This window comes from Rhipicephalus microplus, chromosome 5 (genome assembly GCF_043290135.1).
Source record: "Rhipicephalus microplus isolate Deutch F79 chromosome 5, USDA_Rmic, whole genome shotgun sequence".
Taxonomy (NCBI): domain Eukaryota; kingdom Metazoa; phylum Arthropoda; class Arachnida; order Ixodida; family Ixodidae; genus Rhipicephalus; species Rhipicephalus microplus.
In genome coordinates this window covers 169,544,810-169,833,167 of record NC_134704.1, presented here as the reverse complement: position 1 = coordinate 169,833,167, position 288,358 = coordinate 169,544,810, and the positions used below count along the sequence as shown (strand labels likewise).

The 288,358-nt window shown below is 46.0% G+C and overlaps 3 protein-coding genes and 1 long non-coding RNA gene across 7 annotated transcripts; 2 read left to right on the top strand and 2 right to left on the bottom strand.

Annotated features, from left to right (window-relative positions):
* Positions 1-14,493: 14,493 nt before the first annotated feature.
* LOC119174126 (sulfotransferase 1C2A) lies at positions 14,494-88,127 on the top strand. The gene is made up of 3 exons (XM_075896192.1): positions 14,494-14,508; positions 83,351-83,417; positions 86,750-88,127. The coding sequence occupies exon 3, from the start codon at positions 86,787-86,789 to the stop codon at positions 87,768-87,770; it is 984 nt and encodes a 327-aa protein (XP_075752307.1). The 5' UTR covers positions 14,494-14,508; positions 83,351-83,417; positions 86,750-86,786; the 3' UTR covers positions 87,771-88,127.
* Positions 19,148-21,159, bottom strand: LOC142817598 (uncharacterized). The gene is made up of 2 exons (XM_075894655.1): positions 20,756-21,159; positions 19,148-20,021 (listed from the first exon to the last, which is right to left on the bottom strand). The coding sequence occupies exons 1-2, from the start codon at positions 21,157-21,159 to the stop codon at positions 19,148-19,150; spliced, it is 1,278 nt and encodes a 425-aa protein (XP_075750770.1).
* A 23,009-nt stretch (positions 88,128-111,136) lies between the features above and the next one.
* On the bottom strand, positions 111,137-252,693 carry LOC142817436 (uncharacterized). 4 transcript variants are annotated; one of them, XM_075894454.1, is made up of 7 exons: positions 175,097-175,176; positions 174,566-174,941; positions 164,411-164,425; positions 160,212-160,351; positions 151,814-151,864; positions 148,422-148,476; positions 111,137-111,343 (listed from the first exon to the last, which is right to left on the bottom strand). In XM_075894454.1, exons 2-7 carry the CDS (start codon positions 174,635-174,637, stop codon positions 111,242-111,244), a joined length of 435 nt encoding a protein of 144 aa, XP_075750569.1. In that variant the 5' UTR covers positions 174,638-174,941; positions 175,097-175,176; the 3' UTR covers positions 111,137-111,241. The 4 variants fall into 4 exon arrangements, with proteins under 4 accessions (XP_075750569.1, XP_075750572.1, XP_075750571.1 ...); XM_075894457.1 differs by lacking the exon at positions 160,212-160,351; XM_075894456.1 differs by lacking the exons at positions 160,212-160,351; positions 174,566-174,941; positions 175,097-175,176 and adding an exon at positions 252,425-252,693.
* LOC142818020 (uncharacterized) lies at positions 167,910-176,907 on the top strand. The gene is made up of 3 exons (XR_012895481.1): positions 167,910-168,021; positions 174,302-174,509; positions 176,683-176,907. It is a non-coding gene; the product is annotated as an uncharacterized LOC142818020 (long non-coding RNA).
* Positions 252,694-288,358: the final 35,665 nt, after the last annotated feature.

Below are 288,358 nucleotides of genomic sequence, written 5' to 3'. Positions count from 1 at the left end.
CCGTCAGGCGTTTATCTTCCAAGTTTTGTTTTTTTTTAATTTTTATTGTGATTGCGCGTTATTTTACTTATATATTTATTTCTTTATGGCGAATGGGCACCCCCGTTTTATTCCTGAGAAGCCATTTTGCGCACAGTACTGGGACGCCGCCGCTCCAGCGTCCCAGTACCTGGCTAGGAGGCGCTGGTACCAGCGCCATACTGGGCCCATAATTAGGCATGGCACTCTACGCTTGTACCCAGTGGCGCTGGTTTTTGCAATGGGGTACTTAAGTGTTTGAGGATTAAAGAAGCATTAGCATTCCAAAGCTCTATGGATCTACGTACGGACCGTCAATCAGTAACAATAACAACTACTGAATAATTTATTGAACGTTTTCTAAGGAACAAAATAATTGCTAAAAGCTTCGCTTCAAATGTAGGAGTGTAATCCAGGAGTCAAAATGAGAATGACGAAGACAATGTATCTGAAAAGATGCCTACCCCCGCCTTCTTTTCACATATGAATGCATCCGCAGCAATAACATTAACAATGCTAAATTGGAGTAAATATTCTTTGAATAAGCTTTTTAAATAGTGGCTAGGTAGAAGTGTGAAATTAAAAGGGATTATATTATAAAATTCAATTTTATTTTTGGCAGTGAGTCATTATAAACAATGCTACGTGTGTTATTGTTTGAAGGTTCTAGCTGCTCTTTAACAAACAAAATTCTAGGTCTATGTACTCTAGACCCAAACGCGTTAAAGATGTTCAATTATTTGAAGACGCTCTCCAGCGGGCCCAATGTTTGGACCATGAACAGCTCATCAAAAAGTACAAGCAATTAGCGCGACCTCCCCGAAACAACCTCGTTCTAAGGCATTCAGCATCTGTTGCTAACTTGTTCTCATTTACACAGAGTGATCGGCTTACGAACATTTTAACTCAATCCACATGATTTATTTATCGGTGATCGAACCTGTGCGATATTGCAACTTCTTCCACGACTCAATACATTGCTCCGGCTGGTTGTCACTCTTGTAACAAACCGCGATACAAAGTTTGCGCGAACATGACCGTTGCGACTGTTGTTAAAACACAGCTTCTAACTTCTCACTTAAGAATAACGAGGAATTTAACTTCGATAGCAGCAACATTATACAGTTACTTAAATGCTCCATTCACCTCATACAATACATCAGTCAAACTGAAGCATCTTTTCGTATTCGTTTCAACAACCACAAATCACACGTCAACAGTTTGCCACATCTCCCAAGGGTTCGAGCATGTTCATCTACCAGTACATTCGTTTGAGAAGATTATCGTGACGCAAACAGAATAAGGCTTCGATCTGCATCATGATGCGAAGCTCGAGAATCAACTTTTCATTCATAAATTCAATAGCGCGTTTTCCGGAATTAACGAATGCGTAGGCAAAAGGTCATGCCTTTCTACAATGCCTTGACTTCTGCATTATTGCGAACTATTTAAAGAAGCATCTCTAGTGTAATCTCTGCTTGCTAAATAAATATCTTCACTTTGTTATTCTTCATGCCAAATCATTGTCATCATTGATCAATGTTACAAATCTCTCTTTTTTCCAAACGCTTTTTTCCAAACCTTGTTTAGTGTTGTTCGTTGGTAAAGAACACGAAGAAAGACTTCTCAGCGCTCACTGTAACTTTTTGTTCTTGTGCCCACCCGGATGTCGGATACTAAAGCCAGGTCATGCCCAGCCTTTGCTTGTAACCGGAGTCTGGACGTATCTGTGATGACAATGATATTATCGTCCACGTACGCCTGTATGTATACACCGAGTGGCACGGGAAGATTGAGTAAGCTGTAAATTACTATGTTCCACAGTGGCGGACTGATAGGGGATCCCTGCAGGCTGCCAATGGTTGTATGAACTGTCTCTTGTGCGATGTACCTTGAAGAACTTACTGTGCAGTTCAATAAAAAGGATTTGAGTAGGCCGTACAAGTTCTGTGGACACCTGTGCTTGCTTAAAAAGAAATGCGTGCATCCACTCAAGTCGTGGGAACGAGATTTGCTTCACTGGCGGTATTCTTTCTTTTGTAATTATTATTTCAGCCACCTTTTCCCTCTCGTAGTGATTTTGTGTGTGTGTATGTGTGTGTGTGTGTGTGTGTGTGTTGTGTGTGTTGTGTGTGTGCACTCTAAGGCAAAATTACCCGAAAAAAGAGTAACGGAGCCCAATGGGCGCGCGCGATGAACGAATAGACCGTTGAGGAGCAACCACAGAGGGAAGCGTGCAGCGCGAAACCACTTAGTCTCCAAAGGGATGAACCGCCCGGGCATTGCAGGCAGCGCGAAAAGCGTTGCCAAGACGAATAACCATCCTTCTCCACAGAACACATGTTTTTCTCCTCCTCTGCTGGCTCACTCTTTCTCCGTATTTTGCCGGCAATGGTTCGCGTTGTGTCGCGCTCGGAGTGCTCGACCACGGCTGCCTGGATTCGACGATCTAAGAAATATGACGTGGTGCTTGTGTGTACGCTTGTATGAGAGTGGGCAGCTTCTTTTGCGTTTCGCTGCACCCATGAAGTCTGGAGCAAGCCTCGGTAGGTCACCATGCCACGCTGTATATCTCTTGCTTCAAGATAGTCACAACTAACACACGACAGCAACAGTTTGGGAGGCCAATATGGCTGCCGAGAAGTCAACAGGCCTATCAGATATATACTTCAGTCAGACTCAGGGCAGAAAACAGCGCTGGATCCTAAACAAGTAGGTTATCATTCTTTATTCTGCTCTACTTGTGGTGTGTGCGGTACGGATAGCGCTTGCCGGCAACGTGCTCGGTAATGTTGTATATCGCACGCACGAAATGCAATGTGAAGGTCAGCCTCGGAGTCTGCAGTTCGCCTGTGCTTTGCGACCGCCTGGAAGTTGGCCGCCATTGCCGTCGGCCTCCCGTACGCTCGCTCATCGAGTGCTCGCCTGTCTTCGCCGCCGCGATGAGCTCCGGGCTGACGATATTGGGCTGAGACCTCGTCGCTGTGTTGGTAGTCATCTAAAACACGTTGCGGGTTCTCGTAAAGAGCTTTGTTGTAGTATTTGCACCAGCACGGGCTGGCGGAGGTGCGGCCCGTGCTGGTGCACGGGCCGCCAGCCCGTGCACAAGCATGGGCTGGCGGGCTGGTGGTGTATGTGCACCAGCACGGGCTGGCGGAGCTTTCTCTAGCGTCGGAACTCACTGAAAATTGGTCGCCATTACAGTTGGTCGCAAGCGGCTCGGCGCCGTCCGCTGGCCGTGGCGGACTCGCGTTTGCGCGCTGCACTCGCTCGAGTTTGTGGAAAAGGGCCGTATTACCGTCGATTTCTTCGGCGCTAGCTCTAAAGCAGCTCGGCGCTGTTCATGGCGGCGGCCAAGCGTACGCTCGCTCTCCTGTTCGAAGTTCGCTGACGGCAGACACTCCGCGTGCAACGCCGTGATTGGTCTCGCGTTCGCTTGCTCGAGCTGAACGACGTCATGCGCTTAGGAGTCGCCGACTTTTTAGTGGCACGGAGGTTCGCGGAGTTGTGGCTGCGGCCACCGCTCCTAAGCTGTTCCGCTACTTGAATCGAATGAGTCTTTGACAATGTGTGACATAACGGTAAAATTATTAGCACGTCATATCTCACGTATGTTTTCATTTCACCTTGCACGTATTTCGTATATGCATTTGTATTCATCCTCTCTCACGCGTGACTCACTATTTTGCATACTAATTGTGCAGCCGTGGGCACACACCGTGCTGAAGACTGTGTGCGCTGGCGTCTGCGATGCCTGTCATCCATCTCTTTCGTCAGAGCAGCTTCAGAAGGAATGCTTGAGATGTGAAGGTAACGTTATTTGTGTGTCATATTTTAACGCTTGTTTTAATGTTAACGTGCACGTACTTGTCATATGCGTGCATCTTCATCTTCTGTCACGTGTGTCTAACTATTTTTACTATATTACTATAGTTTTACTATATTTTTACTACATTGTACGCGCAGCCGTGGGAACACAACAGGCAGAAGGCTGCGTGCACTGGCGTCTGCAATGCCTGTCATCTATCGCTTCCGTCGGAGGAGCTCCCCAAGGAGTGAACAAGACTCGACAACAAGACTGGACTTGTACACCTCACCATGAATTCACCTAAAAGAATAGAGACACTTCATATGTATGTAGAAAATAAATGATTTCAATGTCTCACTTTTGTCTTTTGTTGTTGCCATGACTGCGAAAGCAGTTACACATAGGTGGCTAACTACTTTTTCGCGTGTTCTTTTCTGCGCAATTTGTTGCTCACTGCGCAGAAAAACAGGCGAAAAGAGTATTAGGCCTGGTGAAAATAAACAAAAACAATGTCTGAACTGGGGACAAAAAGTTCATCTGAATTAAGTATTTGAGTAGATCAACCGTTTGTCCGGCAAGGTGCAACTGAGAGGACTAACGGCCGCCCGGTAAGGTGTAAATGTGGAGAATAACAGTAGCTCTATAAGGTGCAAATGTGAAGACTAAATGTTAGTGCTTTGTGGTGAACTGTGGAACTAACGGTTACTCACTAATATGTAAGTATCAGGACTAAATGTTAGTCCCTTGAGCTCATCTGTCGGGATTAACTGTTAGACCCGTTGCCGTTAGTCCTTAAAGAGAATAATGGTTGTGGCAGCCCCATTAGTCCCCAAAAGGTCGAACCACACACCTTTCCAACCCCCTTTTGCCTTAGAGTGTGTGTGTGTGTGTTTGTGTGAGAGAGAGAGAGAGAGAGATACAACGGATGAACGAGCAAACAGGTTTTATTCCTACGCCAGGTTCGCGCTTTCGCCAGGGAATAGAAGACCTAAAGGAATTGCACTTCGTATACACATGGTACAGCAGAGGCTTCTCAACACGTGTAACTGTATCGTGACGGAGCCCCTCCGCGGTGGTCTAGTGGCTAAGGTACTCGGCTGCTGACCCGCAGGTCGCGGGATCGAATCCCGGCCGCGGCGGCTGCATTTCCGACGGAGGCGGAAATGTTGTAGGCCTGTGTGCTCAGATTTAGGTGCACGTTAAAGAACCCCAGATGGTCGAAATTTCCAGAGCCCTCCACTACGGCGTCTCTCATAATCATATGGTGGCTTTGGGACGTTAAACCTCACATATCAATAAATGTATTGTGACCGAATTGAGGTACCCCTTTCCGTCATGATTGGTGATCGGCTGTGAGAAGCATCGAACAATTGAAGATCGTCGAACAATCCTCCAACATGGTTGTGTATCCAACACAGTGGCCTTCTGCAGCAATACACAGCACAACGAAATAAATTATTCACCAGTGATTCACTCAGGAGACCTGCACAAATGTGCACACTAAGTTTCAATCCATCCCATGAAACACACGGTGCGTGAAGTTCCCTTGAAGTTTGTGTCTTTCTTTATGAACGCCACGAATGATACTGTATCAGAAATCAGAAATGCTTTTATTTTCCAACGAAATTAATGGGGGTCGTTGAGGCGAAAAGCTGGACAGTACAGCTTGAATGTGCCTGAAGGCCCTCACAAGGCAGCAGTAACCCGAAAACCACCATACATAGAGATAATTAGCATATATTCAAATATAATACACCATTTTAATTAAAACTAAAAATTTGCAACATGTTGAATAACACTAGGGATTTCCTACGAACAATGGTACTTAAAACTAACATAGAATTGTAGTACATATGTGAGAAGAAATGTGACGATACATTGTGATACAACAGAAATAATATGATTTAGAACACTAAGAAAAGCACTGCTATATTTATGACCATGATGCACAATATGATGATACTTTGTATAATGAAACACTGAGCACGAAGTAGATAATACAACAGAAAATGCGAACATGTAATAACGATGTCTTCTATATGTTCATTCCGATTTACAAAAGTATTCTCTAATTTCTTTGTGAGTCAAAGTATTTGGATTAAATCTTTCGCCTTCCACCTTACTTTACAACGAAAGTAGGCTATGTCGTAGTGATTGCATCAGATAATTTGTGCGTCTGAATGGTACTAACCACCTGTCTTGGCTATGAGTGCGCGAGTCACTTTTTTGTATTCGAGTCGTGACGTATGTTTTAAGAAGGATTTGATATTGTCGGAGCCGAAACAAAATAAATATAAAAGTCGGTATTCGTAAACATTTGTTGCACGTATTATATTATGTTTTCGAAAAAGTGGCGCGCTGAGATGAAAATAGGGTACATTGGTTATTTGTCGAAGCGTGCGTTTTTTGAGGTTGAAGAAGTGTACGAATAATACGTTTCGTGGTGGTGGCCCATACAAGCACACAATAGTGAAGATGCGATTCAAACAAGGCATAATATATTTGCAACTTTACTTTCTCAGGAAAAAAATGCCGACAGCGAGGCAGCACACCAGCGGCAGATGACAACGATTTTGAGATTAGTTCAACGTCATTGGTCCAATTCATGTGTTCTAAAAACGTAATGCCTAATACTTTGTATTTCCACAAAATTTCAAAGAAAGCACCGTCCAAGACTAATTATTGATTGAAACAAGATTGGCTGCCTGTCGCCTTGAATAATATGGTCTTAGATTTTCAGCTGCTAATTGTTACAGCATTATTACAGTACTATATACAAAAAGTGCGTAAATAGATATAAACATAGAGGCGGAGTGATAAGGCATGCAGACGTCATACTTTGCAAAAAAAAACAATAGCTCTTCGAACTTTAGACCCGGGTATTATAGAAAAAAAATAACACTGTCATCGGTGATGATATGGGTAATAAAAACGCCCGGCCTGAACAGAACGCGCAGTCCAGTCTCAACGAAAGCTAGAAGAGTGGCCTTTCACAGCCTTTTCTTAACACTGCTTCAAGTACACTGCCGGGTACCCACAGCGTCATAAATAAATATAAATTTTGTGCAGCAAATTTTATGCAGAGGCTGCATAAAATGCAGCATGGATGATGAAGAAAAATGCCTGAAGTGCATATGCGTCATAGGCAATAGGTAATCATGAACAAGTTCTTGAATGCGCTGGATCATTGAACAACCCACTCCTAACGCGATTCGCATAATGTGACGCCTGGCTGTTCCTTTGATGTTCTAAAACGCTTTATTACTCATTTTGACGAGATTCCTATCGTGCCACCAAGCCCGCCTAAGGCCAGTTTAGAAACGAGTTCCAAGCATTGGCCTGACTTTATGGTAGAACACTGTGCTGACCCGCAGCGGAAATCAGTTCGAAACCCAGTCTGTCATTTGTGTTTTTTTTTATTTTTCCGAGCGTTTGTCTTTGTTCTAAGATCGTTACGAAACCTTCAACTGAAATGCACCATAAAAGCATAACATTACCATGTATAGCGCAACATAAAAACAGCAGTGAATGTGTGCAGTGAACATGTATAACGATATAATAAAAATTGGGCTAGCATGAATATATCAACAAGAGACAGTTAGGATGTGAAACAAAAAGTATAGGATTGGGTTACCATTAGTATATCAACGTAAAAAAAGCGAAAACGTGACACAAGATGCACTAGAAGTATATAGCCAATATTTGTGCAACAAAAACAGGGGTTAAAAGAAAGTAAAAGCGATAACTTCAGCAAAAACTTCTACAACGAAGGGTATTCGTTTTCGCTGCTAATGAAAGGCGTTGAAAAAAAGTCAAATTGTCTGCAACAGCACAAAATGCCACAATCTTTGAAAAAAAAAACACTGCGTGTGGTACTACAAGGTAGCGTGGAATTTACGTTATTAAGATGTTATTGCTCCGGCACTTTCCATAATTCCAGATGATACTGTCCTGAATTTGTAGACGAGGAATGATTAACGAACATTTCTTTCATCAAGAGTTTTAAAAACAGACTCTAATACTGTAGCCATTAGCTTATCAAGCGAGTGTCCTGGCATGCTGACGTGTTTAGATAGAGGCAGATTCTGGGGCGCTGTAACGTGCGCCTTGTGGTCGTTGAACCTTAATTTAAATGATGTTTTGGTCTGCCCTATGTACTGATAATACAAGTTGAGATTCAAACAGATGCAGTGGGCACGGTGGAGGCACGATGGACGCACATTCATAAAACCCCTTTTTGTTCTTTGTACAGACCATGCTTGCCATCACCTTGATCCCCTCGTCAGGCGACACACGTGTCAACCGTACTGGGCCGGATGCGACGGAACGTGTCTTCTACTGGCACATCGATACACAGAGGGCTAACGCAGCTGACCTGGACATGCGCATCTGTACTGCACCATTCGGAAGACTACTGGCGCCACTCTCGTCGACGTCATCGTGTGCATCTGGTATAAGAACAGTCGCCGTAGCTGACTGGGCCAGTGGGCACGGTGGAGGCACGATAGACGCACATTGATCAAACCCCTTTTTGTTCTTTGTACAGGTGAGAGACAACCGTTCAGTTTCCTGCTACAAAACCAATAACGTGTGTCTTTTGCGTCTACCGTGCCCACGGTCACTGCTTTCAAATATGCTTGCCGTATATCATTGTTTCGTTGACTTGTTGACCTGTTGTGGTGACGTAGAGGAAAACCCGGGTCCTAACACGGAAGACATGCCGAGGTCGTTAATGAAGGATATGAAGGAAATTAAAGCGACCATCAGTACTAGTAGCCTGAAGTTGAATGAAACAACGCAAAAGCTGACATCAATTGAAACGAAACTGGACGGCCTTTCGTCCACTGTGTGCGATTACACATCTAGAGTTGACGACCTGCAGAAGACGGTTGATAAACTAATTTTGAAGGTAGATCATTTAGAGAATAGTAGTAGAAGGAACAACCTTATCATATATGGTATTACGGAGCCTCAGAAAGAACAACTCGAGTCGTTGGAAGAAGTTACTCAAAAAATACTTTGTGATACCTTGAGTGTTTATGACGTTAAAATTGAACGTATTCACCGACTGGGGAAGCCGAATCCGAGCAAGGACGGTCCGGTAATTTTTAAGTTAGTGGACGGGAGAGACAAGCCAAGAATACTGAAAAATTGCAGGAAACTCAAAGGTACCAACTATTGTATTTCCGAGGATTTTTCCCCTCGTATTCGGGCAATCCGGAAAAGCTATGGGAAGTTACGAAGGAAAACAGAGAGAGAGGTGAAAAGGTTGCTCTTTTGTTTGATAAAGTAAAAATCAACACAAAACTGTTCAGATGGGATGAAGAAAGCAACACGATGGTTCCAATACACTCGAAATGACACTATTCTTCCGTGCGTAATGATCGGGCGTCTTAAAAAAACGACACAACGCCACTGCCACCATGCGCCACCCAGAATACGTTTTCCATTATGAATAATAATGCAAGAAGCATTTTGCCTAAATCTGCTGATTTGGAGGGCCTTCTTTTAGCATATAACCCAGACATGACAGTAATAACTGAGATGTGGCTTCACGATAACGTTTCTGATGAGGACTTCGTGCCAAGGTCACATGAGATTATTCGCCATGACCGGGGGGCAAGGGGCGGTGGCGTCGCAATTGTGCTGAAGAAAACCATTGAGTACACGGTGATATCTCACAATACCAACGTAGAAATGTTATGGATTCGTGTTCGCCTGCGCCAATACAGTGTTTTTGTTGGTGCAATTTACAGACCGCTGGAGGCAGATCTTTCAATTCAAAAAAAACTGCATGATTTCATGTATGAGCACTGTAAAAGCAATGCTGATTTCATCTTGTGTGGTGATCTCAACCTACCAAAAATTAACTGGAACCTACTGTGTGTTCCTTCATCATGTCAGCAATCCGAGTCGATGCTTGATATTGCTTTCTCGTTTCGTCTGAAGCAGCTTGTGGATCAGCCTACGCGTGTATCAGCTAGTTCTAGCACAGTTCTTGATCCTTTTTTTTCGTTTCAGAAAATATTAGTGCTGTAGGCTATGACATGTCGTATTTGCCTGGGCTATCCGATCACGACATCGTCCTTTTTTCTGGTCGTATGCGAGTCTCGAGGATAAAGGGCGAAAACGTCATTGAGAAATTCCCTGATTTTAACTGTGCTTAAGATTAGAGTGTACTGGACCTTCTGGAAGAAGATTTTGATATTTTTCAGCATATTTATGCTACTGGAAATTCTACTGTCCAAGATTTGTGGATTCATTTCAAGGCTGTTGTTATAAATGCATTAGCAATTATGGCCCTACTAGACAAAAAAAGCGTAGTCGGCGGAATCTCTGAATCACTCGCGAAATATTACAGTTGAAACGCCGTGTCAAGCGATTACATCACTCGGCTGGGAACAGAGGGGCGGTGTCCCAACAGAGATGAATTGCGCACAAAGACAAAGCTATCCAAGTTCCATTTCTTCAACATCAAAACGCATCATTTCTTGGCAAATGACCCAAGAAAGTTCTGGTTGCACCTGACGAATACGAATGAGGCTTTTAGCAAAATGAAACTTGATGTCACTATTACCGATGACAGTAACTGTATAGCCAATACATTTAATCACTACTTTTCGTCTGTGTTTTCTCGCGCCACCGTTCAGCCCTCGTCATATCCAAAAACTAGTTATGCTATCCCGGATATAGAAATAAACGAAAGCGGCATTTTTCCGGCGCTACTCGAGTTAGACACTAAAAAATCTATCCACCCGGATGGCATACCAAATATGTTCCTGCCCATATACGCCGAATAATGCGCGCAGTATCTGAACATAATTCTTAAAAAAAGTATACGGACAGCGGAAATACTATTAGATTGGAAAACTGGAAAAGTGGTGCCTATTTATAAGACTGGTGACAAACTTCAAGTAATCAACTACAGACCAGTTTCGCTACTGTGCACTTGTAGCAAGGTTTTGGAACATTTGATATTTAAGCATATCTGTTCTTTCTTAGAGGAGAACAATTATTTTTTAAGTAGTCAGCATGGTTTTCGGTGCGGGTTGTTCACTACGACGCAACTTAATCACACTGTAATTGATCTAATGGTAATGCTTGACAAGGGCGGACAGACTGACATGGTTTTTCTTGATTTTGAAAAAGCCTTCGACCGTGTGTCACACCGACATTCAATGTTAAAGATCCGATGCCTTTTTGCCAATCCTCGAATAGTACAGTGGCTCGACTCGTATCTTACACGGCGTAGGCAGTTTGTTCACATAGGCAATTCGGACTCAGAATTTGCATCTGTTCTTTCAGGCGTTCCTCAGGGTTCGTTGCTCGGCCCGTTACTATTTTTAATCTATAGTAATGATATACAGATTATATCACCAGTATGTTGCCATTTATTTGCAGACGACTGCGTTGCATACATGCACATTCAGTCAGTGAAAGATCAACAAATACTAATTAACTTCTTAGCAGCTGTTAGCAACTGGAGCTCAAAATGGCAGATGCGCCTAAACGTTTCCAAGTGTGTTCAGATGAGTGTTACACGCAAGAAGGTGCCGCTGGTTTGCACCTATAGCATCAATAATGTTCCATTAGCTTCAGTAGACCAATTTAAATACTTGGGTTTGCATATCAGTTCTTCGCTAAGCTGGAGTGGTCATGTGCATTTCATTGTTTCCAAGGCTTTGAGAAAACTTTACATGCTAAGAAATCGCATGATGCATTGCACTCCTAAAACTAAGCTTGTGGCCTACACGACATTAGTTAGACCGCTATTAGAATATGCGGACGTAGTTTGGGACCCGCACACCAAATGTGACCTTGATTGCATTGAACGCGTTCAAAAAAAAAGCGCTAAGATTCATCTTCAACTCTTACGACAGGCACGTATCCATTACTAACCTCATACATTTAAGCGAACTTCCAACGCTAGAATCACGCAGGAAACTGCATCAACTGCAAATGCTTTACATATTGTAAACGGTAACATTAGAATGGGCTTCACTGATTACATGCAGAATAACAGCGCAAGGCCAACAAGATGGAAGCACAGTAAGACGATTGTAAGGCCACGAGTTATGACGAAGGTGTATGAATTTTCGTTTTTTCCTCGAACGATAGCAGAACGGAACGAGCTTCCATGTGACATAGTCGGCCTATATTTCGTTCATGCGTTCACAAATGCCGTGCAAGATTATCTGTGATGTTATGCGCAGTTCTTGTCATTCTTTTTCTTTTACAGCTTGAAATGTATGCGGGTAACCAATTATTTCGCGGTATTCTTCTGTTGACGTAAGCTGTCCTTCGGTTCACATGCTTATTTGGTTCGTTGGCCGTTTCACTCATGTTTTGAAATGTTGTGTGCGTCTTTCGGGTGTTCAATCACTCGATCCTGTATGTGTTATTGCTTCTGTGTCATACCTCAGTGTATTATTGCAAATGCTGTTGGGCTTGTTTTTTATGTTCGCGTTTTGAGTTTACATTCGGCCGCATGTGTTTTTATTATTAGACATATGTGCATTTGTTCTATTTTTTCTTTCTTTTTCATTTCGGTTGTCGACTGAAATGATGCAATGTGATGTATACCCACTCCTGCCATGGCTCACAAAAGGCAGCCGGCAGTATCTGATATTTAAATAAATAAATAAAGATAGAGGCATTTTCTGGTGTCGCAGTTAAGGTTGCTTTTAACCCTGAGCGTAAAATTTGCTGCCGATATCTCAAGAAATTCTCTAGTTGTCATGTGGTCGCACACTTTACAACGTGGCTTCCGGCAAGGTCAGCAACAAAATGAACAGAAGACGCCGTTGTTTAGGACGACGTAAGCGTGTTACGACGTCAGCATGCATGCTGCGTGACATGTTCACGTCGTCCAAAACAATGACGCTTTCCGTCCATTCTCCTCTGCCTGAGAACAATGTCCCCTATTCAGTTTGTTTCATTGCTGTTTCTGATGAACATATTGTCACGATGAAACGCATTCATTAACACAATGAAATGATGACGAGAGGTACAGCTGAAAGTCAGTGATAGCAGGCTGAGCTGTTCGTGAGGCAGTCCTACTTTGACCTCGTCCTTTTCATGCGCCCATCGAGGTGGTTTCAATATAAAGATGCAGATCGTGCAAGTTATTGTGAGTTCATGTTCCTAGGAAGCGCAGAGTTAAGGTACACAAGGACACAAGAAAGAAGAAATGAGACAAGCGCTCACCTTCAAATACGTGTCTATTTTCAAACGCTAAGACATACCGGGTGTTGAAAGTTATTTTTATGGCTTTTTATGATTCAACACAGGGGAGAATATCAAAAGAACTTTTTCAGGTATGCTAATTATCCAGGCGATTGCAAAATGAGTAAATTGTTATGAATGTCAGTGGTTCCAATAATCAAGATATAATCAGATTTTTTTTACTGCAGCAAGTGGGCATATTCGTATGATGGAGGCAGTCGCGTTTTTTCACAATTACGCTTAGAAGAATTCTCCTAGGATGTCTTGGCTCCGAGACATCTCAGAGCACAGTTTATAAGTGCTTTACATGATGACGCATGTGAGACAGTCAGCACATGTGCGAATCTCTACTTTGATGGGCTACGGCAGTTGCGTGCGTCACTTAATCTGACGACGGGCTGAAGGCGTCGACGAAGATGATAACAATTGCCTTTTAATATACTGGCTGCCGATAGCAAGCTATTACTATTCATCACATCAGGGTTGAACGTTTCGTCGATCCTCACCACCTTGCATGCATATTTCATCACTCACCCAAATAAACTTACTTCAAGAAAGCCACAAAGTAGAACATCAAGGTCCGGTAAACAGATGAAAGAATGAAAAAAAAAACAGACGAGAATCCTAGGTGTCATGCCAGTCATCGCTCATTTAACACTTCCCGACACACCATCGAGCAGCTCTAGTTCTCAGTCTTGTTAATAATTCTTATCGCAATATAAAATGCAAGTGCTATAAAGTATGGCACGCATCCACAGTTGCCGCACTGGCTAGCCACGTGGCCATCCACATATTTTATCACCAATGATCGTGTTCCCGTACGCAACCGTGTGAAGCATTATATTTCTTTTATCGTTGTTGGGTTCATTGCTAACTAACAACGCAACGATCAATGGATTGCCAGTCTGAACGGCTTGCACTGTGATCATCACGCAACACCATCAACTCACGCCTTGAGCCGTCGAACTCAGCGTTTCACCATAAGCGGCGGCCTTCTGCACCGACGCAAACACAGCGCCAACGTGAGTCCTTTCTCGTGATGCGTGATACCCCGCACCACCACCAATTCAGGAACGTGTTTCTTATCCCCGCTCAGCGAGTATGCGTAATGACGGTAGTCGAGGCCAGACACCAACTTTCAGCGCAAGCAGAGTCGTTCTTGGCGATAAGCCAATAGACGTGCAACACGTTACTAAGTCCGGAGGCGTCGCTACAGTAGTGAAAACCAACAAAAGCTTTATTCCTTATTCTTTGTTCTCTCTGAGTCCGCGTAACTTTTCTCCTCTAGTATAGACAGACAGAGACACGCACACACACAACTTTTTAAATATATATATATATATATATATATATATATATATATATATATATATATATATATATATATATATATATATGTATATATATATATAAAGTTCAGATAGGCATGTTGGAGAGCGGCCGCGTCAGCAGCACGGGTAAGTGAGCTCTGCACATATCTACCTATAACTTTAGCAATTTTCGTTCTAGGAGGGTCAGAGTGGTGTCTATTTGTTCGTGAAGATACAAGGAGTTCAACCGCTACAAATACTGCTATTACAAAAGAAAATTTTATATTTTAGGAGCGGAAACAGTGTGAATCTGTGAAAACAGCAACAGTCGGACCACGTGTTTTTTACGATTGCTTGTGGCTTCGTTAATATTCTACCGGGAAACTTCTTACTTATAAATTTGAAAGTCCTTAAGGTAGACCTGACGCTACTGAAGTTTTATCAGGCTAGGTTCAATAGTTCCAGAGTTATTCAGCAATTAAATTAAGCCTAATCACTGAAAAGGATAAATTGGTAATATCACCTCACAAACGCATTTAAATTTGTCCGCCTAATATAATAATAAATTTCCCCCCATAGGCTACCAGGAGGCCCAATTTCGTACACTGTAGGCCCTTAATTAAGGTGGTAATCAGCAAAAAGCTCATTTCATTAAAACAAATTTTCAAAAGGAGCTACAAACGCCACCAAAAATAGCTAATAAGTTCTTTTAGAACACAACAGTTTGGTTTTTTCCGTGTAAAAATAGTTTTGATAGCTCAAGGTGACCGGAAGATACAGACTTGGAAAGAATATAACGAGAACCGCAAATAAACGTGTGGCGCCCGCGCCTTCTCTCACCCTCGCTCAGAGGAGGAGAGTGGCTCACTGCTCGGGAGAAACGTACGCCCGTCAGATCAAAGTCTTGAACCACGTTTTTTTTCTTACGATCGCTTTTAACTTTGCTTATAACCTACCGGGAAACTTCTAACTCATACAATGCAAAGCCCTAGTTGTAGACCTGTTGCCGCTCAGATTTCATCAGGACAGAAGTAATAGTAATGTGGCAAATGTCGATTAACTCCAAAAAAAAACAGTGTGCATGACGATAACCCGAAAAAAAGAAGCTATCCAGTATGAATACAGCATTAAAGGCACCAGGCTTGAAAAAGTGAATGCGCACAAATATTTAGGCGTCACGATAACGCCAAGACTCAGATGGGATGCGCACATTTCTAACATTACTTCGGTTGTTCTGCGCAAGCTCTTTTATCTTGGCAAATGCCTTCGGTTGGCCCCTCACTCAACCAAGCTTTTAGCCTATACTACTTACGTAAGACCTGTATTAGAATATGCTAATACAGTATGGTTTTCTTATACAGTCACTAACATTCAAAAGCTAGAAAATGTACCGAAGAAGGCAGCAAGATTCATCTGCAACAAATATAAGCGCACTGATTCTCCTACAAATATGTTAGCAAGCTCTGGCCTCCAAACACTTGCGATTCGACCAAAACAAGCGCGCTCTAAATTTATTTTTCAGCTACTTCACCACCATTATAAAATTGGCCCTTCAGTGTACATCCGTCCGTCAGACTCCCGCGTTATTAGGCACAAACATTCACACACACTGAAAGAGTACTCTTACCGCAATGACACGTTCAAGCACTCCTTTTTTCCACTTGCCATAAGAAAATGGAACTGTTTGGATTCCTCCATAACTAGTGCGAAATCGGTATCCGACTTTGCACTAAAATTAGAAAATATGTTCTCTTAATGCGGCAATACTCGCATTACCAGAAGCATTGCGCCACCAGAGAAAGCGTATTAGTGGAGTGTACAAGCGTTAACTGGAGTGTTTGGAAGTTTGCTATTTGTTTGCCAGTGTACCACTGCACTTCATGCGAAATTTCTCTTCTTTTTGGTGCAGGTCTCTTTGTCTTTGCAGATGTAAACATTTCGTATATTTTTCGCTCTTATACTTTGTGATGACTGTCATTTCACTACATTCCTGTTTCTGTTTTCTGCGCTGTTAATGTACCACCGGCATGTACAATCTTTACGCCCACCTGCTATGGTCTCGGAATGAGACTGGCAGTATTGAAAATAAATAAATAGTACCGCAATTATTTCGTGACCAAAATTAAGCCTAATCACTAAAAAGGTTAATTTGGTAACATCACCTCACAAACAAATTTAAATTTTGTCCGCTTAATATATTAATAAACACCCCCCCATAGGCTAATCGGAGGCCCAACTCCGTACTCTCTAGGCCCTTAATTAAGGGGATATTCAGCAGAAATCTCATTTTATTAAAACATTTTTATAGAAATAACCACAAACTTGACTGATACGCCGCTGAAACCTACATTTAGAACATAACAATCCGGGTGGGGCGATGGCGTAGTGGTTAGAGCATCCGCCTCGCATGCAAGAGGTCCGTGGTTCAAATCCCGGTGCCGGGCAGCTCCCAACCGGATTAAAGAAAAAAAATCCGCGTGTTGATGGAACTGCATTAAGAGGCGTGGGGTGCGGCCTCACCGGTAACCACCGCCGGGAACGCACTCCCTCACCAGAGAAGGATTGGGCACCCTGGTGCAGTATCTGGCCACTACCTCCCACATGCATACGTCAAATAACTCACGGCCCTCAGTCCTCAGCAGCTGCGAAGCAACTGACCACGGCGGCGGTCAGATCTGCAACGCAGCAGAGGGTGCTAAGAATCTCTGGATCCGGACAGGCCGCCATTGGAACCTGAACCTGGCAACAATTAACGCTAGAACCTTATCTAGTGAGGGAAGTCTAGTTGTACTAATTGAGGAGCTAGAGGGTGGTAAATGGGATATAATAGGGCTCAGTGGGGTTAGGAGGACAGATGAGGCTTATACTGTGCTACAGGATGGGCACGTCCTTTGCTATCGGGGCTTGGCAGACAAAAGAGAACTGGTAGTGGGGTTCCTAATTCACAGAAACTTAGCTGGCAACATAGAGGAATACTATAGCAATAATGAAAGTGTGGTAGGTATTGTAATTAAACTGAATAAAAGATACAAGATGAAGAAAGTACAGCCTTACGCGCCTACATCCAGCCATGATCATGCTTCAGTTGAAAGCTCCTATGAAGACGTGGAATCGGCAATGAGTAAGGTAAAAGCACTGTATGTATAGTGATGGGCGACTTTAATGCAAAGGTAGGGAAAAAGTAGGCTGGCGACCAGGCGGTAGGAGATTATGGCATCGGTACTAGAAACGCCAGAGGAGAGCTACTATACTCCGTTTCATACATCAGGTGCAACGCTGTGAAGGCTAGGCAAGTAGTCCGTAAAGAAAACACGAGGTGTTGCTCCGCGCGGTTTCGTAGCCGAGTGGTCTGACGCGTCGCTCCGGAGAGTTCACCGTAGTCTTAAAGTGCATGAGTTCAAATCCACGTGGTGCCATTTTTTATAATTTTTGCGAGTTCAATTCGAAATCTTGTTTTTTTCAGTAACTTCAACCTACTTGCACGTGGAAGTGAACTGCACGTATCTATTCATTTGTAGCATACCGTGTTCCCTTGTGAGGGCGGGAACCTGCTGAGCTGGCACCGAGGTTTCACCAGCATGGCAATTTTGTCGTGATTATACCACATTGTCGGTTTACCTCGTTGATGTGAGCGAGTACTGCGTTTAAGATGACGTTAATTCATTGATTAGGTAGCACAGCAGCTCCAATGAGGCTGGGTTAACGACAGGTGCTCACCTTCAATTTTCGTTTTCGTCATTGCCCCGATGATCCACTTTTCTGTGCCACTCTTTAAACACTCAGCATGTTATTGATTATTGCGGGCTGCCGGCAGAGAAACCTTTTCAGTTTTAGCAAAACAGTGCGGAATCGACCTTCCACTGCACTGTGCGGTATCCCGACGCACTTCGTGCGAGTAACGAATGATATGTTATTCAGGGAAAAGGCAAGAAAGCAAATTTGTGTAGCTCGGAATAGTGATTTTGGCACACACACGCAAAAAACATTTCCTAGACTTTGTATTCGCCCGTTTACTGTCTTAATATATGCGACATTTTTGTGAATTGTTATGCGCGATTTATTTCTTCTGTATAATTCCAACCCATCCTCCTTCCCGCAAGTAAGAGTTCCTTTTTTATCGTTCAAAACAGAGTTTCAGCTAGGCTGTTATTCGGCAGAAACACTAAACTTTAATTTATGCGTTAATCGTTTTTTTATAAAAACCTGGATATGGCCTGTTTTTCTCGGTTGAGAAAATCTTTATGGTATAGGGTAATTCAGTGCCCGAAAATTGTACTGGTTCAAAAAGTTGGAGATTTGTTCCATACATACATGCATCCAGGGGCAATACTCACTGCGTGCGATGAACCAATATTCCAAACGGATGAAGACATTTGTGGTTTAAAAAACGCAAACTTTATTTACAGAAGAGCACCTCTGGCCGATGTCGTGGTGGGTTCCGACATCTTCTTTTTTTTTCCTTTTTTATACCAAGTTTTTACAGAAGTCATGTGACCATTCCGAACGTTTGAACTTCACAACAAAACATAAATAAGGTAAGTACTAGGGAGCAGTACAGTGCAGTGTCCTTCATAGCCCGGGTCACTTGGTGAGGTTAAACCCAACACACAAAATCACACAATGAGGAAGCACTCTTTGCTTTGTCATAATAACACAGCCTTCTTGGGGAATGAGCTCAGCATGAAGCAGCACGAGCAGGTTCGCTAGAAAGGTGTCCGCAATCCAGCTCAACCAGTCGACCCTCGTGAACAAAGCCACCATTGACAGGCCGCACATTCCTCGAAAGTCAGCAAAGTTCTTGAATGCCACTCAACTCGTCATCACTGATCTGAGCACCCGACTCATCAGAGGAGGAGTTGCACGAATCACAAATGCAGAAGAGAAGTGGTTCGATTTCACTATCCACAATCATGTCCCGTTCCCATGATTCAGCTTCAACTTGCTCAACATGAGCGCAGCAGTTTTGCCACATTTCCTGTTTTACAGATGCCAGTGCTTTTGGCAGAAGCTTCTCTACTTCAGCCAAAGTGAAACCCGTATTCCTTGCAGCGATGTACTCCTTTACCTGGCTCCAAACAAGCTCGATTGGGTTAAACTCGCAGTGGTATGGTGGTACACGAAGCACTTCATGGCCGTGGGTAGCCGCCAGAGTGTCGATGCGGTACACAATACTGGGTGTGTTGACCTTTTGGGAAAGTTCCAGCAGTTCAGCTCTCACCATGTCCTCTGACCACGGAACACCTTTCTTTGTGAGCCAAAGCTGAATATCAGCTTTGCGCGTCAACTTGGTAGGTGCTTTCTCAAGAGCTACGCTGTGGTATGGCGCATTGTCCATGACAATAACGCTATTAGCTGGAATGATTGGCAAAAGCTTGTCGGTGTACCACTCCTCAAAGTATCTGCCGTCCATCTCAGAGTGGTAGTCAGCGCTGCCCCCATTTTTTGCTCGGAAGTAGTCAGCAGCTCCTTCGATGAAGCCAGTTGCACTGCTGCCAGCATGTACGAGGATCAAACGGGCCCCTTTGCCCGAGGGTGCAGCTAATCCTGTCGTCAGACCTGTGAGGAAGGCATCTTGCGATGACTTCACAGTCGTGTCCTGCCAAACGTACTCCTTCGTGTGCCCTGCGTTGACCCATGTTTCATCCAAGTAGATGATGCACCTGTACAAAGCAAAATGAACGAGCGCACGAGTTAGCGCACACAAGTAAACATACCCACAGCAGCAGCTTGAGTCTTGGCATGACCATAGTCGAAAATACTGCAAAGGACAACTTGAGCAAAAAGTACAAAAAGCATTCATATGCATATTCTATTTTCTTTGTTACCCACTCATATGCTGACTGCTCTTTCGTAAACAGCCGCTTAGCGTCAATCGAGGAAAAAATGGTCGGCGTCAGTGCTTTCTTTAGTCGGGCTTTAATTTGGCACGTAGGTGGCATTTGGCTGTCAGTTCTGATTCATGACAAGTTCACATGTCACACATGCGGTATTCGGTAAGAATTCATTGGCCGTCGCTATCATTTTGCACGAATGGAAACAAAAATAGACACCAAAATTCCCAACAATACTGCCAATAACTCGCATCTTTCATGCGAATGAGCGCTTACCGCACCAAACAGCGGAAATTTAGCGAATAACTCTCACCGATTGAGGCGGATACTTCACCCAACAAAAGAAAAGTCGTGAAATGCGACCTGCAAGCAATTACCTTGCTTAACCGTTTTCCTTTTTCCAGGTTGTAATTCAGATGTAATACTCTCCATTACGATTATAAAGTTGCAATGCTAACATCAAGTGTTATATCAAGGCAATCTACATGTGCTGCGTAAGGAAATATGAAAATAACGGTTCCCACCTGCCCTGTCCTCGGAATTTCTTGATCGCCCGCAACTACCTGCGACCCCAGGCAATGATGTCACTGTGCTCGATTAGCGCAAGATTCCGTTTTCTCTTAGCAAAGGTGAAGCCGATGTCCTTCATTAGCCTCCACAAGGTGGTTTTCGTGAAGTTCGGCAAGTCGTCGTCTTCGTTGACAGCCCTTATCACACTGTCCAGTGTTGGGATCTCCCTCTTGGCGTACATGCTGTGCACTTTCAGACGGATGGCATGGATTGTCAAGCTGTCATGTTTGACGGTTCGCGAGCTCGAAATCTTCACCTCGCGAGCTCGTTTTTTCGGTGACACCAAAGGCCCACGCAGACGCTCCGCCTTCGATTTCGCCACGGTACGGGGAGATATTCCAGTGTCCTCGCTCACAACACTCAGCACTTCCCGCACAGATTTCTCCGGGAAACGCATCCTGGTACGGGCGTACACATTTTCAATTACTTGCTTGGCGTGCTTTGACAGCTTTGATGTGCGAAGCTTCAAAAAAATTCGCGCAGGAGAGGTGGTCGAGGACGCCGAGCTGGACGCCATTTTTTTGAAGCTGCCACAACAAGTAAAAAAAAACGGCGGCGCGGGACGCGCGGAGAGCGCAAACCTGATACGAAAGCGACAAACATAAATTACCAACTCGCATATTTGGATTGTTTATCCAACAACACAGGCGTTTGTTTTTTAACCTGATGACAAATATGTATGCTTAGAAGTTTCCCGAGAAGCATTTAGTGATTCTCGACCACCCCAAGCGACGCACTACTTTTTGGTCGCGGCAGTACACAGCGCAAACAAGAGCGCTAGCTTTGACAGCGTTGCGTATGATGTTTGAAGCGGAGTATAGTAGAATTCGCAGAACGAAGTAATTTGCGGATTTTGAATACCTTCATCCGCAAACGAGAAAACCGCAAGTGGACATGGAGGAGCCGTAATGGCGAAAATAAGAACGAAATAGACTTTATAATGACTGCACATCCAGGAATCGTGCAGGATGTGGAAGTGGTTGGCAAGGTACGATGCAGTGACCATAAAATGGTATGGTCTCGAATTCGCCTAGACTTGAAGAAGGAACGACAGCAACTGATACGCAAGAAGCCAATCAATGAGCTAGCACTGAGAGGGAAAGTACAGGAATTCAGAGTGTCGCTGCAGAACAGGTACTCGGCTCTTAGTGAGGAAACCAACCTTAGCGTAGATACAATGAATGATAATCTGACGAGTATCATTACGGAGTGTGCAGTGGAAGGTGGAGGCAGGGTAGTTAGACAGGATACTGGCAAGCTTTCCCAGGAAACGAAGAACCTAATTAAGAAGCGTCAAATCATGAAAGTGTCAAGTACAACAGACAAAATAGAAATGGCAGAGCTTTCGAAGTTGATTAATAGACGTAAAGTATGCGATGTAAGAAGGTATAACATGGAGAGAATTGAACACGCTCTGAAAAACGGAGGAAGCGTCAAAGCAGTGAATAGGAAACTTGGGACAGGAAAAAGTCGGATGTATGCACTAAGGGACAAAGAAGGCACGATAACTATCAATATGGATAGGATAGTTAAAATAGCGGAGGAGTTTTACAGAGATATGTACATTAACCGAGACAACCACGACCTTAATACTATAAGAACTAGCAGTAACCCAGATGACAACCCACCAGTAATGATAGAAGTCAGAAAAGCTTTGGAGAGAGGCAAAGCTGCTGGTGAGGATCAGGTAACATCATACCTGCTGAAAGATGGAGGACAGATTCTGTTAGAAAGACTAGCCACCCTGTTTACGAGGTGTCTCCTGACGGGAAGTGTACCAGAGTCTTGGAAGAACGCTAACATCATCCTAATACATTAGAAAGGAGATGACAAGGACTTGAAGAATTACAGACCGATCAGCTTGCTCTCTGTAAAGGTAATTGCTAACAGAGTAAAGAAACATTGGAATTCAATCAACCAAGGGAACAAGCAGGATTTCGAACAGGCTACTCCACAATTGACCACATTCATACTATCAATCAGGTAATAGAGAAATGCCCAGAGTATAACCAACCACTATACATAGCCTTCATATATTACGAGAAGGCGTTTGATTCAGTAGAAATATCAGCCGTCATGCAGACACTGCGGCATCAGGGCGTAGATGAAGTATAAATAAACATTCTGGAAGAAATCTACAGGGGATCAACTGCTACCATAGTGCTTCATAAAGAAAGCAACAGAATACCAATCAAGAAAGGTGTAAGGCAGGGGAACACAATCTCCCCAATGCTATTTGCCGCGTGCTTACAGGAGGTTTTCAGAAGCCTAGAATGGGAACAGTTAGGAATAAGAGTTAATAGAGAATACCTTAGTAACTTGCGCTTCGCCGATGACATTGCATTGCTGGGTAACTCAAGGGACGAATAGCAACTCATGATTACGGAGTTACACAAGGAGAGCGGGAAGGTGGTCCTAAAATTAATCTGCAGAAAACGAAAGTAGTGTACAACAACCTTGGACAGAAGCAGCGCTTCGAGATAGGTAATAGTGCACTTGAAGTTGTAAAAGACAATGTCTACTTAGGGCAGGTAATAACCGCAGAGCCTAACCACGAGATTGAAGTAACTAGAAGATTTCGAATGGGGTGGAGCACAATCGGCAAGTACTCTCAAATATGACAGGTAGATTGCCACTATCCTTCAAGAGGAAGTTATATAACAGCTGTATCTTGCCAGTACTTAGCTACGGAGCAGAAACCTGGAGACTTACAAAGAGGGTTCAGCTTAAATTGAGGACGACGCAGCGAGCAATGGAAAGAAAAATGGTAGGTGTAACCTTAAGAGACAAGAAGAGAGCAGAGTGGACTAGGGGAGAAACAGGGGTTAAGGGTATCATAGTTGAAATAAAGAAGAGAAAATTGACATGGCCCGGGCATGTAGTGCGTAGACAGGATAACCGCTGGTCATTAAAGGTAACTAACTGGATTCCCAGAGAAAGGAAGCGGGTTAGGGGGAGACAGAAGGCTAGGTGGGAAGATAAGATTAAGAACTTTGCGGGTATAAATTGGCAGCAGCAAGCACAAGACCGGGTTAACTGGCGGAACATGGGAGAGGCCTTTGTCCTGCAGTGGACGTAGTCAGGCTTATGATGATGATGATGATGATGATGATATTAGGTTGAAAACAGTATATCAAGCATGTAGGAAAAGTCATTCCGGAAAAGACTTAGAGTTCGGGCATGGCACCGGCCGTCCTCGATTGTCGGGATCACTACTATGAAGGCCGGTTCCTAGGCCAAATTGTGTTTTTTCCAGAGCAATTTTTCTACTACGCTTTAGATATTTTTTGAAAGCTTTTTTTTGGCCACGAGGTGCGCTTGACCTCTGATACTTCAATCCTTGCAACTTTACAGACAACATCACGTAGTCTGTATAGATCAGATGTTGAAGATACAAGATAGGCAAATACGTTTCAAGAGGTGGTATTGCACAATGAATTTAGCTTCATTTATGGATACATATTCAGTGAAAGATTCTTAAAGACTGTTTTTGCGCCTTCTATCCTCTTTTCCTGTTAACCCCAGTGGTCCTATCGACCAAAGTGTGTTTGTCTTGAAAAGTTGCAATGCTACCCCCCAAGTGAGGTTCACAGCTGGATTATTTATACCTGGGCAGTGTCTTCACTGGTCGTTCACAGGACTTGCTTGAAATTTATTCACTCAATTTTCGATAAAATCTTTCCGTTTCTTTGCCAATATTTTTATTCAGTGTAGTTCAACCCTGAATCTGTTGAAAAGAATGTTTCCAACCGGCAGATGTTAGAAATATTCTACTGAAGGTTCCCTGGTCTTGCTCTAAGCAAAACACCAAGTAATTTCAGTCTCGACAAAGTCACTTTCTGCAGTGGTGCCACTCCCGACTTCACCCTAACGAGGTGACCATTAGCGGCATTCTCCTGATCAAGGAATTTTAAATACACTCAAAATCTATACGTCTTCTTACTAGCATCACAAATTATGTGAAGTTGCATGGAATGACTTAATTGTTAGCAAAGTTTTCATCCAACGCGCAACATTCGTAGAAGGAACGTGCTGCAGATTTTAGCACCATTTCTTCCAATCGACATCAATGTCCCAAGGAAAATCTTCCTCTTAATCTGTTTTTTTTGCAACAGCTCCTGAAACATTGTTTCGGCCTGAATGCTAAAAGGTGCAACTGTTTTTAGTGGATCAAATATAATTGAAACTGCTTGCCACACATATCTTTTACGAGGTCCTTGCGCTTTCTTCGATAGGCCTAACGCTCATTTTGCCGCTAGTGTCATCTGGTTTGTCAGAGGATTCCACAAGAGCCTAGATACCTTGATAGCTCCTGCACCTACTAATGAGACCTTGCTAATGACGCTTACTAATGAGCCAGTACTAATTAGACCTTTCAGTAGTTCGCAATTCGATGACCTTTTTATCAAATACATTCCCACCTGTCCTATATTGGCGTTTGTGTCTTAGTATATTCTTTATGCTGAATCACCATCTTTAAATTCCATAAGAAAGTCGTCAACGTAAAGTGTTGCTGAAAGCCACCTAGCCGTTTCTTCGCATGAACCATTCGCAGCCTTCAAGTGATGTAATGTGGCGTTGAGCAGAAATGGACCTTATACGGTGCCAAAGGAAGCCCTTCTCATGCCTCATTCATCTACTTCAAGGTCACCCTTACTCTAAGATGGTGTTTTCTTTGTCTATAAAAATCTCAGTGCGTCTTTAATTTTTACGCTAATCTAGAGAAAGATTTTCTCTATGTAGGCTGTCAGAGTAACACAGTTGAAGCCAAAGAGCTACCAAGTCGACTAGCATCTTTGGCCCCATATCGAGGTGCGCACTGAGGGGTGAGGAATCAGGATTGTGTGAAGATGCGTCAAAAACTACTCTTACCCGAGTTGTCATGGGCTCACTTCGCACAACTACGTGATGCGGCATGTAGTAAATCCGAGATGATTGCTCTTCGACTTGATTAGGTACTCTTGGCATGGCCCATATTCTTATAGTTCCTGATGGCGGCATCATATCTCTCGGAAATCTCCGGATTGTTCTTGATTTTCTTCCCCAGATACTTATGTCGCTTCATTGCTTGCATTCGGTTATGATCTACTTGCCCACAAATTTTTTTCCATGGAAGCGCGACTTGATAACGACCACCTTAGAAGGTAACCTGCTGCTCAAATATTTTTTTACCGTATTCTTTTCTTTGGTCAGAGTGTTCTCGGCTGACATAATCTCGATGATCTTCAATTCCCAGAACTTCCGTATAATCAGAACAGCAGAGTAAGCAGGAGTACTTAGTCGCAGGACGCATACGTTGAGAGCTGATTCTAAATAGTTGTCGAAAGAATGTAGTCCTTGCAACATCATTTGAAAGCAGAACTCATCGTCACCAACCTTTTTGTCCATCGTATCGCATCGTCTCTACCGACATGAATTGCCCAAGCTGGTTAGCACCGATTGAAATCGGCTTCCCGGAACTGCAGCCATGCCCAGTATCAACATTCTGCAAGGAGATGGCCTTCGATGTCGATGTCTCTGACAAAGTCATGGTCAACTGGAAATTGCCCTACATCCTAGCAGACGAACGGTACTTCAGTGGTGGTTAACAGGTGCTCCTGGGTGCCATACTGACTGCGAAGTTTTAATTCAAAGACATGATGTTGTCTCGGAAGGGAAGATGTCTGTCCAAGTATATTTAACTGTAGAATAACCAATAAAAGTTCGTTCAATCGAAGTGTCTAAGACACGTCTTCGCAAATAATTGTACGTTGGCTTCCGCTGTCCACCATCGTACGAATATATGCCTTTTGCATTTCCACCATGACCCATGCCCTAACTATTTGCAGTTAAACATCAGAGTTCACGTACGAACGAGAGCTGACACTCAGAGTGTTTGCTGCTACGGAGCTTTCGTATTCTTTGTTCATAAGTTTCCTCTTGGAATCGCACATAGACGAAACGTGTCTACCTCCGCATGTTCCACACTTGAATTTTCGGAAGCAGTACTTGGCTAGATATTCTCTTACGGTGCATTGATAACTTGGCTTCTTGGTAGCAAATTTTTCCCAACTTTTCTTCATAGGTAACACTGCTATCACAAACCCAAGTTGCGTGCTTTTCAGACCCACAAAACAGATAGTGTTTATCCTTGGCTTCTGACAAAGAGTGCAAGACTGCTGCTGGCGGTAGAGGGGCCTCCAAGTTGCTTTTCTCTTCAGGAGGACGATCACTTTTCTTTTCTTGAATATGACGCAATTCACCGTTTTTGCGGCTTTCTATTTTTCCGCAAAGATACGTCAGGTGTTTTTGCAAACCCTTTTTGGCAGTGGCTTTGTATTATGAAGCATGCTGTTTTTGTCAAAAACCTGCATTGTCCGTTGCAGACGGCGGTAACCTTAAGTTGGCTTCTTTCCAGTAATAACCAACGACGATGTTTGCTGGCAATGCATTGAACAAAATAACCGCCAACTTAGCTGAATAACTGGCAGGACTGGCATTTAATTTTTTCTGACATCTGATGTGACCCTGCACATAATGCAACAGCTTCCGAAGGTTGTAAATACCCTCCGATGGATTAGCTGCTCATAGTGCTCGCCTTCGGCGTAGATGATCTTGTACAATACGCTGGTTATCTCCGAAATGACTCTTCAGAATCTCGATAGTATCGTTGTAGCACTCGACCGTCGCTTTCAGACCAGAAATCGTAGTGGCTGCGCCCCTTTCAGAAGAGTCTTTAGGTATTGAAAATTTTTTCCTTTTGTCAGGTTTCTCTTTCCATCGAAAGAGGTCTCAAACTGCTCCCAAAAAGAAGAGCAGTGAAAAGCTGTCCATGAAATGTCTCCAGCTAGAGCGAGGGAAGCTTCATCGCCTTGCGGAATACTCGGGCGTCTGGGATGACCTTGCAGGTAGAAACTGGGTTGACGTAGAACGATGGCGTTGACCGAATTTCCACTCTTAGCCTTCAGCTCTGCCACCATTACTAGCGTAGCACCTTGTTAGGACAACACAGCTTCAAACTCGGTGGCGAACTTCTGGAATAAGGTCTTCCAGCTCGGCATTAGATTTATCTAAATCTGCGTTGTTTTTTTGTAGCCGTTCATTCAAATATAAAATCTTTGCACTGCCAGCAGTTTACATCATGGCTTTCACTTCACTGATGAGACGCTTACTCATCTGCCGTAACACTGCTCAATTCTGTTTCAGTGCTTTGAAGCGATTTATCTTATGCTTCAACAATGTGTAACCGCGCTCATCTCATTCCACTGGTCTGTTGTACTGACACGTCGTAAAGCAGTGGCATATGTCCCTTCAGGATGTCCTGTCTGGCTTTCTTCTAAAACTGCCGCTGTCCTCACGATGTGCTGTCTTCCTTTTGGAAAGTGCACGATGAGCACTAGAAGCATGTATTGTCCCGGTGAGTACTCCTGACGCGTTTCGGCACCACTGTAAAATTTTCACGGCATACGAAAGAACAATCTTATACATACAATATTTGCACATAGCAGTTAATACACAGTCCATGGCAAACGATTCCTTCTTTGTGCTCTTTCCAGAAAGCCCACGCGTGTTTTTCGACAGCTTCATCTTCGTCTTCTCAATAAAATGCAAACATTCATTAGCGTCAAAGCACTCCCTCTCGACATAGTAAGACAACAATGCCCGAAGCAAAGCAACATGACCCCACCCAAAAAAGTAGCAGCACACCACACGAAAAAAATAGAACATCATGGGCCAAAGTTGGGCTTTTGAAGTGTTTGTGACGGTTTTATTTCCCGCCTGGATCGTAAAAATGGTTAAATAGGAGTACTACGACAAAAAAGAAAAAAAGGTTAAAAAACGATCAAGTGAGAAACGAAGTTTCAACGTATAGACGCCCTAATCATTGCGAGCGCGACCCGTTAACCAACCCATCACACCGAAAAATGGTACATTGGCGCATGTCATGAGTAATATTTTTGATGCGTCTGCATTTGCTTGTTTATAAATGTCTCCACGCTTCTCAAAACCCGCCGGACTGTAGCGAACGTTTGAAGTGTTTTTGTGTTGTGCTTCTTAAGATAAGAACGTCTATCCGACACGTTTTTCGCAGTAGAAAAAGATCAGCGCAACCGAATATATGAACGGCATTTGCACTGATTGGCTAAGTGGTTAGTCATCTCTGCTTACCAAACATTGCGTTCTAAAATATACACAAAACAATCATTTTTAACACTTGGAACAAATTTTCGGTCATGATTGTTCATGTTCTACGACTACAGCCACAATACCTCAATTTAGCCATACCGCAGGTTAGGTGTACGGCAGCATCACCCGTGTGCGATGAACGTCGCGAAAAGCGTGAATACTGATAAAGGCAGAATGTCATAGCTATTTCTGTTGAGTTTTGATCATGAGCAGTTGTATGAGATAGTATTCACTTATTTCACTACACAGATGCGAACCTAAAACCATGGATATTACGAGTTCCAAGTGCCCTCTAGTGCGCTGAAATTCACTGGCGCGCGCTCGAGACGCTGTTAATTTTGTTAATTGTCTCTAACGCCTCAACAAACAAATGCAATACGTTTTTCTGCATTGCAGCAATACGAATAGAAAAAAAGCAAGCCTCCCTGCTCATGCACAGGAGCCATCTTCATTACAAACGTAAACAATATGTTTCAGAAATTAAATACAATATCCTTCACTACGCTGTACTCGTCGCATATCATTCGAGGTAACTCCCCGATTCCCGAGGCTTCGCCATTGCATCACGTATGGTTGAGGAACTATCGCTTAGTTACTCTATTATTTTCAACCGTGCTCTTGAGGGCATTGTTTATATTCTTCTTCTCGATCAGCGGCTGGACAGCTTTTAAAGCCTCAAAGGCTGGCATGACTTCTTTTACCTCTAACTCCGCATCCAACTTCGGGATGTCGACGCCTCCTTAATCTTTGAAGGAGCCTCTACCGGGCCAGAACCCACCTTTACGCACTTATTCCCAAGCTGCCTTGGGACTTCATTGTTTCCGAGATTTGCTGTCCGGCTGCGTGTGAAATGTGTGCCAACTTGCTTCGTTGTAACTACTTCGCGTTTACCTAACCCTGAAGAAGCATGACAAAAACTAGGACAAGCCAGGGTGCATATTAGTTACAGGGGAAACACAAACACCGTTTAGCTGCTACCTGAAGAGCAACTTGCGATGCCTCTATCTTTTCATCGTTTTTAGATTAAAAAAAATGTCGTTCCAAACGACTCCACACGATTATTTCTATCAAGCTACAAAAGTAGCGCTAGCATGAACCTATAGAAAATAATCTAGAATTACGATCAGTAGCCTCATAAGATAACCTCGAGCGCAGTTCTCGTTTTTTTTAAGATTAATTGTCGCTGTTTCCTACGACGCAAGTCACTTCAGCTCCACATCTAGTAAACCCTATCACTGATTGTCATCGCTAAGTCAGCATTCCATCTCATGAATCCTCTTCTTGATTGCAGTCACTTGTACGAGGCATAAACTATGAGCGTAATTACATTTTTGTAAATGCTGTCTCAACCAAGAATAACAATTGCTATGTACAACTTCACTTTATGTTGTTCAATTTTTTTCAACTGGCCGCCGTCATTATTATTATTATCAAGTGTATATCTTCATTGGTATGCGAAATTTGGCACTTAAGCAATTTTTTTACAATGTTGTTAGTGTGATTACTAGAAATTTCTTCGTAATGAAAGTTTAAAAAAATATCGCCCTTTTTTTAACTTTTCGCGAGTATTTTGTTCTTTGTTGTGACCTGTTCTTGGGTTGTACAGAATATTTTTCATCGGCTGCGGTTTTTGATATCAACGGATCTGAGGGTATTCCAGATGCATCAAATAGATAAATAAATAAATTAATTACTAAATAAAAATTTAAGTGAATAACTAATTAAGTGAATAAATAAATACATAAATAAACACGCCACACGAGAACTTTGCTGAAATCACAACAAGAACAAATGAAAACCCTCAGTCGACCTCCTAGATTCACATTTTTACCGTGTTTGATGGCTCCCTGGTTTGCCATGACGACCGAGGTAGCCTTCATCAGCCACCGAGGAAAATGTCGCTTTCACTTAATAATATATCAACAAACAACAAGGAAGCACACAATCACTTGCGTGCGTTTCTTCCTAGTGACTCGTTTGAAAACGCCAAGACTGCTCGATGCGTACACCGCGTTTTCTTCCGGGAAAAGTGAGTTGAAAAATTGATCGAGGCAATCAAACAATGGGTGTTTATTAAACAATGGGCGTTCATAGCTAATGTTAGCTATGAACCAACTACCTCTCGTGAATCAGCTTTGGCTCGAAGCAAGTTAGCACGTGTTTTTGATCTGTTCATGTCACGAGAATAAGTGATCCGTGTTTATTGTGAGACCTCATGCGATACTAAGTACGAAAGCATTCAAGAAATCTCCCTTTTGAGCCAAACACAACACGTTAACTTGCATTTGAAAGCGACCTTCCCAGAACATCCCCAACAGCCACTTGAGCGCCTATGACCAGGGCGGCGTGTTCAAAAATGTCAGATTGACCAGCATATATTCAAACTAAAAAAAAGTGCGTTTACTGATAGTGACTATGGTTAACTAGGTAAGTCTATTAGCTGAGTGCGTCCAGCTCACATGTGAAGAAAATGAAGCTGAACATAATGCATATATCGGAAGCTTGCATGAGAGTTCAGTAGCAACTGTTTTGGTGGAAAAGAAAATGACGTATCTCATAGGATCGCGTGTAAGATGAGTTGTGTTCTATTGTGCATGCATAAGGTGAATGCGAGTTACTATAAATAAACACATATGTATGTATACAGGAAGTTTCAGGCTGCTGGCAGATCTAGCCTTGCGAAAATATTGTTGAATATTAGGAGTCTACCTTTGTTTTCGTCTGTGTCGTGTTTCACTCTTATGAGTACCGTGCTCATACTGGCTGAATTCATGGGTGAGAGGTGCCTTTGCCGGAGGAAGCGTGAAAGCAAGAAGGAAAAGGCCCGAAGCCACATTTCCTTCTAGGTGGTTCAGTCATACGGATAAATGCTTCGCGTCTGCATTGGCTTTCCGCCCCTCCTCGACAGCCGACGCCAGGACGGACTGTTGTCTCTACGACTGCAAGTCATGAAGCTGAAGAACAGACGTGGTCGTCTCCTTCATTAGGTAAACCATTCGTGATCAGGATTGCTAGGAAGCATGTAGCAAAGTGGTTTCGTTTCTGCAGTAGTGCACTTTTCTTGACACATACATTTCTTCGAATCCCCGCAGGGGCGCCGGCGCAAGTAGGCGTTTGGTGTGTAGCGACACCACGAACCCGAACTAACGGGGTAGTTTCTACTCTCTCCCACGCCTAGCCGTGCGTGGCTTTGCCGTGTCCGGGGAAAAGGGGATCTTGGGGGTTGAGCCGACGCTGGGTGATTGGACCTTTAAGGCCCCCCGGCAGAGGCAGCACACCCCTTTGGCCCCGGCTTCACGTAGACGGCATCCCTGGGATGACCCAACCAGGGGAAATCGGCAGTCGCAATTTCTTATCTCTCTCTCCCTACATCTTCGTCTTTATCTCTCACTATTTATCTGTCCTGCCTTCTACTCTCTTCTGTCTACTTCCAAACTTCCTGGCGGCTAGGGTTAACCCTGTGCAAGTAGCCTACCTTGGTCTAGACGCATTGGGTTATACTAGGGTTGACGGGCTGGCGTCTGCAGGTTTTAGCATCCGCAAACTTGTAGCGTCCCCTCGTTGGACTTCGTGGTGGGTGGCCGCCAACGCTTCTGAAGAAAATTAAACTGGCATGCATAGAGTATTTCCCTTATTAAGTGATCGTACCGCCTTAAAGCGTGTACGCACCGAAGACTTTGGCTTTTTCAACCGATCAAGTGAGAACTTCCCCCATTTTCATGTTATACATAGTGAGATAAGCAGCAACCAAGTTAGAACTGTATCCCCCTTTGTAGTAGCCAGATGTCTCACAGAAACTCTTGTTGCCGGGTACAAAGTTACCAAAATGGCCAGCGGAGACCTCCTCCTTGAAGTTAGAGAAAAAGAACAGTTTGAAAAGCTAAAGAATCTTTCAAGTTTTGGTGACATTTCTATCACTGTAACGCCACACAGATCTATGAACACAACCCGCGGAGTAGTATTTGATGCTGATTTGCTTGGCTTGACTGCAGAGGAACTTCTGGAGGGGTGGAAGAGTCAGAATTTGACCAATGTACAAAGAATCACCATTAGAAGAGACAACAAGGTAACACCAACGAAACACCTGATACACACGTTCGCTTCCAGTAATCTGCCAGAAAGCGTTCAAACAGGGTACACGAAGACGTCGATCAGACCATGCATACCTAACCCGCGTCGTTGTTTTAAATGCCAGAAGTATGGCCACGGCTCACAAAGCTGTCGTGGTGACCAAACTTGTGCACAATGTGGAGTTTCAGGCCACAATTATGACAATTGCGAAAAACCATCATACTGTGTGAACTGTGGCGGAAATCATGCCGCATACTCACGGTCTTGCTCATTTTAAAAAAAAAGAAAAAAATCATCACATTGAAAATTAAAGAAAATATCCCATTCAAGGAAGCAAGACGAAGAGTGTTGCCATTTTATGGCGCTACATATGCTGATGCGGCGCGTCAGGGGGCAACGCCGCACCAGCCCCCGCCACTCCATCGGCCAGCGCAGAGCGAGCCGTCGGCTGTGGCGCCTGCCCCCAAGGCGGCAGTAGTTCAGTCTACTCCGCCTCCCAGCGAATTGAGGCCGGAGACTCCAGGGTCCTCTGGTCTCAAGGCCTCCCCTCACTAGGCGAGGCCTAAAATCCGAACCACCAGCTCGCATGTGCGAGCACCCAGTGCCTCCGAGGAGGCAATGAGTACAACGGTACCCTTGGTTCCAAAAAAGCGACGCGGCTCCTTGGAGCGCGCCAAGAAAAATAAAAAAACAATAACGGAGCCGGACGACCGTCCTGCCACCTGAATTAACGAGCTCACTCCAACACAGGATACTCTTTGTACTCACAGCAGCATCTCTCTTGTTTAAATATGCAGACAGAAATATTACAGTGGAGCATCTAAGGCCTTTTTCAAAACCTCAATGACTTACAAGAACTCCTCCATGAACACAATCCAAGAGTGCTGTGTGTACAAGGGACACACTTAAAACGAACAAACACAAACTTTTTACGTAACTACGTAATCTTCCGAATGGATAGAGATGATGCCATGCCACCATCCGGTGGTGTAGCGGTTATAGTTTGTCAAGGTATAGCATGCACACAACTACCCCTTCAAACTTCCCTCGAGGCGGTGGCTGTCCGAGCAGTTATTCTAAACAGACTTGTCACTGTCTGCTCTTTGTACATACCTCCGAACCACCGTCTTGAAAAACTTCAGTTCCAGTGTTTAATGGACGAACTACCCGAACCTTATCTGGTCTTTGAGGACCTGAACGCACATAATGGTCTGTGGGGTGACTCTCGCTGTGATGCATGAGGTCATCTCATTGAACGATTCCTCATTTCATCAGGTGCTTGCCTGTTGAACAGGAAAAAGGCAAAATACTATAACTTTGCCAACAAAACTTACTCTTCCACAGACCTCAGTATCGCATCTCCTTCACTTGTACCACTACTTCAGTAGAAAGTCATAAATAATCCATATGGAAGTGACCATTTTCCTTTAATTTTGAGTACACCAATAATATATGAATGTCCTCCACATGTTCCCAAATGGCTAGTAGACAAAGCCGACTGGGAACAATTTCAAAAAATTACTCACTTAAGTTGGACTGACATATTCGGATTACGCATAGATGAAGCTGTGCAGTACTTCACGGTTTTCTTACCGACGCAGCAGCCAAGTCCATTCCACAAACATCTGGACTGCCCGGCAAACGACGCGTCCCGTGGTGGAACACTGATTGTCAGAATGCGCGAAAGGAACAGAACAGGGCATGGCGGCTGCTGCGGAACTCGCCGACAGCGGAAAACCTTTAGAGCTCTAAGAAAATAAAATCTCGAGGCAGGAGAACGCGTCGGTAGGCCAGAAGAGAAAGCTGGCACAAGTTTTTATCAGGAATAAATTGATATACACAAGAGGCTAAAGTCTGGAACATGGTTTGTAGGGTAGTAGGAAGACAAGTACACTCACTCCCACTCGTAAACACACAGGGTGACAGCCTGGAAGATAAGGCGAACTTCTTTGGTGCACACTACGAGCAAGTGTCTAGCTCGTCACACTATACTAAAACTTTCCAAAGATATAAAGCAAAGATAGAAAAGCAGAAACTCGAACACAAATCGAATAGATACGAGGCATATAACCAAGATTTCAGTCTAGCTGAGCTCCAAACATCTCTAAACTCCTGCAGTACTTCTGCCCCAGGTTCTGACCTTGGGGTGTATGAAATGTTAAAAAACCTACCAGCAGAAACACGAAAAACCTTACTTTTTTGTACAATGCAATCTGGTTTTCTGGCACTATCCCTACCTCCTGGAAAGAGGCTATTATTATTCCCATTTCGAAAGAGGGCAAGGACCCTTCTTTAGCTTCAAGTTATAGGGCTATTGCACTTACAAGCTGCTTGTGCAAAGTCTTCGAAAAAATGATAAACTGCCGACTTGTACATATCCTTGAAAGAAACAATTTGCTCGACCCATTTCAGTGCGGGTTTCGAGAAAGTAGATTCACCACAGATCACCTTGTTCGTATCAAGGCACAGATCAGAGACGCCTTTGTCCATAAACAATATTTTCTCTTTGTGTTCCTCGATATCGAAAAGGCTTATGATCCAACATGGCGTTTTGGAATTCTAAGAGACCTGTCCCACCTTGGTGTGCGCGGAAGAATGTTTCACATAATCAAAAGTTTCCTGTCAAACCGGACATTCCGTGCCCGTGTGGGCAGTGTTCTCTCTCAAACATTTGTCCAGGAAACAGGCGTGCCACAAGGTGGTGTACTTAGTTGCACACTATTTATTATCAAAATGAATTCCTTGCAATTGTCCATCCCCCACAATATGTTCTATTGTACATATGTCGACGACATTCAGCTTGGCTTCAAGTCTTGCAACTTGGCAATGTGTGAGCGGCAGGTTCAGCTGGGCTTAAACAAGGTCTCCAAATGGGCAGAAGAAAACGGATTTCGACTTAACCCACAAAAAAGCACGTGTGTCTTGTTCGCTCAAAAGAGAGGCATGCACTCCGAACCTGACATTTGACTGAATGGGTAACGTCTGTCTGTCAAAGCCGAGCATAAATTCTTAGGCTTAATCTTAGACAACAAGTTGACCTTCATACCGCACATCATGTATTTAAAAACAAAATGTTTAAAAGCCATGAATGTTATAAAAGTGTTGTCACGTACAACTTGGGGTAGTGATAGCCAATGCCTCATGAATCTGTATCGAAGCCTCACTCGCACCCGCTTAGATTATGGGGCTGTTGTTTTTTCAGTCTGCAACTCAAAGTGCTTTGAAGATGCTGGACCCCGTGCACCATTTGGGCATCCGCATTTCTACGGGTGCTTTTCGCACCAGCCCTGTAGAAAGCCTTTACGTTGAGTCAAATGAATGGTCGCTTCATCTACAGAGAACTTACATGTCCTTTAAATAGTTTAAGGTGAAAGCAGACAAGAAGCACCCCTCATACTCTACTATTAATGATCTGTCTAGATACATTCTGTTTCAAAACAGGCCTTCGATGAGGCAGCCCTTCTCAGTTCTCCTGAAGGGTCTAGCTGAGGAAACTGGTGTGTCACTTGAACACAGTTTTATGGCTCCTGTAGCATATCCGCCACCGTGGCAATGGCAGACAATAGACTGCGATGTGTCCTCTCTAGAAGTTACAAAACATGCGCCTATTTCCCATATTCGAACACACTTCCTGGAACTTCAACACAAATACACACGTCCTGAGTTCTTTACAGATGCCTCCAAGTCTAACTCCTCTGTGTCCTACGCTGCTGTCAGCCCATCCTTTTCGGATGCTGGCCCTCTACATCCAGGCACAATTATCTGCACAGTGGAAGCTTACGCGATACTTGTGGCAGCTAAACACATCAAACAATTACAAATACAAAAGCAGTAATTTATACAGAATCCCTCAGTGTGGTAACGGCTCTGCACAGTCTTAAAAAAACAAAAAAACCCGGTCCTTGTCTCATTTTACTCCATTTTGTGCACACTCTACACACTCAAAGAAGGAATATAGAGGGAAAAGAAAGGCAAGGAGGTTAACCAGCCTATAGGCAGCCGGTTTGCTACCCTGCGCACGGGAGACGGATGGGGGAGATGAAAGAGAGCGGAGAGGGAAGATAGAAACAGCACATTCGGCAGCACACGCGCGCACACTCAGTCATAGTCCAGTCTTGTCTTTCGCGGTGTGTGACATTGCTGTTACAGTCGCTTGTTCAAGTCGGTGCCGCGTAGGAATTTCAACAGAGCCTTCGTCGCCTTCTGTTTCAAGGTCTTCTTTCGGGCACTTGACAGAATAGTGTCCACAGACATTTGGCTGTTGTCGATGCGCGCAAAAGCAGACGCCAGTGACTGTCTCTGGATTTCATACAATGGACAGTCACACAGGATGTGGTGTAGCGTCTCTTCGCAGTGACAGGCATCGCAGAGAGCGTTGTCGGCCATTCCTATGACAAAGGAGTAAGATTTTGTAAATGCCACTCCTAGCCATAAGCGATGAAGAAGGGTGGCTTCTCTTCGGTCGAGTCCAGTGGGCATGCGGAGAGCCGTCAAAGAGGACAGGTGGTATTGACGATTTGTATCGATGCTTGGTGGGCACCGTAGTGAAAACGTGATTTCACGCGCAAGTCGTCGAAGATTACAGGCAGCATCAATCCTCGAAAGTGGTATGGCTTCTTCTCGTGTTCCTTCAAGGGCTGCCCGCGCGGCAGTATCGGCATGTTCGTTCCCTATGATGCCGCAGTGACTTGGCAGCCATTGAAGCGTCACATGATGCCCTTTCTCGAGTAAGGTGTGGAGAAGGCATCGAATTTCGAAAACAAGCTGTTCGTACGGGCCGCGACGCAGTGCTGAGAGCACAGATTGTAGGGCAGCCCTTGAGTCGCTGAAAATCGACCATTGTTGCGGTGGTTCTCGATTGACCACACAATGTGCAGCGCGCAAAGCAGCTAGTTCCGCTGCTGTAGATGGCGTGGAGTGGTCAGTCCTAAAGCTGATGGTAACACCTCTTGCTGGGATAACTACTGCCCCTGACGAACACTGGTGGTTCGTGGAACCATCGGTGTATACATGTATGCTGTCTGAATATTTCTCGTGCAAAAGGGGAGACAGTTGTTTCAGCACGGGCGACGAAAACTCAGATTTCCTCCGGATCCCTGGTACACTAAGATGCACTGTGGGTCGAATAAGACACCAAGGTGGTATGGATGGTTTAGATGCATGAGTGAAGCCCGAGGTAAGTTTATCGTTGTATTTCACGATAATTTTGGCGAACGATGCTTGGCGCCTCTCTGAAGGCAACAGTGCAAGGTGATGGCCGGGGGCACGTGCGCAGTGTCGGATGTGCGTTCTCAGGACTTCTACAACAATGTGAGTTTATATCGCATAGTCACCAGCAATTGCAATCGTTGCTTCTGTTTACGTACATCTGGGCAGACCGAGGCACACTTTCAGCTCTTGGGCTTGTACTGCCTGTAAAACACGAACATTGGTCTTGCAGGTATTGTTAAGCGCGGGAGAGCTATATCTGAGAAAACCGAGAAACAGGGCCCTTTAGAGCTCCATCATTGCGTCTACTGACATCCCCCACGTCTTTCCTGCCAGGAACTTGAACAGCTGAGAAATAGCGGTCAGGCGCTTCTTCATATAGGTCACATGCGGACTCCAACAGAGGTCCCTATCAATAATGATGCCCAGAAACCAGTGGGTTTTGGCGTAAGAAATCGGTCGCCCGCAGATTGAGATGACATAAGGGGTCTTTGCTTTGCGAGTGAAAGCCACCAGCGCGCATTTTTCTGGTGATATGCTGAGGTCTTGTTTGAACAAGTAGTTGGCAATCATAGTTGCTGCTTTTTGAAGCCGGGAACGTATCTGAGGACGTGTGACTGCCGATGTCCAGACACAGATGTCGTCTGCGTACATTGAGATTTTAATGGTGCTTGGCAAGTATTCAGCAAGGCCAATTAGTGCAAGATTGAATAGCGTCGGGCTAAGAACTCCGCCTTGAAGAACACCCCTGGAAGTATAGCGTCGCGTAGTTGGGCCATTCTCTATTAACACAAAAAATGATCTTGCAGCCAGGTAACTCGAAATCGACCAAAAAACTCGACCATTGAGGCCAACCACCGCAAGAGCACCCAAGATAGCTTCATGTAGTACATTATCATAAGCGCCTTTCACATCTAAAAACAAAGCTGCAGATAGTCGCTTACGGGATCTTTCGTGCTGAACTTACGAAACTGGATCAACGACATTGTCAATAGAAGATCGGTCGCGTCGGAAACCAGCCATTGAATTCAGATAAATCTTGTACTATTCAAGATACCACACAGGCGGCCTAGTATCATCCGTTCTATTATCTTCCTTACGCAGCTGGCCAGTGCTATTGGGTGGTATGAGGTGAGTTCGAGTGGGAATTTGCCCTGCTTCAAGATGGGTAACAGGCGGCTTTCTAGTCATCAGGAACATTGCCATCCTGCCACGAGATGTTGTAGAGGCTCAACAGTTCTCTCATTGCACCTTCCCCAAGTTTGCACAAGGCTCGGTACGGAATACCATCTGGGCCCAAAGAAGTTGAACGCCTGCAGAGAGCTAGTGCCGCCTCAAGCTCCTCCATTGTAAAAAGGAGGTCCATGTGGTAGTCATGGGAACGGGGGACGTCACCTCTCACTGGAGAATCTGGACCAGTGGCTTGGTTGGCGATCTGCGCACAGAAATCTTCTGCGACATCTATGTCTTGCCTCCTTTGAAATAGCGCAAGCGCTTTGAATGGAAAGCGCTGTTCCGTAGGGTGACGCAGACCTTGCACCGTTTCCAAATGTGTGAGAGTGGCTTGCGAGGGTCTAGTGACTGGCAAAACGTTGTCCATCGTTCCGACGCTAATCTATCCATGCGACGCCGAATCTTCTTTTGCATCCTTCTGGGTGCCCTAAGATCGTGAATTCATTTTGTACGCCGATACCGACGCTCCGCCCGGCGTCGCAGTGCTCGGAGTCGCTCCAACTCTATATCAAAGTCGTTTCGTGTGGAAGATATTGTCACCGTGCGAGTGGCGTTTTGCATTGTGCTCTTAATTGTTTCCTCTAACCCAGATCGTAGGCCATCACTGCAAGCATCTTACATGTCAAATTTGGAGTTGGTCCATTGGACTTCTCGAATGGTCGTCCGTGGACCATAACTAGACAGGCCTTTGATGTTAAGGTAAATTGGAATGTGATCACTTCCTCGTGTCTCAACATCTGGAAACCACTTGACGTATCTCGCGAGGGAGTTGGAGACAAAAGCAAGGTCGAACTGCTGCCGTATGTCACCCCTCGAAGAAAAGTGGGGCTGCCGTCGTTCAGGAGAGTAAGGCCATAGTTGTAGGCAATGTTTGCTAACCTGCGTCCTCTTGCATTTGTCCGCGTACTTCCCCATGCGTGACTGTGCGCATTGCAATCACCTATGAGGACCCATGGTGTAGGACACACTCTCGAAATATCCGCTAATCTTCTGGAATAGAGATCACTTGACGGCGATATATAAACGCCTATGAGAGTAAACATGAGGTGGTTCTTTTTCACAGTGATGCAGACATACTGATTGTCATCGTGAGGTGCAATTGGTTGCACAACATACGTCAGTTCACGACAAACAAAGACGATGATTTTGCTGCACGCACCGTTCGTTGAAGACATGACAGCTTCGTACCCCGATAGTCTTATTGGTTTCGACAAATTGGGTTCACAAATGACGATGATTGGAAACACGTTGGTAAACACAAACTGACAAAAATCTGAAAGGCGTGATTTTTGTCCTCTGGCGTTCCATTGGATGACGGATGCAGCCTTGACTTCTTTACGAAAAGTTGAGGTGTGAGTAGCCATCTTCCTAGTTGAGAGATTCAAGCACTGGGCTTAGGGCGTCCAATAGTCCAAGTGCGCTTCGAGCAGATAGTGTCTTCATGTCGACTAATATCGCTCGGATGGCTTCTATAAGAGAACGCAGCACCGAGATCACTTGACGATCAGTTTTAGGCAAATCTTCCATGGTTGGAGACGGCTCTTGTGTGGCCACAACCTGCAGAGGTTCCTTGGCAGAAGAGCGCGTCGGGAGCGTGGGCCATTCCTCCAGAGAAGGAGGCTTCTCTGTTTCTTTTGTAGAAGTGGTGGGCCCTTTCGCGGCGCTACTGGATAGAACCGCTAAAGTGTGGGAAGGAGCGTCTCGGGAATGTGCCTTCTTTGAAGATTTTCGATGATGCCGACGTCGACGCCGACGCCGGACTACTTTGGCTGCCTCCCTGTGTGTTGAGTTGTCTCGGGCCATTTGCCTGAGAATCGCGCGCTCTTTTTGGATTCGAGAACAGTCTTTCGACGAGGCAGCATGAGGACCACTGCAGTTGGCGCACTTCAGAGTAGTCGCCCGACAGGCGTCTCCAGCATGAGGTTCAGCGCAGCGGGGACACAGTCGTAAGTTGGGGCAGACGCCCTTGACATGTCCTAGCCTGAAGCACTGATGACATTGAAGTGGCTTTTGGATGAATAGTCGAACCAGATGTCGAAAATGTCCAATTCTAACGTGGGACGGTATGCAATCTCTATTGAAAAACACTTTTACGCAGCGCGTATTTCCAAGGCGCCGCACTTGCGTAATGACAGTTCCCTCGTTTGCAGGCTTGATGAGGGTAGACAAGTCCGCATTAGGAATGGCAGTGTCGATGTCATAAATTACACCGGCAATTGATTTGTCATTCATAGGGATAAAGGGGCGCATTTTAATGCCACCTAGCTCAGTCATTTGCTGCAGCTGTCCTAGCGCACTCACATCGTGCACGTCTATGGCGAGAATGTTCTTCCTTGGGTGTACTCGTACGTCCTTAATTTGATGTGGCACCGCACATTCGAGAGCAACCGAAAGGGCTTGCTTGTGCAGAAGCCGTAGGTTGCTTTATGGATCTTCGGGCATGAAGATAATGACGTGCGGCCAGCGCGCAGGCCTTGAATGCACAGTCGCTGTGCTTGCAGAAGCTGATGCTGCTGTATTCGTCGTCCTTCTCTTCGCCCTCTTACCCCGGACAGGTATAAAGCGGCCATCGGATGTGTCATCTTCCGACATAGAATAGAGATCGGTGTCCTCAGTGTCACTGGGAGAGCCAGCTCGCTTTCTTGTGATTGACGGGTGTGAGGACCAGTGACCAGGCGGGCCTCTGGCAAGCTCCATGTCCATCACCGCGAGACGGAGAGGCGAGGCACCTCAAAAGACCGATGATTTCACTAAAATAAAACAAAGCGCAGAAACAAGCGTTCTTCTAAAGAGACACTTCTTCTTCCTCCTCCTCTACACACTCAAACAACATGTAGTGTGCTGGGTGCCAGGGCACCGTGAGATCCAAGGCAACGTGAGGGCGGATCAGCTCGCTGCATCCGTCCAAAAAAGCACTGCCCCTACACCCATATTAATCCCGGCCCTTGATCTTAAGCCGTCTTTCAAACGAAACCTCAGGGACTACTGGCAGAGCAAGTGGGATACACACACACAAAACAAACTGCACATTATTAAGCCACACCTTGGTCATTGGCTGCCAGTATCAAAATCGCGTCATACAGAGGTAATACTAACGAGACTCAGGATAGGACACACATACACGACACACACAAATTCTTTGTCCGGTGGCGATCCACCATTGTGTGACAAATGTGGTGAAGCATTAACAGTCCTTCACACGTTAATTCAGTGCAAACACTTAGAAACTCTAAGAAAACAGCATTTTTTATTACCCTACCGACAACATATACCTTTACACCCTGCAATGTTCGTTGGTAGGGAACCGCTTTTTAGTCATAAATCATTGTTAGCGTTTTTAAAAGATATAATTAATTTTCATATCATATACCCGGGCATCCCGTAGCACGACCTCTCCAGGGAGGTTTTTGCCTCGGTGGCTACACAGGAAAGCACTTGCCTCACGGCCCTTGGACGCAAGGGTATGAACGAGTGAGGTACTTGTGCTAATGCCATACATGTCCACCATCGTTTTAAATTTATCACCAACTTTTGTCACCTATTCACATCTCACACACCTTTCACGGCATGGTCATGATTTTATTACTTTTATGTTTTTACCCGCCTTACTGTGAGGAATTTATGACCCTTATACAGCCGCTAATCACAATCATTGTCCACATTCCTTGTCCCATGAACTGGCGCTCTTTGGCCATCAATTGGCCCTTGCGCCAAAAAACACCATATATTATTATCACATTCCTTCGAATATTCTCTGCTCTATTTATAGCAGTAGTTTTGAAAATCAACAGAAATAAATTTATTTGCTCCTTATAAGGGCTTCCCTGATTGATTCATATGATTTATTGTTATATAGATTTGAACAACCCAAAACCACCATATGATTACGAGAGACGCCGTAGTGGAGGGCTCCGGAAGTTTTGACCACCTCGGGAGCTTGTACGTGCACGCTAATCTGAGCACATGGGCCTAAATAATTTTCGCCTCCATCGAATATGCAGGCTGCCACCGCGATTTGATCTCCTGACCTGTGGGTCAGCAGCCGAGTACCTTAGCCACTAGACCACCGTGGCGGGGAAACGGCTTTCCTAGACCTTACACTTGTTTAGGAGAAAATCTTTTGGGATACACTTGTTCAGAAGAAAACAGTTTTAGATTAGCCTCACTATTCTGGAGTTTGTTATTGAGTCATTATTCTTCATCACTGCAGCTATGGGCAGCTTTCCTTGAACATGGCGCTTTTCATTGGTTTATATATTACAGCGTAAACTGTACAAACAATAAAACCAACCGTTTTTAGCTCACAATTCTCATCGAGATTTTGACCTTGAAACAGTGTGCTATCGAACCTGTGGGTGCATAGCACGGCCAAATTACAACCCCAGCCTTCAAACAGGTGCACAAGGACGGAAGTACTGATGAACAGACACGCTGGGAACTGGTGAGAGTTTGCCGCAAAACAGGGTAAAGAAGGTGCACTTAAAAAGAATCAAAGACACCTGTTGTATGATCTCCACTAATCTGTCGTGTAGAGATAATACTTGTCTTGTGTTTCTTTTTGGGGTAGATGTTGCTTAATGTTGCTATCTCACAGTGTGTGAAGTCGTCAATACTTCTCTTTCTGTGTACTTGCTTTGAAGGCCAATTTTCTCGTTTTTCTCATCTTATATTGCTATACGACTGCTAGATTTTTCATCCCTACAGAAACAACGGCAACGAAAAGTAAAAAAACTTTTGTAATTTTACCATTGTTCTCACAGAAGTATAATAATGCATGAACTAAAATAAAGCTTGAAGTATAATGATTAAAATTGCGCATTAGGATAAGATATAATAATAATCACTATTATGATTATCTTCACTACGACTACTAGGGGAAATGCCTTTCTCATGTTCCATCACTCCATTCACCTTTGGGCTTGCTGTAACCACGTTATTCGAAGATAAACATATTTAACGGAGATCTGTCGGGCTGAGCACGAAATCTATAAAGAAACAACTCTCTACTAAGTTTTAGTGTAAAAATTTTACAAATGCAAAAAAGAACTGGCGCTATCTTTCAAGGCTCAGTTAGGTGACTTCTTCAAGGAGGTGACCGCGCAGTTCACAGTTCCAGCTGGCCGCTCTATAAAACAGCGGTTATTAGGGCCCTATACTTATCGAAATATTTGACTAAGAACAATATAAATCACATATTCAGTTACACCCTCTGGCTACCGTTATGTATATGATGCAGCGATCAATCGTGACTCACCTGAAGCTCTCTCACCATGGCCATGCACCCTGTGTTTCTGTTTCGGGCACCTGCATTACTTTTTTTTTTGGAGAATATGCATCCGCATATGCTTTGATTTGGAAATAGTGTGCACATACATAATAAGTGGCATATATTTTGTTATGTCCAATATTATGAAACTCTATTGGACTGTAAAGAGGCATACTGCACCAGTCGCTTGTGAATTCGTAACACACATGTCATTGATTATATGTTATGACTTGTCACATATGCTCGTCATGCGGTAGTGTTATGCCATACTACTTTTACTATAGATGTCATTATTGAAACAGCCAGAAGAGCTAAAAGTCCTAGGCGGCCAGAATGTGAGATGGATAATGATATACGGTCAAAGTCGCCGAGGTTAGACAAGAAATACTTCAAATTTAATAGCAGTATTAGGGCTTGAAGTATACAAAATGACAGGTGCTGAGTGGCTAGCATATCAAATCATTGTTCTTTGAAACAAATATGCTCACGTAACCAAAAGTTTAAAGTGTAGGAGCCCGTGGCTTAAGTCATGAAAAGGTTACTCTGTGCTTCATGGGCGGGTTTTCGTTAAAGGCTTACTGCGAATATTCTTGCACGAGAGCAGCTAGTTTGTGTAAAAATAGCTGTCCTTTAACAACAAGAACGGTTGAACCCTCCATCATAAGAATCGGTGTAACATGAAAGCGAAAGGTCTCCTCGCAGAAGTAGTTTGATTTTTAGTGCACAATCTTATTAAACAGCCTATGCATTGTTTGTTGGTGTTTCACAGATAAAGAACTGTCTACTGTAAAGGCATTCATGTTGACGCTCACTGATACATTTCCTTCTTATGACTCTCGTCAATAATTACCGATTGATCTAATATTTAACGTGGCACTGTGTTCATGCATGCTTGTGGTATCTTAAGCAGTTAGTAACGACAGCAGGACCAAAAAAAAGCAGTGGGGCAGCTAGACGAACTTCATTGATTGTACCGCAAATGCACTTCTACCCTGTGAGGTTGCAAAAATGTCTTCTGGCAGAGGAAGTGGATACTGGTCCACATCAATGGCAGAATTTACCGTGACACAGTAGTCAACAAATAGCCAAAGCTGTTGCCATTTTCTTGGGCACAATCGCCATAAGTGTTGCCCTTGCACTGTGCCGTACCCGGTAAATGACTCCAGTTTTTTTTTTTTCAAGTTTTCCGGTTCCTGCTCGACTTGTTCGCGTAGCGATAACGGCACTGATCACGCCTTACAGAATACAAATGAAGCGTTTTCTTATGACAACAAGGCTCGCCTTGAAGCCTGTTATCGCTCCCTATTTTGGCTCAAACCCTTCGTGGCATTTGTCAGTAAAGGAACCTTGTTTTGCAGTGCCTTCACTTGTATTACTTCATGCCATTAAATTCTGATTTTATTCATCTAGTTACAGCCATGCAACGTAGGCACTCTGGCACATTTTGTCTATTTAGCAATTACTAGCGACAAATGAAAGAGCTGCTCGTAGTATTGCACTTAAACGACAATGCTGCCTTTGGTAACAATTGGTACGTCATTGGATGTAACAAGCTTGACACCTGCTTGTCTCAAATTTTCATCGGGAAAATAATTCGCACACCTATAACACCACTTATGCGAACTAACTACGGGCGTCAGGATCTTGAGTATCAAGTACCCCGGCTATTGAACATTGTTGAACATCATATAGAGTTTCATGCACCCCGCTTTCAAAAATTTATAAAGAACTTTCTGTTACATTCCACGATAACTTATCAATAAAATATGTCTGTCTAATTTTCTACGTGTACCGCATATACAGTTTGTGCTACAATTTGAAAATTCACAATTTATTACGTATAGGTATATATTCTTGGAGTGTCTGTATGATATGTTTGTTTTCATGAAGTTTTCATGCATGATGTCTACCTGTAATGCTTTATTCGCAGTGACAATTATGTACATGCATGTTTTGATTTTTCTGGTTGCTCTATTTTTTTTATACTCGCATAGCATGCAAACATGTACACGCATGCCGAATGCGCAATGGAGTGGGAGCCTCTGTCGGGCAATACGGCCTTTAGCTCTTACTCCTCTTTCTGTATCACAAAGACATAAAATAATCTTCAACTTCAACTTCAAACTTCAACTCTGCGCCGGACATAACAGAAACTGCCGCTTCTGTGTCTAGTTTCATGGGTTCATCTTTCCCGTTTAGTTTTACACCTATTACAATGACATAATTGCTCGAACGTTTATCAGTGTGACAAACCATTAGTAATTCAGTGTCCAACGAGTGTTGCTCTTCTAGGTTACGTACCACCCTGATTTTACACATTTTTGCGACATGGCCATTCTTTTGACATATAAAACATGTTCTCTTTAGAAACGGACAACTTACAGGTGCGTGTTGTCCACCGAATTGCTGAGACAGTTTTACGCCGTCTCAACGAAGTCTTTGTCGTGTTTCCGGAGCCTTAGCCGATGCCAGTGCCACTTTGTGAACGCTGTCACGACGCTGCTGATTGGCTATGTAAATGTATTTCACTGTTGCTGGATGACGGTACGACGATATTTTCCGCGACCATTCCCACGGCGTCTTTCGTGGCAATTTTCATGACTGGTGATGTCGCAGTCGCGTTTCCAGGTGAGCTCGCTGTCGCTCATGGCCAGCAACCGGGAACGCATGGCTTGGGAATGTAGGCCTCCTATTTGTTAGCCCTGGAGCGCTTCTTCCAGAAAGGCGCTGAAGTCACAAAATAATGCTAATTTCTTCATCTGTACGACAAAATTCTGTGACAGTTTCTTGAAGGGCTTGCTTCCATTGGTTGAAATGGTATCTTATACTCACCAGTTACCACCTCGGAGAACAGTGCTTCTTCATCGCCGACACAACTTCCGGGTGCGACGACGTGCTCGGTGTCTCGAGTAATTGCAGCCTTCTCAGCGTCACGTCAGTACGCATCTTCTCCGATGGCACTTTAAAACAGATGAAGTTTCTTGGCCTCGGCGATCTCATTACTTGTGGTGTAGATCTCGAATATTTCGTCGAACACGTCAAAAACTGCTAATGCTGGTAGAGGATTCTGGTAGCTTGCTGAGAGCTATAGGCATCTTCAGTTCTTGTTCCAACCCAAGCTCGGCGCCACATTGTTGCATCCGCAAAGAGAGAGGCCGAGGCTTCACGGAGCACCTCTAATAGGGCACTGCATGATAGCAGTACAATACAACAATTCCCACGGCAACAGAACACGAGCCAGAGTATATACGCCTATAGACCACTCGCGCACATGCGATCGCATAGTGACGCCACTAACAGTCTGTTCTTTAGCGATGCCCTTCACGCACCGTAATTTATTTAACAACGCAACCCATACCGCATAGTAAAAGCTATGTATAAGGCTTTTTTTTAATTCAGCACTGGGAAGGACACGAAAACAACGTTCGCAGATATTCTATATATCCAGGGAAGACAAAGTGAGTAAACATTATGCATGTCAGTGGCCATAATACTCAACATTCATCTATTTCCTAGTGACTGCATCAAACGGGCATATTGAAAAGTTAGAGTTATATTTATAAAAATTCTTCTAAAGCATGTCTCGGCTCCGTGATAACCCACGACAACGTTTATTTGTTATTTACATGATTACACATGCGAGACAGTTAGCACGGGCACGAAGCTCATCCACGATGGGTCGTGTCTGTTGCGTAGGCCGCTTAATTTGACAACTGGTCGAAGGCGTTGGCAAAAATGACAACGGTTACCAGTTTGCCACCGACAGGAGGTTGCAAATTATGAGGGCTCGTCACATCGGGAAGAAATCGGAGAAGAAGATTGCACCGATCTTCATCGCCTTGCATGCATAGTTATGCACTGCACAATAAAAATTTTTCGTGGTATATATCTCGGAGTAAAAATAAGCTAAAAGAATTGTTCTACGTGTAACTCCACCTGAATTCTTCTACGTGTGAATCATGTGAAAAGGCAATTAATAAATCTCAGTCAATTGTGCCACTGACAGCCTAAAATATTGTCTGACTTCGTGCCAATATGATGTAAAAGGTATCTGAGACGGTAGCTTTCAGGATCCTCTAATTTTGCTCTAAATAAAAAAAGCCATAAAACTTAACATTAAACGCCCGGTATATAAGTGAAAGAACGAAAACTAAAAAGAGACAAAAAGACCCTATGTCAGACCAGCAATTACTCTTCTATGCATTTACAAAACACCATCCAAACGGCGAAGGTCTTGATGGGTATGAGGGATAGGCGCTCCAGTAACACATGCAGCAGTAACACAGCACCCTTCGTCATCCATACATCGCCCCACCGGCCCGCATATCTCACCGCATGTGTCATTTGCTTCAAGTTGCCCGGCCGAGGATTAAGACGACCACCTTTTCTATGTCCTTCATTGTTCGGACAGCAAAAGAGTGGAATGACCTTCCCCATGATGTCGTCACCACTGAATGCTCATCATCATTTTTTGATCGATTATGTGTCCACTTTTTGTGATGAAAACTTGTGGCAACAAAAAGTTATATGTTAACCCACCCCTTATGTATTACCCCCTCGAGGGGTCTTTAAGGAAAATAAAGTTAAGTTATGTTAATATCACCATGCATCGCTTCATCAGCTTCAGTTCGCAATTTTATTACCAAGTCTGTGTCGTGGTATAAAATGCAAGTGTTATCAAAGTACAGCACGCACCCACAATTGTTGTAGTGGATAACCAGGATACTATCTATGTATTTTTTACCATATTATTTTGCTTTCTTACGCGGTCATCGCGTAAAAGCATATTTTTCTGTCATCGATGTTCACTATATTTTTACGGTACAGTGCAAAGATCATTATTATACCCCTCTGATCGAGTTGATGTCTGTTTTCCCCAAGAACATCTATTCGTGCCTTGAGCCGTCAAGGTCACCATTTAGCCATTATTTGCAGCCTTCTGCACTGACGCAATTACTACTCCATGATTGATTGCTGTGTGGTGTTTAATGTCTCAAAACCACCATATGATCATGAGAGACGCCGTAGTGGAGGGCTCCGGAAATTTCGACCACCTGGGGTTCCTTAACGTGCACCCAAATCTGAGCACACAGGCCTACGACATATCCGCCTCCATCGGAAATGCAGCCGCCGCAGCCGGGATTTGATCCCATGACCTGCGGGTCAGCTGCCGAATACCTTAGCCACTAAACCACCGTGGTGGGGCCAATTACAACTCGAATTGCCGGCATTGGCAATTCGTGATACACCACGCCACCACCATTTTGTTAAGCTGTTGATTAGCCGGAACTCAGTGATAATGCGTAATGGTGACAGTCTTGACGAGGCACAAACTCTCAGAGCGAGTAGCGTCGTTTTTTGAGATGACCCATTAGAGGGCTTTGAAGACCAATTTCTAAGTTCTAAGGTATTCCTACTGCGGTGCCAACCAAGTTCTTTATATATTTCTCAAGTTTTTCTCGCTAATATACACACATACAAACGCACACGCACGCACAAAGTCGAAATGTGGGACCAGCCTTCGTCGTTCTTTGGTGTCACCCAGATGAAGGCCGGTCAAGTGGTTGAATTGTGTTTTTTAGAACGTTTTTTCTTGCGTGCTTGGGATATTCTTTTGAACGTTTACGTTTCCAAGTATTGCAGAACGTTGAGTCAACGTGGTTTGAATGCAACAAATGTGAGGCAACGTTACACAGTAAAATATAATATTGCACTATAGTATTGCATTATAGTATTACCTTGCCATTTGATTGTTGCAGCAACTTTCAAATAATCAAGTTTACCGAATGTTATGTTTTTAATAAGGGGACAACATTCGAATTATTGCGTTGGCCTATAGGACAACGTGATAATTTGAATGTTGAACCATCACGTTATTACGTGATGGTTTCAGTGTGACCACAACAATCGAATGATTACATTGCATCACTGTTATGTATAGACAAAAAAGAATAGCAGCACCCACGGGCCTCTCTCCGTGCAACATTGAAACAGTGACTTGTTATTTTGTTCTTTTGCCCAAAGCAGCCAATAGTGCGTGTGGCTATTCTGCGTTGCAAGCATTTGTAGAGCTGTCGACCACAGAAGAACGAGCGAGCTTCTGCTTTTTTCATTCAACAATATGCTACAGTTCGCACTAATATAATATTATTTCCATGTTGCATGAACGCAGCCTGGCAGTTATCTTGTTTCTTGTCGGGGCAGAAACCAGAAATCAACTTTCCATGATTTCGTGCACGTGTTTATCATGTCTACGAACACACGTAAGGGGCAATCTTTAAGTGAATCCTGTGTTTTACAAGCACAGCATGCGTACCACTTCGCTTAAGCACGCAGAACGAGAGGGTCGTCTTATGGCTTGGCAATAAATGTAAGGCGCAGCGGCGAGCTAGTGCGGTCGACATGCACATCTGCGTGTGCCTTGAAGTGCCACGCTGGCAATGTACACATGGTGAACTGCAGGCCGACAGTTTGGCGACCGGAAGGAGTAATCCTCCGTGGGTGTTCTCTCCCTCGCTCCATACAACAATGCTACACATTAGTTCCACACGCAGGCACGAGCGACGGCACATGTACCTTCGGCCACACGCTCCAAGTGAACGTTTCTAGAACTAGGTAGGTTGCAAAACTAAGCCATGTTGCGTGGCGCTCCGCTGCCAGAGAAAAATGTGGCGCTGCTGTCGCTACCGGATTCACTCACTGCATGCGCGCTCGTGTTACTCCCGTAACCTCCGTCAGCTGTGCATGTTATAGTGCGTCGCTATCCGAGTAGGCTTCTTACTGCGTCAACAGTTTTGTGCTTCAGCATGCCCTGTTCTGCTTTCTATGTTTTGCATGTTTTCATCATGCCCACACGTTGCGTTTCTGGCTGTACGAGGGGCTACAGGAAATGAGACCTGTACCACGACACTTATTTTGTGCTCTTCGTGTACCTGAGCAGCGAAAGGCGTGGTACTATGCTCCTCCTCGTGCGGATAAGAAACTGCCCAGTACATCACGCGTGTGTCATATAGACTTTTATGAGGAGTACATTCTTAAGACTTTCACTCACGTCATCAAAGGTAAGAAGGTACAAATCGCCAGAGGGAAGTGGACCTCGTCGGAGGATGCGTTCTACGCATATTCCCGAATTCGCCCACTTACCTTTCAAAACCCATGACAAAGAAGCAAAAGCTGCCCGATAGAAATGGGCTAGTTTCTAGAACACCATCGGCGAAAATGAATTAGACTATCTCCAATCACTGAGCTCGAAGACAGCGAAGTAAGTTCTGACATGGCGTCAACGAGTGGCGTGCGTTCGCTTCAAGACAAAGAAAACATTTGTTTGCCTCCTGCATGCTGGTGGAACGTTGTTGAGAATGGCAAGACAAGACGTCTTGTGGTGTTTCTAGTGTTCAAAGAAGAAAAAAGAGCGCTATGCGTAGTCGTCGCAGAGAACAAGATAGTCACCATTAGCAGCCGTCACCATTGCTTAGCCAAGTGGGCCGGCATTGCAGATACCACCACCCAACTGGCCAAACTTCTGGGGGACATAAAAAAGCTGAAAGTGTGTTTATGTTTTAGTGCGTCAGCAGGCAGCATCGTGACTACGAAGTGCTCACCAATAACCCAAAGTGCGGTCCTTGCTCGAAGCTTTGTCTTCAGCTGTGTTTACAAGTTTGACTAGAGGAACTCAAGAAGTTGCAGAGGGAAGTTATGCTCAAGTAACAGGCCACACGCGCAGCTTTTCGACGCTGTAAGTTACCAAAGATAGTGACTGACATGAGAAAAAAAGACAATGCTGACTACAGAACCAAACAAAAGCCACGAGATTGCACCAAATAGTTGTAATGTATTTTAAGGCACGAAAAACAGTCACAAGAGGGGATACAAGACATTGTAACTGTATTTTTTCGCCTAAAAATAAATTGCAAATGTACACCAACTAGCAACTAACGGAAGGACTCGTATAGTATGCTATACATAGTGTTCATGTGACGTCACTTCCGCCGTTGTCGCCATCTTCCACCATGCCCGGGTAACTCGCTGGGTACCTACAACAGTTTGCGTGCTGCAGCGCAGTTTGTAGCGGTCTCGCCATCTGTTTCTGTGCGCGATATTGAGAAGGAAGCCGCGCAGTTTTTCGTTGTCATGCTTTAACGAGCTCATCGGGTCAGGAAGGCCTCGCTTGTTTACTCGATACAATAACAGAGAATGAAAACGTGGGACACGTATACTACACACCGCGCACACCGGCTTCCCGTCACGATCTACGAGGGCCTATTATCTCGCTTTCACTACAAACTGCGTAGTCTAAGAACTAGTGAAGGCTCAAAATCACTCGAACTGCAATTTTAAAAGTGGATAAGTGAAGGGCACAGCTCCCATCGAAAACGAGTCATTGTGCAGAGGCAGTTTACAGGAGATATATTATTAATAACAATTTAATATATTGCTGCGGCCCACACCACGAAAGTAGCAGTTCGGCTCCCCGAGTGTCGGTGTTGATGTTGAGCGTCTTTGATTGGAATTTGTGGAAATAGCCGAAAATATATTATGCAAGGTAGACACTTCGCGTAGTGCGTGCCGCGCTGATGCCGGTCACTTTTTTTTCGTGCATGTTTTGACTCATTTTTTTACCTTGTATATTAGTTTTTGTTGTGCGCTAACGTACAGTAGAGTCCCTGAAATTGATAAGGGCTGTTTCAGGGAATCGATTGACGAATTTTCAAATAGCCTGACCCCCGAACTCGTACCTATCGGCTATACTTTAAATCATGAGTGAATGAATATTGTTTAACATTCATTTTCTTGGTATGTTTGAATGGAATACCCGAATTCCCGCGATCTTCTTCACAATTTTAAGCCCCTCCCTACACGCCGACTGTGCATGCAGCAGTCGCGGACAAGTTTGTATAAACAGTACTTATGTCTGTTCGCGGGTACGTGCTTGGACATAGCACTTACCTGTAATGAAGTTACACCTAAAGACGCAAATATCACTGGTTCTTCAAGTCGTTTTTGTTAGTCTGCGCCAGCCAAACATGCTGGTGCTTTTCAGAAAATAGCAGTGGGCGTTTTCAATTATACGTAATAACTTTCGGCAAAGAGAACACCCCGGCGCTCTATTCGTTCTTCGTGGACTGCTATATCAACTTGCTTCACCGGCAGCTGATAAATGCTCAAACTTGCATCGTTTGGCAAAACTGAACGCACGCATGCACGAGGAAACAACATGGCAGCGGTCGGCCACGGAGTCAACAGGTACCCTGACATGTCGGAGGCGCATTTCAGAAGTGATGAATCGGCGCTGCGTGACGCGCGAGCACACTGTGTATATATATGTAAAGGATCGTTTATCCTGGGCAGTTCAGAAAGCCATAATTATACTGTATTAACCTTACGCCGCTAATTATTACGCAGTATTAAGTTTCTACGGCCACACAACAGAAAATTCAGATAAGATACTGTTGGCAAAGCCATTTCAGAAGGCCGCCACGGCGTCTTGCAACGACGACTACGCGTTTTCGTCTGCTAGCGGAAGCTTGTTGCGCCACCAGCGCCACTAAACTGGAAGCTGTCCTTGCGCCGTGTGACGGGTAGTCCGACGCGGGCAGTTTTGCAACATACCTAGTTCTAGAAACGTTGCTCCGAGTGTCCCGCTTCAATCCGTGAGAACTGTACTTCACTGACATCACTAATTGCCTAAATTTGTATCCGCTAGCTGCGAGGAGGGTCCTGTTCCGAACACCCTGAAAAGCGCACAAAAAGAAGTTCACAGCGACAAAGCCTGTTTTAAATCGCACCGCAAATAGTTATGTTCTTAGCTAGAGCATATGGTCACATTGTGGCCAAGCGTGAACATTCCACCGCAGACTCTGTTTCACAAGGCATGTAGCAGAGTTTGCAGTGCCAAAGTGAACCTGTTTCTGCCAAATTTGCGCTCATCAGAAGAGTTCGCTGTTGAGCGAGTTGTTGCTTCGGCATACAAACCATTGTGAGGGCACAACTACGCACTACACACAGGAAGAGTGGCAGCTTGGGCTAGTTAGTATGACATGACGATAGTTATAGCGCGAGAACAGAACGACAATAAAGAGACAAGAAGGCAAGTGTCCTTCTTGTCCTTCTTGTCTCTTTGTCGTCGTTCTTTTCTTGCGCTAAAGCAATCCACACAGGAAGAGACAAACATCCACGAAAAGTTAAACCAGACCAGAAAGAAATTGGGAGTCACCATTGTAACGCGCAATGGAAGTTTAACTAACGCACTCAATCGCCCCCTGCTTTTTTTGTTTTTCCACCCTCATGATGCGCCTTCACGATGGTTTCAATGTTGCGCTCATCAGATGTCACCAGAGTGAAAGAGCAGCTAGAATTAAAAAATACTAATAAAATTTTTACGTCGAATATCTAAAATTACCTTTATAAAACAAGTAAGAGTCTTCAAGATTGGCATTGACATTGTTTGTCTCGGAGGCTATACATTGTCAACATCGGGTCCCGCATTGTATCTTGGGCTGTTTTGTCACGTAATAGCGTTTCGCGATCAAAATAATAGAGGGTTCCACCGCGGTTTCTTCATCTGTAGTTAACAATGTGAAATTGTAGTTTATATAGATTCTGCGTGGCTACATTTATCGGCTTTGTGTTCTGGGGTGCCCCCTCCTGTCCGTGTACAACTAAGCAAGGCGTTCGGTGGTAACGCCTCGCACCTGACCATTTCCACCTGACCATTTTTAAATACGACGAAAAAGGAAAAAAAGCTTGAAAAAGTGACCAAGTGAGAAACGAAGTTTCAGCGCTTAGACAACCTGCTCATTGTGAGTGCGACCCGTTAACCAAGGTATCACACTGAAAAATGGTACATTGGCACATGTCATGAGTAATAATTTCTGATGCGTCTGCATTTTCTTGTTTATAAGTGCAGATTTGAACATCTCCGCGCTTCTCAAACCAGCCGGACTGTAACTAACGTTTGAAGTGTTTTTGTGTTGTGCTTCTTAAGATAAGAACTTCTATCCGACACGTTTTTTGCAGTAGAAAAAAGGTCAGCGCAACCGAATATATTAACGGAATTTGCAGTGACTGGCTAAGTGGTTAGCCACCTCTGCTTACCAAACATTGAGCTCTGAAGTGTACACAAAGTAACTATTCTTTAACACTTTAGAGAAATTTTCGGTCATTATTGTTCACGTTCTACGACTTCAGCCACAATATTTTTCTGTAGCCGTGCCTCTGGTTAGGCATACGGCAGTATCCCCTGTGCGCGATGGTCGTAGCTAAAAGCATGAATACTGATAAGACAGAACGTCATAGTTGTTTTTCTGGAGTTTTGATCATGAGCAGTTCAATAAGTTAGTATTCGCTTATTTCACTGCACAGACGCGAAGCTAAAGCTACGAATTTTATGAGTTCCAAGCGCCTTCCAGTGCGCTGAAATTCATTTACACGCGCTGAAAACGCTGGTATTTTTGTTAATCGTCTATAACGCCTCAACAAACAAATGCAGTACGTTTTTCTGCATCTATGAATGGCTATTAGGCAGTGCTAATAGCTTCAGGTATTCCGACACATATAAAGGTTATGACCCCTTTTTATTCTTTCAAATTCTCTCAAACCTGAAGAGTATATGGGCATTCCACTCTCTCAAAGAGAGGTAGAGTAGAAAGAAGTTTCACTCTTTGATTTCATACAGAGTGAAAATGTATTTCACGTTATATGGTGTTTTGCGAGAGTCGAAGAACACTCTCTTGCACAACTTGGCCTATAAATGCGAGGCATTTCTCAGCGAACTTCAACGACTTTGAGCGTATCTATCTATCTATCTATCTATCTATCTATCTATCTATCTATCTATCTATCTATCTATCTATCTATCTATCTATCTATCTATCTATCTATCTATCTATCTATCTATCTATCTATCTATCTATCTATCTATCTGTCTGTCTGTTTGTCTGTCTGTCTGTCTATCTATCTATCTATCTATCTATCTATCTATCTATCTATCTATCTATCTATCTATCTATCTATCTATCTATCTATCTATCTATCTATCTGTCTGTCTGTCTGTCTGTCTGTCTGTGTATATCTATGCAGCCGCGTACGACTTTTAGCTCTCCTGGTCATTTCGATAATGGTATCGCTACCAAACTTGGTATGGCATAACATGACTGTATGAATAACATATTTGACTAGTCATAACAAGAAAAACATGATGTGAATGTCATGAATGTCTTGATTTACTTTTCATGGTCCCGGTGTTCCAGCGGTCGTTTCGTTACCATGGCATGTTGTAAACTGGTGTGGCATGATGTGATTGCATGGTGAACACAAACGATAGACCCTCACATGAAAATCATGACATGCGTGTCATGTAACGACAAGGCTACATGCAAAGCTCGTGATGCGCTTGCGTCACATATACCTAGCGTCACATATACCGTCACATATACCGAATCCGGTATTACGGTACGTGAATGGATGCTGAAATATGTGACAGGTGCAAACATGATAATCGTGAGATGCGTGTCATGTAACTAGATGACTATATGCCGCGCCAATGATGCGCTGGTGGCCGTTTCGCTAGCTTCACTTATACCAAATTAAGTATTACGGGAGTTGAATATATGACGAAGGTATAATTCTGGTGCTATTTAGATAAACATGAATGCGTGTCATGTAACAACATGACAACATGCTACGCTCATGATGTGCTCGCGGCCGTTTCGCTAGCTTCTAATGTACCAAACTCGGTATTACATGACGTCAACGGACCACATAGGTAAATGACCAACAAACAAGATAATCATTAGATGCGTGTCATGTACATCTTGACTACGTGCCGGCCCCGCTGCGGTGGTCTAGTGGCTAAGGTACTCGGCTGCTGACCAGCAGATCGCGGGTTCAAACCCCTGCTGCGGCAGCTGCATTTTCGATGGAGGCGGAAATGCTGTAGGCCTGTGTGCTCAGATTTGGTTGCACGTTAAAGAACCCTAGGTAGCCGAAATGTCCGGAGCCCTCTACTATGGCGCCTCTCGTAATCATATGAAGATTTTGGGATGTTAAACCGCAAATATAAATCAAATGACCACGTGCCACACTCATGATGCGCTCGCCGCCGTTTAACTGGCTTCACACGTGCCAAATAGGTATTACGTAATGCCGAGGAATGACCAAGGTATGTGACTGGTGAAACATAATAATCATGAGATGTGTGTCATGTGAAAACATAACTACTTGCCACAGTCAAGGTGCTAACACATTTTGGCGTGACTCGGTGCGCGCGCTCGCCGAAGTTCATTTCGTCGCATCACGCTGGCGTTGCGACGCAAGGCGCCGGTCCTGCCATATACTCGCAGGCACGCACCGCGCTGCGTTGCTTTGACGCATGCACGTTTCAGCGCGTCTGGCGTACCTCCGTCACGAAAAGAGGGAGACGCAGTTTTCTCTGGGTAACGCATCGGCGCGAAATGCAGCATGTCGCGTATGGCACTGGTTGCCGTCGGGCCGAGCCGACGGACGCTGGTAGCGCCGGTAGCGCCTGGCGCCAGACTATAGAGCGCTTGTGTTTTGCTAACGTAGTGTCACTGTGTCTACCGCGCGCGCACGTCAACGCTACTTTGGAGTATGTTGGGCTGTTCATGATGCGCTTGCGGCCGTTTTGCTAGCTCCACATATACCAAATTCGATGTTAAGTTACGTTAATGAATGACGAAAATATATGACTGGTGCAAACATTATATTCCTGACACGCGTGTCATGTAACAACGTGACAACATACCACGCTCATAGCGTGCTCGCCATCGTTTCGCCAGCTCCACCTGTACTAAATTTAGTATCACGTGCAGTGAACAGATGACAAAGGTAGATGACACATCCAAACATGGTAATCATAACGTTTTGCTAATGTGCGGCATCATTCCCTTCTACCTCGTAACGTTGTGCTGATTTCAAAATGACATATCAATCTTTCTCATCCGTGCTTCGCAAATAATCGATTCCCACTGTACGTGGAGTTGCCAAGTTTTTTTACTCCTGCAATTACCTGCACTGTTTTAGAGTGTAGAGCATAAATGATGGAATGCTGGACACCGTCTTGATGCTGCACGAGCACTGCATCAAAACCAATTCAATTTGCGCCAGTATGTAGTTCAGAGGAGAATAACAAGGTAGACATGTTGTGCTACTAACAATAAATTTTCTTGCAGCAAGACGAATAGAAGGAAAGCAAGCCTCCTGGCACATGCGCAGGAGCCATCGTCATTACGAACGTAAACGATGTGTTTTAGAAATTAAATACAATATCCTTTAATACGCTGTACCCGTCGCATATCATCCGAGGTAACTCCCCGATTCCCGAGGCTTCGCCATTGCATCACGTATGGTTGAGGAACTATCGCTTAGTTACTCTAATTATTTTCAACCATGCCCTTGAGGGAATTGTTTATATTATTTTTCTGGATCAGCCGCTGGACAGCTTTTAAAGCCTTAAAGGCCAGCATGATTTCTTTTAACTCTAACTCCACATCTAACTTCGGGATGTCGACGCTTCCTTAATCTTTGAAGGAGCATCTACCGGGCCAGAACCCACCTGTACGCACTTATTCCCAAGCTGCCTTAGGACTTCATTGCTTCCGAGATTTTCTGTCCGGCTGCGTGTGAATTGTGTGCCAACTTGTTTCGTTGTAACTACTTCGCGTTTACCTCACCCCGAAAAAGCATGACAAAAACTAGGACAAGCCAGGGTGCATATTAGTTACAGGGGAAGCACAAACACCGTTTAGCTGCTACCTGAAGAGCAACTTGCGATGCCTCTATCTTTTCATCGTTTTTAGATTAGAAAAAAAAATACGTTCCAAATGACTCCACACGATTATTTTTATCAAGCTACAAAAGTAGCCCTAGCATAAACCTATAAAAAATAATCTAGAATTACGATGCTTTTTAAATGCTAATTTTCTCGTTTTTTATTGTATATTGTCACAATGCAGAAACAGCAGCAGTCGAATCCAGGAAACTCACTTTAATTGTACCAGAACACTGGTAAACTGATCAGAAGAGAACCTTGTCTTCTTCACTCGCTGCTCGTGTTCTTCGTTGTTTTCTTCGTGCTGCATATTCAATGTGGCATTTGCTCCCCTCTAGAGAGCAGCGTCCCGATGCTCTTCTACAAAAGACGGTGTAGTAGATGTATGATGTAAATCAGTCCGAAAAGTAGGGCTCCATTCGCACAACGTGCACGATTTCTGGTTTTTGCTGGCGAGTTGTCGAGGGGTTGTCAGGAACGACCACGTAATTAACGTCGCTCAGGCGTTGTAAAACTGTGTAGGGGCCAGAATACTTCTTCAGCAATTTTTCAGACAGTCCCCGGCGGCGGATAGGACTCCATACCCAGACTTTGTCGCCGGCCCGATAGACGACATGTCGGTGTCGCAGATTATAACGTTGGGCGTCATAATTTTGCTGCTGGGTGATTCGGACGCGCGCAAGCTGCCTCGCTTCTTCTGCATGCTGGATAAAAGATGCAGCGTCGAAATCAATGTCATTGCAGTCGTGCAGTAACATGGCGTCAAGCATCGTCGTCAATTCGCGGCCATGAAGGAGACTGAACGGCGTTCTTCGTGTAGTTTCTTGCTGCGCTGTATTATAGGCGAACGTGATGTACGGTAGAATGTCGTCCCAGTTCTTGTGATCCACGTCAACGTACATACTCAACATGTCGGCAATAGTCTTGTTGAGGCGTTCTGTTAAGCCGTTGGTTTGTGGATGATAGGAAGTGGTTTTCCGATGGGCGGTTCCACTGAGCTCAAGCACTGTCTTCAGGAGCGTGGCCGTGAAAGCGGTACCTCGATCCGTTATTATGATTGTTGGAGCACCGTGCCTCAGGACGATATTTTCTACGAAGAATCGTGCGGTTTCAACGGCGGTGCCACTTGACAAAGCCTTTGTTTCGGCGTAGCGCGTAAGATAATGAGTGGCGACTATTACCCACTTGTTGCCAGCATGGGAAGTCGGATATGGTCCAAGGAGATCCATTCCGACTTGGGCAAAAGGTACCGTGGGCACTTGAATTGGTTGTAATAGCCCAGCTGGTTTTAACGGTGGCGATTTTCGTCGTTGGCAATCGAAGCACGTGCGCACGTAATGCTTCACAATAGCTGGAAGTCTTGGCCAGTAGTATTTCTCTTGGATTCTGGCCAATGTGCGTGTGTATCCGAGATGACCAGACGTTGACTCATCGTGGCAAGCACAAAGTATCTCCTCGCGAAGTGACGTCGGAACGATAAGTAGGTGGGTGCTTCCTCTGGGAGAAAAGTTCTTCTTATAGAGAACAGCACTACGTAAGCAGAATGACGGCAGGCTCCTTGCAAATCTTCTAGGGACGGTTGTTGTCCGGCCATTCAAAAATTCAATAAGAGGAAGCAACTCACTGTCTTCTTTCTGCTTGTACGAAATCGTAGTGGTGTCAACGACTCCTACAAACGCCATGCTGTCATCTTCTGTGTCATCGTCGCGCTTTATCGGTGACCTTGATAAGCAATCGGCGTCGGCGTGCTGCCGTCCGGACTTATACACGACCGTCATATCAAACTCCTGGAGGCGTAAGCTCCACCGTGCGAGCCGACCAGACGGGTCTTTCAAGTTGGTCAGCCAGCAGAGGGAATGATGGTCACTGACTACGTTGAAGGAACGACCATGGAGGTACGGACGAAACTTCATAACCGCCCATACGACAGCAAGACACTCTTTTTCCGTTGTGGAGTAGTTGGACTCGGCGCGGGAAAGCGTCCTACTAGCATATGCGATCACACGCTCGGCTGAGTCTTGCCACTGGACGAGTACAGCGCCTAAACCCACGTTGCTGGCATCTGTATGGACCATGGTAGGAGCATCCTAATCAAAGTGAGCAAGCACAGGCGGAGTCTGCAGGCGTTGTCGGAGATCGTCAAATGCCACCTGTTGATCGTCGCCCCATGTGAACGAAACGTCTTCTCTTGTGAGTCGTGTTAACGGCGAGGCTATGTGGGAGAAATTGGCAATAAACCTTCGGTAGTATGCGCATAGGCCAAGGAAACGCCTGACTGCTTTCTTGTCTTTTGGTACAGGAAATTTTCTGATGGCCGCAATCTTATCGGGATCAGGTCGAACACCTTCATGGCTCACCACATGGCCTAAAAATTGAAGCTCCTTGAAACCGAAATGACACTTCTCGGGTTTCAGTGTCAGGCCGGCAGACCTTATTGCCCTGAATACCGATAGCAGCCTGCTAAGGTGTTCCTCAAATGTTTTTGAAAAAACAATGACGTCGTCCAGATAGACCAGACATGTCTGCCACTTAATGCCTGACAGAACGGTATCCATCAGTCTCTGAAATGTTGCGGGGGCTGAGCACAACCCGAATGGCAAGACTTTAAATTCATAAAGCCCGTCAGGCGTTACAAAAGCCGTTTTTTCTCTATCTCGCTCGTCGACCTCAATTGGCCAATACCCACTTCAATGTGGCAATGTTACTAAGGGACCGTTAGATTTTTCATCCCTACAGAAAGGACGGCAACGAAAAGTGAATAACTTTTGTAATTTTACCATTTTTATTACCGAAGTATACTAATGCATGAACTAAAATAAAGGTTGAAGTATAATGATTAAGATTTCGCAAAGGGATAAGGTATATTAATTATCACCATTAAGATAATCTTGACTACACCTACTAGGGAAATGCCTTTCTCATGTTGCATCACTCCGTTTGCCTATGGGCTTACTGTAACCACGTTATTCGAAGATAAACTTATTTAACGGAGATCTGTCAGGCTGAGCATGAAATATACTAGTGTGTCAATTTTACAAATGCATATACAAACTGGCACTATCTTTCGAGGCTCACTTAGGTCACTTCTTCAAGGAGGTGACCACGCAGTTAACAGTTTCAGCTGCCCGCTCAATAGCGCAGCGGTTATTACGTTCCTATACTTATCGAAATGTTTAAATGAGAACGACATTAATCACATATTCAGTTACACCCTCTCGCTACCGTTATGCATATGATGCAGCGATAAATCGTATCTCACCTGGAGCTCTCTCACCGCCCTGTGTTTCTGTTTCGGGCGCCTGCATTTCTTTTTTTTTGTAGAATATGCCTCCGCATATGCTTTTATTTGGAAATAGTGTACACATAATTATTAATGGCATATATTTTATGTTAAAGAATATAAAACTCGATTGCACTATGAAGAGGCGTACTGCACCAGTCGCTTGTGAATTCATAACATACATGTCATGGATATCATGTTATGACTTTTCACCTATGCTTGTCACACAGTAGTGTTATGCCATACCACTTTTACTATAGATCCTATTACTGAAACCGCCAGAAGAGCTAAAAGTCCTAGGCAGCCAGATATTGAGATGAATAATGATATACGGTCAAATTCGCCGAGGTTAGCCAAGAAACACTTCGAATTTATTAGCAGTATTAGGCTTGAAGTATACAAATGGACAGTTTCTGAGTGGCTAGCATATCAGATCATTGTTCTTTAAACAAATATGCTCACGTCACCAATTGTTCCAAGTGTCGGAGCCCGTAGCTCAAATATTGAAAGAATTACTCTGTGCTTCATGGGCGGGTTTTCTTTAAAGACTTACTACAAATATTCTTGTATGAGAGCATCTAGTTTGTGTAAAAATAGCTGTTCTTTAACAACAAAAATGGTTGAACCCTGTATCATATGAATCGGTATAACAAGAAAGCGAAAGGTCTCCTCGCAGAAGTAGTGTGATGTTTAGTGCACAATCTTACTAAACAGCCTATAGCCTGTTTGTTGGTGTTTAACAGACAAAGAACTCTCTACTGTAATTAACTTCATGTTGACGCTCAGTGATAGATTTTCTTCTTACGACTCTCGTCAACAATTACGATTGATCTACTATTTACCGCAGAACTCTGTTCATGCATGCCTGTGGTATCTGTAGTAGTTAGTAACGAAAGCAGGACCAAAAAAAAGCAGTGGGGCAGCTAGAAGAACGTGATTGGTTGGACCTCAAAAACAGTCCTACCCTGTGAGGTTGCAAAAATATCATCTGGCAAAGGGAGTGAATACTGGTTCACCTCAATAGCAGAATTTACCATGACACGGAAGGCAACACATAGCCGAAGCTCCTTGCCAATTTTCTTGGGCACAATTGCCAGACGTGTCACCCCTGCAATGTGCCGTATCCGGTAAATGACTCCAGCTTTTGTTTTTTTTAGTTTGACAATTCCTGCTCCACTTGTTCGCTTAGCGAGTACGGCACCGATCTTGCCCTACAGAATACAAATGAAGCGTTTTCTTTTGACAACAAAGCTCGCCTTGAAGCCTGTTATCGCTCTCTAACTTGGCTCGAACCCTTCGTGGTATTTGTCAGTAAAGGCTTTTTTTTGTAGTGCTTTCACTTGTATTACTTCACGCCATCGAATTCTGATTTTATTCATCTGGTTACAGCCAAACAACATTGGCACTCCGGCACATTTTGTCTATTTAGCAATTACTAGCGACAAATAAAAGCACGGCTCGTAGTATTGCACTTCAACGTCAATGACGCCTTTGGTATGAACGGGCATGCCCTTGGATGTAACAATCTTGACACCTGCTAGCCTGAAATTTGCATAGGCAATATATTTCGCACACTCAGTGCCGGTAATAACTGAAAGTGCCGCTTCTGTATCTAGTTCCAGGTGTACCTCTTTCCCGTTTAGTCTTACACCTATTACAATGGCATAATTGCTCGAACGTTTATCACTGTGACAAAGCATTAGCAATTTAGTGTCCAACGAGTGTTGCTCTTTTTGGTGATGTACCACCCTGAGTTCACAAATTTTTGCGACATGGTCCTTCGTTTGACATTTATATCATGTTCTGTTGAGAAACGGACAACTTACAGGTGCGTGTTGTCCACCAAACTGCTGAGAAATAGCTTAACTCTGTGTCACCGAAGTCCTTGTGGTGTTGCCGCAGCCATGCCCGGTGCCCATCCCACTTTGGGAATGATGGCACGACGCTGCTGATTGGCTATGTAAATGTATTTCACTGTTGCTGGAGGGTGGTAAGACAGTGTTTTGCGCGACCATTCTACGTCGTCTTTCGTGGCCATCTCCGTGACCGTATAGTGGTGTCGCTGTTGTGGTCCCGGGTGAGCTCGCTGTCCCTCATGGCCAGCAACCGGCAACGTATGGCTTGGGAATGTACGCCTGCTATTACGTGGGCCTGGAGCGTTTGTTCCACAAAGGCGCTGAACTCACAAAGTAATGCCAATTTCTTCAGCTGTACGACAAAATTCTGCGACAGTTTCTTGAAGGGCTTGCTTCCTCTGGTTGAAATCGTATCTTTCACTCACCCATGACCACCTCGGAGAACAGCGCTTCTTCATCACCGACACAACCTCCGGGTAAGACGATGTTCTCGGTGTCTCGAGTAGTTGCAGGCGTCTTAGCGTCACGTCAAAACGCATCTTCTCCTAGGGCAGTTTAAAACAGATGCAGTTTTTTGGCCTCGGCGATCTCGTTACCTGTGGTGTAGATCTTGAATATTTCGACAAACACGTCAAAATCACTGCTGCCGGTAGAGAATTCTCGTAGCTTGCTGAGAGCCATTGGCATCTTCAGTTTTTGTTTCATACCAAGCTCGTCGCTACATTGTTGCATCCGCAAAGAGAGAGGCCGAGGCTTTACGGAAGACCACTATTATGGAAATGCATGCTAGCAGCATAAGACAACGATTCCCGCGGCAACGGAACACGAGCCAGAGTATATACGTCTACAGGCCGCTTGCGCGCGTGCGATAGCATGGTGACGTCACTAACAGTCTGTTCTTTAGCGATGCCCTTCACGCACCGTAATATATATAACAAGGCAACGCATGCCGCATGTTAAGCTATGTATAATCCTTTTTTTTTTAATTCAGCACTGGGAAGGACACAAAAACAACGCTCGCTGATATCCTATATATCAAGGGAAGACAAAGTAAGTAAAAATTATGCATGTCAGTGGCCATAATAATCAACATTCACCTACTTTCTAGCGACTGCATCAAACGTGCATATTGAAAAGTTAGAGTTATATTTTTAAGAATCCTTCGAAAGCATGTCTCGGCTCCGTGATATCCCGCGACAACGTTTATTTGTTATTACCATGATTGCACATGCGGGACAGTTAGCACGGGCACGAAGCTCATCCCCGATGGGCCGTGTCTATTGCACAGGCCCCTTAATTTGACGACTGGTCGAAGGCGTTGGCCAATTGACAACGGTTACCAGTTTGCCACCGGCTCGAGGTAGCAAGGTATGAGAGTTCGTCACATCGGAAAGAAATTGGAGAACAACATTGCACCAATATTCATCGCCTTGCATGCAGAGTTATGCACTGCACAGTAAAACTTTTCCGTGGGATATATCTCGGAGCAGAAATAAGCTAAAAGAATTGTTCTACGTGCAACTCCACTTGAATTCTTCCATGTGTGGATCACTGAAAAGTTAATTAATAAATGTCCGCAAATTGTGCCACTGACAGCCTGAAATATTGTCTCACTTCGTGCCACTATGATGTAGACGGTATCTGAAAAGTTAGCTTTCATGTTCCTCTAATGTTCCTCTAACTAAAAAAAACCATAAAGCTTAACATTGTACATCCGGTATATAAGTGAAAGAATGAAAACTAGAAAGAGACAAGAAACCCTCATGTCAGACCAGCACTTACTCTTCTAATCCTTCATAAACACCACCCAAAAGGCGAAGTTCTTGATGTGTATGCGGGATAGACGCTCTAGTAACACAATCAATGTAACCATGTATTGTTTCACCAGCTTCAGTTCGAAATCTTGTTAGCAAGTCTGTGTCGCGATATAAAATAAAAATGTTCTCAATGTATAGTACGCACCCACACTTGGTGTAGTGGATAGCCAGGTGATTATCTATGTATTTTTTTACAATATTATTGTGTTTTCTTATGCGGTCATCGCATAAAGGCATAGTTTTCTGTCATCGATGTACCCATCATTGTTACCGTACAGCGCGATGATCATTATTATACCCTCTGATCGAGTTGATGTCTGTTTTCCGCAACAGCAGCTTTTCGCACCTTGAGCCGTCAAGGTCACCATTTAGCCAGTATTGGCGGCCTTCCGCGCCGACGCAATTACAACTCCAATGACCAGCACTGGCAATTCGTGATATACAGCGCCACCACCATTTCGTTAAGTTGTTGATTAGCTGGCGCTCAGCGATAATGCGTAATGGCGACAGTCATGACGAGGCACAGACTCTCAGAGCGAGTAGCGTCGTTTTTTGAGATGACCAATCAAAGGGCGCTAAATATTTCAAGCCATTTCCAAGTTCTAAGGAACCGCCACAGCGGTGCCAACCAACTTCCTTGTATGAAGTTTTTCCCGCTATTGTACACAAATACGAACACACACGCACACACATAGTTGAAAAGTGGGACCAGCCTTCGTCGTTCATCAGAGTCACTCCGATGAAGGCCGATCAAGAAGCCAAATCGTGTTTTTTTTTATGAGTTTCCTGCTTGCTAGAGATATTTTTTATAGTTTACGTTCATGTCCTATGTCAGCGTCACCTCTTCATTATTTTTTATTAATATAGATATATAAGAAAAGGTGCGCGCTTCTCAACAACTGTTTATTGGTTGAAGTTTCAAGCGGAAACCGGTCTCCTTCATTAGGTCCTAATGAATATTGGTGTCTCATAGAAACTTCAACCAATAAACCACTTTGAGAAATGATAACGTGCTTGCTTTTTCTGTACGGCGACTGAACGGCAGAGTTATATATATTTATTTATTTATTCATTTATTTATTTATATAGGCAGGCATGGTGGTTGAGTGGCCGTTGCGTTGCATATAGTCAAGCAGATCTTCCGTGAGCGGTCACATCGTGGTTTATTTCGACGGTTCGGCCTACACTCTGGCCTTCAAGCGATCTTCTAGGTATTCAGCTATCCAAGAAACGGCTATTTGAGGAATTATATTTAAGGTTAAATATATTGAAGTGAGTTACCTTATAAAAAGATATGATAATATATAGAAAAGTTAGCTCGATTTTATAGCTTTTGTCAGCAGTGGAAGCAAATTGTGAATGACAATGACTATTTCTGTGACTGTGAAATGTCCATTTCTGAAAACGTGCCCAGCAGTCGTGAGAGATTTTTTGTCGTCAAAGAATGAATTGAATGCTTTTACAAACATGTTCAATTAGTTTACAGCAACAAGGTATTAGTCATATGGGACGATGGCTATCTAGACGGCTACAATCATGTTTTTTTTTTTTTTAGTGGGCACCACACGGGCCGCCCTCCAGTTTTTTTTTCAAGCTCGCGCACGAGAAAACAAAGTTTATAGAGTAGCTTTTCAAGGAGTTCGGCATATCGCAGTAAAATAAAAACGACATTTAGAAAGTCATCCGGCCCAGAGCAAGCTTCAGTTTTCCAGTGGAGTAGCATAAAAAATATTTGGGGTAACTAATAAATTCGAATTAATCGTAATGGCGATGCTGTCAATCAAGCCAGCAGTAATGTCATCAATTCCAACAAAAAAAACGCTGTTGAAGTATGCACTAAATAGTTCAACAACGCATCTTTGTTCATTCAAATAAAATGACTGACACTGATTTATATATTTTACTTAAGTATACCAAAATTTACTCGGACCATTTTTAATAATGTTTACTACCGTCATACTAAATACCGTTATTTTCAGTGAAACAAAGAACTTTCAAGACTTCCGTTAATTTCTACTTTGTCATTATGTGACACACGGTTATTTTAAATGTTTAATTTTCAATAATATGATTTACCAGGTCATATATGATGTGTCCATGAGTACTTTCTTTCGCTTGTTGGGGACAAATTTGCCAAGGCGATTATGGCGCATGCTCTGAAAGCGTTCCCCCTAAATATCTACCTCACCATTATTATATTCTGCGAGTCGTGCCTCCAAGTGAACTATCTAAATTATGGGTTATACGCGCACGAGTAATCTTTGTATACATGTAGACGTGTTTCTTTTGGTACTTTAGGGCAAGAAAGTGAGGTAGAATTGTTGACAAGTTTGTGATCAGACAGCTCATGTTGAATATGTGCAGTGTAATCGGCAATGCGTTGGGGAACGAATATTACATTTAAAAGAAAACTGGTAGTGCCAGTCACCCGAGTCAGCTGCTTTACGACTTGCACGATATGGTGCTCAAGCACTATATTGAAGGCAACTTTCGTGCCAATTTCGGTTTGAAGCCGATCTCGTTCAATACTAGGAAGTATTAAGTAGCCGGCTAAGATTATTAGCTTGATGTTGGCGCATGTGGACCTGTGGTTGGAACAGAAAATCTAAAGCACCATCAGTTGGCCTGTACGAGGCATAAAACTGAACGTCAGGCTACAAAAAGCGAGAGTAATGCACTAGAATTAAAGTTCGGCAATGCTATAAAATAAAATGGCATATATTTTATATGTAATGGGTAATGGAGTTTCGCCCCCATGAGTTACGCCAACCCTACGGGAAACAGTATAGACAGGGGGAAACACATCACCGACATATATCAATTTAAAACCATGTTTCCGATAAACCTGTAGTGTTTTAGTGTGCTGCAAGAGGAATACCTGTAATAAACCAGTTTTATTTACATTGCTATATGCGGTCATACTTCCAGCTTAGAATCGAAAGGCAATGTGTTGTCTTCCCTTATAGCAGACACGACTGGTCGCATAATGTAGAAAAATTGAAGCTCTTCACTTTTGAACAGTTACGTTTGTTACTTACTGCCTATAAATTCAAAAATTTCAACTGTGAAACCGTAACTGAAGCGCCAACGAGCACGACTAGCAGGTGAGCTGCAGATTGCGCAAAGCGGCAACGATTACCTAGTGGTTAGTTATTCTGTTTTTGTGTGTATACTGTTACGAAACGTGCCTCCGACGATGTTACGAAGGGCGCCACGAATCTCACCGCTGCAACCACTGTTTACGAAAGACGGCGACGCCAACATGGTCCCGAAGGCACCACTGCTCCGATCTCCGCCGACGCGGTCACCAGCCGTTTGGTAGCGTAGGTTTCTCAGCCCGCGACTGCTTCTGCGCAGAGCTGATAGACGAGCGCACGAGAAGACGGTGAGTTGAACAAGGTTTATGTACAGCATATATACAGAGGCGTTACAAAATCGGCCCTGGTACCGACAGCTTTGAGACACGAAGAGCCGAGCTCTCCTCTCTAACACATCGATCTACTGCTCACGACACGCCGCAGGGCTTTATTATATGCACCGGGTGGATTCTTTGAGTAACCAAATGTCCAACCAGAAGCGCCGCTGGTCGAGAGGTTAGAATCCTCCAATGGGGTCACCGCTGGGCCGCGTCGTTCTCATAAAATCTGGAGCCGCTGCGCTGCACGTGGCTGCACTACAGAACACCTACCAGTTGGCTGCACCCAAGGACGAGTGACGTAACCACGCATTGCGTCAGACTCGCCAGACAGGAAGGCGCCGATTGCTTCGACGGGCTCGCTGGCTGAGGTGACTCGCTGTGCGTGTGCGGCAGAGAGGCACCGCCGCGTGATGACGCCGTTGAGATGTTCGCGTCAGGCGGCCTCGCGTGCTGGCCTTGACACAGATTGCCTTTTTTTCAGAGGCATGGACGTTTGCTGTGGACTCGCAGGGATAACGATACATATAAGGAAACGCAGCCTGCACGCCTTTCAAACGATGTCACTCGATGATTTATATAACCACTGTAACTCATTCTGGAAACCCCGCGAGAATCTAATACTTGCGCTCTCCCGCGCATCGGTTTCGACGGTAAATTAGGTTGAGATTCATTTTTCTGAACTATTTATACTGCTGTTCTCGAAATTCTGAAGTGGAACTTGGCTCTTAGCAGAGAGGAATTCTTTTTTTTTCTGTATGATTTAAGGCTTGCTGCTTCTAAGGTAGTGCGCAGACTTCCTGTTAAGTAGTGCGCAGTCTTCCTTTTATTATATTACCGTAAATATTTAAATATTTTTGTAAATTACTCAACGCAAAAAGATTGCAAATTGTCATGCTTCTGTGAAGACACGTTTTAGTTTAGTGTTATACAGATTCCCATCCCCGCAGGGGCGCCTGCGCAAGTAGGCGTTTGGTGTGTAGCGACACCACGGACTCGAGCTACGGGGGAGATTTGGCTCCCTCCCACGCCTAGCCATGCGTGGCTTTGCCGTGTCCGGGGAAAAGGGGATCCTGGGGGTTGAGCCGATGCTGGGTGAATGGACCTTCAAGGCCCCCCGGCAGAGGCAACACACCCCTTTGGCCCCGGCTTCACGTAGACGGCACCCCTGGGCTGACCCACCCAGGGGAAATCGGCAGTCGCCTTTTACTATCTCTCTCTCCCTACACCTTCGTCTTTATCTCTTACTGTTTATCTGTCCTGTCTTCTACTCTCTTCCGTTTACTTCCAAACTTCCTGGCGGCTAGGGTTAACCCTGTGCAAATAGCTTACCTTGGTCTAGGCGCATTGGGTTATAGTGGCGTTGTACGGCTGGCGTCTGCAGGTTTCAGCATCCGCAAACTTGTAGCGTCCCCTCGTTGGGCTCCGTGGTGGGTGGCCGCCAACGCTGCTGAACGAAAATAAAACAGGCACGCACAGAGCATTCCCCTTACTGTCCGATCGTACCGGCTTAAAGCGGGTACGCACCGATGATATAAACTTTTTTAACCAGCCCAAAGAAACATATCCTCACTATCATGTTATCCACTGTGAAAAAACTGAGAAGCAAGCCAGAACCGTCTCTCTTTTCCTGGTTTCTAGATGTCTTAACGAAACTCTTGGCACAGGATACAAGGTAACCAAAATGGCTAGTGGAGACCTTCTCCTCGAAATCCGTGACAAAGAACAATTTGAAAAGCTAGACCGTCTTTCAGATTTCGGTGGCATACCAATATCCATAACAGCACATAGATCAATGAACACAACTCGCGGAGTGGTATCTGACATGGACTTACTTGACTTGACTGAGACTGAACTTTTGGAGGGGTAAAAGAGCCAAAATGTCACTAATGTACAGAGAATCATCATCAAAAGAGATAATAAGGAAACACCGACAAAACACTTAATACTCACGTTTGCATCCAGTAAACTACTGGAATCTATTCAAACAAGGTACACAAAGACATCTATCAGGCCGTACATACCAAACCCTCGTCGTTGCTTCCAATGCCAGAGGTATAGCCATGGCTCTAAAACCTGTCGTGGTCGCAAGACTTGTGCACAATGTGGAGTCCTAGGCCACATGTCTGAGAACTGCAAACAACCGCCACACTGTGTAAACTGCGAAGGAAACCATGCCGCATATTCACGCTCCTGCACATACTGGAAAAAAGAAAAAGAAATAATTACGTTGAAGGTGAAGGAGAACATTACATTTAAGGAAGCACGGCGAAGAGTCGCTCCATTCTATGGACCTACATACGCTGATGCGGCGCATCATGGGGCACCGCCGCACCAGCCCTCGCCACTCCTTCGGCCCGCGCATACCGAGCCGGTGGTTGTGGCACCTGCCCCCAAGGCGGCTGTAGCCCAGGCTACACCGCCCACTCCCAAACAGAGACCGGAGACTCCAGAGTCCTCCGGTCTCAAGGCCTCACCTCACCAGACGAGGCCCGAAATTCGAATTAACAGCCCGCACGTGCGGGCATCTGGTGCCTCCAAGGAGGCAATGAATACGTCGGCACCCTTGGTGCCGAAAGAGCGGCGTGGTTCCCTGGAGCGCGTCAAGAAAACAAAAATCAGATAACAGGGCCTGGTGATGGCCCTGTTAAGTGAACTCAAACTCCCTGTCTAAACAGCCACTCGCTTTTCGTACACACAGCACTATTTCACATTCACCATGAACCCTCAAATTATACAATGGAACGTCAGAGGCCTTCTCAGAAACCTTGACGACATCCAAGAACTCTTACATGAACACTCACCAAAAGTGCTGTGTGTACAAGAAACACACCATAATTTAAAACACACAAATTTTCTTCGTAAATACGTTATTTTCCGAAAAGACCGTGTTGATGCCATGACATCATCCGGAGGTGTTGCCATCATAGTGAATCAAGGAATAGCAAGCACACACTTACAACTCCAAACATCCCTTGAGGCAGTGGCTGTTCGAGCGGTTCTTTTTGATAAACTGATCACAATCAGCACTATTTACATTCCTGCTAGCTATCAGCTGCAAAAACGCGATTTACACTCTCTAATTGATGAACATCCGGAGCCTTATGTTCTCCTTGGAGACTCTAATGCACATAGCAGGCTATGGGCTGACTCTCGGTAATACGCGCGAGGTCGACTGATCGAACAGTTCCTTCTCTCGTCGAGCGCGTGTCTCCTAAACCGAAAAGAACCAACCTATTATAATCTCGCCAATAACACCTACTCCTCCATAGACCTAAGCATAGTATCTCCATCCGTTGTGTCTCTACTCCAGTGGAAAGTCGTCAGTAATCTTTATGGAAGCGACCACTTCCCCGTAGTTTTGAGCACAAATACAGTAACTGAGTGTCCACCACGTGTTCCCAAGTGGCTCATAAACAGAGCCGACTGGGAACAGTTTTATACCATTGCTCATCTAGGTTGGAATGACATATGTACTTTGAACATTGATGCTGCTGTCAACTACTTCACAGCGTTTTTGACTGATGCTGCAACAAAATGCATCCCACAAACAAATGGACACCCTGGAAAACGACGTGTGCCATGGTGGAAGTCTGAATGCCGAAACGCGCGCAAACAGCAAAACAGAGCTTAGAGGCTGCTTCCGAACTCACCCACAGCCGAAAATCTTGAAACCTTCAAGAAAATAAAGTCTCAAGGCAGGAGAACGCGTCGGCAGGCCAGAAGAGAAAGCTGGCAGAAGTTTTTATCAGGGGTCAATTCATACACAAACGAGGCTAAAGTCTGGAACATGGTCGGTAGGATAGCAGGAAAACAAGTACACACACTTCCACTCGTAAACATTCAGGGTGGTACCTTGGAAGATCAGGCAAACTTCCTCGGTGCACACTTCGAACAGGTATCCAGCTCATCCCACTATACTGACACTTTCCAAAAATACAGAACAAGAATAGAAAAGCAGAAACTCGAACACAAATCTACTAGATACGAGGCATATAACCAAGCTTTCAGTATAGCTGAGCTCCGAACATCTCTAAACTCCTGCAGTACTTCTGCCCCTGGTTCTGACCGTGTATTGTATGAAATGTTAAAAAACCTACCAAACGAAACCCGAAAAACCTTACTTTGTTTGTACAATGCTATTTGGTCTTTGGCACTATTCCCACCTCCTTGAAAGAGGCTATTGTTTTTCCCATTTTGAAAGAGGGCAAGGACCCTTTCTTAGCTTCGAGTTATAGGCCTATTGCACTTACAAGCTGCTTGTGCAAAGTCTTCAAAAAAATGATGAACTGCCGACTTGTACACTTTCTTGAAACAAACAATTTGCTCGACCCATTTCAGTGCGGGTTTCGAGAAAGTAGATCCATGACAGACCACCTTGTTCATATCGAGGCACAGATCAGAGACGCCTTCGTCCATAAACAATATTTTCTTTCTGTGTTCCTCGATATCGGAAAGGCTTATGATACAACATGGCGTTTTGGAATCCAAAGAGACCTGTCCCACCTTGGCGTGCGCAGAAGAATGTTTCACATAATCAAAAGTTACCTGTCAAACCGGACATTCTTTGTCCGAGTGGGCACGGTTCTTTCCCAAGCATTTGTCCAGGAAACAGGCGTGCCATAAGGTGGTGTACTTAGCTGCACATTTTTTCTCATAAAAATGAATTCCTTGCGCTTGACCATCCCTCGCAATATGTTTTATTGTACATATGTCGATGACGTCCAGCTTGGCTTTAGGTCTTGCAATCTGGCAATGTGTGAGCGGCAGGTTCAGTTAGGTTTAAACAAGGTCTCCAAATGGGCTGACGAAAACGGATTCCGACTGAACCCACAAAAAAGCACGTGTGTCTTGTTCTCCAGAAAGAGAGGCATGCACTCAGAACCCGACATTGAACTGAACGGTCAACGTCTGTCTGTTAATACGGAGCATAAATTCTTAGGATTAATCTTGGACATTAAGTTGACCTTCGTACCGCACATCAAGTATCTAAAAACAAAATGTTTAAAAGCCATGAATGTTTTAAAAGTGTTTTCACGTACTAGGTGGGGTAGTGACAGGCAATGTCTGATGAACCTATATAGAAGCCTCATTCGCACCAGCTTAGATTATGGGACCGTTGTTTATCAGTCTGCGACTCAAAATGCTTTGAAGAAGCTGGACCCCGTGCACCATTTGGGCATCCGCCTTTCTACGGGTGACTTTCGCACCAGCCCCATAGAAAGCCTTTATGTTGAGTCAAAGAGCGGTCGCTTCATCTGCAGAGAACTTACATGTCCTTTGTTTATTTCCTTATTGTAAAAGCAGACAAGAAGCACCCCTCATACTCTGCTATAATGATTTGTCGAGCTTAATTCTGTTTCAAAACAGGCCTTCGATGAGGCAGCCCTTCTCAGTTCGCCTGAAGAGTCTAGCTGAGGAAACTGGAGTCTCACTTGAACACAGTTTAATGGCTCCTGTAGCATACCCACCACCGTGGCAATGGCAGACTATAGACTGCGATGTGTCTTTTCTAGAAGTTACAAAACATGCGCCTATTGCACATATCCGAACACACTTCCTGGAACTTCAACACAAATACACACGTCCTGAGTTCTTTACAGATGCCTCCAAGTCTAACTCCTTTGTGTCCTACGCTGCTGTCGGCCCATCCTTTTCGGATGCTGGCCCTCTACACCCAGACACAAGTATCTTCACAGCGGAAGCTTATGCTATACTTGTGGCGGCCAAACACATCAAGCAATTGCAAATACAAAAAGCAGTAATATATACGGGCTCCCTCAGTGTGGTAACGGCTCTGAACACTCCTAAAAAACACAAAACCCAGTCCTTGTCTCACTTTACTCCATTTTGTGCACACTCTACACACTCAAACAACATGTTGTACTGTGCTGGGTGCCAGGGCACCGTGAGATTCAAGGCAACGTGAGGGCGGATCAGCTCGCTGCATCCGTCCACAAAAGCACTGCCCCTACACCCATATCAATCCTGGCCCTTGATCTTAAGCCGTCTCTCAAACGAAACCTCAGGAACTACTGGCAGAGCAAGTGGGATAGACACACACAAAACAAGCTACACATTATCAAGCCACACCTTGGCCATTGGCCACCAGTATCAAAATCACGTCTAACAGAGGTAACACTAACAAGACTTAGGATAGGACACACATACACGACACACACACATCTTTTGTGCGGTGGCGATCCACCATTGTGTGACAAATGTGGTGAGGCATTGACAGTTCTTCACGTTTCAATCCAATGTAAACAATTAGACACTCTAAAAAGACAACACTTTTCATTACCCTACCGACAACATATACCATTACACCCCGCAATGTTTGTCGGTAGGAAACACTTTTTAGTCATAAATCATTGTTAGCGTTTTTAAAAGATAATAATAATTTTCATATCATATACACGGGCATCCCGTAGCACGACCTCTCCTGAGAGGTTTTCGCTGTGGTGGCTACACAAGAAAGCACTTGCCTCACGGCCCTTGGACGCAAGGGTATGAACGAGTAAGGCACTTGTGCTAATGCCATACATATGCACCATCGTCTTTTATTATCACCAACTTTGTTCATCTATTCGCACCGCACATACCTTTCATGGCATGGTCATGATTTTATTACTTGTATGTTTTTACCCGCCTTACCGCGAGGAATTTTATGGCCCTTATACAGCGGCTAATCACAATCATCGTCCACATTCCTTGTCCCATGAACTGGCGCTCTTTGCCATCAAATGGCCCTTGCGCCAAAAAAACACCATATATCATCATCATAAGATTCCCACGATGAAGAAATCAACCATGTATTTCAGCATGAAAGTGCTTTACAACGGGGTCCGCCAGGACTCCGGAGATGATTTCTGTCACTGATGTCACGCTGCAGCCCCGCCGCGGTGGTCTAGTGGCTAAGGTACTCGGCTGCTGACCCGCAGGTCGCGGGTTCGATTCCCGGCTGCGGCGGCTGCATTTCCCATGGAGGCGGAAATGTTGTAGGCCCGTGTGCTCAGATTAGGGTGCACGTTAAAGAACTCCAGGTGGTCGAAATTTCCGGAGCCCTCCACTACGGCTTCTCTCATAATCATATGGTGGTTTTGGGACGTTAAACGCCACAAATCAATCGATGTCACGCTGCAAAATAACGCAACTAAAGTTCTTCCGCCTTGCTTCCAACATTTACTTCTTGGGTAACGAATAAATCACTTGGTGCTCTACCAACTAAGCTATCAGGACAGTTGTCAAGGCTATGTACGAAGGCGCCTTATATCTTCCTCACACTCTCTCTTGCTCTGTACTCTCGGCTGGGAACGCGGGGCAGTGCTGGCGTCTTCGAGTCTCCAAGAATAGTAGTAGCGCGGCTTGACGCAGTTAAAGCATGGCTTCCGTGAATCGCGCGGCACCCAGTCTTGGGGGTCATGGTTAAAGCTTCTTTATAGCAATCAGAAGTCCTGACTAAGCGGGCTTCGAGACGTCGCTAACGAAGTCATGTTCTTTGCATTCGCTTTCTGTTACCTCGTGACATCTCGTTGCTGAAGTCATGCAGGTTTCACATGCACCAACAATCTTTGGCTGTTGACCACTCAAAGTGTGATGGCACCAGCTTATTTATTGAAAGTGCTGCAATAAGCAATGCAGATAGGCAACCATGTCGACGGGTTAATGTCGTGCCTCGGTGGAGCAAAACTGGGGCCAGTATGACGTCAATAAGAACCTCTGTGTCCTGTGCAATTAAAATGCAGTATGCGGGAGCGCTGGCGAAGGTTTCAGCCGCGAACTCAGCGCTGTTCCTCTCCATAACTCATCTCTGAAGACGCTCATATCAACTAGCAGAGTTTATTGTGTGCTTGTCGACGTCATCTGTATGCGCGATTAACAATCACCTCTATTCAGGTTGTTTATTTATTTCCTCATAGCGCAGGCCGTGGTTTGTGGCACACAGCAGGAGCGGCATAAATATAAAAACAATAACGTGAACAAGCGTATCTAAACTATACTTGTTGATAAATAGGTTTAGTACACAAACAGAAAATTTCGTGTATAAGCAGCACAAAAGTAACGCTATCACTGGTGAGCTTTACGTTGTGCTAAAAGCCAATACAGCAACCAACGCAGCAGAAAAGAAAACACTGGTATCATTGCGTCACCGACCAATAATCTTCCAGGCAGAGTTAGAAGTCATGTCCTTGAATGATGAAGTCCTGGAGCTTATTTCATTAAGATATTGCCATCAGGAAAAAAATTGTTACTGAAAGCAACTGTATGAGCAAATATAGGCTTCAAAGCGTGGGCCGGTGTGTGACATGTTTGACATCAGCTGCGCTTGAAAAACGGTCGCGTTATATTCACTCCTTTCTTCCGAATGCAATGCAGGAAAGATTGATGGCCATCTTTTTACGTCTTTCCGGTGGCATAATCTTTCTATCAGCATCACCTCTGAGATTGCTTCGTGTCTTCTACACTTTTCATGAGTAAATTGAACCGCTTTCGTCTGAATACTCTCGAGTTGTTGTTTGTGTTTTTTGAATTTGGGTCCCAAAGCACACAAGTGCTATGCAGTTTTGGACTTATTGTAGTGAAATGTGCTAAGAGAATATTATTTGAAGGAGTGTAATCATTGTTACGTCTGAGAACACATAGCTGTCAAAACGCCGAGAAATTATTATCTGTTTTATGAGCCGTCTATGTTGAATCGTTGGTTAGTGTGACGCTTAGATACAAATAGTGCGTGACCAGTAGAATCACTGACTGATTAGGACTATGCCCGAATACACTTGATTGCTGTTTTCGCGAGATCTGATGGAGAACCGAATTTGAAGCATTTAATTGCATTTTGGTGTCTCGGCCCCATTCATATACTTTACGTAGTGATTCCTGAACAATTTCATGGTCTGTGGTTGAACTGACATTTTTGAATATGATGCACTCATCTTCAAATAACCTTATGCTGATTTTGGTGGTATTTCTGTATTGGTAATAAAAAAAGGAATAGTAATCGACCGAGTACACTGCCCCGTGGTAGTCCAGACAGAACTGCCAATGTGGATGATAACCAGTCATTTATGTCTAATAATTGTGATCTGATGCGCAGATATGCAGTTATCCGGCTAATAGGTTAATGAGGAAGTCCATTATTTTTAGTTTACAAAAGCAACTTCTCACGTGACTCTTATTTAAAACATTTCAGTTATTAAATTGGTTTAATGATCATGGGTGGTCATCATCGCAATGTTGTCGTGCCACAAAGCGGCAACGTAGCTGTTACCACGATAAACGGTGATATAGCCATAAAACACCGAGAGCAATTGCACAAGCTCTAATTACATCACTACAAAATAAACACTATTTCTATGAAGACACTTTTTACTTTCGTTTTATACCGCTTGCTACAACGGAGGAAGTAGCACTGTTTTGTTTACCAACTCGCTTCTTTCTTTATACTACTCGAACGTCATGGTATCAATAGGTGAAAATTAAATTAGGCGCAGATCACAGTTCATGTTGACATAGATTGGAAACGCGGCTGCTGGGGTATTCGGGGATGATCCTGCCGTAGCAAGACATAAAACGCCACGGAAATAGTGGGCTGTAGAACTGCCCCTTCGATAAGAGGCAGTGCGGGTTTTTGTGAAGTGGAGGCTTGACGTCTGGGCATCCCTATGGTTTCTTTTTCTTCATGGGAGCGACGGAGGTGTTTAGCGTATGTATGGTCACTGAAGAGTGTGTGATCACAACGCGGCTTGTACAGGCTTCAGTATTAAACAATGCGACCACCATGCTATCGGCCTCTGTAAATCAACAGCAACCCTGCCAGAGATCTAATGCTAACATTGACATGACACCGCAAAACTTTAGTAATGTGACCAATAGTGCTAGTTGGAATATCGGAGCGGTCAGCGAACACAAAAACGAAGCAGAAGAATGTACAATACAAAAGCACTGAACCTTGCATCCTGCCGTGCGGAGCACCGCCATGGCAGGCTAAGTGATTAATTAATTAATTTATTTATTTATTATACCTCAAATGCCCCAGTACAGGGTGCTACATAAAGGGTGGGCTGTGGTACAAAATTCTTCCGATGTGGGTTTCGAACAGAACTGGGCTTGTGTGGTGCGCGACGTCGGATGGAAGGTCATTTCAATCCTTTGCTGTTTGAACAAAGAACGAGCGAAGGTGGGCAGTTGTGCGGGTATGCGCAGGATAAACAGTGTTGCGGTGGCTAGTACGAGAAGAGATTTGATGTGTGGGCAAGATACTGGCTACGTCAGACAGTGAATGAAAGAATTTGTGAAAAAGGGTTAGTATAGCGGTCTAGATTCTGAAGTTGAGCTTGGTCGTTCAGATTAGTGACACTTGAGTGATATGAATATTCAGAGTAAATGAACCTTGCTGCCCTATTCTGCATAGATTCCTACATTTTAGATAGATTAGATTGGTGCGGGTCCCAGAAGGCGCAAGCGTATTCTTGTTTCGGGCGTACTAATGTTAGGTAGGCTAAACGCTTTACAGGAGGAGGGACAAGGCGTAAGTTTCGTCTGAGGTAGCCAAGAACTTTGTTTGCTTCGTTACAGATGCATATTATGTGGGGTGTCCAATTAGGATGGGGAGTTATGTTTATACCTAAATAGCTATAGGAGTCCATGGCGGACAATTTAGAGCTGAAAATGAAGTATGCTGGACCCAGAAAATATTTCCTACGTTTAAAACAAACGACAGATGTTTTGTTAATGTATAGATTCATTAGCCAAGTTCTGCACCTCGTTTCAATTGTTAATAGTGTGATTTAGAGAATGCAGGAGTCATGAGGGTCACTATTAGGGCAATATATGACACAGTCATCTGCGAATAAACGGATACTTGGCGATATAATATTAGGGAGGTCGTTTATATAAATTAGGAACAGGAGAGGACCGAGGACTGTATCGTGGGGTACACCTGAGACTACTTGACGACGGGAGGATGATATCTGGTTGGCACAAAGAAACTGTTCACGGTTTGAAAGAAAATTTTGGATCCAGTTTGAAACGACAGGGTGAATGTTTAAGCGCGGAAGTTTTAGAAAGAGGCGTTTATGTGGTACCTTATCAAAGGCTTTTCCGAAATCTAGAAAGAGAGCGTCAACAGGAATATTATGATTAGGACATGTGCTGATATCGTTAATAAAAAGCACGAGTTGGGTGTCACATGAGAGTCCTTTCTCAAAACCGTGCTGATCGGGGTGGAAAAAATTTACAGACGAAAGGAAGTTCACGATTCTAGAGTAGATCATATGTTCCATAAGCTTACAGCATATGCATGTTAGTGAAACTGGATGGTAGCTGGATGGAGGGTTGACGGAGCTTCAAATTAGAATGATCTTGCCGACCTTCCAGTCTCGTGGCACCACTCCAGATGACAGTGATTGCTGAAAAATTTGAGACAGTATAACAGCAGAAAAATGTTTAGTGTTTATCAGAACTTTAGAATTTACGCAGTCAATTCTAGCTGATGACGGCACTTTTAATGACTCGATCACTTTGATGATACCGTGAGGTTCGAAGATGATGGCAGGCACACCAGGGAAATCAAGAGTGGAAGCACAAGAACGTATATCTTCGGGTTCATCGGTAAAGACAAAACAAAATGTAGAATTTACTGTTTCTGCGACATAAAACTCAGGGATTGTAACAATTTGTGGATCGCAGAACGAGATAGGTTTCACATGAGTTGGGTGAATGGCCTTCCTGAACTGTTTGGCGTTAGTGCGTATCATGTCTGGGAGGGTAGACAAGAAGAACATTCGCTTAGCACTTGAAATCATGAATTCGTAAAGCTTTTCAGTATTATTATATTCATCTCATGCTTGCTTAGAATTCGATGCCTTAGCCGAGCGCAAATGTCTCTTCTTTTTGTTGCTAAGGTGTCCTAATGCGTTGTTGTACCACAGAGAAGTAGGGCGTTCTGTGATGTTAATGGTAGGAATATAGGTGTTTAATAATTGTTGCATTTTCTCTTTGAAAAGCTCGCAGTTTTCTTCAACAGACCGTTTCGAAAACTACGAGAAATCAATCGTAAAAACAGAACAGTTCGTTATTCATACTTTCATAATCGGCTTTGCTGTGTAGTGTTAATATTTTCTTAATTTTTGGAGGTTTGACAAGTTCTATTGGAAACTGGCATGAATGACTGAGTTATCGCTTAGGCTGGTAAGATTTGAAATCGACGAAATTTTAATAGGTTCGGACGTTAGGAGTAAATCTAGCAGGCTTGTTGAATTATGGGTTGTTCTTGTAGGTAATGTTATCACTTGGGATAAATTTAACGTAAGGGAAATATCTACAAAGTCACTTTCAATATTACTTTTTGATGTCGTTATTGCTAAGTTGGGCCAAGTTATTGAGGGGAAACTGAAGTCTCCGAGTAGCAGGAGAGAGGAACCGTCCGATGCTGAAGTTGCCAGTTGGAGGGCATCATAAAAGTTTCCAATAAATTAGGGATCGGAGTCAATGGTGCGGTAGCTAACGCCAATTGTAATGGGTGGAGCAGCACCTTTGTAGCGGATGAAAATAATTTGAGGCAAGGAGGAATGTCCACTGCGCAGCATTACAAACTATGCTGAGCAGCGATTAAGGACCCCCCCCCCCCCGTTTGTTTTGGCAATCGCAGCGGAAAACATCAAAATCAGCAAATATAGGAAGCAAGTCTGAGTCGGAGATAGATGAGTTAAGCCATGTTTCGGTTAGTACTACTAATTTACTCTCGGTAGCCTGGATGAGACTGTGCAGGGAATCGTGTTTAGGCAAGGGCTCCTAATGTAAATATAAAACACTGAAAGAAAGCTTTCGATTGAATATGGGCTTTAGTGGGTAGGTAGGGTGCACGTGGGAGTACCGTTTGTGTAGTTGGGTGAAAAACGTAAGCCACCTCGTCAATGGTTATTTGCGGTATGCGATCTTATAAGGTCGAGACTGGGCTTTGCCAAATTCATCAGTCGTTTCTGTATTAGACGTTTGTTTGGGGGGGGAGTAATCTTGTGAAATGCAGTGCGTAGTATTTTTTAGTTTTTGCGTTCAATAGATTGCGGTCATTATCTTTGAAATGGGGGAATTTTACGATTATGGGCCTATCTTCGCTAGGATGGAATGTTCCCATTCGGTATGCACGTTCAATATCGCGTGGGTTAAGCGTCAGGTTGAGGACAGCCTTACAGTGATTCACGATTAAAGCCTCCGATTGGGCCCACGTTTCGCGTCCGGAATCTTTGTGTCCATAAAAGCTAAGGTTATTTGACTAGGCTTTATTGTTTAAATTGTCAATACTGCAAGCTAGTTCAGCGATTTTTTCGGAATTTTGTTCAGCTATGGAACGGACGTCGTCGACGTCTGCTTAAAGGTGGCTACGTTCGCAGAGTCTCCTTCAATTTTAGCAAGCTTTTGGTTCATGTTCTCAAAAGTTTTATCATACTCGGACAGTGCTGATTATATGCTTTTCATTTCTTTTAGGAGGGATATTCGAACTTCATCAAGGGCAGACAAGACGTCACCAGCTGTTGGGGTGGAGGATTAAAGGGTAGTAGGGCCTGGGTTTTCTGTGGAGGATGAACGGGTAGTAGGGCCTGAGTTTTCTTCTATGTCTCCGGAGAGCAGCAACAGGTTTAGTAAGTAGTAGCAGTAATGATAAAGGGCACCTTAGCAATACCGTGAGCTCGGCAACACTATCAACGTGTAATGCCGTGTAGGCTTGGCAAATATGTATTATCGGTTCGTTACCTACATGAAAAACAGGCGTCGCAGAAGAGCATTCGCCATTGGTATGTTGTTGCCGAGCCCACTTGAGGGACTACGAGTGACGCTGGTGCTTTAATAGTAGTGGTGTGGCGCCGGTGTCGGACCAGTGACGTGGGAACCACGAGAGTTCGGAGAGTGCAGAAGGTGGGGTAGAACAGGCGACAGTTTGGCAATGCAGCAGTCTTGAAGGGGGCTGTCAGTGAAGGGCAGTAGTGGCAAGTCAATTGGATGTTGTGGTTGTCGGTGCAGTGAGACCAAGATATCGCCGGTACCGTGAGGTTCTGTGCGGAAGAATGTCGGAGCACCTGCCCAGGCGACAATCTGCATAAAAAACAGGCGTCATAATTGAGCATTCGCCATCGATACGTTGTTGCCGAGCCCACTCTCTCAGTGAAGGCCATCTGTAAGGTGAATGATTACATGAATGCCCTAATTGTCAAGTCGGTGGGTTCAGTTCTTAATTTTCTGGGTGCGTAGTACATCTAACCCTTCATATACTGTCCTTATACTGTTGTACCACGCTCCAGAACTGGCCCCGTCGTGGTGGTCTAGTGGATAAGGTACTCGGCTGCTGACCCGCAGGTTGCGGGATTGAATCCCGGCTGTGGCGGCTGCATTTCCGATGGCGGCGGATATGTTGTAGGCCCGTGTGCTCAGATTTGGGTGTACGTTAAATAAACCCCAGGTGGTTGAAATTTACAGAGCCTTCCACCACGGCATCTTTCATTATTATAGCGTGGTGTTGGGACGTTAAACCCCACAAATCAATCAATCAATCATTACGCTCTAGGACTGTCATACGCAAATAGATAATATGACATGCAGTGTACCTAAATAGATGTACCTAAATAGGCCCTATATAGTTCTTGTTAGATAAGTTAACGTGGAAGTTGTGACAAGTATACTTTTTTAAAAGAACATTTAAATTTACGAGCTGAAGTTTTGGAAAGAAGCACAATTTTTTCTTGTAAACGCAATAATGAAAAATTAACAGACGTTCCTGCCAAGGGAAGTATGTGGTGTATTATCCCGTACGGGCGCTAATTATGATGCCCTGAATACAAATGTGTATAATTTACATGACATGATTACAAGGTACTCAGCAAAACATTCCAAGATAAAAAGTGAAGGAATGAGTTGATCTGTGTGAATTTTACTAATTTTTATTAATTAGCACATATTTACATTATTGTTTTTGCATGTAGGCGACTTTATTATTTGCAGAAAAGTTTGAAATATTAGGTCCAGAATGCATGCACATTATTTGTTTGGTTGTATTCATCGCGAGCGAAAACATACAATTGTGTCGATCTTAGTTTTTGGAACATGGCACATTGATTGTTTCAGCAACATGACAGTGTCTGCAGCAGTGATGCTGTGCAGCAATATGCAGCAGAATGAAGTTCGATGACTGCTAGTTGACCACTCAAAAGCCATGCACTGATGTGCACACTGTGCTTCGAGCAATGTGACGAAACATTTATATTTATGCTGACGTCGAGGAAGAAAGGAGGATGAAAATATGACTGGCCGCTGTCATTGACTAAACCTGTGACCTTCAAATAACGCGCCCGATATCCTACCAACTAAGCAACAGCGGCAGTTGTCCCCATTCATTTTATGAGTGCACTTAACCGTTATGCACCAGCTCGCCCAACAAAAAGTTCTTCCAAACTACCTAAACCGCGAGTGTTAATGCTGCGATTAGCAATGACAGCTAGGGCAGAACAATATTTTCCCACCTTTTGACGGAACACAAATCCCTTATTTTTCAATTCTTTTCTTCATTCAAAGCAAGCGTTTTCTTATGGCAGAAATGAAGATCTCAGGTACTATGCAAGGGATTATCGACCAGCTGTCAGCTCGCGATAACATACTGCGCTTGGTGACAGAGAGATAGATAATGAGTCTTCCCAGTCATCATCATGGCTATTAATGACGTCCGCTAGCAGTCACAGGCATAAGAGCACAAATATGCATCATGAGTTGCAAGTCATACCCTGAGTTACTCAGCTATGCAATGTCATTGGCGAAGAGTAGGCTAACAAGTAGACGACTTGCAATAAATGTTCACCTAATTAGGCAAGAATGGCACAAAGGTAAGTTGCAAAATGAATCTGAAGAAAGCTAGTCATGTACAACAACCTCTGAAGCGAAAAGCATTACGAAAAAGATAGCAGTGCACTTGAAGCTGTAAAACGTTCATCTACTTGGGACAGGTAGTAAATGCGGAGCCAACCACGAGATTGAAGCAACTAGAAAAATAATAATAGAGGGAGCACATTTGGCAAGCATTCTCATACCATAAAAGGTAGACTGCAACTACCTCTTAAAAGGAAGGTATATACCAGCTGCATCTTACGAGTACTTACCTACGGAGCAGAAACCTTGAGGATGACAAGAAAGGTTCGACTTAGCTTGAGGACGACGCAGCGAGCAATGGGAAAAAATGATAGGAGTAACGCTCAGGGCTAAGATGAGAGCAGAGTGGGTCAGGGAACAAGAGGTTGTTAAATACATCACAGTCGAAATTAGGAACAAGTGCCAAGAGGCCATGGGCAGGGCATGTGGCGCAAATGCAAGATAACCACTGGTCCTTAAGGATCAGAGCCTGAATTCGAAAAGAACGCAAGCGGGTGAGGGAGAGACAGAAAGTTGGGAGGAGGGCAATGACACTAGGAAGTTTGGGGGTGTAAAATGGTAGCAGCAAGCATAGGACCAAGTTGAGTGGTGGATCATGGGAAAGGCCATTGTGTTGCAGTGCACGCTGATGATGATGATGATGATATTTATGATGATGATGATGCGCCACATTATATGGAAGGATTGAGGACCACTATTCTAGCAGAGTTGGTAGATTATCAGGCGCGCTGTTCAAAGGTCACATGCTCGGCTTCCTGCCAACGACCAGTCCTTGTTTCGCCCACTCCTTTTTGTTCATATTTACAGCAGATTTGCTTCTAATATCATTCACCATACTTTCCTTGGCAACAGTGTTTTCTTTGTGCCACACTTTTGTATATTCATACCATTATAACGTTGTATACGATGACTTGCAGGAGTAATGCTTGAAATATTTATTTACCCTAATTTTACATTTTGTTTCAATTTCAGCTTCCCATCAATCGAAGTTTGCCTTGAAAGATTAGAAATGTCGAATAACATGACTGTTGTGACGCCACGTCGGAGGCCTTTCTGCCAAGTCATTGATGGTGTCAAGCGTTGCCCGCTGATCTCCAGAGAACGACTTAACGACATTATGAAATTCGTACCTCAAAAAGGTGACGTACTGCAGGTCGCATACCCAAAGACAGGGTCTCATTGGATTCAGTTCACTGTGCAAACCATCATACATGGAGGAGAAGCAGTTGAGAGTTACGATGACTTTACGACAGTGACTTGCTTTCTCGACTACATCGGTTTAAAGGATTGGGAACGTCCTTCTTCAACACCATTGGGCTTGTACATGTCGCATGTGCTCCCCCCGTTAAAGAACTTCAATCCAGAAGCAAAATATATTTACATAACTCGCAATCCATGGGACTGCTGTGTCTCCTTTTACCACATGGTGAAGGAGCTTGACATCTACTCTTTCAAAAATGGATCATTTGATGATTTCTTTGAGTGTTTCATTGAAGGAGATTTCGGCTATGGCGATTACTTCGAGCACTTACTGTACGGATACGAACTGAAAGATAAGCCCAACGTTCTTTTTCTCACCTACGAAGAAATGAAGAGAGATACCCGTCGCACAGTGTTGAGAATTGCACGTTTCCTTGGAAAGCACTACGCCAAAGAGTTGGAAGAGAACACGCAACTACTAGAAGATTTGCTCAGCAAGCTAACTGTGGAACATACAAGGCGGATCTTGGTGCTCAACCTGGCTGGTCACAAGAACCCAAAGATCGATGCAAAGATGAAGGAACGGAATGTGACGGCGTACGAGGGCTTTGAGGGGTGTTCAACTATGCTGCCGTTTGTGAGAAAGGGGGAAATTGGTGGCTGGAAAGACTACTTCAACTCGGATCTTCTACAGCGCATGGAGGAGACAATTGTGAGCAAAACTTCTAGCTCGGACGTGATGAACATCTGGGCGGACATACGCGAAGAAGCACGCCGCCTGTCCAATGAATGACAATGTGCTCACTCCATATACGAGGGTCAAAACAAACTATATAAGATGTGTGCCTCAGTATTGAATAAACATAGGGACGAAGACTGTCTCGCAGCAACTGAATTTTTTTGAACTGTCGCACCCTACTGCAAGCTCAGCGCCATCAAGAAAACAAAATCCAGTATCATGCTGGGTTATGTGTCTGTTATCGCGCTGAAGATCTGAGAAGCTTGAGTGGCCTTTTATTGGGAGTCACTGAGAACACCTACGCTAAACGACTCAACATTATTATAAAGGAGATGCCAACTTCCATAAATAAATATATTACTAAAAAGTGAAATGAAATGCAATAATAAAACATCTCTTGAAAAAAAACAATGCCCTTTCTAAAGACTCTATCTAGCCACCTTTAAATTTCCCATATGAATACTTTGCCCACTACGCCACGCCTAAATAGGCTGAAAGTCTTGTACAATAAGTATTTCAAAGACGAACTTAGCACTCGGGCAAATTTTTACATGTTGCACAGTCAAGATATACGCGATCATCCTATCCAAATAGCAATTGTTTTATCTCTAGACGCAAACGAATGGCTGCCGGCACTGATTGAAATACCGATAATGGAAAAGAGCGCAAAGTTTGAGAATTTACAAATAACTCCAAAAAACATGATGTGGGCACAGTTTTGCAACTTTCATTGGTAATTTCTTTAGTACCTGTTTTTTTTCGCTCTTGGTATTCAACATATACAAATGTTTAATGATGACCATTTAAACTGATACGTGCGTATAGGATTGCATATTGTGTGGTGTTTTCACGCAAGGGCTCGTATGCCAATATAGCGGGCGTATCGGTGTACCGATTTGGAGTTCTATTGACACTTATAATCAAAATTCTGGTAACAACTACCACTACAGTACACTGAAACTTCTGCAAGTAGATTAGGTTCATAAAGTATACAACATTACTGATTGAAATGGTTTTGGGTTTTTACACATGAGTCGAAAAGTACCGGTCACCACAGCCGGCTGCTTTCGGTGACAGTCTGTGCACGCTGCTGAAAGCGCGTTAGATCAATCTTCTTTGGCCAACGCTTCTTGTGTGAACCACACCCACAAAAAGAAATGTTTTATTAAGGTAACGGATGATCACAGTTTACCTTGCAGTCCTCATTAATAATTGTAGTTGTGTCTACCAAAATAAGATGCGCCGTTAACGTGCAGACAATTTCGACTGGCATACGAGGCATCACGCTCACTGGGAGTGCTGCTGTGCAAGACCGATCTCGGGGCAGCTGAGCGGCAATGGCTGAACTTTCTGCCATTGAAAATCAGAGCCTCTTAACATTCAACTAAAGTTTAGCTCAAGTAGGTGGAAGGGTAATGACTACAAGAGATGTGTTTAGGGAGTGGCATATATAAAACACTCGCTGTTTTACAGCAAAAGGAGTTATTAAAACAGGATACACTTTACGGCTTTCTAATATGTGCATGTCTTTGAGTGCCGGTAGCGATTCGTTTGTGTCTAATAACAAGACTATTGCTGTTTGGAAAGATAAAGCTGAATGGTACATTCGTTTTTGAAATACTCTTTGTACTGGACGTACAACGCCATAGTTGTCCGCTGCCGTTGGAGTCCGTACTTTATATCGCAAGCAATAAAAAAGCAAACACCAAGGACACACTAGGATTCTTACACGGCTCTACAGCGTTCCAGCCTAGTGAAGTATCACTGAGGCATGCCGGCCTTTGTAACTCATTTCCAACTTGGCCTTAGGCAGGCTTGATGTCGGGAAAGTGATCGCGCTAACATGAGTAGTAAAGCGTTTTAGAACATCAAAAGAGCGACAAGGCGTCACGCAATGCGAATCACGTAAAAAGACCAATGACCCAACCCTCCACAAAAGCTTGTTCCTGTTCAACTATAAACGGTGTGGCAAACGCACTTGTTTGCTTGTTTCTAGCCTCTAATTTATGGCTCATACCCACTCCGGGAGATTGGTCAAGAGAACATATAGTCTCACATGGACGATAACTGCACTATTGCTTACAACAAAAAAGGAAAAAGTTGTAGAATGAAGATAGTATACATGAAAAAGAAAACAAAGATTCAGTTAGTGAGAAAATAAAGATCAACAATAAAATAGACAATAATAACTATAGCGATTTAGGCAGCCAACCAGGCTGCTGGTTTTGCCAAACCCGATTAATTTGGTATGTCGCGGACTTATCCAAGTTTCAAAAATTAGTTTTTGACCCGCCACTTTTTGAGTATATGTTAACGTGACCTTTATGTTGAAAAACGCTTAGAGTCTTGAATGAAATTACACACCGCATCGAATGCATCTCTGTGGCAATTTCCCAAAACAGAGGCACCAAAATTGTGAACTTTTTCTGTGGTTAAATATAAACCTAGCTTTGCAAATGGAATAACTAGAAGTCTTTTCCTAATTGTGGCATAGCTCCAACATGAGCCAAAATATTGTTCAATAGTATCTGATTCTTCGCAAAACAGACAAAGGAAAAAAAGTGTCAGACCAGCTCTGTGTAAATGAATTTAATGGGGGACACCGCACCAGAATCTGGAGATGATGATTTCATTCTTTTTGACGATCTCCACTGGGCTTTCCATGAAAATATGAGGTGCTGATAATCTGTTCGTTTTGTGAAATTTTCCAAACTATCTGTAAAAATTGTGAATTTCCGGTATCTAACCCCTAATAAGTTTTCTAACTCGGGAAGTACCATAATTACTGCTCCTTCAAGTGAAGCTCACGCCAAGGCATCTGCCAAATAATTTAATTGTAATCCGCAGTGACCTAGAACCCACACTAACTTCAGGAGTTTCAAATGTGGCGGTGCTACTGCGTGGAACGCTGCTAGGGCACGAGATTGTTCTGAGGTTGTCAGAGCTGCACACACCGAAAGTGAGTCTGTTAGGATGATTCCATTGGTTTCGGTCGGAGGAATGTTTGAAGAGCTAAAATAATAGCTACTGGCTCGGCTTTTAAGTATAGGGGTGAAATCTGGAAGCCTCACTGAAAAAGACCAGCCGAGAAAATCAGACTTCAGGCGTAGTTGTTCATAGTCGTCAGCCACTGCATAAAAACATTGCCGAATATTTCTGCCTAATGTGGAGTGGATACCACGCCTCTCCGAAGAATGATGAAAAACACCATAGTGAATGTCAGCCTACTACACAAAAATTATAGGCTTGTAGCAGGTACTTAATGAGTTCTAAGGAATGGCCCTAAAAAGGCCGCTTTTCGAGCTACGACAATAATCCTTTTTAGTAGAAAATTTATAGTAACACGATCAAAATTACAAGAATGGCAGGTAGCCCGTTATTTACCGGGTATGTTTTTCATTCAGTTACGTATTTCAATGCTTGTTTTGTTGTACATTGAGATAGTGAAGATGGCCGTGACTGCATCGCGAGCGTGACGTGTAAATAATTATGGGCATAGAAACCTTCTCAGCATGCTGTATATTAGCGCCTGTCATTTACGATCACCATTCAGTCCCATATTCTGTCTTGTGGCCCAGCTATGACCTTTTTCACTCAATCTTCCCCGTTTTTCACAAGTGCTTCACGACGAGAAACTTTAAGCAAAAGTCGACCAGTGATAAACCTAGAATTAATTACGCAACACTCGTCCATCGCTATCACTAGGACTTCATGAAAATCACCATAAAAATTATGAACCACCTCCACGTAGGCAACTCCAATGAAATGTGAAGCAGCAGTGGTGCCCACGGCATCGACCCTGTCGAAACAGGCATCGATGCGGGTACTGAAAGAACGGTTTGAAGCGAAACACTATGTAGCGTTTACTCGAGTGAGCCTTCGTTTGAAACACAGACACAGAAGGAGGGTTGGGTTTTCTCTGATGTCCATCGCAGAAAGACTGTTCGGTTCATGTGCGCTTGAACATTGCGAGTGGGGTAGAGGGTGAAGCGAGAGAGATGACAGGCGGCGAGCGGCGACAAGCTAGAGAGAGACTGACGTCAACGCGGGCGCACTGCGAGGGAAGGCGTGACCTACTTGGCAACAACCCAACACCTGTGGTCAGGAGAGCGTGGTGTGAATGGAGGGACAGCGTTACACATGCTAGTGAAAGAGCTGCCTCGCATATGAAAATTTGCGAAGCTTGCACTAAACCGTGCGGGTCTCGGTTACAGGAAAGGGTGAAGAAGATAGGAAAAAGACGTGCCTTTGACTACCGGCGTTTCAGCCAAGATTGCGCGCTACCTAAGAAAGTTTCGGAAGGTTTATTGTGATTTTTTTAATTTTTTGCGATGAGGAGAAGAAATGTTGGTAAATCCCACGTTGTTTGGGAATTGAGGTTATACGAAGCACGCGGAGAGAAGGTGACCATGTTGTATTTTTTTTCCGCGACATGTTGTGAAATGATGCGACATTTATGTATAAATATTGCATGCCTAGACATCTGTTGCAGAGTTGCAGATATTTACACTACCAATTTTTCTGCACATGCGCAATGATGTCAAGATAAACGCGGGTATTGGCAAGAGAAGAAGTGATAAGTTGATGTGAAGCGCTGGTTCTCCTGAAAATTGTAGCGCTGGATACTGCCACATAAATCGACTTCAGCGCATGGCGCCAAACTACAATTCACGTTTTCCCGCAGTGGCCTATATGTTATAGGAGTACACATGTAATGGTAAATAAAAATGGAAAGCCAGCATTGCAACCGCATTTGTCGTTTTACGAACACCAGCATTTGAAGAAAAACTAGTTTCGATACCTGTCGTGGCTTTAAGGTAGAATGCTCGATTGCCAAGCAGAATGATTAAGTTAGATTCCTGCTGGGACCCTGAGATTTATTATATGCAATCGTCGAATCAACGCTGCAGATGTAAGGTTTTTCTGAACGCTAAAGAGTTGAAATTTTTCAAGTGTGTTGTTAACGTTTCTGGGTAAATATTAAGCATCAATCACCTGTAGCACATACCTGGTGACGGCTATGCACGGGAACTGTTTAATGACCTACGTGACGGGATCGTAATACTACTAAAGTCTTGACCAGCTCGCCACATACGTCCTACCAGCTTACCCTCCCATACTGATTTTGGTTGACGGCAAGTTAAGGGGGGGTGATCACGAGGGCACCCTGACCTAAGCGGATATATATATATATATATATATATAAATATATATATATATATATATATTTATATATATGTATATATATATATATATATTTATATATATGTATATATATATATATATATATATATATATATATATATATATATATATATATATGTATATATATATATGTATATATTTTTTTTGGCGACTTTCGTAGAAAAATTGCGATACGCTTAGCTGGTTTTACTCTAAAACCTGAAAAGTGCCACTTCATCTTCACGAACTTCAATTCCTCGGTCACGTCGCCGTGAGCAGACAAAGAATCCGACCCCACCCGTATAAAATTGCCACCATGGCGAATTTCTCAACGCCAACAGACAAAAAATTAGTGCAACTTTTTTGGGGACTCTGTGCCTATAACCGCCGGTTTAATAGGAATGTTTTGCGCATCGCATGGCCTTTGACACAGCTTACTCGGGTAGATACTCGCTTCCCATGGGGTGAAGACCAGCAGCAGGCATTTCTCGAGCTTCGTCAGTGCATGCAAACACCGCCCATGCTCGAACACTTCGATGCAGATGCGCCAACAATACTACATACAGAAGCTAGTAATGTGGGTCTTGAAGCAGTGCTCGTTCAGTAGAAGGACAACATAAACAAGGTGATCGCCTACGCCAGCAGGACGCTGCACCGATCAGAAGCTAACTATATTACGATGGAGAAAGAATGTTTTGCAATGGTGTGGGCAGTCATGAAGTTTTGTTCTTATTTGTACGGCTGCCCCTTCACCGTTATCAGCGATCACCACTCGCTCTGTTGGTTAATCAACTTGAAAGATCCATCTGCCCGTCTAGCATGCTGGAGTCTTTGGCTACAATAATGAGACTTCACTGTTACCTACAAGTCGGGAAAACGACGCACCGATGTCAACTGTCTTTCTCGATCTCCTGTTGAGATGGCATCGCTGGATGACGACCACGACACAGCCTTTTGTGAATTGTGGACACTGCCGCTCTTTCTCATCATCAGCGTGACGATCCTGAACTGCTACCACTCATAAATTACCTTCAAGGACGAACGAATAGCGCGCCAAAGTTATATTCAAGAGGGCTGCCATCGTACTGCTTGCGGAATGACGTTCTTCATGAGAACTTTTCAACCGCTGGCAGCAGCTACTCGCTCATCGTTCCTTCTTTGCTTCACCGTGAGGTACTGCAAGCCTGCGACGACGAACCTACCGCTGGTCACTTGGGTTACGCAAGAACATTGGCGAGCATAAGGCAAAACTATTACTGGCCAAGACTTGCCGAAGTTGTCAAAACTTACGTGAAGGCATGTCTAGATTGCCAGTGTCGCAAGCCACCATCCATCAAACCAGCCAGCCTGCTGCAGCCTGTGCTCGTGCCGGTGACACCGTTCGCACAAATTGGCATGAATTTTCTGGACCCCTTCTCAACGTGTGCCCCTAGAAACAGGTGGATAATTGTCGCCACAGATTACCTGACCCGATACGTGGAGATAGGGGCTCTGCCACGCGCAACGGCAGCTGAAGCGGTGCAATTTTCCATCGAAGCCATCGCTTCAAGACACGGTGGTTCTGCAATAGTCATCACCGACAGATGTACTGCGTTCATGTCTGAGCTTTTGACACCGTTTTCCGACTAAGTGGTGCAGCTCACAGGAGGACAACGGCGTATCATCCCTAGACCAACGGGCTCACCGACGTCTCCACAAGATCCTGGCTAACATGTTAAGCATGTACCTAGATGTAGAACACAAGAACTGGGACGATATATTGCCCTACGTCACGTCCAAGTACAACACGGCTCGTCAGGAGACCACTCGGAAGACACCCTTCGGTGTCCTTTACGGACGCGAAGTTACGACAACGTTAGACGTGATGCCCCCTCATGAAAAGGATCGTAATGAGATGGACGCTTAAGAGTTTACTCAGTGAGCAGAGAAAGCCAGACAACTTGCTAGGTTGCGAGTCACCAAACAACAAAGTGATGACGCCAAACATCACGACCTTTGGCACAGAACCCTCATATACAAAGTGGGCGACAAATTGTCGGTCCGGACACCTATACGTCGTAAGACGGTAAGTTGGGCCAGTTGGTTAGGATCCATCGTGAACTTACTTACAGCGCTACACCAGAAAAAATACAGGACAGGGAAGGAGCAAAAGAGAAAGAAAAGACGGCGCTGACTCACAACTGTTGTTTATTGGAAAAAACCTATACGTCAGCGTGGGCTCTTGAAAAGCTGTTGCAAAGGTACTTGAGACCCTATAAGGTTCTGCGACGCATCAGTGATGGCAACTACGAAGTCGTTCCGGACGGCATTCAGTGTGTCCCGCAGACATTCACCAGAGAGTGTTCAAGTGTTTCAGACGAAGCCTTGCTTTCAGTGACTAACTGTGCAGTTTTGGTTTTACCTTGCTTCTCGAACGTTTACCATTGGGGCAATGCATTTTCTAAAGGGGGACAATGATGGTCGTATGACGGTAGATAGATAGATAGACGTCAAAAGTGCGTCAAAATGATAGCAAAGTCAGAGAAGGCCTTCTGGAGGGAGTAAGCGCTCACCCTTTACGGTGAGGCTCAGGAAAAGAAGTGCCTTGCTAGATTGATTAAAAAAGTGGAAAGAAAGAGATAATTGTTTTCTTTCGTGCGTATTGCGCACGAAAGTGCTTGCAGTTCGTAAAGAAATGCTTCGCATTTAGAACGGACAGCAAATTTGGAGAAGATCTTTTTGATGGAGTATTCGCATATCCTTTACGCCGAGGCTAAGGCAAGGATTCTTTTAAGATTGTTTGCTTTCGTGCGTAATATGCAAACACTGTCAGCAAGGACAGCAAACGTATTAAGCAGGGGTACTCTAACTGGGTTCTTTGAAATCTTGGGATTCCATGGCATTTCATTTTATAGTACTGAGAGTGGTAAAAACAGGTTTGGCCAGCTCGTATTTTACCACCGTGTTGTTGGTTTAAGGCTAAAATTTTTCATTGCACTTTGTATTGAACAAAGCCGTCGCGGCCTTCTGCCCCTTGCATCAGTTGGACCTTCCCATTCTACAGAAATAGTAAGGGGTCCCGTAGCACTGTTGAACAGTTGTGGGGATTCTACAAGGCTGAAAAATTTAACCTCTAGTGTAAGCAATCCAAAATAAGTCCAAAATATTGTGTCCGAAAAATAAGTCCAAAATAAGAGTTCAAAATATTGTGCTCTTTTTTTTGCCTGATTGCACCAACAAAAACACCCCTTGTGATTGTGACCCTGTGGGCTAGATTAGAACAAGCAGCGCTATAGCCGAGCTGGCCATAGAGTGAAAAACAGTCATTGTTTTACTTTCTCGTGTTCAGCGCTCTTTGTTCAAGTCCTAATCATCTACAAACCAGTCCAGGCAGGGACACTCTTGAAACTTTAAGGGCTTCGCGCAGAAGGTTTGGAAAATTTACGAACACAAAATGGTGAATCTGGAATACTGGATATCAAACGTATGTAAGAAGTTCACACTATTGTTAAAAAACACATGTATTTCTGCAAGGTGACAAGTTGGTATTGTAGGCGAAATCACCCCTCTTTCATGTCTCACTGACAAGCTAGTGATACTCTCTATGTGTCAGTTGAATAATGCTAGATGGTTTTTTACCATCAACTATTTATAGAGGTTATGCGTATGACCATATGAGGCGTATCCGCACAATGTATGCATAAGACATCTGGTATGGGCGCCGGCTATCTATACGCCATTTACCCATTCCATCACATCACAATTTCATGACGCACGCTGTAGGTATCCCTTTGTGTAATGTCTCTTGTTCGACGCTTGAAGGCACGATATGCATCTGCAATCGCTGTACCAGCTGTTAAGAAAAATTCCTAAAATCCTACTTGGTGTTTAAGTGTGACTGAAAGCGAAGAGTAATCTTCATGAAATTTCATTTACGATAGTGTAATTCCAAATACACTTAAAAATATTCACAAGTTCTTTTTGTGACTCAAGCTGCGTTGTTTCCTTATAACAAATCTCTTGCCGAGTGGAACGAAACCTAAATGCAGTTAATACACTATATACTGTAGAGGTACAGTTGACAGCGAGCTTAACACGAATGCTCCACTACGTATACTTAAACTTCATTGACGTTAGGGTCGCACAGCCTTAGTTTGTATTGCCCAGATGTTCCTCATAGATGCCGCCGAACTAACCATGCATACCGAAGCATTATCTCCGAAGCAGCACCCAGTGCTTCGCGGTTGCTTTCAGTTAAAGTGGTCAGGTTCTGCGTCTGAGCGTTCGCGTTAAACTTGCTAACGACTGTACATACGCACTTTATTGAGGATACAGTGTTTTTACAGATATTTTGATCAAGTTTTGACAATATTGTGAGCATTTGTTACATCGTCCTCATCTTGGCATGATCACAATCACCATCATCCGCTTGTCTCTTTGTCCTCGTTGACACTCTGGGTCATCATCATCGTCATTGTCTGTGTACTGGCTCTGCCCGTTCATTTTGCAAGGTCTTTCCTAAAAAAAACGCTGACGCAGCCAAAACTACCAAGACTTCATACGTGGTGGAGGTGCGGGGTAGACGAATAACGCCGACCTTGATAAGACGCCCCAGTGTACAAATTCCGTTCGCGCACGTCGTTCCGACGCTCATCTTGCTGGCGCTTTCGGCAGAAACGAGATACGTGGCCCCGATAGCCACAGTAGTAGGATATATGGCGAAACGAGCGCCACAGTGGAGAATAAAAGGCATTCGGGGGACCTGGAGATAGCGCGGTCAGGTGGGCCGAAGATTCAGGGGACACGGAATGGTAGTTTACCGGGGGAGCGGCAGCAGCTGACGCGTATGATGGACGCGGTAATGTCGCGTGGGCGTCGCTGGGAGGCACGGCAGCATTTTGAGGGTACGTGGATATAGGGCGAGAAGCAGGTGGCTGCACAGGCGCAGAGCCAGTCAGGCATGTAAGTTCGTCCCTGGTGATGTCGCGTAAGGGCACTCCCGAAGGCTGTGTAGGACGCGGTGTAGGAGATGTAAAGCCCATGGACCACAATTCTTCGCATATAATGTCCCGGATGAGCTCCTGCAGATGGCCATGTGACGTGGAGTGGTGGTCGCCAATGTCCGGTTGTAGGTGAACAGAGTCCAGCGCATCAAGGCGCTGGAATGTCGTCGCGACATCAGCGATGATAGCAGGGTTTTGCGCAGCGAGGGCATTACTGGCAACAGTCCCAATGCCTTTCAATATATAACACACATTGTCTGATTCCGGCATGAATTGATTGACACGCCGGCACAGTGCGAGGACATACTCGATGTATAAAGTGTACGATTCACCGGGATGTTGTCGGCGAGCACAGAATATTCTCTTCGTGACGGCGGATCGAATGTCAGGTGTCCCTAAGACGTGTCGCAGCTGCTGCTGGAAGGTAGCCCAGTCGGGTAAGTCAACGACGTGGTTAAAATACCATGTCTTCGCGACTCCGGTCAGATAAAAAAGCACGTAACGCAGTTTGGCGGCCTCATCCCACCTATTAGCGGCACTTACGCGGTCGTAGTCATCGAGCCAGTCTTCTACGTCTTCTCCTCGAAGACCAGCGAAGAGCGGGGGTTCCCGCTGATGTCTATGTATGTAAGTAGGAGGGGCATCTTGCAGCGGTGCGGGGTTGATGACATCAGCGCCGGCAGGCTCGGTCTAGAACACGCTGCCTGACTGTGGGCGCAAGCGGCGGCCTGAACAAAGCTCCAGGGAATATAGGGGGCTGCGGCAGGTCAGAGGACCAAAAATCCACATCCACCACGTACGAAGTCTTGTTAGTCGGGGCTGCGTCAGCGTTTATTTGAGCAAATACCTCGCAAAACGAACGGGTAGAGCCAGTATACAGACGATGACAATGATGGTGACCCAGAGTGGTAATGAGGACAAAGAGACAAGCGGATGATGGTGATTGTGATCAAGCAGGGATGAGGACGATGTAAGTAACAAATGTCTACAATATTGCTAACAACTGTTTATGAAATGACAAGTTTTCTTCATGAGTCTCGCTATGTGGACGGTTCTTTCGCTCTTATAAGCATCAAGAAGACTAGCGATATCTGAAATCAATCTGAAGCAGTCGAACTGACGTTTTTCATATACTGGACAAAATTGTTAGCATCAGTACAGCACTACATGAAAACTTGCCTTCAGTGTCAAAGACGCAGAACTCCATCCGCAAAACCAGCAGGCGCCCTCCAGCTAAAAGAATCATCTGATTCCCCATTCCAGCAAGTCGGTATGGATCTCACAGGGCCCTTTCCGATATAATTGGCATGCATAAAGTCGATAGTCTAGCTACGGAATATTTCGACATTTACGCTGAGACCGACTCAAGAGTTCAACACTTCTTGAAGTTGCAAAAATGTTTCATCAACAACATAGTCGTCCGGCATGGTGCACCCATCGTTGTAATTACAGATCGTGGAACAGCTTTTACTGGAGACCTAATGAAAAGTTTGATGCGAATGACCCATACAGATCACAGAAAAGGTACCACATATCATCCTCAAACATAAGGCCTAACGAAGCGCCTCAACAGAACTCAGGATGATATGCTCTCAATGTTGAGCATAAACTGAGGGATGAAGTATTGCCCTCCATCATGTTCGCATATATTACAGCAGTTCAAAAAACAACGAGAGTGGAACCATTCGATCTTGTATTCAGCCGAACAGTGACCACTTCACGAGAGGTCATGTTGCTACTAAATGATGAAACCAGCAATTCATCTGACGTAGGCGATTCCTTGAAAGAGCAGAGGAAGCACGACGAATGCCAATATACAGAATACGCCGCCAACAGCGTATCGACTCCTATACCGTTACAACCAGCGCCGTACTGAAGCGCATTATCAGCCCGATGACAATGTGTGAATATGGACCCCAGTGCGTCACCATGGCCTCTCTGAAAAACTTCTTAGCCAATATTTCAGGTCTTACGAAGTACTCCATCGTCTAAGTGACGGGAGTTACCAAGTCAAGTCTACTGTACACGGGAGCACGAGACACCACAATCCAACAGAGATGGTACATGTAGTCTGAATGAAGCTTTACTATGAAGATCATCGGAAGACTAGTGAATGCCTACCAGGAGTCGATTGATTGCCGTACGCACCAGGACGATGCATATGAAGAGAAAGATTACGCCGAGACATCTTGGCCGAATTCAAACAACGCGTCCATCACCACGTGCAAAGGACACGCATGCACGCCGTGTTGTGCTGCGCAGAGTCGATGATGGCACGAGCACTCAGCTTGTCCCAGCGGACATGCACCACGTGCTCGGGACATCTCGCGGAAAGAAAAAGAAGGCGGCTGAAGGACTTCTTTGGTGTTTAGCGGATACGTAGTTCTACGACCAAAGTCACTTCGAGTTGTGGGCACAGGCTTGGCCTTTTATTAAATACATTTTCCTATAATTGTGAGTGCTTCAACGTCACTACAATGGTATATCAGGGCCTGAATTTTCGTCACCAACTGTGCTACGTTAACCAATTCTGTTAATTCACCTACTGGTTGAGCTTAAAGGGACGCTGATACGTGTTTTTTAATGATATTGCTACGATACTGAGAGGACGTGGAAGAAGAGAAGAACGAGGTGGGCACGAGCAGTGATCTACCAGATCCCTGGACTCTCGCATTGATCATCTCTCGTTAATAAAGGCATCTCACCGTAACAAGATCGTTGGAAGGTGCGGCGTACAGCAGAGCGATCCCAGGCGAACGATCATGGTAGTGCTACCTCAAGAACTACGCCGAAGCCGCCCATTGGCTGGTTGACCACCGCTCTCTATGGATCCGGTTCTTGACAGCGACACCACGCACTCTTCTTCAGGTGCTACGTGGCCCCGACACATGGTACCACGAAGTTTCTCTGGGAGGGTCGGAGAAGATGTCGACGAATGACTGAAACACTTCAACCGTGTGAGTAAGTACATTTGTTGGGATGCAGCCTCCCAGTTGTCCAACGTCGGATTGTTTCTTCAAGGGACGGCGTTGGTGTGGTGTTCCTGGGAAGTGTTCGACCTGAGAAGTGTTCGAGACAACCTGGGAAGTGTTCGAGAAAGAATAAGCGAGCTTCTTCGAGGACCCATTGGTGAAGAAGAAGCGCACAGAGCAAACTTTGATGCAGCGTGCTCAAGCCCCTGGTGAAACATGCACAACGTATATTGAAGAGATTCTGAAAATGTGCAAGTCTGTAGATCCACGCATGAAAGAAAATGACAAAGTTGGGCATCTCTTCAAAGAGATTGCTGAGGACGTCTACAGTTTTCTCATTGGCAAGGACACCTTGGCGTCTGTAGCGGACGTAATTCAACACTGCCGCACGTTCGAGACCCTGAAGGCTAGGCGCATCACTCCCAAATTTGGTAGACTTGCCAACGTCACCACCGTTGCAAGTGTCGACGTCCCTCCGACATCATCCTGAGATCTGGCCTCGATGATCAGGCAAATCGTACGCGAGCAACTTGGACGACGTGATGTTGTCAACCCGCCGAGGGCACATGCTAGCAACGCCTTCCCGCCATACGACGCATTGTGTGCTGCCGTTGATGCCACGCTATATGATTTGCCCCAATCAAGAGCACCAGAGCCCCCAACTGACAACCTACATCATCGCCGTGGTTTCCAGAACGCCTCCCGCAATCACCTACAATGGTGTCTTCTAGGGATGATCATGGGTACATGGCGCCTCGTGGAAGGTTTGGCGACGTGCGTGAGGGCCCTGTGTGCTTTAACTGCGGTCTCCGTGGACATGTGGCTCAATTCTGTGGTCAGAGGCGTCACCCCCAGCAGCGCTACTACAAGGGATCATCAGCTTCTCGACAAAACCACTGGCGTGGCGCTATGCGCTCGATGCGGGACGCATACGTTGGGGACGGCTTCCAGCAAACGACCCACAGTGATACACATGTAGGACGCACTTTCCACCGGAATTCACGCAACGACTCGCCTTCCTCCGTTCGAAGCTTGACGCCCCCAACAACACGCCGGTTCCGTTCCCCATCTCCTGGTCGACGCGTCACCTCCCCGCCTCCGGGAAACTAGGTGGTGCGGCCAATGGAGGTGAGGTCGCCGAACATTTGTCACTACATCCGCCTATGCCTCCACCCGTTTTTATGACTCAAAATAGGGTCCCCGTGCTTATTGATGGACTTCCTACGATGGCTTTGATAGGTACTGGAGCAGCTGTTTCAGTGATGAGTCTTAACTTCAAATTGCGGGTAGGACTTCAAGTGATGTTTCGCTGGGACAGGTGTGCATCATTTCGTGCAGTGAGCGGGGAGATGCTGTGCCCAATCGGTGTGTGTGTTCTTAGTGTCACTTTGGGCGACAAGGTTTTCGAGGCTGAATTCGCTGTCCTGACCAGCTCCATCCATGACCTCACCTTGGGGATCGATTTTCTACGCGAGTGCGGTGCTACTGTAGATTGCGTTCTGGTGAGATTATGCTATCGGCATTTACTCACGATCCCAGGCGCTGTCAAGGATCTATCACCGTCATTGAAGAAGTTGTCTTGCCGCCCAACTCGATGAAGAACGTACGCGTGGATGCCTATGCCTCGGACACCGGCACGTTTGATAATCTTGTGGAGCCCGTTCCTCTCAATTGCGCCAAGAAAAATGTGCTTGTTCCACAATGAGTTCTGTCGATCAGTGATAGACGATCAGCCTTATGGGTGTCGAACTATTCAAATGAACCTGTCATGCTACCCTGCAGATTTTGACTCGCCTCCTTCGAACAAAATGTGAACAGTTTTATAGCATCTTTAAGTGACGTGAGCGTAGATCATATTCATGCAACGCACTATACTGAAGCCAACTTTCTGAGTATGTTAAACAAGTCGCTATCATCAGAAAAACGTCAAGCTTTGGTCGATGTCCTTGCGAAGCACGCTACTATATTTGACTTCGCGCAGAATGAAGAGCAAATAAGTGTGCTCGAGTTGCGTACTCGCCACGGGATTAACACAGGATCCGCTCAACATATACGTCAGTAACCATACCGTGTATCATCTGCGGAGCGTAAGGCCATTGCTCAACAGGGAGAAGAAATGTTAAAGAAAAGGGTCATACAAGAGTCGTGTAGCCCTTAGGCTGCCCTTGTGATTCGTGTCCGAAAGAAGGATGGTACATGGCGATTCTGCGTGGACTACAGACGGCTCAACTCTGTTACTTAGAAGGATGGCTACCGGCTTCCCAGGATTGATGATGTCATCAATTGTTTACATTCGGCATCGCACTTCTCCCCGCTGGATTTGAGATCTGGTTATTGGCAAATCCCCATGAACCCGAATGACAAAGAGAAAACGGTCTTCATTACCCCAGATGGTCTATTTGAATTTAATGTAATGCCTTTTGGCCTATGCAATGCTCCAGCCACGTTTTAGCGCTTCATGGACTCTATATTACGTGGACTAGAGTGGTAAGTTTGTCTTTGCTACCTGGATGACAAGATAATTTTTGGCCGTACATTCGATGACCTCAACCATCGTCTAGACATTGTTCTCACCAGCCTTGAGAAAGCTAAGCTCACCTTGAACTCTAAGAAGTGTCACTTCGGCAGCTTCTCGGTCACCTGGTGGACAAGCATGGCGTTCAACCCGACCCCCAGAAAGTCGCTGCAGTCAGCAGCTTTGAACATCCTCAGTCGGTGCGAGAGTTGCGAAGCTTTTTGGGTCTATGCTCCTATTTCCGTCGCTTCGTGCCCAAGTTCGCCGACGTCACTTACCCTTTGACGTCCCTACTCAACAAGAACGCACCTTTTTGCTGGTCAACGGAATGCGAGTCGTCTTTTTCGCTACTCAAGTTTGTTCATACGTCAGGGCCCGTACTTCGCCACTATGACCCGTCTGCTGCCACAGAAGTTCATACCAACGCCAGTGGTGTAGGTATCGGCGCCGTCTTAGTCCAACGCCATAGTGCTGCTGAACACGTCGTTGCCCATGCCAGTCGCTGTTTAAGTAAACAGGAGCGAAACTATACTTTCGCAGAGTAGGAATGTCTTGCGGTTATATTCGCCATGCACAAGTTTCGCCCTTATATCTATGGAAGCCGTTTCTCGATTATCACGGACCACCATTCTTTATGTTGCCCCGCCGTGGTGGTCTAGTGGCTAAGGTACTCGGCTGCTGACCCGCAGGTCGCGGGTTCAAATCCCGGCTGCGGCGGCTGCATTTCCGATGGAGGCGGAAATGTTGTAGGCCCGTGTGCTCATATTTGGGTGCACGTTAAAGAACCCCAGGTGGTCAAAATTTCCGGAGCCCTCCACTACGGCGTCTCTCATAATCATATGGCAGTTTTGGGACGTTAAACCCCACATATCAATCAATCAATCAACCATTCTTTATGTTGGCTCACTGGACTACGGGACCCATCTGGTCGTCTTGCTCGTTGGGCGTTACGATTGCAAGAACACGACTTTGAAGTCTGTTACAAGAGCGGTCGTCGTCATGCTGACGCCGATTGCCTTTCACGGTTTGCCTTTCAGACAACCGAGTGTGACGCTGACAACTTTGATGAATATTTGGCAGTAGTGGATACTCCGTTTCCTGACCTAACAACGTTTCGAGCAGAGCAACGCAGTGACAGCAGTCTGGCTTCTTCATTTTTTTCCGGAACGAAGGGTTAATGTGGTTTTGTCGTAAAGAATGGCGTTCTTTACAAAAAGAACTATTCCGGCGTAGGCTCTTGCCTACTTCTAGTTGTGCCTACCAGTCTGCGACAACACGTACTTCGAGCAATGCATGATGACCCAACATCTGGCCATATGGGATTTTTCAGGACATTTTATCGCACGCAAGAATGCTTCTTGTTGCCGAAGATGCGTAAAAGTGTCACTGCATATGTTGCGAGCTGTGAGCAATGTCAACGCCACAAGCGTCCTACAACTCCGCCAGCTGGACTACTTCATCCCATAGCACCCCCGGGTTCCCCATTTGACGTCGTCAGTGTTGACCTGCTCGGCCCTTTTCTGTGGTCAACTAACGGCAACCGATAGATTATTGTGGCCGTTGACCACCTCACACGCTACGCCGAAACTGCGGCGATTCCTGCGGCAACGGCCACTCAAGTTTCACAGTTCATGCTGTCGCACTTTATATTACGCCATGGGTCCCCCGTATCATCATCAGTGATCGCGGGCGGCAATTTGTCGCCGATGTAGTTGAGGACCTCCTTCGTCTCGCTTCGTGCCATTTCCGTCATACTACTCCGTATCACCCACAGGCTAATGGTTTGACGGAACGAACTAATAGGACTCTCGTCAACTTGATTTCCATGTATGTTGATTCCGGAGACAAAACATGGGACGTGATATTGCCATTTATAACTTTCGCCTACAACACTGCACAGCATGAAACAACGAGATAAAGTCCATTTTATCTCCTCTACGCACGCCAACCCCGCACAACTCTTGACACTATTCTTCCTTTTTCTGAGATTGATAAAAATATTCTCGCCGAAACCATTTGCCGTGCAGAAGAGGCCTGGCGCATCACCTGTTTTCGAACTTTCGTCTCCCAGAAACGCTTCAAGAACCGTTACGACAGAAGTCACCGGCACGTATTGTTTGAGAAAGAGGATTTGGTGTGGCTTTTGACGACGCTTCGCAAGCAAGGCCTCTGCCAAAAGTTTCTGGCCAACTACACTGGTCCGTTTGTTGTCCTGGAACGTCTCAGTGATGTCACATACGCGATATCTCGGCTGTTGTCAACTGGCCGCCGCTCAAGCAAGACCAACGTCGTTCATGTCGCCCGTTTAGAGCGCTATCATCACCGCAACGAAGCCTTACTCGCCCGGTGGGCATCGTCTGCAAAGGGGGAATAGCTACGATACTGAGGGGACGGGTGGAAGAAGAGAAAAACGAAGTGGGCACGAGCGGTGATCTACCAGATCCCTGGACTCTCGCATTGATCATCTCTCGCAAACAAAGGCATCTAACCATAACAATATGTTGCTCTTCGATGTTATAAAATGTCGTTCGGTGACCTCATCGAGAACACGTTAAACATTTACATCAACTAGCACCAATAACTGTATTTTCGCAAAACGAAGCAACTTGTGCTTCAGACGATTCCGCGAGTCTCTCCACCATTGCTACTGGTTGAAGGTTCGTGACGTCATCTGACGTGCCTACATTGCTGCTGCTTGCGTGTTGCAGTTTGGGATAGCGTTTAGTGTGTTTTTTTCTCTAACATAGACGCTTAGAAATCGTTAATACTCCTATCTGGTGGTTGTCGCATTGAGCTCGATCTAGCACGTCTGCACTTGTTCGAGCCACAAGCCATGACCAGCGATGCTACTGTTGCTGGCGACAAAGAAAAGGAAACGTAACCCTAGCTGCAACCTATAACCAGGATAAGTGCTACCTGAAAATATATTAATTCATCGCTGACCTCCAACTTACTATAACAGTACCTAAAAACGACCCAGAGGGGAAAAGGGAATCTTGCGATGGTAGTACTATGAGCAGAAGCAATATGCTCTACTCGATGTTCCGGCAAAAGAACTTGTGTTCTTCAAAGCTAGAACTTGAAGACAATTTTTTCAATACCTTCATGGCTAGAACTTCAAGACAAGTTCTCGCCCTAAAGGAGACAATTTCAGTTGCCTAAACGTCCAATCAAGCACAATAGTCGTGCTAACAACAAATTTTTTATTCATTTTATTCATACCTGTTAGAAACAGTAATTGTGGTCTAAACAAAACGCCCCAGTCTTTGCATCGGGTGGAACTACGCAGGCACTTCTGATAACGATTCATGATCTAATAAGTTATGACTAGATTGCGACCAATCATCTCGAAACGTAATGAAAGCTTTTCCTGTATCTTCGGCTCATTGTTGCGAATTGTGTAGTCGTCATATTTGCACAGTGAAAGAAAACGAGCAGTTACGGCTTCACTACAGAAGGAACAGACACAGAGAGGAAAAGGCGCTCTTTTCTGGCAATGTCTGGTACTTCCGTAGTTACGCAGTAACTGTAGTTGTCTCGCTGAGCAAATATGCTGATTTTAATTCACCAAATAGCCCGAGCATTCGTCTTATCAAGAATTGTGTACGCTATGCTATATAGAGCAAAAAGCTGAGAAGGACGCCTTCTCACATTAAAGGAATTGTTTAGACTGTGGCCTGAAAAGCACTTCGACAAAAAGTGAAACGCTTCCCAAACGAATTCTTGGAGGACACAAGTCTTCATACGTATTTTGAATGAACAGCCATGTATTGTTATTTACAAAATGTTGTGGTAGTCCGCATACTGTGATAGTCCGCACAACGAGAAACGTGTGCGGTTCGACGCTGTATTTTAATGCGAACTCTGTCAGCAAACTGTACATTATAATGTTACTTTAAAACCAGATTCAGCGTGCTCCATGTTATTTTCTTTACTTGCTGATTTTTCAATCTACGTAGACTTCTTTTTTCTCGCTGCGGAACATTTGCAAACGGAATAGCTGGAATAGTAAAACGGTATTTTTATCACATAAACCCAGAAAAAAACTGAAAGAGACGGTGAATGTAAGCTGAATGAACGACCTCTGAAGCAAACTGTCTGTCCCCTTTGTGTTGACTGAGGCGAATACATCAGGAACACTTTAGGGTTTTCTGTGTGTGCATGTTTGTGTGGAGGGGGGAGTCAGGAATGTCGCTAAACACTGACGAATACTTTCTTAGCAGCATGGTGCCATAGTTCCTGCTCAAATTCCGGGGACTCATGTGAATCTCGCTTGAGCAGTTCCGATGAATAGGCTAATAAATGCCATAGTATCGCCCCAACGGTGAAGAAATGACGGAGACAGCAGCTATGTTGAATGTTACATTAAGTAAGACCGTTCACTCCTTCAGAAAACACACCCGCGGCATTCATTGAAGTTAGCGTGGGGCTTTCATTGGCTTCAGCGCATATTTTTTTGCAATGAGACTGCAACAGGGACAAGCCTGTTCCCCAGCTAGTGTTCTTTGTGCAGTCAGTGAGACAGAGGGTACGGTGAGCGAATGTAAAGCGGACTCCGCTCTATTCGTCAAAGTACGCGCTTCGGATCGGATGTGCACAAACTCCACCTCCTCTGGTTCCTATATGCATGAGCCGTTCACGCGATGAAGACAGCTGGCTAGTAAAATCTGTGCTTGAGCAGCCTTCGTAGGCAGCGCTTGCGCGCTTTCTTTCGCACATGGAATGTATGACAAAAGGTAAAATATTTTTACTTTGCTTTGCTTATGAAACTTGCTGGATACGGGAGAAAAGTGCTTGTTTAGGGTCGATAAAGGCCACTTGGCAATAATTATGCACAATTGTTATATCATGGCGTATATTGTATGTCATTTAGGTACACCTTGCAAACCATCTAGTATGCGTGCCCTAACGAATATATAAAAAGCTCACCAATTACGAGTACAACCAACGTGCGAGAACGTAACACTTATTAAGGAACTGTGAAGACTACCGCAAGAAGAAACACACAAATGAGTTTGCGTTACACCAGCGGGGCTAAGTTATGTACTGAAATAGCAATCTACGGAAAATGTTTGTGTGAATTCAGTCTATACATATTGGCAATTTCGACCTAGTCACCATTGAACTAATACCGTGTTCAGCGTTCACAATTCTCAAGCAAAGAAATAAATAAATTGTGAAGGGATTACGTGCGCCCTACATTTCAACTGTCACCACAGTAAACACAAGACAATCTAGCGCTTCTCAACAGACCTACTGTTGGACTGTTGTGAGAAATAAAGTGTGCTTAGTACCGCTGCCGTACCTGCGGTAGCACACGTGTTTTCAGTAAGCCGTTTATTCACAGAGTATGCATTTCAAAACGACATCTCATCGACAGTCATGCGTGCTATGCACGTCTGTCCACGTGGTGTGATGATCGATCTTCAAAACAGTGAAACAGTGAACGGGTAATTATAATAGAGTATATAAACTACATTCATCTTAAATTAGTGGCCACTGCTGCCTATACTGGGTCACCGTCACGTAGAATCTGGGTGGCGTGGGCTTTCGTACCGCGGGCTCATCTTGCTTGGTGGCTCCGTTATTTTCTTTTGCATATTTATTTCCCGCTTGGAGCTCCCAATACATCTTTAGGTACCCTAGAAAATTCGATCACCTCCTGCTTTTTGAAAGCGCTTTTACATGATCTCAATCTTTCTTTTAAAGTCCTCACCCGGGGTCGAAATCAGTTTAATTCGAAGCAGTCAGGCAGTAGCAGCCTACGCTGGATGCTCTGCTCTGAACAGAGCGTCAAAACGTCGTCAAGAGGTACTTCAACGTCTTTGTATAAAATTATAAGCAGTTACACGCATATCGTGTTTCCACCAGGCCACCAATATGACTGGGAGATAAAGCTATAAATAGTCAAAAGTAACGTCTGCACTACTAGTTGTTAGAGCAGACACGTCAGTTTCATGGCCACGCAGTGCATGCTACGAGGCGATTGCATGCGCGTCAAACATAGCATGCGTGAACATATTTTACTTTCTAATGCAATGTAAGGAAGCTGCAAGTCTACCATGAACTGCTGGGCAAGGTTGCGGCAAGTCCGGGTGGTCTAACTCGTGCCCTCCGTGGTCGATCGCCACTTCCCCGGCCACTTCACGGCATTAGGCTCCGAACCAGGAAGTCATGGAGCTCTCGTAACCGTAGGGACGCTCGTTTCCCACTTCTTCGCAGCTCGGCGGCGCATCACACAGAAAAAGCTCATTATCTGAAATGTCTCTTCTTGGCTTGGGTCACGTGCCACGAGCCTTTATCCAATCAATCTCTTGCGCCTACTTGTCTGGTGCACGTGCTCTTGGGCGACTCTCATCCCCTCGTGCACCGTTGCCGCGCTTCCACGTTTAGAACGCGCCTCGTGCCCCTTATTTGCTCATCACAGCCCCTCCATCACTGTATTCCTCCCGAGATATGCCCAGCAGTACAGAGCACTTTCAAATAAAGTGCTATAGCCGGCGTAAAGGGGCTCCCTAAGCCGGTGATTAGAAAAGGTTTTTAAGTTTTGTCACATATTCCAAGAGATTTTGTGTGACAATGATGGATTATTTTCCAATCGTTGTTGAACTGATGTGATTTGTACTGTGTGGTAACTAGCCGAGTGCGCATATTCGTTACGTATTTTAGTGCTCCATACGAGAACGTAGTTTGTTTTTGTTATAAAATCTTAACTTTAATTTAGCCTTTGGACCCTAGCCAGTGTTTACTAGTGCCCTAAAAACCGACTGTAAATAATCAGGGTTTTCGCAGTGGGTCCCCATGGGCTGACACCGCAGCCCTTGGAATATGTCCAGCGATGGGATCTGTTATGCCTGCGAGTCCACAGCGAACGTCCATGCCTCTGAAAAAGGCAATCTGTGTCAAGGCCAGCCCGCGAGCCGCCTGACGTGATCAACAACTCAACGGCGTCGTCACGCCACGGCGCCTTTCTGGCGCGCACGTGCTGTGAGTCATATCAGCCGCGAGCCCGTCGAGTAAACAACCGGCGTCTTCCTGTCTGGCAGCTGACGCAATGCGCGGCGACGTCACTCGTCCTTGGGTGCAGCCACATGCAGCGCAGCCTCTCCAGATTCGATGAGAAAGGACGCGGCCCAGCGGCGACCTCATTGGAGGATTCTGACCTCGCGACCAGCGGCGCTTCTGGTTGGACATATGGGTTGGACCCGGTGCATATAAAAGAAGCCCTGCGGCGCGTCGCGAGCAGCAGACCTGTTGGAGAGCCGACATGTGTGTCAGAGAAGAGAGCTATGTGATAGAGAGTTGAGCTGTGTGTCAGAGAAGAGAGCTATGTGATAGAAAGTTGAGCTATGTGTTAGCAGACCCATTTGAGAGTAGAGCTATGTGTTAGAGAGAAGAGCTCGGCTCTTCGCGTCTCTGTCGGCCCCAGTGCCGAGTTTTTAAAGCCTCTGTATATATGCTGTACATAAACCTTGGTTAACTCACCGTCGTCTTGTCCGCTCGTCTATCAGCTCTGCGCAGAAGCAGTCGCGAGCTGAGAAACCTACGCTACCAAACGGCTGGTGACCTTCCCGGTGGAATTCGAAGCAGTGGTGCCTTGGGACCGTGTTGGCGTCGCCGTCTTTGAAAACAGTGGTTGCAGCGGTGAGATTCGTAGTGCCCTTCGTAACGTCGTCTGAGGTGCGCGTCACAACAGCTCCCAATAAAGTGGTTATGGCACCACGGCAACAGCCAAACCAGCCACAAAAATGGTATCAGAAGACTCTGTGTTATTACAAAAACTTTATTACATATGTATCCTTCTGCACGATGGACATAACGAATGACGTCGAGTGCAGCTCATGCAATTTCTCCTCACACAAGCACGCAATCCTACTTCATGCACACAAGCTGAAGAAGTCCATCATAACCTAGTGGTCTCAAGCAAAGGCAGTCGTGGCCACATGGATCTCCTTGATGCGATCCTGGTGGGCACTAAATGAAGAAAAAGAAAGTGATGCGACTTGTTATAACGTGTCATTATATGCATCACCTGACAGAGGTTTCAAGCAAATCTTTTAAATTGTGGTCCTGGCGTCACTTATAGCTTTTGTTAAGGAATCACAGTTACCAATGTCCTATTCACAAAAGACAGTACACAAAATTCCAGCAACAACCGAGACGAGGCTTCTTTTTGAGGGTCGATGCACAATATCACTACGCAAAATACACAACTTCATAAGAAACACATCAGTGTAGAACTTCCGCTCAATCAGTGGTTGTGTAAAATTTTTAACTTAGCTACTTGTATATACTGCCAATAAATGAGCCGGTTGAGAGTATAGTGCACTAACATGTATTTTTTTAGATTTTGTATAATCTAGCTTCATTTATACGAAAGTGCTTAAATTCAGGCACCAAGATTTTAGTGGCGTATTTTAATCAGAGATTTGACATTGCGAATCGAACAATACTGAATGAGAAAAAAGAAAAACTATAGCCAAATTAGGCGTCGAACCTCTGACTTCTTGGCTCGCGACAAAAGGCACCCGTTGCTTTTTCCGACGCAGCCATTGCGGTAAGGCAATTGCAAATCAATGTACCACCACACCTTAGATAAAACACACCTTCTTTCACACGCGCTGTTAGTGAGGCTAAGAGATGCCGAAGTCTGTGAGCGGTGCCGAGGAGCAAGGAGGGATAGCTTACTGACACAAGCATACAACAATTTGTCGACGAAGCAGTTAAAAAAAACTCTGATATGAAATTTACTCATATAAATATTTTGCTTCAAAAAGTAGCTGTAGACCTCCTAATAGCAATTCGCGAAACAAAACGCAACTGATAAGCGAACAGCAATTATTTTTATGCTATCATATCTTGGTATTTAGCACAATTTAAAACAGCCGGCGAACCCGTCACTTCAGCACTAGGCGCTTCCTAGCGGTCACTTCCTTATCGCACCACCGCTGATTACTTCTCCACAGAAAAGAGTGATGTAGGCTCAGCTGATCCGCAAACATTTCGTCTGCTAGGTACACACAGTCAGTGTTGCATTATCACCTGTGCTGCCGTCATCTCCGTACAGTGTCTACTAGAAGTGAATACAACAGTCTGGAGCTAGGAATTACCATCATTCTTGACGTCGCGTATAATTTTTTATTTCCATCGAACCTTGAGAAGACAGCGGTTCTCAAATGAATGCAGTTCCAAGCAGCAGTGAGAAGGTGCCCGAGGACGTATGGTTCGGCCATCCCCACTCACGTGTCTCGATTAGTAATATTCTAAAATTCGCCCTGGACAGCATTCAGGCCTACGGAAAGAGTCACTTGAAATTTGGTATAGGGAATGTGTCTTTGCGGAAACATGAAATACGTTCTCTTTTTGCCAGGTTTTTTTTAGTGCTTCCAGGTGACCGCACCTGTCTGCCCTCTCACGGTTGCGGTGGCAGTAACCCGGTATTACTAGGACGGAAAGAAGCCCATGTACGAACTAAAATTTGCTATTTGCAATGTCCATAAACTGTCGCCTCACCTAACGGAATGCAGAAGTGTTCTCTCGAGGATGATCAGTAGGCAGACGCTCTCTTGTTCGGCTGTGCTCGCTGCAGGGTTAACGCGTTAGCAAGAAACAAACACAAACCACTTTGCAAGTTTCATTCATCAGCGGGTAAACCGGACCATCCGTCACACGATAAATCTGATTCGTTCTTGAGAGAGGCAATGCTGTCATGAAATTAAGTGGCCACTCGCGCGTTTGATTATGGCTCGCAGAATCCACTAATCAGTTTTGCGAGATTTTATGCAGCCACACTAGACAGGTAAATGGCATCGTCGAATCATTGCAGTTGAAACTCACCTTGTTTTACGTACGTAAAGCAATAGCCAGTGCTTTTGTAGTGCATGGAGTCTATAGCAATCATTCTACGAGGAAAGTAGCGCAACCTCGATTTGCTGTCCTAAGCCTTGGCCAACCATGCGCTACTTGTTTTTTGCCTTGGTTGATAGGTGGTTGCACACTGCATGCGATTTCCTTCTTGTCGGATTTCAGAACCAAGTATTCTCGGCACCCAGATAAACGTGGTCAGTGACGCTGTGAGAGAACTGTGCGTGATGAGTTACGTGTTGTTCGTTTTATCGAAGTCAAACCAATGAGAATAACTCAGATGACCTTAAGCAGTAATGTTCAAAGAAACCGTCTTGACGTCTAGAATTTTTCGCTGGACGTGGAACGCACCGACAGCGACACCGAAAATGAACGACGATCAGCAGCTAGCTTACGAGCAGTGAGTTGCATTTCACGTCCCCTCGTGCGTTAAAGTTTGTTCACACTTGCAAATCACTTGGATTGTATTTATTGTGTAACATAGTTGAGTGGGCTCAAAATAGAAGCATAGTTTTTCTTTTCCATTGCATGTAGCCCCAATACAGTGCATATTACTAAGCGCCACATGCCACCAACAAGCGACTGGCGGAGCGAAATGCGTAGACCGATTGTGCAGTTCTAACTACAACCACGCCTCTATGGTATGTTCCGCCTCTATGCTAACCACGCCTCTATGCTAACGTTGTTGTTTGACAAATTTTCACGATTTTGAAGTTGCTAAAAGCGCACGCGTGTAGCCGTTTCAATATCTTTGTTGTGGTTGGTTTGATAGAACCAGCGGTATCCGAGTGCCCTGAATTTCGCTCTGTCGGAGTCTTATCACGGCTGTGACACAAGCACAACCAAATGAGAAGTATATGATTGCTTGCCTTTGAAGAAGCAGCTCCAGGGTTATTAAAACGGAAGTAATAATGATCGCGTATTATGTTTGTACACCATCGCCACGTTTAACAGTCGGTCCAATGCAGCTGTGACGGCGTGCTACTGGCTAATGGCCTACTACTGAAGCCTAAATTATTTCCGACCATCATTCTGTTCATACGTAAGTATCAGTTTGCGCAGTTTTCAGTAGCACGCATAGGATTACACAAGGCTTCGTCGATGCGCTGTCAATCAGCTGACATCACTACCCTTCGCACTGCGGCAAGAAGTGAGGTAGCCAATAGTTAGATGCTCTTGTCGTCTGGTAGTCTGGTAAAGCATTTTGCTTCAAAATATATTCATTCAACAATCAAGAGTTCATCGAGTGCAAATGGTGCGGGCCGTACGTCCGTGCGTCCTGTATTTTAGGGACGAATCTCCTCTTAGTCTAACCTTGTCCTGCATCAGGCAAAACCGAGAGTAGAAGAAACAAAAAAAAGGAAGGCAGTAACTCCTGAACAGTATAATACACGGCACTGTCTCATGGAAGTACAAGCAATCTGCAGTTGAGTGTGGATATTCTGATAGCGCTGCACCACTACTCTCTAGTTGGCTACTGCACGGGTTGTGTCTAGGTGCGCGAGGAAGGAGTGGCTGTCTCAGTCTCCTGGATCATTGCCGTATGTGGCGGATTGTTTCTGGGGCACGGCAGAACCAGCGCGGCGGGCGAGGAGTGCCTCGACGACTCGTACTTGTCGCCAGACAGACAGACAGACAGACAGATGGGCGGATGGACGCATGCACGGATGGGTGGACGCACAGACGCGTGCATTGACGATAGATGCATGCACGGGCGGAAAGACAGACGCTTCGCCCCCCTCATCATTATTCACTCCGCGGATATGCTGCTATATTTCCTATGGTAGTTTACTGTTTGACCCTCCTCCCATAGCCACCTCCAATCGCACGGCGCACCACCTATAGCCCTTGGGCCTTGCAAACTAGCGTGGCCTGCGTGTTACTTGTTGGCTATAATATCTGTCTACACGCTACTGCACTTTGATAGATTGTGGTCAAGGCGGCGCGATGTGAGCGTATCAGCGTAGATCAGCTTCAAGGACATCCATCCCAATTTGTGAACCGCCCGACACATGGCAATGCCGAAACATCGTTTCTTTTTTTCCGTGGTTTCGTTTTTCTTCGTCTCCTAGTGACAGCCACAGCGAGAGCCGTTGCTGCCGTGAGCCCTGGGGATGCACGAGTGCGTTTTGTTCGGCCAGCCCCCCCTCGTAGCACGCTCACGCACAAGTTCCCTAATCTTCAGCTGATAATAAAGACTGACATACGTCGTTAATAACATCGACATATGCACGCAGCGGGAGAAGGGGATGCAGCACAGAGAAGCGGTAAAGGAGCCACACGATCGTCTCGAGCAGCCTCTTTGTGGTACATGTAATACGGGTACGTTTTGCAGACAAGTCTCTTTATCAAGACATTCAGCTCCGTAAAGTTCAATACAAAGCTATTAGCCACAGCGTCGTCCCGCTAGTCCTCTTTGTAGCCATCGTGTAGCGTATCTGCCGCCTGCAGAAAAACAATGACAGCATATACACGGGGTGAATGATAGAGAGTAGTGCAAAGCATCCGTCCGTCCATTCTTTCTAGCTTCCGTCCGTCCATGCATCCGTCTGTGTGACCAGCCGTGCTTTCATCCGCCCGTTCGTGTGCGCGCTTCCGCACGTCCATCCATGCGTTCATCCCTGCGTTCGTCCATTCATATGACCCTGCGTCCGTCCATGCGTCTATCTGTCCATGCAGCCATCCGTTTGTCCGTCCATGCTTCTGTCTGTGTGTTCGTTTGTCCATCTAGTCAACACTCGACCTACCACCATCTCGCCGCTTTTCATCATATATTTCGCATATAGAAGCAACGCCATCCAGCGTACAATCCAAGGACTAAACGAGAGGTGGCACACGCACACTTTCTTACGGCTTGCTTGGAGATTACTTTTCTCCTTCAACCCCCTCGAGTTCATGGTATTGTAAGGAAGAAGATGGACACATGTGGAAGCGCATTGCCATTGCCTGGCTCACTCGGCGGTTCGCTCCCTGGCTACGCTTTGCTTGCTGCTGCCGCTATCTTCCCGGTCACTGCGTACCTCCATAAACCCCCGTAACAAGTGGTGGACGTGCTGGGTCGCGCCAGCCTGGAACTTCACTGCCGGAAACTCAAGCCAGCCTCTGCAATGCTGGATGAAGTACCAAATCAGCCACAGCAACTATCTGCTGTCCTGGTGCCCACATTGATCTGCCCTGGCCCATCGCGTCAACGCAACCCATCAATCTTGAGCTGTACAAAAGAGGAGGATGTTGATGACTGGCTCACCGAATACGAATGGGTAAGCGTGATCAACCTCTGGGTTGACGTTGCGAAACTCAGCTACGAGTCATTTTATTTGAGTGGCGTCGCCAGCATGTGGCATCGAAATCACCAACGCGACTTCCCGACGTGGGCTGCTTTCAAAACAAACTTCACGGAAGTATTCGGGCGCCCCGCTGTTCGCAAGCTTCGAGCCAAGCAACGGTTGCGTGGCCGCGCACAGCAGAATGGTGAAACATTCACCTGCTACATTGAAGACGTTGTCGACCTGTGTAACCGCGTTGATGTCGCAATAGCCGATACCGATAAGATGAGGCACATCTTGAAAGAGATTGACGAGGACGCCTTTCAGATGCTGCTGGCAAAGAACCCGTGCACAGTGTCTGAACGTGTCAGTCTTTGCCAAAGTTTTGATGAGCGGCGCAAACAACGCACAGCCACGCGCCACTCTCATCCACAGGCGACTTCAATGTCGGGATTGGCTGTTGCTCCTGACAATCCTTCTCTGATGCTACATATTAAGGATTCCGTTCGTGAAGAGATCGCACACCAGCTTTCGCTGATGCCGCTTGTTCACGGCCAGTCGACTTCCCCGTTGGCGCCCTTTCTTCAAAACATCATCAGGAACCAGGTCGCCGAATAAGTCTCGCCTTCGCTCCATCGGGCTCCGACTGCTGCTCCCCTGACGTACGCCGAAGTTGCTTCCAGGCCTGTGATGCAAGGATGCAGCCCTCGTAGTATGCCTTTTTGCACTCCAGCGTCGCCGCCCGCCCGCCAAGTCGTACAGTACACACGAGCCGACGGCCCTTGGCGCACGCAAGACATCCATTCCATTTGTTTTCAATGTGGCCTTGTTGGACATGTGGCCTCTTAGGGTCGCTTTCGTGCACCACCTATCTCAACAGTGTGCGTCCACCATGGGTCACATATGTGCCATGTCAACCCGGCCGCAGTTATTCAGGCGACTACGAATCTCGTCCCAGCTCCCGGACCCCACCCTTCTCTCGCCGCTCGCCTTCTCCTCGCCGGCGCTCTCTTTCCCCATGCACCAACGGCGAAGCCCTGTTCGCCAGGAAAACTAAGTATCGCAGTTCAGGAGGCGAGAACTGCGATACCCTAAATGGTATTGAAGTCGCTATAGAAGGAACATGGACGCTAGCCCTTGTCGACACCGGCGCTGCCCTTTCAGCGATTGATGCCCGCATTTGCCTCCATATCGGAAAAGTCATGACGCCTGTTTCTGGACTATCCCTTCGTACAGCCAACGCGCAGCGCGTCGTGCCATCCGGTGCCTGCACAGCCCGTATTGTCATCCAGGATGTTCATTCTGTGATCGCATTCCATGTGCTGCCATCTTGTTCTCACGACGTCATAGAAGGGTGGGATTTCCTCTCTACACTCGTGCGATCATCAATTGCGCCCGCGATGAACTCGAGTTTGTTTTCATTTTCGACAGATGTCATCATTGACAAGAACACAAGGCACAAAATCACAGTTTGTGACGACACCATTGTGCCTGCCCAGTTTTTTTTTTCTTGTCTCCATCTCTTGTGACTCTAAAGACGGCGGCTCAGTGCTTTTCGCACCATCTGCACTTCAAGTTCGCCGCCAATCACTGCCATTGCCATTTGCAATTATCGAGTTCCATTCAGGCGCCTCTCTGATGTACATCGCCCTATATATCGCCTGAGCTAATCACTTTGCGCAGCCGGAATACCCTCGTCAAAGCCGAGCCGCTGGCGTCATCTTCGATATTCGACAGCATGGACAACCCCACTGATATGGCCACCCTCGAGACATCAACTCCTCGGCCACTACCACGATCTTTCACACCAGCTATAGCCAGTGACCTTATGACTACACAACGAGACCAACTTCTTTGCTTGCTCGACAATTTCCCTTACTCTTTTGACTGCCAAGCAAGGGGACTCGGCCACACAACGACTGTTTTGCATGCTATCGACAGCGGAAGCCATGCGCCCATTCGACAGCGTTCTTGCCCATTATCGGCGAGTGAGAGGCGCCTTATCGACGACCAGGTGAATGGCATACTTAAACGTGGTGTCATTCAACCTTCCAACAGTCCTTGGGCATCACCTGTCGTCCTTGTTCGGAAGAAAGATGGCACAATACAATTGTGCGTCGATTATTGCCGGCTTAGCAAGATTACCCGAAAGGATATGTGCCTGTTGCCACGAATAGATGACGCACTCGACTGCTTGCAAGGAGCAGAGTTCTTTTCTTCCTTGGATCTCCGCTCGGGCTACTGGCAAGTGCCCATGGCTGCGACTGACTGCTCGAAAACCACGTTTGTAACACCAGATGGATTATACAAATTCACTGTAATGCCATTTGGTCTCTGTAACGTGCCCGCAACGTTTGAATGCATGGTTGACGGTATCTTACGCGGCTTTAAGTGGCACACTTGCTTCTGCTATTTGCATGATATTATCGTCTTTACGCCAGATTTCCCGACCCATTTACAACGGTTGCATCAGGCTTTGACCCTTTGTCCAAAATGCAGGTCTCCAGCTTACCTTGAAAAGTGCCTATTCGCCACTAGCAAACTAACTATACTAGGCCACGTCGTCTTCAAAGAAGACATTCTTCCCGATCCTGGTAAACTTCGAACCGTATCGCAGTTCCCGAAGCCTACTAACCTGAAAGCTTTGCAAACTTTCATTGGTTAATGCTCTTATTTTTGGCGCTTCGTTCGTAATTTTGCTACTGTCATCGCACCTCTCAATGCACTCCTCCAAGGCGACAAAGAATTATCTACCTGGTCAGAAGCTTGTGACGATTCGTTTACGACATTTTGACGCCTGCTTACGTCTCCACCAATTTTCACTCACTTCGCTCCGAGCGCCGGTACAGAAATTCACATTGATGCTAGTAGTGTCGTCCCTGCTGCTGTGCTCGCACAACGTGACGGTGCCAATGCCGAATACGTGGTTGCATATGCCAGTCGTGCACTCACAAAACCTGAGCTAAATTGCACCGTAACCGACAAAGGGTGCCCGGCCATCACACGGGCTCTACAGAAGTTTCGCCCCTACCTTTACGGTCGTCCTTTGGAGTCGTAACAGACCACCACGCTCTGTGTTGGTAGTCAAACCTCAAGAACACGTCAGGTCGCCTTGCTCGTGGGGCCCTCCGACTGCAGGAATACGACATCTGTGTCGTATATCATTCTGGCCAACAACACTGTGATGCTGACGCCCTGTCACGCTTCCCACTCATTTCAGACGCCATGCATCTAGTAACAATCACAATATTTCGCCACTCGACATCTTGGACATGGCCTCGGAGCAACGAATGAGCCTTGGATCTCCATAATTCTAAACTTTTTGTCAAGCCCCCTGACCAACTCACCTCCACGAGTGATAACCCACCAAGTGCAGCATTACGCTATCCACGATGGTCATTTATGCCGCCATAACTACCACAACGATGGCCGCACATAGGTATTGGTCGTTCCCCGCCATCTTCATCGCAATCTCTGCTCCGCTTTCCACAATGACCCTCAGTGTGACCACGGTGGCGTGTTCAAGACGCACACGCGCCTTCGCTCATGCTATTATTGGCGTGGAATGTACAGCTTCGTCTTCAAAGACGTCCGCTCATGCCTCGCCTGCCAATGAGGCAAACCAGTCTCGCACCTCTGCAGCCGCTTCCCTGCCCAGCCCACCCATTTGATCGCGTCGGCATTGACTTGTACGGTCATCTTCTATGCACTGGCGCTGGCAACCGCTGGATTGTCGTTGTTGTGGATCACTTGACAAGATACGCTGAAACCGCTGCATTACCTGCCGTAAGGCCAAAGACGTTTCCTCGTTTATTCTACGCAGCTTTGTTCTCCACCACGGCGCCCCTCGTGAACTGCTTAGTGATCGCGGCTGTGTATTTTTCCCAGACGTGTTGCATTCACTCCTATCCGAATGCAGAATTATTCACCGCACCAATACCACATATCACCGACAGACAAACGGATTAACGGAATAATTTAAACGAACTCTGGGTGACATGTTGTCCATGTACGTTGCGTCAAACCACTGCATTTGGGATCTTGTTCTTCCGTTCATCACATTCGCCTACAACACCGCCCCCCAAACCATCACCGTATTTTGACCATTCCTCTTGCTATACGGCCGTGAACGCACTAGAACCATTGATATGATTATGCCATATCATCCAGACGTTGAGGACTACCAGCCTGTGTCCGCGGTTGCTCGCTACGCCGAAAAATGCCGACAACTCGCCCGTTCTTTCACCTACGACCAACAGTGTCGCCTAAAACAGCGTCACGACTCTTACATCCCTCCTGACCCTTTCACCGTCGACTCTCTCGTGTGGCTTTTGGTCCCGCCAGTTGCTGCTCTCTGCCTTTCTTCCAAGTTTCTTCCGAAGTATCACGGACTTTACCGCGTGGTTGCGCAGACGTCTTCTGTTAATCATGTGGTTAAACTCGTTATGCCAACTTCCGACTTTCGTCGCTGAGGGCTCGAAACAGTCCACATTAACCGTCTAAAGAATTATTATGACCTTCTGACCTCTTTCTAGGTTGCCAGGATGGCTACCTCTCGATACAGGGGGTTCTTGTGAGGAAGAAGATGAACACATGCGGAAGCGCCTTGCCATCGCCAGGTTCGCTCGGCTGTTCGCTCCCTGGCTACGCTTTGCCTGCTGCTGCTGCTGTTTTCGTGGTCGTTGTGCACCCCAATAAACCCCCGTAGCAGAATATACTAGTTCACTGTATTCATGGAACTGCGGCCCGACACTCGTTAAACCTTTCAAAAACCAAGGAGGTTACGCCCAGCGAGTATGACATAGCAACCCTTTCTTGTCAGATAGTTCTCAATATACTTGCCAATGACTGCTAACGGGAAATGAGAGACAGGAGAATTTGGCTTTTAGTTAACGCGCATGCTGGGAAATTTTTATTATTCAACAACGCACAGGAAAATTCTCCCACCAACACCACGTTGCAGGTCAAAGCGTAAGACATGTTACAAACTACTACGAGGGACGAACGAATGCCGCTTTAGGAAGCTTCACTCCTACAATGCCAGGCCTGCGCGGTGGGCGCAACACAGTAACAGCGAAAGCTAGAAGAGCGGCATTTCAGAGCCTTTTCAAAACTCTCATGGGATAACTACTGCAAGCGCACTTGCTTGGTACCCACTAGGGCAGTAATAATAAACTTTTCGGTAGTAGGGCGAAATTCGCTAAGTTACTTTTTGTCATTCTTCGGAGAAGCGTGGTATCCGCTAAGCACTTGCTAGACATTTTGCGCCATATATCCATGCAGTGGCTGATGACGATGAGGAATATCAGCTGAAGTAGGTATGCGCAACAGCTAATACGGTAACAAGAACAAGCTTTTGTAATGGGTTGGAGGATCGGACGGCCTACTCATTTCGCCAATCGCATTGTGCGACGACTGCTTGTTCTTTCGCTGTTGTAAAACGCTTTATAAGTCGTGTTCAGGCAATTGCTTTTCCGACATTAAGCCTGCCTAAGGCAAGTTTGACAACAAGTCGCAACCACTGGAGTAGCTCAGAGTTAGAATACTGGGTTGGTACCAAGCGGACCTGGGTTTGAGCCCCACTGCGCCATTGGTGCTAGGTCATGCCTGCCTAAGGCAGGTTTTACAACAAGTTACAAGCACTGGCGCAACTCAGTCATGGAATATTGGGCTGGCACCCAGCGGACCCGGGTTCAATCCTCCCTGTGTTTTTTTGCTAATTTCCCGCGATGTGGTTACGGACATCAGCGGCGGCGGCGGCGGCGGTGGCGGACATGTAATTCCAAGTGACGCAAGCAGTGATTTCATAATGGCTTTCGCTGTAAGAAGAAGCTAGCACTTAAGCTTTGTCTGACCACTAAAGTGTCCGTGGCTTCCGTCCCGAACAGTCGTTAGGTTGACCTGTTTGCTTCAGGTGCCATGAACAGGGTCATCTAGCGTTGAAACGCCCAGAAAAGTGAAAGGCTGTCATGTAGCAGCCAGCTACGGCTTCCACAGTATGCCATGCAGCAACGCCTGCATTGCATGTGAATGCCTCAGAAGCCATCTAAGTCTCCTAGCTTACGAGCTCATGCTTCATGGCCAAATTTCACTTATAAACTGCTATGACGTCTTCCTAGACGATGGACCTAAGATAACCTTAGTGTTCAAGTCCACAATGGAGAGCCTTTCATTCATGTTCTAGACACCTGAGCCTTGAACTATTGTTAATACAGTCCAAGTGTGCATCCCAAAGGTACAGACTGCCTGAAGATCTCAGTGGGCTCCATCAAAGGCCTAGTGGAAGAATCGGTAATCAGTAATAATGTTGTACCGCTAACACTCTGCGAGGATTGGCTTCATGCTAGCAATAAACGACTTGTAGTTGAAGCTCCAAATCCTGCCAAATTCCACTATTCAGGCCCGCGTACAGTCGTACAAGCACACCAGAAACTGTATTTACATGCTTCTAGCACAGTGATTCTTCTCCAGTCTTTCGTGGCTCAATGTATTAAATTTCAATGTTAATCGTCGCTCCAGAAAGCTGTTGTTCCAGAAATGCAACATGTTTGCAAACCTTTGTGCACGAGCCAGCCCTCACAGCCCGCACAGCGCAGCTACAGAAGTCTTCTCAGAATTCTTTCAAATGAAGTGTACAACACCGACCTCGCCACTGACTCTTCCCTCACTGAGAATGAAAAGGAGATTGATACTGCAGCTGCTTACCCCTCTATTTGTGACAAGGAAAGGGTACAAAGAAACGAACTATTCTTACAGGTTGTGCTGTCAAGTCGTTTCCCGCCAATGCCCCAGACTAAATAACGGACCTGCCACGTGTCTACTTGTTGTGAGTGAAGTGCGCGAGTCAAGTGACTTTCAAATTTGGCGCGTAAGATGAACTACTGACAATGTGTGCAAGATGGCGTATTGCGCCAGTGCGGCGAACACTGGCGATTGGAAAAAGAAGAAAATTCAAGGGAATGGGAGAAAAATCCAGAGCCAGGGCATCGAAGAACGAGGAAGAGGAGATTCGGGCTCGTGCTTGGAAGAAGAAGGCTAGGGTGCGGCGTGCGACCTCGTCGGGTGCGAGTACCTCCTGGGCGTCAGGGCATCCACCTAGCGGGCGACTGTTTCCACGGGGTCCTGGTGACCATTCAACCGCAGCGGCTATTGGCGAATCCTTGGCAAGACCTTGGTCTGATGTTCGAGCGGAAGACAGCGCAGCAGATGACGTCTACCGGGAGCGGGAGCAAGCCGTCGGGCTACGGGCCCGAGCTTATGCACTCTCACCACGGCAGCTTCCCCAATGGACTATTGAAGGGCGTGAACCGCTGGTGAGCCGTATCCGTCTTCTCTCGCGTCCGGACTCAAACACGAGGACTTTAACGAAAAGGACTGTTTAGACTCTTAGAGGTTTCCGCTCGCTAACGAAACTGACAGTGCTAATTAGTTAACATTTTTCTGATCTTAGTATTTTCCTTTTTGTGGTTTTTTTTTTGTGTGTTTGTGAAAGTATAATTTTTTTTTTGCAAATCAAACGCTCACTTCCTTTTCTCGTGAGAGATTAACGTTTCACAGCTAGCTCGACTGGCTTTATTTACTGAACCTGTCACAAATTGGCGTCCGCGACAGGACGTGAGTGTTTGCCACTAAAAAGTAGATTTGAGTAAGGCTAACTAAAAAAGTAAAATGGGCTCGCGAGAGTTGATGGCGCTGGCAGAACGCATGGGGTTGGAGGGAGCAGAATTGCAGGCTTGGTTTGACGCACGAGAAGCGCGTGAGCGCGATGAACGAGCCGCGGAGAGAGACGCGAAGAAAGAACAGTTGGAGCTGGAAGGCCGCAATTTACAGCTACGTCTTGAAGTAGCAAAAACGGAGAACCAAACCCGAGAAGCAAGCCAGCGACACTTGGAAGTAGAAGAGAGGACGCTGCAACTGCGCCTGAGAGTAGCTGAGGCCGGTGTCGGTCAGCCTATGGTGGCTGACACGGGCAACCAAAGGAACGCGCCTATGGTAGTGAACCCGCATAACTTTATACCCGTTTTCAACGAGGACAGAGACGACCTTGACGCCTACCTGAAAAGGTTTGAGAGAGTGGCGACAGGTCAAGATTGGCCACGGGAAAAGTGGGCCACGGCTCTTAGTTTGTGCCTTGGCGGAGAGGCTCTGAAGGTATTTGGACGGTTGTCACCGAACGATTCCCTGTCATACGACGAAGTCAAATTGGCACTGCTCCAGCGTTTTCGCTTCACGGCTGATGGCTACCGTGAGAAATTCCGGAAAAGCAAGCCTGAAGACGGCGAAACTGGAAAACAGTATGCCACGAGACTCCAAAGTTTCTTTGACAGGTGGATAGAAATGTCTCAGACAGAGAGGAATTTCGATTCAGTCCGTGACTTGATTGTAGCCGAACAATTCATGGCGAACTGCAGTAGTCAGCTGGCGCTCTTCTTACGGGAGAAGAACTGCAAGACTCTGGAAGCCATGGCAGAGGCAGCTGATATATATATAGAGGCAAAGAGATTGAAGAACTTATTAATAGTTCAGAATAAGAGTGAGGACACAACTGGGAAGGCTAAATTGATTTCAAGCCCAAGAGCAGAGATGCAATGTTTTGTTTGTGGCCGTAAGGGGCACAAGGCTTCTGACTGTCGAAGTAAACCTAAACAAGTATTTTGTACAAACTGCCGTAAGTGGGGGCATGATGTGAAGGGCTGTCAGAAAATGACTGGCACTTCGAAATCAACTACATCTTGTTTAATGCTACCCAAAGAAGAGACCGGTCCACAACAATCCATGATTGATGGCGACGACTCGGACCGAGACGACAATGTTATGGGCACGGTGAAGACGCAAGCGCAATGTAAGAAACGTCCCATGCCAGTGTTACCAGGGGAAGTGAATGGACAGATTGTTCGAGTCCTAAAGGACACCGGAAGCAACACGTTGGTAGTACGCCGGTCATTAGTACCTGATGAAGCACTAACTGGCACTACCGCGACGTTGTGGTTGGCTGATGGCAGCACCATCGTAACCCCTGAGGCGGAGATACGTATCAGATCTCCATACTTTTCCGGCATGGCCATCGTCAAGTGTATGCCGTCGCCACTGTATGACGTCATAGTTGGGAACGTACCGGGGGCCCGTGACGCCAATGACCCCGACGTTTCGCGGAAACTTTCTCAAGATCAATTCATTGAGAAAAAAGTTCATTCTGCGGACGAAGGTAACCACCCAAATTCTCAACTGGTTGGTGCCGCACGTCTCAATAGTTCGCGAAGGGCCATCTCTGTTGGGCTCCCTGGCCAGATGTCTCGCAAAATGTTTCGCGAAGAACAAGAAAAAGACCAGACGCTTGACATCTGCAGAGCCAGAGTGGGTAAGAAGTTTGTTAGAAAGGGCTCGACATCTTTTTCTTTCGTAGCCAAGAATGGTATTCTTTACCGACAATACTTCCTGTCCCCTGGTAAGATCATTGAACAAGCCATAGTCCCGAAGTCCCTGAGAGGCCAAGTGTTACGTTTGGCTCATGAAAATGTCATGTCAGGCCATCAGGGTGTAAAAAAAACAATAGATCGAGTTCTGGACGCCTTCTACTGGCCCGGGGTACAAGAAGATATCCGCAGATATGTCCGATCATGTGACGCCTGTCAAAGGACTTTACCGAAAGGCAAGGTGGGCAAGGTGCCTCTAGGGCGTATGCCGTTGATCGACACCCCTTTTGAACGTGTGGCGGTCGACATCATTGGACCGATAACTCCAGCCTCGGCAAAAGGCCATCGGTATATTTTGACTCTTGTGGATTTCGCCACTCGCTACCCTGATGCAGTGCCTTTGACAGCAATTGACTCAGCTACAGTGGCCGAGGGACTTGTCGAGATGTTTTCTCGCATTGGTTTTCCACGAGAAGTCTTGGCTGATCAGGCATCGTGCTTTACCTCAGATCTAATGAAGGAGGTGAATGAACTACTGGCAGTCAAGCATCTTAGCTGCACTCCATACCATCCTATGTGCAACGGGATGGTAGAGAGGTTTAATGGAACACTCAAGCAAATGCTCCGCAAAATGGTTCAAGAACAGCCTAAATGTTGGGATCGCTTGCTAGCACCTCTTTTGTTTGCTTATCGTGAAGCCCCACAAGCAAGCTCCGGGTTCTCACCATTTGAACTTATTTATGGCCGACATATTCGAGGACCTCTGAGCATCCTGAAAGAGCTATGGAATCATGATCAGGAGAACGAAGAACTTAAGACGACGTACGGATATGTCCTGGATTTAAGAGAGCGAATTGAGAAGACACTAGAGCTGGTACGACAAAACCTGAGCCGAGCACAGGTGTCGCAGAAAAGGTATTACGACCGCCACAGCAAGCAACGGGACCTGAAAGCTGGTGACCGTGCATTGATCTTGCTTCCCACAAGCAACAACAAGTTATTGATGCATTGGAAAGGGCCGTTTCCAGTCATAGAAAAGAAAAACGACTATGACTACTGGCTGGACCTTGGACACAGCAAAAAACTTTTCCACATAAACATGCTGAAAAAGTATGAAGAACGCCGTGAAGAACAGCTTCCTCAGACATCATCTTTTGTCGTTCTGGAGGAAGAGGAGTCTGAGAAACCACTACCAACTTTCAAAGTACAGGGTAGCTGCGGTATTGACTCCATAAAGCTTGGAGATGAAATCGGGGAGCGACAGCGGGTGGAGATACGGGACATCTTAAGTACCTACGAAGACGTATTCTCGGAGATCCCAGGTAAAACAAACCTTGTGGAGTGTCGGTTACAAACGACCAGTTCAGAACCAGTTAACACCCCACAATACCCATTGCCATTCTCTATGAAGGAAGTCGTTGAAAAGGAAGTGCAAGACATGTTGCAACTTGGCATTATAGAACCCTCAGAGTCACCATATAATTCTCCTTTGGTACTAGTCAAAAAGCCAGACAATGGCTACAGGGCCTGTATAGACTTTCGCCGTATAAACAATGTTCTGGTATCTGATGCAGAACCTATACCCAGAACTGATCACTTGTTTGCCGAAGTGGGAACAAAGAAATGGTTCTCGAAGTTTGATTTAACTAAAGGATATTGGCAGGTTCCTCTCGCAAAAGACTCGCAGCAAAAGACCGCCTTTTCAAGCCAATCAGGGCATTATCATTTCCTGTATATGCCTTTTGGCATCAAGACCGCATCCGCGGTCTTCACTCGTCTGATGAGAAAGTTATTGCTTGGAATACCCAACGTCGTTCATTACATAGACGACGTACTGGTGGCTACCACTACGTGGGAAGAACATCTAACAACTTTGAAGCAATTTTTTGCCAGGATACGACAAGCCGGACTAAGGATCAAGCCACAGAAATGTGAAGTGGCTATGAGCACAGTCACCTTTTTGGGACATCGATTGGGAGATGGCAACATACGGCCAGTCGAAAGCACGATACAGAAGATCACCTGTGCTTCTAAGCCTGAAACAAAGAAGCAACTCCGGTCATTCCTTGGACTGGCTGGCTATTACCGTGACCTGATACCTCGGTACGCCGAGAAAGCACAGCCGCTCACTGAGATGACGAGGAAGATGGAGAAAAACAAGATTACGTGGACCACGGATAGAGAAGAAGCGTTTGAATCACTCAAAAAGGCTTTGTCTTCTGGGCCAATCGTCAAAGCACCCGATCTGAAAAGAGAATTCGTGCTTCGGTCTGACGCCTCTGATTCTTGTATAGGCGCTATCCTTATGCAAGAGCATGATGGCATCCTCCACCCTGTGTCATATGCCAGTCGTCAACTTCAGCCTCGCGAAAAGAGATACTCAGCAATCGAGAGGGAATGCTTAGCGTTGGTCTGGGCGATAGAAAAGTATCATGTTTTTCTGTACGGAACGTCATTTGTCGTACAGACCGATCACCAACCACTGCAGTATCTCTTAAGGGCAAAACACCTGAACAGTAGGGTATTACGGTGGAGCCTCGCGTTACAAGAATATTCATTCCGAGTCGAGCACATTAGAGGCTCTGAAAATGTCGGCGCAGATTATATGAGCCGGTTGTGAATTTTTACGTTTTCTCGAGACAAGCGACTACTTCAAGTTGTTTGTTTGTTAAGGACATCTTGTGAATGGACGACGCGTGGTGACTTCTCGCGCACTGAACTGCAGTTTATTTTTCTTCACAAAAGAAACTTTTCAAAGGGGGGACTCTTGTTGTGAGTGAAGTGCGCGAGTCAAGTGACTTTCAAATTTGGCGCGTAAGATGAACTACTGACAATGTGTGCAAGATGGCGTATTGCGCCAGTGCGGCGAACACTGGCGATTGGAAAAAGAAGAAAATTCAAGGGAATGGGAGAAAAATCCAGAGCCAGGGCATCGAAGAACGAGGAAGAGGAGATTCGGGCTCGTGCTTGGAAGAAGAAGGCTAGGGTGCGGCGTGCGACCTCGTCGGGTGCGAGTACCTCCTGGGCGTCAGGGCATCCACCTAGCGGGCGACTGTTTCCACGGGGTCCTGGTGACCATTCAACCGCAGCGGCTATTGGCGAATCCTTGGCAAGACCTTGGTCTGATGTTCGAGCGGAAGACAGCGCAGCAGATGACGTCTACCGGGAGCGGGAGCAAGCCGTCGGGCTACGGGCCCGAGCTTATGCACTCTCACCACGGCAGCTTCCCCAATGGACTATTGAAGGGCGTGAACCGCTGGTGAGCCGTATCCGTCTTCTCTCGCGTCCGGACTCAAACACGAGGACTTTAACGAAAAGGACTGTTTAGACTCTTAGAGGTTTCCGCTCGCTAACGAAACTGACAGTGCTAATTAGTTAACATTTTTCTGATCTTAGTATTTTCCTTTTTGTGGTTTTTTTTTTGTGTGTTTGTGAAAGTATAATTTTTTTTTGCAAATCAAACGCTCACTTCCTTTTCTCGTGAGAGATTAACGTTTCACAGCTAGCTCGACTGGCTTTATTTACTGAACCTGTCACACTACTATATTAAAGGCATTGCAGCCGATTAAGGTCTGCAAACAGCAACCTAACAGCAGTACTGTTACGCAGTCCAGCAAAAATGCTGCATTCTTTTCAAGCTGTTTTCCGATACGGACAGTGCTACCGCCAACCCCTGGCCCGTTATACCAGTTAGTTGCAGCCCCCGTCACATTGGCGTCTTCCTTAGAACCATTGCCTGCATACCGGCCACAGCACTTTCCTGCCTCCACTTGCTCATTTTCAATCTGCCCATAAACGTCGAGGCCCACTGCTGCCAACGTGCCCGATAAGGTACATAAAGACTGCTTGATTACAAAGTGGTCAATAAAGTCGTTCAATATCTTGAAATGCTGTTCAAATCTCGTTTTTTGAACAGTGATGGGACTGTGTCAAAGTCTGAGAAAAGTCAACTAAGGTTGCACTCTTATAACCACGAGGAACGGCGCCTGAAGCACAAGTGCAAAAAAGACGGGGAGATGCGCTGTCCCAAATATAGCTACAAGAAAGGAAGCGCACACACTGAACCCCTGGACAAGAAGTTAAACATTTGGAGCAATATAGCAGCCAAGTCATCTGGATATACCAGCAAACAGGACCAGCTTTAGCACGAGATAAAATCTCCAACATGGCATGTCACGACTCATTTTCTTGATCCCAAATATATGAACCAGCCATAATTCTACAACTATGCCCTGTCAACACCCCCGACCTCACATGCGCAATAAAGAGGGATTTTATCTTTTAAAAATGGCAGCATACCCACGGAGTGAATGATGGAGAGTGGGGCGAAGCATTCGTCCGTTCATTCGTTCTTGCTTCCGCCCGTCCGAGCATCCGTCTGTGTGACCGTCCATGCGTCCATCCGCCTGTCCGTGCGTGCGTCTGTTTGTGCGTCCATCCCTATGTTCGTCCATGCATCGCCCTGCGTCCGTTCTGGTGTCCATCCATGCATCTGTCTGTGTGTCTATTCATCCATCTCTTCAACACTCCAACTACCACCATCTCATCATCATATTGAAACGCGCTAGCGAAGATTCGAAGAGGAGGAAGAGCCCCACGTGAGACAGCAGGCTAGCCGCATTCCAACCGTTCGAACGGCTCACCCGCTGATAGTGGCTAGCGAAGATTCGACGAAGAGGAGGAAGAGACTCGACTGGCTCGCGAGCGACGCTGGGGATCCTTCGCTGAGCTACACCTCTGTGTTACCCATCTTGTAAATAAACGCGTTCCATCGTCACAATTGTGGTGCAAGGTGCTGGGTAAGCTAGCTACTACCAAGTGATACCGGAGAGGCACCGTCCCCTAACGACGGGACCGCGACACGAGCTTCGCCACAGCCGTCGACTAGCGGGCTTGGCACCATTACCTCAAGAAATGAGCTCGGACGGAGACAACCAGCAACCAGCCGCAAGGAAGTCGCCCTACCACTACAGGGAGCCGCGAACCTTCACAGGGAAACCCGGCGATGACGTGGATGAATGGCTAAGCCACTATCAGCGGGCGAGCCGTTCGAACGGTTGGAATGCGGCTAGCCAGCTGTCTCACGTGGGGCTCTTCCTCGATTTCACGGCGCTGGTATGGTTTGAGAAGCATGAAGACACATTGACAACCTGGGACCAGTTTGTGGAGAAAATTAAGAACTGCTTTGGAGACCCAGCAACGAAGAAGAAACGTGCCGAGCAGACGTTGTCGCAGAGGGCTCAAGTCACCGGTGAGACATGCAGAACCTACATTGAAGAGATTCTGAAGTGTGCAAGTTGGTGGATGCCCACATGACGGAAGAAGACAAAGTGGGCCATATACTTAAGGGCATCGCCGATGACGTCTACCACTTCCTCATTGGCAAGGAGAGCCTGGAATGCGTGGCCGACGTGATTAACCACTGCCGAACCTTCGAGGCTCCTAAAACTCGTCGCTTCACATCGAAGTTCGGACGTCTCGCCAACGTCACGACTGTTGCCACCGTCGATGTCTGCCAGAATTCTCTACCTGCCGACCTTTCCTCCAGCATTCGTCAGATTGTACGGGAGGAACTGCGTCGCCATGTCTCTGTTCCCATTCAAGCTGGAGTCCCACAGTGTGATACACTATCCCCAAGCATCAATGCTGCGAGTTTCGACGAGCGCAGTTACTCCACCCGCAGTCCACGGCTGAGGGCTCCGCCACCACAGGCTAATTACGTCGAGTCGTCTTATGCGCTCCTCAGCAGTTATAGCTACGACAGCCAACCGCCTCTGTTTGTGTCCGAGTGGCAACAGTTCCCTGAGTATCCTCTCCACACCGCAGCATTCAATGTGCCTCGGGAACGCCCCGTGTGCTACCAGTGCGGTGTTCGCGGACATATAGCCCGGTTTTGCCCATCGCGACGTCGCCCACGCACGACCTTTTCTGACCGACTAGCGATGCTTACACGGCGAAGCCAACAGCCCGATTACGCCTACTGGCCTTCGGATTCAACCGCCCAGAAGCACGGGCACCGGCCGAACGGCCGCAGTGATTCGCCTGCCTCTGTGAGGAGCTTGATGCCTCCTACTACGCGCCAGCGACGGTCCCCATCTCCCCGTCCCCGGCCGCGGCTTTCCTCTCCGCCACCGGGAAACTAGCCGGCGCGGCCGATGGAGGCGAGGTCGCTGGACGTACCGCTTTGCACACAAGTATGCCTCCTTTAGTTCACATGCTTCACAACAAGATTCATGTATTCATTGACGATGTTCCCACGATGGCTCTGGTAGACACCGGTGCAACAGTTTCTGTAATGAGTTTAGTTTGCAAGGAGAGACTTGGCCGCAAGGTTATGTTTTATTGGGATAAATCTTCTACTTTTAGAGCAGTCAGCGGCACGGCTTTGTGTCCAGTAGGTGTGTGCACTGTGTCTGTTCGTGTTGCTGGTAAAGCGTTGAAGGCAGAATTCGCAGTGCTCGCTCATTCCACGCATGACGTTATCCTTGGAATTGACTTCTTGCAAGAGTGCCGTGCCGTGCGACTGTCGACTGCGGGGCAGGCGAGGTTCTGTTGTCCGCCCTCGCCCAGCAGCCTCAGCGTAGCGGAGACGACAACCTCGTTGTAGTTAAAGACACTATTCTACCGGCATGGTCTACTGCCAGCGGGCCCGTTGCTGCTTTGAATGCTGACTCGAGTTTCAGTTCTCCCGATATTGTGATTGAGCCGTTTCCTTTGCTTTGCATGAAGAAAAACATCTTTCTGCCGCGCTGCGTTGTGTCTCTCACCGAGGGAAAAACTAAATAATGGGTAGTTAACTGCTCATCCGAGTTCATTGTACTACCAGAGGGAATGCGCCTTGCCTTGTTTGAAGGGCAGTGCAGTATCAGCATAGGAGCTCTCAGCAATGCAGCAAATTCAGACTATGCTGATGTATCCGGCACGGAATACGAATTTTATAAGATGGTTAGCAAGTCTATTCCCTCGCATAAGCGCAAAGCGTTGGTTACACTGCTGGCCAGGCACGCTAAAGTATTTGATTTTGCACGGAAGTCGCATAGACCTCAGACGCCCAGCACAAGCACTCGTCACTAGATCCACACCGGATCTGCACACCCCTCAGACAGAAACCTTATCGAGTTTCCGCGTCAGAGCGCAAGGTAATTTCAGAGCAAGTCAGCGAGATGCTAACCTCTGGCGTAATTCAAGAATCGTCAAGTCCCTGGGCCGCGCCCGTTATCTTGGTCAAGAAAAAAAAATGGGTCCTGGAGGTTCTGCGTTTATTACCGACGTCTCAACTCTATAACTAAGAAGGACGTGTACCCGCTTCCTCGCATCGATGGTGTCATCGACTGCCTGCATTCAGTGTCCTATTTTTCATCGGTGGAGTTGTGATCCGGGTATTGGCAGATCCCCATGGATCCGGCTGACAAAGAAAAGACGGCCTTTGTTACACCCGACGGTCTGTTTGAGTTTAATGTTATGCCATTCGGCTTGTGTAATGCCTCCGCCATATTTGAAAGATATATGGACACCGTTTTACGGGGCCTCAATTGGGAAATTTGCCTGTGTTACCTGGACGATTTGGTGATTTTTGGTCGAACATTTGAAGAACATAATCATCGCCTTGACCTCGTTCTAACCTGTCTCGAGGAAGCTGCGCTTACACTGAACTAAAAAAAATTGTCGCTTTGGAGAACGGGAAACCTTGGTTCTGGGACACCTGGTGGATAAAAATGGCGTGAGACCGGACCCGCAGAAAGTCTCCGCTGTCAGCAACTTTAAGCAGCCGCAGTCCTTCAGGGAGTTGCGTAGCTTCGTGGGCCTGTGTTCTTACTTTCGTCGATTTGTTCCGAATTTCGCTGATAAAGCACAACCACTGACTGACTTGCTGCAAAAGGTTGTCCCTTTCCACTGGACACCGGATTGCGAAGCAGCCTTTAAGCAGCTTCAGTTCATACTGAGTTCAGGACCGGTACTACACCATTTCGATCCTTCTGCTGAAACGGAAATTCACACAGATGCCAGTGGAATCGGCCTTGGTGCAGTGCTCGTTCAGCGCCATGACAATGCTGAACACGTGATCACTTACGTAAGTCGTTCGTTGAGCAAGGCAGAACGAAATTACACAGTCACCGAACAGGAGTGCCTCGCAGTCGTTTTCGCCGTGCACAAGTTTCGCCCATATATCTACGGCCGTCGCTTCTCGGTAATCACCGACCATCATTCTCTATTCTGGTTGGTAGGCCTCCGAGACCCATCTGGACGACTGGCGCGATGGGCTTTGCGCTTACAGGAGCTCGAAGTCACAGTACGCTACAAGAGCGGTAACCGGCACGCAGACGCCGACTGCCTATCGCGCCTTCCTCTACCGACGGAGTGCGACGCTGACAACTTCGACCAGTATATCGGCGCTATTGCCTCTGAGTTCCCTGATCTCGCGACTTTCCGGACAGCCCAACAAGAGGACCGCTCCTTAGATTCTCTGTTCGCCTCCGCAAATGAACACGCAAACCCAAGCTCTTTTGTGGTTAATGACGGCGTCCTTTACAAGAAGAATTACTCCGGACAAGGCACGCGTCTGCTTCTAGTTGTTCCACGCACTTTACGGGCTCACGTCTTTCTGTCCTTACACGATGACGCAACTTGCGGCCACATGGGCTTCGCCAGAACCCTTCAACAAATCTAACAAAGGTTCTATTGGCCCAAGATGCGACACGACACGGGAAAATACGTTGCTGGATCCGAACAATGCCAACGACACAAACGTCCCACGGATACGCCGCCAGGACTTCTCCATACTGTTCCACCTCCTAACTCTCCCTTTGAGACTGTTGGTGTCAATCTACTCGGTCCACTTCCACGATCGAGCAGTAACAATTGATGGGTCGTCGTCTGTGTTGACCACCTAACGCGTTACGCAGAAACTGCTGCAATAGCTGCTGCAACGGCCATGCACGTGTCGCAGTTTATGCTTCGCTGTATAATTCTCCGCCATGGTCCTCCACGCGTTGTCATTAGCGACCACGGACGTCAGTTCGTTGCCGACGTCGTTGAAGAGATCCTGCGTCTGTCTGCTTGCCATTTCCGCCATGCCACACCATATCACCCGCAGACCAATGATCTCGTAGAGCGCACGAACCGGACTCTCACGAACATGCTGTCTATTTATGTCTATTCTAAGCACAAAAACTGACACGAAGTGCTACCTTACATCACGTACGCGTACAATACCACGAAGCATGAGACTACAGGTTACTCTCCATTTTACCTGCTGTACGCTCGCTCCCCATGATTTTGTCTCGACACTATACTACCTTTTACACTAGACGTGGAAACCTCGACAGCCGAGACGCCCTGTCGCACAGAAGAAGCCCGTCGCATCACACGCCTCCGAACCTTGGCATCCCAGCAGCGTTCTAAGAAACGTTACGACGCCTGCCATCGCTCCGTATCTTATAGTAAGGGTGATCTTGTGTGGTTATGGACACCAGTCCGCAAACGTGGTTGCTGCCAGAAGTTCTTGGCTCAATATTCCGGTTCATTCGTCATTCTTGACCGCCTAAGCGACGTCACGTACGTAATCTCGAGCGTCACAAGCAATGGTCGCCGCTCTAGCAAAACACCTGACACACGTTGCGCGCCTTAAACCGTGCCGCCATCAACCATCTGAGTGACTCGCCCAGAGGGCATGGTCTGCGAACCGGGAAGTGAAACGCGCTAGTGAAGATTCGACGAAGAGGAGGAAGAGACTCGACTGGCTCGCGAGCGACGCTGTGGATCCTTCGCTGAGCTACACCTCTGCGTTACCCATCTTGTAAATAAACGCGTTCCATCGTCACAATATATTCTCCATATAGAAGCACCGCCATCCAGCGCACATTTCAAGGACTCAACGAGAGGTGGCACACGCACTTTCTTAAGGCTTGCGCTTCCGGCCTATTTCTCATCTTTAACCCCCTCGAGTTCATGGTATATATTAGTCCACAATCCTCATGGCACTGTGGCCCAACGCTCGACAAACCTTTCTAAAACCAAGGAGGTTACGCCCAGCGAGTATAACGTAGCAATCTTTTCCTTTCAGATAGTGCTCAATGTACATGCCGATGGCTGCTAATGGGAAATGAGAGACAGGAGAACTCGGTTTTTACTTTCTTACGGCTTGCACTTCGTATCTACTTCCCACCTTTAACCACCTAGAGTTCATTCATGGTATATACTAGTTCATTGTATTCATGGCAGTGCGGCTCAACGCTCGCTAAACCTTTCTACAACTAAAGAGGTTACACCCAGCAAGTATAACGTAGCAAACCTTTCTTGTTAGATAGTGCTCAATGTACATGCCAATGGCTGCTAACGGGGATTGCAGCGTGCGCGTTACCTAAAAGCCGAATTTTCCTGTCTCTCATTCCCCAGTAGCAGCCATTGGCATGTACATTGAGCACCATTTTTATTGTTCAACAACGCACAGAATAAGTCTCTCACCGGCACAACCTTAGAGGTCAAAACGTTATACTTGTTACATACTACAACTGCTAACGAGGACCAAAGGGTGCCGCTATAAGGAGCTTCGCCCCAAAAAGTGAGCTTACGAGCGTACAGCCTCTCCGTGGCCACCCGTCTCACTTGGCAAGTCGCCCGGCAGGTGGCAGCGCCTGACTGGCGTTTCCCCTTTGCGTGGCCTCATCTTGCTTCGTCCCTTAGCGACAGCGAGAGCCGTCAGGCCCGGTAACTCTCAAGTTCCAGTGATGGCCACAGAGGGCGAGAAAGTCAACCATGGAGAATTTTATTCAGATGCGCGTATAGCGGTATACTGATTTCTCAGTTAGGCGTCAGATAATTAGTGTGTATTTTTCCTGTTAGGGGCGCTCTGTGCGGCTGAAAGTTAAATACAGGGTGTATAAAAATTTTTTATAAGCGTAGTTACCTGGCCGTTTTTTATAAGTATAGTGGGAAATGCTTTGTAGTACTTCTACTATGATTATACGAGCAGTGAGGGAGTGTCTATATTCAAAAAAATAGATAATCCTGACGCTTGAAAGTCAGCAGCCTAATGACATATATTGTTTTTGTGTTGGTTGAATAGTTTAAATTGTACCTCGGTGTTTTATCAATCGGCATTAAGAAGCTCTATCTAAATAAGCTTTGATTTATGAATGCAAGTCTGAGTGTTGGGCTTCACAATGTTGTTATGACGAAACGAACGTGCTTAGAGCCTGTGAACTGTCAGCTGCGGCAGTTCACCGACGTCAGGCAGTACAGTTCAACGAAAAACATCAAAGCCGGCAAATTTCTCGGCGACTGTCAACAAAAACGGAATACTCATCCACAATGAGGGTGCGCGCATCGGTTTTCTGAAAATGCACTGCTTTGCATCTAAACATTGCCCTTTTCTTTTGCATGCGCTACAGTTTTTGTCATTTCGTAAACTTTTCGACATTTACAACTAATAAGATGCATACCTTTAAATCGTTGGGAATGCTATTTTGTTATCACAATCACTAAAAATATATTCATTTTTAACACATATCATTTCAACACATATCGAGCGTTTTAACACACTTCGCATCAGCACAGCATATGTTTTACCATTTTTGCTCAAAAGTATTCTGCTGCATTATGTGCTCACATTATGTGCTCATATTTCGTAAGTTACGATCAAGCATATACCATTTCCAAAAACCATATAGTCCATCCAGCAGGGTAATAACCTAGCTTTGTCCTCCGAAGAACGTCATTCAGAAAATTCATTCATATGTTAGATACAAGAAAAACTCACAAAAATAGCAGTGCTATGTCTACACTACCTTTCTTATATGCAGTGTTCCCTTACATACTATTCTTGGTCATGCATTAGAAATTCATTCGCGCTTCTGCCAGAGTAACCCCGACTATTTTGAAATGCGAGACATTTATTAGTGACCTTCAGCGACGTTGAGCGTATCTATCTATCTATCTATCTATCTATCTATCTATCTATCTATCTATCTATCTATCTATCTATCTATCTATCTATGAAGCTTTACAGGCCTTCGTACTCCAGCGGCGTTTTCATTTTTCATTTACTCGACATACACCAATATTCACATTAGTTTTGGCCTTGTTTGTCATAACATTAACATTAATGACTGGCAATGGCATGAACACTATGTAATCCAGTTCATGTACGTCGTCATATGTACGACATAGTTTTGGTGCTCTCGCAGTTACTATATTATATAGGAGGAAAAAAGGAGCAAAGGAAGGACAGGAACGTTAGCCAGCCCTCAAACCGCCCGGATACCTTTTGCTGGGGAAGGTGGTAAGGAAAAAAAAGATGACAGAAAAGAAATGTTGAAAAAACCACTACTACAGACGACCTTGTTTACAGCCTGTCTCTGAGGTGATTTGCCCACAAAAAGCGCCCACAAAAAAATTGCCCGCAGCTTCCCTCGGGGGAACACTGAGGTGGATGCGGACCATATAATTGGTTAACGGGGTGTTAAAGTGCGACTTACTTGGGTCGATGGCTAAATTGGTTAACGTGGTTGTAGGAGGGGGTGTTAAATGAGTGAACACGTACACACGTATGCGAAAGGGCGGCGCTGGTCGAAGGGACGTCGATCATTGTGTTTGTGGATTCGTTGGAATTCATTTCACCGCGACCTTGGACGTCGACGCGCCGTACAAACCAACCGACGAGCGGCAACTCAACGAGCGAGCGCCGACCTTGAGTATATATACAGCACGACGGCGCATGCACTGTCAGCTGTTGAGTGTTCTCGAAGCGCGACGCCACATGCGCGTCCACTGGAGAATCAGGAGAATTGTAGATGTCGAACGCGGTGTGTAGAGGAGGAAGGATGCACAGATGGTGGAGGAGTGAAGCGCGCGCGGTGTGTAGAGGAGGAAGGGATGCACAGATGGTGGAAAAGTGGGCGACGGCGCGACGGCGCATGCGCGCGCGTCAGCTGTCGAATGTTCGAGAAGCGGTGCGGACGGCGCGGACGGCGCGGATGGCGCACTACAAGGCGCGAGTATAAGATGCTCCGCATCTAAAAGTCTATATCAATAGAGATAGGCCACACTGAACACGATGTGACATGTGCGTTGTGGCGAATTCTGGCGAAGAAGCTGCCTTATGTACGCATCGCTCGGTTGCTTGAGTTCTGTTTTTTTTTGCCTGGTTAACCTGCAGATCTAGAATGAAGTTTTCTTCTGTCTCTTTTTTATGTTGTCCTTAGTCTGCATTTTCACACGCCAGTTTACCGAGAATCAATTTTCTGTGGCATTGAAGTATTTCATTCCTGTACCGAAGGCGTCTGTCTATATAACGTTGTGCCGGAAACCCGCCAGGGGCCAATCAATGACTGCTTGCAGAGTGACCGAAGGCAAAAAAGCTTATGGTTACCATCTCGACCAGCCAGTTATCCAAGCTGCTACGTCTCAACCGACCGCCATCATGGACTAGCTTGAAGACAAGCGAAAAGCTTATCGCATGCTTTTATTGAAGCTCGTAACTGAAGCTCGTAACTGAAAAATGCGGCTATTTTAGGTGACAGAGAAAGCTTTCACGATCTTCAGGTGCTCGCAGACTGATTAGAAGGCATCATAGGTGAGGTGAAATTTATTGATCGAGGCGTGGTGAAATCTATTCATTCCTTCGGATAGACAAGGCTGTTACTTCTTGGTGTAAACTTAATTACGGGATTTTGCAGTTGCAGCCATCGGCAAAACATGCACAGCCAAACCTAACCATTACCGCACCGGATGATCCGACCTCTAGTAACATCATAAAACTTCCTCGACTAGACATGCTAAAGTATACCGGTACGCCTCGCAGCTGGCCTCCCCTTAGAAAACAGTTTGAAAACGTAGTCCAAGAGCACTCGACTTTGACAGATGCAGGAAAGTTTGCCTGCTTCAGATAAGCGTTGACAGGTCCTACCGCATAGACAATCAACGGACTACCTGCGAATTTGAGGTGTTATGAAGGTGCACGGGCAATTCTCACACGGTTTGCCAAGGAAGGCGCCATTGTCAAAGACCACATTGAGCACCTCAGTGACTCACAACACGTTCGGACGACCGCAGATGTACGCGCTCTGCGTAGCTTGTACGAAAACATCGAGGCTAATATTCGTGAAATCCCTGCATTAAAGATAACAGACGAGTTGTTTTCGACAGTTATACAACCTATCATCTTTCGAAGTTTACCACGAGAGCTGGTACTCGAGTACTACCGGAGTGGCCAAAAGTTCAACGAGCCCACTTCGCCAAGAGAAAACAACCTAGTAGGTGAGCAAACGTCTTTCCCATCGCAGAGTTGCCTACGACCGCTGTTCGAATTTATCTACAGAGAAGTGGAAGCACGAAAACGCTGTGAGTCTTGAAGCGCTTACATGTTAAAAAAAATTTTGCCCCGTATCTGCATGTTGTACTGCAAATATCGTCGAAAGACGATAGTTTTGCGTTTGGCGAGAGTGAACAAAACGTTTATTTGACGTTCTGCGCAAGACAATTGGTGAATGGTATTCTGGAGGTGCTGCATTGGAGAGCCTCGAGCATGCAGCGGAGGCTACCGAGCACATCGAGTCACGTCACACGAGAGACATAAGCGCTATCTGGCAGTTATCCTGGAAAAGATGGCTCGCGCCATGCGCGCCCGTCTCTGATGTGATAAAGTGTAGAACGCAAGGCGACGGGTAGGTGCCATCACCGTGTTGTCTTATAAAAGCGTTGGAAACACTTGCCGTTTCGTGCAAGCGTAAAAAATACACATACATAATATTGACGTGTTGTTATGGTGCCTCAGATATGCGCATTAATTCCTTTTAATTCATATTACCACAAGTATGAATGCTGAACCTTGAGCAAGATTGGTGGGTGGCGCGGATGGGGTCGGCCGTTTGGAGTATTGTTTGGTCACTTTGATGCCGTTTAGTGTAATGTTAAAGGTAGACAAACAAACAAATGTAACAACAGATAGACAGGCAAAAATTCTGCGTCAAAGGTTTCCTGGAAAGACTATCGTCTTTAAAAAACCACCCACAATAAAGGGGCTGAATCACAGCCCATACATGGATGGCATCACCCCCTAGGTCCCCGCAGGAGTATGTGATGCCCACGTGAAACGAGTGTTTCAATTGGGCGTGGACTCAGTCCAGGAATTCTCGCGAGGTAGGGGCCTCAAATGTTTGGCAGCCACGTCTCCGCTGATGTTTCACAGACACCAAAACGGGGACCAAAAAGAAACCTCAGTGACACTCCTTCCGAGCAAAGAGATCAGAAATTACACTAGTGAGGGCGGTTCGCGTTGCAACGTTGCAACGATATGTAGGAAAACTACGCAAATCGCGCGGTTTAGGCATACGCGATCAGTCACACAAAGCTAGAAGCCTTTAATCTAAACTGTTTTTCCTCCGAACGACACAAGGTTGATCGCATGATTCACAAGGCGTTCCACAGAGTGGTCGGCATAGCGGTCACTGCGAGCACCGAGACGTTCTTCGAGCAGGGCCTGGACACCCCCCGTGACAAACTGATTAAGGCGCACAGCACTGCACAATACGATGGATTGTCCAAGTCTAAAACGGGCAGTCGTGTCCTCGAGTCTTTCGGCAAAACATACCACACACAACGCGGGGAGAACACGATAGTTTCGATGACGGTCCACGATCGTCTTATTGTTCCGCGGCTCTTCAATAACATGCACCCGACGCGCCACGTCAGGCGCCGCTACCAAAGAGTGAGGGACCTGATAATAATCTATGGCAACAGCGACGAGAAAGTGTGCGTGGACGCCGCACGATACCCAAAGAGAAGGTGGGCTCATGTGATCGCAGTGGTGGTCCAATGCATCATGAGTGCCATGGTGCTTACGGAACATACAGAGTAGGCCAAAAAGGTGGTGATTGGTCTTGCACTGGTCGCGACACTGGAAGCTGCGGTCGTGCTCAGTGACTCGCAAGCTCGTTTACGTAGTGCCGCGCACGGCTGCATCTCAGGGAAGCAGGCCCGGATACTTCATTGTAGGTATTGCAGAAGGACACCGGTGAGCTTCGAGGAGCAAATGGTCTCGACGTCGTCATCCTCATATTTCAAACTAAAATTGCGAAGGTCTGCCTTGTGTTAACCTCGGCTCATACCACCTGCGTCCCTCTCGCAGCAACCAGGCAGCCAACCCAAGGCTCGACGTGCTCACTCCGTTATCCGCTGCCTATTCATTAGCCGCCTCAACCTCCGAATGCGTGCCGATGATAACATTATTACCACAGCAGCAGGAACTAGAATGCTCAGGGGTTGATTACTATAGCCACAATCAACGGCATTAAAAATATTACGGACTTAACGGACACAAAGTCATCCCCCCACACAACAAATCAAACCAAAGAAAAGTTTATTACAAACAAAGGCATACCCCAGCCCTGTGATCTGGTGCCTTAGTTATCAGAGGCTGTGCCTGATCGGCGCGTATAAAGCGTTGTAGAAAAGGGCCACACTACAGCACGTGCTTCGGGAGTGTGCTGGGAAAGTTATTATCGCTGATGACGCCTACATTGACGTGCATGTTACGCAGAGACAACCATCGAGGCTAATAAACCAATCTTGCCACGAGTGGCACTAAACCACTGCTGCCGCGTTGCATACCGCTACTTGTAGTACTCGGTAAGTTTGGCTGCACCGGCCAGCTGCTTCGACAAGCTGCATGAAGGAGTCTGAGCGTGCAGCAAATACCACGCTCCTTGAACGAGTAGTTCAAAGTGTTTGCGAGCTCAATGTTTATATCAAGACACTTAGTGCATTAGCAGTGCTCTAAATACAGCCTTAATTCATCATAAGAAGCTTTCTGCGCCACCGGTGGGCAGATCAGCGGCAGAGAAACATGGGCTTGATTCCTCGATTACCATCAGTGGTGGCAAATTTAATACGACGTGTTTTCAGGGCAACACAAAGATCATTTGAACACACCTCTCACCTAAAGAAAGGGTGAAGGAGAAGTGTATTGCTTGAATGAGGCCTGTGATAAAAGCGATGCTTGTAAGTGCGGGATATACATGTTCACTGCATGCAGCTGTACGGCATACACCACGGCAAGAATTCTGTCGTACAAGCATTGCAGCTCAAAACGATGCGCCAATGGTCCCGTTCCTTTCAAGCGTGATAACATAAATACGGCGTAGACCGGCAACAGCTGTAGCGAAACTTAGCTTATTATATGAGCCTGGGCGCACTGCAGTTTCGAAGGGTGGGCCTTGCGAAGCCGCGGATCTGCTAAAGCTGTCACCTGTCATGGAAGGCACTGCTACTCATTCGCCACACTGTGTGTGTAACCATAGTTACTTATTTACTGATCTCTTCATTGTGCAGTGAAAAATATTTTGTCGTGCACAAGAATTCTGTGACCGCAAACTTTCCAAATGGCATGCTGCCAGTCACCGTCCCACGGAGGCGCTTCTATCACCAGCTTTACAAACACTGCTTCATAATCATTCGCTTTCAACGCATCACTGTGATCGAACGCCTAAGTTGACAACACAGTGTACATGAAAAGTGCAGCTTGGACAAAAAAAAAGCGTGAAAAAACAATCTTTTTGCGGCCCATCGAATTGTCTTATCTTCCCGTTTTCGAATCACTGAAATCTGGAAGCTTTTCTCCACACGCTGTAACTTGTATCACTGGCATGCTGACGCTCACTATAGAGGATTTTCGCTCGCATGACGGCTTGAACTGAATTCTCATTTTTAATTAATGATAATATTTTAGCGAAGCAACGCAAGCGTATCAGAACGCTGAGATGACCTGGTCACTTGCACCCGCAGTTCGCGGGATTGAATCCCGGCTGCGGTGACTGCATTTTGGATGGAAGCGGGAATGTTGTAGGCCAATGTGCTTCAATTCGGGTGCGCGTTAAAGAAACCCAGGGGGTGGAAATTTCCGGAGCCCTCCACTATAGCGGGTCTCATAGCCATATTGTGGTTTTGGGATGTTAAATTCCACAAATCAATCAATCAAACTGGTCACGTGTAGCCTATGCACTCTCGACTGTGTTATTGTTTCTTAACCCAAGAATGTGCAGTGAAGCCTGAAATACTGTAACATGCCCAGGAGGTCTTAACTTAAGTTTTCATTGTGTTGAGTTGTCTTATGCGCCGATGATTAACGCCAAACGCCCAATTACTTGGAGCACGCTGCAAGCAGCTGCTCTACAGCTCCGAATACTCCAACTAAGATGGTAGCACACCCGCTATTGGAAACCCGCACATATGAAAATGACTGGTGAGATCGGTTTGCTGTTACCGCTACCACCGCGCGAAGCCAAGGCGGAATGACGTTTTTGCTGGGGTTCGGCTGCGTCAGTTTTCCTGCCACTGGGATACGGCACTCGCTAGCGACGAGGTGGCCGACCAGCTTTGGGACATCTTGCAAGCCGAAAATGTCACCCGGATCTAAAGACTTCAAGCTGTCACATAAGGAGCAGCCATCATCTACGATGGAGAGTGGAATCCGACAAGGGTTATTCTCCACTTCCTCCCGCTTAGCCCGAAGGAGCCTGCCGGACTAATAATAAAGTACATTCATTTATTCTCACGAGGTGTATTCTTATTAGGGAGCTATGTAAAGGTCCATAACGTCTATGTGTTCGCCGACAAGTATGCAAAACAGACAGCTCAATGCACGAATGAACAGACAGACGGATGCACGAAGAGACGAACACAAGAATGCGCAGATAGTGGATGAATGAACGGATGATGGACGGTTTGTTTTTTAGCAATGTGTGGGCTTTGCAAACGCTTTCGCACAAACATGTTTTGCACCTGTGCTTTGACTTTGCAAGCCTCACGAACGAATTGAACCCTGATAAACATCGTGGAGCCTGAAGAAGCTTGGCTCCTAAAGAAACATTGTGTGCAGCGTTCTACTGACGAGGCTTTCAGATTGGACGTTCTTTGAACGATCCATCTTGTCTAATGGATTCAACAGGCCACCTTCATTGCAACGCTGCAACAGGTGGAGTAAAAGAACAAACAAAGAGAGCTTTTTTTCCTACGCACTTGGAAACGCTAGTTTCAGAAGAAGAGAAAATGCATTCGAGAAAGACGCAGTAGCTGGAAGGACATGCTGAGCTTAGGTGGTTGTGTGTGCCGGCATATATATATATATAGGTAGATAGAGAGATAGGTATGGGATATGGCACAACGGGAGCATTGTCAACAAGGATAAATATATTTATTTCCCAACAGCTTCGGGAGGGGTCCTCCCTTCATCAGGGGATGAGTTATACTGACACGAACTTCCTAACTTCGTTGCTGCCGCGTCCCTCTCGCCTTGAAAGATGTTTGTGGGAGTTAGAGGGAACTAAGAAAAGGATAAAAAAACAAAAAAATAAAAAGGGGGGGAGAAAAGGACGAAAAAGAAAAAGAAAGAAAATAAAGAAAGTAAAAAAGAGGAAGAACCACTGTCAACACTGAGAACGAAACCAACTGTCCGTGTACGTCCACATACGGTTCTTATCACGTGCTGTTCAGTTCTCGACGTGTGTCTGGCCACCCAAGATTGTCGCCGCGGTGCCGGGAGAGTCCGTGACGGCGTGCGCAAAGAAAAGGTTTCCCCGTAATGGGTCGGTCGGCGTGCGGCGTGCGTAAAGGAAGGGTTTTACGTTAATGGGTCGGTCGGCTCTTTACCTTTAATCTTCGTCCGTTTCCCTTCAATGGTCATCAAGTGGAAGGCGAACGTAAACACTTTGTATGTGCATGTGGAAAAAAGAAAAAAAGGAAGAAAAAGGAAGAAAAAAAAGAAAAACAAAAACAAAAAAGGACAGTGTACACGTACGAGTCAGTCAGAAAAAAGCATGGTCTCCAGCTATCAATCTTTGTCACCAATTTCCTCCTGGCTTACTTCTATTAGGCAGTTGAGTTTTCTGGAGTCCTCGTTGATGCCGGCTACTAATGTTCGAAATTTGAAAATAAAATATGCCTCACGCTGTTCGCGCTCGCGTCTGTTTGAGAAACCGGACTGCAAAAGAGTTACGCTGATATTTTCAAAACTGTGGTTTGGCAGGTGCAGATGTCTAGATAAAGGTAGCTTCGGCAGTGAAGTGGCGTGATACCGGTGATTATTGAACCGCAGCCGAAATGGCGTGTCTGTTTGGCCGATATATTTTTGTCCGCAGATGTTGCAATGTAGCATATATATTACGTTACTGGAGTCACAATAAGGCTTTCGGTTATACAGAATTTGAAATCCGAGAAGTTCGCTTTAGATTCACGTGTTGTGACCATCGGTGGGCATACCTTGCATCGAGCTTCTACGCAGGGATGGCACCCTGATTGAAATTTGGTGTTTGTTTTTGATGAATGCGCCTTTGAGGGACGCACCTTGAAACCTTTCTACTACAGAAGATACTTTGGCGTTGTTTTTATGATATGGAACCATGATGAGGGAAGTCTTTTCCGCTTCATAGAAGATTTTAACAAGTGCCACCCGTCAATAAAATTCACGCACAAAATTTCCAAAACTAGCAATAACTTTTTGGACGTCACTGTCACGGTCGAAAATGACCGCTTGTCAACAAACCTTTACAAAAAACCTACAGACCGTCAAATGTACCTACATTTCAACAGCAGCCACCCAAAGCATTGCAAAACGGGTATTCCATATTCTCAGGCCTACCAGTACCGATGAATATGCACCAATATGCGGGAATTTGACAGACACGCCGAACACCAAAAGCATTCCTTATTGAAACAAAATTATCCTGAAGACATTATTGACGATGTCATACTACGTGCTCGCAACGTGAACAGGAATGATATAATTAAGGGACCAAACAGAGTATCTAAAACGACTTCCCAAACGAACCTTGTACTAACTTACTCCTCATCAGCGCCACTAATCAACAACATATTTTCCCACCATTTTAACATAATCAGGCAAAGCAAACGACTAACTTCTATTTTCGCAAAGCCACCTTACGTGTTGTACCGCCGGGATAAAAATCTGAAGGACATTCTTGTCAGAGCAAAAACAAACACACGCAAATTTCAATCAGCGTGCCATCCCTGCGGAAAAGCTCGATGCAAGGTATGCCCACAGATGGTCGCAACACGTGAATCCAAAGCGAACTTCTCGTATTTCAAATTCTGCATAACTGAAAGCCTTATTTGTGACTCCAGTAACATAATATACATGGTACATTGAAACATCTGCGGACAAGAATATATCGGCCAAACAGACACGCCATTTCGGCTGCGGTTCAATAATCACCGGTACCACGCCACTTCACTGCCGAAGCTCCCTTCATCTAGACATCTGCGCCTGCCAAACCACAGTTTTGAAAATATCAGCGTAACTCTTTTGCAGTCCGGTTTCTCAAACAGACGCGAGCGCGAACATCGTGAGGCATATTTTATTTTCGAATTTCGAACATTAGTAGCCGGCATCAACGAGGACCCCGGAAAACTCAACTGCCTCCGAAAAGTAGGCCAGGAGGAAATTGGTGGCAAAGATTGATTGCTGGAGACCATGCTTTTTTCTGACTGGCTCGTACGTGTACACTGTCATTTCTTGTTTTTTGTTTTTCTTTTTTCTTTTTTTTCTTCCTTTTTTTTCCACGTGCACATACAAAGTGTTTACGTCCGCCTACCACTTGATGACCATTGAAGGGAAACGGACGAAGATTGAAGGTAAAGAGCCGACCGACCCGTTAACGCGAAAGCCTTCCTTTACGCACGCCGCACGCCGACCGACCGATTACGGGGAAACCCTTTCTTTACACACGCCGTCACGGACCCTCCCGGCACCGCGGCGACAATGTTGGGTGGCCAGACACACGTCGAGAACTGAACAGCACGTGATAAGAACCGTATGTGGACGTACACGGACAGTTGGTTTCGTTCTCAGTGTTGACAGTGGTTCTTCCTCCTTTTTACTTTCTCTATTTTTTTATTTTTCTTTTTCGTCTTTTTTCTCTCCCTTTTTTGTTTTTTTGATTTTTTTTTCCTTTTTTTAGTTTCCTCTCACTCTCGCAAACATCTTTCAAGGCGAGAGGGACGCGGCAGCAACGAAGTTTGGAAGTTCATGTCAGTATAACTCATCCCCTGTTGAAGGGAGGACCCCTCCCGAAACTGTTGGCAAATAAATATATTTATCCTTGTTGACAACGCTCCCGTTATGTCATCCCATACCTTCACGAAGACTAATTGGCCCATTGAATTATTACTCTCATTATATATATATATATATATAGATAAATATATATATATATATATATTTATCTATATATATATATATATATATATATATATTTATATTTATATATATACACATATATATATATATAGTATTGTTCTATGTGGATTGTGGAACCCCACATATCAATCAATTATAATTCTTTTATGACGCATTCCTCTGTCGCAATTTTAGCCTGTTCCATGTATTTTTTCACAAGGCCGTGGACTTTCCCCTTATGTGAATAACATAAATTGGCTCAAAAGTTGGCGCGAGCACCACAGACAGTTTGGCATTCAAGAAAACTAACTGGCACATACCCCGCCGGTGCAGGCATTTTCACTCGCACTTGAAGGTTCTGGTGGGAATCCACTCCTGGAAAACAAAGTCAATGTTTGAGAACAGGCAATCAAAAGAAATGGCGCTTGAAGTACTTTATTGTCTTTCTCCTAATTCACAGCTTATGTAGTCCCTTATTGCAGTCTGCGAGGTAACAGCGCACAACGGTAAAACGGTGGTGCCAAGACTGAAATGGTGTATAACTGAACTATCGAACGCAAATTCTCTTTTATGAAGTGTGGCAATGCATGTGTGCTCTCGTAACGAAAACTAAACGTTTCTTTATTTATCAGCTTACTGCCTGCTACGAAAAAAAAGCGATTTATTTCCTTTCAGTTAGAAGGGTGCACTCTAAAAAAAGAGTTAGAAAAATGGGTGTTTTTGTCCCACAAAACTAATGGTCATCATTATTGCGTTCCATCCTTGCACTATCGCCCCGCGCCTGGTACATTCCGGTCTCGATCGACATGCCCATTATCAGGGTTACATTGCATTCTCGATACGAAAGTGGCCAGCGCCAAGTTTTCAAGAAAGGAAGCGCACGTAAGCCTGATGACGATTATTGTTGAGGGACAAAATATACCATTTCTACTCGATATTTTTTTAGAGTGTGCTCTTGATGGTGTACAACTTTACCACGAAATTTAAAGCTAATCGACATGGATGCGACGTACCTTGAATAACGGCCGATGCTTTCAAAGTTTAAGCCTTTAGGCACAATGTTAGCGAAACAAATTATTTCTTTCTTTTTCTATTGTCATGTACGTTCACCGTTTCTAATTAGAATGTTCTAAAACCCACCATCATGGCTGTTTCGACCACCTGAAGGAGAACTATTTTGGCGCTACGCATTGTCCAACTATCGCAGAAAAGTTTATGATGTAACTGTTGTGCAGCGTGGGAGCTTCAAGTGACTTTAAATATAGGAATATGTAACCTTACAAATTAATGTTTGTAACATACGAGATGAAACCAAACGAGGTCACGCAGACACGGCACAGGCTCTCACCGCTTGCATTCATGTTGGTCTCAACTATGAAGTTCTACCAACTTGCTTCCTTTTTCTGCCGTACTAGGCTTTATTTTGCGCTCAAGAAGCGTTGATTGATAGATATGTGGGGTCTAACGTGCCAAAACCCCCATATGATTATGAGAGACGCCGTAGTGGAGGCTCCGGAAATTTAGACCACCTGGGGTTCTTTAACGTGCACTCAAATCTGAGCACACGGACCTACAACATTTCCGCCTCCATCGGAAATGCAGCCGCCGCAGCCGGGATTCAATCCCACGACCTGCGGGTCAGCAGCCGAGTACCTTAGCCACTAGATTACCGCGGCGGGGCACTCAAGAAGCGTGATAACACACGCAGCTAGTGGCTGCTGTTTTCGTATAGAGATGTACCAGCCTCTTGATGGGAAGCGTCTGTGTGAAGTCTTTATTCATAAAGGTTAAGTGTAGGCACCTGGTGAGATCATTTTGAAAGGATCTGTACAATCGCTGTCGTGTCTTTTATGAACACATACAAGACATATTACAAGAAGGAACTCATTACGAATAGCAGGGGATTTATGTTCGGAAGTAGTGCGATATTCTACTTCCCGTTTTTGTCACTATTTCACGTTTAAGGAAAATCCAGATGTTAAATCACGCTATTCATTTGAAAATTTTCTTTCCATGACAGCTTACCAGCCAATGTAATCTCAATGAAATGCCTGGAAAGTTTTGTTATTACATTCTATGTTTTCATTTTTTATTGAGTGCACAAAACGCACTTAGCACACCCGGTACACTATGGATTTTTTAGCAGAATTGATAATTTTCTCAAAACGGGTCTCAATATTATACAAATAAAATGACTGCATATCACATTCATAAAGCATAAAATCTCTGATAAATGCTGTAATAAGCATATCAGAAGACCAAACATCCTGCCCTTTGTCTAGGTCTACACTACGAAGCAAAAAAGTCAGAGCTTCCTACACAACGCAGCGCTATCAGAACAAAGACTGAAGGAGCAACCTTCTTACAACTGTTTGTAAACTATGCAACGGCAGTTAATGCTGTATAGTCCGAGGTACCGGCTACGCAATTATCAGAACAAGTCACGCATCTCTAGAGGTATATGCGCACCCACTTCGATACACACATTGTCCTTGCTGTGGTGGCTGAAAAGGAAGACAATTTATTATGACCGAGTCAGGTATAATACGAGGACGCAGTAAAACACACTCTCTTCTCAATTGACATGGCATAACGCTGTGTCAAGCAAAATTTCACTTGTTAGAATGATCTCGCCTATATATTGTGGTGTTGGGCTCTCCACGTTCCATCCGTAGTCATATCAAGGCATACGGAGGCTTCATAGAAATACGACCGACAATTTACCTCTAAGTATGCTGTTTACGTAAAGGATGGCGCCACAACCCATCGACGCGATGCAGAGCGGCGGTATGCTGCGGGTCCAGAAGCTGCTCGTTCAGGAGCTGTCAGCCATAGCGAAGGGCAGCGTTCACCCTTAGGCATAGCCGACGAAAGAATAACCCGCGCAACGCTCAGGACACCCCTTTTTAACGAAGAAGCTCCTTACGCTGCTGCTCAGTGCCTCCTCTGTAGCAGCCACCCCTTACTTCTCACAGTGTTCGCTAGATGGTGCTGCGGTGTTGGAGTACATGAAGTGGTCCCTAGAAGGCGTGGATGCATGCTGTGTGGTTTCGTTTGATAGGCGTTTGATAGGATGGTGCAAAAACAGGCCAACGGACTGACCACTAACAGACGGATGAACAAATAAACGGACGGGGCTAAGCCGAAAGCCCACAACGCTTCGCACAACTCAATATTATTCACTTCGTAGACATGCTGTGAATTTTTAGCGCATAATTGGCTAACGTGCATCGCCACCCCAGCGCGGTGTTTGTAGTGGCGATGACGCCACATGTAACGGTGACGCCGCAACCCAAGTAAATCTGAAACCATTGTTTCTATATGGCAAGATTAGAGTTGAAGCTCTTCAACCTCGTGGGCTCGCGGAAAAGCTGATTTATGCCAAGGCCACGAAAATCTGCGTCAAAATTAATTGATATAGTGTGAGTGCCTCCTACATATCGTGAACAACTTTTAGAAGGGCAAGCTCGTTTAATGCAGACTGTATAACGTCTTTTATTGCTTACTATATAAACATGATTTTGCTTTTTTAGGTTTCACAAGCTTCGTGCTAGCGTGTGCTCATCGCCTCCTTTGATATCATCTCAGTGAAATACACGTACTTGCTCCTCATGAAAGTTTCCCCGCCACTTTTTCAGTGACGAACTGAGGTGACCCGGTTGCGTCATCAGAATAAAATTCATCTAAACACACAATGAAATAGGTTGCTCACCAATATGGGTTCCAAAAACGTGGTCTTCTGCGAAATCTGGGCCATAGCCTCCTGCGCAAAAACATTCACAAAGCAGTGATTTAAAATAGCGCCCAAATGTTATAATCACTTAACAAACATTGCATTTGAGGTGATAAATGTTCCCTTAGTGTCCTAATCAGAAAGTTGTTTTGGTACAGGCGTACGAATAAGAGGCCATGCTATCATCAGTGTAGTTTGAGCCCACAAGATGAGCAAGTGAAGTTGCATCAACCTGTGGGCCAAATATGATTGATTAACTTTCTTAACTTGCAAATGCCATCAAGAGGAAGAACAACCGAACATATTGTGGTGAGGAAGACTTGTAGAGCACATCGCTTAAGCCCGTGCCGTACCGGAACAATACAAAACTTTCGGTAGCTCTAAGGCAAATTCCGTTTGTCGAGCTGCAACCCGTCTAAACTCAGCCATTGCATGTTAATGAATGGATAGATGGACGGATATGGCTGTATCCTTTAAATCGGGCTGTGGCTAGCGCCACCAAGCCGTAATACTTAGAGAGACAAAAAGTAGATTTATTTTTTCTCTTAAATAGTGAGGTTGAAGATACGTACTTTGCAGTGAAGGGTTTAATTTTCACTCGTGCTTTGACTTTAGCTACCAATCAGATAACCTCCTTCTAGTTTTTTCTACCCGCCTAAAGTCTATTTTTCCATCACTGTCTCTGAACCCCAGTACTTCGAAAAACTCTGCGCCATCATCCTGAACTATAGGGTGAAGCCCTTTACAGAACATTATCAAGTGTTCGGCAGTTTCTTCTTCCTCTCCACACGCACTGTATACCGTGTCTACCTCTTCGTATTTGACCCGATATGTCTTGGTACGTAATACTCCCGTTCTGGCCTCAAACAGTAGAGAACACCCCGAGTATTATCATAGATCCTTTCCTTGGCAATTTGCTGCTTAAAAGTTCGATAGATCTGAAGTGCGGACTTCTTAATAATGCCAATTCTCCACATATCGGTTTCAGCTTTCTTTATGTTCTTCTTAACCAATAATTCTTTTTGGTTTGGCCCCCTGCTGTTTTCCATGTATTTACCAGCCAATTTTCTGGTTCGCTTCCGCCATTTTGTATCGACATTCTGCATGTACAAGTAGCTGAATACCTTCTTAGCCCAAAGCTTCTCCCCCTTTTCTCTCAATCGCTTCTCAAATTTTATCTTGCTGCTAGCTTCCCTGCCCTCACATGATGTTCATCTCGCATCGCCTTGTACTCCCTGATTTGGTGTATTCCCGTGAGCTGCTAAGGCAAGCCTACCTATTCCACGTTGCTTAATTTCTAATCTTGCTTAATTTTCTGATCTCATGCACAAGACCGCATTGCCGAACGTCACACCAGGAACCATGACCACTTTCCATATTCCTCTCATAAGATCATACCTATTGTAATTCCACAGTGCCCTGTTTTTCATTACCGCTGCATTGCTGTTCCCTTTAGTCGACACGTATATGTCGTGTTCCCTTAGGTACTCGGCCCCATTGCTTACCCATACGCCCAGATATCTGTATTTATCTGTTATCTCTAGCGTGACCTTCTGTATTCTAAGCTCACTACCTTCATTGTCATTAAAAATTATGATTGATGATTTTTCCTTGTTGTCGGCCATTAGCCCTATAACATCTGCGTACATCAATGCTGGTAGTGCCTGTTCAATGAGTTTTCCTAGTTTGACAAAAGAGAGGTTGAAGCCCAGTCCACTTCCCTCTAATTTGGCCTCTAATCCTTGTAGGTACATCATGAATGAAAAAGGTGACAGGAGACACCTCTGCTTAAGCCCCCGTTTTACCTCTGCAGGCCTGGATACCTGTTTTTTCCACTTTATAACTACCTTGTTATCTTTATAGATATGCTTTAAAAGATTAGTGACTACACATTTCACGACAAGTGTGTCTAGTATTCCCCACAATTTCTCTTGAATCGCGCTATCGTAAGCTCCTTTGATATCCAAAAATGCTAGCCACAGGGGCCTGTGTTCCTTTTCTGCTATTTCGATGCACTGTGTCAGTGAGAACAGATTGTCTTCCAACCTCCTGTGTTTCCGAAACCCATTCTGCTGTTCCCCCAGCACCCCCTCATCCTCTATCTATGCCTGCAGTCTTTCCTTTAAAATCTGCATCGCCAGCCTGTAGACTACTGATATCACTGTTATAAGACGGTAGTTGTTTATGTCAGCATTGTCCCTATTTTCTTTATAGATCATGCTCATCCTCCTAAGTTTCCATCCATTGGGAACACCTCCATCCATTATTATTTTGCTCACTGTCTCTCTCAAATTCTGCTTAGACTTCGGACCTAATGTCTTTATCAGCATAATTGGAATGCCATCTAGGCCTGTTGATGTACTACTAGAAACGCTTTTCTCAGCCCTTTCCCACTCTTGTTGGGAAAATGAAGCCATTCTGCCACTTGATTCGTCCTTGTCTATTGTGGTGCATAAGGCACTTTTTTGTTGAACTTTTTCTGTCACCCTTGTTCTTATATATTTAATAGCTTAGTCCCCTTCTAGCCTAGCACCTTGAGCTGTAGTTATAAACCTCTGCTCTTGGCTCGTCTCATTTCTTAGGGAGTTTGGATGGTTCCAAAATTTTGCAGCTGCCTTTCTATCTTTCTTATGTACTTCTGCCAGCCACTCAGCTCTCTTTCTTCTAATCTTTTCATTGATCAAAAGGAATGCGTCCCTTCTACAGCTTATAAATATTTCTCAGTTTCTTTCAACATCATCTGTCGGTTCACCCTGCTGCTTAGAATGTCTGTGTTCCCTAGACGCTTCGTGACGTTTTGCTAAGGGTCTCTTACCTTCCTCCTCCCACCAACTTTTCAGTTTGTGTCTTCTTTTCCGGGGTGACTTGTCACATGCCTTAGCAAGCTCTAGCTCAAACAGTCTAATTACATTCGTGTATGTCCACAATGTTTTATTATCCTCAGTGATTACTTTCTCAATTTGTTTAGTGGCTATTTCAATTTCCTTTCTGAATAAAAATTTTCCTGTAGTTGCTCATCTTGTCTCCTTTCCACTTTCACTGCTGTTCCAAAACTTAGCTTGATACGTTTGTGATGACAACCGAGACTACTGGAGCCACCTTCATCAATGTGCATTCCCCTGAGCTTATCATACGTCCTATGTGACATCAGTGCGTAATCTATCGTCGACTGCAGCCTTCCTACCTCCCATGTTATTTGGCCTTCACACTTCTCGGTACTGTTGCAAATGATCAAATCAGGCCTTTCACGCATATGCATGATCATTTTGCCTGCTGGGTCAGTATACCCATCTGAATCTTCTATGTGCGCATTCATATCTCCTTGTATATTTATCTCGCACTCTCCTCCTAACTCCTGAATGTCATTTGATATACACTCTACCATTGCCTGGTTTTCCTCTCTGGCCTGTGCTCCCGTCCACAAGTACACGAAACCAAGGAGTGTCATTAAACGCGAATCCTAATTAATGTACCCATTCTGTTGCTGTCGCTACGATATTGTAACCCTCCTTTCTAGTATTGTGCCGCACCCCTTATATAGAAGTGCCGCCATAACTTTTGTACATAGTGTGTTGCCGTTACCATGTTGTTACCCTTCTTTCAAGTGCCGTGTTATGCCCACCCCTCATGTAATGTCCCTATGGGACCTTTGAGGAATCAATAAATCAAATAAATCCTAGAACGCCACCTCACGCCCATCATGTAGATGCCGTCACAATTATGTTGTAGAATTTGCTTGCTGAAATGGGAAATGGCATGCCATGCGCTCAGATGTGATGTCAGTGGTGAAGTACTGCTCACCAAATAGATGCTATTTCAACTTTTTATGTACACTGCTCTGACCTTTCCTTCATGTATAGAGCATGCTTTTATTGGCCAAATGAGTGCTAGCGAAGGTATACGTACAAATTGTATTAATACAATTGTCATATATTTTCTAGTGCTGCACCGCGCAATTGAATTCAATTTTTGACACATTGAGAAAGGTAATGCCATTGTTTGTGGGACACAGGTATAAGGAAATTTTTTATATATTAGGCAGGTGCCAAGCATCTGGGGAATCGATGTAATACGGCGCATACGGAGAGAAGGTGACTGTGTTGTAACGTTTTTAAACAGCGATACATTAAAAATCACGACGAAGGTATGCACAAATATTGCAAGCACATACTTGAGTTGAACAGTCGCATGTTGACTGTGGCGTAACACTGCCAACAGAAATATGGCTAATAAAAACACTTCATGCACTAAGCCTAAATGTAGTGCTCGTACCAATGAGTGTTGGCTCTGCACACTGCCAGATAAATTACCTTCAGTAAATGCCGCATCAGTACAATTGTCTGTAAACCAACGGGATGGCTGTATGAAGGCCCAATCGCATGCTCGGGTTACTGGGGCGATAGTGACAATGGATAATAACAAAGTTGCTCCGTCACGCGGTCGCGTTATGATGGCATCAAGCCCTTGTCGCACTTGTCGGTGACAAAGTGTCATCAATGCTTGCTTCAATACGTAGGAACGCGGTTGAAATTCGTTGCGCGGCAGTTAGTTTTTCGTGCCATAACCTTGGGGAGGCACGTAGCCTCTGGCAGGCAGAATTGATTTAGTGGCACTCGGTCAAAGCGTGCTCGAATAGATTAGCAGTGAACGCAGGGACAGTGTGGCGCCAGCATGGTACCCCGCGTAGTTCTGCAGTGCCAGAGATGGCCGAGCGTTTTGAGTTCCTGTTAACTCAGGAAAAAGAAACCGACCCCCGCGGGGGCAATAAGGATTAGAAACGTCATTGCGACGACGCTGAATTGCGTCATGACACTAGTAGCCGGCGCATCAATGGGCCTCTTCCGAGACCCAGCTCACCGCGGCAACTCCTCGCATGAGTTCGGCTTATGGCACGGCCGTGTACTGGTTGCGTGCCTGCAAAATCAGTGGCACGCATTGAAAAACCGGTGGTAGTGGTTACAATGAAGAGGAAAAAGGCACCTAATTTCTGTCTGCCTTCAGGCGACACGGCGCAGTGCCTTATAGGGGTGGGGGGAAGGAGGGATAAAAAGAATAGAAGGAAAGTAGAAGCAGAAGAAGACAGCCAACGAGAGGAAAAAAGAAGGAGATAGGAAAGTGGGGATCCGGTCGAAGAAGTCCAAGGGCGGGGTGCCACAATGCGAGAGCTACACGGCGTCAGGAGACCGCGGAGGGCGAACCAGTCGGCGGGAACTACGCTGAAGTCGGAGATCGCGAGGGCACAACCGTCCAGCTTGAAATCCTGCGAGCGAATCCATTGAAAAACCGCATTGAAAAACCGCAGTGATTGCCGTGAACCCTTTATTCTGGTAAGGGTGGGGTCGCCCTCGGAAGCGGGTGGGCACGCGACAAGCCAGCGCCTGGGGTGACTATTGTTGAATTGGCATGTCCTCGAATGGCCCCGCGCCATTGAGCTTGTAAGTGGAGCCACGGGCGTTCAGCGAGCGGTTCCTCTAACAGCGCACAGGAAACAAAATGAATTATTGCCTCGTCAGCAAGAAGTTGGCGTGTTACAGGGAAGTCGTCCTAAGGCCGCAATACCGAGTACGTGTAGCTCTAGATATTTGCGCATCGCTGAGCTGGTCCTTGCCTTTATGACTTTTTATAGTTTTGTGTTATTAAAATTTTGGTTGTTGTGTTATTTTGGGCGGGGAGCATGAGCTTTCGCACGCACGAAGGTGACGTCGCCGTGGCGGGTTTTTTATCGACCAAGTGTACTGTTTTTTCAATGGACAAGCACGCGATGATTCAACGAGAGTGGTGTAAGGGCGAAGCACCGAGGGGATAAGAAGAGGCCCTGAAGTTCCGCCAAGTGTTCTGAACCAGGCTTGGCGTGTTAAGCCCCATCGGCTCTGCCGAATCCCGTAGGGTTACCCTACTGAAGACGATTCATTTCCAATGTGCGTGTTTTTTTTTTGTAACGTCGGTGTCCGTAGTTATGAAACTTTTGTACAGTCTGTAAATACAAACTTTTCTGAGCCTACTAGAACGTCTCCAGGGTTTCTGAATCATCATCGATTGACCAGCAAAACAATCGCCGCCACTGGACCAGCGGTAGCACGTTTCGTCTGCCACTTTGCTATACCACCACGGGTGGTGCGTGCTATACCACCACGAGTGGTGAGAGTTGGTTTGTTCAACATCGCAAAAAATATGTATTTCACTAATACTATCGCGTGCGTGCCCATTAAAAAGCCACAGTTTCACCACAACAGCGAAGCAATGAATGTGATAGCAACAATTTGGAACGTTACATTGAGAACGGCAAGGCAGATGGAAACGTGCAGCGCACTTTTTACGCACATGTCAAGCACCGAAACAAGAAACATAAGACGGGAGCGAATTAACAACATTTACCGCTCGATACTTAACGAACTGTTTAAAAAAAAACATCGCACGAAAATTAATCACACGTACATATGAGTGCAGACTAACAAGCGTTCGTGGTGTTATACCTCTCTTTGTATGAAAAGCATGCTTTTTTTGAAAATGGTGCCTGTGCAGCGAGCGAAGTGACCTTTGTGGGCCCGGCAACTAATGTAATCATTTCGATGAATGCCGAAGGCACACGATTTTTTACACTGAAAGATTAGCGCGCACGCGCAAGCTTCAGAGTAATCAGTCGTATCAAAGCTATTCCCTCGAATCTTCACTTGTGCACCTTTTTAGATAAGCAGAAGCTTTGCGCCGTACAAGGGAATTGCTTTTGTGTCGTCAAGGTCTTTTCTTTTATTGCTATGGCAATTATGTAGAACCTCTTGACTGCATATCCCTGCCGGCGTCGGCGTCGACGTAGATGTGAAGCGCCGTATATATATACGTATCTGTATATACGAAAATACAAGAAGAAACTCCCAGAAAAAAAAAACTCCGGCACACGGAATCACACATGGGGCATCCGCGTCGTAATTGTGAGGTGTTAACCACTGAACCACCGAGAGGTACTTCCTTCACCGTTCATACGGCAAGCTATTCATATCTAACAATTACCGCCTATGGCAGACCTCTCAGGGGGGGGGGGACTATCATGTTTTGGGCATTATTCGCAAGACGGCATAATGAGCGCGTGGCGGCTCTCATCTCTCACACGTTCTTAGGCCCGCGTAGAGAATAGGAGGGTGTACGATCAATCATGCACCTTTATCATGCAGTGGGGAAAATCGTACGTTTTGGCTGGCCTTTGATTTTTGTCGGAAAAATTCTGTTGTAGTTACCGGGCTAGCAAAGGTCACTGCAATCGTTGCACAGCCTCCATTCGCGAAAAGGGCACCCTTTTACAGACACAGCAAAGTAAGAACTGAGACGCTTATTCGCGTTAATCTGTACCTATGAGTTTGTTACGGGCGTCCTTTGGGCGTGAGAAACACGGGGAACGTTTTTATCTGCTTGCCGTTCTGCGCGTGACCTCCCGATTTGTTGCTATCACGTTCATTGCTTCGCTTTTCCGGCAAAGCTGCGACTTTTTCCCTTTCATTTATTTTCTCTATGAAGCAACCTTGATTTTCTTTTTCTTCTTTCGGGCACATCTATGCACGGTGGTGAGGACTTCATACCGTTTGAGTCTCTGAACTTTTGCTTGTACGCCTCTTTATTTCTCTCGCGTGGTTGTTTGGATTTACGAAATCTTCAGGCTGATTGATTATAGGAATCTATTTTATCACAAACACCGGAGTTGCTGCAGATGTCTTCTCATTAGCTTGACGAGCACGACATGTTAACAGGTTATCGAACTTCGTTGAAGATGGAACCACCGTGGTGGTCTAGTGGCTAAGGTACTCGGCTGCTGACCCGCAGGTCGCGGGTTCGAATCCCGGCTGCGGCGGCTGCATTTCCGATGGAGGCGGAAATGTTGTAGGCCCGTGTGCTCAGATTTGGGTGCACGTTAAAGAACCCCAGGGGGTCTAAATTTCCGGAGCCCTCCACTACGGCGTCTCTCATAATGATATGGTGGTTTTGGGACGTTGAACCCCACAAATCAATCAATTCGTTTAAGATGCATTTCATGCAGAGGCAACCCCAGCCTCTATGCTGTTGTTATGTCTTTACATATGTCCTGAGAATGTTGCTGTTAAAGACGTAATTGCTGTTGAAACTCCGTCATCGAGAGAGTACTTCCTTCTCTGCTTCCATTCTCATACACTGTTGTATTAAGTGTAAGGGCGTCTGCCAAGCATTTATGTATCTTCAATCTTATATTCAGCTTTGACTTTCACTGGAATAATCTGTTGAACATAAATATCCGCTTCCTCCATCTAAGCTTCCAAATAATCTATATGAACGGTGTCCTCTACTTCTTTGTCACTTTTTCTGAAGTAATTGTACTGGCTAATCAAAATTTGGTAAAAATTCTTCAGCTTACATTTTGATGGGTGATCCATATGGCAGAGACTTTTGATGTCTGCGGTGACCTGCGTGACGACCTTGTGTACCTGACTCCTCCTTTTGAAGGGGTCCTCTATAATCGAGTCCAGTGTCGGAAACGGAGAAATTACTCGCCAGCTGTGTCGTGAGGGGAAATCAGAGTCAAAACATCAGCCGTCACAACGAAGATCCGTCAGTTGTCGTGTTATAATTCTTTCCTATCTGGGTCATGGGTAGCATTGGGCCTCGCACATAAACTTCAACCGACGTCGGATTTACCAGAGACTTTGAGAATACGACTGCTGTTAAAGTTCGTGAAGTCCACTCTGTCTCACCAACAAAACCCCTTCCTCCTGGGTTTCACTGAAACAAAATATAGTGGAGAAAAAGACGAGCCGCCGTCCCCAAGGCGACGGCCCGTCGACCCCTTCTTTATTATTTGTTCTGATCTGATATTGTCATACTGATAGAAGCGTTGCTCATCATTCTTTACACAATATTCATCATCCTCCGCGTCCATACGGTGACGACTGACGACGGCGAACGCTAAAGCACACATAAGTTCCGAAAACACTATGTTCATTAGTGCGAGTTCGTTGTCATTTATGGTGGAATCATCCGGTTTTTTTCCGGCCTCTGGCCTTCCAAAGACGTTTATGAGGCTAGTTGTACCACCATAATTTTGAAAACGTTGACCTTGAGAAATCTTCATTGTAACCTAACCATACCAGGTTTTGGCGCCAAGATGATGTGGGGAATAGGACAAGCCGTCGTCCCTATTGCGAAGCTAACTGTCGAGCTTTTCTATTTACCACACCCTCATCAGTTCTACTCCTAATGATAATATCACGACTCTTCATCTTCTACATAATTTTCAACGGGCTTCGGCAGAAGAAATTTGTGTCGCTGGTCACTGTCGTTTGTCGTCATTGGAACATCGCGTGCATTCGATTAGGCCTTTAAAGAATGATGTATGTACTGTTCATAAGATTTGATAGCCAGCATTTCAACCAAAACTGAGGTTTCACAATTATTACCACCTACATGAAATGCAGTTACGTGACCTGGCCTGACTCTCTGTTAGAGTACTTGATTTCAATGCAGATTGCTGTAATCACATTCTTTCTGCCGCCATGACAGTTATAACATGCATTCGTATGACCAAAGCTGTCAATATTATCTTTTAGAGGTGACGCTTCTGATAGCTGACCTTGTTGGCGTTCTTCACGCCCCACAAAACCTAAACCAAAATAGAACACCTGCATAAAAAAACGAAAACATGAGTAACTGACTTCATTAATAATCCGCTTAGTGTTACATGACGTACGTGACAGGATCGCGACATTATTCATTTTATGACGAGTGAGTTGAACTCGTCAAATCAGCTTACCTTCTCATACTAGTGTTGGTTTACACCAATGTAATAGGGTGATAACGAGAGCACCCTGATGTATACGGCTGGTTGAGTAGATAGGTGGATAATTATATAAATACGTAATTACACGCATAAAGGGCTTTCAGTACGCACAGAAATGCTTAGCTTAACTGTAAAAATGGAGGATCCACATGTTGTACCAAAATTGCGGTCATTATGAATTTTTTCTGAGAGCATACAAGGTGGAAATAAAATTTTTAAGCCGTAGTGAAGGGCCACTGACATTGAGCATGCATAATCAGTAACTAATAAGTCGCTACTATACCCTAATACTTATTAGAAAACACTTTTCGCGGCTTTAATGCAACCATTAGAAAGCGAAGGTGAGGACAGTATAGTGGACAGCAAATTAAGTATTTTATGTTTATTGCATTGACCGTGTTATATATGTGATGAAAGTGAATTTTACAAAAAACCACTTGTCGGTGCGAGAGACCAAGCTTGTGAACTTTGTATTACTCTCTCAGTGTTTTCGTGAGTCGAACTAAGACAGTCAACACAGTAAACCATGACACGGTCATTGTACAGTAATATTAGCTAGTATTTACCGCCCCAAAACAACCTTATATTTATGAGAGACGCGGTAGTAGCGGGTTCAGAAAGTTCCATATTATTCTGCGATTTATCATTGAGAGCAGAATAAATCATGTGGGTTCACTGTGATGGTACATAAAATATATTGCTGTGATAGTTTTATAGGTGAAACATTGTGTATTTGCGCCCTGAGGATACGTCATTCAGGCATTCTATTACAGTTCCGTTTGATGACGAATGTTGTGCAGTATCCTCTGAAGAATAGTCTTTTTTCGCAGTAAACAGAGTAGAGTTATGCATACTTTGTTAGAATGAGTTAATAAGTTCTGTAAAATTTGCCGCGTCAACCTTATTGAATTAAATTCTATTACAGGCATTCTATAACAGTTTCATTTGAGGACGCATGCTGCGCAGTTTGTTCTGCAAAATATTCTTCGTTCGCAGTTCACAGAGCACAGTCATGCATACTTTGTTGAAATTGGTTGATCAGTTCAATAAGATTTTGTCACGTCTACCTTCTTTAAACGGTTTTTGTAGTGTCGGCAACATGACGCGACTGTGGACGACGGACACACTCAACCCGTGCCACAGAAAAACTTTTATTCCAGGCACAGTCCTTAGTACATATGTTGGAGGTGGCGCCATTTCTTGAAGAGAATGGAACACAACTAAAGTCACTTAGTGTCGACCTTCGACACCAAAAATACATACACATGCACACAAAAAATAATTATAGGAACAGTCAGTGATCACATCGTGGTATAATATACATAGTCCTAAAGTCTCGTGGGTTGTCTTTGGTTTCTTGCGAAGCTACGAAGAGATGGTGGCTCACCAGCCGATTTAGTGCATTCAACTGGAGTGAAATTATCATAACCTTCCACTGGACCACTATCACCATCACCATGTAGTGAAGTTCTATAACCATCACGATCGTTTTTATTAGAAGCAGAGTGGTGGCGAAGCTCAGAAGAGTGAGTCATTCTGCGAGGCATCGGTGAACTTCGCACGGAGTTATTGGAGTGTCCGTTGTCATCTCATATTAGCACATGGTGCATCGAGGCTTCCTTGGTAACTGTAGTTCGTTCAGAGGTATTCCACGTGCGACCATCTTCAAGGCAGTAGAACCAGCGTCCTACTCACTTGAGAATTTTCAAATGAGGTCCAAAAGTGACAAGGCCTTTCGGACCAGGGACTGGCTTCTTCACCCTAACAAACTTTCCAACATGGCTTTTGGGTACTCGGGCAGCTCTATATAGGTGAACATAATTCTTGCTTTCACGCTGGCACTTTCCCATCCTCTTCCGAAGTGAGCACATCTCCTGAGCTGGATCTGTGAAGTCCGCACTGGGATAGGCAACGACATTCAAGGATATCCTCATGTGCCAGCTATGTAGAAGTACTGCCGGAGAAACTCCAGTGGTACTGTGAGGAGTGGTTCTGTAGATTCTCAAGTACTCTTTTTGCTCTAAAGTACGGGTCCAACTACTATTTTGCGCTGCTCCAGTTTCGCCAACCGAATTTATCAGTTGGAGCAGCGGGGGCCGAGCCAAATATGCTGTGATTTGTCGAGGAGAGCCCACAACTTCCGGTCAGTCGGCAATCAGCTGTCCACGCTACTTGTTCTTGCTTGTTGTAATGGCCGCGTGCGCGAGCCTCATCTCGTGTGGATGTTGTCTGGCATGGCGTGTCGTTGTACGGGTCCACCGGGTTGGCGATCCTTTGAAGGCGTGCGCACAACGCAGGGCCCATACCGGCGCAATTACAGCAGCCACGCTTTGTCAACAAGCATGCAGCAGCAGCGCAACTGACTGAGTTGACTACCGGTGTCACGGCAACCGGATGTAGATGGTGCTTTAAGCAGTGCGTCAGTGATGGCGTATGTCGCGCGAGATTAGAAGGGCATGGGAGGGGAGCTCGAGACGAGAGAAAAGTGGCTTGGGAGAGGATAGCTGCCGAAGGAAGCGTAGAAGAGAGTGAAAAAAGTTGTCGTTGTGGTTTCGATAATCAATTGCGTCTAACTCCACTATTACTGCAATGTTTAGAAAAATTTTCACGGCTGCGTATTCGTCGTACACCCGTGGACAATTTCCCAACCAAAAATGAATTTCGACCTCTTGGTACTTTAGGGGCGCTTTTGGATACTCAGTTGACCCATGCTCTACTTTTGCGTCACTACTGCTGGAAATAGCGAAGTATTCTTTTCGATGAACTATAATAATACTTACCGTTGTGCCCAGCAACTGCAAAAAATAATAGTTCAAATTTAGCATTATGAAGTGTAGTGAAGTTTCACTTCTTTTTATACAAAAGAGAAAGCCGGGGCTAAAACCTAGAATGCCTGACAAAGGCATCGGCTCCATTGTAGTCTGGCTACAGTTAAAAAAATATTGTAACTGAAAACATAACACAATAACAAGATAAATGTGCTACACTTGCAAGTACAACAGAATAAACTGTTATTAAGCATATAGCAGAGTAAATGCTGTTATACCCAACCAAAACTGGAGTCGAGTAAATAATTCTTTGTTTACTTTTCAAATTTTTTCATTAAAACATCAAAGTTACCATTTGTAGGCATTTGATTCATAGTCACAGTATCCTGATAGGTTAATTCTTGTTTGCCATAGTCAGTACGCGTCTTAGGGACCTGCAGGCTTTGTTTTCGAAAATGGTACGCCTCATTAGACAAATTAATATTCCGAGTTTGTAATTGCTTGAATTTAATATCATGCAACCAACGAAAAAAGTAGGCTTGTCTCACTTTGAGCAAATAATAGTGACAAAACAATGGGGAAGTAGCCACAGTAGCAACAGTAGCCATGAATGCACCGTAAAGCTCTTTTGAAGTGCTTGTAGTTTCTGATAGTAATTGTACTTGTTTCCCAGACCAGAATGTAATAGGTAAGTTCAGAATATACAAGCGCATGAAACATCTGCAGTCTCAACTGCATGGGTATAAGACTAGTCACCTTGAACAGAAAGCAAACGCTTCTTGATAAGACAGATGTTTGGGCTAGTTGGAGATCGGGAATCACCATATTTGCACAGCGCAAGACTACGAGTAAGTCAGAAATGCTTCAACAAAAACAGGTTATATGATTAGAGTGTCTTGAACCATTCCTTGCAAGGATTCTGGCCTACGAGTTTGCTTTCATTGATGACAACATTGCCCACTGACTTGAGGTGCGGACTCTGATATGAGCCGTTTATTGGAAGTTATGGTTGGGCTGTAAAAAGTAGAAATTCTACAGATCTCATGTACCTAGAATCGACGTTATGCGAAGCATGCGGAGGGAATCTTACCATTTCGCTATGTTTTTACTGAGCGACACTTTATGATATGGCTTCAAATATATGTACAAAGGTTTCACGTCCAAACATATTTTGAAAGCTTTCAGATGTTTATATACCCAGTTGTTTGCACTTGAGCAACGATGCCAACAGGAACATGCGTATTAGCAACACTAGAAGCTGATATGAAGCGCTGATGCTCGCGAGGATGCTGGCCCTGGACGCCGCTACGTAAATTCATTTGAGTGCATGACTACTAACGATAGTTTACGTTAACCCGAATTGACGGCTGTATAAAAGGAGTACATATGTAATGTTTATAAAATTGGGTAGGCAGCGCTGCAACCACTATTGACGTTTCGCAAATATTAGCAACTATAAGAAAAGTAGTTCCGAGATCTCAGTGGTAAAATGTTTTATTGCCACGTAAAATGCTGGGGTTCGATTCTAGCTGGGACCATAGCATTTATTCTTCGAATTCGTTGGGTCGACGCTGTATCGAAGACATGATACGCCTGGTAGCCGGTGGGGAAAAGAACCCGGTTTATTGAACGTCAGCTGGTTATATGCACTGAATGCGTGCGTATCAGGTACATCTCTACACAGTCCATGCGCATATATTGCGCCACGTGTACGATACAGACGCTACCAATGTCGGGTATTTTTTAACGCCCATGTGTGTTCGCGTCGTTCCTGGGTAGTTACTTAGAATCAATCACCGGTGGCACATACCCGCCCATGCTTAAGTGCCACAATCGGGCGGGAAGTATTTGATGACGTACGCGACGGTATTGTGACTTTATTAATGTCTTGACCAGCGCGTCATATTCGTCAAACCATCATACCCTCCCATGCTAATTTTAGTTCACGCCAAGTTATGGGGGTTACCGTGAGAGCACCCAAATTTAAGCGGCTAGATAGATAGATAAATAGATATGTATGTTCAAAGTCACCGATGTTCGCTAAGAAATGCTTTGCATCTAAACGTCCTGACGGTAACAGGATTCAGACTTGTGGTTTTCTATGTTGTCGCTCTTGTTCAGCTGAACATTCATGAAAAAAGACGTGGTGAGAAAAAAACGTAATATTGGGATAGGAATCAGAATCGCGAAAAATTGGAATAACCATCACAATAAGTGATTTACAAAGACAGAAAGCGGCACACGAAAAAAATATCAAATGCAAACTGGCATAGTCAACCGCCACGTACGCTTTTTAAAGGTCTCTGAAAAGTGCCCTCCCACTTTTCCACCTCAACCTTAAAAATTCCTGGCTATGGGCCTGCAGCAGGCACTAGCTAGCACGTATGAACAGTTATTTTTTGATAAATTGCTTCAAAATCTTCCGTCAGAGTTAGCCCCCGGCGAATTTCGCCAACCATGCCTATCTTATCACAGTCAGGGGCACGCCGTGAGTTGTTAGTGTGAGTTGAAGGATTGACAAACGTATCTTCTAAATACTAAGTTAAACGTATGCGAAGACGACCACCGTTTACGTCGACATCATCCATGTTTTGTGCTAGAGCTACCGTATATACTTCCTACAGCCCCGCATACTCATTGAATTTTGTTACAACGCCGAAGGTCATCGTAAATAAGCAAAGCGCTAAAACGGCCAACAGAAACGAGAAAAAACAGCGCATGGCGGTGGCTGCAACAACGCACCGTGAAGTCTATAGAGCATTTCCCGTTACCGGCTAGCCGTGCCACATAATTGTCCAATGTCGCTTTGTGGCAACAAGGTAAGCACAAGTTTTACAGCAAAAAGTGTCAATAGATGAGAAGACGGGTCATGTGCGATGCCATAAAAGTTCACTGCCGCCGCCAGTGTCCGTACACAGTATCGCTCGAAATAAGGAAAAAAAAACCTCATATGATAAAATTTCACTAAGTTTACAAAAGAATTCAAACACGGGTCATCTGTGTGCTGGCACGGCATTTTACCACTGGGTCACTCCGGTTCTTTTAGTTTCCAGACTGCCCTCAGACAGGCATGATGTCGAAAGGAATCACGTTATTATGAGTAATAAAGAGTTTTTAAAGCATGAAAGAAACAACCATTTGTTACACTATGCGAATCACGTAAGGATGGAGCCATGCAATATTAATCTTTATCACTCAATAACTTGCTTGCTTGCTTGATCCTTTCTTTTTCGGATCTAACCCACTAAAGGGGATTGGCCAAGTAGCTGGCGGAGAATGCAAGTCGATACCTTTAGGTTATCCAGGCTAGTGAAATAGGATTACTTTATTTTCACTTGGAGCGATTAATTTGGCACAATGTGAAAAAAGGGACAGAAGACAAATATTAGAATTTGTTGAATATCTGAGGTGTAATCGTTAGGTGAAATTCTTCTGAAAGTTAACTCATCACAGTGTAATAGCTAAGTAATATACGTTAGGTTGGCTAGTAAAAAACTGAGAGCTGATCGATGCCTCAGCAAGGTAATCTTGTCATCTTACAGAGGAATTCGCACAGAGCCCCGTAGATGTTCCTGTCGCTGTGTCCTAATAAAGCAGCCCCAAAAGACAAAATATTATGAGAGGTAAGTGATATTTCTAGTTTTTTAAATAAAATTTCTAAACAACTTTTTCAAATTTTTGAAATGATGACATGTCAGAAGAAAATGGCCGATATATTCGGGTTAATTACACCTTGAACACAGAGAGGATGTCATCAGACCAGACCTGCTTAGGTAGAAATAAAAGGGTGCTACACAGCAACGTAATTTTGCTTTGGAGACTTCCGAATTTCGCGTGTGACAACATTTATTATTCCATGCGAAGTGCAGGTGCGAAAAATCTGGATTTGGTACCGTAAGTTTTGATGAGTCTTCAAGAAGGGAAAGTTTTCTTAACCTCGCTGCTGTTACATAAGCAGTAAGAGGCATGAAGGGTACAATCGGAAGATCAAGGAATGCTCGCGCGAGTGAGTCATCCATCTCATTTATAAATATACTACGATGGCCTGACACTTAAAACATTCGCACTAAACGATTGCTTCCTGGTAATAATGATTTCAAAGTTTCTAGTACTGCTGATGCTGACGAGGATTATAAAAATGAACACACGGAATACGAGTCAGTCACTATCACAGCTGTTGAATGAGTCACAGGTAGTTCACGAACAGCTAGTGTAACGGCCATTATTTCCGCTTCAAATATCGGTGTATAATCTGGGAGGCGTAATGAAAAGAACCAGAATAATGCGAGAGAAAAAATACCCACATGTGCTTTTTCGCCAATTATAGATGCATTTTCGCGATTACTATATTAGTACCTAATTGAGACATGTGTTCTTCTAACAAGCCAATTAATTTTTTGGAGGGCAAGTGTTTAGCATTTACTGGAAAGATATCGTCAAATTCTATTTGAGCTTGGCCGATCGGTTCGTCAGACGGTAGATCTCGATTATATTAGCATTTGAAGCATCTCGAAGGGTTTGATTAAATGGCACTTGGGGTTTATATACACGGTACCGATGCTGATTGAAAAAGATAACAGGCTCGGCAAAGAATACGAACTGTCGCCTTCATAAAGTAGATTCAGAAAATTTTAAATATCTTTTATCTGTTAAAAAAGGAAATCTGCAAGCAAGAGTGGGTATCTGAGCTTTTTGATGCAAAGCATTGTTAGCTGTGAATTTTGGCACAACTAAACAACTTCGAAGAGCTTCCCGCTCTAAGAGAATCTACAGGTTTATTTTTTATGCTAGTCCACCAGAGAAGAGTACACATCCAAATTCAAGAATCGGATGAATGTACATGCGATAAATCAGGATCAGCGTATCCCAGCAAAGAGCGAACGGAGCGGGCCAAGCCTACCTATCATCCCAACAGCGCGTGTAGCCTAGTTTTAACATGTTCAATGTGGTCACGCCAGCTCAGATTTTGATCGTACAATGCACCAAGGTATTTATTACAGTTACCTTGAGGAATAATTTGTTGATGGTACTGAATAGAAATAGTAACTGGTACGTCAAATGAAAAAACTGTTGTAGCGCATTTAGTTATGTTCATTTTCATAATAATTTTCTTAAACTAGGTTTGCAATGTTGCCAAATGAAACTGTAAAGTCGAATGTAGTAAATAAATATCACAGTTAGATGCAATAAACGCAATATTATCTGCATATACATATACTTGTACCTTATCACTCAGTGGTATCAAACTTAACAAATTGGTAAATAGCGCTGACGACAGAACAGAGCCTTGAGAAACACCTCTCGTTTGGAGCAATAAAATTTTCAGGCTTTTAAAAATTTGTACTTCGAATTTGTTATATACTGCGGGAAGTTTAAGTCCTTAAGGACATTGATAAGAATAGCATCCTCAACACTATCCTATGTCTTGGCTAAATCAAGGGATACTAGGGCTGCATAGTGACGTCTGTGGCGATCAAGTTTCATACGAGCCTCTAAATGAACGTGCGTAACCCATATAGAGTAACCTGGCCTAAATACAATCTGGCACCTACTGAGTATTGCATTATCTGTTATGAACTTCATAATTCTAATGTAAAGTATTTTTCTAATAATTTAAGTACATGTGATGTTAAAGTAATCGGCCTAATGTTATCTATCTGCATTCCTAGTCCCTGTTTTTTAAGAGGTGGTATTATTTTTGCAAGTCTCCAGCCAGGAGGTATCCAACGATATTCAAGTAACTGTGGCACATACATACTTTAGGCATAATTATTCATCGTCGTCAGCCCCACCATAAAAAATTGCACAAAACTCGTGGCAAGTGTGTATCGGATACCACGCTTCTCCAAAGAATGATGAAGGATAACCTAATGAATGGCTGCCTACTGCACACAATTTATATTTCTTGCGTAGTGGGCACGCAGGAACTGTGCTTGTAGCAGTTACTCAAAAAGTGTTAGCTAAAGATTGTGAGAGGGCCCCCTTTCAGCTTCTGCTAAGACAGTGCTGCGCATTCCGCGCAGGACCGGTGTTTTTTATATTTTTGGTCGTGAGCTCATATCTAAGATAATATGTATTTAGATGATAGCCGTAAAAGTATTTTAGGCTTTGGTTTGCTGAGTATGCTTCAAACATGTATGCAAAAGGAAAAAGAGTTATTAAGTGAGTGCTTACTGATTGAAGCGGCAGAATTGTAAGAAAGTAAGCTTTAGGCATCCATTGTATTTTTTCTTTGTACATCTTTGTTGGTACTCATACAGCAGTATGCTAAACAATTGCTCAGCCCTGAGCGCTAACGTTTTCGCATATACCTGTCAATAGAGTTTAGCACTTCCTTGTAAGCAAACACTCACCAAATCAATGGTAGGCGCATGATGTTAACCTGTGAAAATGCTGGATGAATAGATGTCACACATACTACACATTCCGCGAACCCACACTATGTAGCCGTATGTACCCAGATGTTATTACACCACAAAGCGAAGCTTGCGAGGCTGCTCGCACCAACATCGGCCAACACACAAGAGAACAGCGCTTTGAGATGTGTAATTGTGCACATGAAGTAGTAAACGACTAGGTATACTTAGTTGAAAAATTGAATTGCTGCACAAACTTGAAGAAAAAAACAAGAGAGGCAGGAAAGAGCGCAGACTACCAACTGTTTATTGTCGTTTTTTGAAGCCAATATATACGCATGCTATGCTGCGCTTCCACGATGCGCACAAGGTTTACTTAGGACAGGTAATAATCGCAGAGCCGAACCCCGAGATTGAAGTAACTAGACGAATAAGAATGAGGTGTTGCGAAAACAACAAGCACTCTCAAGTCATGACTTGTAGATAACCTGGAGGCTTGCAAAGCGTCCAGGGTATATTGAGGACAATGCAGTGAACAATGAAAAAAAATGACAGGTGTAACCTTAAGAGACAAGACGAAACAGGGTAGATCAAAGAACAATACGTGGGTTAAGAATATCTTAGTTGAATTCAAGAAGAGGAAATAGACATAGACTAGGCATGTAGCATGGCGCTGGTCATTAAGGGTAACTGAATGAATTCCCAGAGAAGGCAAGCCGGTTAGGGGGAGACAGAAAGTTAGGGGGGCCGATGAGATTAGGTCGTTTTCGGGTATAAAGTGGCAGCAGCAAGCACAGGACTGAGTTGACTGGCGGAGCATGGGAGATGCCTTTGAGCTGCAGTGGACGTAGTCAGGCTGCTGCTGCTGATGATGATGATTATGATGATGATGTGTTGATGATGCTATACACAAGTATTGTGTTCAGTTTATCAGTGTACTTGTGTTAGGAAGCTTAGGTTGTTTTCTCCCAGCTACTGTTAGAGGTTACGGCTTGAAATACGTAGTATCCTGTAGTTTGGCCGTGGATAACTCGTGATCTTGTACATTTTAACTATCTCTGCGATTTCCTGTATATTTTCATGAGAGTTGTGCACAGGATTTCACTTCGTACTGGTAGATATTACAGCTCTGTAAAGTATTTTTAAACAGAAGCAGATGTGCTCAAAGCAAGAAAGGACGTTCCTTTGCTATATATAATGAAAAAAAAAACTTTAACATATCTCATGAACACAATCTTGCCCATCAAAACAACATTTGCACGGTTGATAATGCTGTGGTGCAAGTGCTCTTTACCTTTAGAGCTCAATATGTGAAGAAGCTCATTTAACATATGTGCAAATGAAAATGCAATTGAGTGCACCCTTGTGAATTTCGGCACATAAATTTCAAAGCATCCATGAAGTAATCACAGTGTATCAAAACAAAAACGTACTGAGTGCAGTTTGTAAACTGTCTGACAAATCACAAGAAAAATATTGAACAGCCTGTTATTGCCCCTCCCTACGAGGGTTTCCAGTTTGTATTGCAAATATTACTTTTTCTCGATTGACTTGGCAACCATAATATGATTGTGCCTCATGCAGTAGTGCGCAAAATCACCGATCTGGGTGCCAGGAGTTAAAACAAATGACATTGTATCCTAGCAGGTGACAAGACTGCTTGTCAAATCATTTCTTCTCACACATAGACTACACATTTTTTTTATATTTTCAAGCTTCTGTACATTTTGGGTCCACTAAATTCACCTGCAATAGTGACAAATGGTCCATGGGCATGCACAAGAAGTTCAGAAATCGCGCAGCATCAGGTCAGCAGTACAGGCCTTGTGCGACATTACGAGTGAATGACAAAGTGCCGACAAGGCGGAAGCCTTATTTCTATATGCTTACGCAAACATCTTGATGCTCCGCGAGGTGGTCTATGGGCTAAGGTACTCGGCTGCTGACCCGCGGGTCGCGAGATGTAATCCGGCTGCGGCGGCTGAATTTTCCATGGAGGCAAAAATGCTGCAGGCCCGTGTGCTCAGATTTGGGTGCACGTTAAAGAACCCAGGTGCTAGAAATTGGCTGAGCCCTTCCATACGGGTTCTCTCATAACCAAATGGTGCTTTTCTCACGTTAAACGCCACATATCAATCAATCAAGCATCTTCGTAGAGCACATCGCGTTAGTAGAGGCAGGTATCGCTACACGCAGCGTTCAAACCGCCAGGGCGCAGGCTTCCCTAACCTTCACTCCTATGCTCCCTTTCTCTCGTGACTCCCAATGCCGTCGCAGACAGCGTCTGCTAGCGAGTTGCGTGGTTGAAGAAATCGACGGCTTGCGCTGCACAGTTGTTTACTGGTGACCCAGAGTATTCGCCTTTTCGGTTGGCTTCAAGAGTGATAGCAGCAGCACGTGTTCTTAACCGGGAAACTTCTGGTCACTTCATTTATTACTCTCCAACACCGAAGCAGAAACCCGGTGTTTTAAGTATTGTTGGAGTAAAAAAAGACCCTTTCCCGCATTCAGTAAAGGGAGGCTCTCAAAGTTAAAGGCTTAATTTTGTAAGGTTGTATCTAGCCAAAAGGAAAGTGTATTTCAAATGTTTCATCAGACACAAAAACTCTTAGAAATGAATCGGCTACTCATTTCGGCTTCTGTTCATCATCAGTATTGCTAGGCTACTGAGGCACACAGAACCGGAAGCCATCCAGCACCTGCGTTTGTAAACAGCACTGAATCTTTACCTCCAAGGTAGTGCCGGTGGTAGATTTATCCTGTGCGTTATTGAACGAAAATTCACAGCGTGCGCGTTAAGTAAAAGCGGACTGTGGGTCTCTTTGTCAAATCGGAATAATCAGTCTCTCATTACCTATTAGCAGCATTCGGAATGTTCCAGTACAAAAAAACCGGTTCATCAATGCGGGCTTTGTGCCTCCCCAGAGTTTTCTCCTGACCTACGCCGTGATGAGCACCAGCGTGAGCGCCACCGTCAGTGTAATAGTTAGAGTCTGCTTCTTTGCTTCTGCACATAATTCCCTTTAGCGGGAGATGATCAAACTTTTTTGCATAAGCTGTTTCGGAAACTCGATCTTGGTGAAATTTTCGTGTACTTGTGTTGTTTTTAATGCATCTGATGGCGTGACCTTCATGAAGCATTCATCCTTATCTCTGTAAGCCTATGAAGATGCCTTTCCTACGCTGAGGATATATGGTAATGCACTTGAACCAGTCGGTGATTTCTAGAGGAATTTTGGGCTGTTCTTTAGTTCCGAAGAGTTGAAAGGAATGGAATTGCGGGAAGTTTTATTTCGCCAGAGCAGAGTTTAAATAGAACAATGGTGCCCATTCTGCTAGCCTGGTGTATGCGCTGAAAGACACCTGCCTTCCCTCTTGCCACGTTGATTTAGCAAACTCCCATCCCGACAGATCCGTTATCACGTGCGGGCGTTAACTTTCATGGCATTTTCTTTCATTTTAATTGAAACAAACAAGTGCATTACCGCGAGTTTGAAACACGCAGAAGGTATTCTGCCCTGAGTGATGTTCACATGGTGCCCTGCAGCTGTGTCCGAGTTCTTGCTCCACAACTGCACCCTCAGCAACGGTGCCCACCACCACATACTGGCACATCATGGACCAATACTGTCTGCTGAAGTTCATGGATGATATGCTCCGGTCCTGCTCTAGTCAACACAAGAACGGCACTTTATGCGCTATTACAAGGAGGCTGCTGAACGCCTAAACTTCACACCAACTGGAATGCTTGCAAGGTACGTTTCTGGCCATCACCGTAGCTGTGATACCGTACGCATTAGAGTACACTTACCTTTAATACTTCGTCACTTCCTGATACTGTTTGCTTTTCGCCACTTGGCCTGTTGTATCGCCGCGGCATCATCAAATCTTGTTACACATTAGCGCCCTCCTAAATACATTTCCCACCAACTGTAACAGCTCCTTCTTATCCCAAAGGCTGGAAAAGATGTGTTGACTTGTGATAGGATAAGTCACGACTTGCGAAGCTTCACAGATGAGCTTATAAAGGCCAAGTGATGCGTTGGGCCCAATGTGGCGAAAAAACTGCAGTGATGTCTGCGCGTCCTCCGACTTTCGAAGTAGTTTCTCAATTCAGTGACATATGCTTCATTATATTCTCAATAATGGGGTGGATTTTATGACTGTCTCTCTGGCTCCTTCGAAATCTATAACAAGTAAAATTTTCCCAATTGTTATGTGGTCACAATGTACACTTCATACTTGAATTCAGGTTCTGTGTATCATAAATTGCCTTAATTACCATACAAAACATTTTCCGAGTAACACGGTGATCGATGCTGTAAACAAATGTAACACTTACTCAGAGGCCAAAAAAAGCAGTGCCAGACAAAGAAGACAAACGAGTTCGTGCTTCATCTAACTGGATTCCAAATGGTGTTGATTCCAAATGGTGATAAATATTTATGATTAGAAACGTAGGATATTGCTGCGATGTGCCGACTGAGAATTTATACAATTTCGATGCCATTGTCATCAAAAGAATTCTATGGCATTATGCGTTGTTAACATTCGAGTTTAAAATAATTGATTGGCGCATCTGCAGTGTACATTTTTCTTCTACCATAGTGAACTGTTTTAAGCCGCCACCTGGTAGTCGTGATGCTCAGCCACCGGCGGGAAACGGAAATATTGTTCTTAGTGCGTGAAGCAGCCACAATTCAAGGGTGGCTATCGGCGGTAGTAAAAGAAAATCTATGAAAAATGAAACTAACACACGTGCTTTCGACATCGACCAATCATTGTGACTCAACAGCAGCAGACAAATATGTACATAAGATAAAGGATTGAGAGCAGGGCATTGCCTAAAATTCAATCGCACTTCACAGGACTTCAGACAGCAAGAAAATTGGGAGACTCTAACGTTTACTATCAAAAAGTTCAACGCGACAGTCATTCAAACGCACGCACGTCCTTGGCTGAAATTTTCATGGACACACAGGAGTACCGCCGCTTAGCTATTTCTGCAAGATTCACAATGTGAGACTGTAATCAGAATGCCTTTGTAGTGTGTTTCTTTTCTTTTGTAGTTGCGTATGCACTTTTCTTCATTTATTTACCTCTCTCTACAACATAATCTCGTGCCTGTTTCCTCTATCCTGTGCTGCGAAACACACCGCATGCGAATATCTACCTTATCTTTACGCTTTCCTATTTATCTCTCTACCCCTCTCTCTATGCTGTGCGCCAACCGCAGTAAATTTTTCTTATCACTGCGACCGATTTGCGGTGACTAAACATCTGACACGTGTTACCGCTAGGTGCATGCCCTGCCCGAATGCAGGGAAAACTTTTTGAACGCTTGCAATATTCTCGCCCAGGCGTTACTGCTCACGACTCACATGATGGTGTTAATTCCACGGGTCGATCCACGAAACGTAAGGAGACGTGAGATACTCCGTCTTCCTTGTATTTTTGTTTTATTGGTCTGTATGACTGAATAGGGCGAAATCACAATTATTTTTTCAGATAAAAAGTTTTTCGATCCAAGAAAAAATTTAGAAGCATTGCCGGGTGACGACGGCCAATTTATAAAGACTGCGTTTTGGTTAACTCGCAATCATGTTAACAGTGACGCAAGCTGTATATCAGAAATATAATCCTGCGCAGCACAAACATTACTAATGAGAATCAGCTGACTTTATCCACTCCAGCTTTGCGCAACTTATATAATTTTATTACAAAATCTTCTTATGGTGGGGTCTACCACGACCCTTTGACGTATTTCGTTCGTGGATATGATGTTTTCAAGTACTTACAAACAGATTGCAAGAAAAAAAAACTAGGAAGAAAAGCTCCGCAGCGTGCATGCAACCAGTGATCTCGCGCTCCTCAGCTCGCTACGCTGGCCACTAAGCCACCAAATGACGTAATTTTTCTTTATTGCAGCATATGATAATAAAACAATGGTGAACTTACTCCGACAAAGCTTCAAGTTCAATGGCATGAATTCAACGAAGATGAGCCAGTTGCCACACATACATAAAATGGTTTGAAATTGCATAATCTATCGCCAACATATAGCAGTTCATCAATGTAGCACAGTCTTGCGAAAGCTTGTCGCAACTTGCGCATATGCTCAATAAATAAATACCTACTGGCCGAGCCTCTGAATCACAGTCTTCGGCTTACATGCGGCTTCGCAATATACTGTGTGTGTCAAGGAGAAAGAACATATTGTATTTTAGTTGGTCATGTTCTATTGCTAAAAATCCAATCTCATGCGAAGTGAACGTAAGTCTTTCCTAAGTGTTCTCCAAAGAACATCCGAAAACAGAAATGCGTGCCAGCTATCAATAAAAACACGCTCTACTGACTCAGCTTTTTTTCGGTGCATTAATAAGTCAGATCACAACGTTTAAAAATCGCCTCTTTGTTGTAGCCACGTTGTAACAGTCAGCGTATTCGTGTGCAGCCTAAAAAAGAACGTTTGAATGCCAGCTGGTTCGATGATTTTTTTCCTGTCAAAACAATTTCTTTTTGTTTTCCACTAGTACAATAAAAAAGAGCAGGAAAAATGGCCTCAATCAAATCTCTCGACAAACGCTTCCGAGTGACATTAGATACGTATTCCAATCTTAATATAGCATTAAAAAATTGAAACGCCGCAACAACGTCTTTAAGAAAGCTACTGACACTCTAACGAATTGATCATTCGAGGTAACAATGAAGTTTCGCGATGCTGATGCCAGCCTAATTTGAAGAAATGTCCATAAAAACGAATCACGTTAAACCCGTAGAAAAAAAAATCTTCATACAACCTGCTTTAAAAATAAGTGTGGCAAAGCCAAACCACCTCTTTTTACTCTTTAGAGGATGTTGTGGCTTGTTCGTTCGTAGAGGAACTGCCACACGAAAAGAGCAAAAACCCTATGAATCGACTGATTATTGATTTTAGAATACGACAGTACTTGCCGCAAGGAAAGCAGCCCTAACACCAAGAAGGCGTTGCACATTGTCGTGCAAATATCACGCCCTCCCCATTTTTTTGTCTTAACAGATAGCCCTTTAGTTCGCAAGGCACACAGATAATTGTTCTTCGAATATTTGTGTAGCGGCACACCCTAATATGAGTTAGACTTGCTTGACCATTCAATTCATTTGTGCACCACCGGCAACACTTCCCAATTTCCATGCCTTAGCCCATCAAAGTTTTCTACATTCATAATCGTATTAGTAGCATAAAAAACCTTCGTACAATGTTCAAGGAGGTGAGTATGCTCGCCTGATGGGTACAAATTATTGTCACATCATCAGCATATGCCAATATTCTTACCTAAAACATGCCCAAATGAAAACCTGTGTTCTTGAATTTTTCGTAAAGGCCACAAACAGAGGTTGTAGGTACAAAGCAAAAAATAAAGGCTAAAGTGGGCATCCTTGCAGCAGCACGGATAATTGGGCTAGTTGGTTTTGGTTCATCTTCTAAATGAATAAGGTGCTGCACACAGACACGGACACTAGAACAGGAAATTGCGCAACTCAGGAGTGCCTACTTGCAACTAAAGGTCATCCGAAAGAAAGGCAGGTACATATATATCACTTCTGTCACATGACCTGGCAGATGAAACAGCAAAAAAGCAAAATGAGGCTATAAAACACGTGCCTCAGATCAGATCCTCATAGTGCTGATGAGGTATGAAAATTCTTTTTTTTTGTTAACGTGATGGAGGGTGAACTTGCACATTTCTTCCCACTTTGCGAAACACCTCTATCAGCTCTCTGGTGGTCTGGTCTGAGTGTTTTGATGAAAACATAGCATCACAAAAAAATGCTACCGCACAAGGTGCAATGTTCGGGCAAGTGTGAAGTAAAAAGGATTACACACGTCTACAATCTAATGAATATACATTTAATTGAGTTAATACCAGAACTGTGTTAGACTTGTCATTTGCTAGCTCAAGCCTTCTGATTTCTTTTCGGGTGGTGGTTGATACCACCTGTTATAGTGATCACTGCCCAATATCGATTGACGTCAAATACTTCTTAGTCTCAATATATCATCAGATTCACTCTTTTCTAAACTACTCAACCTCTAAAGAAAGCTTTCTGTCAGCTTCGCCCTCATTTATTAACTCTGAAGCTAACATTAAAGCCATGAGTTTGTGTTTGGTGCTAAAACACTCAATGATCAACTCACAATTCGTTATAGTCTCAGCACAAAGCAAGCCTGGCAGTGTCCGGTGAAATTCCGATTGCGAACGAGAGTGTAGGCGCAGAAAAGCTGCATAAAAAACTCCCTAATAACCAGTGCCCTACTAATTGAAGCAATTATAAGCATTCCAAAGCTATGTTTAAAATAGCTGTTTCTAATATGAAATCTTAACAAGCAGGAAACCATTACGCAATTATTTTAAAAGTAGCAATAAAAATGTCCGAGCATTTCTGGGGTTTAATAAAATATTTCTTCATTCATCACCGTTGTTCTTCAGAGTCCGTCGTCCTGACTTCTGAAGAATTAGTTGATTTATTAGATGGTATTAGAGTAGACTTAAAACAGCGCTTCACATCACAAAACACAAGTGTTTTTTCGCCAACCTTGCTGTGTGAATGATTTCCTGACTGTATCTATAGACGAACTTGATCATGTTGTCCGGTCTTTTCCCAATTCAGTGCTAGGTCCAAACGGTTTGTATGACATGTATGTTAAAAATGGTATTCAAGGTGTTGCCTCAGGATTTTCTTAATCTCGTCAACCATTCACCTACGAACGGCCGGACTCCTCCAGCTTGAGAAATTGCGAAAATTCTTCTTGCTTAAAAAACAAGGTGCAGGTGCGCATACTGATAATGTAGGCCTATCACATTGGCTTCGCATGTAATAAAATAAGTGAAAGAGTCTTATACCTTAGAATTCTTACGTTTATGATATATAACTCAGTACTAAGTCGTTGTCAGATAGGATTTAGACCTCAATGTTCTATAAAGATGCACATGGCGATTTAGAGGGACGCGTTGAGGTTGCTCGTCACAGGCGTCACTATTCAGCATTAGCAACTCTAGATTTAGCTAAGGCATAAAACAGTGTAGAACATGGCACCCTGCTCAACTTAATATAAATCTTGAACTTCCCGCAGTACATTATTAGTTGGGTGTACAAGTTTCTAAACGATATGAAATTGCATTGTTCACAACGAGGTTCATCTTCTCTAAAATATATTCAGTAAAGAGGAGTTCTTCAACGTTCTGTCTTCTCTGTCGTTTTATTTATTATATAATTGAGTTCAGTGTCGCTCTACAATAGTGTCCAAGTGTATGTATATACAGAGGACATTGCGCTCTTCGCTGCTGCATATGATGCTTATTTTTGCACTGAACATTACAATCATAATCAGCAACATCGCATTTTTGATTTAAGCATAACGAATTAACTCTAAATGTTAGCAAACGTTCAGTAAGTGTTTTTTTTAAATTTTCGATATAGCATTGCCCGTTATTATCGCCATGACGCGATTCCGCAAAATGAATTTTTTAAATATTTAGGGGTGTTTAATGGTGAACCACTGACTTGGAGAAACCACGTTGAACATATTAAATTGATGACAACTTGTGATATTAGAACAATTCGTAAACTTGCTCTACACTCCACTGGCCTACGCAAGGACAGTGTGTTCATGATTCACCGTATGTCTGTTTGCCTCATTCTAGGATTAGGTTGTGTTTTATAATCAGGGGGACCTAGCATATAAGAATAATCCCCCTCGTTATCTTACAACCCTGTTATCTTAGAGCCCTTAGAACCCATGTGAACGTACATTCTAGCCGCCGTCTACAAGGACTCGAGCAACACCACGGTTTGCTGCCTGAAAGTCTTAGGACTACGAACTAAACACCCCCTAACGTCACCGCGCCAGCATCAGCGCACCTCGTTGTCAACCAGTCCAAGACACCGAAGACACTACATGGAGCTGCTTTCGAAGATGACGACGACTGGCTCGAGCATTTCGAGCGGGTCGCAGTCATCAACTATTGGACCCTAGATTGTAAGCTACGCTATGTATACTCATTTCTCGAGAACTCCGCGAAAGCGTGTTTTATAAACCACGAAGCAACGCTTACGTCATGGGATGAGTTTAACCGGCAGTTCCTCGAGCGTTTTGCCCGAGAGGACAGAAAAGAAACAGCAGAACGTGCTCCAGAAGCAATGGTTCTAGGCTCTAACGAAAGGGTGACGCCTACATAGAGGACATGGATCGGGGTTTCAGGCGTGCGGAGCCCTGTATGACCGAATGCAAAAAAGTTCACCACCTAATGCGTGGTGTTAAAGAAGAGATTACTGCCAGCCTGATTCGAAATCTACCTGCGTCCCTTGTGGAGTTCCATGACGAGGCCACTGCCATAAATAGGACCCTTCAATAGCCTGCCAGGCAGTATAACCGTGGTGTGCATCCAAGTGAGGTCACTTCTGCCACTCTAGGCAATGGCATCAGCGCGTTGCGAGAGCTCATCACAGCTGTCATCAAGGAGGAGCTACAAAAAATGCAGGCGTCTTCTTCACCTGTAGAGTAATATCCGTTGCAGAGATGGTACGCGCCGAGCTACGGCTAGCCGTTCAGGCTTTCCAACAGTTCGAAGCGCCACAACAGCGGCAGTCCGTTGAAACGAGCTACTCAGAAGTAGTGCGACGTCCTCCATCGTGCTGTTCACCCAGCGTGTTTTACCCCAATGAGCGACGCGCTCAGCGGAGGGCGGTAGGCTTCCGTCCTCGCAGGTCGCCGTTGATTGCAGAAACATGACCAAGGAAGAGTGACATCTGGCGCACACCCAACCACAGGCCTCTTTGTTTCTATTCTGGGGAAGGTGGACACGTCTAGCGAACATGTGAATACTACTGTGTGCGTCTTCGTGATTTTCGCCTAATGCCCCTCGTCGACGAACTGGCAAGCGACCACGAAAAACAGTTTCATCGCAAACCGTTGCAATATCAAACATTAGTCACATGAGCCCCGCTCGCGGTCGCCTCCTCGCTAAAAGTCACAGAACCCAGCCTATTGACGTGGAGCTCTAAGACACCGCTCACCGAGTCATGCAAGTCAGGAAAACGAAGTTAAGTGACCTCCATAGTGAAGCTGCTGACGCTGACTCTACAGAAGATTCTCCACTACGACGACAGCGATGGCAGCAAAGATGTACAGACGTAGTCAAACGTGGTACGAACAGTGGTAACATCAAACATTTCGGTTACTGTGGACAACGAAGAAGTATTTGCACTAATCAACACTGGAGCAGAAGCTTCCGTTATGAACATAGGTATTCCTTGCAGGCTGAAGAAGGTTTACACCCAGTGGGCTGGTTCCCAGATACGTACGGCAAGAGGCCATCTTCTCACTCTAGTGGGACGATGCAGAGCGAGTCAGTATTTATGGATTTACGTATCTCGGAGATTTTGTAATACTGCTCAGTTGTTGGAGGAATCTAATTCTCTGGCAAGAATTTCTGCACGAAAATGGAGCCGTGATTGCCTTTGAAGAGTCGCAGGTGGCGTTTTGTACAGCACACAATATAGCGCGCAACCATCAAGACAGTTATGTCAATGCTTTGAGGATTGTCGACGATGACGTCACGTTACCGCCAAAGAGTAGCGTGTTGACCTTGGTAACCCCGCAGGTCGCGGGTTCGATTCCCGGCTGCGGCGGCTGCATTTCCGATGGAGGCGGAAATGTTGTAGGCCCGTGTACTCAGATTTGGGTGCACGTTAAAGAACCCCAGGTGGTCAAAATTTCCGGAGCCCTCCACTACGGCGTCTCTCATAATCAAATGGTGGTTTTGGGACGTTAAACCCCACAAATCAATCAATCAACCTTGGTAACGAGCGATGTTTTAGGTGAATGCAACGTATATGAAGGTATTACAGATGCAAATATCTCGCTGCTGCTCAAACAAATCATCTACATAGCCCTAGGCCTTGCTCGGTTAGAAAATAAAAGCTCTCGAGTTCTGCAGACTAACATCAGCAATGAGTTTCAGCACGTCCTTAGAGGCACCACTGTCGCTTTCCTCAGCAAAATCACCGACGTCTTCGATCACAGCACATTGAATATGACTTCACTGGATTCAAAAGCTTGTGCTGACCTGCGTAGCCACATTCACGTTAATCCAGAGTTGTCAGTTTCAAGAAAAGAGTGGCTGCTAAACCTTGTGACAGAATTTCGGGACAGCTTCCCTACAGCATCGAAAGATGATCGTACTACCATTTACAAAAAACCGCATTGTTACCGAGGGGTCGGCACGGCCTCTTCGCCAACATCCACACCATGTGTCCCCAAAGAAAAGAAAGATAATTAAGCGTCGAGTTCAAGAAATGCTGAAATTTGACGTCATTCAAACCCTTGACAAGTCTGTGGCCGTCATCTGTTGTCCCGGTAAAGAAAAACACAACACACAACGCTTCTGGGTCGACTACTGATGACTTAACAAAGTCACAAAACGTGACGTTTATCCCCTGCCACGGATTGATGACGCCTTAGACCGTCTACGCCATGCCCAGTTCTTTACCTCATTAGATCTCAAGTCAGGGTACTGGCAAGTTGAAGTTTACGAGGGCGACCATGAGAAAACCGCGTTCCTGACTCCCGACGGGCTCTATGAGTTTAAACTGCTCTCTGTCGGTCACTGTTCCACTCCCGCCCCATTTAAACGCATGATGGTCACTGTATTTGCTGGACTAAAGTTGCAGACGTGTTTTGTATATTTGAATAATGTATTTACAAGCCCGTTTGACGAACATCTTTCAAGGCTAAAAAGTGTCCTCACTGCAACACGGAGAGCAAAGCTTACTATCAAGCCCAAAAAGTGCTACTTTGGCTATCAGAAACTGAAGTTTCTCGGCCACGTAGTGAGCCCGGGAGTGTTCTACCAGACGTGGAGAAGTTGGCTGGTGTTGCCGAGTTCCCAGGTGTTGGAGACAAGAAGGCTATTCGGCAATTCTTTGGAGTCTGCGCCTACTACCGCCATTTTGTCGAAGGATTTTCGAAAATTGTGGAACTGCTTACAAGACTGACACGACCACATGGGCCCTTCGTATAGACGAAAAAACAACAAGAAGCTTTCGTAGAGCTGCGCAAAAGACTGCAGACAGCTCCATTGATGGTACAATTGGACGACCCTGCCAACACTGAGATTCACACGGACGGCTGCAACGTAGGAATCGGAGCCATTCTAGTTCAATGGCATCGTTGATGTGATGCGGATGGCTGCACTTGAATGTGAGGACACTGACCTACTTCCTGTCATTCACTATCCTCAAGCAGAACACGTTATTATCCAACGCCCGCTCTCCCGTGGAATAACACCGTATTGCCTGCGGAACTTTGTTCTCTACATGAGAAATCTCAAGAGCAGTCAGGAAACTTTTGCCTTCACTATTCCAATGAAACTGCGTGAGGAAGTTTCGCCGGCGTGCCACGACAATCTTTTTGCTGGTCCCTTACGCTTTGCTAGTACATTAGTGCACATTCGAAAAAAGTACTACTGGCCACAGCTATATTCGTCCGTTCAGTGTACGTCCGAACCTGCCGGGGCTGCAGAGACGTAAAGTTCCACCCACGAAACCCACCGGCTTCCTCCAGCTTTTCGATCCACCTCCAGCACCGTTTCAGAAAGTGGGACTGGATTTTATTGGTCCATTCCCTACGTCATCCTCAGAAATTATGCGGAAAATTGTCGCAACCGACTATCTGACTTGGTATACAGAAACCAAACCTGTTCGTACTCGAACTGCAGTTGAATTCGCCACATTCTTCGTTCACAATATTGTTTTGCGTTATGTTACACCTGCTGTTCCCATAACTGATCGCGGAGCAGCATTTGCTGCTGAGTTAATGCAACAGGTCGCCAAGCTGACGCATACCTACCACCGGAAAACATCAGCTTATCATCCCCAAATTAACGGCTTGACGGAGCGGGTAAACAAAACAGTGGCCGACATGCTATTTATGTTTGTCGATGTGGAGCACAAAACGTGAGATAAAATTTTACCGTACGTCACGCTCACTTTTAATACCGCAGTGCAAGAGACCACAGACCTAACACCATTCAAGCTTGTTTATGGCTGTCACGTAATAACACGATTAGACGCTATGCTCCCCGTAGATTAGGACACCAGCGAAAATGACAGTGGTGACGACTTCGTTCAGAAAGACACTGGCGCTCACGCCTACATCCAAAGCCGAAGGAACGTTAACTATCAACTAGGTGACTATGTATGGGTGTAGACACTAGTTCGACATGGTGGGCTTTCGGAGAAGCTATTGCAGCGCTACTTTCGCCCTCACGAAGTTTTACGCCACCTCAGTGATGTGGGTTACGAGGTAGTTCGCCAAAGCTCCGATACCAGTTTAAACCGATGGCATCCACGTCCAGAAGTAGTCCACGTAGCACGGATGAAATCATACTACGCCCGCGAGGTATGAACACTTCGAACTTTTTTCTTATTATCTATGACAGCACGGCGTTATTTTTTTCCGTTAACGTGACAATCTTTTTCCATGGCTATCTCCAGCATCTTAGTCATTTGGCCAGGACAGTCACCCTCGAAGGGGGATAATTGACACAAGGTAGGCTGGCAACTTAGTGGCCAGCCTCTGAGAATGACAACAAAGTAGTTCTGTGAGCGCGTGCTCTGTTTTTCGTGCTTTTGGTCTATGGTACCAAAAGAAAATGCCCTGTTTTGTGCCTGCGTCCCTGTGTCCTTGTGACAATATCAAGGAGCACGAATCCCCATCGTAGCTTATAGATTTCGCATGCTTACCAATAAAGCACAATTAAAAATTTAAGCTTCCTTAACCAATCAATCAGAGTGCGTATTCATTTCCGAACCGAGTACATTTTATTGAGCCTTGGTCTGGAATACATAGACTTCAGAACCTTTAGGCGCCAACATACGCAACATTGTTTCGAGTGACTCATGTACAAAACCAAAATTGAAGCCGATGATATGTTTCCTTTAAATTCCAAACTTCTACCTAGCAAATATATAAAAAGCATAATAGATGACTTTTTACTTCCACTGGCAATTGTTAATGTTATTGCTACAGATGGATACATGCTTGAAGAGAAAGAAGAGTAGGCATCTTCTCAGACATTGTCTTGGTCATTCTCAGTACGTCTCCCGAGTTACACTTCTGGATTGGAAGCAGAGGTTCTAGTAATTATTTTAGTTCTTAGTAAACTTTCTATCAATGGTTTTGCAGTTGTTGTTGTTACTTATTCTCTGTCCGCGTGTAGGTACACAGCCTCAGCTTCTGCATTCGAGTATTCCCCTTGGAATGCTTTCGCTTCTTGAATTGAGTAACAACTGAGTACAATGGTCTTGGTGTGAGTGCCAGGTCACCGAGGCCTATATAATGCGAAGATTGAGTGCCCATCACCTTCATCTGTTCATTATCATCATTATCATGTGTTAGTCATGCATCCTCATCGTTGTCGCGTAGAATCATCATCGTTGATCATTCATCGTAGCTGTCGGCTGCCGGTTTCTCGAGCCGAATAAAGGTCCTCCAAACCAACACTTCAAACGTGGTGAAGGGTGCTGTCTGAGTCTCCGTCATTATCTTGACCGCTCTACCTCCTGGAGCTTTGGTCAGGTCGCCGCTCGGGCCAGGTATTCAGAAATACGTCACCAGAAGATGAGATCGGTGCTGCAGTCGTTTCCACTCCAACACCACATGCCACGCGTTCTCCCGTCATTAACAGCCACCAGCCTGAGCCCCATTCCATCGCAAGTATGCGCAAAGAAAATGCGGTGGAATGGCTGGACGATTTCATACGTGTCAGCTCTGCTAACTAGTAGGATATCATCTACAAATTTGCTTACGTCTCAATTTTTCTTATGGCCGTCGCAAAGACGTGGTTCTTCAACCACCTTCGCCATACCCGACTGGACAGCCTTCAGAGATCAGCTTCGCTATGTGTTTGGCACACCAGCTGTTCGTTGCGCTCTCGCAAAAAAAATCTCTCGTGGATCGGAAACAGCACATCGGGGAGTCGTGTACATCTTACATTGAGGATGTTCTTGCAATTTACTACCGGGTTGATACATCGATGACATAGTCAGACCAAGTACGGCAGTTTCTTAAGGGGATTGCACCTGTCGCATTCAACGCCCTTCCAATTCTGAATCCGGCTACCGTTGCTGACATTGCGACAACCTGTCAGCGCCTCAAAGAACTCGAGTCTATGCGCCTACAACTGTACAGTGACGCAGCCTGCATTACGGCGGATCCAAACCTACAAGACGCAATATGGGCGATCATACGCGAAGAATTACAATCAAAAGAATTCTCGCTACATTCAGTGTGTCACATTCAGTCTTCTTCAATGTAATGCGGGAAGTCATCAGCCAAAAGCTCAGGTTCATGTCTCATAAGGCCCACCTGCAGCCCACTGTCGCTCACGCTGGCCCATCAATTTCGCATGGCGCCACCACGCCAGCAGGCACCGTAAGCTCGACGTCGCCGCAACGAACGTACGCTTCGGTTGCTGCCGCACCTTTCCCAAGCTTTCCATCACTACTGCCTCAGTCTTCATCTGTTCATCTTACTGATCTATCTCTCTCTGCAGCTAACGCCAGCTACTACCCTCCTTGGCGATCGACTCGCCCTACCTGCTATTAATGCGGCTATCGTGGTCACATTTCACAACATTGGAGCAAGCGCCAACAAGGTGAGCGTCGAGGGTACGACATGCGCGAACGGCACTTTACCGAAAAAGTTTTCTAACAGGGCCATCGTTATTCGTCGCATCCACGTCGGTCTCTACCTCCGCCAGCATGGGGTGAACTGTGCAGTAGTCATCGATCAACCCGACGCCATCCACCATCGCCCTGCTGTCGCTCCTCATCTACGCTTCAGCCTGCTTCCCTCTCCTCTGACCATTGTCCGGAAAACTAAGCGATGCAGTTTTTGAAGGACAAAATGCATTCCTACACAGGTCTCCGATTCCTCCAGTTCGCTCTTACAATATGATTTCAGCCACAGCTTAGGCAGTCAGCATTGATGCTTTGGTGGACACTGAGGCTGCATTTTCTAATATTCATGCTGTTTTTGTAACCGTCTACGAAAAGTCACGGCGGCCTATGATAGACCAACACTGGTGACAGCCCAGGAACAACAATTCGTTCTTCCACTCTCTTCACAGCCCATGTGCACATCAATCACATTCTTCATCATACAGAATTTGCTGCGCTATCCCCGTGCTCCCACCAACTCATTTTAGGCCGCGACTTTCTTTCTTCTCCTTCCATGAATATTTGTTGTGGACAACGTGCCGTTCATCTTACTGACACAGACCACTTGCTCAGCGACAAAACCTACAGGCCACTTCGACTCATCACTGCTATAGACATCGAGCTACCACCACATGAACAGCAATCAGTATCAGTATTGTTAAACGACGTTGACTCTGGGGACATTTTGCTCACCCCGTCACCCCGTTGCCTTAATAAAAGCATAGCTCTCGCATCAGGTGCGGCTCGCTTTACCAACAGATCAGCAGTCCTCACTGCTACGAACTCCACTCTAGATAATACTTTACTGCCTCGGGGCCCTACTGTCACCTGCGTTTTCAATCTGCAGCCTGTGTGTGTCGTGCCTCTTCCTCCTGTCTCCTCTAATGGCCATTATGCTGATCATGCTGCTTCTTCGGTCTTTACAGCAGGCATCAGCAGAGACTTGACACACTCACTCACAGAAGCAGCAGTTGCCTAATTTGTTGTAAAAGCATGCGAAATCTTTTGACAACTATTTATTCACCTTGGGTCAGCATACTGCTACAGCACATCGTATTCAGACCAACGGAATATCAATTGTGCACCGCCGTTCATACCACGTTTCTCTCTAGCCGAACAAAAAATCATATTGTGCACCGCCGTTCATACCACGTTTCTCTCTAGCCGAACAAAATATCAATGAGGAAAACGAAGACGATGTGCTGCAACTAGAGATAATCCGATCCTCAACCAGTCCTTGGTCATCTCCCATTATTATGATGCGTAAAAAAGAAGGTTCAGTACGAGTTTGGGTCTATTATCGGGCACTCAACGGGATCACTAGAAAGGAAATGTACCCCGTGCCTCACATTGACGATGTCCTCGATTCTTTACAAGGCGCTGAATTATTTTCGAGCCATGACTTGCATTACGGCTATTGGCAAATTCACATGCACGAAGATAATAAAGAAAAAAAATTGCCCCGTATCTGCACGTTAATCTGCAAACGTCGTTAAAAGACAATAGTCTCGTTTGTGGAGAGAGTGAACCAAGCATTTATTTGATGTTCTGTGCAAGGAAATTTGGGAATGGTATTCTGGAGGCGCTGCGTTAGAGTGCCTCAAGCGTGCATCGGAGGCGAACGAGCGCATCAAGGCACGTCACACCTGAGACATGAGCGCCATCTAGCAGTTTTCTTGGAAAAGGAAGCGTGTGGCTCTGAGACGGGTGGACGTGCCCGTTTCAGAGGTGATAAGGTGTAGAACGCAAGGCTACGGGTAGGTGCCACAACCGTTCTGTCTTAGCAAAGCGTTGGAAACACTCACCTTTTTGTGCAAGCGTTGTGTAGTCAGCGCAGCGTGATAAGCGCTATCGTCCTTAAAATTACTTATGTATGCCTTTACTTGTAAAAGACGCACATGCATAATGTATACTTGTTGTTATGGTGCCCCAGACATGCGCAATAATTGCTGTTAAATCGCAACTCCACGAGTATGATTGCTGTACCTTGAGCAACATTGGTAGGCGTGGCGGGTGGGGTCAGCCGTTTCAAGTACCCGATGCGTTAAAAGTGGACAAGCAGACAAGTGTACAGACAGACGCACAGACAGACAGAAATATTTTCGTCGAAGGTCCCCAAGAAAGACTATCGTCTTTAAAGCTGCGTTTGCTACGCCGGACGACCTATACAATTTCAATTTTATGCCTTTCGGCCTATGCAGGGCACCTGCGGCTTTTGAGCGCACGATTGACACCGAGCTGCGTGGCCTGAAATGAAAGACTTGCCTATGTTGTCTCGATGGCATTGTTGTGTTTTTATCGACATATATTTTTCATCTACAACACTTGGATGAGGTCCAGACTTGTCTTGCAGGAACTGGTCTTTAAATTAACAACAAGAAGTGCCTTTTCGCAAGCAGGTCTATCAAAGTCCTTGGTCATGTCATGAGCAAGGGCGGAATTCGTCCTGACCCCGAAAAATCTGCTGCGATGCTTCGATTCCATCGTCCTGACAAACCGAAAGATTTGTGAAGCTTCCGTAGCCTCGCCTCTTACTTTCGGTGATTCATACGAAACTTTGCCTCCATAGCCGCACCACTGCATAAGCTACTCCCTTCCGGAATGTTCTTTAAGTGGTCTCAGGAATGTATATCAGCTTTCAACAAGTTGCCCCGCCGCGGTGGGCTAGTGGCTAAGGTACTTGGCTGCTGACTGGCATGTCGCGGGTTCGAATCCCGGCTGCGGCGGCTGCATTTCTGATGGAGGCGGAAATGTTGTAGACCCGTGTGCTCAGATTTGGGTGCACGTTAAAGAACCCCAGGTGGTCGAAATTTCCGGAGCCCTCCACTACGGCGTCTCTCATAATCAAATGGTGGTTTTGGGACGTTAAACCCAACATATCAGTCAATCAGCTTTCAACAAGTTGAAGACTGACCTTGTCGTAGCCGCTATCAGTCGGTGATCGGTGAAAGAAAGGAGGCGACGGCAGTCCAGCCGATAGGCAAGCAAGATAAGCCCCGCCGTTTATTCCGCAGCGCTTTAAGTAGCAACTGAGACATCAGTACCACGTGTTTCCATACATGGGCCAGGCACAGTGAATCGGCGCATCATGTAGGAGCGCGCTTTCAGCACACGGGAAACACATTAAGGCACATCCCCCATTTTGCAAAATAACAGTGGTTTTACGCATGGAATTTAGAACATCCACACATGAACAAACCCAGAACCTTTAGTGGTAACGAACCGGTCGCTTAACCACTCGGCAAGACCTGGTTAGTCACAGAAGCGGAAGGTACTGACATGGAAATCACAGCCTCAGAATCTGTAGGCACTGAAGCTGACGTTGAGGCGGTGGGTGGTGCCCTTTCCGTCAAAACCAAGTCGGCTGACTCGCTTTCGTTTGGGAACTCGTAGCTGCCTTCACGCTTCCCCTGTTTTGGCATGCGGTTCAGCATTCGTCTGTTACGCAGCAGCATAACCCCATCCTCGGTTCGTACTATGTAGGAACAAGGAGTGGCGGCTGTCGCTAGTACAGTTCCTCTGGCTTTCATATCTGTTACCCAAACAGAATCACTTGGTGTTAGTTTATTCAACTTCCTGGCTTGGTAGCGTTTGTTGTAGTACTGTGCTTGCAACTTTTGTTGGCTCTGTCTTTGGTCGCAAGAGTAAGCAGCGGCGGCTGCACTAGATCACGGAGCTGCGGTGCCATTGAAACTCGTGTCCGAAGACGTCGGCCCATAAGGATTTCTGCCGGGCTAGAGCCGAGGATGCCTGGAGTCCGTCTAGGCAAGCGGAGGCAAGCATGGGTCCTTGGATTTGAGTATCAGGTGCTTAATCGTTTAAACCATGCGTTCTACTTCCCCATTAGCCTGAGGGTACCTAGGGCTTGCAGTGACGTGAGCAAAGCCGTAATCATGAGCAAACTTATCAAACTCGGTAGAAGAAAACTGTGGTTCATCATCTGTCACCACGGTCTCCGGAATGCCATGACGTGCAAAAAAATGCTTTTTTATCATTTCTATAACCACACCAGCTTTCGTTTTGTGTCTCTCATAGTCATATGGTGGTTTTGGGACGTTAAACCCCACATATCAATCAACACCAGTTTTTGCTGAGGAAAGGAGGGCTACTTTCGGATACCACGACAGGTAGTCGACCACGAAGAGGTAGTGACAGTTGTTGACAAAACACAAGTCGACGCCAACTTGTTCCTACGTGAAACTTGGCGTTAAGGTTGAGATCAACGGCTCACAATTCTGGGTGATGAACCATGCACAAGTAAAATCGGATCCAAGCTGGACGTCATCGACATATGTACAGTAAAACGTAGTTTGTGGGATGGAATCACGCAAAAAATTCATTTTGACAATAAAAAGAGTACAGCTAAGTACACCACCTTGCGGCACTCATGTTTCGTGGACAAATGTTCGGGAAAGAACGCTGCCGACTCTGACACCGAATGTACGATTGGACAAGTAGCTTTCGATAATAATAAACATCCTGCCACGCACACCAAGATTAGACAGGTCTCTTAATACCCCGAATCTCCATGTCGTATCGTAGGCTTTTTCGATGTCGAGAAACACAAAAAGAAAGTATTGTTTGTGAACAAAGGCGTCTCTGATCTGCGCCTCGATACGTACGAGGTGGTCGGTGGTAGATCTACACTCTCGAAACCCGCATTGGAATGAGCCGAGCAAATTGTTCGTTTCAAGGTAGTGTACAAGTCTGCGATTTAGCATTTTTTCAAAAAGTTTACACATCCAACTTGTAAGTGCGATTGGTTTGTAACTACTAACGGAAGATGGATCCTTGCTTTGCTTTGAAATCGGAATAATAATGGCTTCTATCCAGGCAGAGGGGATTTTAACGGAAAACCAGGTAGAGTTTTACAGGGAAAGCAGGGTTTTTTGTGTTTCAGAAGGCAGTTGTTTTAGTATTTCATATACTATACGGTCCGAACCTGGAGCTGATTTGTTGCAAACATGTAGCGATGCTTGTAACTCGGCCAAACTAAAAGGGTTGTTGTACAACTCATGTTTAGAGGATTTTCGCTGTAGTTTCTCTTTTTCCATTTTTCTTTTGTGACGTTGAAAAGCTGCAGTATAATGCGATGAACTGGACACCTCTTTGAAGTGGGCACCAAGGAAGTTTGCCTGGTCTTCCATGGTGTCCCCTTGTGTGTCTACGAGAGGTAGTGAAGATGCGCGTCATCCTGCTACCTTGCGAACCATGTTCCAGACTTTAGTTTTTTGTGTATATGAAGTGATGCCTGATAAAAACTTATGCCAGCTTTCTCTCCTAGCCTAACGGCGCATTCTACTGCCTTGGAACTTGATTTTCTTAAAGCTTTCAAGATTTTCTGCTGTCGGCGAGTCCCGAAGCAATCGCCACGCTTTGTTTTGTTGTTTGCGTGCATTGCGACATTCAGTGTTCCACCATGGGACACGTCGCTTGCCAGGCAGTCCAGAAGTTTGCGGGATGCATTTCATCGCAGCGTCGGCCAGAAAAGCAGAAAAGTATTGTACAGCTACATCTATATTTAAACCAGATAGGTCAGTCCAACTTAAGTGAGTATTCTGCGAGAACAGTTCCCAACCAGCCTTGTCAATGATCCATCTTGGGACCTGCAGACGATATTCTTTTGGTATGGGTGTGCTTACGTTACGGGAAAGTGGTCACTTCCGTAAGGATTATTGATGACATTGCATGTCGGTAAAGGAAGGAGGGATGGTGAGACAATACTGAGCTCTATTCACGAGTACGCATTGCTGGCGAGGCAGTAGTATGTGGGCTCTTTCCGATTTAAAAGGCACGCACCAGAAGTAAAAAGGAACTGTTCAACCAGGCGACCTCGTGCATCGCAGCGAGAGTCACCCCATAGATTGCTGTGTGCATTGAAATCTCCAAGGAGGATATAAGGTTCTGGAAGTTTATCTATTAGGGACTGGAATTCACATTTTTCAAGATGGTAGTGTGGAGGTATGTAAACAGAGCAGATGGTGACGAGTTTGTTCAGGAGAACTACACGAATAGCCACTGCTTCAAGAGACGTTTCGAGTGGTAGATGAGTACATGCAGCACTCTGCGGCTGAAGTGATACCAAATAGAAACCGAGTGAAACGGTACCGCCATAATGGCAAAATGAACGTGATCAGTAGTTCTGAGGCCTTGCTGAGTCACACCTCGTGGAATCCGGAATTTGCCTCTAGTTTAGAAAACCATTTCACGCCGGCAAGTGAGCCTAGTTCATGGTCTACAGTAGGCAAGGTATGCCTTTCTCTTAGGACAAACTTGTTCAACTACGTAAGGTCGACACAGATCCTTACGTCTCCCGAGGGCTTTTGTACGTGAACAACGCTGGCACACCACTCGGTTGGCTCTTCGACTGCCCGAAATACGCCCCTTTGTTCCATCTTATCCAGGTTCCACTTCACAGGTTCCCGAATCGGTATAGAAATCCTGCGTGGTGCGCTTGCTGCAAATGGAACTGCGTCTGGTTTTAGCCTGATTGTATACTCCCCGGGCATACAACTTAAGTCTTAAATCCGGACGGCACAAAACCTCGTAGTCAGACATTTTCTCAGTGACAAAGTCAGCGCACTTAACTCCTAATGCTTTCAGAGCTGGCAACAGTGGCAGTACATGGCCCAAAGGACGGACGACATAACATTTTTGTCGAGAAGTTTGTCCCTTCGAAACTATATCTGCCTGAAACTTCCCCAAAACGTTTAGTCTGTCACCGCTAGCACCTGTCAAGTTGTCGTCGGCCTTTTCTAAGCTCGTGGGAAGTCCAGGAAACAATGCTGGAATTACGGACACTTCTGCCCCTGAGTGAACCTTTGCGAAAACAGGCACTGCAGCAACCAATACCTGAACGTAACGCGCTTTGGCGCCAGGCGCCTCCACTGTGCCTACAAAAGTTTCCCCAGTGTCTTTTTGTATGGACGACACTCGTACTTTTCGCATGTATTTTGGAGAAGACTTTTTGAAGCACACCTGTCCAAAATGTTCCTTCACGCCGCAGTTAAAGCTCTTCTGTGCTCTAGCTGGACAGTCTGTCCTAGGGTGGAAGTGGCCACAGCAGAAGATGCACTGTCTTTCGTAACGAACTGCTGGCGGCCGGGTGTACTCACTGCGGCGCAGTTTTGTGTGGTGACTCACAGCATCGACGTTGACTTTTTCACATGGACCTCTTTAACTGGACTGAGTGCTGTCGCGAACCTTGTTGGAGGTCCGAAGCTCTGCCTGTTGCTGCTGACTCTTCCAGACGGGCCTTCGCTAGAGCTGTCGCGAGAGATAGCTTCGGGTTCATTTGGACCAACTCGGAAAGTTTTTCGTCCCGCAGGCCAACGACGAACTAGTCTTGCATGAGGCGCTGCTCGAATTCGGCGAAGTCGCATCTTTCCGCTAAGACGTCAAGAGCTTATCACAAGGGTGCCGATCATAAGGTGGTAGAACCCAGCTCTTCCACCAGGGTCGTAGGTTATAAAATACACATGGTTTGTTTAAAAACACGGACAGTGGAACTCGTTGAGCCGCTCTCAAAAGAAGGCTGCTCAGATTGTCGTCTTCTCCAGTCTCTTGCGCTGCGCCTCTCGAGCGAATCCACGATCTTTGTTGTCGTTGATATCTCGCAGCTAGACCCACCTATGCACGCGGCAATATCCATGGAGTCAATGATGATAAGTGGGGCGAAGCATCTGTCTGTCTGTCTGTCTGTTTGTCTGTCTGTATGTATGTATGTCCGATTGTCTGTCTGTCTGGCGACGAGCACGAGCCTTCTCGGCTCATGAGATACTGCCGGTTACACCCAGCGCAAGACAAGGTTAGACTAAGAGGAGCTTCACCCCTAAAACCTAGACCATCTACTCGAAAGAAACCCTGATGAGATTTCTATCAGCAGTGTTGCGCATGGGCGTGTCAAGGGTTCAATGGTGCTAACGCGGGTGCTGCGGCGAGCGCTCGAATATTAGTTTCAAGCGATGCCAGGTGTTCTAGAAGACATGTGCAGGCATGTTTCAAGGCATATGTTATGCACGCGTCAAGTTTATTCCACGTGAATCGACGAGTCGGCGGTGTAGCGAGGGTGGTCGCGGCAGGTGTTCCGAACGAATGAAAGAGGTGGTAGCTGCGGGTGCCGTGGCGAGCGCGCAGCAGGCGAAGGAGCGAGCGACGTCAGCATGCGCGGCAAGGGGAGCGTGACGTCCTGCGCAGCAGCGCTCTGACCTAAATGACACCGTGCCAACACCTGCAGCATGTGGCGCGTTTGTACGGATGGCAGAAGGAGCCCGAACTCACAAGTGTTATTTGTACTTTCACTCTGCTCCTTTCGCGGATGGCGTTCTTTCTTAGGCCAGAAGTCATTGTGAAATATATATTTATATATATATATATATTTATGTATATATATATATATATATATATATATATATATATATATATATATATATATATATATATATATATATATATATTGCAAGGGATTATAATAGCGACGCCAGGTAGTAGGCAGGCAGCCGGTACGGACAGAAATGCTCGAGCAGTCCAGCGTCTACAGCTCGTGCACACACTCGCGCTTCGAACACAGAGAGAGATGGTCCCACTAGTCAGTGCCTTGCAAATTCCCCAATACAATACCCCGGTGACGAAGACGAGCCATCGTGGCCACTCAAGGTGACGAGAGAACAGGAGGGTCATAGCAAGGCCTTAGGCGACTGACGTGAACCATCTCACGACCAAGGCGGCGCTTGTCCGTGGACGGCTTGAGCGGTTCAATCACATAGGTGACAGAGGAAGTGTGCTGTATGACGCGGTAAGGGCCTGTATACTTCAGTGCGAACTTGGGAGTCAGTCCAGGAGAGTGGAAAGGCAGTCGAAGCCACACGAGCGAACAGACGGGGAAAGTGTCCTGAACAAGACCACGTTCGTGTCAATCTTTTTGGAGGGCTTGATTATCGGCTGTGAAAGACCGTGCAAGCTGACGACACTCTTCGGCTTGTTCGGCCATTTCAGAAACTGGGCTGAACTCGGAGGCATCCGGATTGTATGGCAGAATTGTGTCGAGTGGGCTGCATGGCTCACGATCATATAAAAGAAAAAATGGAGAAAAGCCCGCTGCTGATTGAATCGCCGTATTGTAGGCATACGTCACGAAAGGAAGGACAACGTCCCAATTGGAATGGTCGGAATCAATATACATAGCGAGCATGTCTCCGAGTGTTCTGTTGAAACGTTCCGTTAGGCCGTTCATCTGAGGGTAGTAGGCTGTTGATGCGCGGTGTACCGTACGGCATGAATGTAACAGCTGCTCCAGAACTTCAGACAAATGTACGCGGCCCCTGTCACTCAGGAGCTCCCGTGGTGCACCATGACGAAGAACAAACCGATGCAAGATGAAGGTTGCAACGTCACGAGCACCAGCCGAAGCTAGCGCTGCTGTTTCGGCGTACCTTGTCAGATGGTCAGCAGCCACAATCACCCATCGATTACCACCAACAAAGCACGGTAGCGGGACGTATAGGTCAATCCCAACACGGTCAAATGGGCGAGCAGGTCATGGTAAAGGCTTTAGTTGACCGGGTGAATGAGGAAATGTCTTGCGCTGCTGAGACAGGGAACATGAGCGAATGTGTTTGCGTACATACGTGTACAAACCCCGTCAGTAGTAACGTTGGCAGATCTGTTCATACGTCTTTAGCACACCGGCGTGTGCGTATTGCGGCTCAGCATTAAAATATTTGCATATATCAGACCGCATATGGCTGGGTATGACTAGCAGCCATTTATGACCCACCACTTGATAGTCACGGCGGTATAACAGGCCATTCCGTATGGCGAAATGCGTTGATTGGCGGTGAAGAGCACGCGGGTAACCGGAAGTTGATGCGTCAGTAAGCATATTCAAGATCTAGACAATCCAAGGGTCTTTCCGCTGTTCGAATGACATGTTTGTGACACTGACAGCAGAGAGGGGAAGGTCAAGGGCTGATATTTTCGTATTATGAGATTTCACGGGTGATCGTGAAAGCGCATCTGCGTCAGAGTGCTTTCGCCTCGATCGGTAGACGACGCGTATTTCGAATTTCTGCAAGCGTAGTGCCCAACGTCCGAGGTGACCAGAAGGATCTTTCAGTGAAGCCAACCAACAGAGTGCGTGATGGTCAGTTTCCACAGTAAAAGTTTGGCCGTACAAATAGGGGTGAAACTTGTTTAACACCACACAATCGCCAGGCGCTCTTTTTTCGTAACAGAATAGTTGGCTTCTGCCTTGGTGAGGGCGCGGCTGGCATAGGCGACCACATACTCCGTAAAACCTGGTTTGCGTTGCGCGAGTACTGCACCAAGGCCGACGCCACTTGCATCCGTGTGTACTTCAATCGGCGCAGTAAGAGCGTAATGACGCAGTACGGATGGTGAGGTAACAAGTTGGCCCAGTGTTGCGAAGGATTCGTCACAGGCTGCTGTCCAAATCTAAAGATCTGCAGGGCCAGCAAGGAGTTTGGTGAGCGGAGCGATGACGGAAGCAAAGTTTCGGACAAACTGACGAAAATAGGAGCACAGGCCCACAAAGCTCCGTACTTCTTTAACTGTAGACGGCTTAGGAAATTCGGCAACAGCACGAAGCACGTCAGGGTCAGGAAGGATGCCGGCTTTCTAGACGACATGACCAAGTATGGTGAGTTGTTTAGCCCCGAAGTGACATTTCTTCATGTTGAGCTGAAGCGTGGCGTTTGTAAGGCACTGTAGAATTTTACGCAGACGAGTGAGATGCGAAGTGAAATCGGGTGAAAAGACCACAACGTCATCAAGATAGCACAAGCATATTGCCACTTGGCCGCTAGTAACGGCGAGCGCAAGCCATGGCTGCCCGCGAGAATGGAAGACGATGTTCTGGGGCAGCGCGTGCGCTGGCCAGTTGTTTATTATTGAAGCAGCCATCTTGCCAGTTTTCGGTGCGTCTCCCCGCTGGCTCAGTTCTTCCTAGTTGAAGACCTTTTGCAGCACGTGACAACTGGTGGAGCTGCTGGGTAGCCCCCAGCCGATGTTCCAAGCGCCTTCAGGTAGCCCTGTATCTGCAGTGACAACACCTGTCCACCGCTCAAGCCGAAGACTCCGAGGACTACTTCCTGAGCGTGGACCTCTTCCTGAGATGACGTCTGTCACACCCCCGAACGCTATGGAAGGCGCTGCAGCCTCCAATGCACAGGAAAGCGCTGCAGCCAGGCATCATACGCTGTGGAAGCCACGTGTGCCGAAGGTGTTCCACGGTTCCGTCTTGGAGGATGTCGAAGACTGGCTGGCCCAGTTCGAGCGGGTTTCGGATTACAATGGTTGGACCGACTTCGACAAAATGAAGAACGTGTATTTCAGCTTAGAGGACGGCGCTCGTACTTTGTACGAAAACCGTGAGCCTTTTCCCTCGTGGAGCGTCTTTCGTCGGTACCTGCTGGCAAGTTGGGCCAATCCCTATCGCCGCGAACGATCCGAGCGAGAGATTCAGTCGCACCTCCAAATGCCGAATGAAAGCGTCATGATGTACGTCGAGGACATGACGAGCCTCTTTCGTCGAGCTGACCCCGACATGGTAGAAGAAAAGAAGGTCCGTCATTTAATGCGAGAGGTGAAGGAGCAGCTTTTCGCTGGCCTCGTTCGCTGTCCCCCAAAGACCGTGGCGGAATTTTTGACCGAAGCCACAACCATGGAGCAAGTGCTGCAGCAGCGCTCTACTGTGTACGACCGGCAAGTGAGTGCCGCTTCGTCAATAGGTCATATCGGAGGTGCGGCAGGCAACATCAACATCGAATCTCTTTGCGATCTCATTCGATCGGTGGTGCGCGACGAACTACAAAAGATTCAGTTCCAGTCCCAACCTACTGCAGGGTCTATTTGCAGCCTTGTCAGAAACGAAGTACGACAGGCTCTCCAAGTTCCGCCTTCCAGCTATGTCCCGCCTGTCCCGGCGGAGCCACATCGTGCATCATACGCAGAAGCTGTAAGCCGATATATTCCTGCTTCACCGCGCTTCATTAATCCTATGCATCAGGATGCACTTCCTTCGCTGCAGCCAATTCAGCACTTAGAAAATTGGCAGCCACTTCCCAGAAAATCCGACGTATGGCGTACACCAGACAGACGGCCACTGTGTTACCACTGTGGTGAAGCTGGACATGTGTACCGGGAATGTCCCTACTGTCGCCTCGGACTACAGGGTTTTGCCGTCGACGCACCACGGCCGAGATTTGGCGGAAGACCGAGAGCTATTCAAGATTACCTCTCACAGCAGTGAATGTCACTGCGGCAGCAGTCACGGTCCCCATCCCCAAGGCGATCTTCTCCGAATTTTCGGAGCCTCCCAGGAGCGGCGCCGGCGCGCTCGCCAAGCCCTAGGCGGGAAAACTAACGAAAGCGACCTTCGGGAGCGAGGCCGCTGACACTCGACGCACGCAAGGCCTCCCACCGACGCAAGCACGGACACGGAGCGATTCCCTGACGACAGCGACGAAAGCCAGAAGCAGATTTTCTCTGGGTATACTTGTGGTAGTCGAAGGTCACCACGACGTTAGTGCGTTATTGGACACAGGTGCGGACTACTCGATCATAAGCGGGAAACTAGCAGTGCACATAAAGAAAGTTGTAACGCCTTGGTACGAAGCACAAATTCGTACCGCCGGCGGGCACGTTGTCACCCCAATCGGCATGTGCACTATAAGAGTGAGCATTCGGGGACGTACGTTTCTCGCCAGCTGCCTCGTACTTCGTGACTGTTCGCGAGACCTAATCCTCGGAGTCGACTTTTTGCGGGAGCACGGCGCTATTATTGATCTTCGAGAGCGTACCGTGACGTTTTCAACAGCTGGATCCTCCGACATACCTGACGAGATCCGTGACAGCACGCTTCGCATTTCTGCCGACAGCATCACGTTGCCTCCGCGTTCAAGCGTCCTAGTTGATGTGGTGTCTGACAAGTTACGGGATGGTGAGGTTGTCGCCGAAGGCAACTTGACGCTTTTGTTCGTGCTAGGTATCTGCGCTGCACGCAGCCTCGTCACGCTTTATGACGGACACTCTGCCCTACTTGTGACTAATTTCAGTAACGAGTACCGGCACCTGTTTTGTGACACCGCCATCGCTTTCGCCTACCCTATCGCAGACGTTTCTGAATGCTTCGCATCTACATCAGCCAACGACGGGCTTTGACCGACACCAAGCGACGTGACTTCACTACTTGGAAAAATCGATGTCAACTCGACCCTCTCGGAACACCAACAGACCGAGCTACGTGAACTGCTATATCAATTTAAAGAGTGCTTCGCGTCCACCACGAATGTTCATCAGACACCGAATGCCAAACATCGAATAATTACGTATACCAACGCCTCGCCCATAAAACAACACCCTTACCGCGTTTCGGCAAGGGAACGTGACGTTATAAATACTCAAGTCAAAAAGATGTTGCAAGATGACATTATCCAACTTTCGAAAAGTGCCTGGTCATCCCCGGTCGTGCCCGTGAAGAAAAAAAATGGATCACTGCGCTTCTGCGTGGACTACAGGAAACTTAACAGCGTGACTAAAAAAAGGCGTCTATCCGCTGCCTCGCATCGACGATTCCCTCGACAGACTGCGGCGAGCCAAGTATTTTTCATCGATAGACTTGAAAAGTGGCTACTGGCAGATCGAAGTTGATGAACGAGATCGTGAAAAAACCACCTTCGTTACACTGGATGGCCTATATGAATTCAAATTGCTTCCCTTCGGCCTCTGTTCTGCACCTGCGACATTTCAGAGAATGATGGACACTGTTCTTGCCGGTCTAAAGTGGCACACGTGCTTAGTTTACCTCAATGATGTTGTCGTGTTTTCTTTCACCTTTGAGGAGCACCTGAAGCGTCTGCAGACTGTGCTGGAAGCGCTGCACTCTGCTAACCTGACACTGAAGCCAGAAAATTGCCATTTCAGTTACAAGAAACTTAAGTTTCTCGGCCATGTTGTCAGTGCAGATGGTATTTGACCAGACCCTGACAAAAGTACCGCCGTGGCCTCGTTTCCTGTTCCACGTGATAAGAAGGCAGTGCGTCGCTTTCTGGGGCTCTGCGCGTACTACCGCCGCTTTATAGCCAATTTTTCTAGGATTGCTGAACCACTCACTCGTCTCACTCGTGAAGATGTTCCATTCGTCTGGGAGGAAGAACAGGACGCAGCTTTCTTTGAACTACAGGAGCGTTTGCAGACACCACAAGTCCTCGCTCACTTTGACCAAGACGCTGATACTGAAATTCATATTGACGCCAGCAACATGGGTCTTGGGGCTGTCCTCGTACAACAACAAGAGGGCACAGAGCGAGTGATAGCGTACGCTAGCCGCACTCTTTCCCGCGCCGAGGTCAACTACTCCACGTCAGAGAAAGAGTGCCTCGCTGTTGTACGCGCTACTATGAAATTTAGGCCTTACCTTTACGGACGCCACTTCAAAGTAGTGACCGACCATCATTCGTTGTGCTGGTTAGCCAACCTACGGGACCCGTGTGGGCGACTGGCACGATGGAGTCTTCGTCTGCAGGAATATGATTTCACGATCGCTTACAAATCGGGCCGCAAGCACGAAGATGCTGATTCATTATCCCGTGCAACTGTCGAAGTATGTGGCCACGACACCGAGGAGGACGATGGTTTCCTTGGGGCCCTTACTACAAGAGATCTGATTAAGTTACAGTGTGCGGACGACGAAATTCGCGCAGTTATCGAAAACCTTGAAGGACGCAACTCGTCCATACCTCGATGTATTTCTGGAAGTCTGTCATCGTTCTGTCTACGAGATGGGGTCCTGTATAAGAAAAACTCCAACGGCAATGAGAGAACCTATCTTCTAGTCGTGCCACAAGACATGCGTGACGACATTCTTCTTGCCTGCCACGTTGAGCCCACATCTGGTCACTTAGGTTCCTCTCGAACTCTCGCTCGAGTTCAACAAGCATACTACTGGCCTAAGCTTTCTGCTTCAGTTAGGCGATACGTGAAAAGCTGCCGGGAATGTCAACGCCGCAAATCCCCGCCACTCAAGCCTGCGGGGCTTCTTCAACCAATAGAACCACCCAGAGCACCATTTCAACAAATAGGAATGTATTTACTGGGGCCCTTTCCACTATCATCTGCCGGCAACAAGCGGATCGTAGTAGCCACCGACTATTTGACGAAGTATGCCGAAGCAAAGGCACTACAACGCGCTACTGCTTCCGACGTCGCCCAATACTTTATGGACCAGATCGTTCTTCGCCATGGCGCCCCGTCATGCGTAATCACAGACAGAGGAACAGCCTTCACGGCCCAGCTCATTCATAACGTATTCAAGCTCAGCTACACGAGCCTTCGCAAGACCACGGCATATCATCCACAGAGCAACGGCTTGACAGAGCGACTCAACAAGACCATCGCTGACATGTTATCTATGTACGTAGATGTCCAGCATAAGACCTGGGACCATATGCTACCGTACGTCATATTCGCGTACAATACTGCCGTCCAGGAAACTACTCGATTCATGCTTTTCCGTCTTGTCTATGGACGTGAGGTCCAGACCATGCTGGATGCGATGCTTCCACACAATTGCGATGCTTTGATCACTCCTGATGCTGTGCAGCTTACCCAGTACGCCGAAGAAGCACGCCAGTTAGCACGCCTACACATTACGCACCAGCAGAGTACAAACGCATGCCGCTACAACGCTCGCCATAGACAAGTTGAATACCATCCAGGCGATCAAGTTTGGGTGTGGACTCCGGTTCGATGCAAGGGATTGTCTGAAAAACTGCTAAGTCGCTACTTCGGACTCTACAAAGTCTTGCGACGCGTGAGCGATGTGAACTACGAGGTAGTCCCTGACGGCGCCTTCTCACCACGACGGCGAAGGCACTTTTCAGAGATTGTCCACGTGGTGCGCCTGAAGCCGTACTTCACGCGGTAGTGCGACTGCGCATGAACCATATCGCCGTTTTTGTGTATGCGCGTATTTTCTGTTGGTTCGCCCCGACTTTGCCTTTGTACTTTCCGAGCATCAGAGTGGTGCCTTTTTTTTCTCAGAGGGGGAATAATGCAACTTGGCCGCTAGTTACGGCGAGCTCAAGCCATGGCTGCCCGCGAGAGTGAAAGACAATGTTCTGGGGCAGCGCGTGCGCTGGCCAGTTGTTTATTATTGAAGCAGCCATCTTGCCAGTTTTCGGTGCGTCTCCCCGCCGGCTCAGTTCTTCCTAGTTGAAGACCTTTTGCAGCACGTAACAATATGTTCCATTTGAGACCGCGTAAAATGCTGTCCATCATTCGCTCGAATGTAGCGGGCGCATTGCAGAGTCCGAATGGCATTACGGTCAATTCACAGAGACCATTTGGTGTGACGAACGCCGTTTTTGGACGATCAGACTCCGCCATTGGGACCTGCCAATAACCTTAGCGAAGGTCAAGCGAGGAAAAGAATTCTGCACCTTGGAGACAATCGGGAGCCTCGTCTATGCGGGGAAGAGGGTAAACATCTTTCCTTGTAATGTTGTTTAGGCGCCTGTAGTCTACGCAGAACCGGATCGAATCATCCTGTTTTTTCGACGAGTACAACTGGTGAAGACCAAGGACTGACTACAAGAAGGCTTGATGACTACACACTGTAGCATGTCGTCTACTTGTTCTGCAGTTACGCGACGCTCCGCCAGGGACACACGATAGGGGCGCTGGCGCAAAGGACTACTCTTCCCTGAGTCAATTGCGTGCACAACGGTGTTTCTTCTTCCTAGCACCTCTTGGGGAAAGTCAAACGAATGCATGAAGTCGTGCAACAGGGTAACAAGTTGCTCTCGTTGAGTCGGGGCTAGATGACAGTCAATAGAATGATGGAATACATCGGACGACACACTGTTCGAGGCAAAGTGAGGAACCAATGCGTTCAGCTCTATATTCGGCTTGGTGTCGAAGAAATCGGCAGGCACGATAGTACCTTCATCGATAAGCTGAATGTGGCCGAGCGTCTTGTTGCGGCGCAAACTGAGGGGGCACGAGTTCGGATTGGGAATAAATATTCCGGTAGTGTCTTTACAAAGAGCAAGAGCGGCGAATGGCAGCGATGTGTGGTGGCGGCTACCGAAGATGTCAGATGGCGTGAATAGGACGGTATCATCAGAAAGTGAAGTGCAGCAGGCAGGGACAAACTGGGCGCTGGAACGAGGAAGGTCTATGTCCGTCGCGACGACAAGGTCAGCCACACTAGATACGGCCGCATCAACAAAAGGCACATCACTAAACGGTAACAGCTCCACGACGGCGTGCAGTCCGAGCGCAGTCCACGACGGCGTGATGACGTGATAAAAAATCCCATCCTAGGATGACATTGTGGGAACATGAACCCAACACGTGAAAGTCAATGATGTACAACACGTCTACAATAACCACTTTTGCCGTACATGCCGCGACGGGCTCAATTTGTTGGGTGCTCGCAGAGCTAAGAGAAACTATGGGATAAAGCATAGTCACTTTATGAAGAGAGCGGCAGAGTCTTTGACTAATCACAGATATTGCGGCACCGGTATCGATGAGTGCAAGTGTTTGTACACCTTCGACGATTACATCGATAAGATTGGCGGGAGACAGGTGAAGACTTAAACGATTAGACGATGACGCAGCTCGTGCCTCCGGAGCTGCGTCATCGTGTTAGTCTCAATGGAGGTGGGTCGTCGATGCATAGGTGACACAGAACGACGACTTGTTGAAGGGGAAGGCGAGTGGGAAGTAGAACGTCGAGAAGCGGAGGTTCGGGTGCTGGAAGTAGCTTGCGCATCACGTTCGTGAACTTCAGGTGGCAAGTGAGGCGCGTGGTATCGAGGCCGAAACGAGTAGTCATGGTATCTTGGTGCATTAGCTGCGAAGCGCCGACGACAAAGACGTGCAATGTGACCTGGAATCCCGGGAAAGTAACATATCGGCCGGTTGTCAGCAGTGCGCCAAGGATTTCCAGCGTGCTGCTGTGTAGCTGGAAACGGCGTGGTGGGAGGTCGCACAGGTTGTGGCGTACACAATGGCAGACGAAACGGAGGCATCGCCGCGACGGTCGCATAAGTCAGTGGCGCGGCAACAGGTGTTGATGAAGAGGCAGGCGTTGGTACTGGCAACGCCTCAGAGACCTGCTCCTGAATAGCCTGCTGATGGTCGGCGTTAGGCGATTCGATGGTGCTTCGGTGGTCGGTAGCTACGAGAGACACGAAAGCTGTCGTGCGACCTCTTCACGTACATATTCTTTTATCTGCTCCAGCAGCGGGCTGTCACCACCGATGGCCAGGGAAGCGAAAGAGTCGTCTGCTGTCGTTGACCTCCGAACTGATGCACGTTGCTTGCGAATTTCTTCCAAGCTCTGGCACAAGGTCACAAGTTTGGATACGGTACTTGGGTCCTTTGCCAGCAACATTTGAAATGCATCATCGTCTATTCCTTTCAAGATAAGCTTGATCTTGTCTTGTTCAGTCATCTCAGGGTTAAAACACCGGCATAAATCGATAACGTCTTCAATGTAGCTAGTGAAGTTTTCGCGCTGCCTATGTGCTCGTCCGCGTAGGCGCTCTTCAGCACGCAGCTTGCGCACTGCGGGGCGATCGAACACAGCTGCAAGGGTGGTCTTGAAAGTGGCCCAAGTGGTACATTCAGTAGGGTGGTTTGTGAAGCACAGGCTGGCGACTTCGTTGAGATAAAATGGGACGTACTCCAATTTTGAGGGGTCGTCCCACTTGTTGGCGGCGCTCACCTTTTCAAACAGCCTTAACCAGTTTTCCTCATCTTGGTCCTCGGTGCCGCTGAAGAAAGGGGGATCCCGTTGGCGCAGGGTGGTAGGTACGATGACCAGTTGAGATTGGGGTGTGCTCTGCAGCGGGGCGCCTTTCTCGGTCGTCTGATCAGGCATTGCTGATGCAGCGGGCAGCTTCTGGCACGGACAGAAATGCTCGAGCAGTCCAGCGTCTACAGCTCGTGCACACACTCGTGCTTCGCACTCAGAGAGAGATGGTCCCACTAGTCAGTGTCTTGCGAATTCCCCACTACTAATATATATATATATATATATATATATATATATATATATATATATATATATATATATATATATATATATATATATATATATATATGTATGTATGTATTATCAGAATAACAGTACCATGTAACATGCGCACTTGCGCGTCTATGCCTGCCATGCTTTGTGCGATAAAAAGACGCAGTGATCATTGCTTCAGCTTTGCTGCTAGGAAAAGTCTGGGTCCATTAGGCTTCCTCTTTTAGCGTTGAACGCGACAGAACTATCATCTACTCAGCGCCTACTTTAACTACTTATTACATCGTTTTCATTGTATGATATATCTGGAGAGTTTTAAATTGTAAATGACAGCAATGTAACCGATAAAGTAGAAAGTGGGTTGCGTCAATTAGGCTTCTGCCTATGGCTGCGATCTTTGTAAAAGATGGCATGCTCTAAACCGCAAGCAGCCATAGGCGTAAATTGTTTTATAACTTGTTAGGCACCTTAATGCTACGTGGTCGTAAGGGAACACGCGATGCAACGTCTGTACTTTTTGTAATCGGCAGCCTACGTCAGAGCAACACTTATTATGACAATTTCATGTTCTGACGCTCTGTGGCAGTCTACGCTCATACCACGCAGTATGATATTGCATGTGTTTAGGCGAAGCCTGTATAAAGCCTCCGGTGGTTTTAAATAATCAGACTTATTTTGACTGTGTTTCCAAGCAGATGAAGTTATTTTCACCGTAATTGAAAGTGAACGCTTTGGTGTTTTAAACCCCTGCTGGCCTCGTAAATACCCAGAGTACCACTCTCACTCGGGCCTGGGAGTTCTAATTATTTATTTTCTCATTCTGTCTTGAATATTTTATGACAGAATCAATTTTTAGTCAGAAGCAGCGTTTCTGCGAAGTGTGCTCTAAGACGATATTTTGTTAAAGCATGTTTGATTGTATACCTGTGACCCTCATCGCCACTGCACTGTTGAGGCAACAAGCCCAAACACATTCTGTGGTGATTTCGTTTCTACGCATGTCTAAGCAGCTACGACTTCTATTGGGATTCGTTTGGAGTCTCGACCGTGTTCGAAGAATACGGGGCCACCTGTGTGTGCAGAAGAGCAGAGTATCTTACAAAGAGTAACGTCCAAATGACGCTGAAAACACTCTAGACCATACGTGTGACTCCAATTGCAATAGTTTAACCGAATTAAGACAAAAATAGCAAACTTTTTCGCTTTTATCACAGAAACGTGTGCGTGCAAGCCAGTCTGCGGACATGTTGACAGGGGTGTTGACAACAGTGTGCGTCTGTTTAGGCGCACCTTTTTCCTAGCTGCACAGATATTCAAGCACACCAGCAAGCTGAGCTTTTCGAAGTTACGCTACTCACTAGATCACGTAGTCCTTTCCCATACAGTATGGGCAGAGGTCTCACGTGCAGATTGATATGACATGATACTACCGATAATAGAAACGGTGACGAGACGAACTAACACACGAATAGGCAATTTAAATATCACAGGAATTCACTACTACCTTGTCATGTTAGTCACGATAATAACTAGCTCGACTTTCTGCCTCAGCTCTCTCATATTCAATCCACGAAGCCCTTTCAGCGTATTCGTGTGTACTGCCAGCACGCTGCCGGCGTTGACGAAGGAGAAAGAAAGCTGGTTCCATAACTCTTTTGAAATTTCGTTGCACTGAAGCCGAATGAAGAGCACAGCAAAAGCGAGCGACATGCACAGACGTAGAAAAAATGGTGCACACAAACGTTCTCATAGATGACCATTCAAATTGGCGCCACGATGTTTTTTCGAGGACATGGTGCGAATAGTATGCATTTACACTAGTAGTTTTTGTTCTCGGAAACACACGTTATGAATCAATTAGGCAGAAAAAGACACTTTAGAAATTGATATAGGTTATTAGTGTACTGATGACCGTTGTATTGCGTTTGTAGTTTTTTTGTAACTACAGGGTATAGGAGACGAGAGTACTCCATTGCGCCGTTTGCTAAACGCTTGGTTCCACTTCCTCGGTGTGAGGGAGATCGGGTGACATCAAACGGGTCTCCGTTGACATAATGACGACGGTTTCACACGGGATTCGCGGGTACCCCTTAGAGGTATAAAACAACCACCCTTATTTACCCGCTATTTCCGTGCATTGGGTTCTCTTTACATCATAATGACACGTGTGTACTGGTGGACCAAAAGGACGACAAGGGCATGTGGTGGACACCAGGTAGTGAAGCTCTCGCTAAAAAAAGACAAAGAAGGTGATCTTGCTGTTCGGCTGCTGAGAGTCGCTGTGTCAACGTTTATCGGCCTTTAGTTCGCGCTGTACTACGACACTGGTGGAGGTGCTTGGTAGTATGGTGGTGATACACCAGATCGTGAACGTCGCAGAGCGTCGGCGTAGTTCATGAGATGGTGCTCGTCATCAGGACCAGCGGTAGAAAATGTGTGGCGGTTTTCTTCGGCGTACCAGCTCAGCGACAGATGCAACGGGGGTTGGAGCAACTGGAGTCCGGAACTTTTGTAGTTCTTCGCCAACTATCTCCCTAATGAGGTCTCGCAGGGAGCTTTGATTCTCAGGTATGATGGCAGCATTGATTGGGGCGCTGCTAGACATTCAATGATACTGCCTGCATCGTTGATGGAGGGCCCGCTCAATAGCCGTAGCCTCCTTGATAAAGTCAAGTTACAGTACGGTACTTGGAGGGTGGCACAGGAGCCCGGCGAAAAGTTGCTCCTTAACGACGTGCATGAGGTAGCTCAACTTCCTATCTTCACTCATGTTCGGGTCAGCTCGACGAAAAGGACAAGTCATATCTTCAGCTAACATAGCAACGCTTTCATTGGGTTTTTGAACCCGTAACTCCAACAGCTACTGTGCATGGTCGCGTCGATCGACATTCGCGAACGTGTACTCAAGCTGTTGTCGAAAGTCGCCCCAAGTTAACAGACTTGATTCACTGTTCTCATACCGAATTTTCGAACCACCGTCAAGGTATAAATAGGCGCGTGAGAGCTTTTCTTGTTCAGGCCACAGAATGATCTCGGCATTACGCTCATAGTGCTCAAACCAGTCGTCAACATCGTCATGAGCGCTAGCACTAAAGTGATCGTGAAGCACTAAAGTGAAGTGAAGCACTAGCACTAAAGTGACCTGTGAAGGCTGTGTCGGCGGGAGGCCTTGGGGTGCCAAGTGCAGACTGGCGTTGGCCTTTTGGAGAGGTAATCGGCTACTGCGATGTTCCGTGGAAGGAGTTAACTCTGTCGCGAGGCCTATCAGCCGCTGACTGAACTGGTCCACGGGAGTTGCAATGGGTGACAATGCGTACGAGCTAGATGAACAGCTCCCAGTGGAAGTATGGAGCATTAGGTAGGGTGGCGGTTCAGCACTTCTACCAGTGTCGACGGCCCCTTGGTCACCGCCGCAAGAGCAGACCCTGAGCCGACCGCCAAGCCAACCGACGTACCACCAGCCATCCACAGCAGCACCATGGACATCGTCGCAAGAAATAGGCTCAGACGTTCACCGCTCCGAAGAACAGATGGATGGCGCACAGTCGATCTACGTTCACTATGCTTTAACTGTGGAGGTGCAGGTCATATTGCCCGTCATTGCTGGCACCACAGTGATTCGTTCCGCCCTCTTCGAACATGGTCTGACGATCGACGTGCGAACAAAGAATACATACCACGCCGGGAGGATGCCTCTTTCTAAGGAGCCCGTTCTCAGTTTTACGACTACCGTACTTGTGACGAGGAGGCAATACCTACCCGCCAGCCAGGTTTGGGACGTCAATCCCGCTCTCCTTCTCCCGCTAATTCACCTTCGTCACACCGACGTACCTCCGCGGACCCTAACGCAAGAAGGTCACCCAGCCCGCACCGGGGAAACCGAGGGTGGTGACCTCTGGTGGTAAGGTTGCAGGCCATGAAGATGACGATAAAAAGCCCCCATTACACGAAGTTGTAATGTCGACAAGACGTGAGAGCGACGACATTGCGACCGCCGACCTTGGTGTTTTCGTTGACGGCCAGAAAGTAACAGCCTTAATCGACACCGGTTCCGACTTTTCTATTATCAGTCAGGCCCTCGCCATCCGCCTCAAGAAAGTGAAGACGCGGTGGACAGGCCCTCAAATAAGGACGGCAGGTGGTCAATTATTGGTGCCCTCTGGAAGATTCACAGCAAAAATTGACATAGGAGGTTCTCCTTTCGTTGCGTCGTTCGTCGTGCTCGCCGCATGCAGCAAACATCTAATTATCGGTATGGACGTCTTACGAGAGTACGGCGCCGTCATCAATATCCCAGATAGTTTGACTACATTCCGCAACAGTTCGGGTGCACCTGATTGTACAGAGGCGCGACCAAACCAATTGCGTCTAACTGATAACAATGTGGTTCTCACTCCTCGGTCATGCACGTTTGTTTCCGTGGCAGCCGGTGTCCAATATGACGGCGGAGGAGTTGCAGATCGAATAAGTTCGTTCCTCCTCACACACGGTGTTTCCGTCGCAAGAGGTATCGTCAGTGTCGCCGCTGTACGCACGGACTTGCTTCTGAAAAGTTTTAGTGGTGAGCGTTGGCACCTTCCAAAAGGCATGGCCGTCACTTACTTCCACAATATCACAGACGCAGAAGGCTGCTTGGCAGTAGTCAACGAGGCGCCAAAACTTGATTCAACACAAGTTCTTGACCTTAGCACTACTTTTTCTAAGAACGAGTGAAAGAGGCTTCTTGAGCTACTGGCTGAATTCAAAGACTGCTTTTCGACAACATCCAGAGTTGGCCGCACGCCTCCAACCAAGCATCGGATAATTACCGAGGACATGGTGATACCAATTCACATTCTCCACTACCACGTGGCTCCAAAAGAACGCGAAGTGATACAAGAGCCAGTTGACAGAATGCTAGAAGATGACGTCATTCAGCCCTCAGAAAGCCCCTGGGCGTCACCTGTAGTCCTCGTTAAAAATTACGGCATATTCACGGGGTGAATGATGATGAATGGGCGAAGCTCCGGAGGGATTCATCGGTAAACTGTGAATCTTCCGTGTAATTCACCCAGTCGATCATCAAGTAAAGATGTGAGAAACGCTGTGTGTGTATATACACAAATCAACTTTTATTTGTTCTTAGACGATGGATGGCTTGCGATGTCCCTTGCCTCGCGCGCTCGCACATCGGGATTCTGTCTGCGAGCGCGCGCTGCTGCCGCCTTGCGCTCTCTCCGCTGTGCAGCCTTATCCATCCGGCGACTCCGAGCGCGCGCCAACAGCGAACGGATTTTATTACAACGCTCCCCCTAGCGTACGTCGCCGCACTAAATCGAACGATTGCCTTCAACCAATGACACGCGCCATATGGGACATCATCCCTATTTTATAAGATATCGCGTCTTTCATCAACTACAAGTACCGCTTTCTAGTTTATAACATCTTGCATCTTTTCATCATCAGCTACAAGTACCACCAATTAGTAAACACTACAAGAACTAAACGAGAGGTGGCTACATACAGGAGACGGTACCGCCATCTAGTGAACACTGCAAGAACTATACTAGAGGTGTCTACATACAGCGGACGGTACCGCCATCTAGTGAACATTGCAAGAACTAAACTAGAGGTGGCTACATACAGGGGACGGTACCGCCATCTAGTGAACACGGCAAGAACTAAACTAGAAGTGGCTACATACAGGCTACAGGGGACGCACAGCCCACGCCCTAAGGAGCTTCGCCCCTAAAAAATTGGCAGCATATCCACGAAGTGAATGATCGAGAGTGGGGCGAAGCATTCGTCCGTCCATTCTTTCTTGCTTCTGTCCATCCATGCGTTCGTCTGTGATACCGTCCATGCTTCAATCAGCCCGTCCGTACGTGCGTCTGTTCGTTCGTCCATTGCTGCGTTCGTCGATGCGTCCGCCCCTGCGTCCCTTCATGCATCCATCCATGCGTCTGTCTGTGTGTCCGTTCGTCCATCTATTCAACACTTCAAGTACCACCATCTCGCATCTTTTCATCAAATATTCCTCATATAAAAGCACCGCCATCCAGCGGACATTCGAAGGACTAAACAAGAGGTGGCACACGCACACTTTCTTACGACTTGCGCTTCGTGTATGCTTGCCACCTTTAACCACCTCGAGTTCATGGTACATTCTAGTTCACTGTATTCATGGCACTGCAACCCAACGCTCACTAAACCTTTCTAAAACCAAATAGCTTTCGCCCAGCGAGTATAACGTAGCAACCCTTTCTTGTCAGATAGTGCTCAATGTACAGGTCAATGGCTGCTAATGGGAAATGAGATACACGAGAATTCGGCTTTTACTTTCTTACGGCTTGCGCTTTGTATTTACTTCTTACCTTTAACCACGTCGAGTTCATTCATGCTATATACTAGTTCATTGTACTCATGGCACTGTGGCTGAACGCTCACTAAACTTTTCTAAAACTAAGGAGGTTACACCCAGCGAGTATAAGGTGGCAACCCTTTCCTGTCAGATAGTGCTGAATGCACATGTCAATGCCTGCTAATAAGAATCGCAGCGTGCGCGTTAACTAAAAGCCGAATGCTCCTGTCTCTCATTCCCCATTAGCAGCCATTGCCATGTACATGAGCACTATTTTTATTGTTCGACAACGCACAGATGAGTTTTCTTACCGGCACCACCTCGGAGGTCAAAATGGTATACTTTTTACATACTACAAGAGCTACGAGGAATGAACGGGTACCATTATAAGGAGCTTCTCCCCTAAAAAAATATGGGAGCCTACGCTTCTGCGTAGAATACCGAAAACGCAATCAGGTGCAAAGAGAGATGTGTATCCACTTCCTCCTATAGATGACTCTCTCGACAGACTTCAACATGCTCGTTACTTTTCATCGATTGACTTGAGGAGTGGATGTTGTCAAATTGAGGTAGACCTAAGAGACCGCGAGAAGACTGCTTTTGTGACACCAGATGGCTTATATGCATTTAAAGTCTTGCCCTTCGGTTTATGCTCAGCGCCTGCTACCTTTCAAAGACTCATGCATACCGTACTTTCTTGGTCAAAGTGGAAAACCTGCTCGGTCTACCTTGATAATGTCGTAGTTATCGCCGCAACGTTTGACCAGCACCTTAAAAGACTTGAGGCAGTTTTACAAGCCATTCGGTCCGCGGGCTTGAAGTTGAAGCCTGAAAAGTGCCACCTTTGCTATCAAAAGCTGCAATTCCTTGGCCGTGTTGTCAGTCACGCAGGCGTTCATCCTGATCCTGAAAAGATCGTAGCTGTTGCACAGCTCCCAGTGTCGACTGATAACAAGGCTGTCCGACGATTCTTTGTACTATGTGCGTATATAGGCGATCCATCGTGGACTTCGCGCGCATCGCATCACCGTTAACCCGCCTCACGAAAGAAGACGATGCCTTCCAATGAAGCCACGAAGAGGAAGCTGCTTTTAAGAACCTGCGCCAGCGACTACAGACGCCTCCAGTTCTTGCACACATTGGTGAGAAAGCCCCAACGATGCTACATGCTAATGCCAGCAATGTTGGTTTGGGAGCTGTGCTTGTGCAGCTGCAAGAAGGCACAGAAAGAGTAATCGCCTATGCAAGCCGATTAGTAACACGCGCTGAGACTAATTACTTCACGACTGAGAAAGAATGCCTCGCCGTGGTATGACCAATCCCAAAATTTCGCCCGTATTTACACGGCCACCTTTTCAAGGTCATCAGCGACCACCATACACTGTGTTGGTTTAAAAATCTTAAAGATCCTACTGGGAGATTAGCGCTTTGAAGTCCCAGGCTGCAGGAGTACGACATGATGGTCGTACACAAGTCAGGAAGCCGCCACTTGGACGCCGAATGTCTATCCCGCTCACCCATTGAATCGGCAACACTATCTGATGAGGAGGAAACAGCATTTCTCGGTGTGCTTGACACGACCACCATTGCGCAGCAACAACGTGGCAACCCAGAGTTGCTTGCCCTAATTAATTACCTGGATGGGAGATCTCAGAAGGCACCCACTGTTTTCGAAGAACACTGTCATCATTTTGCTTATGGGGTGGAGTGCCATACAAAAGAAACTTCTCTTCGACAGGATCTGCCTATTTGCTAGTCATCCCATCAGCCCTTCGCTCCGAAGTACTCAAAGCATGCCACAGTGAGCCGACTTCAGGCCACTTAGGTTACGCGAGAACGTTGGCCAGAGCACGGCAGCCCTACTACTGGCGAAGACTGACCATAGCCGTAAAGCACTATGTTCGTACTTGACTCAACTGCCAGCGACGGAAGTCACCACCGACTAAACCAGCTGGCCTCCTGCAGCCCATGCAGGTACCGAGAACACCATTCGACCAGATTGGCATGGATATTTTGCACCCACTTCTTACTTCTACTGCCCAGAACCGCTAGGTTATTGTCGCGACTGATTACCTTACCCGTTATGGTGAAAGAAATGCTATCCAGAGAGGTACAGCAGCGGAGGTGGCACAAGTTTTTATCGAGAACGTTTTCCTGTAGCATGGTGATCAAGCGTCGTAATCACAGACAGAGGAACCGCATTTACGGCAGCTCTTTTGGATCAAGTCCTCATGCTGAGTGGAACAACCCATCGTAAGACCACCGCCTACCTCCCGCAAACAAACGGGTTTACAGAGCGTCTGAACAAAACAACTGAAGACATGCTTTTAATGTACCTAGGCGTCGAACACAAAAATTGTGATGACATCTTGCCATATATCACGTTTGCCTACAACACGGCCAAGCAACAAACAACCCGGATGACACCGTTTAGCCTAATTCACGGAAGGGAAAACGAACCATGTTAGAAGCCATGCTAACGCACGAATGCGACAACATTGAAAGGACGCCGAGATGTATACAGACCAAGCGGAAGAAGCAAGGCAACTAGCACGCTTGCGAATCCAACAACAACAAGAGTGCGATGCGAGCCGCTACAATTCTCGCCGCAGAACAGTTGTTTACCGAACCGGTGCAGTTTGGACGCCCATACGAAAACGAGGACTCTCCGAAAAGCTCTTAAGGAGATACTTTGCGCCATACCTAGTACTGCGACGACTGAGTGATGTTACTTACGAGGTCGTTCCCGGCAGTTCGGGTAGTACTAGGCCTCGCCAGCACCGTCCTGACTGAACTAGTTCACGTTGTACGCATGAAGCCTTATGCCAGGTAGTGACTGCGTGGGATACATAAAAAAAACTGCACTACTGGTTTAGCATCGAGGCGATGCTCTTTAAAAGGGGGCAAATGACACGTGTGTACTGATGGACCAAAACGACAATAAAAAGATTCGACGGACACCAGGTATTAGAGCTCTGGCTAAAAAAAGACAAAGGTGATCTTGCTGTTCGGCTGCTGAGCGTCGCTGTGTCAACGTTTATCTGTCTTTGGTTCGCTTTGTACGGCGACAATATGAAATGCAATTGCTTCAGCTTGGACGACTGACTCAACGTAGCCGTGAAGAACTGCGGCTTAGCACGGCTACAGAAATTCTGAGGTCAAGGAACCCTCCGTCTTGTTCATCAATGGTATCATTGTAATCAGGTACAGTCTGTTTAACACTTAGGAAAAATTTTGAATCACCTGACACGTGGTGTGGTCGGCGCTGTACTCGCATGCCGCAATAGCAGAGTACACAATTCAACACGATGCACAGCACTTCAAGTGTCTGTGCATGCACAAGCTGCCACTGGCGCTAGACTGAAGTGTTGACAGCAGCTCAATTTATGCGTTTCGAGATTTTTCCTACTTTGATTACTTTATTTAGAGCCTTCATAGATACACCGCGTTCTTTCCTGTCATCATTTTAACATCCCTTACATAAACTGTGTGATCAGGCGTTCAGCCGACTCATATACAGCTTTTTCTTTGAAATATTTTGGTCAGCCTCGTAGCTTCATAAATTAATTGAATTAACTAGTCTTATCAGGCAATAAAAAGACAAAAATGGAGTTACCTACTCCAGGCAGTTGTGAGTGACACTCATGCGGCCGCGTTACTTTACGCTATGCAGGCATCTTTTTAAGGTCTGATTAGGATTAGAGGGGCACTCCAAATTTAGTCAGCCCATTGACAAGCAGACGACCGGCGAACACCAAGACTGGCTGCAAGCGATGCCAGGTCTTCTAGGTGACACGTGCAAACATGTTTCAAGGCATATGTTAGGCGCGCGTCACGTTTATATTGTGTGAACCGACGAGTCGACGTTGTAGCGAGGGGTGGTAGCGGAAGGTGTTCCAAATGAATGGACGAGGCGGTAGCTGCGGGTGCCGTGGCGAGCACACTTTAAGGACATGCAAAATCATAGGTTCACCGATTTGACCCGGGCAGAGGGACAAAAATATGACAGAGAGTTTTCTAGTTTGTGTTCGTACAGTCAGCAAACTACTGCAGAGAAAAATCACGTCGCCACCGGAAAAGCAAGGGAATGAATTTAATGTAAAATACGTGGGGAGCTGAACTGCCGACATTGACAATTCCAAGAGACTTATATTTGCGTACACATGAGCCCGGAAAACAAAGATTGGCTTCTTGTTTTTCTTACAGAACGAGCTTTCTGGCATGCCTTTCTAGTCATTTACACGCTTACAAGAAATTTGGCGAGATTTAGATCGAGTGGCTGAATACGATGAACAATTATGTCTGAAGCTTGTGAAATATATTTGAAGCATTCGATATCCAGTTGTTACGCAATTCGCAGAGTGTGATGCCTCGTTGTTTCTTTGCCGTTTTAAAACCATTTCTTACTCATATATTGCATGATTCATGTCTCACCAACCTAGAGTAAGGTCAGTTTTCTAGTAGTTTCCAGCATCAGCATGGCTCAGTTGTAGAATCATGGGTTGGCAAGCAGGGAACCCATGTTGGAAATCTGTAAAGACCTTAGTGCTTTTGTTAGTTTAGTTTTCTTTTAATTTGTTCGTTAATAGTTACAAACACCGACGGCGACGGTAAAAACTTCAGCGCCGTGTGCGACTTTTGTTGGGATCTCATAACAGTTGTCGCTGTAAAAATGATGAAGCTCCTACTGAGTCTAAGTATAGGGCACAATTCGATACCCAGTTAAGAGGACGAATGAGGGGTACGTACCACCCCTCGAGAATACCGGTCCCCTTGTCCGTCTGGTTATTGATATCACTTCATGACTGTTCACACTGCTGGAATCTTGATGAAAGGAATACAAAAATAAATACCTATTCACGTCAACGTGTGCGCCTTTTTTTCAATTGTTGTTTCGTCCACAAGTTCCAGTGTAGATAGAAGTGTCATTGCCACGACAACACACAGAGAACTGGACCATCAATTGACGCACTGCAAATATTCGACGCTCGTGACCGCGGGCGCCACCCCCTACTGCTGAAAGTCCACATTCTGTGCCACAGCCATATAGTTCCTCATTTTTCTGGTACAACTTGATCACATTTCCTCGAGAAAAAGACTACCGGCTTGGTTGATCTCTGGCTTTGTCACGGATAGTGCTCGCGAACTATTGCTCGCACATAAAACCTAGAAGCACGAGCCAATGTTGATGATTTAGACTTCATACGAAACATGAAGATGACAACGGCCACAGTAACATCTTGTAGAACGCTTGAACTTCGCCTTCAAGAATAGAAAGTGATGACGAAACCAGGGCTAGTGTGCAAGATTTCACTTAGTGCACCCAGACAGCCAAGCAGCGTGGTTTCGTCTTGTAGTCTTGACTTCATTGCAACACACAGTCAACATGTCACTACAACATGAATACATGCGATGCGTGTTTCGCGCAGGCTGAAAGCCGTACATCTGGAATGACAAGTAACGCCGCCGTGCTCGTCTAGTGGCTAAGGTACTCAGCTGCTGACCCGTAGGTCGCGGGATCAAATCCCCGCTGCGGCGACTCCTTTTTCGATTGAGGTAAAAATTATGTAGGCCCGTGTGCTCATTTTGGGTGCATTGTAACGAAAGACAGTTGGTCGAAGTTTTCGGAGTCCTCTACTACGGCATCTCTCATAGTGATATGGTGGTTTGGGAATGTTGAACCCAAGCAATGAATCAATGGAATGGCAAGGCAGATAGTTTAGGTGATATTGCCACAGTCATTCCTCCAAGTTTCTTAATTCCCTGTTACACTCTAAGTATAGTATTGCGCAAGCCTCTCCTACAAACGCTGTGGTACTGTAGTAGATCATTTTATTAGAATTTCGTGCTCAACGCGATTATTACAGATTGTAGACACTTTTAGCTGGGCGTATGTAACAAGCCCACGTACGTAGTGCTGCCACGGGAGAGAACTGCGCATGTCAATTACGTAACGCATCGATTCCAGAGATGTGCGCGTACGCCCGTAAAAAAAAGAACCGCGGCGTGCGTAAATGTGACAAAGAGAAGCGTACGCGGCATGACGCGCTCGCGATATCTCGATTGATATGAGAACCAGATAGCAAAACGGCAGCGATGGCGTCAAATGCAGAGAGCCACAAAGCCGGCCCAAGTTGAATAAATTTCACTTTGAGGGATGATAGGGCTGCTAGCGTAAGTACAAAGCAGTGATCCGTTTAGGCATCCGGAGCAGTGGGAAGAGATTGTTTGGTGCCTCAGGGAAGTCCTGAAAAAACCATTTGCAGCGTGCTGTGTGCGGGAGCGCCTGAACCTGTTGCTGCTTTATTTGATTGATTGATATACCGAGGGGATAAACTCCCAAAGCTATCATATGGTTATAAGAAACGCCATAGTGGAGAGCTCCCGAAATTTTGACCACCTGGGGTTTTTTAACGTGCACCAATATCTGAGCACACGGGCTCACAACATTACCACCTCCGCCGAAAATGCAGCCACCGCCACCGGGATTTGATCCCACGACCTGGGGGTCGCTGTTTTATTTATAATACCATACGTCTAAATGAACCAAACGTATCTCGGTACTGTCAATACGGCGAACTAAAAGTTTCGTTGAGCGCTTACGTACGCCCAGCTAAAAGTGACTTTTTCTTGAACTCGCCCGGCTGACAGCTACAGCCTTGAAATATTCAACGACACATGCATAAATGCTGATGCGCTTCGCCACTTGTTGGTTTATCGACGGACGACACTCAGTTCGCCGCTTTCAGAGTCAGTGTGTATCGCTCTAATCTGACTATTTGTTGATGCCGCTAGCAGGGCTGAATGAACAGTTTGATCTTCAAACTACAATCTGCTACCTTCGACGACGTCACTATCTGGTGGAAGTGCAGCTTTTTTGATGTACCGGACGCCCCCGCCAAGCCCTGAGCCCCATTTAGGCCACGAAGAAGACACCTACACCACCAGCAACAGCTTAGCCAGCCGCAGACTGATAGGACTAGCCCTCTAATACCGACCCCTGCTGGACAAGACAAAAGCCACGGCAACAACGACAAGAAGCAATATTGTCATGGCATCGTTACGTGGCTGTAGGCAGGAGACTGCGTGGTCAGATCAAACTGCTTATTTGGATGAACCTGTTCCCTGTAAAAGGAAAGACGGGCTACAGTACTGCAGTCGCACTGATAGCGGCGAATGCAGCGTCGGCCGTCAATCAACTGATAAGCAGCGGAGCGCGTAGGAATTTGTACACTCACCATCGAACATGCTAGCTTTATTGCTAGTGGTGAAGCAGATTACAGAATAATCTGAAACAATCACAGATTGAATATAATCTCAGCAAAGTGATCTACTGCAGTTCGGAAGCTTCTCCAACACTGTAGGCACGGTTTGCGCTGCGAATCGTGTGCAGTTTAACGAGGGGGATACGATAATTTGAGGAAGAAACGTGGCATCCCCCCCTAAAAAGGCATCGTCTCGACGCTTTAACAGAAGGTGAAAGTGCGATAGTAATGTAACAAAGTACAAATAATAACGTACAATACATCGATAACAACAACAACAAAATATACTCTAAGTTCGTTAACGTTTATAAAACGGCTTAAGGCGCGTGACATGGATGTCTTCAGGCCACGATCGGCGCCGTCAAAAGTTCGTAATGCCGGAAGGGGCAACCTCGTAGTCGAGTGGGCCGAGACGTCATACTCCCCTGTATTGTCCAAAGTACCGCCGCAGAAGTTTTTCTCTTCGTAATGCAGCCAGAGACAATCTCGTAGCCGAGTTGGTCGAGACTCACTCCCCTGTATGTTATCAAGTACCGTCGCAGAAGTTTTTCGTTGAGTCAATGTCAGCGTGTCGGCGTTCATACCGAAACACGTTCACCGGGCTGGTATTCCACGAAGGGTGGCCGAACGTTGTAACGGTGGTGGTCGGTAGTCTGGTTACTCGTGATGCGCAGGCGGGCGAGTTGACGAGCTTCTTCAGCATGCTGAAGATAAAGGGTGACATCGAGGTTTTCTTCGTCAGTAACATTCAGCAGCATTGCGCGGAGCGTCGTTACCAGGTTCCTTCCGTAGACTAAATTGTACAGTTGCCCTTACGTCGTCTTCTGCACGGCCGTGTTGTATGCGATGGTCACGTACGGTAGGATGGCATTCCACGTCTTGTGTTCGACGTCGACGTATATGGCCACCATGTTGGCGATTGCCTTGTTTAGCCACTCGGCGAGCTCATTTTTTGGGTGTGGTAGGCGGTGGTGAGGCGGTGGCTTGTCTAGCTATGTTTCAAGATTTTTTGGGTCAAATCAGCAGTAAACCTCGTCTCTCTATCGGTGATGACAACTTCTGAAGCATCATGACGAAGGACGATGTTCTCAACAAAAAACTTGGCTACGACCCTACTTTTGCATATAGTTTTTGTTTCGGCGTAGCAGGTGAAGTATTCAGTAGCTACAATCATACATTTGTTTCTCGAATTCGACGTTGGAAACCGCCTCGGTAGGTTCATCCCGATTTTTTGGAACGGTCGGCGAGGTGTTTCGATTGCCTGTAGAAAGCCAGCTGGCCTTACAAGCGGCGCATTGCCTCGCTGACAGTTTCGGCATGTCCTCACGTAAAGAGCGACGTCGGTGGTAAGGCCAGGCCATTAGTACCTTTTTTTTCATCTTCGCGAGCGTGCGGGAAACACTAAGGTGTCCTCCCGTTGGATCATCGTGCAGGGCCTAGATGGATTCCGGTCGCAGAGCTGAAGGCAACGAAGGTACTTGGCTCGAAGCGGCTAGAAGTTCTTATGGAGAAGGCGGTTTCACATTAAAGACTTTGAAGGGCCTGTTTTAGGGTTAAGGGCGAAACTTAGATGTTACCCAGAGGATGGCAAGACACTCTTTTTCTGTTGTGTGGAATAATCTTTATGCCTGTAATAATAATCTTTCTATTTGCCTGCGTAACTATTAACGCTTTCCTGTATATCAGTTCTCTGCACAAAGATGGTGCCGAGTCCTACGCTGTTTGCGTCAGTGTACGCTTCTGTTTCGGTCTTTTCATCGAAATGTGCGAGTACTGGAGGCATCTGCAGGTATTGTTTTAGTTCCCTAAATGCTTCCTCCTGTGGAGTTTCCCATTCGAACTCGACATCAGTCCTCGTAAGGTTAGTGAGTGGCTTGGCGATTATGGCAAAGGTTCTGACGAAGCGCCTGTAATAGGCGCACAGGCCGAGAAAGCGACGCACGGCATTCTTGTCAGTGGGCAGCGGAAAAGCAGCAATGGCGGCTGTCTTCTGAGGATCAGGTCTTATTCCGACTTACTTACTATGTGGCCCAACAATAAAAGTTCCTCATACCCAAAACGGCACTTTTCTGGCTTCAGGGTGAGTCCAAAAGTCTTGATGGCGAAGCTTGGCGAAAGCACGATAGCGTCATCCGGCGACATCAACGAGACAAGTCTGCCACTTCAATCCTGCCAGAACTGTGTTAATAACGTGTTCAAAAGTCGAAGGTGCCGAGCAAAGACTGATGAGTATGACCTGCAACTCGAAAAGACTGTCTGATGTTTAAACGGAGTCTTTTTTGGTCTCCCCCATTTACTTCAGTCTGCTATAGCTTGTCTTGAGGTCCAACAATAAAAAGTATTTGGCGTTGTAGAATCGATCAAGGGTGGCGTCTCTTCGGAGGAGAGGGTATACGTCTTTCTCCGTTATCTTTTTGAGTCGGCGATAGTCAACGCAGAAACGTAGTGTTCCATCCTTTTTCTTTACGAACACCGCTGGTAACCCTCATGGACTATTTGAAGGCTGTATAATGCCATCGCGGAGCATTTTGTCGACTTGTTTCATTATGGCCTCGTGCTTTCGCGTCAAAGCTCTGTACGAACTTTGACAGAGTGGCCTGACATTTTGTTCTATTACAAATCGATGTTTCGTGACAAGAGTCTCTCGAATTTTCGACGACGATGAAAAGCATTTCTTGTATTTCAGGAGCAGGTTTTCGAGCTGCTCTTTTTTATGCGTCGGAAGGCTCGGATTAACGTCAAAGCTGTTTGAAATGTTTCTGTCGTCGGAGTAGATTCGGCGGAATCGGTGAGGGCAAAAGCGTTGCTGGCTTCCCGTATCTCTTCTATGTAAACACCCGTTGTAGCCTTGCTTACGTGCTTACTGTCGTTGGTGAAGTTCCTGAGCATCACTCTAGTGTTCCCTTCTCACAGCTGGCTATTCCTTTGGAGACGCAAGTTTTTTGGTTGATCAACAGGTGTTGGTCGCCTTCAACGACACCTTGAACGTCTGTTGATTCTTGAAAGCCAACAGAAATGCTGACGCTGGAACAAGGAGGCATGGTATCTTGGTTTTCCAGCTTATTCAAAGACACCTTCCTGACGACGTGTCCGGTGGCTTTTTTATGAATAGTGTTATTGACTTTGTTCTCTGGTCGAAGACCGCACCGTGGACGCTCAAGAAGTCCGTTCCCAGAATGACATATCTCGAGCAGTGCTGCAGTATAACGAAGCTTTCGGAATTAATGCGGCTGTTAATGGCCACTCTAGCTGCGCAGATCCCTGCTGGTGTCACTACGTTTCAGAGCTTTCCCAAGTGATCCTAACTTTGTTCGACTACACGGCGAAAGTCCCACTGATGACGGGATAGTTGGCTCCGCGTCGATGAGAGCTGTGACGCCTGGCCGTCGATAAGAATGTCCAGGTCGCTAGTTCATCGCCTAGCGTTGCGGTTTTGTCACGACGTCAGATCACGGCTACGACGGTTTGCACCACTGTATCGACGTTCTGTAATCCGGACTTTTTTATGTCGCGAAGTTTTGACGTCGGGGCTACCTAGAATTGTGGTAGCATGGGCTAGTTGGTATGACATGACAATAGTTACAGCGCGACAACAGAACGATGACACAGAAATAAGTAGTGTTCTTCGTGTCCTACTTGTCTCTGTGTCATCGTTCTGTTCTCGCACTATAACTATCGTCGGGGCTACAATGAGGTGACGGCTGGTTCTTGAAGTTTCGTCGTGGCGTCGTCGTCTGCGGGGGAGGATCTTGGCAGTTCGTCATGCAGCAACTGCATCTACACCCGTTTCTGCCCTTAGCTTTCCTGATGCGTCTAGGTGACCGGCCCCGGCTTGGGCCCGTGTACTGACGACGGTACGGTGACATGTAGCGGCCAGGTGAATGTGAACGAGAGGATGCTCGAGGTATCCTCTGCATTCCGGCGAGATAGTTGGCTATGTCGCGTGGCCTTTCACGCCGCTGCGCACGTGGCGCGTCGAAGGCAAAGCCACCTAGTTCCGTCTAGTGGTACTGGCAGCGGTGGTAGACGTGGCTAGCTTTCCTGCAGTGGTAGCAGAAAGGCGGTGGTTGGGAACGCGGAAAACGTCGGTTTTTCTCGGATCATTGCGAGGGCCGGCGGGCGGACAGTATGGCATCGGCGGTGGCGGCAGCGGTGTCTGGCAACGAAAATGCGACGGCGGGGCCTCTTGACGTGGACGTGGAGTAAAGTGTCGGGCAGCAGCAGCGTGACTCATGACTTGAGGTTGTGGTTTCAATGTCTCACGGATACCAATTGATTGCTGCATTTCTTCTCTGACGATATCTGCGATCGACAAAACTAGGGGCTGGCATGACGGTGATATTCGCAAAGTTCTTCACGCACTACAGCCCTTATGGTCTCGCATAGATTATCGAAGCATAATGGTTTTACTTTTGCACAGCCTGGAGCCGAGTGGCAGTTACACTGTCATGGGCGCCTTCCGAGGGTGTTTTCAATAGCTGTTCCTTTTGAGAAAAACTTTTTGAAGGTGTTCGGTGAGTTTCTCATTAATCCCGCAAAGCGCTCTTGTTTGACTTCTCTCGTGAGGAAATGAACTTTCTTCTCCTGAGGCATGTCCGGGTCAGTGTGACGGAACAGGTGAGTCAAATATTTTGTGAAACTGGCAACATTTTCGTTTGGTAGTTACACCTGTGTCTCAAGCAAAGCGGCGGCCCTGTTTTGCGAGTGACTCTCGCGAACAATGTTCGGATTGCGCCGCAGAAGAAACTCCACGTTTGAAGCACAGATTCCAGATTTTTGAGCCAGATTCTGGCGGTGTCTTCCAAGTAGAAGTACACGGAACAGAGCCCCTCTTCTGTGTCCGAGCGGTTGAGGGTGGCCTCGCGGTTGTATGCCTCTAGCCAGGTCTCCGGGTCCTCTAACGATGGCCCGGGGAGAGTTGGCGATTACCTGGGCTGAAGCACGGCATTCACAGGCTGTGACGCAGCGCTTGTCATTGTCACCAGAGTCGAGGTCAGGGGCTTGTTCCTCCACACCTTTTCTTGCAAAGGCCCGTACTCCAGTGGTAGACATTGCTGCAGGCAGCTTGTTTGCTGCTCCTGGTTGGCGTCGGTGACTTCTCCGTGATATGGGCTGGGTTCATGGCTTGACAAAGGCGTCCGGTATATGAATGAAGCAGCACCTCCACCAGATGTCATGGGGTTGTGAAGTGGCTTTAGGAAGGAGACTGCTCGGTCAGATCAAACTGTTCATTTGGGCGAACGTCTGCCCTGTACACGGAAAGTAAAGTTACATTAGCACATACGCACTGACAGCAGCGAACGCAGCGTCGGCGGTCAAATAACCGACAAGCCTTGCAGCGCGTTAGCATTGATACACTCGCAATAGAAAATTCCAGCGTTATAGTTAGCGGTGACATTAGTTGCAGGATAAGCTCTAATGCTCACGAAGTGGGCGTAAACTCAACAGAATTATTTACTGCAGTCCTGAAGCTTGTCGAATACTGTAAACGTGGTTTGCGCTGAGAATCATGTACAGCCCAACGGAGTGATAAAAAATGGCGAAGGAAGGAGCAAACGTCAAAGCCGCAGCGTCTTTTGCAGCAGTAGTGATGCAGCAGCCAAAAGAGCCACCACTCATCGCTGTGGCTTTGTTTGAAGACCCGCAGGTGGTTGAAAACTTACGACTGAGTGGCCACCCACAACCGTTAGTACACAATAGAGAAGCTTCGTACCGTCTACTTCAAGCTGAAAGACGTGGCCAGGACCTGGTTTGAGAGTCGGGAGTGTGCACGTCCAACCTAGAATGCCTTCCGCGGCACGTTCATGGGCACGTTCAGGATCATCTCTCGAAAGGAAAGGTTAACTGCTTTGTTGGACACATAAATAGCGCTTCCCAACAAAAACGTGACTATTTTGGTTAAAGAGATTACACAGCTGTTTTGTGACGCTGACCTCGCTTTGACTGAAAAGAAGAAACTCCAGTTCCAGATGCGAGGGGTCAAGTAAGAGCTGTTTGTGGGAATTATGCGATTTACCTGAGAACACGTCAAGAGTTTCTCTCGGAGGCTATGACAACCGAGAAGACGCTGGAAATGCATACTTGCCAGTGTGATCCCCGATTGCTGCAAAACAGCGCAGCTGTTGATGCCCACGGCTGCTACGACATACCTGAAACAATCCGACAGATCATGCAGGAGTAGCAACGGAAGCTGTTTTCTTCATTTCAGCCCCCAAAAAATTAGATTGCCAACACTACCCGTGAAAAAATTGGGGAATCTCTTGTAGTTTTTGAAGCACCGAAGCCTTAGCTGCAAGCGATGAGCTATAGTGCTGCAGTCCGACGCTATGCTTTCCTTCATGCTCATGACAAAGCACCATCGCAGTACCGCCGCCAGCCAACGCTGAAGTCAACGCCATACCGTCCACCCACTGGCCCACAAATTATCCGACAAAAACTGACGTGTGGAATACCATGGACCACTAACCTTTCTGTTACCACCTCAGAGAAGATAGCGACACCTACCGCCACTGCCACTACCGGCAGATAGGACTGCGTAGTCTCGAAATGTAGACGCCGCGTCAACAGCAGGTGAAGACCATGCGATATCGCCGACTACCTCGCATTAGCGCAGTGAACGCTCCGGCCATCTTCCCGTTGGCCATCACCCGGCTCCAGCATTTTGTCTAGCCCCGCCGCGGTGGTCTAGTGGCTAAGGTACTCGGCAGCTGACCCGCTAGTCGCGAGAACGAATTCCGGCTGCAGCGGCTTAACTTCTGATGGAGGCAGAAATGCTGTAGGCCCGTGTGCTCAGACATGGGTGCACGTTAAAGAACCCCAGGTGGTCGAAATTTCTGGAGCCCTCCACTAAGGCGTTTCTCATAACCACATAGTAGTTTTGGGACGTTAAACTCCACATATCAAATCAACATTTTGTCTCACCGCTGGCCGTATACTGGCCACACTCGGCGCCAAACACCTAGCCCGCGATGGAGGCGGAAATGTTGTAGGCCCGTGTGCTCAGATTTGGGTTTACGTTAAAGAACCTCAGGTGGTAGATATTTCCGAAGCCCTCCAATACGATGTCGCTCGTAATCATATGGTGATTCTGGCACGTTAAAACCCACATATCAATCTATCAATAACCAAGACCGCACCTGGAAAACAAAGGGCAGCAACCGATGGAGGTACGGCTGTTGTACGACGAACTGCCGAAGATCCTTTCTCGTAGACGATGACGCAGCGATGAAACCTCAAGAACACAACGCAACATCAACGTTGTCACAATGTTGAAACTTAGCGGCCAGAAGAAGACCTGATGACGCAACGCCGAGGCAGATGTACGAATCGTCGTAGCCGAGATCGGATGTCACGAACTAATTGCAACGCGAGGCGGCAAATTATCGACCTCGGCGTCCTCACCAACTGCGACGGCGTCACAGCTGACCTCGACAGTGAAGCTGGCTATTGCGTCATCAGTGGGAAATTCGCCGCGAAGTTGAAGATAGTTAGGGACAATCAGAAAGGCCCTCAATACCTTACAGCTGGAGGTCACCTAGTTACATCGGCAGGAATCTGCACAGTAAAAGTCAACTTTAACGCAACTTAACGGTAAGTTTTAAACCGCAAGTTTCTTCGTACTGCAGCACTGTTCAAGTGATGTTGACTTTGTTAGATCTCCTTAAGCCTCCTTGGTGCCGTCATTGACCTCGGAAAGAAGGTGATACCACTAACTACAGAAAAAGCACTGCTACTGCATACGTCCCAAAGAAGGCACGCCTTGAATGTGCTGGAATACAGTCACCATTCCTTCCCGCTCTATCGTCAGCATTCTTTTTGTCAATGAAAAATCATTAGACATGCAAGGCGTTGTTGAAGGCGATTAAAATGAACTGCGAAAGTTGCGTCACCCGAAGAATAGCTCAGCTGCGATGAGGGATCGCAAGAGTGGTGCTCTAGAACTTCAGCAACGAGTTCAAGAACGCGAGGAAAGGCACGACGGTTGGCTACTACAAAGAGATACTGGAAGCCAGCAACGCTTGCACCCTCATTAAATTCGCCGAATCTAATCCGAGAAATTCAAGTACCTTTTGACGTTAATTCGAGCCTTTCAACGTATAAACAAGAACATCTTAGAAATCTGCTGCTGAATAACAAGAAATTCTTTTCATCATCGTCGAGAATTCCATAGGCTCCTGACGCGAAATATCTCATCGTACTTGAAGAAAGTGCCAGGCCACTCTGTCAAAGCCCGTACGGAGTTTTGACGCGGGAACTCAAGGCCATAAGAAAGAAAACTGTTTTATTTACTGTTTATTCTGTTTTATTTTACTACCCAATCAAATGTGCCATGGATGACATGCCCAACAGCAATCCTGTGCACAGCCGGGAGGCCCCCACTACACGCGTAATCCAGAAGCGGGCAAGGAATTCGCATTGCGCTCCCTTACCAACCTCTGCCGCAATACGGGGCACCCCTCTTTTTGCGACGAAATGTTGACAGGGCGCCCAGTAGTTAAAGGCTTAGAACTTCTTAAAATGCCCTCTTACCAGCCTCTGCCACAATACGCGGCACCCCTCTTACGACGGCGAAATGTTGACGGGACTCCGAGTAGTTAAGGCTTAGAACTTCCTAAAAAAGTTCTTTTTTGCCCCGCACCGAAGCACCAGTGCCAGGAGGCGCAGTCTGGTCGGGAGGAATGCGTTAGTGAAAGGAAGCATACACAGACCACTGACATCAGAAAGGTGAAGGGAAGAAGAGGGAGAGAGATGAGGGGGGAAGTGGAAGGAAGAGTGGAAGGAGGGCGCCCGGGGGGAGTCCACCGTATAATATTTTTCTCTTCTTTTTCTCTTTTTTCTTCTTTTTCTTTCCTTTTTCCTTTTTTCTTTTTTATCTTTTCTGTCTTTTTTCCTCTTTTCTTGCCCTCTGATTTGAGATTGTATGAAGCTGAGCACCAACAAACTGTACCTTTAATCCTGATGAAGGCCAGACTCTAGGCCGAAAAGTCGAAATAAACCACGCTGTGACCGCTCACGGAGGATCTACTGGACTATATGCAACGCTACGGCCACTCAACCACCATGCCTACACACACACACACACACACACGCACATATATATATATATTGTTAAGCGGTTTATTGACGGACACTCAGCGATGATTCACGACAGCGACAGTCAATGCGGGGATCGACTCTCTGCACGAGCTGCTCTTCTTCTTAAGAAAAAGGGCGACCCACTAGAAGGCGCTGAAAAGGATGACCCACTGTTCAAAGGCTTTACCACAACTACCCCGGGTACGAAAAGGGAGCCGCCTGGCGACCTAACAGCTGGTTACAATGAGCGGGTCATGGTAGGCCTTGAGGCGCTCCACGTTAACAATGTCGCGTCCTCGACGACGCATGTCCGAAAATTGTTCGATGGGTTCAATCAAGTAGTTGACTGGGGAAGTGCATTTGACGACACGGTAGGGGCCTTCGTATTTAGGCAATAGTTTTGAAGATAGGCCAGTTGCAGTAGTAGGGATCGAGAGCCAGACGAGCGCTCCAGGGAGGAATGTGGGTGCAGTAGTACTGGCGTCAGCGCGAATGCTTTTTTGCCGCTCTTGATCATGCGCAGTAAAGGTCTTTGCAAGCTCCCGACATTCTTCAGCAAGCTTGGCTGTAGCAGAAATAGGTGCCCACTCAGACGGATCTGGCCTGTACGGAAGTATCGTGTCGATGGTGTGTGACGGGTGCCTTCCATATAATAAAAAGAAAGGTGAAAATCCAGTAGTGCTCTGAGGGGCGGTATTATATGCGTAGGTGACGAAGGGTAGAATGGAATCCCAATTTGTGTGATCGGCGGCGACGTATTTGGAGAGCATGTCGCCCAGCGTACGGTTAAAGCGTTCTGTGAGGCCATTCGTCTGCGGGTGGTAAGCAGCAGTTTTGCGGTGAACAACGTTGCACTCTTTGAGAATGGCTTGAACGACTTCAGACAGGAAGACACGGCCTCGGTCACTGAGAAGTTCCTGGGGTGGGCCGTGTCGCAGAATGAATCGTTGGAGCAGAAAGGAAGCCACATCGCTCGCTGTAGCCGCGGGAAGAGCGGCCGTTTCGGCGTATCGCGTGAGGTGGTCCACAGCAACAATGGCCCAGCGGTTACCAGCCGACGTTAGTGGAAGTGGCCCATACAAATCGATGCCAACGCGCCCAAACGGCCTGACAGGGCAAGGTAGAGGTTGCAGATTTACCGGCGACAGGTGCGTTGAAGTTTTGCGGCGCTGACATTCTATGCAGGAGCGAACGAATTTCTGCACGTAGCGGTACATGCCGCGCCAAAAGTACCGTTGGCGAATGCGGTGGTACGTCTTCGATACCCCGGAGTGCGCACACTGCGGATCAGAATGAAATAATTCGCATATGTCAGAGCGCAGACTGCGAGGTATGACTAGTAGCCACTGGCGGCCGTCACCGTTGTAATTGCGTCTATGGAGGAGGTCGTCGCGAACGGCGAAATGGTGGACTTGACGACGCAACGCGCGAGTGGATGGAGTGGATGGATCAGTCAGCAAGTCTATCAGTGAGGCAATCCATTGATCCTTGCGCTGTTCAGTAGCAATAGCATGAATGCTAATCGAAGAAATGGCAAGGTGAGACACTGAGTTGGCGTTGTCGTCAGGCAAGGGAGAGCGCGACAGGGCGTCGGCGTCAGCATGTTGCCTTCCATTGCGGTACAGCACGCGGATGTCATAGTCTTGCAGGCGAAGTGCCCACCGGGCGAGACGGCCTGAGGGATCTTTCAATGACGACAACCAGCATAGTGCGTGGTGGTCGGTGACGACATCAAATGGGCGAGCATACAAATAAGGTCGGAACTTTGCAAGGGCCCAGACGATTGCCAAACATTCTTTCTCGGTGACTGTGTAATTAGTCTCGGCTTTAGTAAGCGTACGGCTCGCGTACGCCACGACATATTCCGGGAACCCTGGTTTGCGCTGCGCAAGGACAGCGCCGAGGCCGACACCACTGGCATCCGTGTGTACCTCTGTAGGGGCCGTAGGGTCGTAGTGGCGGAGTATGGGAGGCGACGTCAACAAACGACGAAGTGTTCTGAAAGCGTCGTCGCACTGTGATGACCACGAATGGAGAGGCCCGTTACTTCCGAGAAGCTTCGTCAGTGGCGATATGATAGTCGCGAAGTTTCGAATGAAGCGCCGAAAGTAGGAACACAGTCCTACGAAACTGCGCAGTTCCTTCACGGATGTCGGCTTGGGGAACTCGGTCACGGCCCGAAGCTTGGTTGGATCAGGGAGAATTCCGTCCTTGGACACGACGTAGCCGAGTATTGTCAGCTGCCGAGCTGCAAATTGGCACTTCTTTAGGTTCAGTTGCAGACTGGCGTTTCTCAGACGCGTTAAAACATGCCGAAGGCGTTGAAGGTGCGTCGAGAAGTCAGGAGCGAAAACGACGACGTCATCAAGGTAGCACAAGCACGTGTGCCATTTCAGGTCACGCAGAACTGTATCCATCATGCGCTCAAAGGTGGCGGGCGCATTGCACAGCCCAATCGGCATAACGTTAAACTCGTACAAGCCGTCGGGGGTGACAAAAGCGGTCTTTGGTCGAGCGTCCTCAGCCATAGGTACTTGCCAGTACCCTGAGCGCAAATCGAGGGATGAAAAGAATTCTGCTCCTTGCAGGCTGTCGATCGCGTCATCTACCCGCGGTAGTGGATACACGTCCTAACGAGTGATCTTGTTGAGGCGTCGGTAGTCCACACAGAACCGCACAGAACCGTCCTTCTTCGTGACGAGAACGACAGGAGATGCCCAGGGGCTGCTAGAGGGGCGAATAACATCGCGGCGAAGCATGTCGTCGACTTGCTCGTTGATTACACGGCGTTCTGTGGGAGATACGCGATATGGACGTTGCCGCAGCGGTGGCTGTGCGCCTGTGTCGATGCGATGCGTAACAGTGGATGTGCGGCCGAGAGAAGGTTGAGCGACATCGAAAGAAGAGCGGAATTCTTCCAACAGGCCCAAAAGCTGGGAACGCTGGCCCTGCGTAAGGTCGTCGGGTATGCAGGGACCGAATATATCTTCGGATGATGAAGCAGATGTCGAAACAGCACCAAGCGTACAGGAACTTGGGTAGTGCATGTCATCGGGTTGATCCATAACTTGCGCGTCTTCGATGGGTTCCACGCTGCCGAGACATTCTCCTCGCACCAACGTAACGCTGTATGGAGATGGGTTCACAACAAAAATAGTGGTGCTGCCGGGAGTGAGTTGGATGGTCGCGAAAGGAACTAGCAAGCTTTTTCTTATGAAAACACGATGAGATGGCGAGAGGAGTGCAGCGGTGTCAGAAAGGCTTGCGCAGTAGAGCGACACCGCAACGGACGAGTTTGCAGGCACTTGAGTGTCGTCTCTGACGAGTAACTTGCTTGCAGCGGATGGACTGTCGGCCGGCGTCAAAGAAGAGAATGGCGCGAGTTCTATTTCTGCTGGTGCGCGATGAATGACGGCTTCGTGGCGGGAAAGAAAATCCCATCCTAGGATGACGTCGTGAGAGCATGAAGAAATTATGATGAATTCGACCGCATACATCACGTCCTGAATCATAAGGTGGGCTGTGCACATCGCTGTAGGGTGAATGCTTTGGGCGCTGGCTGTACGGAGGCAGAGCCCGCAAAGCGGCGTGGTCACTTTGCGCAGTAATCGGCAAAGTTTTTCGTCCATCACGGATACGGCGGCTCCAGTATCTACAAGGGCAGATGCACGAACGCCATCCACAAGCACGTCTATCACGTTCGACGGGCTTTCCTGAGGGCTTCCGCAGTTCGACAGTGTCGCAGCCCTTGCCTCGTGGACTGCGACGACTAGTTTTCCTGGTCGCCCTCGAGTGGACGTGGCCGCATCAGTGACAATATATATATATATATATATATATATATATATATATATATATATATATATATATATATATATATATATATATATATATATATATATATATATATACCACAAAAGAAACAGAATGCCAGAAAAAAAGACTCCGGCGGGCGGTATCGAACGTGGGACATCCGCGTCGTGAATGTGAGGCGTTAGCCATTGAAGCTCCTTCAACGTTCAAACGGCAAACTATTCATATATATCACTTTATGCTGTTGTCGAGCATCTCGGGAAGAAACTATCGTGTTTTCGGCATTATCAAAAAGATGGCGCAGCGAGCGTGCGGCGGCTCTCAGCTCTCACGCGTATTTTGGCCCGCATCAAGAAGAAGGGGATGAACGCTCGATAGCGCGCCATTATAGCTTGTTGTTGGGCGAATAGTACGCTTTGGCTAGCCTTTTGATTTTCGTCCGAATGATTCTGTTGTAGTTACTGGGTGCGAAAAAGTCACTGCAGTCTTAGAAGTGTGGTAGTTTTGGCTAGTTCTTATGACATGATGATAGTAATAGCTTGAGAACAGAATGACGACAAAAAGTCCTCCTTGTTCTTCTTGTCTCATTGTCGTAGTTCTGTTCTCGCGCTATAACTATCATAACTGCATCGTTGCACAGCGTATATTTGCGAAAAGGGCGCGCTTTTCAGACAAAACAATGTTACAACGGAGACGCTTATTCGCGTTAATCTGTATCTGTGAATACATTTCGTGCGTTCTTTGCGTATGAGAAGCCCGGTGCACGTTTCGATCTGCTTGCCATTCTGCGTGTGACCTTCCAATTTGTTGCCATCGCGTTTATTGCTTCGCTTTTGCGGCAAAGCTGTAACTTTTTTTGTGACCCAGATAGTGCGGCGACTTGGCGCACCTAAAGTCCTTATTACTGACAAAAGAACTGCGTTCACTACAAGGCTAGTACTGTCTATCATGAAACTAACACACACCGACCACAGAAGCATCACAGCGTGCCATCCGCAGACTAATAGTTTAACTGTAAGGCTGAACGGGACGCATGCTGACATGATCGCGATGTATGTGGACGTCGAGCATCAAACTTCGAACACCATAAGACTGCATGCTACATTTGCGTACAATACCGCAGTACAAGTAACAACCAACTTCACTCAATTTCAGCTTGTTTATGGTCGGACAGGAACAACGACACTAGGTGCGATGTTTCCTATCAACAACACGAACGAAGAGGATGACCCTGGCATCAGCGATGATGTAGAAAAAGCCGAAGAGGCGCGACAACTTACACAGCGCCGCATCATTCAATTGCAGGACGTCGACGCGCACGGTTACAAGCTAAAACGAAGGGGTGTTCAGGACTCACCTGGAGACCAAGTGTGGGTCTGGACACCAGTACGTGCACGTGACCTATCATGTATTCTCACGCGGCGCTTTTTTGGCCCTTACAGGATTCTTCGTCAGCTGGGACCATTAAACTACGAAGTGATCCCTGAAGTTTAAGTAAGGACAGCACGACGCAGGTATCTCCCGGAAGTTGTACATGTATTGCAATACAATTATAATAGTAATAAAAGTGATAATAAAACCATAATAAAAATCTTATGGCGTTTTTTGAATGTTAAACTCCACATATCATGAACGCTTCAATGCGATTGACGCTTTTCGGTCCCCTAATATTTTTTTCTCTGGCGCAATGATTTCGCTAAATGAAGGGTGATGCAAGTTGTCCCAACAAAGTTTTGTTGCAGGTTACCTACTCAAATTTTAATTAGACCAGGTTTACTGGATTCGCCTTTGCGTATTTTTTGTATTCAGGATGAAAATGTTGAGCACTTTTTTGTGTCGTCGCTGATTCAATGCATTGAGAAAGAGCATACTAGTACCACTTATTCAAAAGCTGGGCCTCTAACTATCCGAACATTTCCTTCTTTCATTGGGGCCCCTGTTCTAGGCTACACCTCCAGGGATGTTTTCTTTGCCATTCAGGACTACACCACTGCGACAAAATACAGTTATTAACTGGTGGATTAAATATTATGTAATAAAGCAATGAAGGGAAGAATTCACCTTCTGCTCAGCTACTCGCTTCTAGTAGGTGTGTGCCATGTGCGGAGAGTAAGAGGAAAAAAATGCTGGCCCGAGATAAAAATTTTTTATCACCACGAATCGACACACTCTCCTTGTACTCTTTTTCCTCTTCGTTGACATCTGCTGCACTCCCAGTGCACTAGCGCCAATTTTTAGAGTTTTAGATGCAATACTTTATATTGGCTAGAGAACCAGCACAGATACAGGTAGAAAGAAAGAGATAGGAGAAGAGAGAAACCAAGTAGAAAAACTATTTGCGCAGCCAATCTTTTTGCCGATGCCACATTCAAACACCGGTGCCTGCAATCGCCAAATGATCATGGTATCCACTCGGCTATGAGGCACGCTAGCAGCGTCGACCTTCACGTTCTAAAGCTGTGACTTCAAATGCAATCCAAACGAAACCCGAATTTCATGTGCACAATACCCAAAGCCCAATACCGTGCAATGTTCATGAGAAAATAAGACATGAGAGAAAAAAAATGGCAGCATATCCACGTAGTGAATGCTTTAAAGTGGGGCGAAGCATTCGTCCGTCCATTCGTTTTTGCTTCCGTCCGTTCCTCCGCGCGTCTGTGTAACCGTCCATGCGTCCATCCACCCGTCCGTGCGTGCGTCTGTTCGTGCGTCCGTCCCTGCGTTCGTCCATGCATCCGCGCCTGCGTCCGTTCATGCGTCCATCCATGCATCTGTCTGTGTGTCCGTTCGTCCATCTATTCAGCACTCCAAGTACCACCACCTCGCATCTTTTCATCATATATTCTCCATATAGAAGCACCGCCATCCAGCGGACATTTCAAGGACTAAACGGGAGGTGGCACATGCACACTCTCACCAGAACCACCATGGAGGTCAAAATCGTAAGGGCCGCTATTTCGGGTATGTGCCACTCGCGGTTACGTACTACGAGGGATGAAGAAGCCACGCCATAAAGAGCTTCGCCCCTAAAAGCTACATATGTGCGGATTGACTTGCGAAAGAAACAGTAACTGCGCAGCTATGGCCAAAAAACTTGCTTCAGGAGGAATAATATTGTTACGGATGTGATGGGTTTATTTTCACTGAAAAATGTCAGCGCTCTACCGTCACTGCCGAATCACCATCGCTCGAGAGCGTCCGATCTCCTCTTCTTTCTCGCTCTTTCAGTCCACGTTACATTTCCCTTCGGGCCAGGCGAAGCTCACCGAGCGAGTAGAAGCGATCGGTTGTTCCAGGGCCTCAGTTTGGCAATGTGCACAATTTGCGTCTTACGCGAACGCCGGTTCCTAGCCGTCGCTTTCACAACAGCGTAAGTGGTGTCACTTACGCACTGAGTAATGACGAATGGTCGTAAGTACTTAGAAAGAAACTTCGGGCAAAGTCCCTTCTTTCGAACGGGCGTCCACAGCCAGACCAAATCACCTGTAGCGAAAGTCACGGGCGGGTGTTTTGCGTCGTAACGGTCTTTCGCGCGAGCGTGGGCGGAAAGAGTTCAAACCCGAGCAAGTCGACGAGCTTCTTCGGCGCGACACAACGTCTGTGTGACACTGGCGTTTTCGTTCGTCAAAAAAGCAAGTATGGTGTCAAGGAAACTTTGGGGATGACAAGCATTGAGAAGACAGAAAGGCGTATAACCCGTGACTTCGTGTTTCGCTGTATTAAAGGCGTATGTAACAAAAGGTAATACGGCATCCCAGTTCTTGTGATGCGCTGTGACGCACATTGAAAGCATGCTGATGATGATACGATTGGTGTGCTCAGTGAGGCCCTTGGTCTGAGGGTGGTATGGCGTGGAATGGCGATACTGACACCCACAAAGCCGTAGCAACTCTTCGACAACGTCAGCGGTAAACTGTCGGCCGCGATCACTTATCACCACACGAGGGGCCCCGTGACAGAGTATGATCGAGTGCAGAAGAAACCATGACACATCAGATGATGTGGCTGAAGCAACCGCCATCGTTTCAGTATACCACGTCAGGTAATCTACGCACACAATAATCCAGCGGCGGCCGGTGGTAGACTTGCGGAAAGGGCCCAGTAAATCTATGCCGACTTTTTTGAATGGTGATGTCGGTGACTTAACCGGCTGCAGTGGGCCGGCCAAGGGTGTGGTAGGTTGGTTGTGGCGTTGGCAGACATCACAACTTGCGACGTAGTGCTTGGTGTTCTTCCAGAGTCGAGGCCAGTAAAATGTTGTCGGATACGGCGAAGCGTTCGGGCAAATCCAAGTTGCCCAGACGTGATGTCATCGTGCATGGCTTGAAATACCGCGAGACGCTGGCCTTCTGGCACGACGAGGAGTAGTGTGGAACCATGACAGGAGTAATTCTTGCAATATAGTAGGGCGTCATGAATCACGAAAGGCGTGCCGCGTTTAGAGCTACGAGCCACATCAATCATTGGTTTCAGCGAAGGGTCACGCTGTTGCTCGTGACGGAAGATGTCCAAATTTGGGAAGTTGGATAAAATTGCTGCCAGGTAGTTGTCGAAATCATCATCATCAGCATCCACAGTCGGATATGGAAGACGAGATAAGCAGTCATCATCTGCGTGACCTCGACCGCTCTTGTAGGTCACAGAAAAATTATATTCTTGAAGCCGTAAGGCCCAGCGAGCTAACCAACCAGCTTGTTCACGTAGTCCGACAAGCCAACAAAGCGAATGATGATCTGTGACGAGCTTGAACTGCCGGCCGTACAAATAAGGTCTGAACTTTTGGACGGCGAAAACAACTGCAAGACATTCCAATTCCGTGACCGTATAATTCCTCTCCGCCTTAGTGAAATTACGACTTGCATACTCCACGACGTGCTGGCGGCTGTCGTGATATTAAACTAGCACGGCACCAACACCGATACCACTAGCATCTGTATGCACTTTCGTGAGTGCCTCCGGGTCGAAATGGCGCAAAAGGGGCCTAGAAGTAAGCAAATACATCAGCTGCTCTAAAGCAGCCTCACACTCAACGGTCCATCGGAGTGGGGCGTTTTTCCGGAGCAACTCTGTCAGGGGATGAGCAAGCTGGGCGAAGTGTTTGATAAACAGACGAAAATAAGAACACAGGCCCACGAAGCTACGGAGATCCTTCACAGACGTCGGTTGCTTAAAGTCTCGGACAGCACTGATTTTGTGCGGGTCTGGTCGTATACCGTCCATGTGGACTAGATATCAAAGCACAAGGGCTGGACGCTCACCAAAATGACACTTCTTTGTGTTTAAAACGAGACCAGCTTGTTTGACGCAATCTAGAACAACGCTAAGCCGATGGTTGTGTTCGTGGAGCGTCTTGCCAAAAATAATTACATCATCGAGATAACACATACATATCTTCCATTTGAGACCGCGAAGGATGGAGTCCATGAATCGCTCGAAGGTAGCTGGGGCATTGCATAGGCCAAACGGCATAATGTTGAATTCAAATAACCCATCAGGCGTGACAAAAGCAGTCTTCTCTTTGTCAGAGGGATGCATTGGTATTTGCCGGTATCCATACCTTAGGTCGACGGACGAAAAGTATGCGGCCGAGTGCAGACAATCAACAGCATCGTCGATGCGTAGTAGCGGATACACGTCTTTCTTTGTGACGGCGTTGAGACGGTGCTAGTCTACACAAAATCGCCAAGAGTTGTCTTCTTTATTTACCAATATAACAGGAGCTGCCCAGGGACTGCTTGACTCTGGAATAACGCCTTTCTGCAGCATGTCGTTGACCTGATCGACGATCACTTGTCTCTCTGACGGGGTCACGCGATAGGGTTTCTGGCGTATCGGTGTAGCATCTCCCGTGTTGATGCGGTGGTGCATACGGGATTCGGGCAACATGAAACAACGCTTGTTTTGAGTGAAATCAAAGACTCCCGCGTAGCGTGTAAGCACCTCCTCAAAGACATTCTGCTCTGAAGAAGGCAACGACATATTGATCATACGTTTAATCTCGGCTGAGTAGTTGGGCGCAGTCCGACTGATGGCTGGAGACTCTGAGACCATTCTTACGTCAGTTGTGGCCTGCTCCTCGAACGTTCCCAGTTTGAATCCAGCTGGTAGAACAACAAGCTATGAGGCTGCGTTGAGCGCCCACAAGCAAGCACGTCCGTCGATGACTGTAAGGACAGACCGTGGGACCAGCACATTCATCGTGATGGCGTTTGCATGATCAGGCTCCACAAGTCCAGTCCAGGTTCCTGAGCGGACATGAGAAGAGCATACGGGTACAAACACTGCTGTCCGACCAGGGGTCGTCACATCTTCAGACAACGAAAGCGCATCAATGGGCAGAGTCAGAAAATCGTCAACTATTTCAGCGGGCAAGGTACTTTGTAGAAGATTCTCTCCAGTTCCACAGTCAAGCGTAGCGCCGCATTCATGAAGGAGGTCTATCCATAAAATGAGGTCATGAGTTGCGCAAGCCAGTACAGTGAACTCAACTCGGAAATTTCGTCCACTATTCCTGAGTACAACTGAACAAATACCAACAGAGCATAACGCTTCGCCTCCAACTCCACGAAAAGTTTCTTTACGACTCCACGCGAACATAACTTTGTGACCCAGGAAACGATGTTTGAAACGAAGGCTCCTAACCAAAACAGCAGCACCAGTGTCTACAAGAGCAAGAGTATCTACATCGTCTATACACACACGTTCATCAACATCACAGCAGAAGGAGGTATTGGCAAAACTGACCGTCGCGCGACCGCACCTCCATCGGTCGCACCAGTTAGTTTCCCACCTGATGCGGGGAAGGTGACCGACGAAGCGGAGACGGCGACCGGCGGTACCGTGTCGGAGGAGGCGTCAGGCTTCGCTCGGAGGCGGAGGACTCGCTGCGAAATACATTAGGCCATTGCTGTCGGGGACGGTGGCTGGCCGGGTGAGAGGTTCAGGTTTCGTGCATACGAGGCGGGTGTGTCGAAAAACGTGGCGGCACAGGCGTTTCTTAAATACGAGCCGGATACGTCGAAAAACGTGGTGGTGCAGGCGGTCGTCTGGGACAGAAGCGCGAAATATGCTCTGGGAGGCCACATGTGTAGCAAACGGGGACTTGTCGGCTTACATTAGCAGGAGCAGAGGTGGCAGAAGTACGCGGAGATGGGTCGTGCTCAGCAGGAACATTTTGTGATGACGCATAGTCATCTGGTAGAGGCCTGTTTGACGACGGTCGGAGGTCCACAGCGGCACGTCGAGATGATGACATCCGGTGGTGGCCGCAACCCGTCGGGGAAAACGGAAGCCGCGGGGTAAAATCTGCAGTTTCTGTGCGTGGTCGGTTTTCCGCGTGGTGCTCTCGCATCCAGTAGGGAGGTGGTTCGGGGCACGCGGCGAACGAGCATTGGTGGTGAACGTCACCTGCTTGAAGTCGTACGAGCTCTTCTCGAACAACCCGACGTACGAGGAAGGGAATGTCCTCGCACGTGGCGACGTCCATACTTGCGACAGTGGGAACATTGTCCAAGCGCCCGAACATGGGTAAAATTCTCCGGGTCTTCAACGCCTCGAATGCGCGACATTGCTGCCTGAAAATCGAAGGAGTGTTCAAGTTTTCTTTTGTTATCAAAAATTGTACACGTCCTCGGCGATGTCTTTTAAGAAATGACCGACTTTGTCTTCGTCAGACATATTTGCGTTTACAAATATGTCTGACGTTTACAAATATTTTTATTTACAGATACTGCTGTCTCGTACGCGAGACATAGCAGGAGTGGGTACATTAGGAAAAGGAACGAACATACATTAAGCAATACCAAAGAAACATACAAAGCATTTAAAACATATTACAAAATATGGTTAGGCAGTTCTTTCAGAAACAGTTCAATTGGTTTTTCGGGTAGGGAACCATCTAGGTTGTTCCAAATCTCAACAACGGCTGGAAAAAAGGAATGCTTAAAGCAATTTACAAATGGTTGGAAGAGAACAATGTTGAGTGGGTGAGATCAGCGCGTGGTTCGTCGTGCTGAATAACAAAAAAAATTGGTGCTTCAATGCTACTGCGGCTGTGTACAATCTTATGTAGCAGATTGATACGGTCAAGTATGCGTCGGAAAGCAAGGGGTTCTAACGACAATGAGCATGCGTGAGATGAGGGAGAAAAATTTCGGTCATACCGGCCAAATATAAATCGTATTGCTTTTTTCTGTATACCCTCGAACATATGTATGTCAAGTGCAGTATAGGGTGACCAATACCACTGAGGCGTACTCTAGCAATGGTCGGACGAGCGATTTATACGCCGTTAATTTGCAGTCCTTGGTAGAGTGCTTCAGTGTTCGTTTTATGTATCCCAGCTTTCGAAGTGCTCTAGCGCAAATCGTTTCAATGTGATGGTGCCACTTTAGGTTTTGAGTGTAGGTAACACCAAGATAGTTGAATGTATTAATAGAGTTTAGGTAGTGCCCATTGTAACTATAACTAAACCTTAGCGGCTGTTTTTTATTAGTAAATTTTATTTTAACTGTTTTTTAGAAATTAATGTTCATTTGCCACGTGGCGCTCCAACCACAAAAGGACGAAAATACTTTGTTCAGAACATTTTGGTCATGAGCATTATTTACGCTAGTATATAAAACGCAGTCATCAGCGTACAATTGAAGCTTCACTGGTGTGTCTTTAATGACCTGTGTGACATCATTATTATAAATAATGAACAATAGGGGCCCAAGCACCGAGCCCTGTGGTACCCCGGAAGTGACTGCACATGACGATGACTGCGAATGCTCAAACGTAACAAATTGTGACCCCAAACGTAGCCAATCAGCTATCCAGCCTATTATTTTGTCATTGGTAATAATACTTCTGAGTCTAGTAAGAAGTTTTGTGTGACATACAACATCAAATGCTTTGCTATAATCTATGAATATGGCGTCAACCTGTCCTCGAGTATTAAGAGCCGAAGTGATGTCGTGAGTGAATTCAATGAGCTGTGTAGTTGTAGAAAAACCAGAGCGGAAACCATGCTGATTACAGGACAATAAGATGTTATTAGTGACGTGCTGAAGTACATGTTTATGAATTATGTGTTCTAAAAGCTTGCAACAGGTACACGGTAATGAACTAGGCCTGTAGTTAGAATTGAGTTCTTATTACCCTATTTAATCACAGGAATTACATTGGCGATTGTCCAAACGGTCGGCACAATACCTGTTTCTAATGATTTAACAAACATTATTGATAAATAACGAGCATTCCATTGTGCGTAACGCTTCAAAAACATGTTTGGTATGCCATCTGGCCCAGCACCTTTAGTAGTGTCGATATTCAACACAAGGTTAAGAATGCCAGTGTAGCTAATTTTATTTGCTGGAAACGAATCTATTTCCTGGCTGCTACGAATGTCAGGGGTCCTTCCATTGTCATCTCCAAATACAGTTTGGAAATACATAATAAAGGCTTCAGAAATTTTGAATGAATCGGAGCAGGACACATCATCTATCATGAAGGTTGACGGACAGGCAGTGGTAGGCTTGATAGTTTTCCAAAACTTAATGGGATTATTTTTCATAAAAGAGCTTAACGTGGTATTAAAGTAAAACTTTCTGGCATCACTCAATTTAGCTTTTAGTTCAGATTTAAGCAAGTTAATTTGGGACTCCCCATCATAATTGTGAACCCTCCGTCACTTTCGCAGTCGCTTAATACGAATTTTAAGCTGTATAATTGACCTGGTATACCAAGGGTGTTTGGCATGATGTTTTATGCTCTTGTGAGAAACAAACTGCGCTATACATTCATTAATTATACTGTAAAATTGGTTAGTCAACGTGTCAATACTGCAGTGGTCACTACTCGATAAGAAATCGTCAAAGCATGTTGCAAGTTTAGCAAAAATAGAAGTGTCGTCTGCGCATTCAAAATTCAGCACAGTCTTAAACGTTGGTCGTACTGGCTTACAAGCAACATTTAAATCAACAATAACGGCCTTATGGTCGGAAATTCCCTCGACAACCCTGCTTTGATATCCATTCCTAACCAACTCATGGTTGGCAAAAACAAGATCTAGTACAGAATCCTCGCGTATAGCCTGATCAACCAGCTGCGATAGATCGTAAGCTAGTGACAGACTAATTAAAGAATCACAAATTACTCTGTCACGACCACTTGATGTTAACAAATTCCAATCTATAGAGGGGGCATTAAAGTCACCGGTCAATACGTGTTAAGAACAGTCCAGCCTTTGTCCCACAATATAGTCACTGACAGTCGAAAAAACGTCTGAGGCAGAGTTAGGAGGACGATAGAGAGCACCAAAAACAATAGCGAGACCACCAAGCACTAGTTTGCACCATATAGATTCAGTATTTGGGAGTTCTGGCAGTAAAGAAAATTCAATACCACTTTTATAAAAAGTGCCACTCCGCCACCACGGCCAGAAAGCCTATCTTTTCTTATAACCGTGTAACCAGGAGGCAAGAATTCATGATCAAGGATAGATTCGTTTAACCAAGTCTCGGTCACACAGATAGCTGATGGACTATGACACTCAATGAGCCAGTTAAAGTTTGCAATTTTATTAACTAGGCTTCTCGCATTTAAATTCAAAAGCGCAAAGGACTTCGATCTAAGCCGTCATTCATTGTTTGTAGCAGACAGCCGACGACTTTCGTTAACGATAACTTTTTTCTTCTCCTTCCAAGAATACCGAACGTTGTCCACCAAAAAATGATCGTAGTGCAGCCTGGCTTTTTTCGCATTCCTTCTTATCTCGGCTGAATTCTGCCACAGTTCCTTGCGTATCTGCCTCACGCGCTGAGAGAAGTCTTCATTTATAAATATTTTCGTGCCCTTCAACTTGCTTGCATTTCTTAAAATAGCAACCTTAGTTCTAAAATCCAGCAACTTAATAATAACAGTTCTTGGGCTAGTGCTACTGCTCTTACGCACTCCAAGCCTATGGCATCGTTCGATGTCGCCGCACTTAACATCTAGTTTTGATGTAATCAGTCCAGTTACTGTTTCCAGCAACTCGTCTGAAGTTTCCCCAGAGTTTTCGGTTAAGCCATAGATAAGCAGGTTATTTCCACTGGACCTATTCTCTAAATCATCGTTTTTGTGGTCCAGTTTACTAAAAATCTCTCGAATGTCAGCTACGGCTTTCTCGAGTTCAGACACGCGTAGTGCAACATCAGTAATTGACGCAATGGACAGCTCAATTTTAGTTAATCGTTCTTCGAAGGATGCAACCCTAGAGGAAAGACCTGTTATCTCCTGTTCAATTTTAGTCTGCCCCGAGAGCAACTCTCGCAACATGTCTTCGACCTCAGGACCAAGGTTACTCTCCACATCACCACACACATGCAACAGCATTCTCAAGAAATTCATCACCACAAAAGACACATTCATGAGGTCTGCAGGGGGATCCGGCAGCAGCAGTAAGAAATAGTTGCCACTTCTATAGCTTTTGAAATTGTACTTTAAGCTTACCTGCAAGACAGAGCATAAGAATTTGAAGCGAGTGCTTTCCATGCTGCCGCCGGACCCACTGAAGAGCAGCGGGCGATGCGATGCCTTTATACGTTCCGGTGTCGTCACAGATGTCACCTTGTTCCTGATATCGCACCATGCGCACTCACTTTCAGTCCAGCTGATACGGTTGCCAAAAAGTTTCTTCGCCGTAACCGAGCAAGCTACTTCGCCGCACGAGGAATAGACGAAACATTCGTTGACGGGCCCAGAGAGTACGTTGCTTGAAAAAGATGGTCCGTCCAGAACACTGTAGATTCCGGTGCATGCAGAAATCTTCAAGACAGAGCATAAAAGTTTGAAGCGAGTGCTTTCCATGCTGCCGCCGGACCCACTCAACTTAACACTTCTTCTTCACTTCTTAACACTTCTTTAACACTTTCCTGTCCGCAGGAAAGTAAGCAGTTCTTGAGTGATCTAGTAAACTACTTTTTTACTGCTACGCCCAATGATTTGTATTGTAATGTGTAAAAAAAATTGTAGCAGAAGGATTGCGCTTTTGATTAGTTTTATTTTCAAGCAATTGCCCCGCCGTGGTGGTCTAGTGGCTAAGGTACTCAGCTGCTGACCCGCAGGTCGCGGGTTCAAATCCCGGCTGCGGCGGCTGCATTTCCGATGGAGGCAGAAATGTTGTAGGCCCGTGTGCTCAGATTTGGGTGCATGTTAAAGAACCCCAGGTGGTCGAAATTTCCGGAGACCTCCACTATACGGCGTCTCTCATAATCATATAGTGGTTTTGGGACGTTAAACCCCACATATCGATGAAATATTTTCAAGCAAACATTTTTTATGTTTTTTGTAGAAAAATATTCAATAAAAGTTTTGTGAGAAAAACGAGAAAACTGCGTAAAACCATGTAGATTGTGCACGTGTAGATTGTGCACGTCTCGCCGGGCAACTGAGCCCTACGTGACAGCGTTTGCTCAGCTTTCTTTTTCATGGAACTCGTGTCCCCAAAGCAGGCCTTCAGTTCCTTAACAAACATATTCCAAGTGGGGAAGACATGTTCATGATTCTCAAACCAAAGCAAGGCTGTCCCGGCAAGGAAGAATACTACGTTCACGAGCTTTGCCGATGCGCCCCATTCGTAGTAGCGGCTCACTCCGTCGAAGTATTTTAGCCAAGCGTCCACGTCTTCGTCAGTTTTACCTGAGAACATTCGTGGCTCAGCTGCCCAGTAGTCTGGTTGTCGAGGTCGACGGCCACCTTGTGCCGTGTCGGTGGCACTGGTGGATGCAGCAGCGTAGTATGTCAATGGGATTGCTGTGTCGTCGTTCATGCTGATGTTTTCCGGGGGTAGGCCAGCTGAGCGTCTGCTTCTTCGAAGAACTTCTGCTGCGGAGTCCAGCATGGCAAGTCACCCAACACCGCTCCACCAAAGCTGTTACGGATGTGATGGGTTTCTTTACACTGAAAAATGTCAGCGCTCATCCGTCACTGCCGAATCACCATCGCTCGAGAGCGTCCAATGTCTTCTTCTTCCTCGCTCTTTCAGTCCGCGTTACAATATGTTAGTGTGACAAATTTTATTTCTTTAACACGTTCCTGTCCGCAGGAAAGTAAGCAGTTCTTGAGTGATCTAGTAAACTACTTTTTTACTGCTACGCCCAATGATTTGTATTGTAATGTGTAAAAAAATTGTAGCAGAAGGATTGCGCTTTTGATTAGTATTATTTTCAAGCAAACATGTTTTATGGTTTTTTTGTAGACAAATCTTCAATAAAAATTTTGTGAGAAAAACGAGAAAACTGCGTAAAACCATGGTTGCTGCTAAGAACAAACGCCACCTAAAAATTTCCAAATATATATTTAAAGAAGAAGGTATATACAACAGTAAGGAAAAGAGAAACTTTATATCTGTTTAAATTATATTATACAAAAAACTCACAGATTTGCTAAAAAACGAAGCAATTAAGGCAATAGCAACAAATTGGAACGTCATGCACAGAATGGCAAGCAGATCGAAACGTGCCCCGCATTTCTCCCACACAAAAGACGCATGAAACATAATCACAGGTATAAGGAGATGTTGGTGCGCCAACATCTCCTTATACATCATTTCAATAAAAAAAAGGTGCCCCGCCGCGGTGGTCTAGTGGCCGAGGTACTCGGCTGCTGACCCGCCGGTCGCGGGTTCAAATCCCGGCTGCGGCGGCTGCATTTCCGATGGAGGCGGAAATGTTGTAGGCCCGTGTGCTCAGATTCGGGTACACGTTAAAGAAACCCAGGTGGTCGAAATTTTCGGAGCCCTCCACTACGACGTCTTTCATAATCTTATGGTGGTTTGGGGACGTTACACCCCACATATCAATCAATCAATCATTCAACATACTCACAGGTATCGATTAACGCGAATAGGCGTCTCAGTTGTTACTTTGCTGTGTCAGAAAAGCGCGCCCTTTTCGCAAACGGAGGCTGTGCAACGATTGCAGTGACTTTTGTGTGCCCGGTAACTACAAAATAATCGTTTCGACGAAACTCAAAGGCCAGCCAAGACGTATGATTCTCTCCACTGCATGATATAACGATGCGCGATCGAGCGTACATCCGCTTCTTCTCTATCTGGGTCAAAATAGGCTTGAGAGATGAGAGCCGCCACGCGCAGCTGCACCATCTTGCTGATAATCCTGAAAACACGATAGTTCCTTCCCGTGATGCCCCCCATCAGCGGTAAGCGGTAGATATGAATAGCTTGCTGTTTGAACATTGAAGGAGGTACCTCTCGGTGGCTCAGTTGTCAACGCCTCGCATTCACGAGGCAGAGGTGCAACGTTCGATTCCACGCACCGGAGTCTTTTTCCTGGGATGTTTTTCTTTCTTGCGTTTTCATGTATATAGATACGTATACATATACGGTGAGAGACATCGGACGGACTTCTATGCCCACGCCGATGCCGGCGGCGAAATCCAGTCGAAAGTGTCCATATAGTTGCTATTGCAATAACGTGTTAGCCATAGTGGCTGTTACGAAGCGCTGCGGGCACTGCGAAGCGCAATGTTGAGGTCAACACCCGGGCGTCTTCTCGAGCAAAACTCCAGTCTGTGCCGCCATCGAGACGTGATCTTGACCCAATGACGTTTACACTCCGCAGATAAGAACCGTGACCTTTAGAACACGACGGTTGTCTTTAGATCTGATCGCCGCCGTGACGAAGCGGTTCGGAACAGAAAACGGAACTTACCTGCGTGTACCTATTGACGTTCCGGGGATAAGTGACACACTTTCGCCATCCATGCGAAATTCTTATGAATAGAAGTCATCTTCAGAGTCTTCGCTGCTACTACCATCACAAAATTCTGATGCAGGCTCATCAGAATCTGTTGCACTTCACCGTTTTTGATGGGAAGCTACGTGCGGCGTCGACGCCATGTCGCAAGAAATGAGCGCTTGTCTAACTCGACGTCTAAAACGCGCTGTATAAGTTCCTCCCACGGCGCAAAAAGGAAACACTAAAGTGAAACTTGAGAAAAAAGTGCCGCCATATGCATGAAGTGAATGATGATGAGTGGGCGAAGCTCCGGAGGTAAACCTGGTAAACCATGAATCCTCTGTACATTTTGCCCACTCGATTTTATTACAACGCTCCCCCTAGCGTACGTCGCCGCACTAAATCGAACGATTGCCTTCAACCAATGACACGCGCCATATGTGACATCATTCCTATTTTATAAGATCTCGCGCCTTCATCAACTACAAGTACCGCTTTCTAGTTTATAACATCTTGCATCTTTTCATCATCAGCTACAAGTAGCACCATCTAGTAAACACTACAAGAACTAAACGAGAGGTGGCTACATGGATGGATGGATGCTATGAGCGTCCCCTTTATAACGGGGTGGTGACAAGTATGCCACCAGGCTCGACAAAAAAAAACCTTTTTTCTTTTTTTTATGTTGGCCTAATGCCTCTACTTCGATAAATTCTATCTTAATGGAAAAAAGGTAAATTTTCAGCTTAAGTTCTCTGCCATTTACGGCACACTGCCCATATTTTATTTTTCCAATATTTATTTTTGTCCTTTCTCTCTAATTTTCTGCCACCAATACTCTAACCGTCTCTTACTTATTTCAATCGCGGGTGTGTTCAGCTTTCCATTGTTGTCCCTAAAACCCAAGGCTTCCTTTAGGCTCGTGCCCAAACGTACACCTGGGTGGATATCTCCACATTCAATCAGAACATGCTCCGCCGTTTCCTTATCTTTCCCGCAGCATGTCCATTGTTCTTCTTCTTTACTGAATCTTGCTTTATAACTACGCGTTCTAAGGCAACCCGATCTCGCTTCAAACAGTAAAGCGCTTCCCCTTGAATTATCGTAAAATGCCTCCCTCCTTATTTCATTTTTGCCCTTTCGGTAGTTACTCAAAGCCGGTTTTTTCTCCATAGCTGCCATCCAGTAAATCCTCTCCACCTCCCTGACTTTTCCCTTAACGCTCTTTGTTGACATATGGCTCACAATACCAGCCGTATATTTACTAGTGAGTCTTCTAGTTCTTTTTCTCCACTGTGTGTCCACGCTCTTCCTATACAAATAACGGAACACCTTCTCTGCCCATCTACTCTCCTTCATATTTCTTAGCCTTTCTTCGAACCTTATTTTGCTCTGCGCTTCCCTCGCCTCAAAACCTGCCCACCCCATATCGCCCTTTACAGCCTCGTTTGTCGTCTTCCCGTGAGCACCCAACGCGAGGCGTCCCACAGTCCTTTGATTTACATCCATTCCCGATTGCACCTCTGCCCTCATGCACACCACTGAGTTCCCAAAAGTAAGCCCTGGAACCATTACACCCTTCCACAGACCTCGAAGCACCTCATACCTATTGTATCCCCACAACGCTCTGTGCTTCATTATTGCCGCATTCCTCTTTCCTTTTGCTGCCGAGGCTTTTTCCTGTACCTCCATGTATCTATCACTCTCATTTACCCATACTCCAAGGTACTTGTATTCACTTACCCTCGGTATTTCTTGGCCTTGTATGGACACCGTCTGATCACAGGGATCATTGAATACCATCAAACCACACTTCGTTACACTGAATCCTAGTCCAAGAGCTTCACCTTCCCTTCCGCATATATTCGCCAGCTGCTGTATATCATCTCGACTGTCCGCAAATAAGACGATATCGTCCGCATAAAATAAACCTGGAAGCTTCTGCTCAATCATCATGCCGGAGACGGTACATACAGGAGACGGTACCGCCATCTAGTGAACACTGCAAGAACTAAACTAGAGGTGGCTACATACAGGGGACGGTACCGCCATCTAGTGAACACTGCAAGAACTAAACTAGAGGTGGCTACATACAGGCTACAGGGGACGCACAGCCCACGCCCTAAGGAGCTTCGCCCCTAAAAGTTCTCCTTTTATGTAAAGAATAGCGGTAGTTGCCCCAGTGTGCTCCAAACGCGAGAAAGTGTTGATTGAAACCATCGGCAGCATACTGTTGATGAGTAGAGGCACGGAGAAGAAAGTATTTTAAGGTATGCCCTATAGTAATTTTGAAAAATTCTGCCGGTTCATCTTATGAACGCTTTTTCCGGCTGTTTGTTCGTGCGTAAAAAATTGGTTTTCTTCAAAATGGTGCATCGAACACCATTTTCTCGTACGTCATTCACTGCTGTGGAGTATTGAAAGCAAAATTTTAAAATAATAATTCTACGGTGAACAATCATATGCGATATTCTAGATTGCCTATCGTGAGGTCTTGATTATCAGGGTCCGTTTAAAGTTAATATAATGGAGTTGGTGCACATTTGTACTAGAAATTCAAAGCCAGAAAATGAGTGGATGAAGAAAGAGGGCACGCAATGGCTCTTGCTTCCCACTAATGTTCTTTTTGTGAAATTTGCAAACAAAAACCTAATTTGACTCTGTAGCAAAATGAAAAAAAGAAAACACATGAGTTTCGCGAAAAAGCGATGATATCTTTAGACGCGCGTGAGACAATAATGAGGCAGCGTTCGAAATGATGTCTATTGACATCATTGCAATAATACTGGAATTGAGAGCAATGCCAATATTAAAATGCCTTTCTTTGAGGACAAAAGACAAGATGTTGTGATTATGGCGTTCCGCTCTATAACACTTCGTCCTTGTTATTACAATTTCTTTCAGCGCAGTGCTTGTGTTTTTTTCTTTTATATTGTGCGAGTGAAATATTGAAATTTTTTTATCGCTGATAGGATTGACTTTCCGAAGAAACCTTACGAGGCCAGCGCAAAAAAAAATTTTTGTTTTGCTCGCGCTGCAACATTATTGCAAGTTCGTTTGGCTCTACGATTGCTAACAGATCTAGGAACGGCTGCAGTGGCTTGTAGATACGCTATACAGTCATTTAAGCTAGTCATGCAGGCCAACATTTTAGGGAAGAGGTACCCTTCTGTCTATGTTTCTTCATTGTGCCTTGTCCGTTTCATTCACTATGACAATGAAGATAAGGTACACGACGAAGATGTATGAGTGCGTTAGAACGAGCCATGGAGAGCCGGTTGGATGGACGAACCACGGGTGGGTAGAGCGATGAACGAACTGCAGTTGAATGAATTTATGGACGCGTCACGGATGGACGGACCACGAATGTACGAATGAACCACAGATGGATGGTTGTCGAAGGATGCTTCACATATTGAGCTTGCCGACGCACTATTATTCTACAACCGGGATGTAGTATACATTTGCGTTTTAAGAAATCTGCCAGCAGATACTCAAGATCAAGGAAAACGTGACATTTGCTCGGCTCTTTCATATATGTGCGTGTGTGTGTGTTGCAGATTACCTGAAAATATATATAAGGAAGTTGAAGTAATCAAAGTTAAAAATAGAAAAAACAGGTAAATAAGCAAATTGGAAGTGATTAGTAACTTTTCTAGAGTTATCGAGTTTGGACCAATTTACAAGCGGAACCAAAATCGAAGCACTGATGTCGCGTGCAACCGACGAACTCCAGAAGACGTACCCCATATGAACCGCTTATAAGAACGATCGCAGTAGCGTTAGTTATGCAGAATATTTATCAGATTCCGTTGGTGACCTGTGGTGTCATGGCAAGAGCAGCCTTCAGAACCTAGAAACGAGGTAGCTCGATGTTTGATATAACGCCACTCACTCATTTTGGCAACTTCGTCTATCGGCGTTTTGGTCTCCGTTTCGTCGGCAAGATAAAACGGATTTCAAAGGTGTCTCACCTTGTTTTGACGTAATTGATTATTTATGTGACTACATTCTATTGAAGCTACGTCAAGGAGTTTGAAACGAACTAGATTTTGCGGATGCACTCGAAACGCAAAATACTCGAAGGTACACTGCAATGCCACAGTCTGGTTGTCTGCCACGTTCTATCAAAGCAGCATTCTTCAAAGTGAGTAGAACAGAGATGGTAACCGTACGTAGCCCTTTAATTATTTCTTCGAACAGCACGTTCCCAGGCAAAACGCAGCGCACTGTCTTTCGGAACCCCGATAATCACGGCGTAGAATTGTTTTCTACATTTGCGAATTCCTCAATAAACATTCACCGAATTCTATATTCACCCGCCAAAAGATATGCATGCAAGCCGTCAGTCCTGCCTTGTAAGACACCACCACAAAACTCGGAATTCAAAGGGCATTCAGACGTCCTACTCGTTCCAATGTTTGATACGTGCAGCTACAGACCGCAAGTTCTTCGTCTATGAACTTAAAACTCAGGGACAACGTCCGGTCACCGAGCTTTCTGAAGTTTCAAGTTACCTTCCATACATCTATACGCATGTAATACACGCATGCGACCATTTGATATTGTTTCTAATTTACCAAAATACACGGAAAAACAGGCGATCGTCAGCGAACGAAGCGAGACTACTTACACGTAAAAAGTGATCCCAGGCGTCTTCTTGATGCAGTTTGTGCAGTCATAAGCGACGCAAGAAGTCACCATGGACTTGCAAAATCTTTCACTGCTTTACAAAAGCATGTCCCAGTCTCCAAAGGCGACTACGAGGGTGGAGCTACGAAGTGCACTTTGTCGTCGGCTTCTCTGTATGCACTCTGTCGTCCTATATGGCGGCGACCGGCGTCACTTATCGGGGCGCAGCTCCACTCCAGAAGACATAGTAAAGAGCCTCCTTGGCACGGACTAGCGAATGAATGACCTCACGAGAGTCAAGCACTAGCCCACTAGTCAAATGTCAATCCAGTTGCTATGCCGTTGCCCTCGATTTGCCTTTGAAAGACAGAAGCCTTCTGACGCATTTCAACCATTGAACGATCGGCCACTCTCTATGCAGATGCTGCTGGAGCATTGTCCTCGTCTTTCATCGGCTCAAAAGGCAGTTGAAGCCGTCTTGTGCTTATTGAGTACAACAGGTCTATGTGAACACCTTTAACATTTGCGTAGTGCCACCGCTGCTTGCGCGTCAGCCCATTGACTGACAATCCTTTTTTTTCTCTTTCTCTTCTTTTTCCTCTCTTTCTCTGTCTCTCATCTTTATACCCCTTCTAATTCCTCCAGCGTAGGGTAGCAAACTAGGAATGTGCCTGATTAACCTCCTCTAATTCTCTTTTGTTCTTTTTGTCTTCCGCAGGAGCTTTCAGCTCTTTGGCGCGACAGCTGTGTGTCACGTGACCTCACTGCTTATCGCGCTTGCGCATAACTGCTCACTGTAAGCCATAAAAAACTGATCAACCTTGGCTAGTGTAGTCTCCGCTAAAAACGTTTACTGTTAACAATTAGGTCGCTTATAGGTTGGCCTCCTAGTCCAGAAGAATATTGGCTGTTGCCGCCATCCGGGCTCGGTCGAAAGGCTGTAAATGCCCTATTTCTTTTTAACTTGTTTTCAGGCAGTATGTTCCCGCAGGCATCTTCATATGGGGGCAAGTTGGTGTAGTGAAGCAGCGTTTTGCGAGCCACTGATAAAAGCTAAAATGACATGGGTAGGCGAAAGAAAACACTTATGGCTCCTGCTATCGTGGTGTCAGGTTGCACAAGCAAACACGAACACATCTCACTCGACACCGAAAGCTTGATTTCCCATTGCTGTGTTATAGGCACCGTGCAGTCGTGTTTTCCAGTGTGCCTACAGCGCCAGAGAGTACTGCCTAGTGGAGAAAAAACAATAATAAGTTGGGGTCAGTCAAAATTTGGGAGATCCTTAAGCTTCGCCTTTAACAGTTGAACGCGATGGTGAAATCCGCCTCCTTGTGCGTCCTTCAACCACTTAGTGCATACTTATTATTAGGTTTTGTTGCACACACACACACACACACAAGCGCACAAACGCGTGCGCGCGTAAGCGCAACATATCTATTGTAATGGTACAGGTGTTCGATATATTTAGAAGCACTTTTGTGACAACTTCAGGAAAATATTGTACAGTGATATAGTCACAAGGACCTTTATTATGAAAGGTGCGTAGGCGTGACACTTGTATTCGTAAATGGTCTCATCCTGCCGTCCGGCTTGCATTAGTTATCCTTTTATTATTCGAATTCTTCTTCTAAAGACTTCTTCCGGCCAACCGCAACAAGCAAAGCCTCATGGTTGGTGAAATGGCAACTACAGTACTTTACTTCTTTAATGGTGTCATGAGAATGAAAAGATGAGTCTATGCAAGTGCTGTGGATTGGTGAAATGACATTTCTTTGAAGGGGCACGAAGAGTCTCACAATGCCTCATAGATGGCAGCACACTATTTAGCGTTTGCTGCTTGCTTGATCGACGCCTCTGGAAGGCATGATATGTTTTCCTTTAGATGGACATAGTTGTCCATTTTTACAACTGTTTGAAAGTTCCTGTATGTTTTTCACGGCGAGGGCAGCAATATTCCGGCTTTTATTGACGTAGTTTGATGGCCTCCTAAATGCGCTTACAAATCTCCGAATGGGCGTGTTTTCGTCGTGATACCTGTCGGACAAAATGCGTTAGGAGACTCCTTCCACTACATGGCATTTACGTAATGTTATTTTTTTCCGAAACAGCTGCTAGTAACATCTTGGTTTTGTGGTAGTACCGCTGCTTGCCACGCGAACGGCCCTGTTTTGATCTTCAATTGAACCAAATATTTCATTCTTTATTTATTTGTTTCTTTGTAAACTTTTTGCTCAAGGACGATTTTTCGCTCACGATCAATGATGCGGACGCCGACGGCGGAATTTCCGCGACACGAGCTCTGTAACGCTATTGCGTTAAAATGTACCGCGATGCCCGCGTCTCCCTGCCCATGTGAGCGGGCGGATTGCAGCAGGGCTACACGGGCAGGAAGAGGAGAACTCTATTCATCCCAAGAGGGAAACGTGCGGTGGCATGGTGTCAGATGAGCCTACCCAGCGTAGGTCTCCCCTACCCTCTTGGCCCAATCCAGATCTCGTCCTGAGCCTTAGGCACCAAGCTGCACATAGCATTGAACTGCTCCCTATAATTATTGTGTAGAGAATTAAGTGGTGCGTTCTAAATACACGCCCACAATATACGGTCTACGTTGGTTTTTGGGTGGCAGAAAATTCACAGAGGAGAAAGGTATATCGCAGGGTGTTATAATGGTGTAAAGATGGTGTATGAAACGTAGGAGTCTGTAACCAGCGCCATAGTATTTCATGATAGCGCGAAGCCCTATGGTGTAAGGGGGGGTGTACAATAAGGAGGGGGTGTATATGGTGTGCTGTAGGCGGTAGTGATTTGCTTTATCATGAAAGGTCAAAAAATGACCTCTCCCGCTGAAAAAGGCCGCCTGGTCTAAAGCGCTATCAGAGGCCTGCGCTCGGACCGTCATTCCTCGAGCACAGGTATGAGCCGTCTCATCGCCTTTCAACCCCGCATGCGTGGGCGTCCATATGAAAGCAACGTCTTGCGTGGGAGGGTGTTTATTAGGAATCGAAAGGGCAGTTGGTGAGATGCGACATGCATTGAAGTTACGTATGCCAGTCTTCGAGTTACTAACAGTCATAGTGACATTGGGGATGAACAGACCTAATGCGATGGCAGCCTCCTCTGGCTCCTTCGAAGAGTTGACACTGGTGGAGGCCGTTGTGAGCTCCTTCCCGTTATGATCGACAGCAGAGAGTTCATACTATGAGGAGGATGGGTATTTGGCCGCGTCGGCATAGAGCACGTCATTGGCTCCATGCAATTCTTTGGAAGAGCTTTTGCTCTTTGGATTCGACACAGCATGAAAAGTTGGGTTCATGTTGTTAGGAAGGGGCAGTATGAGAAATAGTTTGTTTATATTATGGGGAATTGTATTTAGCAATGGTGAGAGAGGTGAAGGTAATTCGGGTACACGATAAAATGTGGCGGCTCGCACTAGTGGCCATGAGCCTAGCGTATTGAGCTAGTAAACGGGCTTCACGGATTTCACATAGAGCATATATGACTCCTGTCTGGTGGAGTGTAGCGTTAGATGTATTAAATGCAATGCGTAGCACGTATTTCTTAACTCTGCGGAGGAAGGTGTTGACGAATTCTTCGTCTGCTAATTAGTGACGGTAAGTGAGAGTATGTCTTATTTTACTAATCACTGTGCTCATCGTGCGTCGTTTACGTCAGGTTTTACGCCTGCTGAGAAACTGATGTATCCTCCGTGGTGCCTGACACTTCCACAAGTACGTGTTTTAATTCCAGGAATACAGAAAAAATCAAATTTGCCTTCATCAGTCCTAAAACAATTGAGCTTGAGCCATCTGCACGAAATGTACAACAACCACGTGCACATATACACCGATGGTTCAACCACAGCGTCTGGTTCTGGTGGTGCGGTGGTGATTCTAGCTAGAGGAATCACTCTGCGAATCAAACTGTCACATGTCACTACGTCCACAGCGGCAGAACTTGCGGCTTTGCGTGGTGCCCTAGAGTACATCAAATCCCAAAGACCGAGTAAATGGGCTGTGTTTTCCGACTCAAAACCAGCCCTACAGAGCATGCAGTCAGTCCTTCGACGAGGTTGCCATGAACAATTAACTTACGAAGTTGTCAAGCTTGTTCACAGGTCACAGAAACAGGCCACGAGGTCAAGTTTCAGTGGCTTCCTGGCCATTGCGGGATCAGTGGCAATGATTCCGCAGACAAGGCGGCTCGCACAACGCACCAAGAACAACACACCCTTCCGATTCCTTTGTCAAGGACTGACGCTGCAAAGCAACTTCGTCACTGGCACGTAGTCTGAGTCGGCAGGAGTGGAACACCGCAAGCATAAGACATACGAGACTATACCAAATAAACCCTCGACTGGAACTTCGACCTCCATCCGGACTTCGTCGACGTGAAGCTTCACTTCTTTGTCGCCTTTGGTTGGGGGTTGCCTTCACAAAAGCATATAGAACCCTCATCGGATTGACCGACAATGCGGAATGCGACGTCTGCTGCACCAAAGAAGACATCGACCATCTGATATGCCATTGCCCTTGATTTGCCTCTGAAAGACAGAAGCTTTCGGACGCACTGCAACAATTGGACGATCGGCCACTCTCTGTGCAGATGCTACTGGAACACCGTCATCGCCTTTCGTCGGCTCAAAAAGCAGTCAAAGCTGTCTTGTGCTTTTTGAGGACTACAGGCCTATGTGACCACCTTTAACTTTTGTGCAGTGCCACCGCTGCATACGCGCCAGCCGATTGACTGTCAATCCTCTTTTTTTCCTCTCTCTTTCTCTTTTACTCTTCTCTTTCCTCTCTCTCTCATCTTTATGCCCCCTTCCTATTCCCCCAGCGTAGGGTAGCAAACCGGGCATGTGCCTGGTTAACCTCCCTGCCTTCCCTCTTGTTGTTTATCCCCCCCCCCCCCGCAAAAGCTTGTATTACACGAAGTAGCTCTGACCCTTGGAGCCCTCCATTTTCCCTGAGATGATTCCTATCATTCTTAGGGTGTTTTCAACGGTACTGCGTAGAGCTTTGAGTGTGTGCGTACTAGGTTGGTTGTTTGGGATAAATAAACCTAGCACATGAAGGCGTGATACTCTGGCAATGAGGCACCCATTTATGTGAATTTCGACCATTGGAACGTGTTTGTACGATGAGTTCGTAAAAGGAGTAACTTTGAATTCTTGGGGTAAAATAGAGATTTATGTGAGATATTAAAGCTGCTATTATGTCTACAGCTGTTTGTAGGGTGTTTTGAATGTGCCCATCTGAGCCTCCTGCCACCCATAGGGTGATATCGTCGGCATATATACAGACGTTTAAGTCAGGGATACGTTGAAAAGCAGTGGGTATAGGTTGCATAGCCAGGTTAACAGGGGTCGGAGAGAGCGTTCACCCTTGAGGCGTTCCGAAGCTACCCAGTGTGAGGAATGTTCAGGTCCTAATTCTGTGCGATCTGTGAGGAAGCTTCTGATGTAAGAGCACATTTTAGGGCCAGAAATTGCGGCGTTACACGCGGACGCGTTCGTGCGTGTGTTTTCTGCGTGACTCTTACGACCAACTTTAGCGAACTTAGAGTGAGGTACTGCCAGTAACAGTGCTCCCTCTGGTCAGCGGACGATGCCTATAGAGGTACTGCATCAATTTCATTCGTTTGAAGCATGAATTCCCCATTTGTAATAAAGTGCGCCAAAGCCATTGTCATTACCATAAAGATAGCTTCTCCGTATAATGCGCAAGGCCAGATTACACCTTCGGTTCCAAGTCACCCGCATTCACGCAACAAAATGCAGCCGTAGGCACCCAAGTTTACGAGATCTGGTGCTAGCGCCAGAACACACAGCCTAGCGAGTAGGCGCGGCAAAACAAAGTCTTTCAGTGCCCAGCCTAGCTAGTATACGCAGCAAAACCGGACTTGCCCGTGAATATTACTTCATTCTTTAGTCGCGAGCAGTGGGGTCACGGCTGCTAATGTAAGCACCCATGAAGCCGTATTTGATAATGCCCCAAAAACGGCATTGACAACTCCGCGTCTCGATGTGTCAAGCGAGAGTTTTATTTTCTTAGGATCCCTGGCGGTCGACACCAACAATTCCGAGGTGGTCTAAAAGCTTCGTTGCGTCCTCGGGTCCACCGTCGAGTGCCGATAACTTCCTAATTCATTCACAATTTTTCAACATGCATTCCGGCTGTTGCTCTTCGTACTTATGTTTTTCTGGCACACGTAAGTGCTTCAGGTGCGAGGAATGCTGCAAAGAAGATGAGCTTGAGCCGTGTGACTTCCAATCAGTTAATCTCAGTTATTCTCATACAAGGTCTTTTCCGTCATGTTTCATAGTGAGTAATCTCACAGTAAATAGATGCATGACGCGGCACGCACTTTAGGGAATGCCACTTTATTGAAGATATAACGCTGTGCGCTACGAGGCGACAAGCATCTGCAAACGGCGCTGTCCTGTCATACGTCCATGAAGAACCAAAATGGAGCAACGTGAAATAGTGAGCTGTCAGGCGGCTCCTTGTGGCATTTGTGCACTACCACGTCTCTTACCCTGCTTTATATTTGCCACCCGAACAGCAAACAGATCGGTGTGTGCTGTAGTGCGCTTGTTCACTTGTGCGCTCGCTAAGCGTAGATTAAAGTCGGTGAGGCGCTGGGCTTCGTCTTCGACGTCGGCGTTCTTCTGAATAGTGCGCGTCTCGGCGAAGCGAAACATGATGATGATGAGCAGAATAACCGTTCTCAGTGCAACGATGAGGAGTACAAGCGCTGTCGGATCAATTTCATCGAGAATCGAGGGGTTCGACGGAGCGGTCATGGTGTACACATCTTCTCGAGCTTTCGCTCTAGCGGCAGGCCATGGTTGCCGCGTGGCTGGGGTGGCGATGTTGCCCTGATTTGGTACGTAGAGTGGTGGCAGTTTAAGAGAATAGGGAGCAGCGATATTTGCATCATCTGGGTGTAGCTGGGAAGTACTCGCCGTTCCGGCAGCGGCTTGACGTCCTTGTCCACAAAAGAGATCTGCGTTGACGTTGTCGGCGTTCCCTACGAAATGTGAGAGTGGTGCATTTCCCACCGCTAGACCCACAGGCACCGCAACAGTCCCCGGAACGACTAGTCCTGGTGCCGCGTTTACTGGAGCTACTTGCTGTATGGCTGCACCAGATGGATCGCCGCTGAGTCCTCGCGATTGTCTTCGTTGCTGTAATACGTCCATAGTGGTCTCCGCAAAAACAATTGAACTTTGCACTGTGGCAGGGGCGTCCTGCGAAGCGCGCTTGAAGTCTGCATCGTCATAGTGCCACTGGACTGACCTGCTGCGCCAACGTTTGCCGTGACGCCCCTTGCTGTGACGCTCTCGTGTCTTACCAGACTTAAGAATGCTGATCGGTGTTTGGAACTCATCGATGCCTTTGCTCTGCTTCGAAATCGTGGGATCCATTGATGATAATGTTGCTTCTTGGTATATTGGCACCTACCCAGTAAGGGGGATCGGCCAAGAGTAAGACGGATCATGTAGGCCAAATTTTTATGACAATTTTAAGGGGCTAATATAAATTATAGATGCATTCAAGCGTTAATTACGATGTATCCCAAATTCAGCTTACACTTCTTTGTGTAACTTCCCAGTGACCAAACATTCCTTCTCTTATCAAGTATGCGGTGATTTTGAGGCTACACGGTGCTCTTCTTTGAATTTATTATGAATGCGCTAAGGAGGCAGAATGGGGTTCGCGAACTTTGTAGATGTACTTCCTTGTCATACAAATATAAGTGCTTATGCAGTAAATTTCAGGCTATACGGTGCTATTCTTCAAGTTTATTATGAAGGTGCAACGGAGTCAGGATGTGGTTCGAGTATTTGTAGATTTAGTTCCCTGCCGTATAAATCACAGTATATATGCTCAAAATGAAATTAGTGAGTAAGTCAGTCGGTATTTTGGTTTCAGTTGTGTCGCCGCCATAACATGACGGGGCTTGAATACTGGCAGGACTTATACTTTCGAGCAACAACGAATAAAAAATGCCGCTCGCGGCGCGCATCTTCCCTCGAGAGAACTCGAGTAGATGCGTTGCAGAGTAGAGAGGGTACGCGTGAATTTTGCCTAAATGGGTATTACTTGGGAGTGCATGCCTAATTTTTGTTTCGTCTTTAGGTTCTATGGGCTTCAGTGCGATCCATGCCTATGATTTGGGTGTGGCCTGCGAAGCGTTGTGCAGTTCTAGAAGTCGATTTTACATAGGAAGCGCCGCTTGCGGTGGCCTTGCGAGGCGAGAGATAGTTTAAGAATGCTTAAAGAATATTTCGTCTTTATTATTCCAAGTTATTGATTGACAAAGAACCGTTCTCTTCAACGAATTGTGTGACGCTGATGTGCGATCTAGTGCCTACTTATACGGGTTGGCCTGTGAATGGTTGTGCAGCTTAAGTAGTCGGCTTTAACTAGCAGACGCTGCCTGCGCTGGCTTTGCAAGCAAGAGTTCGGAGGGAGGGGCAACCGATTGGCGCGATACGCGAGGTATGAGCATGCAGAGTGGTGGTTTGGACAACGTCGCTGACGCACGACGCGTAAAATAGTGTCACTAAGAAATGCTTGGAAATCAAAATTATTTCTGTTGATAGTAAATTTTACGCAACAAAGCAAATATGGTGTGCTGCTTTAAATTTTATGAAAGCAAATATACTTGAATGTTGTGTAGTAAGGAAATATATACCACATATATAGTGCCTAAAATATACTTACTAGTGTGCCGACCGTCAAGCGTTTCCAATGGGGGACGCTGGCTCTGTCAATGATGCCTTCCTCCGCAGGTCACCAGACGGCAACACCCTAAGCGATCGTGCTATCCGAGCAGCAGAGCGCACCGAGAGCACACGTTGCACGCACGTTTCATGCGCGTTGCTTGCGCTTTGGATTCACTTCGCAGGCGCGTTCGTTAACCCAGTCGGTTGTGGTGTAGTTGAGGGGCATTTCTGTTGTTGCGCACATGGCGTATGCCTCCGCATGTCTTTGCCGCGTTTCTTTTCTGTGCGCGTTGTTCACGCTTGTGTTCCTTCATGAAACTGGGATGTCGTCGCTGAAAAGAAGGCGCAAGGAGAGCACCTGTTTTTTTTTTTCATATGGCGTGCGAGAATACTGCTCTAACAATGAGCGCATCTTATTATTCAGTTGCCCTGCAGACCTCTAACTCTGAGCCGAGTAGGATAAAACATAAAGCGAAAAGATCGAAGAGTAACTGCGACGGCTGTCGTTAGTGATAAACATTATAGTGAAGGCTACATTTGGCACTCCTTCAAAATTACACTCGATGTAGTGATCAGTGAAACAGCGAAGTTCTCTACTTTCATAATCCTGCGTAATCATGGTTTCTGGACACGAGGATCTACAGGAAAAAGAAGCGGCCCACGCCACTGCCCACGAGCATGTCCTGGGACCAAATGGTACCCGTTTTGTGGCTGCAGAGATGGAGGTAGTAGAAAACACCTACTGGTCGCTACTTCATACTACAAATGGAACGACGGGTGTACTCTCCACCCAATCCGAACCTAACCAAAGAAGTTAGCGTCATTTTCAGGTACCTACAAAGCAACACTTACATACATGGCATATTAACGCACCACCTCTACCCAATGCACCATGGCTACATGTGCCCGCTCTGCAGCGTGCCGGATGCCCTTGCTCGCCTGATCCTGAAATGCCAGTTCCATGCAAACCACGACGTAAAACTGGAGCGGGACCAAGCCTTAGAATGAACGAGGACCACCTAATGGAAACATGGGAGGCCAAGCTCGTCCTCGAGAACCTGGAAGACCAGCGACAACTCGTCCCCAAGGCCAAGAGGGCAGTCGATACCAGAGGGTTCCTGGACTCGGAAACCCTCTTATCTTAGAGTGATACCGGACCTCACTCAGACACTATTTCTAAAGAAAACGCTTATTTCTCTCTCTTGTATTTTATTTTTAACTCTCGATTTCTTTTGACGGCGAAGATGGTTTCTCGCTTAAGCCGGCATCGCCGAAACCGGCGCTTCGATGAAACGAGCTCTTGATAGCTGTAGCTATAGTATTCATTCTTTTTCTTGAACCACTCGAGAATATCCGCATCGGTAACAGCTGTTTTAATAAATGTGTCCGAAATTCTCAAAAATGCAAAAAAAAACGTGTATTTACTCTAGCACTCCGGCCATATTAGTTATGAAATTGAAATCAAAATATTTACGTTTAATAAGTTAGCTAACGTCAACGTCCTTTGAGAATTGAAATTCATGCGAAGAACTCACCCTACGTTTGACCAATCAAAAAATTGGCTTATGGAAGGTGTTGTGGGATTATTACATCAACCAAATCCCGCAAGTTTTACTGTTGAATTTTGTCTAACTTTAATACAGTTGGCTTTTTCTCTCGGAAACCACACGTATTGATCTATTTATTGGTAATTTTTTATAAAACATTCGATATCGTGTACCGTATTGATGAGAACGGGGTGTACGTACGTTTGTAAACTTCAACGAAAAAATATTGGTTAGATTACGCATCGTCTCCCAAACAGCGTTCTACAGTTCTTAGTGGGGTGGAAGAGTCCATCAGCGCCTGTCGCATGTCCGCGTTGGCAGAGACATAACCGTGGCCGTGGTAAAGACGCCGTCGACACCACTGCACGCGGGCTCTAGCTCGGGCCAACCGCCATTGGCTCGGCATAGCAATGTTCCTGCGGTTATCACTGTCTGGTGGTTACTGGTGAAAGGCATCATTCTTCGTACCACCACGACGGCTACCGTCGGCGCCCTAGTAAGTATATTCAAGGCACTATACTACATATCCTTGGAGTGATTATTGATGAGTGAGACGAAGCTCTAGAGGGTTTTGTCGGCAAGCTGTCAATCGCCTGTTCGTCTGTCTCTCCATCCGTTCGTCCGCACCTGCTGCGTGAGTCATCGAGCTAGGCAGCCACGTACGAGCTAGTTTTTGAGAGTTTCGTCCCTAAAAAGTTAGCAGGGTGTAATACAGTTCGAGCTACTAAAGGTGTTGGTTGGCTGGCCCTTTCAACCTGGTGCTGCCCACAATGGTGATCGGTGATGAAACGAGCGGTGCGTTTTTCTGTAAAATATTTTTCATAATCCCCAAATGTTAAGCAAAAAGTACTTTCAAAACAACTTATGATTTATTTCACAAAAGAAGAAGACTATTTTTTTCAAAGAATATGCTTGATTTCGATAACCTGAGCATTCAATTCACTTCAAAAAAGAAACAGAAAAGATGACCAATATATTGAAAATATCCTTCATTTGACCATTTGAGAATTCAAGCTTTTCACCTCACGTAGTAAGTTGCATGCAGCTTCGCAAATGCTCCTGTGGCCAAATACTTTGTACAGTAGCCCCAAGGGAAAGACCACCAGAAGTGACAAACTTAATCAAATTCTTTGAAGTGGTTTTTTAGAAGTTCCTATTTTTATTAGTAAATACTCTTCACGACAGGAAGAAATAATCTAGAAATTTGCTCTCAATGCAACGAAGGCAGAAAGGTGACTGGACTAGACCAGCGGACGGATTCAAAAAACTTACTTACCAAAACATCTTCGCGCAAGAGAAATATTGTTCCGTAACATGATTCACGAAACAAAAATAAAACATCGTAAGAAGCTATTGTTGTCACAACGGCCACTGCAATAAAGCGCACTGTGACTTCCCAGGAACATATCTGCGATGGTGATGCAGTTGTTATACTTGCTGACGTCGCCGAAAAATGCTCGTAAGTGGATTCACGAAACAGAATTTTGCGTAAAATCAGCGTGGCTAAGAGAAAATCCTAAGAGTGGTCCGAAGCACTCTAAGGACCGATTTGGATACTTAGAACTTGCTGCCGCGGCGGTATACTTCGGTGCACTGGCTGGTTTTGCGTTAATTCACGCCCATGTAGGGCTGCCTGAAGACTGCTGGCGGATTTTTATTTATTTCGACGCTTTGAGTGTCATGTGTTGTCTTCCTTGTGCGCAGTCGATCGTATTGACAGCCACCGATGTCGAATAAGTTCGGAGTCGCAGTAAATGAATCATCATCGCCATCGTCGTCGTCGTGATCGTCATCATGATTATCAGCCTGACTACGTCCACTAAAAGACAAACCCATCTTCCATGTTCTGCCAGTCAACTCGATCCTGTGCTTGCTGCTGCCAATTTATACTCGCAAACTTCTTAATCTCATCTGCCCACCTAAACTTCTGTCTCCCCCAAACCCACTTGCCTTCTCTAGGAATCCAGTTACTTACCCTTAATGACCAGTGGTTATTCTGTCGACGTGGTGCATGTCCGGCCCATGTCCATTTCCTCTTGTTGATTTCAACTTTAATATCCTGAATCCCGGTTTGTTCCCTAATTCACTCTGCTATCTTCTTGTCTCTAAAAGTTACACCTACTATTTTCCTTTCTATTACTCGGGGCGTCATCCTCAATTTAAGCTGAAGCCCCTTTGTAAGTCTCCAGATTTCTGCTCCGTAGCTAACTGCCGGCAAGATGCAGCTGTTATATACCTTCCTCTTGAGGAATTGTGGCATGTGGCAATATACCTGTCATGATTTCAGAGTGCTTGCCAAAGTCCTTGCCCCCCCCCCCCCGCCATTCTTATTCTTCTAGTTACTTCTTCAATAAGGTGGTTCGGTATGTGGTTATTACCTGTCCTAAGCAGACATAGTATCTTACAACTTCAAGTGCACTATTACTTATCTCGAAGCGCTGTTCCCTTCCAATGTTGTTGTACATTACTTTCGTTTCCTGGAAGTTATTTTAAGACCTACTTTCCTGCTCTCCTTGTCCAACTCCGTAATCATGAGTCGCAATTTGTACCGTCAGTTACTCGGCAACGCAATGTCATCGGCGAAGCGCAAGTTACTAAGGTACTCTCCATTAACTCTTATTCCTAACTGTTCCGATTATAGGCCTCTGAAAACCTCCTGGAAGCACGCGGTAGATAGCATTGGTGAGATTATATCCCCCTGCCTTACACCTTTCTTGAATGGTATAGTGTTGCTTGCTTTATGAAGCGATACGGTAGCAGTTGATCCCCTGTAGATTTCTTCCAGGATGTTTATATATACTTAATCGACACCCTGATTCCGCAGTGTCTGCATGACTGCTGATATTTCTATTGAATCAAACGTCTTCTCGTAATCTATGAAGGCTATGTATAGTGGTTGGCTATACTCTGAGCATTTTTCTATTGCCTGATTATTAGTATGAATGTGGTCGATTGTTGAGTAGCCTGTTCGAAACCCTGCTTGTTTTTTTGGTTGATTTAATTTAAATCTTTTTTACATCTGTTAGCAATTGCCTTTGTAAATAGCTTGTATACTACGAAGAGAAAGCTGATGGGCCTGTAATTCTTCAGGCTCTTGTCATCTCTTTTCTTATGTATTAAGATGATGGTAGCCTGATTCCAAGACTCAGGTACTCATCACGTCAGAAGGCACCTCATGAATAGGGTCGCTTGTTTTTCTAACACAATCTATCCTCCATATTTCAGCAGATCTGTTGTTATCAGATCCTCACCAGCAGCTTTGCTTCTTTGCATGCTCTCTAAGGCTTTTCGAACTTCTTTCATTTTTGGTGGGGTGTCATCTGGGTTATTGCTAATTCTTATATTAGGGTCGTAGTTGTGCTGGCTATTGTACAGATCTCCATAAAACTTCTCCGCTAATTTTACTATACTATTCATATTGTTAGTTACTTTGCCTTCCTTGTCTCTTAGTGCATATATCTGGTTTTTCTCTACCCCAAGTTTTATCTCCACTGCTTTGACGCTTCCTCCGTTCTTCTGAACGTGTTCGATTCTCTCCATGATATACTTTCTCACATCGGATACCTTACGCCTATTATTCAACTACGAAAGCTCTTCCAACTCTATTTTGTCTGTTGCACAAGAGGATTTCATGTTTTGATGCTTATTATTGAGATTTTTGGTTTCCAGGGACAGCTTTCCAGTGTCCTGTCTAACTACAGTACCTCAAACTTGCACTGCACACTGCATTGATACTCGTCAGATTATCAGTCATAACGTCTACGCTGAGGATGATTTCGTCGATGAGAACCGAATATCTGTTCTGAAGTGAGACCCTAAATTCCTGTACTTTCCCTCTCAGTGCTAGCTCATTGATTGGCTTCTCGCGTATCAGTTTCTGTCGTTCTTTCTTCAATTCTAGGCCAACTCGGGACCGTACCATTCTATGGTCACTGCATTGTACCTTGCCAAGCATTCTCACATCCTGCACGATGACCAGTTATGCCCTCAGTATTAAGTCTATTTCGTTCTTATTTTCCACATTATGGCTCCTCCATGTTCACTCATGGGTCCCTCGCTTTCAGTAAAAGGTATTCAAAATACCTAAATCTTTGGGTTCTGCGAGTTCTACTAGTAGCTTGCCTCTGGAATTTCTAGTACCGATACCATAATCTCCTACTGCTTGGTTTCCAGCCTGTTTCTTTCCTACTTTTGCATTCAAGTCTCCCATCAGTATAGTATTGTGGTGAAAACATTGTCCGGAAAATTGTGCATCGTGCTTTGACGTAGAAGATCTGTGTGCAAGGTCGATTTATTTGTGATCGGTGGGGGGGGGGCACAATCTTCATTTCAGGTGTGCGGAAATCATTATGATGGTGATAGTAGTGGAAAGATTAAGCTCGTGCTCATGCACGGACCACGTGACAAGCTCCCGAGCGACAGGGACCGCTCGGCTAACCACAGAGAGAAGAGTGGAAGAACAATTTCGGGTCACGCCCCGACTGCTCGTTCTGACCCTCCGTGTCCAGGCCTCATCTCGGCGTCGAAGTCCTCGGGTGCGTCATGGACTGGGAATAGCCCCACCTCACCCTGGCTTGTTCTGGAGTGACGTTCTTCACGACCAGATTATTTTTGGTCTCAAAACGCGACGCTGTCGCGGGTCTCTTTGTGGCAGCCGTCGAAACGCTGTACTTGGTGTAGGTACAGGACAGTCCAGGTGTTGACCACCGTACTTCGATGACCCTGGTCGTTATCTTCTAGTCCGGGCCAAGCATCAATACGGACTCTGCAAGCACAAGGCACATCGTCTCCTGACGAGGAGAGAGCACCAGGTCGAGCGCAACGTTCACGCTCCAAGAGTACAACGTGAGTGGACGAATAAAACATTAAATCCATAGATGCGTAAGACCGTGAACGCGTGTACATATGTGTGAGTTTACGCAAGGTGTATTCACTTTCGTGTATAAAAACGTTTCTCGTTGTCCTTGGGCATCCTCTGTTCTCATCTGGCTAACTTGCGCCCACAGGTGCCTCAAATATTCGGAGTAGTTCTGTGACCGAAGTCCACAGCATAGTCCAATGGCCTTTTTTGTCTATCACAGTAAAGAGGCCATTCCATGTTAGTATCAGTTTGTTGTGATCGGCGGGTAGCAGCACGAGAACGTTGTCACCCACGCTTAAGTCCCGCTTCTTCGGCTTGCGATCATAATAAGTCTTCTGGCGAACATGTGTCTTCGCAAGGTCCTGAGATGCAATTTCGCAGGTTCTTTGCAGTCGTTCCCGCAACGCTACGATATATTCGTAGGCTGACTTGGTCACGTCATCCAACTGTGGGTTAGTCCACCAGTCTCTCAAGATCGTCATTAGGCCGCGAATGTATCGGCCATAGACTGAATCAAATGGCGAGTACGGATTACTCTTTTGTGGCACCTTCCGATATGCGAACAGGAGGGGGCCAAGGTAGCGGTCCCAATTTTTCGGGCTTCTTGGCACATTCGACAGAGCGTTCGCTTCAACATGCCTTTGAATTGCTCCACTGACCCGTTTGCCATTGGATGGTACGGGGTTGACGTTAATTGCCTGATATATAGTAGCCGGCGGAACTCTTTTATAAGCGACGAAATGAAGCTTCTCCCGCGGTCACTTGCAGTTTTGCGCAGTAAACCAACTCGCGAAAGCATTTCAACTAGTCCCTCTGTCACGACCTTTCTTTCCCTCGAAAGACTTGCGATGGCGTCAGGATACCTCGTCACAAAATCTACCATGGTGAGAATGTACCTGGTGCCCTTGGAAGAATTCGGTGACAAAGGGCCAATTATGTCGATACCCACGCATGTAAATGGGGTCTCAATGTTTGGCATGCTACCTAACGAAGCCCGACCAACCAAATGGCGCGGGATAGTTAGCTGACAGGTATTCCAGGACTTAACAAACCTCTCGGTTTCTGATTGAACCCCTGGCCAGAAGAATTCGGCAAGAATACGGTCAGTTGTTCGAGATATCCCGTGGTGTCCGGCGAGGATACCTTCGTGGGCGAGCTTGAGCACAGTCTCTCGCAGTTGCCTCGGTACGACCAGTTGCTCTATTTTCTTCTCCGAGGGGAACTTGTATTTCCGATACAAGATACCGTCGGCAAGAAAGTAGCAGGTTTCGCGATTCTTCCCAATCAACTTTTTACCAAGGCTCTCATAACGTTGGCGTAAAGATGGGTCATTTCTTCGCTATTCCTCAAGCGTCACTACATCTATGGTTGCGGCATTGGCTTTCAGAATAGGTAGCCTGGTTGGGGCGCATGTTTCTTCCACTGCTGCAGCACTGTCACCCAGTGGTACTTAATCTGTGGATCCATGAGGGGTGCAAGTTGTCTCTACGGTCGCCGGTATGTAGCTTGAATCATTTCCGACATCACTTTGCGTGTCGTTTGCGATGATGGGCAGGGCGAGTTAGCGAGTTCTCTGACGACCTTCTCTCCGCTGTAATCACGATGCATCTCACGATGCTGCTGAGGCTTATGCAAATATTCTAGCTCTGCAGGTCGGGCAGCTTCGATGTTGCCTAGCACGACATTGTATCGAAGGTTCTTGCATTTAACCCGCATGACACCTGTAATGAACAGGTTGTTATTAGAAACTATTGCCTCCAGCAAGTAGGGCACTGTTCTGCCGAGCAAGAAAACCTGACTTGTAGTGCCCGTAAACTTCTCTTCCGGGACAAGCCTTTCTCGTACCACTACCGTGTTACACCCCGTATCTTGAAGTAAAGATACAGCCTTACCCTCGAGCAAGCCTCTCACTACCGGCAGAGTTCCGACATCAGCCACAGTTGGGGTAGACGTCGGCATCGCATTCATGACTAGGATAGTCACTCCATTTTGGAGTATGACGTACCCTTCATCCGGTTTCTCCAGTGGGTCAGCATTGTCTACTCCTTTGGGTGACAGCATACACGCCGCCAACAGTTTTTCCTGGGTTCGAGTTTTCTCCGCGGACGAACCGTTCTTGCCACTCGACCAGCCTGTTGCTGACTGGTTCTTTCTTGTCCGAAACCAACATTCAGACACACAGTGCCCTGCCTTATTGCACAAGAAACACGGACTTCGGCCCTTGAAACGGCACTTAGCAGTTTCTGCTTTACGAGCATCTGCTGAGCTCTGCTTATATAGCTTGTCTGCCGAAATCGAACAAATATTGGGCTTCCAGAAAGCAATGAGAGTTCTGCGCTAAAGGGTTCAATTTCTTACATTTCCTCTCCTCCAGAAATACCCGCAGGGTGGTTTAGCATCCCTTCATGAATTGTTCTGAAATCGTTACGTCGCGAAGAGCGTCATATGTTTTCTCGGCATTTGCCAGCTCCATCCAACGGTCGAATGGACCTGCTAGGCGAGAAGCATATTGGATCCCCGTCTTCTTGTCCCCTGGCCTCGCCTTCCGAAATTTATCGCGGCATCCTTCAGCCATATACCGGAATCGTAACTGTAGTGTCGCCTTCACTTGATCATAGTCGGTGGCGGAAGCAGAGTAAATTAGACTAATCACGGATGACGCCTCTCGTCAGGCACACGCTGAGCGAGAAGGCCCATTTGCTCCGAGGCCTCCTGAGACACCGCGACGCGCTCAAAACGCTGCAGATATCCACCAAGGTAATCTCGCATCTCGTTGAAAAGTGGCAATAGCTTGTGCGGACCACAACTATCCATTACAGCAGGGGACGCTGCGTCGCCACTCACTGGCCGCCCACTCTCTCCCACATTCGAATCAGTCTGCTCTTGCAACTTTAGCTTCAACTGCAAAACGCGCTCCTCGGCTTGCAGCCGTCCTTCCTACAGCGCTATTCTTTCTCGCTGCTCGTCGCAAATTTGCGCGTGAAGGTTCCCCTTGATAACGCGCTCCGCGTCAACCCATTCCTGTAGTTCTGATACCGACAAACCCATGCCCATTCCGATCGCATGCAATCTCTTTAAATCTATCGGTTCATCCCGCCCATCTGGTTCTCGGCAAAAAGGCAACGCCGATCTATTCTGGCAAGGCTCGCCAAACATTTGTGGGCAACTGTGGGCGCAGGTTAGCCAGATCAAGACAGAGGATGCTCGAGAACAACGAGATACCTTTATATACACAAAAACGGACACGAGAATAAACACTACATAAACTCACGCATATGCACACGCGTTCACGGTCTTAAACGGAAGGGGAGTTAATGTTTTAGTTCGTCCACTCACGTTGTATCTTGGAGAGTGAACCTTGTGGTCGACCTAGAGCTCTCGCGTCGTCCGGACGTGACGTGCCTCGTGCTTGCGGAGTTCATGCCGAGGCGTGGCCCGGCCTTGAAGATAACCACCAGGGACGTACCAGTACGGTGATCAACGCCTGGACTTGCCTGTACTCCCACCGAGAACATCGTATCGACGGCTGTCAAGAACAGACCTGAAACAGCGTCTCGCTCCGAGACCAGAACAGCAGCTGGTCTTGAAGAACGTCACTCCAGACCAACCTCGGGTGAGGTGGGCTGATGCCCAGTCCAGAACGCACCCGAGGACTAAGACGCCGAGGCGAGGCCCAAACACGGATGGTCAGAACGAGCAGTCGGGGCATGGCCCGAACTTGCGCCCTTCTCTCTGTGGTTAGCCGATCTGTCGCCGTCGCTCGGGAGCTTGCCACGAGGTCCGCGCACGAGCACTTGCTTGGGAAGCCTAAATTTTTCACTACTATCATTATTATGGTGATTTCCGTGCACTTGAAATGCTAATTGGCCCCGCACACCGATCACAAATAAATGGGCCTGGCACACCAATCTTCTACGTCAAAGCACGAAGCACACTCTCCAGGACAATGTTTTCACCACAAATATACTGGGTTTTCACCTTACTCATAGCAGTTTCCACGTCTTCATAGTAGCTTTCAATTGATGCGTCATTAAAGCTGGACATAGGCGAATAAGCCTAAACTACGTTCTTCTACCTCTTATTGTGTTTAATTACAATACCTACCTCCCTTTAATTATTGCTATAGTATTTATCCATGTTGCGAGCTATGTTTCTGTGGGTACGGAACCTCACTTCTAGTTCCCTTCTGTCAGACAAGCCTCGATAGCAAAGAACATGGCCGATGTAACGCACCGTACAGGCCTCATCTGTCCTCCTGACTTCACTGAGCCCTATTACATCCAATTTATTGCCCCCCAGCTCCTCGAATAGTACAGCTAGACTTGCCTCACTAAATAAAGTTCTAGCGTTACATATTGCCAAGTTTAGGTTCCAATGACGGCCTGTCCAGATCTAGAGATTCTTAGCACATTCTGCTGCGTTGAAGATCTGACCACCGCTATGTTGAGTTGCTTCGCAGCCGCTGGGAACTGAGGGCCGTAAGAATCATATTGGGCGTCAATAGCGTAAAGTTATCCATGAAAAGGTCTGTGGTTGAATTACAACCGATGTGCTACACGATTGGTCGGTGCATTCCAACGCAGTACGGCATATGATCAACCTTATTTGTAATGTTGTGTTGCGCCCCAACTCATCTAATGAAATATAGAACTCGAGATCCTTGCCTCATTGGTAGAAATTAACATCAATGAGGTTCATAGAAGCACATTCTTTGGACGTTATTGGAAATAAAATTGAACGAAACTTTTCAGGTAGTTGTTCATAAAGCCTATTCTGTGGTTGTGCTCTAGCGAACTTCGATTGGATCTAACTGTCCAGTGGGCACGATCTCGGAAAACAGCTGTCGATACACAGTGGGGCGATCTAGAACGGGCGCGTACTTTGTAAACCGAAGCGTGTTAGGGGTGTGCGTTATCACGCATAGAACTACAAGCAAATCACGCGTTTCCACCTTCAATGTTGAGAAACCGATATGGGCCATAAAAATTTGGCAAGCAGTCGAAATAAATTGATCCTAGTAATTTTAAATGACAAAAGAAATGTGCAAACCCTCATGATTCTGAAGAAAACCTTCGCTGAATTCATCCCTGCAACAATTACCAGCCATTTAACTTGGCACACGAACATCATTCAATGGTAAAGCGTGCCACCGACATGTATTTTGTGCGACGCAGCAACCACTTGACCTGTGAATGATTGCGTTGCAAAGGTGTAACCTCCGTCGCATTCTCTGATCAAAACAACGACAAACGTGAGCAGACGACGGCTTGGCTGACAGGCGCAGCTTCTGATTGGTTGTGAAGCAATACTCTTAACATCAGCCGACTCCGTGATGTTGACAAAACATTTTTTTCATCTGGTACGCCTGTGAAGTTCGTCATATCAACCCCCTCGCACGTAAGAGCAAACTTTTCACGCTGTGAAAAATGCGCAAGTACTTTTTAAGAGCTCTCTTACGTGCTGCGCAATTATCAAAAACAACATGGCGTCGCAAACAGCGTATCGGTCGGTGCGAATTTTAACAAACACCTCTCGATTGAGTTCCTTCAGCGTTTGACTGAATGTGTTGTGATTACCGCTCCTTATTCGGTGCTATTAAGCAGTGTGACAACCAGCGGCAGTGTATCGGAGTACGGTGACGCGTAGTGAAGCCTGTGCCACGGTGTGTTTATCATGCGACGTCGGCGCATGTGCATTAACGACAACTAGCAGTCGAGAAGGCTGAAATGTGTGTTCATGCGCTGGTAACAGTTCATTCGCTTCACTTTCCAGTCTCTCAGTTGGGTGTTGTGCGATATTTTGGTTTGACAGCGTTTTGGAACGTCATTTCAGTGACCCGAAGTACGTACGGAATTGTATAAACTACGTGATATGTTTGGTCCTTGTTTCGCCACTGGTTATCCTGTACGCTTCTATGTTCTTGTGAGCAGTCTAGTGTTCGCAAGTTAAACGATGTTCATTGTGAACAGTTGTTCTGTGTTGACGTTCACAAGACTTGTGAAGAGGCAGTGCTCGTGTGACCTAAAATTGAAAGAAAGCGTTAATAACTGTTTGGCCGTGCAAAGTTGCGGTGGTGGGGCTGGCGTTTTTGTCTCGTGACTTCTTCAACCATAGTCCGAGCGCCGTGATGCGACAAACCGAAGCTGCGAGATGCTACATTCTGGTTTAGATCTTGTTGCCGTGGCAGCACGCATTGACTGTTATTCGGGTACGGACTTAAGAGTTCTATGTGCCAGCGAGAGGCCGTGAACAGCAATGTAATCTCTCGCCATCAGAAAGAGCAAACATTTCACCGGTGCCATGCGTTTGACAAACTTGTAGACCAGTACCGGCCAACTACAGGTTTTGAGATCATATGGCCATCGTTTTGCACAGCCCTAGAGCCTAGAAAACAGCGGCTCATAGCCGGTTCTTACACTACATCAATGGACGTGCGCACCTGGATAGCCTTTCATTGCTATGTTATCGGCAGCTTCCAGTCTGCAGACGTTCTTGGCTTGTTGGCCCCAGAGCACCCTTGGTCCCTGATGACACTAACGGATACTGAGTGCTGCCATCAGTGAGTTCACATTGCGGAACTAAATATTTTGCTATTCACGTAGTAGTATAACGTGTGCAAGTTTTTTAACCCAGCAGAAGTAATTTCTCTGTATACTAAGTTCAACCATGAAAAACTTATCACTAGTGTTTTATATATATATATATATATATATATATATATATATATATATATATATATATATATATATATATATATATATATATATATATATATATATATATATAGTGGGAGTAATAATTCAATGGGCCAGTTAGTCTTCGTGAAGGTATGGGATATGGCACAATGGGAGCGTTGTCAACAAGGATAAATATATTTATTTCCCAACAGTTTCGGGAGGGGTCCTCCCTTCATCAAGGGATGAGTTATAGGGGGGGGGGGGCTAACGCAGCAGCAGTTTTTTTTTTATAAGCGAGCTCTTGTTTGATAACTAAGAAGGACCTGTCTATTTAGCACGTTCGATAGTTGAAAAGTTGATTTGAATTTCTTTCCCAGTAGTCATGTTGCGTTTGAGGAATTCGTGTTACTTCAAAAAAATTGGTTCTATAGATGATTACTACTGTGGTAGCAGTATACTTCACTAGGACACAAATATTGTGGTATGTAAATCCTACGTGGGGCTTCAGTTTGTTGCAAATTGATTATAGCAGATTTCATCTCTTTGACGAAGTGATAGCCTCATCAAATAAAAAATAGAAGTGAGTGCTTTTAGTGGTGGTTTTCGAATATATAGTTTTTGGCCCTTCACAAATCGCAATATTTGTTACGGTCCTGTGACGCATCATTTGCACACACTGGCACATCAAAACTCCTCATGTATTGGAGCCCCTATAAAGAAATTGTGCTCCCTAAATGTGCAAGTCTATGTCACTGCTGGAACTGTTATCCTTCAGCCGACCTTAAAGTGGCCTGGAAGCATGTATGACAGCTTCATTTGGAAGGACTGTTCTCCGCCTGGGAGCTTCAAGGGAACTAAACTGCCTAACGGCAGGCTGCAATTTAGTTTTTTAGGTACATAAAATTATGTAAACTCCACTTACTGTGCACAGATTGAAAACCCAAGCATTGTTGCTTGCAGTGGTTACTTGTAATACTCTCACACCTCATGTTTATTGAACAGCTGAAGAATTAAATTGTGAGATAGTTGTGAATGTTGAAAGTGTAAAGCTTGCAGCTTATGAATGAAACTCTAATCATCTGATTTTGAAAAGCTCGTGCTTTCGAACGAGCACAAATACTTTGATTTCTTATTGAGCTCTCGAGCTTGTGACTCTTTTGGTATCAATGTTACGCAATTAAATAACAAGTGGGTGCAAATTGCCTGGCTGTTCACAATTTGCAAGGAAAAAGACCTATTGTAAAAGCCCCAGATGACGTAAGGCCGGTAACTGTATATTTTACTTGATGTAGCTTTTTCTCTCTCAGGGCTGTGATATGTTGTGTTTCAGTTGAATGGTTTCACCACAATTGCATAGTGATATAATTTTTATACAAACTGTGCCTCACCTAAGTATGCATTGTCGAAATCTAAAGCGGACGCTCGGTGTGCCTCAAAGCCATGGCTTCTAATTTCTCTGTCTGTGGCTAGCCTACTTGAGAAGCAGTGCGATGCAGCCAGCACCCATGCGAGCCAAGTCATGGAGCGCTCCTTTGGTGTTTTGTGCAGGACATGGCATATCTATTAGTCAAGACACTGACATCAATAATAATGGTCAGTGATGACGGCACCTGTAGGAGCCCGTAGTGTTAGTTGCGTATATTTATTTTTTCCAACGAAGTGCATTTCTGAAATATTTTCTTCGTTTGGAATAATAGATGTAAGCGACAAGCACATTGATATTCCACAAGTGCTTTGTTTCTTTTCGGCTGCCCATTTGCCCCTATACACTGTATGGTGAGCTTGCTATGTAAGATAGCTTTGAAGTTATGAACATTTGCTGTTGTATTGTAACGCAATCTAACTTGTGTTTCCTAGTGAACTTATTTGTGGTGCGCTTTTCGCACCTAGTGTAGAGTCGAAATGAAAGATACTTTGTTGGTTTAGTATGCCTGGCAGAAGTTTTATGTCTTGAGATATAGAGTAGGTCTCCTCTTGAATTATAATAAAATATATGTTCAGTATTTGCTGTTTGGGTGTCTTATGACTTCCTTTCTTTTTGTTATTTCTGCATACTTGTCATCGGCTTCTGAAAATATAACATCTGTAAGTATGAGCACATACTTACCATGTGTACAGTTTTGTGTGTAGTATGGCTGTGACGATGATCTGTATTTTTCTAAGTTCCAGCAGTAACAAAATGTCGAGTACTCCACGGTCACGTACAGTGTATCACGAACAGAGCGCAGAAGACCAACAAGTATAAAGACATTGCCAGTGACTGTGTTTTCCTTAGGAGATCAAAGTTCACGACACCAGAGAAAGCATACTGTGATGTCTGGAGCAGCTTGAATTTTATACATACATTCTGTGCAGCTGCAGTTTAACTTCTTAGCAGTTCATTATTCAGCAGTTCGTTTCGCTCTCGAGCATTCTAAATTAATTCAATTTTGCATAGAAGATACCAAACTGTGACTCTAACTGAAAGGCTGCTGTAGTGCTAGTGGGTAAATAAATTTAAGCTGAAGTTTTTAACGTGTATGGTAATCAAAATGTACGTGTCTGCATTCACTGCCATAAATCACAGCATCCATGGTTAGCAGTGGCAATTCTGTTTGCATTCTTTGTAGCACAAGAAGTGAAGCTATGGATGCTGCAGTATTGTACTTAGTCGATATAATCCATAAGTATACACTAATTTGTATAGCACTAATGATGTCATGTTTATATAAGCTCTGAGAAGCGCTTCTACGTGGTTTATTATATTTGGAAGGAAGAGGATCATCACTACTCCTAGTATGTCTAACACTACGTTTTAGTACTTGTGCAATTTTATCCCACTGCCTGTTTCTCCTTCAACAGTCTACTTCTCTGTTTCTACTGTGTGAGTGTTACTTTTTAAATGTAGTATTTGCTCGGATAGGTTTGTTCATAATGTAATTGTGTACTGTGCAAATGGCTTTACTCATATTAGAGTTTAAGGTATTTATTTTATTTTATATGTAGCTATTGCATGCATTTTCTTATGTTTTGAGGGGCCCGTACCATTGTTTAGCCCTACAAGGGTACTGGTATACTCTAATAATAAAGCTGGTATCTTGAAGCTTTTTTGTTATTGGAAGTAACCATGTGTTTATAACAATTATTATTATTCTCAGTTGAGCTGTTAAAACTTTATGGAAGTGTAGGTACGTTTTTTGAACTGTGTGAGGATAAATGTTTTTAGGTTTTTTTTATTGTGGTCCCTGTCTTATGCGAATGAGAAATAATTACTTTGTTGTGCCATAGTATAAGTTGTGAGTTTACACATATGTGCTGGGCAATATGGCAATGGAGGCCATCAGCTAAACATACATGTAGTGCACTGGAGCGTCACCTCACATATTTAGTGTACACTCTTTGCCCACCAGTGAACTGAATTTTTTTTCAAGCAGACTAACAGACAGCTGTATGGGAACAGTGCTGATCTGCAAACTTTGAAGCCTTTTTGAGGAGTGTTTTCGAGAAACTAATTGGGGTCTATAGCTGTCATTATAAACACTGTTTGCACCGACGAACTTAGTAGCTTAGAATTGTATTATTATTGTGTTTTCTAGAATTGCTTTGTGCTGAGCCCACTTTTCAGCCAAAGTGTCCTAACATGCTCTGTTACTATGTTGTGAAAGAGCCGAGCTATCTATATAAAAAAAGTAATGCTGCGCACATGCACTAAATTTTAATGCACAGCCCTTTTATTTATCATGATATTGTTAAGGGCTTTCTTGTGTTTCCTACAAAAACTGTTTGTCACTAGGCAGCAGCACAAAATATGCATCAAGCTTTTCCAACATGCTTCGAGAAACATCGAGCTCGGACGTAACAGTGCTGGGGGATTTCTCTCAAAGGTTACTTTCTGTATATTCAAAATAAGTGTATTAGAATTGTTGTTTTATTGTCGCTCATTATACTATTTACACCTCAGTGCATGTATGTATGTATGTTTTATTGCATCTTTTGAATGAGAATTCATTTATTATTTATTAGTAAGCTTGGTAATGATATTGCTGAATTTCTTTCTTGTTCTCTTTCTTCTTGGCCAATATACTTTTGAATTTCTTTTTAGCGGCATAAAAATAAATGTAACCTTTCACAAAATATGTGCATTCGAAGAAGTTGTTTCATAGGCCAAAGTATAGTCTGTATCAAAGTATCAAAGTATGCTTTAGGGGAAGCCATGGTGTGAACATAATTTTATTTGGAGTTCTGCTCGGAAAATGCTGCATTTGAGGATGGTGAATTTGTCTGCCCACTGTAATATTGATTCAGGAAATTGAGCTGCTCGACAGTCACTTCTGATCACTTTCCGGCATCAAAAATAAAGTTTAATTTAGTATTGGCCAAATTTACCAAAAGGTTACTTTTCGATAGCTCTACTATGTCTGCACTTTCATTGAATAATGACGCACAACTTCCGGTCACGCAAATTAAACGGACGTTCTTTAAGTCAGGCTAGTGGTACCAATTATTAAAATGCGCTCAGTTTTTTAACAAGGTATTTTTGTGTCTTTTACACACATCCCTATTGAGAATCCTGAACAGGTGTATGCGGGAATTGCTGGTAGATATGCTGGAAAGAATAGTGGATATAAAAGAAATAGTAGTCGATATGTTGAAAGCTGTTGTTGTCGTAAAGGCAGATGATAGTGAGAGAGGAAATAACGGTGGCTGATGGTGGTGGCGGCAGGGAGCCACTGATGGTGACAGTGGCAAATGCCGGCTGACGATGGCGATGCGAAACATATTTGGTGGATGGCTTTGTGAACAATCTGGACTGCGGTGGCGTGATGCAAGCTTGGTGGATGATGGGGGCATGATGCAAAAGCACATGGCAGTATCGTAAATCAATTATTTGTAGTGTTTCACTCTCGAATGCACAGAGAAATATGTGGATGGTAGAAAGAAACCAACGCAGGTCATTACGCTTTCTAGCACGTTTTTATCCGTATGGTGTTAAGAACTCCTCAATTTTTGCGGAGCGTAGAATGCGGCCGTATATGTTTACATTTAGAGCACGTATTTACATAGGTTTGGCATGAGTGATGTGTTGCTTTGCTTTAATATTTAGAAAACTAGAGGTGTCGCTTTGACCAGAGCTAACAAATGTGTTCCATCGCCGCGAAAATGTCGAGAAATAAATCAGCTGTGGTTCGCCATTGTCTCTTTCAATGGTAGACCCCAGTGAAGCCGCCTTATGATGTCAACACGCTATTAACAAAACTCTGGCAATTCTTGTACACTCAATTTCCTTATCCGTACTTTAAAATAACAGCCAAAGTGTGTGCGACGCTAAATTGCACAAACTTTTGCCTTCGACCAGCATCGAGAAGAGCCCCAGCGATTGTGATTTCTAGCATTTCGTTCTACATCTTTATTTCCACCAAGAGGAAGGCCTACCGACCGAGCCCGTCGAAGAGTCATCGGTCTTTTTGGCTTAAAAAACACAATTTCGACGAGTACAATTGGAGACATACCATGACAGCTGCATCAGTTGACCTAAATGAAGGATTTATTATTTTGTGTGGTGTCCCAGCAGAAAAGGACGAATATCGATGCGACACGTTTCGAGTGCTTTCATTAAACATACACCTCCGCTCATCAATAGCCGCCGGTCGCACTCGCTGGCATTTCTCTGCCCTTATGCGAGAACAAAGACTTGACATTTCGTTGCCCCGTCGCAGTAATGTAGTGGCTAAGGTACTCGGCTGCTGACCTGCAGGTCGCGGGTTTGAATCGCGGCTGCGGTGGCCGCATTTCCGATAGAGGCGGAAGTGTTGTAGACCCATGTGCTCAGCTTTGGGTGTACGTTAAAGAACGCCAGGCGTTAAAGAACCTTTTGAATCTCTGAGTTATTGTGAAAGTGCTTGAACATTGATTTGAAATATTTTGAAAAGCGCTTAGGCAACAGCATAAATGCTGCTCTCAGAATACCTTTAAACTACAAAAACTGTTTGGCATATACTTAAACCTGAGTAGAGGATTTATTAAACCAAGAATTTCCCAACGAGGTTCATCGCAAAAATCACGCACTTACAATTGCATCCGTAAAAATTATGCGTACGAAAAGCACGAGCTTCTCGTCAGCTACTTTATATTTCACGACCCGAAAGAACGGCGAGGGAATTCTGGTAGCTTGAAGTCCACACGAATGTGAACTGAATAAACAGCAAAATATATAGTGCAAAAAAAGCATCGCGAATATATATATATATATATATATATATATATATATATATATATATATATATATATATATATATATATATATATATATATATATATATTGTACCGAAGCATAATGGCGCCAGCTCTGTGCCAGCGTGAAAGAAGACGTTGACGTTTGTTTGTGGCTCGTGCTTGCCGGGTTTCTGCCTGTACCAGCTTGTTGCGGCTAACGTTTCTCGAATAATAACCTGTGTTTTTACGCAACCTTGCTCGTTGCATTTGGTGGAAACGTGCTGGGTAACGTCCTGGAGCTCCGCAGCCGTAAGCTACCGTCTCAGTCCGCGATGACCGAGCGCGTTGATTCCCCACAAGGCTCTTCCACGCTGCCAACTGTCATGTGTTCTGGTGTACTTCGTCTGCGTGACCCACCAGTATACAACGGCACTGAAGATCAAGATGTCGAGGATTGGCTGGCAGAGTACGAGCATGCCAGTGTGATTAACAAGTGGGAGGACCCTGCGAAGCTGACTCACGTCATCTTCTACTTGACGGATTAGGCCAACCTATGGTTCACCAACCACCAAGCCGACATCCCCACCTGGTCGGCTCTCAAAGAGGCCGTCACCTCGTTTTTCGGTCGTCCAGCCATGCGTAAGCTTCGTGCTGAACTGGGACTGCGGGGGCGATTTCATCGAAATGGTGAGAGCTTCACGAGCTACATTGAGGATGTGATCAGCCTCTGTAGGCGAGTTGATGCCAGGATGACGGAGGCTGACAGAATAAAGAATATAATGAAAGGCATGGATGACGACGCTTTTTATATGCTTGTGGTCAAAGACCCGCAGACCGTCACGGCCGTGATCCAGCTATGTCAAAGTATCGATGAGCTGCGCAAGCAACGAATTTCTACACGTCGCGTTAATACGCAAACAGCTGATATTTCGGCCTTGGAGTGCAAAAGCAGTGGCCCCGACTACAGCGCGTTAATGCCTGAAATTCAACAGTACATCCGGGAGGAAGTTGCTCGACAGCTCTCTCTTGTCGCCACCATCAACGAGACCCCCACAACACTGGACCACTCTTTTCGCCGTGCTATTCAGACGCAAGTTGCCGAGGCTCTCCCTTCGCCCGCATCCCTCATATCAGTGGCTGCACCGCTGACTTATGCAGAAGCCGTCCACCGACCTCCTGCCCAACCGCCGCTACCTTCATACAGTCCAGCCACCAACTACTACCGGTCACCAGTTTCAGTTTATCTGGTAAATCGGCCCTTTCCACCACCTCGAGCACCTGTTAACTCTTGGCGTACTCCGAATAACCGGCCGGTCTGCTACAACTGTGGTATTCCAGGACATGTCGCGCGCTACTGTCGTCGCCGTGGATTCTATTGTAATGATATTCAGCATTCCGGCAACATACCTCGGCCATCAGAATCGCATGTGACACCTGATTCCATGACCCCCGCTTACGTCGACCAGACTTCAGCTGACGTCGATCTCTTTCACCCCGTCTTCGGTCTTCATCCCCCATGCTTCGCTGTTCCAACCACGCCAAGGAGGAAAACTAACAGTCGCAGTTCCTGAGGCAAGAGCTGCGCCACCGCCGAAATTTCCAAGGTCTCATCTTCCGCCCCTAACGGGATTGCCGTGTTAGTGGACGGTTTCGCCACAACTGCTCTTGTCGACACAGGTGCCGCTTTTTGTATAATCAGTGAAGTGTTCTGCCGAAAACTGAACAAAGTGACGAGCCCGCTGGTTGAAATTTCTTTACGCACAGCGAGTTCGCAACACGTCCAACCTTCTGCCGCATGCACTGCTCGGGTTGTGATTCAAGGAGTGCTTTACATCGTTGAATTTTTCGTCTTTCCGCATGCGTCTCATGAAATCATCCTGGGATGAAAGTTTCCGCTAATCATGTGGTTGTTGACGGCACTCGTGCTCAACTCATTTTGTTTCCATTCAGCACGACATTCATAGATCTCCCTCACTCACCCAAAAAGGTGATCGTCGCCGCTGACGTCGTCATTTCTGCTTTTTCGGTTGCCGCGGTATCTCTTTTGTGCAACTCCGTTTCCGATTCAACTGCCCTATTTATGCCGTCACAAGAATGCGCTCGTCGCCGGAACCTTGTCGTCCCGTTCGCCGTCATAACACTTGCAGACGGCTCCAGTGCCGTGTACGTGTGCAATCCGTTCCCTTGTCCCGCTACCTTATTGCATGGCGAATGCATTGGGAGTCTTGACACTTATGATGACGTCTTTCCTTTTGATGCCCGTTCTCATACGACACCGATGTCCGTGGATGCTGTCACAGCTGCCACCGCGCCCTCACTACCTGACGAAGACGTTAGGTTGCGCAGCGTAGACACCGTCCTTACGCAAGACCAGCGCAATCAGCTCATTCAACAACTACACCGTTTCCGCGCCTCCTTCGACCACGGACAACCTCCCTTGGGACGCACGTCAGTTGTCGCTGACCATATTGACACCGGTCATCATACTCCACTTAGTCAGCGCCCCTACCGCGTCTTGCAGGCTGAGCGTGACGTCATCACTCAACACGCCGACGAGATGCTGCAACGTGGTGTTATTCAGCACTCACAAAGTCCTTGGGCTTCGCCAGTGGTCCTCGTGCGAAAAAAAGGATGGCTCCATCAGGTTTTGCGTGGATTATCGTCGACTAAACAACATCACACGCAAGAATGTTTATCCCCTGCCACGCATTGATGACGCCTTGGATTGCCTTCAAGGTGCGGAGTTTTTCTCTTCACTGGATCTGCGCTCTGGATATTGGCAAGTGCCAATGGCTGAACCAGACCGTCAAAAAACGGCGTTTGTGACCCCTGACGGCTTATATGAATTTAATGTAATGCCCTTCGGTCTTTGCAATACGCCTGCGACTTTTGAAAGAATGATGGACAGTGTATTCAGGGAACCTAAATGGCACATCTGTCTTTGCTATATAGACGACATAGTTGTATTCTCGGCGAATTTCGAAACTCATCTTTCCCGTCTGGAACAAGTTCTCCAGTTCCTTACGGCAGCCGGGTTGGAACTAAACTTCAAGAAATGTCGTTTTGTCGCCCGAAAACTCACAATTCGCAGCCACGTCGTTTCAAAATAAGGAATATCGCCAGACCCTGCCAAACTGCGTGCCGTTACCGAGTACCCAAAGCCTACTACGCTAAAGGAGCTTCGTAGTTTCGTAGGCTTGTGTTCTTATTTTTGGCGTTTCATTCGCAATTTTGCCCCCATAATTGCCCCTCCGACTCAGCTTCTCTCCCGTAGCGCGGACCTCTCTGGCTGTAATTCCCACTGCGATGAGGCATTCACGGCGCTACGCCGGCTACTCACATCTCCGCCAGTTCTCCGCCCCTTCGATCCCAATGCACCCACTGAAATTCACACGGATGCAAGCGGTGTCGGCCTCGGTGCCATTCTTGCTCAACGCAAGGATGGCTGCGTCGAGTACGTTGTCGCCTATGCCAGCCGTACACTAACGAAGGCAGAGTCCAACTATTCCGTCATGGAAAAGGAGTGCTTGGCTATCATTTGGGCTATAGGAAAATTTCGCACCTACCTTTACGGACACCAGTTTGATGTTGTCACAGATCACCATGCCTGATGCTGGTTAGCGTCCATGAAAGATCCTACTGGCCCCCTCGCTCGTTGGGCTTTACGCCTTCAGGAATACGATATCCGTGTTGTTTATCGCTCAGGACGCAGACATTCAGACGCCGATGCACTATCCCGTTCTCTACTGCCTCCTGACCTTGCCTGCTTATCAACTGCCATTTGCGATTCTTCATCGTTCAGCAACAATGACATGCCATCCGAACAGCGCAAGGATCCTTGGATCAATTCTTTGCTCGACGTCCTCTCTCACAGTTCGTCAGAAACGACTTCACGCTCCCTCTCTCGTCAAGCAAGACACTTTGCTGTCCGTGAAGGCCTGTTGTATCGCCGCATTTACGTGACGGATGGCCGTCGATGGCTCCTCGTCAACCCTCGTCATTTGCGTTCGGACATCTGCGCTGCGTTTCACGATGACCCCGAGTGTGGCCACGCTGGAGTATTTAAAACTTACTCTCGCCTTCGTCTAAGATACTACTGGCGCGGCATGTATCGGCACGTTCGCCAGTACGTTCGGTCATGCACCACGTGTCAATGACGCAGGACGCCTTCTCATAGCACTGCTGGCCCTTTGCAACCCTTAACCTACCCAGCGAGACCATTCGACCACGTCGCAATTGATATTTATGGTCCTCTACCCAACTCTCGTCGAGGCAACCGGTAGATTATCATCGCCGTGGATCATTTGACACGCTACACTGAAACATCTGCGCTGCCTGCTACCACTGCGAAAGAGGTTGCGTCCTTCTTCACTATCTCATTTTGCGACACGGTGCACCTCGTGAATTACTGAGTGACCGTGGACGCGGTTTTCTCTCGAACGCCGTCGACGAGCTGCTCAAGGCACGTCGCACTGTCCATCGGAAATCCTCGACATACCATCCTCAGACCAATGGCATGACGAAACGCTTTAACCGTACCCTTAGAGATATGCTTGCCATGTACGCCTCTGACGACCACACTCATTGGGACCAAGTGCTCCCTTTTGTCACGTACGCGTACAACTCTGCGCCACAAACAACCACTGGCTTTTCTCCTTTCTTCCTCCTGTATGGACGTGAACCATCATGCTCCATGGACACCATTCTCCCTTACAGGCCTGAAGTTTTTGAAGCGACGCCTGTTTCCGAAGCAGCTGCTTATGCCGAAGAGTGTCGTCAACTCGCTCGCTCATTTACCGCACAAGAACAATGGCGCCAGAAAACTGACCACGATTCCTCTGCGTCTACTGTACACTATAACCCAGGAATGCTGGTTTGGCTCTGGGTCCCGTGTACCCCTCCCGGTCTTTCCCCGAAGCGTCCGTCGAAATACCATGGCCCCTATCGTGTGGTGCAGCAAACATCTCTTGTCAACTATGAAGTTGAGCCCATTGATCTACCTTCGGACCAACGCTGCCGTGGGCGTGAAACAGTACACGTATCACGCCTCAACCCGGCTATGACCCCTTTGTCGTGTCTTTTCCCTAGGTCGCCAGGTTGGCTCCTTTCTGCGCGGGGAGTAATTGTACCGAAGCATAGTGGCGCCAGCTCTGTGCCAGCGTAAAAGAAGACGTTGACGTCCATGCGTGGCTCGTGCTTGCCGGGTTCCTGCCTGTACCAGCTTGTTGCGGCTAACGTTTCTCGAATAATAACCTGTGTTTTTACGCAACCTTGCTCGTCGCATCTATACATATATATATAAATTGAGCGCTGGCTATGTACGTCATCTTCATTTGTATGAAAAAACCATTGTAGTGATCATCAACGTATGTCACGCGGGCTGGGTCGTTTTGGCTCATGCACCTGGATTAAAGATATAACCTTGTTACTGCCGTACCGAACGTGGTCTCATAAGTGGTGGAGCGTGCTTTGGTTTTCACGTCTTACTGCTCAACCCGTCACCCCTGGAGCTCCAGTCTGGTCGACGGTTGTGCCCTCAAGCAATAGCGATGGCAGAAGCCAACGCTTCCGCTGATGCAACCGCTCTTTCTCAGCCACTTAGGCATGAATACACCGTGAGTACCTCTCACAGAGACCCTCCGGTATTTTCTCGCCTTCGCGGTGAAGACGTCGAAAAATGGCTGGACAGTTGTGATCAAATCAGCGTGTCTAATTATTGGGACGAGGCGCACAAACTGCGCTACGTTCCTTTTCACCTTGATGGCGTCACTAAAACCTGATATTACAACCACGAGAGCGATTCCTCGATTGGTCGGTCTTCACGGGGCATCTCCGTCAGGTATTCGGCACGTGTGCAGGATGCTCTGCGGTAGCCAAACAGAAGCTCGCAAACCGCATCCAGGAGGACAACGAATCATATACGTCCTACATTGAAGATGTTCGGCCTCTCTGTCGCCGAGCACAAATAGACATGATGGAGGCGGAGCGCATCCGACACCTACTGAAAGGTATCAACTCTGTGGCCTTCAATGCTCTCGTTATCCAGAACCCAACTACAGTTCGGAACGTCACCACCGTATTCCAACGCCTGGACACACTTTATTCCATGCGCCTTCCACATGCCTCGTGCAACGCTAGCTTTACCGGAAAATATGAATTGCGACTCTTATCCACACAATTGTCATAGAGGAACTCCACGGCCTTATTCCAGGACACCCAATCATTGCGTCTGTCCGCCCACCTCCTCCCAACCTGCGTGAGATAATCAAGGACGAACTGGCATCAATGACAAGCGCTGCACACGCCCCGTCTCCTGTGTGCTTACAGGCGCCTCCGTACGCAGAATTTGCATCGCAGACCCCTGCACCAGTTCCAACCGTGCCTGCGGACGTTAGATGCGACCATGTGGCTGTGACGACAATGCAAGTGCCAAGGCCACGCCACTATTCTACACGGCGTCCACCACGCCCCGTCTGCTTCTAATGTGGCATAAGGGGTCATATATCCCGTATCTGCCACCACCGTCAGCAGGATGAAAGCTGTGGTTATCCAGCTTACGAAAGAGTTTTTGCCCCAAGACCCGATGAATTCGATCCCGCACCGTATCCGCCCACATCCTGTCGGTCACCCTCTTCTTCACGGTCTCAAGCTGGACCTCATCCTTCTCATTCATCTCGCCGCCATCCTCCATCACCATTTCAGCGTACGTCATCACCCCTGCGTCCCGCGCCGATCTCTCTGGACTCGGAAAAATAGAAGGTGCAATTTCTGGAGGGGAAACTGCTTGTTGCCGAAATGTTACAACTTCTCCGTCTCGCCCAGCTAATTTACTGCCTGTTTGTGTGGAAGGTGTTTTTGTTGATGCCCTTATAGACACTGTAGCCGCTATTTCGGTAATTGATCATGAATTGTGTTTTCGCCTGCGTAAAGTGCAAACTCCTTATTCCAGTCCCCTGTTATGCGGCGCTAATGACAGTCCGATTTGCCCGGCCGGATTGTGTACTGCTCGTATTCTCATCAATGGAATCCGTCATCGCGTACAATTGGCTGTGCCGTCTTTGTGCACTCATCAGATAATCTTAGGCTAGGACTTCTTGTCAGCGGCGTCGGCTGTAATTTCGTGTGGTCGGCCCCTCATTCGTATTACGGACACTGAGCTTTCTTCTGATGCCGACCTTTCATCGCCCAACCTTGTTACAGCTGCGGATTTCCTCCTGCCTCCTGGACAAAAACGTGTCCTTACGATCAAGTCACGAGACATACTAGATGGTGACGCTATAGTTGTTCCTTGCCAGCGCTGTATTTTTCGGGGGATCACCATCGCATCTTATTTAGTGCGGTGTTCAAGTGGTCATGCAAGCATCACCGCCAGCAACACGACGCCAGAAGCACTACTTCTGCCAGAGGGGACCACTGTTGCCAGCATTACCGAAGCAGCCCCGGTTTGTGTCGTTACTGGTTCATCTGCTTCGTCATTCTCAAAGTGTATGCCAGCTGAAGATCCATCTCCTACTCTCAAGGCCACTTTGTGTGAACATCTCTACCCAACGCAAACTGATGCCTTACTAGCGTTATTAATGAAGCACAAAACCTGCTTTGACGTTGGTTCCGATGGTCTGGGTCAAACAACAGTGGCCGCTCATCGTATCAACACCAACGAATCCCGTGTCATTCGCCGCCGCCCTTACTGTGTGTCAGCTTCTAAACGCAAGCTTATACAAGAACAAGTCAAGGACATGCTCGCGCGCAACGTCATCAGGCCTTCGACAAGCGCATAGTCTTCTCCTGTCGCACTTGTAAAAAAAAGGATGGCTTGGTACTGCTTTACATTGATTATAGATCACGCAACAAAATTACTCGTATGGACTTCTACCCAATGCCTCGCATTGACGACGCTCTTGATATTTTACAAGGTGCCCAGTAC

What these genes read in the sequence shown, in the direction of transcription:
- LOC142817598 (XM_075894655.1), bottom strand. Translation starts at nt 21,159, where the DNA reads ATGCGTTTCCCGGAGAAATCTGTGCGGGAAGTGCTGAGTGTTGTGAGC. An exon ending in ATCATTGCCTGGGGTCGCAG is followed by an intron (nt 20,022 to 20,755) that starts GTAGTTGCGGGC and finishes TGCTTTGTACAG; the next exon opens with GTGCATCATCTACTTGGATG.
- LOC119174126 (XM_075896192.1), top strand. Translation starts at nt 86,787, where the DNA reads ATGTCGAATAACATGACTGTTGTGACGCCACGTCGGAGGCCTTTCTGC.
- LOC142817436 (XM_075894454.1), bottom strand. Translation starts at nt 174,637, where the DNA reads ATGATGCCGCGGCGATACAACAGGCCAAGTGGCGAAAAGCAAACAGTA. An exon ending in TATGGATCACCCATCAAAAT is followed by an intron (nt 151,865 to 160,211) that starts GTAAGCTGAAGA and finishes GTTTTTGCGCAG; the next exon opens with GAGGCTATGGCCCAGATTTC. An exon ending in AAAATGCCTGCACCGGCGGG is followed by an intron (nt 111,344 to 148,421) that starts GTATGTGCCAGT and finishes TTCTTCATTTAG; the next exon opens with TGCCCACCAGGATCGCATCA.